Source organism: Hippocampus guttulatus, chromosome 21, assembly GCF_054856545.1.
Source record: "Hippocampus guttulatus isolate MCC_2025c chromosome 21, RoL_Hgut_1.0, whole genome shotgun sequence".
NCBI lineage: Eukaryota > Metazoa > Chordata > Actinopteri > Syngnathiformes > Syngnathidae > Hippocampus > Hippocampus guttulatus.
The window spans coordinates 4,126,497-4,401,874 of record NC_141281.1 but is presented as its reverse complement, the minus strand read 5'-3'; the positions used below and the strand labels follow the sequence as shown (position 1 = coordinate 4,401,874).

Genomic DNA, 275,378 nt, shown 5'->3' with positions numbered 1-275,378 from the left:
TTTTGTTGATGATGGACTGTTTTCATAGATCCTAGTCATGGCCACTAGAGGGGAATGAGTGGCCCCTTGTGATTCAAGAAACGCTTACAAACTAAGAAGATTCTCACCAGCCCCCGTATAATAAACAATCAGTGGTGTTCATGTCTTACATGAACTTCCTTTACTTGCTCTTCTCAAGTGATCGTTGATGAGTTAATCGGCTGACTTGTCTTTTCTTTCAAACTTCCTGCTCCCAAACTGTCCTCCATCCTGTCCTCCTCAATGATTTCCTCTCACATTCAATAATCCTCAATACCCTTTTGGAAAGGTTCTGGCCCGTTCCAACTGGTCCACCCACCAGCGTGCGGCTTTGCCAAGATTTTCAAAGCCTCTCCAAACACGACTCTGTCTCATAACTGCTGCATCTGCTCCCGGTCGGACCTTCTGGATCTCCTGGCAGAATCAGCATAAAAAGCAAAGTCTTCCGTCTGTCTCACGTTTGGTTCTTCACACAGAGGGATAGATAAAAAAAAAAAGATGGATGGGAACAGGAAGAGACGCTAATGATCCTTCTTGGAGCCGCTAATAAACACCTCTTTCAAATGGTGTACTTTTGTCAAGATCATGTGAAACTCGAATCAAATTTTAGTTCTTAATGCTTCTTCCATTTTTGGCAGGAATGTTATCAGGCTGTGTTCTCAACATTACATCCAAAATACATTTGTAATATAAGCAATATCTATTTTCTGTGCTTGCCTTAGCTTGAGTGGAGGGGAGTAACTGCATGTAATTTCATGAGGATTGCACTGAAGCTTTATTTTAAACAGAAACCATAAGGACCACATGAATCACGTAGTATTAATATTCCATTGCCCCATTACTGTGCATGCATCCCATCATCAAACCGAACACAACAAGAGATGATCCAAATAGTCTCTCAGAAGTTACCGTAAATGATTCAGGAAGTCAACACATCTGGCCGGATGGCTCCAGCGGACGCTCATCACTGAAGTGAGCGCAATTCTTTCCAAGACCTTTTTTGCATAAGACGGACCGCTGCTCAATTAATCGTAGCCATGACGCCAGTGTCCCTGCCACGCGACCGCGGTGGCGTTTGTTTCAAGAAATGAGCCATTTCGGTGTAAAAATAACTTGATGACCAGCATCGCTGCCAACGCACACCGCTCTGCCCGGAAAACGGTGTTTTCATTTGCCTAATTTGTCTGATCACACCAACCCAACAACGCCTTGTTTTATAGTTACAACAGATTCCACTTTTCAGCAAAGACTTTCCAAAATATTTTGGAGTGAGCCTGTGAGAATTGTTATCCACTGCGAGGTGAGAGAAGTTGGATGAGAGGGCTTTTCCTGTATTTTATGCCAAAGGTGTTTGATGGGGGTCAGGCCCTTCACATTCCTTCACATCAAACTCCTCCAAAAAAATGCCTTTATGGGTTTTGGGGTGCAGTCATGCTGCACCGGAAAAGTATTTTCTGCCCAAAATATTGCAAGCATAGAATAATCCTTCGTGTTTTGTCAAGATTTTAGGTGAGAGGTGCGCTACACCCGGGATGAGTCACCAGTCAATCACAGGACGCAGGTCGACGTATTTTGAAGAAACAGTGGAGTCAATTAGACGGACTCGCTTGATGTGCTCAAACATATATTAAACAGTTTGTAATCCCAAATAAAGTAAAATGATCGTCTGTGGTAATCTAGATGAGTAGAAACGATTTACAAAGTTGACATCATAGCAGAGACACTAAAAACATTTTCAACCGCTTTTTATTTCCAAATAATAATCTATAATTCAAGCCTCGGGATGTTGGATGATGGCAATTGAGGTCGGGATATAAGCACCACTCTGGACAAAAATGATTCCGAATAGCCACTTGTTGCCCGGGAAGCGATGATCTCTGCATGTGAACTCAGCAGCGAAATTGGGAATTAGGTCGTTTGGCACTGTTGGCGAACTCTCTCACTTCTCAGTCTGACTCAGTGCGGCCGACAGTTTGTTTGTTAAACTTGCGCTTGTGGGGGGAGTAGAACTGATGCCATAACAGAGCTAATGAGCTCGACTGGACAAAACGAGGCAGGGATGTGAAGTGCCAAGGCAGAGACCGCGTTCCATCCCCAACAATATTGTCCATGCCGTCATTGTATTCACTGGTTTGAATGTTATTATATAATTGGAAATTATGTTCCGCAAAACTAAAGCATTGGAACAGACAGCCGCTTTCATGAAATTACCTAATAATCATAGATTGGAGATAGTATGACCTAAAATTGATTCCTTTCTCAAACAGATTGAACATAATAATCCTCAAATTGGAGGATTTATTTATGTACCGACCAAGAAAAATAAGCAATGATGCAATCGCATGCAATCTCTGCAGAAGGCATGCAGCACACACACACACACACACACACACACACACACACACACACACACACACACACACACACACACACACACCAAAAATACTGTACATTTCCCCCATGACAGGGTCAAAGCAGTAGATGATGTGAGTTGCTGTCAACCAACTTTTGGCATTCGGCAAAGCGGTTGAAAGCGCTTTTTTTGCGTTTTGATTAAATAGTGCAAGCCTAGAGCAGGGGATGGGGACAAAGCAAAGGAACTTGAAACAGACATCTACACTGTCTTTTGTGTAGCGCATGATGTCTTCAAGAGCAGGCTTCGTTTCCATTTCCATGATCCGCTATGAGAAACTCACTGCGTCATGGAAACGAATCAGATATCAACTGCCAAACTGGGTATGTTTGATGACTTTTTCTGACCAAAATTTTCATCCACGGCTTTACAGCGCAGACATTTCGACAGGCAAAGAAGTCATCCGTTGCCTGTAGTCAAACGAGTTCAGACGTTCGCTCTTTTCAATTCCAGTCAAGACTTCGCCAACAGCTGTGTTATGCCAGTCACTTTGAAATGAGAATAAAACTCAAGTAGAATCACCTGACATAGCAAGGAAAGGGACAGCTTGAAAGTCTTCCTGCATGACACGGGTGTCCGCCCACAGCCAAGAACCAATTTTGTGCACAGAGGAGTCGGCCGCGTGAATGGCTGGCGGGAGCTATAATCAATCATAATTGCTCAGAGTCGGCCGATAAGTGAATTGCTCATCTTTCTGCCGTGGCATTCCCATCACAGCTGAACTTGCAGCATTCAGTTTCTATTCTGCAGCGCGTTGAAGTGGACGAGAAGTGAAGCGAGGGAGACGATCCATCACGGAGTAATTCCCACATCATGTTAGATGCATTAAAACGTTACAAAGAAGATCATGTATCAGACCCAAATCACATAACCTGGTGTGTGTACGTGTGTTGGATAATAGGTCAGATCCACCTCCTCATTCCTCCACCACACATACAATGACATTAAAGAGCAGGGGCCTGATTTTGTTTGACTCTCACCGGTAAATTATTAATCACTTGGCAAACACCACTCTTGCTGTGTGTGCGTAGCATTCTTCAAACAGTTGATGAGAGAGCGAGCGAGAGAGAGAGAAATGGCTAAAGCCATTGTTGCACCCACTTGAAGTTTGCCTCACACTTTTAGTACGTATACCCGCATTATAGATCAGCTCTTTTGAAACTTTCGGTATATCACAGACAACTGGACTTTGTCATATTGAGAGTGTTTAAGTACGTAAGTCAGATGGGAAATATATTCTCCCATGTGATGTAGTTTTACAATATTGAAAATACCAAAACAGTCATAAAATGCTATTGTTACCTGCATGTAAAAGTTCATATATGAGGTCCGAGGGTGGGTCTGCATCCATCGGGCGAGACAGATCATCTTCAGAACTATAACGGACGGCACGCAGGCTTTGTGGATTGACTGATTACTGTTGGGCACAAGCGAAGAAGCCGTCTTTAATCGGGCTGTTTGGCTTGCATCAAGTGCACAGTGCACCTCGGCGATATCCCGCAAAGGATGATGAGCTAGCCCCGATGAACCGCTCTCAGCCTGTCAAAATGCCAGCGCGAGTGCTTCCATTGCAGGACAAATGAATCTATCAAGAGAAAAAGATGTATTCATTTGAAAGGTCAGTCCTGTCTCCGGCAGACACCTCAAGATACTTGCAAAATGTCATTATCTATAAATTGAATATTTGGAAGCGAGAGGTTGTCCAGACAGTGAAGAAATAAACATATGAGATGTGTCGGGAAAAGTTTCAAACCCTCGCCGGAGACCAGGAGTTTTCCTCTTCAAGGTTGGCAAGGCGATCAACCGACAAGTCTACCAAGAGCTCCTGCGGCCTTTGCTTTGTTCGATCCACAAGAAGAGTCGAGAGTGGACGGGGACCACTCGCAGCTGCTTCACCTTGACAACGCGCCTCCTCATAAGGCCTTAAGCAACCGACAATCCCTGGCTGAGGTGAACATTGCCGTGCTGAAGCATCTGTGCTCACCTGAACGAGCTACGTGGAATTCTTTTCTCCCTAGTTCCCAAGCGGACCTGTTTTGCAGACGTGGATGACATCATGAAAGCCATCACGGCTGGATTTGCAGAGATCTTGAAAGGTCGGCAGAAAAGCCTGGCAATGGGCGTCGTGACTCCCGGGGGACTACGTTAAAGCAGAAGACTTAGAGTTGGGAATTAGGAAAATACCATCAATTTTTTTTTTTTTTTTTGTGACACCAGTCCTGGAACTCGTCTGACACAAATCCTAGGTTACGCTACAGCCAGATAAACCCGGCAGGAGGCCCAACATTTGTACTGCTCTTATGTTTGGATAGGAAAACAACCGAATGAGAATATAGAGAAGGAAAATGCATTCAAAGTATAATCAGATTGGGTTCAGGCAGTTGTTTTGATGTTCAGTTTCCATTCGGTAATTTATTATTTTTATTTTTTTGTCATTGTCCGAGTGCAGAAATTATATTCACAGAAGGGATATCAAATCTACCATTCCAGTAGCACGCAATACCCTGCGTGCATGCGTGTATTCTTAGACGCTCACCCGATGGACTTGAGGCACACTTGGTTCATTATCGCTATTTATTCCCCTTACAGAAACCAAAGAGTAATATCTGCCTGGAACGATTCTTCATTCCTCCAATTCTGTTTTGTCACGAAATCTAATGAACGAGCTCCGCCAGCGGTGGTGCCAAACAGCTGTCGGCATCAGCACGCCATCTTATCAATGCCGCACACCGCTAAGGGCAAACGGACCCATTGGGCCCAGGATGAGATTGTTACAAATGGCAGTTGAAAACGCAATCTAAAATGATGATGGGCAATCCCCGCAAGAGGAGTAATCAGAGGCTAATAAGCACCCAGGCAGCTCACCTGCACCGGTTGGACTGACGGGTGTGCTCGCGCTTTCTGATTGAGTCGTTTACGAGTAGTCTGCATCGCTATTGTGAGGTGAAGATAGCTGCGGGCAAGATGTTCCAAGAGGTAATAGCGCAATCACGACGCGGGAACCTGCTGCCATATGGGGCTGCTGCTGCTCTGACGGCGAGGCGCCGAGACAAATCCCAAACTCGTGGTCGACTGTGAAAGCGTCGATTCCATACCCTTAGGGTCCGGTATGTTCGTAAGTTCTTCATCTTTACGACTTCTAGTCAGACTTTCTGAATTCCCAACAGTCGCAAATGCAACACAGCAAAGTGATATTTCTTTTTGAGGTCCGCTTTCTGCCCATGCACGTACTTGGACTAGTAAGCAAGTCACGACCGCTACACCTGAGAGTGTTGTGGAATCTTCCTCGAAAATATGTCTGGACTCCCCTGAAGTGACTGGTGAGGGAAAAGGGATTACATGCACATCCTGCGGCTTTGTTTCTTTTCAGAAAATGTGGGCCAAAGAAAGAGACAGCCTGGCGAGCTGCTTCCTGACAAAAGACTTTCAAGTTCAGTTTGTCGACACTTGATCCAACTCTTGTTTTTGTCGTTGGCATACATCACTTTGTGTTCTCTGAGTGGGATCATTTGGACGTCTGCCTTCAGCGTTACTCACGCAAAGAAACGGCACTTAGCTCTCCCACTGCAATCTGTATCTGTCGTACAGCAGCTGACATTGGGGAGGGACAGTGGTCACATGGCGCGTTTGCCTCTTTTCTCCACCCACCTCTCTCGTCCAACTCATAATTGGCGTCCAGATGGATTTGTTGGAGGCGAAAGAAAGCTTAAACTGTGAAGGACAGTTTGTTTTTATTTAAATTTAAAAAATATTTTTTTTTTTGGGGGGGTGGGGGGTACTACAACCTGTCATCAAAAGCCAACAATAAACATGACAAAGTTGAGTTTCCAAGTCCTCCTAACTCTGACTGGATCGCTCAACATGACATAAACAAGTGTCAGAGGATTGTTATTTGGCACAATGAGAACGTTTCATCCACATAACGTGAAAAGAGGAGAAAACATTTGCTATGTCATACGAGGATGATCACAATTTTAGGGATGTTTTAATTCACCTGTGTGCATTGTAGTTCATTCAGCTTAAGGTGGCACATTGTTTGTTTGGCTTAGTCACATTTTGTTGCGACTCCGACATTGAATCCTCTCCAAGCGTCGATACGATGACTCAAAATTCTCGCCAAACACGTTTTAAATTTGCAACGCTACAATTATAAAGTGTGATTTGGCATTTGGTATTTAGAACAGCGCCGTGAATCACTCGGAATTTGGGTCAGTTTTTCAGGACCTTTCTAAGTACTGTACTGTTTTTATACCCCCATATACGATTGGCCTTTTATGCTAGATGGCGCTACGCTGGGGAGTAGTGAGAGTTATGAAAGGCATTTTGGCTGTGTTGGCCAGTCAGTCTGAATAGCACTTGTTAAATCAGCGGATGAAAACCATGCAAAAAAGGTACGTCTCCTTGAATGAAGGCATTTGACTCAGGAAATCAATGAAACACACTCGCGGGTGTGAGGAGGGCACTCGCTGCAAAGATGGAATACTCTTCATCATATCTCAAATGACAAAAACAGATGTGAGAGAGGGGGAATCCTGTGGGGAGGAACTTGAATCGAATTACACGCGCGTTTCAAAAAACAGATGCGCGCTCTCAAAAAAACAAGGCAAATATTTAACAGTGCTGAAATGATGGATATAAAAATGAGACCGAAACTGGCTATTCCTCATTTTATGCATGCAGGCAATTTGGAAGTTTGGTTCATATAAGTACTGGCCACATTGATATGATACAAAGTATCGCTTTAATTTAGCAAATGATGGGGGGGGGGGGGGGGGTTGTTTCTTAATCCTCTTCATCCCCAAGTGAAATAATAGCTACGGGGGGGCGGGGGGGGGGGGGATTTTAATAGCGCACTTGGACAGGAACTGTCACCATGCTGTGTCAGACAAGGAGCAGCAGCTCAAACAAAAATGCTCACTTCACCAAGAAGGAAACTTTGGAAGCCATTCATTATTGCCCTCTGGCAAAGTACCTGACTTTGACGTGTTCCCATTGAAATTTCAACTTGAGGGGGTGGGGAGTACTGAGTGTGAATTATGTTTTATTTTAATGCCTGTAATGAGCAGTCATCTGGAGGACAATGAACAAAACTAAAGTCTTCCAAGTGTATAATTCAGAAACTTGAAATAACTAGTTTGCCTTCCAGTGTTATCCCCAAAAACAGAAAGTTGAAACTCGGAATGGATAAATGTAAATGGGATGTAAAACGGTCACAGTTTATTTCTGTTATCTTGAGTAACAATAGAATGAGATTCATATTTTTTTTCCTCTCCCAATGGCAGGTCAAGCGTTATATCCTCCTCAAGACAAAGGAATTTAAGCAAGAATTCTTCACTGCGGGCAAAAAAGTCTGTCTCTTTTAAATGATTGGTGTTTCTATAATCTTCTATAAACAACAACAATAGCGACATACAGATGGGTACTCAAGTTGGTTTTGTGAAATGAACATCAGAGTATTTTTTCCCCCCTGAACGCTACTGTGATATGGAGAGCCGGTCGTTTTTTTTCTTCTCTTTAAAGTAAACTTTTAGAAATCATTCTCTGTTTGATTTGCTGTCTGCAAAGTCCACTTTATAAATTTTTGAAGCTCCTGGAGGACAAATGTCAAAGAAATGACCTTTCCTGCTTATCTTGTCTGTCTTAAATTCAGCACATGAGCGATACGCCCGAGCGAGCGAGATAACCTGAGGGAGTTTTTGAAAGAGCAGAAAGATTTAAGAAATGTCTCGGAGCCATAAACCCCGACTGTTGGCGGTTCGGTTATAGTTGGGCTTTGTGCAAAAATGCAAGTTGTAGATGAAACTTTATCAAGCAATAAACTGCTCGCCCACAGCCACAACATGATACAAAACAATGAGAGCGGAAAGCCTTCAAAAGTCCAGACCGATATGAGGTCAAATCACAAAACCAGAGGTTACACTTTGATGATTTGAGTTGCCCCTTTGCGCTTCCTGAACATCACCGCCGCATCATTGACTCGTCTTATTACACAAACACGAGTTAAGGAACCACGACAATCGAGCCTTCAAAACTAACTTTGGGCGTGGTCTCGTCAAGCTCGATTCTCTTCTCGAGATGGTCCCAATGAGTCCATCTTACTCCGTTGGCCTTGTCCTGCAGCGCTGTATATTTTCCAGCCGGGTCGCGGTGCTCTTATAGGAGAAAGTAATTGAGTATAGACTTTCATTCCCCAAGCGCGGTCCTCGCTGGAAATGCAACCGTGTGCCTCAAAGGGAGGTCAGGTGAGACATTTTGGATCGATGCACACTAAGGATTCAGCACAGAATTTCACCAATTGCTCCACTGGTCCCGTCGAATTACGGACCTTGCAATCTTCCAGTTTGGGCAAGCAAGGTGTAAATCTAAGGAGGTGGGCTCGACTGCCACACTCTGTGAAATTCCGAGCTTTCGTAGTGTGCTCAAGTGGTGACGCGGCGTCCATCCCAGCGCGCACCGGGGAGAGTTTCGGATCGAGTTGTGATGAGGCCCGTGCTGAGCAACAGCGAGATCAATCAGGTGCCTGTTTTTCATCCAGAGATCCCTGCCATTCAACCAGTCGGGGGGGGGGGGTTCCAAGGAGGGCGGCTCCAAAATAGTCTTTTTAAAGCAAGGTTTCAAAGAAAGAAGTAGGGGTGCTCAGGAAGTTGCTTTGCGGTCTTTGCAAAGCCAATTATTACGATAATAAAACGGAGCCACGGAGCTTCTTTTGCAAAATTGGGACTTTTCATTTGCTCTTATTGATCAGATTGTCAGAAATACAACACAAATACTGTGTGACGCCGAACGTGCATTAAAAGTAGTTCATCTCAAAGATCCCGACTTCATCAATGAACGTGTGTGAGTGTTATTCAACTGGGTCGCTTGGTGGAACTCAATCGAGAGATGAATGACTAAGTCAAATCATCCCGCCTCCTTGATCTCGCCAGCTCGAACATGTTCTCTCCATATTCTTGTTTTATCCATCTGGTACTGCAGTCTGCGCCCAAGTAGCCGGTGAGCAAATATTATGAGAGCGCTGATGAATCTCCAAATCAAAAGAATGAATCAAACGCAAGCAAAGTAGGTGTCAAAGTAAGCCGATGTGTTTCTGTGAGTCATCACCCGCAAGTTTGTTCAAATTAATCAGCGGAACAGAGACAGTAGCGGCAAGCTTGGAAAAGCCCCGATGACTTGAGTCAAATTCACCTCATTTAGGACTTGGGTTGTTTTTGGATTGCGTCTTTACCTGCCAGAGGGTGTGAGCCTGTGCAATATTTCTGCCCACCCCGGTCAAACTAGCCACCGCAGGTTGAGCATTCAAATCACCAGAGAGCAGTCTTGCTAGTCGACTGTATTTCTTTTCCTACGACTGATACCATAAAATCAAAACATGTTTCTCAGCTTGACCGGGCCTCCTTGAGCAGGTGTTTGGGCTTAAAGTCTCCAGACATGAACAGTCGCAGTGATGTTTGACATACAGTAGATGCTTCGGATCGCCCCTCCAGTGGTATTTCCTCTTTTCTTTCCAAAGCTGGAAGCAATTTCCACAAACTATTTGCCTGGTTGTTTTCTCCTTGAAATATCGGATCCAATCCTCTATTTTAGTCATTTTCAACACATCCATTTGCACACGTACGGCGATACTGTTCTAGCGCGTAAAGGTCAAACACATGCAAATAAAAAGTACCTTTAAAGACCTTCCTAGTATGAATAGATTTGTCCTTCGGTTTTGCAGGTGTACCTGCTTTTGTGCTCACCAAGTATATGCACAGTCAAGTCCCTTTCGAGATGTGTACTTTGAAAATCTATTCATTTTAAGCACACTCACGGCGTTTTAGAGTATTGCATTGATCCTAATGTAAAACAAATGAGCATACCCTGCACGCATACATGATGCGCTTATCATTAAAAGAGCCCATCTGAGTGGAGGGAGCGCTGATGGAAAGAAGCGGGCACAGAGTTCCGTTTGACGTGGAATCGACAAACAGCAGGGTGATTTTATTATCACAACCAGAGCCGAGATGGGCTCGGACAACTTAACCAAGCCGAAGACTTTGAAAAGAAAGAGTCAGTTGTTGCCAAGAGAATCACAGTGATAGATTTAGACGTGGTCGATACGGATTCTGTGCCAGAGGCAGCTTCCTGACGCAAGCATATTCCACGTAGCGCTTACCCCGCTCTGCTGATTGAATGGTCGTATTGATAAAGTGTGCGCCTGCGCGCGCGGCTGCACGTGCCAGAGGTATTCTGATCTCTTGGAATGTGTTGAACTGGAAAATGAGGAGCATTGACGGCGGGGAATGGGAATTCGGATGCTTTGGTAACATTTGAAAGCCTTCGTGTTCTCTGGCTCCCCAACAGCCATCCCGTGCTGCATTTTAAAACTATTCTCTTGGCACTTGGCAGTGGAGTCTTGTACTATACGTGGGGGGGGGGGGGGGGGGAATATTTACAGTGGAACCTGTTCAAAGGCCACCATTGCTGACATCACACAATTGGTCATTTTGACCAACAACTCTGTACATTTTTCTAAGCTCAAGTAGTGTTAGCATCAGAGCTGTGCATTCCGCCATAGTTTCCGTTTTTTTGTATAGCTCTTAATCACAAGAGTCTCAAAGGACTTAACACTTCACACTGAAGCAAGCTTTAAAAGAATCCAATTTCAGTCAGGCTCTTTATCTTACAAGATGGTCAAATTGTATCTGTTTGTTATGCAAATGCCGGACTGTCAGCACACACAAAAACATTCGGAAATTAATAATAAACTCGCTAAGAACACTGATCCGTTCTTTTCTCCCTTTGACTTTTTTCAGAAACTGAGCCAAGTGAATGCTCGCGCTGTACCAACAAATCTGAATGACTATTTGACACTGAGCGTGTTGACATTGTAATCCCTAATTAACCCCATAAAACATATTTTGCCGTCATATCCAACTGGTTAAATTAAATGTTTGGGGGGGGGGGGGGGGGGGTTCCGAGTGAGCTGAAAGGTGGACAGAAGCCGTGGGGATTCAAGCATTCTTTGCTTGTGTGGACCTTTTGTTAAGCGCTTTGTTACAGCTGCCGCTGTTGTGAAAGCGCTATATAAATCAGCATGTATTGTATTGTATTGTATTCTTTCTTTCAATGATTACAATCTTTGATGTTTTCCGGGCAGTCGATTCCTCTGTTTCCTCTTCTAATGTTGTCTTCATTTTCCTTTTAAATTCACCTCCAGGGCACTGGCAAGCGATTCCCCTTACTCAGATGCTGATAGCTCGTGTACGAAGCGCATTCTCCTTCCTAAGATGTATTTAGGGCTTATTTCCGTGAGAGACCGCATCTCTTTAAATCACACCGTGGGCTGCTTAGAAGCTTTCTCAACCGTCTTTATTGTCGAAGCTGAGCAGCAAAGCCAGGAACAGACAGAGCTGCATTTTTAGTAGCTCCATTATTCTAATTGCCTTTAACCTTGAATCGATATTTACAGCATTGACAACACAAAGGCTTGACGATCCAAGCATTGGCCTCACATTGGAGGTCCAAGTGAGCTAGCCGTGGCTTTTCCTCACAATAAAATCATCCTTTGCCAGCTCGTGCAGCATGCCCGCGTTGCGCATTGTTTGCAAAATGAATAGAATTGCCACGAGGACGGCACGTAAAAAGGTCAAACAAGGGATGATATTTGAATTTAAAAAAGGAGAAGGAGGAGAAATGGTGAAAAATCAAGTCTGTGGAGTGCATGAAAGGCCAACAGCCCACGCTGTGATTCCATCTGGCCTTTCTGCACAGCGTGTTTGCCTTTGCGTGTGTTTGGAGCCGGCGAAAGGTTGACAAAGTGTGACATGACCCCATACATGCGGGACCGTACGTAAGCGGCAGAATGCTTCCGGTATGTATGTTTTGCGTTTCGAGAATGAGCCTGTTACTTTGTGTTAGTATGCAAGCACAGGCTTGTGTGCTTGCTGTGCGCGTTTTGATATGTTTGTCCCGCCAATGTGTGTTACATTGCCTGACCTGTATTCATGGAGGCAAGTAGGTCAGTGGTGATGTACCTGTGATACTGGCACAAAGGAAGTGCCTGAAGATGAACCCAAAAAAAAAAAAAGAGTAATTTGACTTTGTACAATCTTCTAATATCTTCCACAAAGGATTTGATCCAACAATACACTGGAAAATCAAATAACCATGCAAGAACCCCTCCCTCAAGACCAGGTCCCGGGCTGAAGTCCAGGGGAAGTTTATTATCGATAAAAATGTCGGTGCAAAGTGCAGGACTCCTTCAAAGAGCAGCAACAAATCTTCACAGCAGCTCTCCATGACAAATATTTGTCAAAGAAATGGAGATAGAGTTGATGTTTGCATATTTTCAGTGACCTGGATTAGTTTTTCTTGAATACATTTGTAAAACTGTCATCCGTCATTCATATACTGCTCATTAGGCTCTTGGGTGAGGAGTCGAATTCAAACATCCATACATCCATTTTCGAATCCGCTTCTCCTCACGAGGGTCACGGGGTGTGTCTGCATCTATCACAGCTGTCGTCGGGCAGTAAGTGGGTTACACCCTGAACTGGGTGCCAACCAATCACAGGGCACACATCGACGAACAACCATTCGCACTCACAATTACAATTTGGAGTGCCCAATCAACTTGCCATGCATGCTTTTGGAATGTAGGCAGAGACCGGAGTACCCGGAGAAAACCCACGCAGGCACGGGGAGAATATGCAAACTCCACAAAGGACGGCCGGAGCCGGAATCGAACCCTGCACGTCTGTACTGTGAAGCAGACATGCTAACCAGCCGCTCAGCGGGCCGCCCTCAAACATTATTATACCGGTACTTATTATTATTGCTATTACAGGGTGGAACGGTGGTTGTCCTTAAAGGTTTCTTGACCCATTTAAGATGAAGTTGCCGTTGTGGAATTGTTTTATTGAAGCGTGTAACTCAGCTACATTTTTGTATGTATGTTCTCAGTGGCTACTTTTACATTTACAACAATCTCCCTGGGTTGGCCGCCAAGGCATAGGTTATCGACGATGATAAAAGTCAAACCTTTGGAAAACAACAAAAGATTCAGTGCGGTGATTTAAACTGTCTAACCAGATGCTGCTGTATATATTTTTTGCTTTGTGGAAGCAGACGGCGTGGCCATTTTCTGGGCTGCAGTCAAGAACGCCAGCCCCTTGCAGCTATTCATTATCGTAAGTGTGTCTGCAGCACAAGTGAGCGGGCAGTGGCGCGATGCATGGGAGGAAAAGATTGCTGAAACAAGCTTTCCAAAAGGAGGGAGATCTCCAAGGACACTTTTTAATTCACGAGAGGACCCAATGTGCCTGACTTTGGCTGACATGACTTGGCTCTTTTTGATTTTTTGTTTAAAAAAAAAAAAGATCAGATTAAGACTTCACATTTATTCATCGGTTATTAAACAGGACCAAAGGTTGTGAAGGATGTCGTCTACTGATTATGGTGATGTATTTTACCAACCTTAGTAAAAAAAGACCCCGCACATTTAAATTGCTGAGACAGATCATTGACAACCTGGACTGTGTGCAGGCTGATGAGGGACTTAAAAGTACAAAGCCAGTGACTACTCCAAATACTGGTATTAAGGCTTAAGAGGCCTGCAAGTTTCTTAATGATTTGAGAGCTCAAACTATCAACCCGAAAGAACTTCTAATCCTTGGATATGTTTAACTCTGTCACTTGGTCCCTGCATGTCAGTTTTATTAAGGCTTCCTCTTCTTGTGGCATCCCCCAGGGCTCCTTCTTTAGACCCATTTACTTTTTGGTTCATTCATGTTTAATTACTTTCATAAGGTTGGTCCAGCAGGAAAAGAAAGTTAAGAAACGTCACCACCTGATACCACCTTTGCGGACTCAGTGCAGTCTTCTTGTTTGGGTTCCCCAATGGCTTTTCTTTCTTTAAACTGAATTAGTTTATTTAACAGCAGAACGAGCACATCGACAAACTTCCCAGAATAGTCGATGCAACTTTTGTGTATTGGGAGTAGCCTCCCTGGATGGTCTGGCCCAGGACTTATGATTGAACCCCATTTTGGTTATTTTGTAAACGGCAACATTATGTTAATTTCGTTCAATAATAATAGTAATAATAATAATAAAAGTGAAAGAATGCCAATAACTTTGCAAACTAGTTAAGTGACAGTTATTGAGAAAATACATAAAAGTCGTGTTATAAGTGCAAGTCAAGAAAATTCAGAGTTGATGCCACGTGTGTGACTTGAGAGCAGCCTGACGCTGCATCTTCCCCATGCCGCCTCACACGACTCACTTTGCAGATGAGGTTGGCAGGAGTAGATCGGCTCTATAGTTCAGACTAATTTATATCCTCTGCAGAGGAGGGTGCATTAGGGAGATCAGCCTCATCCACAACTGCCACATTGCAAACAATCTCCCATGACTAAACAAAAAGCAGGGCGCACAACCATAAACATAGATGAATGGTTTGCGAGCCCGCACAATCAGTTTAGGCATAATTCGATTTAACTGGCACAACTTAAGCAGCAGTCTGGAAGCTTTACATCACATGATTCATTAGTTTTTTTGAGGTTTTTTTCCAGGAATGCATAAACGTCATTAGTCTGTCTTGAGCGGACATTGCACTGAAGTCAAAGGACATTGCTCTTCCACTGAGAAGTATATATTGATTTAAAAGCATATTGTCAGCCAAGACCTTGTTGTTACAGTTCAGTCATGTGCAACGATGCCTTGGCTTGAATTGTCCCTCCAAGCTTGCACTACACCTCTCTCCTCCCTACAGCTCGCTGTCACTTTCTCCATTTGTTTTTTTTGGGTGGGTTATAGTGGCACCAAAGTTCAGAGAATGTAGTGATGAAGATCATGCATTTTGGACTCTCACTTCATGGGAATATCTCCTTGTCAGTTGCAATACCGAAGTTTAAAGAGTGCAGGGCAGATGCAAAGCCCGCAGGAAACAGCCCAAGCTTCGCCTCAAGCGCTGACCTCCTCCGATGACAACCATATGCTTCTATATTAAATATGCATGTCTGTGGAGAGTCTGACATGTGATGTTCAGTGTCTAAAACAACAAGAGTCAAAGTGGCGAGGACCTCTTTTCCCATACGGTTTAGTGGAAATTTGAGATCTTCATTAGACCGAAAGCAACAAAAACCTTTCATATTGGGGTTGGCAGTAGGTTAGCACGTGTGAATTTGGCGACTAGCCAGTTCAAGAAATAAAGCAATCAAGAACTTGTTTAACTCATTCACTCCCAAAGACGTTTTTAAACGTCTTTTCAGACTTGGTCTAGAATCGGCTGGTACTGAATGAGTTAAGATTTGTCAGTTTCACTTTTGGTTACACCGACAACATAGTGATCTACAGTTGTGCACCAACACTCGATTGTATGACAGTAATCATTTGATTCTTGGTTGTTGAGCAACATAATCTTCTCCTCGATGCGTTTGAAGAACCTGCAGTCAGTACATGTAAAGCTTCGCCGAAGCATCCATTGAACAACGCTTTTGTTGTTGCTTGTGGTTCCAGCGCATCCCTCCGGACAAACCTTGGCTTAATGGGAATGCTTGCTTTCGAAGGAGGCTGTTTCCATCAGCGGTGGCAGTAGAAGGCCTTCCACAAAAAGCTCCAATTTGGAGAAAGTTGCAATGAATTGCGTCAATCGTTCAACCAGCTGTAGCAGTGTGCCAGCCATAAAGCGGTCAGTAAATGGCACCGATCTGCAGTTGGGGACAGAAGAACTTCTTATCAGGTGCCAATTTTGCAACGCTTGCTCCGGTGTCAATGGGCGAGCCGCGGGCAAGGGAAGGATGATTACAGAAATTGCAATGCCTAAGCTCTCAACTGCTGATGGCCTCACGGCTCTCTGAGTGACACCTAAAGGGAAAGAGAAAAAGGGAAGTGCAGAGCGACTTTGAAGAAACTGTTAATTATGTGGTGTGTTTATATTGCCGTGCCGCCCTGTTGCTTGTTTGTTGTTATGGCAAGCCGGTAGCCGGTAGCCACTGTGGCGTGGCCTCGTCACTGTCTCGTGACCTCATCGTGGAGTGACTGAGCAAACCTGTGGGTGGCCTCAAGGGGGCTTCTGTCCTTGAGCTGTCAAAGCTTTTTTGAAATACCGCACTGGCCTCAAGTCAAGATGACAGATTAGAAAGTGTAATAAAAGTAAAAGGCTCTTCACAAGTATATTCTGGCTTCACTTTAGGGTTTTAAACTTGACCCATTTTTCCTGAAATAATTTTACCGTGGACTTTTTTAGATTAAAAATATATATATACCTGTATATAAAAAAGGCATTTTATGAGAATGTTTTTACTGCTGGAGGCTTGTCATTTTATGGTGACTAACGCCGCCTGTAACGGCGTTCTGTGCAATCCACCTCGAAATTCTCAGGTTGCACCCATCTTCGAATAGCGAAACGGGTTATTAACTCCAAGGTCAACGGGCACATAAATGTGGTCGGATTATTCAATCGAAGCACTCTCCATATTGCTACCAGCACATCTTTGTGCATCCCGTCTCTTTCCAGTCACAGCCACATGATATCGCGGCAACGCTTACAGTCCATCACAGACAAGGAGTGCATGGGACCGATGGGGAACTTAAAGGTCAAGTGAGTCACCGCATTTGCAAACACCTCTTGTGGACGTCTTTATCCAGCATGTTAAAGCTACGACCAATGAAAGAAATTTTTAATTTTTATGATAAACCACCACGTGTGAGTGTGCGCGTGTGTGAAAGTGGATTGAGAATGCTTCCTCTGCTCAACAAAAACGGTTTATTCTTCACCCCGCCTTGAGTGAATCCCGTTGCAGTTGACAGGATGTTATTTGGAGTTAATTGTCAGCTGAGTCACCACTCCAGGAGCTGAGGAGGAGGCGCGTGCGTCATCTGAAAAGGTCAACTCAACTGGACTTTAAAGCTACAAAAGCAAATGTCTTTGAAGGATTCATTTGAACGCCAAATGCATTTTGAAAACGGCTTTGCGGCTCCAACGCTGCGGTGCTGGATAGCGATGTGAGGCACCACCCTTTGTTTGATTGATGACAAGGAGCTTTGTGAATCGTTAATTCAGCTGTAATTAATATTGATTAGATTACTGTAGCTGGTAATAATACACGCTTATCTGCAGGGGAGAATGTGGCTTGCATAAACAACCCCGGAGCCAAATTAGGAGAGCAATAAAGAAGCAATAAGCAAATACTGTAATGAGCATGTGATATGGATAGTGTTGTTAAAAAAAAACACTTAAAACAGAGAGTTCCTTGCTTTTGACATGGCGCCCCATTAAGTGTTGTTGCCTATGTTTTGAAATTCGTGTTATTGGTTTTGAGCTAGCACTTGTTTTCTGATGTGGTTGACCTCCGTCCAACAGTTATTAACAAATCTTCTCAACATCTGAGCAATATAATGTTTTCTAACAAATCCCCCAGGACACTTAAAGCTGCTTTGCTACCATACGGTCTGTTTGTTATGTTTATCAGCAGTAGCACATCGTTGATGTTGTTGTTGTTGTTTTTTTAAATAATCTTTGCTTTCACTAAATCCTTGTTAATGCCCAACTCGGCCCCCTGAGCTTTTAACATGACGAAGGGGAATGCATAATTTGGGGGGGAACGCAATCTATTATTTTAATGATATGTTCTTGGTTTATATTTCCATCTGCTTTCAGCTCACAGCAGCCCAAAAGACACATTGTTTCTCTCGCTCGCTTAAAAGTTACGTGCAACGGGGTGTTGACGCCTGTGCTCCTCGATGTATCAAGCACAACTTCAGGGCAACCGACTGTTTTGTGATACACAGAGTGAACTGCTGGGTACACAAATTTAAAATCAATATGGTGCGTATCGTGTGATATAAATATGTATTTAGGGGGGTAGTTTGATGAAAGCATGTCACAGACTTAAGAGACAGACTGCAGTTCAATGCAGGTGGATAGTTTGGCTTGCATTTCATATATAGAAGGAGGACTCAAACAGAGAGTGATTATTATTTCATGCAGAGATAAAATGATGTATTCTTTGTACCACTGATTTAATGTGTTTGCATTTGTGTTATAGCTGGGCGCTATATGACTGAAGTTGAGTTCCTGAAAGTATCAGCCGGATACAAAGTACAGATAACCTAATGTGAGCTTTGGAACGTGAAATAAAGCCCCAAGGATTAACATGCAAACTCCAAACAGGAAGGCCAGAGACTTCTCGGAACTCCAAACCTCAGAACTGAAAAATGGACAGGTTTTTATCTAAGGTTTAAAGGCCTCCTCCAACTCTCGAGCGTTAAGTAAATAAACGGGCAGGGCCATTCCTCGGGGAAATGTGGCGCTAGCCAAAACATTTAGCACACAAACTAAGCAAAAATAACAACTCTGGGATATGTGACAATGTAGAAGTTGCATCCGTTTAAATATCATGTGACAAATGGTCATCCAAACTGTGACTTTCCCATGGGAGATACCCAACACCCACAATTCGCAGGAAGTTCATCCAAGGACAGAGGATGAGAATGAGGTCACGCTCGACGTCAACAGAACTGTCAGCTGAGACGTTCGCCTGAGCTGAACTTTAAGCGGTGGCAGTGTGTCAATTACCATCTTTCTACCTTCACATACAGTATGTGAGTCCCATTTTTTGTTGTTGTTTTTTTAGAAACCATCCACCAGTCATCCATGCTATACTTTATTACACATAAGGGGTTTGTGCAAAGGACGGCCTGAGGAAATTAAGCTTGAATATTTTGTTGAAAAAAGCAGAAACAAATCCAACACAGCTATATTTGTCATCGCCAAAATACTGTATACTGTACATCGATACAATCGGCAATTATACAATAATTTGCGAGCACATGTCGCACTAAACCAGTGAGTGAGTAAGTTCGTAGAGCTCTTGTGTTGGATTTTTGAAATTATAAGGACAGTCGGTGACAATTAATCATTGGTTACACTTTACCTTCAAAGTGGTCTTTGGCACATTACAAGACTTCATCTCTCCAGGACAACTGTCGGCATTCGGTGTTCTCTGGCTGGTTAAATGACGGTTGGCCATGACACAGATGCAATAAAAGAAAGAGAGAGAAAAAAGTATCTTAATATAGGGTACACACTGTATTCATATCCATGTTATATAGGTCAAGTTTACAATTAGCAGTCCAACAATTACTAGGGCTGGAAATTTGGATTTGATAATATTTTCCCGTCAGTCGACAAAAGACGAAAATTAAAGAGTGAGAGGCAGGTATGACATTTTGTTAAACTACAAGATGATGCCTGCGTCCCTTTAGTGGCAGATGGCGCGTGGAAACAAAAGCAAAATGCCAGGAGGGTGGTTGGCATTTGACGATAGAGTGGGCGCGGGGACTTTCTTAGAGAAGGTGTGTGTGGGAAGCTGTGTTAAATTGTGCAAGAAGACGAAAAACATCAGAAATGGTTTGAACACAGCATCATTGAATGGACATTTAAACAAATTGCAGGGTTTGTGATCGTTGCCTTTGAACAGAGTTTGTCAAAGGTCAGAAAAATCCAGTGCTTTGTTCTTTGCCATTATTGGGTGCTGTAGCTACAAAGTATTTGTTTAGGGTCAAGATATTGTTGGAGGGACCGTGACCTACGGCTGAGACAAAGCCTGACACTAGGTAGCACATTTCGATTCAATAATGCCCCCAGTCACAGCCTATCTTGTGATCACCGTCCATGAGAATAAACAAAATTATCGACCAAAGGAGATGGTAATTTTTTTACCTTAACTGCACTGTAAGGGAAATGTATTGATTCCCTGTTACAAATGACTAAGTGAAATCATTAGGCTCAATCAAATGAATTGCATGCGAGTTGTCTGATCATTAGCGTTAATTAAGACTAATCCCACTCTCAGCCAGTTGAAGTGGGTCTGTGGCTATGGCAACCCACTCCCAAATGGTGAGTGCCGATGAGGCCTGCTGGCTCTTCTTCACTCCTTGCAGCTGTCATGTGATTTGTTGAGCAATTACCACACAGCAAGAGAAAAAGGAGCACTTGTGACAAACTCATCAGTACCTGTATCCTGTTTTATTAAGATATCCTTTATTTGTCCCATTAATTTATGTGCCAAATTCTTCCAGTGTCACCCAAAACACAACACGTAAAGGCAAGTAAATGCAAATTACACCATATACTCTTCAAGTTGGCCTACATTCATTTTAGATGGCAGTACTAGTAAAATTGACTGAGGGAAGGCTGAGCAGGATGATCAGATTCAGCTGTGTAAAAAAAGAAATCTCCTTTACAATCTTAAATGATGCCAATTTAAACTACTTAATGAACATTGGTTATTATGTCCCGTTTATGGGTGTAAAGTGTAATCTTCAATGTGCAATATCTGAGAATTCACTTTTTTTTAAATCACAGACCTGTTGTGCGGGATCAAAATGAACGTGGCTGAATGATCCAGTTTGGCTCAATACTGTCACCTAACGGATGCTATTGTGAACAACATAAATGACGTGCGTCAAAGGGTCACCTCGATTGCCTCCAAATATGGAAAAATGAAAACGGGAGAACCATTGGAGAATCAGAGAAAGCGTTAAGTTGTTCTTTTATTAACGTCAAGATAAAGGGGGAAAATACACAGCTTCGTTTTGCTCTCACTGTTTTCCGGATATCCGGCAGCTGTCCACTGCGCTTGTGTGACCGTTACCCAGAATGCCCGGTAATTCACTCCCCAGCGTTGAATGATAGTTAATTTAAAATGAAATATTAGAAGGTAAAAATATACATACTTATTTTTTTTTAGAATGTACTTTATAACGTGCATTTTTATGTGTAAAAATGCTATGTTGACACCAATACTCAACTACGTAACAACATAATAGCATTTATATAGCACAAGACTATTAGCTTCCCACGGCTGGTCCGATGGCGGTGAGATCACAATTGATTGCTTCAGTGAGTTACAGAACCTCTACGTTTCTTCTCTCCCCTCCCTCACCGCCGGCCTTGACTAGCCTTTTAAAAAAACGTTACTGGAGCACTGTTATCATTTTTATTTTAAAAAAATATATATATATATTACTGATTAGACTGCATTTTTTTCACTTAGTTAATTTTATCCATACTAATAACATGAATGAATATATGAATCTTGCTATACAATTTAATTCCCCTATGGAGACCTATGTACCTATCATTAATTTGATAATTCATCCATTGTTACTATATATGTCAGCGCAACTTAATGATAATTGTAAAAACTAATTTTAAAAAACTAATTTGGGCTTCAACTGTTTCCCTTTTGCACTGCACTCTCAACGTTTTTGTGACTTCATGCTTTAACTAAGACAAGACAAACTCCTTTTCATCATGTAAAAGGAACAGACAGAAACATGGGATTATATTGTTCTAAAATGAATTTCCAATTTACATGGGTGTTAACATATAAAAACGTGACAAGATTTGGCTGTTTAGTTAATGTGCCCGATTTCACTTTCATACTGTCTTGTGCAATACTTTGTGTTTTCGTGGTCAGTGTCAGAAAAGTTGGTTAATGTAATGAGGAATTTCAGGCTTTACCCCATGTATTGATAATGATAGAAAGCAGTTACTGTACCTTCAAATTGCAGAAATTAATTTCTCCGAACTAAAAACAAAACTGTTGATTCATATGTTGCAAAACACATTCATCCCCAGCGTACAATCAAAACAATCACAGTATGAGTGTTTTAGTAGCATTTATTATAACTGCCAACTTGTTTGGAATAATAGAAAAGCTCTGCTGGTTATCTCATCATCAGTTTCATGAGATAAAACAAGCATACAATAACATGAATTTGTCATCTTCTAAAACAACCCCAGCTTGCATTCCACCATCATGTGCGGCTCACCCATTATTTCACTCTGTGCTGGGTCTGGGGGGGGGGGGAAAAAAGGATGACTGGTTAGCAACAAATTTGACAATTCTGACTATCAATGAGTTTACGTGCACGTCACCATTGAGGATGTCCTCAAAGCCGATGGATTCATCTGTGCCTCTGAGCGTGTCCAATGCTAGGTTGGAGCTCTGTAAGAACGGCAGACGCTGGATCTGGAACCAGAGGAGGAAACAAAAGGCAACAATGGAAATATAAAGAAAGAAACCGCTCAGGTGTCACCGTACACAGAGGCTCTCTCAACGTTACCTGTCTTGCTGCCCTATATTCCATCTGCAATTTAAGTGGGGCATGAAGACCTTGGATGTTTCTGAGTGAAGAGAAATTCATCTTGTCCTGGTTCAGCTGGAACTGTTCAGCATGGAAACACGCCACAGCATTACGGGTCAACAGAAAATACTTGCATCAACAAATTACACAAAGAATTTGTTTTATATTTTTTGGTGATGGTTGATGGAATTCTCTGTCCGTCTTCGTTGGCTGGAAGGCAGCATAAAATTGCTGCACAGTATCATTCAAAACATCACGGGTTAAGTGTTCAGTTTATGTGTCGGTTTTTGTGTTATTAAAAGAAAAGTGTCTCGGCAGCAAGGTACCACTGTGTTTTGCCAGCTCTCTGGATACAAAGAAACATAAAAAAGGAGAATCCAAATAAGCTTCTGGATCCTAAAGTGAGTCGTTATTCGAATCAACTTACATTTTTTTCTGACAGCTCCAGTGGATGTCCGGGGATGATCTCAGTGTTTACATTGTTGAAACTAATCAGTAAACGACAACATATAAATAAGACGCATTACAAGTCCGATGGTGTTCACGTGCAATTTTAACTAAAAATAAAAGTATTTATTCTGTATATACTGGATGTTATAAATCGTAACTCACCCATTGCGCAGCGTATCGTGAACGCCGTAAGCCCCCGGTGGACAAAAGCCAGCCACTGGTACGCTCTCTTTCAGCTGAGACTGGATACCTCGAGAATTCTGATATTCATCCCATACATTTGTTAGTAATTCACATGGCAGAATTAAACACAGAAAATTCTCAAATAATCAATCTATGTTTAGGGAAGCAACCCGTATGTTAAGCGCAAGCTAACGAGCGTTAGCTCCAGTGACTAATCATATTCACAATAAATGGTGCTGTATTGATGACGGCTGCAGAGGACACCACACATAGTTAATGTATAAATAAAGATAGCAGTCAATGTCATATTAGTAGTACTACTTTACATTAACGACAGGAAGAAAGTGAATCGACGTACCATTATGATTCGACGACTTGCGCTTTGGATTTAATACTAAAAGGTGTCGCATTTTTAGACGCCATATCCGGCGTGACGTCACTGGGTATGCGTCAAGCTTTTTTCCCCTCTATTTTTCTCGAATACTGTATTTTAGCTCCAGCCTCCGACTTTGTTACCGCCGAAAACTTTGTTTTATTGCGATAAAGAATACCGACGAGTGAAAATATATTTGCATTCACTTGGCATATGATACCATACCACACACGTCTAATGTTGTCGCTAATGACGTGTGTAGTTTATTTTGGAGGGTATTGTTTATTTTTAGAGCGTCTGAATTGCAGCTTGAAAGATCCCGAGCCTTTCTATTAGTGATTCCTTTATATTATTAACTGTGACGCTGTATGTCAGATGGGGGTATAGCTCAGTGGTAGAGCATTTGACTGCAGATCAAGAGGTCCCCGGTTCAAATCCGGGTGCCCCCTCATTTTCTAAAAAAAAACAATATCCACATTCATTATTTTTATTTACTTTACCGCCTCTCTGTAGTTAAAGGCTAAAAGCACTTTTTTTATTGAAACTAGTATAAACATGAAAACCTAAATACTGCAGCAAAAACAAATCTAGTATGTATATCTAAAATATACATTTTAGGAATAAACCTGGCTGGGGACAAGGTCAGTGTGTACCCCACCGCTTGCTCAAAGTCACTTTGGATAAGTTACCCATCGATCCGGAATTGATCACTTGTAGAAAGCTCAGCTACCACCCATTATTATTATTTTAGAACGGAACTCTGAGGCAAAAAATATAGATAATAGTTTACAACATTCCATGTATATTGCATTGTTACACGCTTTATGCACACACATGAACGCTCGCTGCATCGGCTTGGTAATGTTTCATAATCATGAGAAGTACACACAACAAGACCACTCACGGACAGTGAAGATACAGTCACGCATGGACACACACTCACACACAATTTCCCCTGCAATCTCTTTTCAGCTCATTGGCCCAAAAAGTGCCAAGTGAATTTATTATTAAGAGCCAAAGTCGAAGTAGTAGGGTATATTCACAGACCTGAAGCTATGAGCTGCCGGAGGAAATCAGGTCAGCAGAGCCACTGACCTCTTTTGAATCACTTCTTAACATACTGCCGCTTTGCCATCGTGGTCTCTTAAGTGTGGAACTGTATTGCGTCATACTGAGAGGCGATTATCATTTTACCTCTCACAAGAACAGTTCTCACTATGATGTAGCGTATTTCTACAGCCATGTATAATATGGCCACAATAGTAAATCTATCATTAAATGAGTACGTTTCTGGACACTGTCCATTCAAATTGCAGATTGCGGTTCATTATCGTGTGCGTGTGCGTGTGCGTGTATGCAGCTCATAGTGTATTTGAGAGTAACACACAGACAGCACCTTTCTGCCAATCTTCTTTTCCCTCGTGTGATGATTAGAGAGGCCCGCGTCCAGGCTGAAGCTTTGAATTCCAGCCAATGGCATCCATTATGTCATCGCCTCGCTTTGCATTTCGCATTTAAAAAAAAAAACTTGCTTTTGTAAAATGTGCACATGTAAAATTACTGACAAAAGAAAAAGAATCAACCTGCTCCATTGATTAGCCGCATATCCATTTTGCACCATTATAAAGTCTGCATGAAAATGCAGATTACATAACAATTTAACTGGACACGGTAATGCCTTGCAAACCAGAATAGCTACAGATTGCTATTTAGCCGTTTAGATAACAACTCGCATTAAAATATCCATCCATTTCCGATTCGCGTTTATCCTGTTCAGGGTCACATGTGAGCTGGAGCCTATCCCAGCTGCATGTATTAAAATCAGGCGAATGAACCACTACGCTGAACTCAATGTAATCGATTTCTAAGTACTGTATTGCTTCAAAGCTCACACTGAATGCAGTACCACCATACGGGCAAATGACGGCAGCAATGGACCAAGGAAAGAAAGGCAGCCACAAGCTTTTTATGAGGACAAGCACGTTCTAGCACTTCATCAATTTCATTCCACATCTAGTTGAAAGTCATCCTCTGCTGGAGTCGGTTGGGTGGTCAGGTTCTCCCTGTCCGTGCATTTGTCCTACTCGGTGAAGTAGCGTGATTTAATTTTTTCTCATTTTAGCTATCTTGCCATGTGTTTCATATATATCTACTATTTTTGGCATAGAGTACTATATTTGTAAAGATATTTTTTTGTTTTGTTGAATAAATGCCAAAAGGTTTTGTGGTATTCTGCTGACTGACTGCAAATGAGAAAGTGGCTGTGACAATCCATGCGGCGCATTGTACCACAGCAGCCTGCCTCGATATTATTTAATATTGATGGCAATACTGAGAGCCCTGCGTGCTGATTCTTTGGTTTTACTTTGCCGAAGGGCCTTCGGAAGCCATTGCTTTGATAACCTGGTGGGGCCACCGTGTGACATTTGGGGAGTTCAAATTTTTTTTCTTTTTTTTTTGTGTCAGTGTTGCCTTGTCAAGTCACAAAGCTGCGGGGTCGAGTGCAGCTTCATCCACCGAAAACATCCTTGCATGAATTCGGTATGCATTTTGTTACATGAATCGCAACTTTATGACATTTAACATTTTAAGGTAATTATAAAAATCTAATTGAACTTTGGTGTGTGTTGGGGGGTATCCACAATCATCCATTCATCCATATATTTTTTTAGTTCTTGTCCTCATTCGGGTCACTGTTCTGCCGGAGCCTATCCCAGCTGACTTTGGGCAAGGGGGACACCGTGAACCGGCAAATTTCCGCAATCACCTCCTGTACTATTGTTGGATCTAATCACAGCATGCATAATGAACTCAGGTAGCTCATAATCACAGCCAAGTTATGATTTGATCATATCTCAGAGTTCACATCAGGAGTCCAGTGAGAGATTGTTCGTCATCAGTCGGAGCTTAGCTTTGAATTTTAACCATGGGATGGAGATGATACCCAGATATTTAGAAGCACACACACACACTCACATTCACAGAAAGGAAGCATTTTTAAGGTTCATTATTTGACATTTTTTTAACCAGTTACTTGTCAGGATTCCGGGCCTCATTAGATCAAGCTTTCCTTTCCCCACGGGATGCAATCGAGCGTCAACAAATACCCGTCAGTAAACACCGTTGCCTCGTAAATGCTCCTTTTTACAAACAATAATGTTCTTCTTTACTTGGCTTCATTCATATTTTTCATTTAAAATGTGTAATTTAATCATGCTCAAATTCATTGCAGCATAATACGGTGTTGTATTCCAGTGAATCCTCCTAAAATAGAATTACAATGGTCAGGGATTCCATAGACCCAGTTTTTCTATCACTGTGAGTCTGTGGCCAAATTAAGTGTGGGTCATGTTCAGCAGAGAGCATTTTCTTTTTTTTTTTTGCTGGACACAGTCACGCGTGTGCATGTTGAGTATTGTGAGAGCAGCATCAGGTGCTTCCTACTTTTTATTGTATTTCTGCATGCGGCACAAAGCTCGAGCCCAATGCTTCACATTTTCAGATATCAGGAGCACGCAGACGCTCTTGCATTCAACACGCATGCATTATTTTTAGCAGCCCATGTCAGGGCTTCCTTCATTGTTATAGAAGAACACTCAAGCTCATAGCTGGGGAAGTTTGAAGACTGAAATAGCAAGAATTAGTCAGCGCGTCACTTCTGGATCCAGTGGTCTGAAAAGTAGCAACAAAAGCCTCTGAGATCATCTGGGGTAATGTTGAGAGTAGATGGCCAAAATGTGTCATTAAGTGACATGCAATGGGGAAGAAACGTACTTTTTCAAGGGGAGGTAGGGAGCAGAATGAATGCTGAATAATGAGAACTTTATTTCTTAATGAAAGTACTGTTTGGCATCTGGATGCTTGGAGGACTTCAGGTCCATATTTTATCATCAGATTTTAATAAGTCATACAGGATAACAGATCATTTCATTCCAGGTGATGTGCGATACCAATAATATAAAAGGTCATATATTTTAGAACTAAATACCGTATTCCGGAAATATGACGCATTCATATTCATTTTATGTACCAGCTGTCAACATGGCTGGGAAAAAACACTAACTTCACTTCATAAAAGCAGAATTTGCATTCTGAATCAGTTTAAAAAAAAAAGCAATCCCTGATAGTTGTCACAATTATAAACATTGAAAAAAATAATAATAATAAGCAGCGAAAGTATGTTACTCGTTCCAATCAACTCAGCAGTTTTTCTCTTTAGGGCTTTGTATATGCTGACATGCGTGGCTCTCATTGCACAGCGCCAGCATGCACACAAACTGCTGATGTAGCCTGGAAAGTAATGGCATTATAATATCTATCATATATGCAATAGCGTAATCTCAAAACTGTCACACGACAATGCAGCCGTCGAATAATGGCGGACAAAGAAGGATTATGTCATTGTAGGTTAATGGACGGAGACCACCGCACATTGGGTTTTTGCATGCCACTAATCTGCCCGAATCCTATATTATGTCAGCCATTATGCAGTTTGGGTTTATAGAAAAAACAGGCGAGGACTCCCAAATGCAATTTCCCCGGAGTGCTAATACATTTCCCTGAAATGTAGACAGCCGGGTATTGTATTTGTGGAATTACCGAAATAAGGTAAGTGTCTCTGCCTTTCAACATTGAATTGAAATGTGCCAAAAGAGACAGATCACACATCATTCTCTTTGGACAATTTAGAAATATGGGGTAACGGGTGGGGGGTGGGGCACTTTTGCTCTTTGCAAGAATCTAGCGGAGAAGATGAATTGTGAGATAAAACAGATGGCGTGTTATAATGATAGCGCCCTGTCCCTTTTCTGATTTACGTCCAGTTTAATCTTATGATGCTCTGCAGCCGTAAGTAATCAGCCTCGCCTCTTCCCATCGCCGTAATCAACTTGTACCATAATTACATCTTCCTCTTTGCTTTGTCTTCGCCCTCCTCGATTCATTCATCAGGAACAATCTGCTTGCTCCCAATTCAATCCTAATCTTCTCTTGGTTGCTTAATTGCTTTTTATGTTTTATCCTCATGAATTTATTCAGAATTTGAAGCCGTCGGAGCGCAGCATGGATCCCCAACAAGTGCCTTGCTAATTTAATTAACTCTGTCTTTTACAAAACAGCTTAGCGATTGCGATTCAAAATATTAAGTCTCAATGGAGTGACGATATTAATATTTATAAATTCTTTTTGACAGCTCTACTCCAAGTGACTGTTAAGAAACATGTTAGGAGAGCGAGGAGGCTCCAGAGATTGACAGAAAACCTTGTATGCCGCGTTTCTTGTGTGTGCTCTGGACAATGTATCCTCTTGCGGGCAAGAAATAGTTGTTTTCCAATGTTGACTACACTAATACTGTACATAAAATGTTGCCACAACGTATTCCGAATTACCCAACATATTTGCATGTGCTTGAATTAATAAAGCACCACCAGTGCAAGCATTTCAAATCTTGCATAATGCAAAATAGTTTGCCTTGAGCCTTTGGCATATTCTCTTGGCAATTAGCGAATCTTTAAAAGTTAAAAAAAAAAAAAAGATCTGAACATATTCTAATGAGCAACTGTATTGATGTGAGCTCTGCGGGACAAATAAGCAATGGCTTTTATATGACGCAAGTGTGATAGGCATGCTGAAAAGAATGACTGTAATAAGCAGCACTTTTACTTTGTGCTTGTACTTTCCGATTTAACTTAAAGCTTTCAGGACAAATGTGACATTTTTCTTCATCTTAATATAGGTTTAATAAAAGGTGGATGTCTCCTTTTTTTTTCCACCCCATTTAACGGCACTCCGAGGTTGGTATTATTGTGAAGGCTTCTTCAACACCAGATAGGAGTCCCTGTGGGAGATTTGGCAGTCAGGCTGATACACTTAATTAAAGTGTTTGAAAGTGGTTAGAGGCTGGTTTTCGTCGCAAGACATGATTAAAATCCACCCACACCACAATGGATGACACAGCGGATGACACTTTTCTTGGTCGTTTCTCTTAAGTGGCCAAATATACATATATACTGTATATATATATATATATGTATATATTTTTTTTTTCAGGAATGATATTTAGCACCATATTGTATCCACTGATAATTTACCTTAAACCTTACAATTAGGCCTGTACTGTTTTGTCCAGTGCTCACAATTTTTCAGTCAGATATGTTGGCTTATTGTGCAGGGGTTATCTGAACCCACCAGGGAGACTTTGACTCATTATTTCACATTTTGGTGCGTGCACACACACACACACACACGCGCGCGCGCGCGCACACACACACACACACTTTTTGCACGGTTCAACAAAATGCCTTAACAGCAGGAGCAGGCGAAAGCAGCTCCTGCCAGCAGACTGTCTCATGACTGTACTTTCCCATCAACACACATTTGCCCGGAAATGAATAAGAACGGGCACTCCCTCAACCAGTTGCTGCCATCCACGAGTCAGTGGGTCGTGACATCCATGTGCAAAGCACCCATGTGGCAGTACACAGCCAAAAGAAGCCATTTCAGCACGATGGGTTCGAAAACGTTCTCAGGGATTGCGTCTGTGACTCTCTCGCTGGAGAGAGGTTTGAGTTTTTGCAGAGCAGCACACTCATAAAACAGTTGCTATTCAGACAAAAGACTTGGTTCGACAATCCCCCATAAAAACAATCAACAAAAAAGTGTCAATAAGCAACACCACAATAAAGTCAGAGATGAGTGCCATCATGGAATCCTTTTTGGGGCGTATTCCTGCACCATTTTGCCTTCAACGCCCACATGGGCGTTAAATGACCATTAGACAGTTTGGATATGAAACGCTTCATTTCAAGAGGAAAGATATGGATCATCGTGTGCTTTTTCTTTTCTTTTCTTTTTTAAATGTCATTTGGAGTCTCTTCAGCGTGGCTACTTGTGAACGATACTCATACAGTACTGTGTGTAATAACCGGAGAGATATCCATAGCCGCGTTAGTCTCATCAGACTATTTGGGGAAAAAAGACAAATGAAGCTGTGTAAATCAACCAAATTCCATCCTAATCACATTTGTCAACATTCAACTCACCGTGCTGTCATTCATTCCTTGAATCGTTTTGTGTTTGTGTGAGGCATTTCAGAAATGCTTCTGGGGACAAGTCTGGTGTCGTCAAGAAGTCAACCTTGCACAGAGTGGAATCTGTCCAATTCTTATGATGGAACACCGCAATATGCTGACCCGCATACATGTAAGAATTTGCATTTATAGCCCCGTAGCTTTTCTTTTTGTCCATTTATCTCCGCACGGTGGTGATTGATGTCTTTCATAAGAACATTTGTCCCGAGGGAGATGGCTAAATTGCTCCCAAAGAAAAAAAAAACATCAAACAGTGATCTGATGGAATTTCTTGATGTAGTACGGTATATATTTTGGTGCTACAACCCAAGCTTGTGCAAGTTTTCCTCTTTCGTGTCACAGGGACACAGCAATGCAGAACATTGTCACAGTGCATCTTAAAACACATGGATTTCTTTTGCTTGAGTTCTCTTCAATCCCTTAAACTCGAGCCAAAGCCGCGCTTAAGTAAGGTGATTATAATCATGCCTCTGATTGTGCGAATGTGGAGAGAAACGAAGCGTGGAAGCTTGCAATGTCATCAATGCGTGGAAACCAGTTGAAACCCCTAAAGTGGAGCCAATCCAACGTTGATAAAAGTTCTGATTCGGCATTTATCAATTATACAAGCAATGCAGGAGACATTTTGCGCAACAGCTTGCTCCATGTGATTAGATCATTTTATGATGCGCATAATTGCCACGACAACAAGTCGATAATCAATTTCCGCAAGGAATCCATCCATCCAACCATCCACGCAGCAAGCTTAAGTCAATAAGCAAGACTCACAAAAGAGGGGGACAGAAATGGGTTATGGATGGCACACATGCTATTAGCAAAAGGTCACACAGCGGTTGACTTGTGAAGAGTAGACATCAAAACAAATGGATGCAAAGCCCTGCGATTCAGAGATAGGATTCATAATTCAGGCAAGGGCTAGCATGCACAAACATTTCGACCAGATAAATGAATAGCTGCACTTATATAAGCATCACTTTTATTGCCTGACATCAAGTTTACGCTCACTTCTTGTGCAATTTTATGCCGGGAGCTTTTTCCTCTCGACTGATGTCAGAGTGAAATGCAACAACTAATCTAATGCTTGGAGACGGCTTCTTTTGCCAAGCTCTGCGCACTTTCAAATCAGTTTTGTTAAATTTGCTTCAATTTTTATACAGTGGGTGTGTGTGTGTATGTATATGTATACACACACACATATATATATATATATATATATATATATATATATGAAAGGGCACAGAGTTTGGTAAAAGAAGCCGTTTCCAAGCATTAGATTTGTTTTTGCATTTCACTCTGACATCATTCGAGAGGACAAGCTTCAAATAGGAGACAGTTACTGTATTCAAAATGTCAACAACAGCTATAATCAGAATGTAGACCCGCACATTTGTTTTTCGATAAAAACGTCAAGGGCATAAAGGGAAAAAATTCTCAATGCAACAGCAATACTCTGAAGGTAGTAAGCTGAGCGTCTCGCAGGCAGGCTCCAGTTGACCGTGACAAGCCTCAACTGCTGGCCAGCCAATTGCAGGGTACATACAAACAAGCATCTACACTCACATTCTCATCTATGGTCAATTTTTGAATTTTTAATGATGTGCATGATTATGGAACGTGGGAAGATAGCGTAAAAAAAACTGACACAAGCACAGGGAAGAACATCCTCGGACAAAAGTTGTTTGTTTTGAGCACCTCGCAATAATTTCATGTGTCAACTGCAAGGTCACAGCACCAATCTTCCTTCCTTTTGTCTCCCATGGGTTCAGACAGCGGCCATAGTAGTTAATTATCTTTGAATGTGGTACTGTAGCACCCTTCAAGCGTGACAGATACAATGCAGGAAACGCGTCGGCTTGTCATGCAGGCATCAGCAGCGCAAAGCGACGTGTGTGCAAATTGTTTGTTTCTGGCATTTTGGTTCCACTTGACTGAAAAGCAGAGCAGCTATTCAGTGTGGGGGATCTGCATTACTAAAAATGCTTTCAGTGTTTCCAGGACTAGGAGGTTGGTCACGCAAAGATTTGCCAACACATTTAGTCATGAATATATATCTGCAGAATATGATTCAACCAAGTAATGAGAAACTGTATTGCATTGAATGACAAATACACCCAACTTAAGCAGAAAATGGGTCAGAAAGCAACACGAACCAACACAACTTGGAGTCGCAGGAATCTTCCTGTCTTGAATCGAAGTGGAAAGCAACCTAAATGTCATAGTTAATAATCGTTCCTATTATTCAGCATTGCAAGACGTGAATCAATTCGAACTTCAGTCGCTGACGCTAACACTTGAGCTTTCCACGACTGTTGGATTTACCTGCGGATTTGAGATGGGGCGGGGCTGCGACTGACAGGTGACCATTCACTTGACATTTAAAAAAAAGAAATCGCAGTTTGATTCAAAAGGAAATCACTCACTTCGTCGCCAGCAGAACTCCAATGGTAAGCTACGTTTCTTATGTCCGCTTTTCTTTGTCAAATCTGGTGAATTATCTTTTAGATTCGATCATGCTTGCTTGCTTTGTTTGTCTGCTTTGCTTTGTGGCCGTGTCGCGTTATGTTTGCTGCATCGCTGGACGTTTACTTGCTGTAAGCAATCGGCAGTGCAAACACTCGCTGGAGTAGCGTTTAAACAACGTAGGCAAAAGTTATAAAGTTAAGACATGCAATTGCAGTGGTGTCCATGCTTAGTTCTGTTTTGTTGGAGTGTTGACACGTCACGTTTGTCCGGCTGCATTGGAAAGTTTGAATGACGATTTTGCGTTACGGCAGAGGTGAAGGTGAGGGCGCATTGCTTCCGGTTTGACCGCTGGGATTTGTGGTCCTTTTGTTCGGTTCCACTTGTAAGGTTTCTCATTATTTTTAGACTCTCAATCTTGATGACGTTATAAATAATTTTGATTACATTTGTAACATCACCTCTCACCTCAGTCTATGCATGCTGGAGTGACTGCAAAAAAAAGAATCCTGAATTTTAATTAGGGTTGTAATGACATGTCCTACAATTAATTTGCCAATTTTGTTTACTGTTATTAAGCAAAAATAACATTAAAACATGGATATTTGTGGCAGTCTGCGCTTCTGTTGGTGGATTTTGCACATCCATTAAAAAGTATTAGTTGTGGCGTGTGAGGAGTGACAAAAATAAGAGCTATGGGGGCAGATCATGACATGACAAGCAAAGTGAATTAAAAAAAAACAACAACAAAGAAAAAAGGATTAATCAACAAAAGAGTAAAGGAACAGATGCATCACCACCAAATTCTATGCGAGTAGGAAGTCATTTTCCAGACGTCCACCACGTTTCGAGCACTTTGCACGAAGGCACCAGGTGTGCTTGTGCCGATTACCTAATTTCCTTCACTCTAGCGCTAATCGTTGCTACGTTACAAAATCCTCCTCTAAAACACCCATGTAGGTTAAATTTTGGGGACCGAAGTGAATGTTCCTTGGCATAGGCTGGCAAAAAGCTATCATATCCCTGCATGGCACGGAGGGCCGGGATATAAATTTTTCATCTCACCGCTTGATTTTTGACAGATCAGTGAGACAGAAGTGACACTGATGAGTCCTGTGGGTTTTCAGACGTGATACTATTTTTAACTTTAAGTGCTGTCCTGTTGGGGTGAAAGCAGTGGGGCGACTGTGCTTTACCAGCCCTGACTTTGAAATGATTTGTGTGACCAAAAACCCCCAAAAAAGAGCTCAATCAGATCCTTGAAAATATTTGAGAGACATGGTTCGATTTGTTGGGAAGCATGAGAATGAGCGGAAACTCAAATCATTAACTCATTGAAGAAGTGATTCACATTCATACTCAAAATCAAAGTGTCCAAATGAAATGATTGTCTGATCCAGCCGTGGTGCGTCCCAGTAATGTGTATGGATTCCAGAGGCCTGAATGTGCAACCTTTCCTCATGAAACAGTTACCTTGCTCAGCATGCACACTCTTGAGTTGACATTTTTGGGATCGAGAATGTATCGTACCACTACGACTTGTACTCAAACGTTTTCATTTAACGTGCATTATTATTAGTGGTATCTCCTATCGGTTTTCTTCAATTCAATTGGCCTTATGAGCACTTCACATACAATAAATGGATAAAGGCCCATGTCAGTGGGATGAGGCGATAGTAAGCAGCGTGGGACCCTCGAGGAAGATCCACGGGCGTCCATTGTGTTTCTCTCGTGTCGTCCTCCAGGCAGGATGCAGGCCAGCGCTCAAGGCAAACAGCATTATCTGTGTGTATACACAACACATCTCCACGGGACCTTTAGCCCAAACATTCGAAAAAGCCAAACATCCTTCCCAACAACTGCAATACGGTCCGGAGAGACAAAAGGAAATATGGACCTGCGCAGATAAATAAGGGATCTCGGATCGAGTGAAAGGATCCCAGCAAGTACGCAGGGAAATCAGCCTGGAAAGTTCTTCTTTTGGTTTTAGGTACCACTTCGGTTTGATTTAGGTGACAGACATATTTGTGCTATTCTGTTGAGGTTACTCTGACTGAAACGTAGTTCAAAATCTGGCTTAGGATAAACGAGGGGACATATGCTCCATCGATCTTGCCAGAATTGACTTGCAATGGTCGAATGTATTTGATGGGGGGATTGAAGAATATTCAGATTCAGTGCAACATAATCTTGTTTTGTTTTTTTTGTCTGCGGGATAATATGACAGTGTGTGTAGCTCGCAGGAGTGAGACACTTGCTCCTTACGTGCAATTTCTGAAAGAGTGCCAATGTTGAAGTGGAAAGCGCTACGTTCCATGAAAAGACAGAATGGAGGATATAGCAGAGCCTATACGGCATAGGTGTCAAACTGAGGTCCTGGATGGCCACTGTCCTGCATGTTTTCTAAGTCTCCCTGCTGCAAAACACCTGATTCAAATGAACAGGTTCAATGTCAGGCTTCCGCAGAGCTTGCTGATGATCTGATCATTTGAATCAGGTGTGTTGCAACAGGGAGACTTGGAAAACATGCAGGGCAGCGGCCCTCCAGGACCTGAGTTTGACACCCCTGCTATACGGTATACGGCAACAGTCGCCATCCATTGAGGGCTTCTGCATGATAAATAAACATTGATACAACATAAACAGAATTCCCGTATGTCCCCAACAAGAGGTCAACGGCATCGGTGACCTTCCCCGGAAGGGAGGATCTGCGTCATATGTCACATGGTGAGGAAAGCCATCAACATGCCGTTTTGCAGACTTTTTGTTTATCCAGCAGCACTTTATTGGCCTGGGGATGAATTTTTCCACTCTTCCCGCTCGCTATGTCATAAAATGGATGAGTTTGACTGATGGTGAGTTTGCGGTCTCTGGAGTGTTTCAAAGTTCAGAAAGTGAGAACAAGATTGTTCCATGATAAATTCTCTGAATGTGCAAAGTCACGGCGAGGCTTTTAGAATTGCCATTGAAAAGAATTGTCATGCTTTTTTTTCTTTTCCTGAAATGAACCGCAGACCCCCCTCGGGCCCCCGTTTCGTTGACAGTGCATCTGCACCTTGGCGCAGATGTCCCACTTTCGGTTTCTGCTCCCACAACCCAACCTCAGATAAGCACATGAAAATGGACAGACTCATATCTATGCAATATTTGCACTTAATCCGTTTTATCCCGGTCACCTTTGTTGACTGAGTAGCTTACCGCACAATTTGACCTTCTTTTCCCAAAGAGACATGTGCCTGCTCAATAATTCAGAGCGCTGTCCAACATTCTCTCAGCGTTCTTGTTGTGAACACCGTAGATCCATTTAGCTGTCAGCTTTTGTTTGGTGGGAAAGCCCAAACGTCCACACCCGCGCCGAGAGATGTTTTCATATGAACGTGTCCGTATCATCTCGCCAATTACTTTTATTTCTATGCACTCTTTGAATGCACACATAGAACGGGTCCTGTAGTATAATCTTTGTCCTCTCAGCCCAGATGACACATTGCACCATGTGTCTTTTGCTGCAAACGCATTATATCAGCACTTTAATAGGATCATGCAGGAAAAAGCTGTGTTGTGCTCACGGCATATTTGTCATTAAACTTCATCACCTTGATCACGCGTCGGCGTGTTGTTTTGCCACAAGGCAAGTGAAGATCAGTAAAGTACTCCGACGCAGACTTCTCGCGGGCCACAAATGAAGGATTTTGTTTAATGAGCTTACCAAATAGCACACACATCATAGCTGTCACCGTGTTTCACATCTGCTCTGGTTGCTTGGTAACAGATGTTTAATAAGGCTTTTAGTGGAGGATGAGACGTGAGGTGACAGATGGATGTGCATTGTTCGCATTACCATAGTGACCAAGGACACTTGGCTTAACAACTCGAGGTGTAAAAGTTGACTGTTGGGCAAAAATGAAAAATAAAAATCATGCATTTAAAGATCGCTGCCCATCTTTAAAACTCGTCTTCAAACTCATTTACTGTATATTCTTTGGTTTTTGACTCGGCATGTGACTTGGTTTTTAGTTTGTCTGTTTCTGTGTTTTCTGCTGTCTTCGTTATTCATTGACTGTTAATTGTTGTATGAATTATTTTCACTCCATGTACTGCCCTAGGTATACATCGGTGGTTGGTTTAAAGTGCACGATAAATACAGTTGAGTTGAGGAGTCATTTGTATCCGCATCAGGTTGTAAGGCTCCACAGGCCCGTTTACTCAATCTTCTTGGTGTCATTAAATAGTACGAACTGGGAAAACACAGTGTTCTGGTATGTTAGGATAGCAGACATTCAAGAAAAAAAATCCCTCAGAAGTTCCGGCAGAACTTTACACGCCTCTTGTTGTGCTTGCTCTTTGAGTAGTCGGTGTTCCAAAAAATTATCTATCAAAGAAAAGCCAAAGTGCACAAGCACAGAGTTATTCCTTTGCTTGTTGGGCTGAAGTCTGCGGGGACACGCTGACGTCACGGTTGCCGATGACTTTGTGAGGCATATTTTTCCCCAAAATTTGAATTGCAATTTTTACACCCCCACAGGGATGTCTGACTATGGAAACTCCACCATCATAAAAACGGGGTGAGTTCTTTGTTAACGTACGCAGCATGATTTAGTGGTAATGTGTTGGTTACTTTCAGAGGTAATGCAGCACATTGACTCAAATCACAACAAAATTATCAAAAGTGACGGTGAAATGCATGCTGTGAAGGAGATGCTGCAACGGTTGCGTCTCGCAATAACTCCCATTCCCTGGTGGGGCAATGTGAAGAATCTAAAAGATTATCTTCTGCTCTTTGCAGTCAGTCGATCCTCCCTTGGTGTCCAAAAGTAATCACCTTCATCACTTTTCCCCTTAAAAAGAATAAACATTAAAAAAAAAAGATGGGAGAAACGGCGTGATGGAATTATTGTCTTTGATTCATTGCCTCATCTTGGGCCTCGGTCCTCTGTCATCCATTCTAATGCAGGCCGTCCTGCAGCCACGACGGGCCTGACAGAAGGGTGCAATATGAACCACTGACTGGCTCATTTAGGTGCATACAAATAAATCAGGGGCCCTTTTACATTCCACCGAGAATGTCTTTCCTCTCAAATAATAGACTCTCAGGGGCTGCATGACTGGATGATGTCATAGGAAATCTTGTTTATTCAAATAGTTCAAGTGGTTGACTGTTGCATTGTGTGAGGTCAAGCGTGGTGTGACTGTGCGAGATCCATGTCACGCGTGCGGGTACCGATTTCTTCTGTAAAAACAGCGAGTGGTTATCATGTAAAGGAGCGCTGGTGCGTAAATGTGAGGGTGTGTGTAAACAGGAAGATCCAACACAGGGAACTCTACTTTTAGAAGAAAAAAAAAGTCTCCTTTGATTCCACTTTTGTATTTACAGCAGCAGGGAGCGACACCACAATAGAACAAGGAACGTCATGTCAAGTCAAACTGACTTCTGAGTTGAACAAATCCTTGGAGATTCATACTTTGGATCAACTTTCAAAAGACATGAAACACTTAACACGCACTGATTTGACACCATTCCTGGATTTACTTACGACATGTACACATTTACCGTCATTCGTTTTGTGTGTATTATACAGTACATTAAAAACAAGAGTGCAAGCAGTCGACATGGGAGGTGAAGAAGGCATTGGTCAAGGACAAACAGATGTCTCTGATCACTTGTACAAGAAGTTGGATTTGCAGCAGCACATAAATAGAGAACACAAAATAATACTTGCAGCCATAAATTCCACTTGCTCTGTAAGAATGACTATTTGTGGAGTAGAATCGGGGAGCCTCTGTTCGTCTTCTTCTTGCTGTCGGTTCAAGTGTAGACCTCACTGCTGTCCAGCATTGTTTTGGCACAATGTGATCCCGCCACCCTGAAGTCACACTACTCCAAACTCAGATCTGCTCTCAACGTTAAAAAGTCACACAAAGGATCTCTTGAGAATCTGCCCTATAGTGGGGGCTTGAAATATTTTGCATTGTATTATTTATATATTGTACACATTTCCGAGTAGCAGAGTGACTTACAATAAAAGGTTGTAAGGGGAAAAATAAGAGAGCTGATTGTTGCGTAACTCATGCAAAATGGCAAAGAACATAACATTGCCTCAATCCTGTTGGTCGGAGTGGTAAAACACATTTGAAGTCACCAAATTACATCATTTGTGTGTGTGCGTGCGTGTGTGTGTGTGTGAGAGAGAGAGAGAAAAATAGAGACTGAGTCCAGCTGTATGGTGAATGGGGGAGTCCAACAGGGAGGGCCACTCAGGTCACTGGGGGAAAGGAGAAGGAAGGAGGAGGAGGATGACGAGGTAAAGACAAACGTGAGAATAGCGAAAGCATGGCAGATCAAATCATGTCAAAATAGCCGCACATGGAATATAAAGTATGGCATGATATTTAACATGATACTTTTGTGCCGACATGGAAACATTCGTCAGTCATCATTTGGGTAGCAGTAAAAGAAAGAAAGGCCAACTATGAAGATGTCATGAAGTGCTGTGTTTGGTGCCAACATTGCTTAACAGTACAGTTTGGTCGTGGAAGCATTTCATTGTGTTTCAATCCCAAAATATCTGAGCAGTACCACCTCGAGTGGTGCGCAAAAAATAATCATTGCCTAAGTACGGTTCAGTTGTATTTAACTTTCCAGTAAGACACATTTGTGTTACTTTTTTAAGGGCATTTTTATTATTATTATTTTGCAAGAATTTGACTGTGGTGTTTAATATTTTAATTAAATAGATAAGTAATAATTGTTTTTGCAGAGTCGAAAGTATGCATTCTGTTCCAGTGGCTGATAATAATAAGTACAGCTTTTAGCAATAAAACCCTGTCTTGTTTTGGATCAACACTTAGGCCTACTATGCTGCTGTATTTGAATATTAGTCATGAAGGGGGGTCTTTGGAGAGCCAAATATTTTTCAAATCGAAACTAAAATGAAAGACCAAATTAGAAGATTGATAACATTCGAAGCTACAGTAACTGAGGTGGCGCAATAATGGCGAGCTCTCGCCAGTGACCTCATTCGGCACTCATAGCAGAAAATGAGGTTAAAGAGTGAGGACGAGAGAATGATGAGTGCGCAGTAGTAGGGTGAGAGTGGGAACGAAAAGCGGGTGAAAGATTGGGAGGATGTCCTGTTTGGGTCATGTGCTTCGGAGCAATTTTACTGTGGGAAACTGTGTGTTAGTGTGAGGTCTGCTTTAGTGACTTGTGAGAACTCTTCCTTTTTTTTTTCCGGGTCCGCTATTCATTCAGGACAGCTGTCACCGATTTTTTTTTTTTCGGGAAGTCATTGCGGAATCAAAACAGACCACCGAGGTAGTATGATTATTTGTTGCAATAAATTTGTGGGAAAAAAATGTGTCCCCCCAAAAAAAAGCTTTTAGACCATTCTATTGAATACCATCCAACAAATTGTGCTCTAGTAAAGGTAAAACAATCTTCGGTTTCCTCGACATTACCTTTCTAAAGGCACATTTTTGATAGAGCGTTTGCAATGCATCCAATTATGCCCGTAAGCAGACAAATCACATGTTGGAGATTAGAAACAGCAGTTACAGCATTGATCACCATGGTGACCGCTGCAAGGGAACCATTCCTTGAATGTTGTGCAGATTCTTCGAATCTGAGTCAATTTGCCCGGAAATTACGTTTAAAAATCCATTTCCAATACTGTAATACATATCAGGCGATTCATTCTGAATGCTGCAACAAAATTCATGTGACGAACCACATCAACGATGACCCAAAAGCTGGAAAAAAAAAAAAGAAACTAAAGCAAACTGGCGAAATAACGAGGCACACCTGGACAAGATATGAGTGAAAGGAACAGAGCTGATGAGAACAGCCAAACAAGTCGTGGCTTCGCTGTACTACTCTGGATGCTCCGTAGCCTCTTGGGTTGGAGGAGAGTGTGGGATGGGGTGGGTGGTGGGGGTTGTTGAAGATGCAGATTGCTCGCATTGGTCAAGGCCGACATGGCACTACCACATTCAGTTTGTTAGACAATTGTGGCTTGAAGTCGCACCACAAAGTAGTCGCCCTCTTTGCACTAATGCCAGAAAGCCCCGGCTTGTTCATCAGCTTTGCCGCAAGTTGGTTCGTCATGTAAAAGCAACTCTGCATGGAAGTTGAATGGCACCCTCATACTTCCTGCGCCGCTTTTGGTCAAAAAGCACTGGGTCAACCCACTTCCCTGTATTCTTCTGTCAACTCTGGGAAAAAGCTTTAATATCCTTCCTGCCGCCAAGTGGCTGGCCATGGAGGCTTTGTGGAAAAGCATCCTTCGGGGAACCTGCAACGCTAGGCCCCGCCTCTCGTCAACGAAGGTCCCTTCAGTATGCGTCTATAAACAACGTTGTTTTATGTCTGCGAAGAAACAAAATCTCTCTGGTTCTTTCCTGATGTTCTGGTGGAATAAATAGTACCCGTGTGTTAGCGCGTGTTTGTTTAGATAGTAACTTATGATCCTGGCATTGTATTGTGCTCACGGAGTTTGTGGTTTCCGGTTTTGTCCTCTGGGCCCACTGGTTGGGGATTAACGTGGGTGTCGACAACAAAACCAACATCATTGACCATCGGCCGCTGCCAGCGATGACGGCCTTGTTTGACACTGTATTTACACAATACGATGATAAGATGCAATCGGCGTTCCTTGCTTTTCTTCTCATTGTTTTGTGGGTTGACACGTAGCAAATTTGTTATCTATTCAGATGTCTGGACGTTTGCACATATCAGTATTGTTGGGTTCATAAAAGAATGATGTCTCAGTGCTTGAATAAACACTTCCAGAGAACCAATGAGCCAATTCGGGACAATGTGTTTCCAAGAAGAAATTCTCTGGAGGATAAAAAAATTCACCCACTCCCAAACGTAAGAGGTATTGTTGACGTCAAAGAACAATTAGGAGCAATAAAGTGAGGATTGTTATAGAGTTGCAAGTGAAAATCAGGGCTGGTATTGTTGGTTGGATTCCATTTCTATTATAATGCTTTTGGAAATGATCCATATCCAGCCACCAAAGAGCACAAACTGCTAATGCAATACACAGATGCTTATATTGCTGTCCCTTTTTACTGTAACTGGGGTACAATGTTGAAAGAACATTGTAGGAAGTTGGACTGACTGCGTGGTGCTGGGAGTAGATCCTCCAAAACGAGGATGAAATCATTCGATTCAAGTATTATTGCTTTACAAATGATTGCAAGAGGATATTTTAGAAATGTTGAAATGATTGTTGCTGTTAGGGCTTAGAGGTGAAAAGTTGATAAGTGGAATGCAATAGAATCTTTCAAAACAGTTTTGAGGGTCCTGAACAGTGATTGTTTGGTTGTCACTTGTTTGTAACACTTCAAAAAAGAGAGAAAACCATGATCAGGAAGATGCGATTTCACAGGATGATTAAGATGAAGCCACGGTGTATTAACAGTACTTTTATTCTATTCAGTGTCTGATAAGTTACACTGTTATAAAACAGCCACAAGAGACACAAAATGGTTGATCCAAGTGTCGTCTCATGTTTGTTTGTCCTTTCCAGTGATGACTGTCCCTTGAGAAACTCAGCAGTGTATGGAAACTTACAGAATCCCTTTAAGTCCAACTTTGGGTTCCTTTTCATCCTTTCATGTGTCGTGTTGAAAATGCTGTCCACCGGGAATCTTATTTCCCATGATTTAAAAGAGTTCCAGCACCGGATCCTTTGGCCTTCAGCTTACGTTACAGTGCTCTGACTGACGAGAATGTCCAAGGCCACTGGTCTCCATCTGGCCAGTCGATTCCTCCGTTTTAATGCTCAAAACCTCAACAGGTCATCTTGTTTCACACCGGACATGAACAAATACAGTAACTCTAAGGCAAATACAATAAATAGCTTGAAAGTTTGGCAAATATACACGACCTCTTTCCAGAGGTTGGATGAGCAACCAGTGCCTGAAGGAACAGCTTCATATCAAGCACAAAAAAACCCCAAAACACAATCCTCATGATTGGAAGTTAGCAAACTCCATCTACCGGTTTTGATCAAGCACGTTGTCGTTTGTACAAACAGTGGAATGGAGTCGTTGGAAAATACATTTTATCGTGAATGTCTTTGGTGCAAGAGGCACAGGGGGTTTGAAACCCTTTGTGGCATCAACGTTTGGGTAGGAGATTATTCAAGACAATGAACATGATGGCTTGGTATGGTATTCACTCCATCAACTAACACAGTGGATTTAGTCACAACAATGGCTGGGTCTGGGCAAAGCTTGTGTTAAGCAGACTTGTGACAACATGAACAGAATTATCAAGAATAATAGAATATTCAGAAAGATACTGTACAGTACTGACAACGATTGGTTTGTGTTGCGTTAATTAAAAGCCCCTTGGGTCTTCTACGATTCCAAAGGGCAATGGAGTTAATGCATTTAAAAAATGGCCAAAGATCAACCGTCCTGCTTATCAAAATGATTTTTTCTGATGCAACCTGAGCCATATAAATTAAGTTAAATACATGGAATATGTAGCATGAAGGGTGCTCTCACAGTGAGGCCCCTATTTTTGTAGGCAGGCGCATCTTCATTTTGGTACCGGGGAAACTTTAGTCTATCATGTTTGGGACCGCATTGCACCTCTCCGGACCTTCTCGCGGATGCACAGTCGGTGGTGCAAGACGGTTTCCGATTGCCCAAGTCACAAGCATGACCAACGACATCATCCGCAAAGGGAGATCTTGCAGTTTACCCTTTATAAACACATTTTGCCTGCGCCAATCTCTTGCACGGACCCCAGCCAGTCAATTTCTGCTTCCGCAATATCAAGCTCTGTGTGTGCTTGGGCCGTCCTGAATTTAAAGAGAAAAAGGGAAGCCGCTTCGATTGGCCAGTGGTCGGCTGCGTACAATGGCACAAACGCCCCCTTCTTTCTGTGATGTCCTGACGATCCAAAAATGTACAGTACATCTATCATGCATTGCAAACGTGCTAAACAGGACACATGTGCACTCCGTCTTGGCGTCACTATTATGTCTTTTAGGTCTTTGCTGATTCTTTAATTTGCCATTTGAATAGGATGAAGGTGGAGTTGCTTTGCTGTTTCGAACTCGAACCGAACTCGATTTGGTTCAATAATTTGTTCACACAAAACCAAATGAATCACATTGAAGGTGGGTAATTGAGTTTGACGTAAATATATCACAGGATGCTCGTGTGAAGGCAACCTCAAATGTTGAAACTCGTTCACGTTGTCTCAAGACCTTGAGATGGTGGATCGCTGGAACATCTGCAGACCAAATGACCAACTAACTCAAACTCTCAAAACTCTCAAACACCGCTTCATTGTGTACACGGATGTTTTGATTGTCTTTCATTCAGAATCGAGCTGCCCTTCCCCATCATGGTATGTCTCCTTCTAAGCCAGGTTGTCGCTCCTCTTGCTACACCAAACCACCACAGCAATCATAGCCAAGGTGAGGAAAACGGGAATTAGGATGAGGATGGTCAGCGTGTTGTCCGGAGGGTCCACCCATACCACCTGCTCCAAGGTGCAGTTGGAGAAAAAGTGCTTGTGAATGCGAATGATGTAGCTCTCCACCAGAGGATTGGGCCAGTAGCAGTGGACAGTGAGGGATTTGGTCTCTGTGCACAGCGTGAAGATGTGGTACTCACTGTGGAGAAAATGAAGCACAAGTTGAAAGGATTATCGGAAAATCTTCAGTTTGGAAGCAAGGCTCGAGGTTCAATAGTGTCAGATTTACGGATGAAATACTTAGACCGGTGTTCAGGAATCACAGTATTAATACGTTTATGATGGAAGAAGTGAGCATTTTTCCCTCTATTAAGACTCAAAGTACTTTAACGAGAAGCTGTCTGATGCAAAACTACTACAGCGGCGTCAGAGTTACTGGCATTGAGAGCAAATAATCCATCACAGTGACATGGAATGTATTGCCTTGTACTCCCTTTTTGGCCCGGCAATCCTATTTGTCGCAACAAGCGAGCAGAGCGGTTCAGAGGCTTCATAAAGGCTTAGAGCGGAACTCTGACAAATCCATTAAAACCAGCCCCGTCCCTCTGTCTTCATCCAAAACGGCCAATCCTTCGGGTACTTTTCTTGTCCACCAGTGAATACTCGAAGTGCCTTGCTTAACACTCAGTGGCTTCACAGGTGAGGTGTACGAGATCTGTGAATCACAGCGGCGTCGGCATGAAGAAGTGAACTGACTGGAAGGCTGCTCATCCATGATGAAGTCATCATAAATGATAAAACCGATCATCCCCTCAAGAATGGGATGCACCCTGAAATTCCTTGAATCTGATCTGTGGGTTTAAGACGGCAAATGAATGGGTGGACAGGTGTCAGGTTTCTAAGGCAAAAATACTAAACAATTATCCAATACTGGTTGAATGTGTTCACTTGTGGAATATCAAACATGTATCATGGTAAGCTTGAAAGCCTATTGACTGAGCCATAAACTACTGAGAGGCCGACCTGGCCGCTAGTATATGAGCCGTCACCCCCCATTGCCCGCCTTGCACTGCACGAATGTGTGCCCTCTGACGTCAAGCCGTCACTATTGTTTTGAAGGCGCTTTGCTTAAACGCCGCTAACCTAATAAACTCGGCTGCCTGTCAGAGATGTATCTGGTTTGTGTCTGCAAGGGTGTTGTACTGCACATAGATGTACATGTGCTATATTCTGCCGGGCAGTGGCAAAGGCACCAGATGTCCGCCATAAAAGAAGGATTTTGCTTCCTCTCCAACCTGAACTCAGATGGGGGTGGGGGGGATGATAAACAAGATGAAAATGACTGTCTCGTATTTCAGTGAATGCTGGTGTGTGGGAATAGGTGGTGTTGGGAAAGGACACAAGGTCCCTAAAACGATTACATCAGTATGTCACATAAGCAAGTGATTTTTATGACAGCGCTTTTTGTTTTTGGGGAGGAAGGGGGTGGTGGGGACTGCTGAAGAGGGTGTAAAAGGACACATTTAATGAATTAGGGATGACTATTTTGATAAGTACAGGGTGCATTTGTGGTATGTGTCTGACCGTGAGCTTACAAAATGGATAACTTGCTTGTTGACTGGTCATTTGTGATGTGTAGGGTTTTGTTTTGTTTTTTGCTTGTATGTTATGAGTCTACCAGATGTTTTTTCTTTTAAAGGTGTTATGCAGTCAAACCAAAAACTGTGCAATGTTAAATTATATTATTACTGCATTCTTGATGGAGTTTGAAATTTGTCAGTAACTCTTTTGGGGGTGTTAAAATGCATCGTCCCACAATCTTCTTATGTTTCGTACTTAACAATACAAATGTTTAGACACGTGCATTTCATCTGTTCGGAGAGCTCCCAAAGTACTTGACCCGATTCATGTTTGGTTGCAACACAACCGGTAAGTCTATGGAGGCCATTACGACGTAAAATATTCAGTTTGCCCTTTAGCGTGCGCTCCCAACTCACATCAAACTAAAAACGCGGAGTGCATTTAAAGTGGAACCGCTAAGGTTGAACATAGTTCATTCTGAAATGCTGGTCGATCTCAGAATTAGAAGGGAAAAAAAATTCTCATTCAAAATCAGTAAATAAGAAGCATCTGTTTGCATAAATCCTTTATAACTGGACGGGCAATTTTAAAGTAATACACGCATTCTTAAAATGTCAAATGCATGTGTAAAAATATGTTACTCTGTCAATATTTCAAAAAAAATGCTCTGGTGACAAAAGGATAATAGATGATTGTGGTACACATTTCACTTTTCAACTCTCAAAATTGCGAAACAAACCTGATAGTGCGTAGGCCAAAAAACAGTCCATGAATCTCTTTCAGCAACAGTGCACCACTATCGCTGCTTTTGCTTCACAAGGCAAGATTAGGTTTTCCTTCTCAGAGTAAATGATCAGTTAGTTGTATTTGTGACTGGCGGTAAGTGACTGAGCAATCGCAAGCGGCCCTCATGGGTGCCAGACATCTTTCCATTATCTCAAATCCGGATAAGGTGGCACCACAGCTCCTTAAGACTTCCCGCCCCTGAAACGTGAAGCCTCTCGGAGCAGCAAATCAATTCAAAAGTCATGAGGAGGTAAATGATGGATTCCCATAATTGCAGGCAGAAACACCGAGGCTCCCGGTCTTCCATCCGACTCACTTTATACAACAAGCTAAAAACCTCCAAACCTCATCTGAGTTGTTTGTGCAGCAGTTGCGCCATGGGAAAGCGCAAGAAGCCCTGCAGGGGTCACCGCTTGTTTAAACATGAGGTGCTTTGCTCTCTGAGCCTGACCCTCTCTCGCCGCCCCGGTTCCCTTGTTCGAGGCAATCTCAGTATGGATGCCATTCTCTCAAGACTCCTCCACAGATCCGCCACCCTGCTGCGTGAGCTCACGTGCATCGCCTCCAAATTACAATCAGGACATGTCTCTGCATGGGTCGCCGCTCTTGTGACTCGGCACTCGCTTCCGCTCTCTAATTGCCAGCAAACACGTGTGTCATTTCCCAAAGCAAAGGCATCATTGTTTGAAAGTCAAGTGATGCAACAGTGTGCTTCCTGTGTCAATTCTGCTGAAAGTCAAAAGGAGAAAGTCAGGGGAGACTTTAAAATAATACAGACTTGGACCGAGTTCAGAACTTGCACTCTCCCACGATATCCGGGGCCAATTTTTTTTCTCTGGTTCTAGACAAATCCCAAAATGACAAGTTCGTATAATGCAGTAATATATATCGCGATAGCCTCTGCTTTTCCTACACCTACCCCCCCCCCCTGCCCACATATATATATATATGTATATGTGTGTGTGTATATAATATATCTCCTCCTTTGTGCATGTGCTCTTTGAAACGCAGCGGTACCTACATCCTGCCCGTATGTGGTCCTCGTCATGTTTTCAGATGTTTCCTAGCACGCCTCAAGTCAAACATCTGTCTGCACGACCAAGTTCAAGAGGCTAATTTGAGCACTCAAGCAGACGTGGAATGTGAAATATTGGTCATCATCCTCCTGGATTTACTCCATCATATTCATCTTGTGGTCATTAAAAGGGAGCCGTTTTAATCGTCCACGTTTGTCCGACAAGTCACCTCTCGTCTTGCTCCTCTCTCTCAGCCTGCAGTCGCAGGCACGCAAGTTCAGAGATCAGAAGAGAGAAATTAGGTGAAAAATTAGCTGTAGACAGATTGCTGAGGGTGAAGTGCTTCTTAAGAGTCCTACTTTGGGGGGGAGAGCAAAACTAATTCTAAATACAGTATAGTATAAACATTTGCAGTGTATCTGTGCTTGTGTGCAATATACTGCATGTGTTATCTGTCAACTACAATTAGTGATGACATCTGCTTAAAAATGTGTGTAGCAAGCAGTTGAATGTAGAATGACAAATCCAACAGTGATGCTATTCAATAAGTAAATCTGTTGTAAAGTATTACAAATAGAAATGTATGTTTTATTTCTCACATCTCAATGTTTTCGGGACGGTGACAGATTTGATCGTAGCAAGGCTGTCTTTGGGGGAAAAATATTCAGCATGGGTCTGAGCATGGGTCCTTTTCAAAATTTGCCACTTTGAAAACCAACATGTCGATGTCCGATATTCAGACCAATCTGGCGTGAAGTATTCCTACACTTTGAAAATTGTGGACTTACACATTGCTGCAATCAGTCATAAAAACATACGTAAAATGCCTGTAAGTACCTGATAAAGTGGGTGAGGTTGCACCAATACTGAGGGTCTATGTGAGCCATATCGCGCTTGAAGTCTTCGCCACAGACCTCCACTTCCCACTCCAAGCGTGACTCGTTGCAGGCTCTCCCTGGCCTGGCAGAAGTGGGTTCGATGTGGAAACTCTCAGTCGCTGGCAAGTAAGATGTGGGGAGAAAATAATTAATACGCTACACACATTGGTTAAATCCAACTTTGATTGAATGAGTGGATGCCTGCTTACCCGAAAAGCCACCCACCATCCAGGCATTGACTGCGAATAAACATACAAAAAAATTCAGTGTAGGCTTCTGGTGAAAAGACATGGTGAATTTAATTGGAAATAAGCCACAAACAGCTTATTTCTTTTTTTTTCTGACATGCACATCTGTCTCCCTAACCTTTAGCCCTCCATGTTTTCATCCCCCTCTGCCATTTGCATCATTCTGATCATGCTGCATGCATCACAACTACCGTTGTTGTGTCATTGGCCATGTTTACCTTTGCAAAGATCACAAAACACACACACACACACAGGGGGCAACGTGCTGCCCCATAATGTTGGCATAAAATGTTTTATTTTGCTGAGGAATCATTTTGTTTAAGACTTAGTGCACATTATTACAATGTCATAATTAAAAAAAACACACACACATCAACTAACTTGAAAAACATGTGCATGACTTCTTGTCTATGCATGACGTCCGACTAAATTCCCACGAGAACAGTCTCGTGCGTTACACATGGAGGTGTTTCTCTGAAAAATGCCGAGCGTTCCTCCTTGCTGGATTCAGACAGCGATTGAGTCACGCTCATTCCGTTCCCTTTCGTTGCATCACACCCAAGCGCAATTGTGACACGGCTGGCTGGAGAGATTTGAGCAAAGGCAACCCTTTCCGCAGTCCAATATATAAGGAAAATCAAAGCAGGTAGCCCCCAGGACCACATGAGTAGCCCCCACTAAACATAGGTTACCAGTGATGGGACATGGTGTTTTTTTTTTAAAGAATGTTGTAGAAGCGATTGTTTGAAAATGTAAACACTGGCAGAGATTTACAGATACAGGACAGAGTCTTACATATTGGCATTTATTTGTTCCCTAAATATTGAGCGAAATCATGAACGTGATTGGTGTCTTTGCATGAATGAATATAATTATCATAATTATAATAAAATGCCATTCAAGGTTTTCTCTTGCCTTTAATTTCTGTGAACAAAAATCCTCTTGACGGCGAGCCCAAAAATAGCATCCGTCCTCACTCAGTATAAATACATCTTGCTCCCACGCCAGCGATCCGTCTAAACAAATATCCCATCTGCAGCTGTTGATAAGAAAACTGCTTGGAATAGCGCAAAGCTTCTAAAGACAAATGGCGTGCCAAAATATGCCATAGCATTATGTATTTGCGGGATTACATTTATACACTGCTACTGAAATGTTTGAAGAATTGACGAAGAAGAGAATTCATAGAACCAATGTTGTGAAATAGTTTTAAGAAGTGGTGGGTGCCACTCTTTTTTTTAAACATGTTTTTTTATAGTTATTGGGCAAGAGGAGAGTAACCACTTTTAAGTTATTACAATTTCCTTTTGTCATTTTTTTTTTAACACTGCAATAAATTGCCTGTCCGGTTGTACCCCACCTGTGAGGTGGGGTAGGCTCAGCAGTGCTCCTCACGAAGACAAGCACGAGAGAAAATAAATGGAGGGAACTGTTTATTACGCCTCATAATGCATTACTTTTTCTATGTGGGAAAAAAAACTACTCAAGGGATAGATTATGACTGCTCAAAGTACAAATGATAGATGTTGGGCGGCATTTGTGATTGTAAATCCACAGTACCTGCATCATGAGCCGTATGAGCAGCAGCAAAGTGCGTGCAAAGAATTAGTTTCACCCAGTGGATCGTGCCCGGTTGGGATTCGCTTCAAACTGCCAAATTGAGATTTGGATGGTAGCAGAGTGCCAAAAGAGAGAATTTCACTAAGCGGCAGTAAATTCTTTTACAACGGAATTGAAACGTGTACTTGGTGTATGAAATCCAAATAAGACACTCTTAGCATTCATTTGGAATCACATTTAGGGTCACTTAAGGTGTGTGAGAGGACGCAGGTGGAGGCCAAACTTTGACTACCTGATGCGATGTTTACGTTACGCTTTTGAATAGTATATTCACTGACTCAAAGATGAAACTGCATTCATAAATTCATCCATGAAAGTGATGATTCCCGAGAAGGAAGAGGGCAACCCAGCCAGCAGCCTCTTCGTCGTTTACGCGGCTTATCGGCTTCAGTGTCGAGCCTCCTTAACGGCCAGTTCACATCCAGTCCCCCTGGAGAGAGCCGTTATTAAAACAATCTTCGAAAATAAAAGTCAAGCTGGCCTTTCAAAAACAACATCAGCAACAGTGCTCGTTTCACTCAGGGATGAATGATGGGCTTTTGGCACCGCTGCCATCCAACGTTTGTTTGCCTCGAGAGAGAAATGAGGAGAGGAATGAATGTGTCGATTGATTCCGGAGGTCATTGAAGCCCGGCCAAAGAGGTGCTTGTTGGTGGTCAATCTAATTGTCTGCATCATTAGGTGCAAGTGACTTGCATCGCCGAGGGCAGGTACTGCACATATTTACTCGGAGGGGGGTCTTCAAGCCTCTCGCCGCCGTAAAGCATTTCACTGCAGTTGCCCTTTATCAGGCAGCGAACCGCGTTACATCAAGAAAGTGAAACCCTGCCAACCACACCACCTGGCAAACTGTTGATCAGAGATGATCGTGTGAATAACCACATCAACAAAGAACAATGTTGACAGTTTTCATTTCCAAGTATCCCCCCCACCCCCCGAGTGTCCTGCAGAGTTCCATACGTTTTGTTCATTTAAACGCAGAGAAAGCAAAACTGCAAAATGCATCCCAAACAGGATATGAAGTTGTGTGAGTGCGTGTCTATACCCAAGGGCGACTTGCCTCCCGCCTTTCTAATCTCATCGCTTAATTGGGAATAGGAAAGGACCGATGCTCACTCAACTTCCTGAAGAACCAAAGTCACGCACGTTTCAGCAAATATTCAGACCACAAGAGAATGTTGCTTTTGTTGCCGATGTTTGTTTTACAGGCAGAGACAATAATTATGCGACCGGAGTGTAAACACAACCTAATGAGAAGAAGAGTTATTAAGAAGGTGGGTTTGCAAGATTTCGGAGCAATTATGGCCTTTGCATGTGAGGGATCGACTGCATACCGCAGGTTTGCGGTCGGGCACTCGGGAGAGAAATCACCTCGAGTCCGTTTCTTAAAAGTCGACGTGCCTCCCGACTTTTGTCTGCTTGTTTTGTTTGTAGCCCGGTGTGAGCTGAGATGAACACCGCATAACAATTTAGTGCGACGCAAAGTAAAAATTTCCACGTTTCACATTGTGGGAGGAAGATGCCGTTCCCAAAGAAAATCCACGCGCACACGAGAAGAACACGCAAACCCCGCGCAGGAAGGCCACAAAAGATCAACCTCAAAGACAGACTTTGAAGCAATGAGGCAGACATGCGAACCACTCGGTCACACACGCTGCCGGGAAGAATGTCTTCCTTCCTGATTTGCGATTCCTTCTCTTGAGTCTGGGGGGGGGGGACTCACAGACGCTCAAACAAAGCCTGGGGGTCATCTGCTTGAGGTCAGCGAGGCGGATCGCCGATGGCGGCTGGCGTTTCAACCAATTCCCTGAAGTGCGGCAGATGTCAGGAAAGGCAGGTTGAGAATTGAATGGATTTCAAAACATGAGCTCTGCAGGTCCGCCACACTGTCAATTAGCATTCTATCCATGCTTTCCGTTCAATTAGTTTGGGTTTTTTTTTTTTTTTTACTATCGCGGCCTGCGAAATCAGTTGGTAGCCTTCAGGAGATGTTCTTCTCATTTGAATCGCAGCAGCGTGTCGTTTCGGATTGCCGACTGTGATTTGAATCGTAATCCAAATATTGTGTGGAGTTGGCCTCTAAGGATTCCAAAAGGAACGCGACCTCCAGCGGTAACAAGCGCCACCGGTATAAACAATCTGCAGAGGTCTAAAGTTAACATGTGCATGCGGCGTCTTCCAAGCCGTTGTGTTACAGGCACTTAGGAAGATGAACGTCCCATCGGTTCTTGTCCCCCAGCTCGCTTGTGGTTTTGCGTGGAACAAATATCAGTACAGGGGACGCGATTCAGACTCTCGACACAACTCAAATGTAGCATTTCGAAAACATTTCAGACCAAAAATAGACCAAAGCATCTTACTTCTGTTGCCTCAGTGATGAAGCAAAAAAAAAACAAACAAAACCAAAGCTGGAACAGAACACTCTCAGCTTACAAAAGTCCAACATTTGTTGTTTGGCATGACATCATGACAGACATCAACGTGCCCGATTCCACTAAACACGGCGAACAGTAGTAGTAACGTTCTCATGCGTTTCAAAAGAACAGATGTTCAAAAATAAGTAGGACATTAAACCGCAATTGTCTTTCGGCTGCGGATCAACTGACACCAAGCATTTTCCCCCTGGTGCTCATTCACAGACGCAACATCACTTCATGGTTGTGAGAGACGCCGTCCACCCCCACGTTGTCTGTCTGTGAGGACAAAAAGTCAAGCTGACACAGCCTGGCAGCAACGGCAGAGCCGAAACGCAGCAGCGCTCTCGCTTTGGTCAAAAATGGCCAACATGCCAATAAGAACCACGGATCATCGAGTCACTCAAATTCTACTTTGCACACTTACTGACAAATACTGAGCCATCCAACCACGACGTTTGAAAAAAAAGAAACCCCCGCAAATTTCAAATTTAGGCCCATGAAAGACTGTTCAACTTTTTAACATTTTATAAGTCTGAGCCTAGTTATCCCGAAAAAAAGATTAATCTGTGAAAATATAAGCGTCATGAGGCCACGTCGGGGTTTTTTTCCCGCACTTGAACATAGTTGCTTGGCAGCAACACGCCACAAGGTGTGGCTAAAGCAAAGTCTTTCTGTAATGGAACATTTGAAGGCATATTGAAATGTAATGCGTCTTCCCGTAGTTTTTGCAAAATATACAATTGAAAGAACAGAAGATGATCTTCTGAGAGAAAGGTCGAGCTTATTGTTCTCTGCCACTTGCTTCTCCTCTGCCGTGAGCGGGCTGAAAACCGCCGTGACTTAAAAGGCAAATCAAGTCGAGCGTTTTATTTGCAGTAATATGATCGATGTGCTGCCGCTGGTCCAAACATGGAACTCGGTTTGCTGTCGCATACTTCAATTTACGAGCAGCGGCATTTGGGGAGGAAACCTCATCATTCAGAGAAGGAAATGGGGCGAAATGATGTCACGATTGCCATAGCTCGCGAATAAGCATTTGCAGTCAAATTTCGCCGAGGGCCAAAGCCGCTTGCTGTCAGCAACGCTGGTGATCGATGAGAGCGGCTGTTGCGAGTCGGCGCATCCGCCATGAGCTGGCTTGATAAGTGGAACCGAACCATGTGCGGCTTGTCGCTGCTGAATATTTATCAACCGCTTTTGTCAGTAAATAGGGCGGGCAGGAAGGGTTGACAGACGACACATTCTAGTGACTTTGAACACGTAATGACGGAAATACGGTGGCCCCGATAGTGTTTTAATAAATACGATATAAGTCAACCGCATCAGGCGGAAACTTTTGACATGTTGGCTTGCGTTCCCCTCTCATCGTCGCAACTTGACAAAGTTTCTGAAAAAGTAAGTTTGCCAAAGCCATGCTTGGCAGACGTAACGTCCACTGAAGTACACATTTGTCGTCATACTTGCAAAGCGTGGTTTCGATGCAAATCTTTTCCTTTTTCCCGGTTACTTTTGGTTATCCCGTAAATCTGAAATGTAATGATGTTGATACGCATGTCCCGTGACTTGACCAAAAGCGTACGCCCACCCGCCTCTTGCCCTAAATCGGCCACAGTAGGCTACAGTTCAACGCTAATGAGGACAACCCATCTAGAAAATGGCCGGAGAGATCGATAAACAAAACAAAGCACAAAGATTAGCCGCCTGCACATTGTAGAATACAACGGGCCAAAATTCAGCACGTCAAAAAAAACTAAACAAAAGGCACGCAAGGTTTCTTTCTCATATCAGCAACACAGAGGAGGCCCGAGGCTTTTTCCCGGAGAATGAAGGACAAGACGCTTCTTGGCACTCAGTAGGACTCCTTCCTCTCCTTCCATAGTCCAGACGAACAACTTACAGTACACAGATGCAAAGCGCAGGCCTCGCTGTGAAAGTAACAGATCACAGGGACTCGGTGGCTTGTTTCTCTGAAACAAACTGCTCTCACACCGCTTTCCCTCTCCCAACAGGGATGCTTGATGGGAAAATCTTGTCTAGACCGGGGCCACGATGGGGAAATCCCTGCCGCACGGACAGTATTTCTTGCCATCTGATGCAACCGTATCTATCTGTCCTGCGTGCTTTTTGCATTGTACCAGAAGCAAAGGGGAAAAAAAATACAAAGAAAAATGTCAATGCGAGCACGATGTCTGAGCACTGCCGTAAAGGCCGCAGCTGTCACGTGGCTGTGATCCACGGAGGGGGAGGTCCCAAGTGAAAGCCAAACACAGACCACATCCTCAAGTCTGCTACGAGTTTTTCAAATGGCAAAAAAGTCTGACTCAACTCGGTGTGAGCTCGTCCTCCCGCATTGTGTCACAATCTGACGGAAATGACAAAGGCGAGGCAAAATGCTTGAAATTGGAATTCTGCAACTCGTGTCAAGTGCGGACACCGTGTAACGTCGGTCAGTGTCGGGTAATGTGACGCCGAGGCTGACTCTTCAGGACGCAATCGGCTCCTGATAGCCACGCCGCGTTGGTGAGCGACTCCCCTCGGCCCCCTCTTCATCACCATCAACCACTTTTGTTGTCCCCGGGAGCACCACTGAAAGCGCATCCTTTCGCTACAGTACTTTCGCGGCCTGCCGACCTTGCATTTCAGTTTTCAATTTCAGGACAGTCCAGCGTTCCCTGATTAGTCAACGGGCACGAAATGGTGGAAATGTCAAGCTCATGTCTAAGTCAAGGGAGGATAGGTTCCCCACAAAAAATAACTCAATAAAATCCTCAACCAGATAAAATTGCAAATGCCAAACCACAAATTTGCAGGGGTTCATTGTACTTCAGATCAAATCAGTCCTCAGATGAATCACTGTAAACCATCACAGTTGTTCGAATTCTAATCCCACAATTGTTGCTTGGGGTAAAAATACAGATACTGTACCTGAAAGAAAATTGAAGAACAAGAAAATGTTTCCCAAAAGCAGCAGAATATGAGCGAAGTTTATTCAAACGCAACATTTTTGTCTGCTCTGCATTCAATTCAAATGACACATAAAAAAGGAAAAGCGCGCCTAAATTGGCTGAATTCATGAAGTATACACGACCCAATATAATAATAGTCTCCTCATCAACATAGGAAAGGAAAGTGACCGATGCAGACCACCCAAAACTCTTTTCACTTCATCGCGTCAAGCATTTGTCCACAAACTGGTGAATCGCACCGTTTCCACCACATGACACATACTTTTTCATACATGATTGAATCCTTTAAGGAGCAGCTGATGAGCCGGATCCAGAAGGTCCCATTGGCCTTGATATAGGTCAGCTCTGTCCACTGGGGCATGCTCTGGTGTCGTCCCCCTGCGACGCTCGTCAGGGAGTGCTTGTTCATGATACGCTTGTGCTTCCTCCGTGAAGCCTGACTCATTGGACCCATGTCGCCCAAGTCACTGAGCTCACACTAATACATACTCTGGATATCAATTGATTAATCAGGAATGCTGTCACATGTGGAATAGGCTCAAGGCATCACAAACCAATTTGGGCCCTATTTTGGCCGCAACCAACACTTTCCGTCGCTTTGCTCTGAACTACTTCAAGAACAAGATGATATGCACAAAGCGCGTGTACAAAATAAACATACCATCGCCCAAAAACCAAATTCATACGCCAGTCCGTGATGTTTCTGTTGAATAAGTGCAACAATTAACTCATTCAGTACCAGCCAATTCTGGACCAAGTCTGAAAAGACGTTTAAAAACGTCTTTGGGAGTGAATGAGTTAAAATACGGAGAACACTCGGCTTAGGTGACTGTTTTAAAGTACACTTGAGCAATCCAATGGGTTCCAATTGAACGTTGCGCTCAAAACAATAGTACATTTCCGCGCGGAGCTGCACTACATCATACTGAGAGATGTTTCAAATATTTCGGTTAACTTATCTACTCATATGAAAGATGCAAAAATGTATATACTGCTCTCAGCATGACACTGTGTGATTCCGAAACGGAGATCATCAGGTGTGCCGTGCAAATTCATTTGTCCAAAAATCATTTAGTTATAAGAAATCATGTATCTTTGTTCGTCTACCTATGCCGGTGACCAATAGGGATGAGTCAGACAATTAAATATTCTTCTACATTCTGCCAGAAGGTGCAGGTGAAACTAATGCAGAGCGGTCTGTTAATTTTTGTGAGTGGGATAAATATGGCATCAAATCATTTTAAATGATACGTTCTAGTTTGTATTTTCTCGTTTTGAATGCGGGGGAAAAACAAGTGCACTCACCCAAAATCCCAACAACAAAAAGTTTCAGCACTGCAAACTCATTTGTATCCATCCCGCTGTGTGGATCCAGTTGGACTCTGAATGAAAGCTCGGCTTCAGCTGGGTAAAAATGTACATTTGAAGCGGACCATTATTATCCCTCACACACAAAAGCAAGTTCCGTCATGCCGCCAGCTGACTCGAGACAACCGAAAAAGGATTCGAATGGGAATCCGAGAAAGCAGCCCCCCACACATACACACCCAAAAAGACAAAATTCCTGTGCGTGATCCCCGTGATGATAATCGAGACGTGTCTGTGGCGAGGAGTCAGAGCTCAGCACCAGTCCCGCATCCCGGTGAGGGGGGAGGTGGAAGAGGAGGAGCGGTGCAATTGAATTGAACTACCCTGCCATCACGAACCTTTTGGACGCGTCTCAATTAGTGCTATTCGTTCGTTTTTCCAGATAAATAGAACACCGACCGGCCATTATTGGATGTTATAAATCGCATTGTTCCGTTCCGCTCTTTATTGACTATTTTTCGGACTGCCCAATTAAATGTGGAACTACTGTGCCTGTTTCCAAAAAAAAAATCTAACATGACAACACTGACCTCGTGTGGACATTTAATCTCAGCAAACCTTGACATCAGATATCCATCTTTTGACTTGTAGCTGTGGCACACAAGTAACACCACTGGGATGCACTTCTCGTAAAACGTTCTCCAATACGAGTCCAACTTTTGGCCCACTAGTACACAATTAACGTAAATTTAATTTAAGTCACCCATTGTGCTGTACTATCAATATTTCCACTTTCTCAGGCGCATTTACTAAGCTTGTGTCACGTTCCAGTTAGTAGTTTTGCTTCACTAGTGACATGGAGTTGTCAAATGTCGTTTATACTGTACACGACACTGTATCTGGCCAGGGCTGTCAGAGCCAGCCGTGCTGGCCGATGTCATTTATATGAGCAATGGGACTGTTTATTTTACGAGTCAGATTCCAAATTCATCTCAGGAGGCCAAATACCAGACCCACATTGACATCACAGTTTTCCATCCTCTGGCTGGCCAGGGCAACATTTCTTAGTACAGTACCATATTCGACGAGCACTAGACTATGTTTTTCTCGTGTCATGAGATGAATATTACTTTTGAACTGCTCCAGATGATGTAAATGGAACCGTTTTGTGCTGTTTATACAGTATTGCGTTTGAGCGGTATTGATATTTTGTATAATTGCAACATAATGGGAGTAGTATTAACATGTGAGAGTCCAGCTACCAGATGTATGGCCTACCACTGCCCAAACAAACACAATCTCAAGGAGTAAAATTCCTTCACTGTGAAGTAAACCCACAGTTTTATGTAATTTCTTATCAATCCACTAGATGGCAATGTCGAGCCAGGGCAAGCATTAATAATAATGTGAGTTCATGATGCGACGTTTGCATTCCGACAGTGGCCAGGCAAAATAATTTGATTGACTTTCCAACCCCTTAAAGCCAAATTAACTGTACTAATATATACTTTTTATCTTCTCTATTATGTTGTTGTCGTCTCACGTTTTTGACTGTTATTTTGGTTAATTACCTGAATCAATTCACACCCATTTAGAGAGCGCAGGGGTCACCAACGTGGTGGCTGCTGGCACCTGTTTGCCCCCCAAGGAACATGAGGAGCCTGTTCCAAAACGAGCTCCCCAATGAAGTGATCATTTGAAAATGTTAATATTTGCAAAGATGTGTAGAGAATGAAGTGGTGCTTATTGATTCATAATTTTTTCCCCTTCTCAGAACACTTCAAGTTAAACGAGGGAATGTATTTCGTGTGCAGAGCCGTAACTGGGACTGTATCAATGAGATTTTGTTTGGTCGTACTTTTTAAAGGAGTTCATCGTTATTACTCAAGTACTTGGACTTTCACTTAAGCACAGTCTACGTACTTTCGCCATCTGTGCTGTGGTTTATTGCAGGGGGAAGTTCCATGCGTGCTCTTGACCAGCAGGTCGCGTTTGGATTTCTTGCCCGTTGACTGCGGTGGACGGCTGCTCGACTCTGGTCGTTCACGCTACGGGTGTAAATTCCACACGTCGTGTTCTAAGATGCGCGTGTCTAGTCAACCTGGATCGCCGAACCGGTTCAAATAGAATGCCAACAACAAGTGACGCAGTACTCTCCGAGCTGACAGTTCGAGGAGAGACGGCGACGCCTCCGGACTGGGATGCACACGTAGCGCGGAGTTCGACTGCACGGTGAGTCCGAATCGATTGGAATATGTATTTCTATTTGTTTCGGAGAGCTTTATGCTACGCTTGTCTCGTTGTGTGTAGATTTCGCCTATTTTTCTTCCTTCCTCGTGTTGCGGCTGTTGGGATGGAGCGCCGAGTAGTTACTGACGCGGAACCTCGTTTATGAACTCCGTGTTTAAATGTTCAACTTGTCCACGATGCTCCTGCATCTGCTGTAGCTGGTCAAAACACTCCTTTCACTCACCGTGAATTTATTCCAAGTCGTTCGGCATTCTGGTTATTGACTCTCTTCGTTTTTTTCCCCCTTTTTTGTTCCTGTCCAGCGAGAGACGCTACATTTGTCCATACTTTAATATTTTAGTCGTTTGGTGCAATCTCATAAATGCGAGCAAACATCGACAGTCGACCGATTAATTTTGTAAAAAGTCGATTTTAAACCACTTCAAAGCATGTGCATCACATAATGATTGTGGATTTGGATTTATCTTTCTTTTTTTTATTTTGCCGTCCTTTCCTCAGAACTGGATATTTTGCATGTCTGTTCATAGAAGCTTCGTACGTGTGTGCGCGATTGAATTCTAAGATGATATTTTTTGAGGCTTGGGTCCGATGCACATTCAGATCTGCAACAGAACTATTACCGTGGATACACAAAGCCACTGGCTGCGCAACTTCCACTTCTTTGCACTTCAAGCCATTTACAGACTGAAGGATTTGCTGTCTCTTCTCAAAGCGTGACAGAGTGGAGGTGTGGGTCGTTCTCAAACAAATCTGGTTTTGCCCAGGATTCACTTTCACGTCTCTCATCACTTCAAGGTATTTAAAATTTGCTGGGAAGAGACATTTAGGGTATAAATCGTTTGCAGTTGGAACATCTCAATTACGTGTTTGTCCGTGTCGAGTACACACCCACACTTAGTTCGGTCGGGATCCTTGTGGTTATGTAAGTGTTAGTTGCCTGAAAAGGCCACACACCCACCAGTAGCGCGGCCCTTAAACCGGAGCCGACATAGCTCACACGCAATGTTTCAGATTAACGAGCCTGTCAAAGAAAACAATTTGTCATCAACCTGAAAGTCATAAAAGCAAACGGTGACATAATTCGTACAGTTGTGATAACGTGCACGTTACGATACACAAATGCTGGGAACAGTATGTTGTGAGTCGTAGTTGGTGTCAAGAAAAGATGAATAACTTTGTAAAAGCAGAATGTTGTGTTGGAGTGTTCCTAATACTGTGGCAGGTTGGTATATGCAAAACCACGACGGAAAAATAATAAACACAAAAACCCTACAGTCGATGCCCTTAGCTGTGCTGGTTTGTCTCTTTCAAGTCTGTACTTGGCAAGCTTATTACTGTAGCAGTTATTAATGACAGACTCGGAATAGTTTATGCACCCCTGAGGGAAATTGGTGTGTTATAGGGCGGAAAATATAACAGAAAATGTCCAGAGATGGACATCTCCACAGCGCCTCTGAATGTTCCTCTGGCTCGCTGGTTGAACGCGATGATGGCGAAGAAGCGTTGAGAGTTCAGGTTGAGCGTGTGTGAAGTGTTTTGATTTCTTCTCGTGGCCTGCGGGAGTGTCAGGACCAAAGACGTCCACACGAAAGGTGTGTTGAGCTCAAGACGTTCCTCCCCTCTTTGTAACTGTCTCTCCTGTCGGGTCATGCAAATCTTCTTTTGTAAGCCAGACATTATGCGCTGAAGAGCAGCTGTGTCAGACGTGTGACCTTGGGCACTTCGCTTTTGTCAGAGCAATTTATGATGTGCCACTCATTTGATGCCTTCGCACAAAGTGATCAGTTCAACGGCAAATGGATGACGGTCGGTCTTCCTCTCTCACTTCTAAAATCATGCCGCATAACTGTTGCCCTAACGTGCGGGGTCATGTTTGTGCGAATGCCTCATGCTCGCCGAGAGTTGTTACAGTGGTGTGGGATCAGCATATGCGCACCTGAGCAGCAATCTAAGTGGGTGTTTTAAGCTCCGTTATCTGCGCGTAAACGAAAGGGTGGCGCGTGCGCAGTCGGATTACCTAACGGCTGCTTATCGGTCAAACTGATTACATGAGCAAGCTGATCTACGACGGAGATCTAAAAGAATGAAGCGGGTCATTTATTGGAAGAAAGACATTGCACTGCACATCGACGCACTTCATTCGATAAACCTGCAAACTGTAATAGGAGGCAAGACAAAAGTTTGACATCCCAACATGGCAACATCATAATACTTTGATTGACACTGTCAGGGAGCTATTTTTCTCCCCCTCTGCAAACAAGGAAAAACAGTTTAAATAACGTGACGTCATTTCGGATTGAAACCTGTCATCAGCTTCAACAATGAACAGGAACCCGACGCAGTAAAACAAAAGCCAAAGATGGAAGAAATCCAGCACTTGATGTTTGTACTTCTTGGCACTATGTTGATTGTTGTTCAAAGAAGACGATAACATTTGCATGAGAAAAGCCTGTGCTCCAGATAATGGGCGGCTGTGGATCTGCTGTTGCTCCACACTTGAGCCGATGCATCACCGAGTTTAGCGTGACTGCGCATCAGGTCACGTTGTGCTCTTTTTAACTTGAACCCAATGCAAACTTCATTTCCTCTCAGTAATCATTAATAATCGAACCATTCTGTCATATTCATTCATGGTTCATTTGGCTTTATTTTTGCGTAAGCCTAACCTATTAGACTAAAACATTTACAGATAATAATTCAGACAGCGTACTGTCAGACAGATCCATTTCTTGCTTTTCTTTGTTCAAAAAAATATGTGGGAAGACAATCCTTGAAAAAAAAGTGCATACTTAGTCATAATTGCAGTATCGGGAGGGGGCGGGTTGGTTATTTTTCAAAATTGCTCATCCTTACCACTCAGCATGAGATACATTTCTACTGCACTGCAAACCACAGGTGGTCGACCGGTCAGCACGTCGGCCTCACAGTGCAGAGGTAGAGGTGCAGGGTTCGATTCAGGCCGCGGAGTTTACATGTTCTCCCCGTGCCTGCGTGGCTTTTCTCCGGGTGTTCCGGTTTCCTTCCACATTCCAATAACATGCGTGGCAGGGTAATGGAACACTTGAATTGTCCCGAGGTGTGAGCGCGAATGGTTGTGTGCCCTGCGATTGGCTGGCAACCAGTCGGGGGTGTACCCCGCCTACTGCCCAGAGACGGCTGGGGTGGACTCCAGCACGCCCGCGACCCTCGTGAGGAGAAGCGGATTCGAAAATGGATGGATAGATTCAAACCGCAGCCCAAAAAAGATGACGTAGACCAATTCCACTCTGACGTTGTCCCTCAAAAGTGGGTGTTATTGTCTTTTCTAATGAATGATTATTTTGATCTGACTTTGCAGGCAGTGGGACGGGTATGAAACTCCACGTCTGCAGCCTCCTCACCGCCGTGCCATCATCGCACATGAGAGAAAGCCCAAAGGTGAAAGATGCATCTGACATTCAGCATTAAGCTTCAATGCGGTCTGCTCTCCGACTGGTTTCTTGTGGTTGCGCCTAACTGGGCAGGTTGATATCTTGCAAGTCTGAATGACTTGGTGCTCCACGGTGAACGATTTTGTGTGTCTTTTACTTTTTGGGAATGGCGTGCTCGCAATCCATCTTTTCCCATTGGTTTTTCAAAGTCTAAGCAGTCGCCCTGATTGTATTGCAGCACTCACACTTGGAGCAGACGGATCAAGACGAGAGGTGGATGTCGATCGTGGGACCAGATACGCCACCTGTATTGTTTTAACAGTCTCCACCAACCTGGACCTGGATAAATCGGAGATCAGCCTCAAGAGGAAGCAAGAATCCTGCGTATATAGGTAAGCGCTGAGCATAGAAAGCGCGACCTAATTTCACGACAGTATTTCAGATCTGTTCATGTGTGCACACTAGAGTATTTGAAGCATGCCAAGGATGCCGCACACACACACATACTGCAATATGCTGAGCCAGGCACAGACGTCGTGAGAGAAATGTTGACATGAAAACACGCGTACTTGACTTTAACAAACAGCACGAGATTCATCCTGCCAATATAAATGTTTGGATGACCACTAAGGTAGTCTTGGGCCTCTACAGATGCAGCTCAATAAAGTGGGATATCGTAGAAAAGTTCAATGTAAATGTCAAAGTTTCTTATCCAAATTGAAACACGTTTCAGTAGTTCAATTCCAGAACTGAAATTCATGAATATATATACTTGATAAGCGCATGGGGAAAATCCTTTTTAGTAGGGCGATTCCTGCCTCATTGCTTTTAGATGAAAAATACTTTTGATTGTTGCATGATATTTCTAGTTATTGAGATGGACAACTTGGGGCTTTCAGTGGCTTTAACCACCCAAATGATTGAGAAATAAAAATCAATCATTCATGATTTCAATCTGTGTGTAATGAAGCTGTGTTTGACTTTTTCAGTTTCACATGAATAATTCATTGCCAGAATTCAAATGCCAACTTGATATTTGTGAGTGTTTTTGCATTGCTACTTTATTGCAACCTTGGCAAAATACCGTCTGATTCATCAATCCCTGAACAATATCAACTAAAACTATCCAACTAAAATAGGAACCCGCACCGCCCTCAATGAGAAAGTCCCTCGATTATCGCCTCATGGACGTGGACATGTCTGTCGTCCGATTTTGAATTTCCATTTCTGTTGAAGACGCGACACACCCTTTCACCTGAACTCTAACGATGTTCAGTTCACCCAAAACGCAACCTTGCAGGATACACTGTCGGCGTCTGGAAGCGTGCGTCAAAGAGAGAGCCATTCCTTCAAAGTGCTGCCAGAAATGGATACAGGTGTGACTCGAGTGTGTGAAAACTGTTTAGTGACGGCGGAAAGGAATGCCGGCCGTCGTGTTGCTCAGCATTGCGGCGCTAAATGTTCAACATCTAATCCATCCCAAACTTTCAGCGTTTTCAATCACCCGTCGAACGATTTTGCAAGATTTGCCTCCCGATTACACGGATTGCGCTGTGGATCGGGTTTAATTGCTCATTTCCTGAATGAGACTCCTGTTGAGCGTATAGGAAGCCACTCAAACCTTTGCTTTCTCTTTCAGTTCAAGTGAGCCACAGAGGTGTAAAACGGTGGGCATCGACTCTCAGGTGAGGATCAGTTATCATGGCCGATGAAATGAAATTTGTAATTTTGCCTGTGAAAGAGAATAGGATAAACACTGCACAATTTATTCCCATTTTAGTCTTAACAGTGACGCTCAGTACATCAAATTAGGGCCTTTTAAAAGAACTTCAATACATTGTAATTACAAAATGTTTTTAATTTCAGAGCATAACCTAACAAATGTAGTGTCATTGTATCCTCTTTAAATCATCACCGAATGAATAAGAAAGGGCAGGGTGCGTTACATACTTCTAAATAACCAGTTTGTCCAGGCCTGAATATTTTTAGTTTAATCCACCTTGGGAACAGACACTGCACACTTGCACCGCGCTATAGTCGCTAAAAGAAAAACAATCGCGGCTGGTTATTGTCGCCTGTCTGACACATTTGTCACAGAACTCTTCTGTGTCGAACAGAGGGCGCAGTTTTCTATGGGTTACATTTCAATTCCATGTGTGTAATTGGGCCGGAGGTCTCGACAAAAAAAATCGTATTAATTCATTGCCTGCCCGTTTAATGCCATCTGACCTTCATGTTGACCTTTACATCGAAACCTGATGTCAACTGCTTATACAGTATCATCACCAAATGTATCAATAACCATGCATTTTTTAAAATTGTGTGTTGTTTCCGTAACGGAAACGCAAATAATTTTTTTGAGAGAACAACCTTTGGTTACCAATGAGTAATTCGTGTTTTCACAGGTGAAGAAACCAACTTCGCGACCCGACACTTCCAGAGAAGTAACAAGCGAGTCTCCGCTACCGCAAAAGATAACATTTCTGGCTGAGAAGGACGAAGACATTATCACGGTTGTGTGCAGCGGTCGTAAGTTCAGAAGTAGTCTTCAATGTGGATCGCAACCAAGAACAACTGCCTGCGGATCATCTGAATTGGAGCAAACGATTAAGGGCCGGGCCGATCTTGAGAAACCAACTGATGTGGAGGAGCTGTCTAACCCCGGTGAAGTCATGTTGTCTTCTGGTATGGTGACAGTTCTCGCCCCTACTTGGAGCGGCCGACTGCGGCGCTCCAAAAGGTTCGAGGCAACGGGCAGTTTGGAAACTTTGGCAAGTCTTCCAGGTGTGGCGAGCTTGGAGGCAAGTCGTCCGCAAGATGACTCTCAGCGGTCTCAAAGTGGTGCGACGAGGGCGTTTAACGTAACGCAAACCCAGCCAAGAATTCCGTTTCTGAGTACCAGGCAGAACACAACAGGCTGGTCCACTAAAAGTGTTCCCCAAAACTTGGACTATGAATTGCAGAGTAACGTTGCTCGAACAATCTCGTTGGATGGGAGCTCTAAAGAGAGAGAAATCAAGAAAGCGCAGGCAAGTACTAACTGGCACCTCTATGGGCAAAAGAGGACTCCACAAGACGGTCATCCGGTGCGGCGCTCATCTTTGAGCTCAAAACCAACAACAAGCGGTCTCCTTCTGTCACTACGAAGAATAAACAGTCAAAGCATGAACTCCAATAACCCGACTCCGTCTGAGGTCAAGCCACTGTCCTTGAAGAGTAGCCAAGATGCTCAACTGTTCTCAACACACGTGCCCCAAAGCTTGCACAACACACTTGAGAGGGAAAAGTTTAAGCCACTCCCCTCGTCTTTGTCCGCTTCTTCCAGGGCGTCCGAGACGGAACCAGTTAGTTCCTCCTCATTGAATAATCACAGAGGCACATCGAAAACAAGCTTGTTTTCCTCTTTGACCATAAACAAAGTATCAACTGACACACCCGAACAACCACAACCGATGACTCGGGCACAGCCAAGTCTTTCATGCTCCAGACAAACATTTGTCAGTCGAAGAGCGTCAAATAACGATCAGAATTGGATGGGTTCGGGCAGAGGTTCGAATCTCTTTTTTGACAGCGATGCATCTCCACCTCAACGTATACAACACGACTCCGGTGTGCTCTCAGAAAGCGGCGCACCTTCCAGAAACACACCTGGGTCATCCACTTCCCGGTGGCAACAAAATAGCCAGAAGGGCAGTCCAATTTCAATTCTCTCCGACACACCCAACATCATAAGCAAGCTACACACACCCTTAATTCCTCTATTTAACAATAACTGTGACACAGCAACTCTAAGTCTGACGAATAACAAAAGTCTTCAGCTCCAATGTCAAAGCTCCAATCGTAGCAGTGATAGCAATGATAGCACCAATCCTGTGATGAAGCCACAAAAGGGAGGGCCCGCTCGAGTCAAAGAGAAGCACTCTGATGATTCATTTGACAAAGTAAGACTTGCCAAACAACTGCATGAATCCAGTTCAAAAAAAGTAGAACTGCGCAAGTCTCAACATTTGCCTGACAGGCACTCGACTCTCAGTCATCCAAGAGATTCCATGAGGCATGATGCAAGTAATGGCTCATTTCAAGCTCACGTGACTGCATTTGCGCCCTCTTTGTTCAATCCAAATAGATCTGCCCCTCCTCAGATCGACGACAGAACAAATAACGCTCACCAAAGCAAGCCAATGAAACCGTGTTTATTTCTTGAGAGCACCGACACTCTCAAGATTCAGGTTGTTCCTCTTAAGAACATATCTGTTTTCTCACAGAAAGAAAATGCCGGTCCTCCGCTTCATTCCAAACCAGATTCTTTTCTGACCGGCTCCACATCCCAAACATCAAAAGTCCCCAATACAGCCCCCATCACCACCACGCCTCTTGGCTTTAGAAGGAGCTATGCCTCCACTACAAAGCCTTTGCAACCAAAAGATGTCTCCCACCATGTTCCGATGGTAAATGACTCTTCCAAAACAAACCGTAGCCCTGCATCTGTGACTCCTTCCCCAGCCACAACAATGACTCCCACCCAGATGACTTGTACCAGTATTCCTGCCATAACATCACATCCGCAAACACCTCCTGCCACCACAATCAGTCCGAACCGAAAAGTGGGAGGAATACTAACTAACCAATCCGAAAAAGACCACAAAAAATCCGCCCAAGGATACGGAAAGAGAGTGAAGCATGTCATGTGGGAGGATTCAGAGAACTCTGAACCCACGAAGAGTCCCGATCCATCTGTCCTGACGAGTCCACTATCTCGCTCGATGTCTCAGCGACTCAGCAGAGCCCCATCCATCTTCTCTTTTCTAAGATTAAGCAGTCCAAACCCCAAAACCACTCCCCTTTGCAGCGCGTCACGCAAGACCTCGAGCTTGCAGGTGGGGGAAGGAGAGACGTATCGATCTTTGTCTTCTGACTCTGCGGATCAGACCTTGAGAGAGGGAGGAGAAGCGCAACAAAACCCCAGCGATGCAATGAGTTTTGTCCAGGAGAGAAGACACGCAATTCCATGCCGACTGCGGAGGTCTCGATCATTGCAGGCCGATGAATTCCTGTATTATTCAACTGCGCCCTCGCCCGACTTTGCAAATGGATACAAGATACGCTACAGCCCGCCACCGTACTCCTCTCTCATCTCCAGCCGTAGCGAAACTAAGAAGGCAACTCCGAGGACATCACTTTTCCAAAATGTTAACTCCACCTCAAATTATACCTCAAATCATCCCTTACTTTCTCATCCGGTTGCAGATGCAATCTCACCTAACTCAAAAACGTCACTCGTAAATTCCCCCAAACCTCTCCCGTCTTCTCCTCTGCAGACCAAAATGTTATCAGGTGAACATGTCTTGCACGGTGTTTCGCAAACAGGTGAAATAAATGATAACAGCTACAAGCGTATCTGTCGTAATCAGAAAAATGGTGGCATACTACTTATCGAGAGCAGAGTTGATGAAATCCCCCAAACTTTGCAGAGTTCAAAAATGGACAAAACCGCTTCGCCTCCAGAGAACACAAAGCCTGAATCATTGCCATTTTTTACAAAGATGCTCTCTTCTGTGGCGGCAAAGCCAAGTGAAGAGACACACAGAACTCCGAGTCATTCAAATCAAAGCTCAAGCGGCAGCAGCTCAACAGAGAGTCGGTCTGTGGGTGACGAAGTCAGCAGCAAAAGAATGAAGGAGAGTGTGATGGGTAAATTCAAACTTTTCTCAGTGGAAAGCAACAACGAGCAAAGCCCAAAGAGGCGTCGTTTTGTTATGAAGAAAAGTGTCAGCATGCCAAACTCTGAAAACGAAAAGGCCAACAAAACTTTGAATAAAATGGACCAGGTTCTCAACAAACTAAGGCAAACATTCGGCACCAAACGCCCCGATGACGAACTATTGCCGTGGAAATGGAGGCAAGCGTCTGAAACGGCGTCTGTCGGCGGGCTGAGCGATACCGGCAATAGCAACGATGCCACGGTTGAGAGCAACAGAACCGCTGAGCGTGAAGAACAAGCGGCCGAGCCGAAGGGCCGTGGGAGGGCAAAACAAGGTGAAGAATTGGCACAGACCAGTTCCTCCCTCGTACCAACCTTATCTATGACAGGCAACGAGTCCTTCATTTGGCCAGACCAGCCCAAACCCAAAGACCAAGACAAACAAAGTTTTTGTCCAACAACACCATCTGACCAGAATGATGCTAAGACTAGAGCAACAAACCAGTTTTTTCTCAGTGCGGATCCTGGTTGCAATAGAAGCCCGAAGCTCAGCGATGGTCACTGTACTAAGTTAAGGAAATCGACCTCCAGTTCCAAGAGTCCATTCTCCCCCTTCTCCTCTCTTTCCCCACACTCGCCATTTTCCTCAACCGATGTGGCAGACGACAGTGTCTTCTACAGCCCAAAGATGCAGCGGCGAAGGGAGACTTCATCGCCATGTGAGCCGGGGGAGGGAATCAGTCTGGTGAGTTCACGGAGAAGCCGGGCCTCCACGGGTCTGCCGAGTACAGGTCCGGTACAGGGCGAGGCATCATGCTATGCTGATTTAAAGTATGGCATTGAGCCAGGGAGGTCCGTTTCTGTGAGCTCTGTACTCTCCAGTCGGCCTTCGGGGCCCGGGCGAATCTCCACTGGCCCCAGATTCATGAGCGCGGACGACCTCTCGGAATCTGTCCCAATTCATGGAAGAGGTGATGAGGATTTCAAGGAGTGGTTAGAGAGGAATTGCAATCACAGATCAATTAGTCGGATGCGGTCCTACTTCCACGGTGACGCCGATCAAATGAGATCAAGATCTCTTCCTCGATCGCTGACTCGCCGTCTGGCCCAGCGGGGCTCAAGTGTTTCCGTTTGTCCACCTGCAGACACCACGGCGTCAATGTCGCCCCATCGCTGGAGCCCCAACATGAACACTTGTCACTTTGACTGGGACACAGTGAGCCCCCCAACTCCTCCTCCAACACCCCCTTTGTCACCACAGACCAGACGCATGTCCAAACCCTCCAGCCTTTCCTCGCCTAATTTTCCCAGCTCCAATGCAGAACCATTGGAAAGCCAATCCCCCAGGGGGCATTTGCCCTCTCGGGGTTACGTCTCCAGCCTAAGCACATTTGAAGAGTCCTCGGACAGCAGCTCAGACACGACGACAGATGATGAATATTATTTAGAAAAAAGTGACGATGAAGAAAAGGAGACTGAATTGTGAAAGCGGTCACAATTCAATTGCTACTTTCTCTTCGATATTCATGATCCAGGACTTGATATTGTAAAATAATAATAATAATAAGAAGAAGAAGGGCGAGACAGCAACAGGAACGTGCAAAAGAAAGATCCGAATGTGGCCTGACAATCAAGGCAAGTGACTTCAAGTGACTCATCTTCATTGTCTGCCTAAATACAAGTGTGTTGTTAGGACGACACTTAGTGGGCAAGCATTACAGGCCTCTATTTACAGTGAAACCTGTATTTGCGGTGGGTACGTTCCAGACCCAGCCCCCCTTGGTGATATGAAGGGACCACAACAGAAAGTGTTGTTGTTGTTCTTCTTCTTCTACTACATCTATTACTACTGCATTTCATTGGTGCCCGGCATGTTGTGGCACAATCTGGTACTTAGACCGATGGCTCGCAACTCTAAATTTAGACTTGCCCGTCCACTGTACATAAACAAAAAAAAAATGGTCACTTCAAAATCAAAAATTTAGCAGGGGCACAAACAAGCGCTACATCGTGGGGCTACACCGTAAAGTGATGTATGTATGTGTGGACAATTATGCTTTGCAAATTTCTGCTAAATAATGGATGCTTAGCACTCGTTTTGGACAGTTGCATGGCTTCAGTGCGGGATTTACAGCTGTGGACTTGTTTGATGTTTGATATAAAGAATTCATTTTATTCCACTGAGGTTCGTGGTTGTCCGTCCGATTCTTGAGAACGGAATATAGTTTGAGCTATTCATATTTTGTGTGTTTATAGCAGTACTCCAGATCTAAACAATGGTATCTCTCCATGTTGAACTATTTTTATTATTATTATATATTTTTTTAAAGTCACATTGTGAATGGTGGTAGAACCACTACACTGTATTATGCTTTTATGCACTTGTTGCTTGAATGCATCAGGGTCATCTAGACCCATACTGTTTCTTCTGCTGCTAAGCAATAACTCCACTAGTGAAGGAGGATTACGGTAATTAAAAAAAATAATAATAAAAAAATTGTGTTCTTGAATTTGATGTTCACGTTTTAAATTATGTTTATTTTTTTAACCACATTTTTTAGTTGGTAAAGGGATCATACTGCCGTTTGTAATTTTAGCATTTGTTGTCAAAGTGCTTTATACGGTGCCCGATATTGTTTGTCCAGACTAAATATTTGCACATTGACAATTCAACATCCAAATATATGCATTTTATAAATAAATGCAATGTTTCCAACAAGCTCTTTCTTGGAATCGAATATGTCATTTTGTCAAATACTGTCTTCAGCGTGTCATCATTACAGTACAACAGTCATTCCATCAGGAGGTCTGTTTTGCAGTAAAAACGCAGCTTGCTAGGGTGATAGCTGGGCAAACAGATGTTATATATAATCCGTCATAAAATCATCTCTGGTCTCAAAATGTATGTTCGCTGTTGATGCACTGTGCACCATTCACTTTCTGTCTCATGGTTTTTGGACCAAATAGTTGTTGCCCTAGAGACAACAGACCTGACATCATGCAGGCGTGGCCACTTCATTGGGCACGCCGTTTATTTGGAAGAACCTTTTTACATGATGTCATCGTTTGGAAAGTACAGCATTGGTCACAAAGCGGGACTTTAACGTTGGCTTCGCGCAGAGTGGTTAATGCCTGCAACTGGTTCTTGAAGTGCTGGAAATTTAATGTGTGCAGTTTAGTACCGGAACCAAAATGGTAATATTTCATAAGTCAAATACAGATTCTATCATTTTCCATTTTCCATGACCAAAACAAGCAGGCCACTCTGGGGACGAAAAAGATCTTCTCTACAAAAGTGCCACATGCAAATGTCAACAGTATTGGCTTTCACACAACAATAAACTTTCATGGGGAGGTGCCGCAATTAACATTCGGTACATTTGATTTTCCCTGGCAGTCAGGCATGGGAAAGATTGATTTTGCCTGAAAACATTCTGTTTGTCCTTTCTTCGAAAAAGCCAGTAATTTTCTGGTTGCTCTAATTTTACATTTCACGAGCAAAAATTGATTTGTGAGCATTTATTCAATATCCTTGGTAGCCAGTTTAAGGTCCATGCACTAGGGGGATTCTCCCACCTGCGGCCCCTTCTCAAGGTTTCTCATTTTTCCCCAGATGTTTTTTTGTTGTCGTTTTTCCTCTTGGGGGTTTAGGTCAGGGAATGTTGTGAATTCATGTGAAGAAGCCCTTTGAGACTGTGATTAAGGGCTCTAGAAATAAATGCAACTTGACTTCACCTCACCAATAAGGCAATTCATAGCACTTCGAATAATCCTGGTATCCTACGGGAACATTTTTTCCCACCCTGTCAACGTTCACCGCCTTCCACACCTTTGTGTTAGAAATGTCACTCTCGCCTTGCAGCCATTGTTTCATGAATAGGGTGGAACATTCCGGCCCTTGTTGTGATTTATCCTTCTCCCGTGTCTTACACTCATCACACGTTTTGTTTTTCTTGTTGAAGAAAACGATTTGTCTTAATCTTCGTGTGCTTTTCTTGACACGTTGGTGTGAATCCTGTGCCTAAACATGTTGGTATATGGCATGGGATTATAGGCCAGTTGTGTCTCTGTTGCCAAGTTGTTTTTGCGGCATGTGTTTCCTTTGTGAGTTCAGCACCTGCTTGGTTGGTGGACGAGCACACTCCCAGTAGTTGAATAAGCACGGCATGACTGGAATAATGTGCACTCCTTGATTCCAATTCCTTCACATGCAGGGTTATGTTAACAGCGTGCACATTAAGTACAACCTCTAACTGCTTTTAATGCTTTTGATGCGTTTCATCTTTCCTTGAGTAGTGATTGGCTGTCCGCTTCAGACAAGCTCACGTTTCACAGTGCAAGAGAGGCAGAGGGAGAGAGCGAGATTCCTGAACAGATTCGAGCAGGCATGTCAAACTCATTTTTGTCTGGGGTTGCATTGTGTCCATTGTGAGCGCGAAACCAAATCAAATGTAGCATCGCCTCATATTACATACACACAACAAAACTGGCAAATGACAATTTTGAATTCAGGCAGCAGTAAAACCCTTTCAAATATTACATTTACTTTACAGAGGGAGTGGGAAAAAAATGCCTGAAATATCTCCAGATTTTACAAGACAACTTGCAATTTCGGTGTTTTAGCAAAAAACATGAAGTCGATTTGCAAAGTTTGCTTTCGCGGGCCACATAAAATTATATGACGGGCCAGACCTGGCCCACGGGCCTTGAGTTTGACACCGGTGGATTAATGGGTTTATGCGAGCGCTCACACTGTGATCAGGCTTCAGCATTTTGCCTGATTTTAAATTACGCCCAATAAAAAGCCTGAAGCAAATGGACAGTCAGTTTATAGTAAGAAAAAATTAGGTGGGTTCAAAGGTGGCAATAATTGTGACCATTACAAAATAATGTATGTAAATAGTGTATGTGTAGCTTTGACACAGCTCGAATGCAGGTCGAGTAAGTTCTTGCCCATTCCGACAACAAACCACATGCAAACAAATGCCAATTTGTGTGTATCTTACATAAGTGATCTGTTTGGTCAAAGTCCAACAAGAGACGCACAATGTTGACATAACCAGTTTTATTGGACGTGAAATCAGCTGAGAGTTAACTGGGTCAGCATTGAACAATCAGTGTTTGTAGACACAGTATTATCAGAGTCAAGGTAATTCAACGGAGGAAGTACTAAAATGTGAAGAAACAGCCCAAAAAAATCTTGAATCAGGTATGCCCAGCTCCTTCTGTGCACAATTGAGGTGTGTGAGCCCAAAGGCATACACATTGACTGCAGTCACTACATTCAACATTAGCAAGAAAACAGTTAAGAGGAGGAATAACACGGAGCCCGCAGGGCCCTTCTTTAGCTAATGCAGAGCTTCGTCATAGGGCCTTTTCGACTGCATCGAGACATTCACCTTCTTTTAGTCACGGTGTGAACTTCTACTCCACTTTTATTCGTACACGTCCAAGCTGAGAATTTGCGTCTAAAGTGGTACCGTAAGCTTCTGAGGAAAAAAAGCGTTAAAAAAAAGACCCAAAAAAAAGGCTTTCAAAGTGCTTCCACGCATGCAGATAGGAATGTTGTGACATATTTTGACTCCATGCCTCAACCATAACTTATAACGTATCAACAGAAAACGTACTGCTCACACTCTTTGGTGTAATTACATCTTACGTAAATTCCAAATACTCCGGCTCCGGGCCGGATTTACACTTTTAATTTGACTCCTAATACTGATTGCGTGGTGTGTAGCTAGGCAACTGTCCTTGAACTTTTGAAGGCGTTGTATCAAAGTGCTCGATGCCCCACCTTCTCCTCTGCATAGCGAACGGAAGTGCACATTTTCCAGGCACACTTAAAAAGAAAAAAACCCCTACATTTCAAGAAAAGTATTTACAACAAACAAACACCTTACAGCGTAACAGGATACATCTGAGAACTGTGTTCTACTGTACATCAGAAGGTGGAGGTGTCGGAGAACAAGTGTAGGACGACAATAACAAAACGTGACCCATGCCGGGGGGGCTGCAGGGTTGCGCTTGCTGGGGTGCAGCCGTGCGAGGGCTGTGTGTGATGGATGATAAGACTGAGTTCCTCTTGCGTTTCAATGGAGGTAAATGGCTGGAGGAAGCTGAAGCACGAAGAGGCTCATATTAGGAAGATTTCAATGTTCAATGTGCGGATCATCAGCGTGAGTTCAAAATCTTGACAGCCCTTTTCTCGCTCTACTCTCCTTCCTCCATCTACATAAATGGATGTTCCAGTGGAATTGCACACAGCCCCTCCTAGTCCTCCAGGCTTGTTTAAGTCTCCGGGTTGGGCGTGGCCAGCAGTGGCACGTTGTCCCGCCTCCTCCTGCCAAGCGGGGGACGCCTGTACTGCTCCCCGTCGGCCAGAGTCTGCGGCAGCGGCTTCCTCTTGCTCTCAGGCAGCAGCAGAATAGACAACACGGCCAGCAGGGCCAGAGAGGAATAGACCACGTGGTGCAGGAAGTAGCCGTAGTGGTTCCTCAGGTCCATGAGTGGCGAGCTGAGACGCCCCACGCAGCCTAAGGCCAGCACGGCACCCACGCCCGTCCCTCTGCGGACACACGCCCTCAGCGTTGAATTGAAAGGCTTGCTTCCCAACTTTTTTTGCGCTCAGTGGCACACCACAGAACAAAAATGTATAAACATTGAGCTCAAGCATATTAGAGGTTCAGAATTTACAAATTCAACTGTTACCTGTTTTTTGGGTTTTTTAATCCCCGATTTGCTGTTTGTGCTCAGGTCAAAGCAACACACGTTTTACTTTGGCGCCACCTTATGGCATCTTGCTGCCAAAAAGCTATGTTGGAGGGTGTTGTGTGTGTTCGTTTGGACAAAAGTAGTGTTTTGAAGCCATCTTGTAGAGTCACTTTCTGCCAAGGAGCTACAGAACTGTTTGTTCAAGTGAGATGAGGAGCTTCAGTACAACAAATGCGGTGCTCTGCAGTAATCATATAGCATCTTGTTGCCTGGGAACTCCTGTACTATAAAATGAAGCAAATTCAGGTGTTTCATTTTGACAAAAGTAGTGCTTTGCCACCATTTTGCGGCATCTAAAGGCAGAGTGGAGAATGAGGGAGCATCAAATACTTGCGTATTTACATTATGTTTGTGGCAGCAAGTAGAGCAGAGACTAAAGTCACGATGATCTCGTCTCAATTTACTTGCAAATTTGGAAACACAAAGCTATTCTCTTGTATTAAGGGTAACATGTGGATACAATGGCTAACGATACCTCCTACTACCTAGTGGAAGAGAAAAAAAAAACATCTGCCCCTCCTTCCATGTCGCTGGCACAGCGATATGAACAAAAAATACATCATCATCTGCAGTCAAGGAATAATCATCAAGCGCCTTCCTACCTGATGACGGTGGGCATGATCTCTGCAGTGAAGAGAACGCAAAGGGAGGCAGTAGCCTGTGAGGAGAAGAGGCCCATGACGGAGAAAACGGTGATGGCGTTCTCACTGAGATCTGAAGGAGGAAAGGCAACATGTCATTGACGCTTCACTGTCGGGCCTTTGAATGACATTCATCCATTTTGTGTTGCGCTTGTCCACATCGGCTTTTTGTCCTCCTCCTACATGATGCTTGAACAGCCAAGCCGCAGTACATTGATCAATTGTCAGTGCTAACGTAACAGTCATGGTGTGGTATTACCAAACCTCTTCCTGGAAGAAAAAAAAAGGCATATGCCAGGAAGAAGGAACACAAAGTGCTCGGTGTCTTCCTCTGAACGTGCCTTCATTCTTGACGTGATTGCGATGATATCATACAAGTAACGTCAGTGGCATTCTCGTCGCGCTGACATTTCCCACAGTGTGAACACAGGTTCAATCAGGTTTGAACCTTCCAAATGTGAGTGCGGCGACCTGACCTGAACTCGTACCGTGTGATCATTTGGCTTTATTCATGCGGTATAACTTTTTTTTTTTTTTTGCCACGTGAGGGAGATCCTGCATGTTAGTAGCACTGGAGGAAAACCAAAAGGAAGCTGCAATCACTTTTTTCAAGTTTTTAACAACTCTCTTCTCTGTGGCGTGTCACGTCACATTGAGAAGAGAATTTTATTGGAACTTTAAGGAGACTTAAAACCCATTACAGTGGTGACCCCCATGCAGAGGGGAGAGACCAAGCCCTTCTGTGAACATTGGAATGTCTATAGGACCGTATTTTCACGACCACTGGCTGAATTTTCTCCAAAACGGACGGGGCGGCCAGATATTGCGGGCCACTAATCTATGCACCGAGGTCCAAAATCCACAAAAATGGGAATTTGCGAATGCCTACCCGCCCTTCAGACGGGCTTTGCTGAAGTCAAAGAAAATGATGCCGCTTACACTTCATGAGTCCCAAGAGGATCAAGGAGGCCAGGCCCGTCATCGTCATGGAGAGCAGAAGGATGCCGCGGCGACCGCACCTGTCGACGGTTGCCCACAGCAACACCCAGGCGCCGCCGCCCGCGCACACGGACAAAAGGTAGGTCCAATAGAAGCTGGGAGCCGTGCCTCGCACATCACCTCGGAAAGAGCTGTAGCAGTGGCTGATGCCGTGAGAGATGAATCTAAAGGCAGCATGGAGACAAAGGCGCGCATCCAGATGGTGATGATTTAGCAAGGGAAACCGGGATGAATATGTGACTCACGAGGTGAAGCCCAGCACACAAATGTTCTTCCAGATGTTCCTACTGTGAAAGAGCTCAGGGAATGACAGGCGGGGACGCGAGGAGGGCGCCGGTTCCGAATCGAGCTCTGGGGCGGACGAACAGAAAAGAGCACGGTGGCAACAACCAATCGATAACCAAAGTGCTATTCCGCAAATCAGCGTGACACAACCCAACCCGGTCACCGTGCACGCACCAGTGAAGCTCTCGTCATCCCTCGCATCTCTGTTTGAATTTCTCCTCTCGCTGAAGGAGTTCATGTCTCCTTGTCTTTCAGATAACAGGAGCCAGCGAGGAGACTCTGGAAAAACTCCGGGAATGCTGCAGGTAAAGTGACACGGAAATACAGCTGACCTTTACCCAGCATCATACTCATAGAGCATTTGTGATTTGGACCTTTGAGTGTGGAAAACAACCACCATGTCCAACCCCCCCCCCCCCCCACACACACACACCCCCACCCCCCACCCCATGGACGGAGGAGTCATTGATTGAATAATTGATCTCCATGCCTGTCAACTTTTCAGAGCGTCAACCTGTATAAACTACCAAAAAAAATCCTTATAAAGAGCAAAAAATCCTTATAACATACCAAAGCATTTTATATGTCAAAATAACGGCAGAAAAAAAACCACGAAATTTTCATTGGTATTTATTGTAGATCTCCATAATACAATGTCTGGTTAATGTCTAATCATCATTCTACTTAGTGGCATTACTGTGTTCAGAGTTGTATTCCTGCATTACTTTTTTCACCAACTCCAAATGCTGACCCATCGGCTCGAAGTTACAGCATCCATTCATATTTATTTTGCACTGCAATAATGCTGTCAGTGTTTCTGGTGCAAGCGATTTTCGGAAATCTGGGTGAACCTTTCTCACAACACTGAATACTCTGCTGTTTTCAACTAGGAACCACGTGATTTACTGGAAAGTTACCAGAAATGAAAGCATTCGAGTAGACTAGCACCATTCTGGGCAAAAGCAAACGGAACTACCTGTTAGGGGGAAAAAAAAACAAAAAACAGAAATTTTCAGAATCCGTATGATTTGTGCGATACGGCCATATACGTAAGATTCATCACAAAATCCGATTGAACTATGGCTAAACCGTATGAGTTGACAGGTATGGATCTCACGTCTGTTGTGCGTACTCTGTACATGCCAAAATACAAATGAGGTCTAAATGTGAAGAATCTGAACTCTGTCATACCCATAGCTAAGGAAGAGGGTGAGCGGAGCGGCACCGGCTCCCAGCAAGCCTCTCCAGGACTGACAGCCGAGGGCCACCGCCAGCAGCAGCAGTTCCCCGGAAACAGTCATCAGCCCCGCCAGTACGGTCGCGATCAGCCTCAGTGAAGGCTCGCACAACTCCAGGCCTGAGAGAGCAACCAAACACAATCACCTCAAGGTAAAAAATGTCGAATCGTTTCACGTATTTGCTTGTGAAAAACTTACGAGAGATGTAGAGCGTAAGGTAGACGCCGGCGCTCGCAGCCGCCAGACAGAAGCGCATGACGATGAAGATGGAAGGGTACGGGGAGACGCACACCAAAACGCCAAACACCACTGACAGAGTGAGTGACGTCAGTAAAGTCTTGGAGCGGCCGATTCTGTGAAGCAAACCAACAGGCGGTGGTTGGGTGCTGGCTGTTGTTTCTTTTGTGTTTGTGTGTGTGTGTGTATAAGTGTGTTTGTTTGTGCACCTGTCAGCAGCAAAACCGAGGCCAAGGCAACCAGTCAGGGCCCCCAGGATGAAGCACACCTCCTCCACAGGTACGAGCCAATAGCGATCACACACCAGATCCCACTGCACAGAGACAGGGGGAATTAACTGTCTTCCCGCGTGCCATTCAGCTTTCGAATTTTGGGAAAGACTAACAACTCGGTTGAATTGAACCTAAGGGAGACTTAAGTGTTTTCAAAGCCGCGTTGGTGTCCGTGGTGGCTTCTGACAATGGGTTGGACAAACCTTTTTCTCTTTTGCAGAAACGTGACCGAAAAAACGTAGCAAGACGTCATCTCTGAGGCGGGAGGTCGTTAAAAACACGACTTGTAATCACATTTAGGCAAGCCGCGGATTGTCATTAACAGCCGAGCTGCTCGTGTTGCAGTCTGCCCAACGCTGAAAGCCAAAATGATTTTCAGTGATCTAGAGAGAGCAACAAACAGCGGGTGCAGATGAAAAGCCTTTGCCTAATTGGAGTCTGAGTGCAGAAACATAAAAGCGTGTCAAATCATCTCAGCCTGTCCTGTTGCTCCTTCACAGACTCGCACAGCAAGGCACATTAGGCCACGGTGGGGACACCGAGAAATGCTCAGCAACGAGGTAAGAAACTCCCCAGACCAGTTTTGTGACCGACGCTCAGGCAGAGGACGAATGCCCGAGTCCTGCTGAGCAAAGCAATGCGTTGCGGCACCTCAGGAATCGCTGGAGCACTTCTGCTTAAGTGAAATCCATTTGGAAACATATTCCTGCTACAGCAACCGCTTCGTTTGTGCTTTCTCAGCTCGCAGTGCGGGCACGCAACCAACCAAGCCGGTGTCGAAGCAGTGCGCACGCGTCCCGCTTGAGCGGGCGCCTATGTGGAAACACACGCACAAAGGCCAGGGAGAGAAAGCAGCTCGAATGTGGAGCTGCAGCAGGCCGAACAAAATTAAAAGGCGCTGAAATTTAATGAGCGGAAGCCAAAAGGCCAGCGGCAAAAATCCCAAAATACTTTGAAGAGAACGCCTGACCATTATTGCGTACGGTCTAGCATTCACCAGTTTGCATCGTTGTTTTGTATCACTATTACTGCTGTATTGCACAATTATATTCTGCTTGTATTTGTGGACGGGAGACATGCTGTTTTACCATCCTCTACTTGCATGTAGTTGCATGTCAAGTACCGTATTTGCACGCTTAATGAGAAACGACAAGCTAAGCGCAGACCTTTTGAATGATCGAAGTGGCACCAATGCCTTTTTTTAAAGAGCCAAAGGTGCATGGCCTCCAGATGTCCCTGACTGGTCACATTCAGGAGGGAGGGATGAATGGAGGGGGACAACTCTGACATTAAGCGCTGTGGGCCACAGCTGTCATAGACACTGATGAAGGAAGGTCCAGACAAAACGTCTGGCTCGAGGATTTCATTTTCGGTCTACCTGACCAGTGAAGCAAAAAAAAAAAAACGAAAGAGGAGAAGGAGGCCGAGTGTGTAAGAGAAGCCTCCAACAACAGGATTAACCTGTGATAGCGATCAAATATTTAAGACGCTTGTGCATGTCGGCGTCACGCACCCATCGAATCTCTGACCGTTTCACCTTGAAAGGCGACATCATGGAAAAAAAAAACAGCATTGATGGATGATGTCAAACTCTCAGAGGCCCTTTTATCCATCTCGACATGACTGCACGTTATAGGCAGCTGCCATTTAATCGGGCAATACAGGTTTGTCTCGTCAGCAAGAAAAATAAAACCACACAATTCCCTTGAGAAGCATGTGGCGCTTTAATCAGCGTGCTCAAGAGGCTCCCGTTCGGAGCTTTACCTCAGTTACGATGTTGTTCCTCAGCCCTTCGGTGATGTTGTAGTCCCAGCCGGCCTGGCAATCGACCACCTCCGATTGGCTCCCGTTGGCGTACTGCTTACACTGGGAAAGATCTCCGCTGTCGCCGGGCCTCAGGCCTTTTTCCCAGGGCAGGGAGACGTTCAGCACCTCGGGCGACGGTGCCGGCCCCGGCAGGTGGCAGTGGTGCGGCGAGGACAGGGTGATGAGGGGGTCGGAGGAAAGCAGGAAGGCCAGGAAGAGATTTGGCAGGATGGACAAAACGATCAGGACCCTTTGCTTCTTCCGCCCCAGGGCCAGGACCATCACTTCCCCCGTGGGAGGCAGCGAGGGTGGTACTGGAAGGGAGGAGGAGGACGGGGCGGGGGAGGATGGCACGGGGGACGTGGGGATAGACGGAGGAGGAGCGGGACATGGGGAAGGGGACACAAGCGTGGGGGACTCGGGTGATGTCATGATGGAGGTGCTGGAGGCGGAGATGTAACAAGGACCTGTGAGAGCGAGAATTATACACTAGGTTAATATACCTGTGTCATTACATCACATTAACATCATCACAAGCTCCCTCCAAGTCACACTTAACTTGTGTGTGATTTTTTTCATATTACAATGAGAACTTTTGAACGCCACAGCCAGGCGGTTTTTAAGGCTTGCCCGAGACAAAGCACTGGCCGTGAATCCCTCTTGCAGCTGAGAATATCAAATAATTCTCTGGAAAAAGGTCATGTACCGTGCTTCTCCAAATCTGTTCCATGCTGCTGCTGTACCTGTTTTTTCCCACCACCTTATAGGACCCCAAAAACGAAATCAACAACGATTACTTCTCTCTATTTCAAAAAATATATAATAATAATAATAATAATTAAATGATGTGAAAAACAATTGTAAATAGCACTGCGACTTAAAATAATAATAATAATAATAATTAAATGATGTGAAAAACAATTGCAACTTATCCATTTTGTATTTATATTGCACTTAATTGAACAGTGTTTGGTTTTTTCTTCTTTCTTCTTTCTACCCACAATCTTGCTGCTGTAGACTGTAAATTTCCCCAGTGTGGGACAAATAAAGTATATCTTAATCTTATTTTTAGGTGGGGTTTTTTTACATCATGTAATCATGGATGTGAAAAAAACCCATAAATGTGTCTATTATAACAAAGGAGTAAACTACTGATATTTGTTTCTCTATCAAATGTGGGGAACACAAGTCAAAAGTATTCAGTTCAATAAATACAGACACCTGAAGAATCTACTTAAGTACATCAACTTTAAGCCCCTATCCCACCCTCAGTGGGACAGACAGAGGCTTAAGTAATTGTACGGTACTTCGTTACTTGCCACCATTGCATGATAGCCTCCCTTGTTGATTCACACGCTTCTCGTTTGGGTGCAGCCAGTGTTTCCCTGCACAGGAAACCTTGCACAGAGGAATCCCAGGGGTTATATAAGAGGTTGTTTTTTTTTTTCACGAGGCGTGGAAAACGTGAAGGGAATGTAAGCCAAAGGGGGCAGGAAGTGGCCAGCTGTGAGACGCACACCTGCCCCAACGCAACGCAACACAGCGGGCATAGACAAGCACGGTGACTGCGTGACTGGAAAACACGCGATGACTTACCCTCTTTTTAGAATGGTGTTATTTCTGTGTGGCGTTGTCACTTCCAAACGTCCCGAACATTGCGGAGTGCGCGCGGCGCCTGCTCAGAGTACTTCCACGGCTGTCAACGCACATTCGCTTGTGTGCAGGTCTTCTTTGTGCGCTAGTCCCGTATAAAACGACATCACTCTTGGATAACAACGAAAGTAAGGGAAGAACACAAATAAATACGCTGATCCACAGAAGGACGCGGTAGTTGTGTTGCAGCTAACACTGGCAGCTGCTGTAATGGTGATGAAGCTCGTCGGGCGACACGCAGTCCGAGCGTGACGCTCCTCCTCTATTCCCTCGTTGTATTTTTAAACGGTATAATTTTCCGATCGGGTTCGGTCTTCCGATCCGAAATAAGAAGACGGTCAGTAGCGAGGAATTGCCAAAGGCAACATCTGAGGCAAATGCATGTCGTCATCCAGCCGGTCGCGGACAAAGAGCTTGTGGAGAACTGCATTGAGGGAAGGCTCCGCCGGCGGTTCGCCTTTCGGCAAACTTCGGCTGCAATCGGCAAAATGACGATGACGTCTGCTGTCTCGGCGCGACCAGACGTCGTCTGTCGGATGCAGAGCAATCATTTCGTAATAAATGACAGACAGAACAGACAGATAGATACACATTTTCCTCAATGTGTTTGAGGACAATGTGTCCTCAAATGTCCTCAATGTGTCCTCAAAATATTGAGGACAATTGTCCTCAATATTTGTTTTTGGCAAATAAACATTGTCATTGTCAGCAATGGGGCGGCCCGGTAGTCCAGTGGTTAGCACGTCGACTTCACAGTGCAGAGGTACCGGGTTCGATTCCAGCTCCGGCCTCCCTGTGTGGAGTTTGCATGTTCTCCGGGTATGTGGGTTTTCTCCGGGTACTCCGGTTTCCTCCCACATTCCAAAAACATGCATGGCAGGCTGATTGAACGCTCTAAATTGTCCCTAGGTGTGAATGTGAGTGTGGATGGTTGTTCGTCTCTGTGTGCCCTGCGATTGGCTGGCAACCGATTCAGGGTGTCCCCTGCCTACTGCCCGAAGACAGCTGGGATAGGCTCCAGCACCCCCCGCGACCCTAGTGAGGATCAAGCGGTTCGGAAAATGGATGGATGGATGGATTGTCAGCAATGTTCACATTGTTCTTCAGTTTTAGCACCAGTTACATCAAGAAACTTTTTAACAAGAGGGGAAAGACTTTTTGAAGGAACCAACCGATATTTACAAATTAGCATGTCATTTTTTTTGAATGTGATTGACAGGACAAGAATGTGGTGTAGCAAATGCTTCCACAAATGGCAAATTCAAATGTCATCATTGGAAAACTACTGTACGAACACTAGTTTGCCACATTGTGGCGCCACACAGTCAGTGACTTCTTCCATTCACTCTCCCGCAGAATAGCTGAACTGTTTTTTGCAAGAATCCAACGACTTCTCTTTTCTGCATTAGATTTTATTTGCGCACATTTTCGCTACCATTCTCTCATTTAAAGGGAAGACTAAAGATGCTGCATTTCTTTTTTTTTCTTTACCATTCATCTGCATCCGAGGGGCAATATAGCAGTTACACTGAGGTAGAGCAATTTGTTTTGTTTTCTCACGGAAGCCTGGAGAGTTTGTGTTAACAGTGACTGGTTTTTGGAACTGCTCATTATTCCCTCCGCATAGACTAAGACCACATTTGCATCTGAAGCACAGCAGCCATTCTTCATGAAGCTGCCACCACCATGCTTCACTTGTGGGTGTTTGCACAACACATACCTTTTGGAAAAAAGAACAAAAGATTGTTGCTGTTGGGGGTTTTTTCCCCCGTTGAATTGTACAGGTTATTGGTCATATTAATGATGGAAAAAGTTATTTAAATCATTTATCTCGGTCTCATTTTTTCATTAAAAACTAGGCTTATGAACAAGGGTGTGTAGACTTTTGATATTCATTGGAAATCCACATCTTAGTGCAAAGAGAAGACCGATAATCAGTGATGCAAAGTAATGAAGAAATACTTTGTTCATACTTTAGTAGCTTTTCAGGCATCTGTACTTCACTATTCATTTTTCCCAAGATATCTGTTATTTCTAACCCTTTGTATATATAATATCGCTTTTTTTCCCTCAACCTTTGTGGTTGGCGCTATGATGCAATAAAGAAGTAAATCGAGAGTTAAAATTAACCACAGTTTAGATCTTCATTGATTCATAGATGTATTGTGGTTTTAAGAGGTGGGAAACAAAACAGGCGAGTATCTCTCATGTATATGATTCAAAGGATTCAAGAAAAGTTTTCCATTTGCCACCTCTAGCGGTTTGTTCGCCCGCACTGTGATTTGATTCCTAAAAGTGTGCAGTGAACTTTGAAAATAACTAACGACTGGACTATCAGTGATATGCTTAGCAGTGTTGTGGTGGTGGTTCATATATGCTGCTGCGTGTTGGGTAATTTGGTGAGGATTAGATGAAATACGGTCTTTCCTCACTCTGTGGAGATGTCGCAGTCTACAGGACCACAGATTGCCCCACACGACACTGCGGGACATTTCAACAGACGCGCTCGGGTCAAACAAGAAGTCAGTCTTTGGTGCTCAATATGTGATCGCCACTGCGTAGTCTCACGTTTCACCGCAGCAACATGATAGATTGATAGATAGATCACAGAATCACAGAAGTGGCTGTCTAATCAGAGTTGTGTGTTTTTCCGCAGTGAGCAATTTGAAGTCCAAAATATTGACCCATTTCGTTGATGTCTTTCAAGATACAGGGGCACAATTACAAAGGACAGTGGACATGGCATTTGAAAAGGATTCAAAAGTGAGACACTTAGCATAGGCGTTCCTTCAGTTTGCATTTTAAGATTGAGTCTTAAAATCTGACATTCACCCCAGACAGACAGACTGACGGATAGCAATGCATTAAGAATGGACCGAAAGTTAATTTGCCTTATCTTTTATCATCTTGATCTCTCCTATCCGAAATGAACGTTGTCATTTCAAGCTTTCAACACCCCCCTCCCTGATCTCTTTGCCCACGTCAGACTTTGAGGTTTAGAAAATGAGTCCAGAAATAACAATGGTCTTGGACAGATATATTTCTATAAAACGAGGGTGTCAGCGGCTTCCCCTAGCCCCCTCCTCTGTATCTCCTATCTCTGTGTCCCTTCACGACCATCACAGCCACAGGAAGGCCCTGGCAGCCCGAAACGCTGATACTATCTCTACGCTCCCTCATCTCCATTCTCCGCTGTGTCGAAATCTTACCCATCTCACAAAGGGAAACCGCTAGTGAACAACGGTCCGTGACATGACGTCCGTTTCTGTGGCTAGACGACTTATGGTAAATGATGTGGCAGGTGGATGCCATGTTCCCTGATGTAACATACAACACACACTTAATGTACGCAATGACGGAAAATGCATTCGCTTGCATCAGAACTTTATCCATGACAAAGAAAGAATGTGGCCTTTCACTGCATGCTGGCTGATGTCAAATCTGCAAAAGCAATGTGCAAAAGCTGCACGTCGATAGCCAAATGCAAGGCTTCGGTCGATAGGTAGACGCTGCTTTCAAAGGTTCTTCGAAAATATTTTTGTTGTTGTTATGAGTGAGCATTTTGAAGTGACAAAATATTGGTCTTTTTCCTTTTACCTGTTTGACAATGTATTCCAATTATCAAGTACGTTGCGGTTCAAACAATGTCAAATCTGCAACCATTTGCACGTACATTTCTTTGATTTCTGTTGTAAATTTGAGTCCTCAAAGCAGAAATTCACTCCAGCCTGCAATGTAACCACTTTGCAGCGGCTCCAGCAGCAAGCAGTGACTTTTTCTACAATGCAGCATTTACAGGATCATGGATGCATGCATAAATATCTACTAAATGAGAAATACACAGTGCGTATGCTGCTTCTGAGTCAGCTGCATGCTCGTATAACAAATTAATTGCTCTCTAAGTCTTTTAATCCTGAAGAAACAGTTTTTTTTCTGTTTCAGATTCTCATTAAATAGCCAAATCGGTGAAAATAAAAAGTGGTCCTTGACAAAAACAATTCTTTTGGTAACCATCTTTATTAGCGGTGTTATAAACATCACCACAGTATAGGCACGATAATAAGAACCATTTGGTTAAATTATCTCTCTGACAAACGTCAATTAAAATCGAGCGTCATCATCTTTGCTGTCTTTGCGAAGGCAAAATTTTTAATCTGATACAGCTGCAGGTGTACCGAATGAAATATTTTTACAGACATCGTCCACATTAGAAAGAAGCAAATGCCATGGGGAAAGAAAACATCCATAATGAAGCTAAAATGACCAAATACGCAGCAACTTTACTAACTCCACATTTGCTTGTAAAGGATGAATATTGTATCTTTCGGGGCAATATCAGCCTCAAATGCATTTTACAACAAATGACCATAACGCACAATGTCCTGTACAGGAATCAAACCGAACAAGCCAGAAGATGAGGTACAGATGCACAATTTACATACCTGTCAACTCATACGGTTTAGCCATAGTTCATACGGATTTTGTGGTGAATCTTACGTATATGGCCGTATCGCACAAATCATACGGATTCTGAAAATTTCTGTTTTTTGTTTTTTTTCCCCCTAACAGGTAGTTCCGTTTGCTTTTGCCCAGAATGGTGCTAGTCTACTCGAATGCTTTCATTTCCAAAGTAAATATGAATGGATGCTGTAACTTCCAGCCGATGGGTCAGTATTTGGAGTTGGTGAAAAAAGTAACGCAGGAGTAACACAGTAATGCCACTAAGTAGAATGATGATTATACATTAACCAGACATTGTATTATGGAGATCTACAATAAAAATCATTCAAAATTTCGTGTTTATTTTTCTGCCGTTATTTTGACATATAAAATGCTTTGGTATGTTATAAGGATTTTTTGCTCTTTATAAGGATTTTTATGGTTATACAGGTTGGGGCTCCGAAAAGTTGACAGGTATGAATTTATTATCCTCAATGGAAGATATGATAATGCTGAGCTTGATGGAACAGTTTGCAGTTGTGGAACTGCACTGCGGCATGCAAAGGAATGTCTGCAATATTTTGCACTTGTCACGTAGCTGAACATGGTTGCCAAAATATTAGAAACGGCTGATGATGCGATGCAGTGCTGTGTGCACTTCGCCCACAGTCATAAGCAGATTGCGCTGCCAGTCAAACTCAGCATTGGTATCTTTGTCAATGCGCGACTGGAATAGTTTTTGTAGTGGTTCTCCTCGGTTTGTGCAGCTTTAAAACGCTTACCAGAATGATTAGACCACCGCTCGGCGTAAGGCTTAATGGCCACCGTTGCCCTGAATTAACTCATTGGTAATGAGCAAAGTTGTTTTTCGTGGGGTTTTTTTGTAATGGCGAATTCGACCGTATGTACACTAGAAGCTCTTTGGGCTGAAAAATATCACATTGTCAAATAATGTGATGTCCATTCCTGAAATGGAAAGTGTCCACTGAAGCACTTGATGATGCTGCACGGACTCTTCTCATTTTTATGACAGGTGGTCTAATCAGTGTGTTGAGCACTGTACCTAAGGAAGAGTCCAGTGAGGGTACGATATGACGGGCCGATTATTGTTCTATAAGGCTTTGCTCAGACGGTGGGGACCCCCGCGGCCCCCTCTTCACTTCCCGGTAGGTGCTGCTGGGAGAGGATATGTCTGAGAGTGTCCAGCTCCTGTGAGAGCTGCCCGATCTTGATCTGCAGCTTCTGGTTCTCCTCCTGCAGCTGCAGGGCCCTCTGCTGTGTCATCAGGATCCTCCTGCGGGCCTTGTCTCGACTCTTCCGCACCGCGATGTTGTTCCTCTCGCGTCGCAGCCGGTACTCTGCGCTGTCCTTGCTGATGCTCCTCTTGGCCACCGGGGCACGCATGGTTGGCAAGATGAAAGGAGGAGGGAACTCCTGAGGATGCGAGGTTTTACAGAGAGTTGCAAAATTTTACACATCACATACTGTACAACCTGCACCCCGTCGCTTGTCTCTCACCTGCAAATTACTGCCATGGTTGTGGTGTGGGTTCCCGGAATTTGTGGTGCTGCTGAGACAAGAGGACGTGTACGGCAGGTACGACAGTCCCATCATCTGCTCGTCCATTCTGTCCTCACTGCTGCCCCTCAGTCCCTGAGACTGGCTGTATGTTATCATGTCCATTGAAACCAAATTGGATGACCCGGCTGGGCTTGAAGACGTTGGGTTGAGTGTCACATGGGCCTGATTCGGGTATGGATTCATCCACTCCTGGATGACAGAGGACACCCTGGATTCACACATCTGCTGGGTTTCAATGTCATAATGTCAATTATTTAAAAAAAAGATCAAATGTTTGGATGCAGAAGAAAAAGAATTAACATGAAAAGAAACACTCCGTGTCTGCTTTATGCAATTATGTCCCGCAGTTGTCACCTCTGAAAACTAAATATGTTAGTGAAGCTTAAGTTGGTATTGACAAGATGGATTCCATATTAAGAACTTTCTTGATGAAAAAGGAAAAAAAAAACCATTAAAATGTGCAGTATATCGAATCGAACTGTCACAGCCCTGAACAAAAGTGCCACGGCAGTAAAAGATGCAAATAGGCTGCAAAACATAACAACCACAAGAAAAAATGCATTTTTTTTTTCAATTGAGATTTAATTTAGTGAAGAAACATTAAATACCATTGGGTAATTTCTGTAATTCCATTGGTCATAGGAGTTTATTACTACCCCTTAATCGGGGGAAACGATTTTTTTTCCCCTGCAAAAAAAGAAAAGAAAAGAAATGTAGGCTATTATTCCCAACACTACACTGTCCAGACAATTAAATGCAGCAATGACATGTAATGCAAGAGCTGTTTCAACAATTATTTCTCCGTTTCAACTGACACCATCAGAAATGTAATCAAGAATCAATTATATTAATAGCCATTTGCAGTATTTTTGAACTTGACTTCATCCCACTGAGAAACATTTCGACCATTTTACCACACTACGCTCACTAAATAAGGTACATTTTTGCTGTTACGCATTCAATAGCTGTATGCTGCTGCATGTTTTTTTGTTGAAATATTAAGTGCATACAATTCCCCAAACAAGTGACCAGACTTACCATGACTAGTTTCTCCTCAGACACTCAGATAATGTTGGCAGGTTATCATACAGGTTGACAGTTTGATGGTAAATGGTCTGAGGGGAGGGGAAAAAAAGCTTGATTCCCCAAATATCCACCCCCACACCAACCTCCTCCGACCGCAATTCTCTCTCACTCTTGCTCACACCCTCTCTCTCATACTCTAACACACACATACACACGTGCACACACAATTATGAATTAAAATGTCCCCATAATATATACCCACGTATGATGTCAATATGAGCGGCACAGAAGGCAAGTGGTTAGCACGCCCGCCTCACAGTGCAGAGGTGCTGGGTTCGATTCCGGCTCTGGTTTTCCTGTGCAGAGTTTGCATGTTCTCCCCCTGCCTGCCTGGCTTTTCTCCGGGTACGGGGGTTTCCTCCCACACTCCCAACAACATGCATGGCGGGCTAATGGAACACTCTAAATTGTCCTTAGATGTGAATGTCAGCGCCAAAGGTTGTTCTGATTTGTGTGCCCTGAGATTGGCTGGCAACCAGTTCAGGTTGTACACCGCCGACTGCCGGAAGACAACTGGGTTAGGCTCCAGCACGCCCCGCAAACCTTGTGAGGATAATCATTAAGCGGATCAGAAAATGGATGGTTGGATGGATGGATGATTTTAATAATGATTCACAAGTGTAAACATCTGTCAACATGTGAACACTGATGATAAGTGATATTTGTTATTGATACCTAAGAAACCAATTCCAATGAATTCGGGACGTTGTGTTAAACACAAATACAAATGCAATACAATGATTTGCAAATCATGATCAACCTATATTTAATTGAATACACCACTTTTTGGCAAACAATCATTAACTTTTAATTTTATGGTAGTTTGTGGTCTTGTATTTGTCGTGTACAGTATTCAGTTTAATAAAGGTCGATGATAATTTGCAAATCATTCTACTGTATTGTGTTTTATGTTCAACACAATAATGCAACTTCATTGGAATTTGTTTTGTATTTGATTAACATATATACAAACGTGTTCACTGATAATAAATTATATTTAATACCTGTTTGGTTAAACATGCCATTGTAATGTACTTGTTAGAAACTTGAAAAACGAGTACGTAAGTATGTGACGTTTTTATCCCTGTGTGACATGGAATGTCGCCAGAAGACTTTTGTCCCACTGCGCTTCCGTATTTCAACAAGTCTAAAATGGCTTCTGCCGTCGACAGTGTGAGTAAACGTGTGCTAGTTGCCTTTTACTTCAAGTTGTTATTTCTGTTATTATTGTTGTTGCATTAGCTGTTATATTCCCCACTGTGGCGTGGCCGATTAAATGAGTTGTTGTGTAAAATCTAGGCTTACGGGAAAGTAGAATTGTTTTGTCATAAAGCAGTTGGCTAGCCAGTTAGCTACATACACATTTGCCCACGTTCGCCATTTGGACGTTTTGACTCGTTTCCCTTTTAAAACATAATCACTTAATTTTCTTGCAGGATTTGATCGACAGTGATTTGCCCAAAGCTGTTGACCTGCTGAAGAGTCTCGCAGAGCAGGTACATTCGTCGTGTGTTACGTTATTTTAAGATAGAAAAAAGCGTATCAGTATAAATGCATGCTTAGCATATCAGCAAATGAAAAATTCGTAACATATTTGATTACGTATTCTTTTTATGTTTCATGCACCGGTGAACACACAATGTCAAGTAATGCCATTTACTTAATACGATGCATTAATATGATCGCAACTTTCTTGTAGGTGTCAGCAGTTACCAGTCATGTTCAAGAACTGATCACCAAAATTAAAGACGGTGTATTTAAGACAACAAAGGTGAGTGCAGAATGGGAAGTAAAATTTTGTCCTCACAATGCTTTACATACATAAAACTGCAGGTTTAAGTACATTTTACTTCGTGATTCACAAAGGGCTGAACGCTGTACCCAAAGCCAAATGCTGGACAAACAACTCCTGTTGATGCCGCAGCCGCATCCAATCCAGTAGACCACAGGTGTCAAACTCAAGGCCCGGGGGCCAGATCTGGCATGTCAACTTGCTAAAATCTCTACCAAAATTTTAAATTCTCATCTGTAATCAAAAGGAGACACATTGTCATTTTCTTGTTACCAAACCCCTCATTACAGTAACTGAAACAACAATTGAATAAACCGTTATTATTGACTGATTTATAACTTAAAAATCTGTGATACGGCTGCGCCATAAGCAATGAACCACGTTCTAGTGAGGGTTCACTTGTGTTAAAATACATTTCACTTGCGCCGTCCCTATTAGCCATTGTGTGTCCTCTCCTTCCCTGATGCAGGGTTTGTCATTTCTGGACCTTCGTTATCACCTGCTACTCTTCTATCTTCAAGACCTCACTCACCTGATCACCATCAAGACAGAGGGTGGAAAAATAAAGGAGAGCGAAGCCTTAACCCGAGTGGTAACGGTCAGGACGGTAAGACGTTTACTGCCACTAACTACACTGTAACTCTGTATTAGTAGGAGTTGTATTTGACCTGTGGTTTTGTTTGTTTTAGGTCCTGGAGAAGATGCGACCTCTTGACCACAAACTCAAATACCAAATTGATAAACTGGTGCGCACAGCTGTCACTGGCAGTTTGGGTAAGGAGTCGTCAAAGTTGGAGATTGCATATGTTGAGTCATGTTCCAGTGAATGCGTTTGCTGCGTTTGTGTTTACAGCTGAAAACGACCCGCTGCAGCTTCGGCCTAACCCGGAGAATCTCATCAGCAAAGTGCGCAACCTGGCATTCACACTCAGAAAAGTTTCCACTGAAACTACCTGTATAGTTGTTCACCTTATATAAATTGTTGAAACAGCTGAGTGAGTCTGAAGATGAAGAGAACCAGGGATCGACGAAGAAAGTGGCCCCCTCCAGTGACAAGAAATACATCCCACCCAAGATTGCAGCTGTATACTATGGTAATGTTGATTATATTTAACTCAAAGACGTTTTTAAACGTCTTATCAGACATGGTCCAGAATTGGCTGGTACTGAATGAGTTAACAGTTTTATCCCCTCCACAACCTTGAAACCAGGACTGCCCAACCAGTTGATGGCGGTACGTTCTTGTTTGATTCTCTCTTTCATCAACAACTGTTTCAAACAATAAGATGTATGTGTGCACGTGCGGTCAAAAAAAGGTTGGGCACCCCTGCGTTAAACATTCAAAAGTATGAAAACACACATTTCAAAATAATGTACTTTTTTATTTTCCACGCCTGTTTGTTTCAGCCATGCCAGATACGGTGGATCCTGTTGAGAAAATGTGTCTTTACAGTACTGTGGAAAACTTGCGCGATCTCTCCTTACCCACTAGATGGCGACATGACAGAAGCAGACAAGAAGAAAGCTCAGGTGGAGCGCCAGCGGCGTGCTGCGCTGAGAAGCTCCGTGATTCAGGAGCTGAGGCAGCAGTACAGCGACGCCCCCGAGGAGATCCGGGAAAGGCGGGACTTTCAGAGTGAGAGAGAGAGCCGTGAGGAGCTACACAGGTGATTTTTATTTGTTCGGGATCCACTTTGTTTAATAGAATGTGAACGCTGATGCTCATCCACCACTCCCCTGTCTAATAACACAGGAAACATTTTGAGGAATCCATGATGGTTCGACTGAATGTGCCCAGCCGAGAGAAAAACACCATCAAGCGAAGAATTATGTCCATGTCTGGTCAGCTGGGTGGCATCACACACTTTGGTGACATCACAGCGCTGACGGGTGGTGAGGGTGGCCAGGTGAGCGGTGGTCCTTTCCTTGCAAAGTTTCCCTAACTTTTTGATTTGAAGACCCAAATCGGTTCTTCTCTGTGAGTAAAACTTGTAAAAATGTATTGCCATAGCATTAACAGGTGCATTCGAATAAATTGTGTGTATGTATACATGTATGCATTTATGTACAGTTTGTTTCTGGTCCTAACGCTTTGTCCTTGCTGGCTAATTACAGGATGCTGATGACCCTCGGCCCCAGAAAAAGAAGAAACAGATCGTGAAAAAGAAAACTAGAAGGAAAGGTGAGGACATTTCAAATAGACCAGCCAATTAAAATTGAATTGCTATAATGCATGATGCAAATCAGGCCATGTGTCAAGTCTTTCCCCTCCCCTTTTCACTTTTTTTAATGGAGGAAATTCAAAAAGAGTGAATGTTAATTTTTCTTTTCTGATATATTTTTTCTCCTCCATAGCCTTCAAGAAGCACAGATAGATCCGTGAACTTGTCATCACTTGGATTTAACCACGTTTTGGAGAGAAAGATGTTTGGGGTTTTTTGTTGCCATGTGGTTGAAAAACAATAAACAACTGAAATATATGCGGTCCTTTCTTCCTCCGTGCAAAAAAACGCAAAGTAAAGCTTCATGAAGATGATGGTCTTGGTTTAAGCCGAAAAAACAACCGTGTATAGTAAGGCATTTTTAGCCCAAAAAAAAGACCATGTATAGTAAGGCGTTTTTGCCGGAAAAAAACAAGACCGTGTATAGTAAGGCGTTTTCAGCCACAAAAAACGACCATGTATAGAAGACGTTTTTAGCCCAAAAAAACGACCATGTATAGTAAGGCGTTTTTAGCCCCTCCCCCCCAAAAAACGACCATGTATAGTAAGGCGTTTTTAGATGAAAAAACAACCATATATAGTAAGGCGTTTTTAGCCGAAAAAAAACAACCATGTATAGTAAGGCGTTTTTAGCCCCCCCCCCCAAAAAAACGACCATGTATAGTAAGGCGTTTTTAGACGAAAAAACAACCATATATAGTAAGGCGTTTTTAGCCGAAAAAAACAACCATGTATAGTAAGGCGTTTTTAGCCCCCCCCCCAAAAAAAACGACCATGTATAAGGCGTTTTTAGATGAAAAAAACAACCATGTATAGTAAGGCGTTTTAAACCGAAAAAACGACCATGTATAGTAAGGCATTTTAAACCAGAAAAAACGACCATGTATAGTAAGGCATTTTTAGCCGAAAAAAGACCATGTATAGTAAGGTGTTTTTAGCCCAAATAAATGACCATGTACTGTATATAGGAAGGCGTTTTTAGCTCAAAAAAACCGACCATGTTATAGTAAGGCGTTTTTAGCCCCCCCCAAAAAAACGACCATGTATAGCCAGGCGATTTTAACGAAAAAAAACGACCATGTACAGTTTAGGAAAACGTTTTTAGCCCAAAAAAATGACCATGTATATATAGTAAGGCGTTTTTAGTAAAAAAAAAAAACGACCATGTATAGTAAGGCGTTTTTAGCCGAAAAAAACGATCATGATTTGTAAAGCGTTTTTTGGTGAAAAAAAACGACCATGTATGGTAAGGCGTTTTTAGCCGAAAAAAACCCGACCATGTATAGTAAGGCGTTTTTAACCGAAAAAAACGACCATGATTTGTAAGGCGTTTTTAGACAAAAAAAAAACAATGTATAGTAAGGCGTTTTAAGCCCGAAAAAAACGACATAGTATAGTAAGGTGTTTTTAGCCCGAAAAAAACGACCATGTATAGTAAGGCATTTTTAGCCAGAAAAAATGACCATGTATAGTAAGGCGTTTTTAGCCCAAAAAAAAAACCGACCATGTATTGTAAGGCATTTTTAGATGCAAAAAACGACCATGTATAGTAAGGCGTTTTAAACCGAAAAAATGACCATGTATAGTAAGGCATTTTTAGCCGAAAAAAATGACCATGTATAGTAAGGCGTTTTTAGCCGAAAAAAACGACCATGTATAGTAAGGCGTTTTAAACCGAAAAAACCACCATGTATAGTCAGGCGTTTTTAGACGAAAAAAATGACCATGTTTTTGCCCCGAAAACAATGACGGAAAAAACGACATAGTATAGTAAGGCGTTTTTAGCCTGAAAAAAACGACATAGTATAGTAAAGCGTTTTTGGCCTGAAAAAAACTACATAGAATAGTTAGGCGTTTTTAGCCGAAAAAAAAAGACCAGAAAAAAACGACCATGTATAGTAAGGCGTTTTTAGCCGAAAAAAAAGACCGAAAAAAGCGACCATGTATAGTAAGGCATTTTTAGCGGTAAAAAACGACCATGTATAGTAAGGCGTTGTTTTCGTTTTTTTCGGGCCAAAAACGCCTTACTATACTATGTCGTTTTTTTTTCGGGCCAAAAACGCCTGACTATACTATGTCGTTTTTTCCGTCGTTTTTTTCGGGCTAAAAACTATGTCGTTTTTTTCAGGCCAAAAACGCCTTACTACAATATGTCGTTTTTTTCGGGCCAAAAACGCCTTACTATACTATGTCGTTTTTTTCGGGCCAAAAACGCCTGACTATACTATGTCGTTTTTTCCGTCGTTTTTTTCGGGCTAAAAACGCCTTACTAGACTGTCGTTTTTTTCGGGCCCAAAACGCCTTACTATACTATGTCGTTTTTTCCGGGCCAAAAACGCCTTACTATACTATGTCGTTTTTTTTCGGGCTAAAAACGCCTTACTATACTATGTCGTTTTTTCCGTCGTTTCTTTCGGGGCAAAAACGCCTTACTATACTATGTCGTTTTTTTCCGGCCAAAAACGCCTTACTATACTATGTCGTTTTTTTCGGGCCAAAAACGCCTTACTATACTATGTCGTTTTTTTTTCGGGCCAAAAACGCCTGACTATACTATGTCGTTTTTTCCGTCGTTTTTTTCGGGCTAAAAACTATGTCGTTTTTTTCAGGCCAAAAACGCCTTACTACAATATGTCGTTTTTTTCGGGCCAAAAACGCCTTACTATACTATGTCGTTTTTTTCGGGCCAAAAACGCCTGACTATACTATGTCGTTTTTTCCGTCGTTTTTTTCGGGCTAAAAACGCCTTACTAGACTATGTCGTTTTTTTCGGGCCCAAAACGCCTTACTATACTATGTCGTTTTTTCCGGGCCAAAAACGCCTTACTATACTATGTCGTTTTTTTTCGGGCTAAAAACGCCTTACTATACTATGTCGTTTTTTCCGTCGTTTTTTTCGGGGCAAAAACGCCTTACTATACTATGTCGTTTTTTTCCGGCCAAAAACGCCTTACTATACTATGTCGTTTTTTTCGGGCCAAAAACGCCTTACTATACTATGTCGTTTTTTCGGGCTAAAAATGCCTTACTATATTATGTCGTTTTTTCCGGGCCAAAAACGCCTTACTATACTATTTTGTTTTTTACATCGTTTTTTTCGGGGCAAAAACGCCTTACTATACTATGTCGTTTTTTTTGGGCCAAAAACGCCTTACTATACTTTGTCGGTTTTTTCGGGCCAAAAACGCCTTACTATACTATGTCGTTTTTTTCGGGCCAAAAACGCCTTACTATATATACTATGTCGTTTTTTTCGGGCCCAAAACGCGTTACTATACTATGTCGTTTTTTTCGGGCCAAAAACGCCTTACTATACTGTCGTTTTTTCGGGCTAAAAATGCCTTACTATATTGTCGTTTTTTCCGGGCCAAAAACGCCTTACTATACAATTTTGTTTTTTACGTCGTTTTTTTCGGGGCAAAAACGCCTTACTATACTATGTCATTATTTTTGGGCCAAAAACGCCTTACTATACTATGTCGTTTTTTTTTCGGGCCAAAAACGCCTTACTATACTATGTCGTTTTTTTCGGGCCAAAAACGCCTTACTATACTGTCGTTTTTTCGGGCTAAAAATGCCTTACTATATTGTCGTTTTTTCCGGGCCAAAAACGCCTTACTATACAATTTTGTTTTTTACGTCGTTTTTTTCGGGGCAAAAACGCCTTACTATACTATGTCATTATTTTTGGGCCAAAAACGCCTTACTATACTATGTCGTTTTTTTCGGGCTAAAACGCCTTACTATACTATGTTGTTTTTTCCGTCGTTTTTTTTCGGGCCAAAAACGCCTTACTATACTTTGTCGGTTTTTTCGGGCCAAAAACGCCTTACTATACTATGTCGTTTTTTCGGGCTAAAAACGCCTTACTATACTATGTCGTTTTTTTCGAGCCAAAAACGCCTTACTATACTATGTCGTTTTTTTCGGGCCCAAAACGCCTTACTATACTATGTCGTTTTTTTCGGGCCAAAAACGGCTGACTATACTATGTCGTTTTTTCCGTCGTTTTTTTCGGGCTAAAAACGCCTTACTAGACTATGTCGTTTTTTTCGGGCCAAAAACGCCTTACTATACTATGTCGTTTTTTTTCGGGCTAAAAACGCCTTACTATACTATGTCGTTTTTTTCGGGGCAAAAACGCCTTACTATACTATGTCGTTTTTTTCCGGCCAAAAACGCCTTACTATACTATGTCGTTTTTTTCGGGCCAAAAACGCCTTACTATACTATGTCGTTTTTTCGGGCTAAAAATGCCTTACTATATTATGTCGTTTTTTCCGGGCCAAAAACGCCTTACTATACTATTTTGTTTTTTACATCGTTTTTTTCGGGGCAAAAACGCCTTACTATACTATGTCGTTTTTTTTGGGCCAAAAACGCCTTACTATACTTTGTCGGTTTTTTCGGGCCAAAAACGCCTTACTATACTATGTCGTTTTTTCGGGCTAAAAACGCCTTACTATACTATGTCGTTTTTTTCGGGCCAAAAACGCCTTACTATATATACTATGTTGTTTTTTTCGGGCCCAAAACGCGTTACTATACTATGTCGTTTTTTTCGGGCTAAAAACGCCTTACTATACTATGTCGTTTTTTTCGGGGTAAAAACGCCTTACTATACTATGTCGTTTTTTTTCGGGCCAAAAACGCCTTACTATACTATGTCGTTTTTTTCGGGCCAAAAACGCCTTACTATACTGTCGTTTTTTCGGGCTAAAAATGCCTTACTATATTGTCGTTTTTTCCGGGCCAAAAACGCCTTACTATACAATTTTGTTTTTTACGTCGTTTTTTTCGGGGCAAAAACGCCTTACTATACTATGTCGTTATTTTTGGGCCAAAAACGCCTTACTATACTATGTCGTTTTTTTCGGGCTAAAACGCCTTACTATACTATGTTGTTTTTTCCGTCGTTTTTTTTCGGGCCAAAAACGCCTTACTATACTTTGTCGGTTTTTTCGGGCCAAAAACGCCTTACTATACTATGTCGTTTTTTCGGGCTAAAAACGCCTTACTATACTATGTCGTTTTTTTCGAGCCAAAAACGCCTTACTATACTATGTCGTTTTTTTCGGGCCCAAAACGCCTTACTATACTGTCGTTTTTTTTCGGGCTAAAAACGCCTTACTATACTATGTCGTTTTTCCTGTTATTTTTTCGGGCCAAAAACGCCTTACTATACTATGTCGTTTTTTTCGGGCTAAAAACGCCTTACTATACTATGTCGTTTTTTTCGGGCAAAAAAAGCCTTACTATACTAGGTCGTTTTTTTCGGGCAAAAAACGCCTTACTAGACTGTCGTTTTTTTCGGACAAAAGACGCCTTACTATACTATGTCGTTTTTTTTTGGAGTAAAAACGCCTTACTATACTGTCGTTTTTTTCGGGCAAAAAACGCCTTACTATACTATGTCGTTTTTTTCGGGCTAAAAACGTCTTACTATATATACTATGTCGTTTTTTTCGGGCTAAAAACGCCTTACTATACTATGTCGTTTTTTTCGGGGTAAAAACGCATTACTATACTATGTGGGTTTTTTTCGGGCAAAAAACGCCTTACTATACTATGTCGTTTTTTTCGGGCAAAAAACGCCCTACTATACTATGTCGTTTTTTTCGGGCAAAAAACGCCTTACGATACTATGTCGTTTTTTTCGGGCTAAAAACGCCTTACTATTCTGTCGTTTTTTTCGGGCTAAAAACGCCTTACTATACTATGTCGTTTTTTTCGGGCTAAAAACGCCTTACTATACATGGTCGATTTATCAGGCTAAAAACGCCTTACTATACTATGTCGGGTTTTTTTTCGGGCTAAAAACGCCTTACTATATACTATGTCGTTTTTTTTTTGGGGTGAAAACGCCTTACTATATACTATGTCGTTTTTTTGGGGCTAAAATAGCCTTACTATACTATGTCGTTTTTTTCGGGCTAAAAACACCGTACTATATATACATGGTCGTTTTTTCAGGCTAAAAACGCCTTACTATACATGGTCGTTTTGTCCGGGCTAAAAACGCCTTACTATACTGTCTTTTTTTTCGGGCTAAAAACGCCTTACTATACTATGTCGTTTTTTTCGGGGTAAAAACGCCTTACTATACTATGTCGTTTATTCAGGGCTAAAAACGCCTTACTATACTATGTCTTTTTTTTCGGGCTAAAAACGCCTTACTATACTATGTAGTTTTTTTCGGGCTAAAATAGCCTTACTATACATGGTCGTTTTTTCAGGCTAAAAACGCCTTACTATATGTCGTTTTTTTCGGGCAAAAAAAGCCTTACTATACTAGGTCGTTTTGTTCGGGCAAAAAACGCCTTACTATATATACTATGTTGTTTTTTTCGGGCTAAAAACGCCTTACTTTACTATGTCGTTTTTTTCGGGCAAAAAACGCCTTACTATACTATGTCGTTTTGTTCGGGCAAAAAACGCCTTACTATATATACTATGTCGTTTTTTTCGGGCTAAAAACGCCTTATTATACTATGTCGTTTTTTTCGGGGTAAAAACGCATTACTATACTATGTCGTTTTTTTCGGGCAAAAAACGCCTTACTATACTATGTCGTTTATTTCGGGCAAAAAACGCCTTACTATACTATGTCGTTTTTTTCGGGCAAAAAACGCCCTACTATACTATGTCGTTTTTTTCGGGCAAAAAACGCCTTACTATACTATGTCGTTTTTTTCGGGCAAAAAACGCCTTATTATATACTATGTCGTTTTTTTGGGAGTAAAAACGCCCTACTATACTATGTCGTTTTTTTCGGGCAAAAAACGCCTTACTATACTATGTCGTTTTTTACGGGCTAAAAACGGTTTACTATACTATGTCGTTTTTTTCGGGCTAAAATTGCCTTACTATACTATGTCGTTTTTTTCGGGCAAAAAACGCCTTACTATACTATGTTGTTTTTTTCGGGCAAAAAACGCCTTACTATACTATGTCGTTTTTTTCGGGCAAAAAACGCCTTACTATACTATGTCGTTTTTTACGGGCTAAAAACGGTTTACTATAATATGTCGTTTTTTTCGGGCTAAAATTGCCTTACTATACTATGTCGTTTTTTTCGGGCAAAAAACGCGTTACTATACTATGTTGTTTTTTTCGGGCAAAAAAATGCCTTACTATACTATGTCGTTTTTTTCGGGCTAAAAACGGTTTACTATACTATGTCGTTTTTTTCGGGCTAAAATTGCCTTACTATACTATGTCGTTTTTTTCGGGCAAAAAACGCCTTACTATACTATGTCGTTTTTTTCGGGCTAAAAACGCCTTACTATACTATGTCGTTTTTTTCGGGGTAAAAACGCCTTACTATACTGTCTTTTTTTTCGGGCTAAAACGCCTTACTATTGTATGTCGTTTTTTTCGGGCAAAAAACGCCTTACTATACATGGTTGTTTTTTTCGGGCTAAAACGCCTTACTATTCTGTCGGTTTTTTTCGGGGTGAAAACGCCTTACTATACTGTCTTTTTTTTCGGGCTAAAACGCCTTACTATTGTATGTCGTTCTTTTTGGGCTAAAATAGCCTTACTATACATGGTAGTTTTTTCAGGCTAAAAACGCCTTACTATACATGGTCGTTTTTTTCCGGGCTAAAAACGCCTTACTATACTGTCGTTTTTTTCGGGCTAAAAACACCTTTCTATACATGGTCGTTTTTTTCGGGCTAAAAACGCCTTACTATACTATGTCGTTTTTTTCGGGCTAAAAACGCCTTACTATACATGGTCGATTTTTCAGGCTAAAAACGCCTTACTATACTATGTCGGGTTTTTTTTCGGGCTAAAAACGCCTTACTATATACTATGTCGTTTTTTTTTTGGGGTGAAAACGCCTTACTATATACTATGTCGTTTTTTTGGGGCTAAAATAGCCTTACTATACTATGTCGTTTTTTTCGGGCTAAAAACACCGTACTATATATACATGGTCGTTTTTTCAGGCTAAAAACGCCTTACTATACATGGTCGTTTTGTCCGGGCTAAAAACGCCTTACTATACTGTCTTTTTTTTCGGGCTAAAAACGCCTTACTATACTATGTCGTTTTTTTCGGGGTAAAAACGCCTTACTATACTATGTCGTTTATTCAGGGCTAAAAACGCCTTACTATACTATGTAGTTTTTTTCGGGCTAAAATAGCCTTACTATACATGGTCGTTTTTTCAGGCTAAAAACGCCTTACTATACTATGTCGTTTTTTTCGGGCAAAAAAAGCCTTACTATATATACTATGTTGTTTTTTTCGGGCTAAAAACGCCTTACTTTACTATGTCGTTTTTTTCGGGCAAAAAACGCCTTACTATACTATGTCGTTTTGTTCGGGCAAAAAACGCCTTACTATATATACTATGTTGTTTTTTTCGGGGTAAAAACGCATTACTATACTATGTCATTTTTTTCGGGCAAAAAACGCCTTACTATACTATGTCGTTTATTTCGGGCAAAAAACGCCTTACTATACTATGTCGTTTTTTTCGGGCAAAAAACGCCCTACTATACTATGTCGTTTTTTTCGGGCAAAAAACGCCTTACTATACTATGTCGTTTTTTTCGGGCAAAAAACGCCTTATTATATACTATGTCGTTTTTTTGGGAGTAAAAACGCCCTACTATACTATGTCGTTTTTTTCGGGCAAAAAACGCCTTACTATACTATGTCGTTTTTTACGGGCTAAAAACGGTTTACTATAATATGTCGTTTTTTTCGGGCTAAAATTGCCTTACTATACTATGTCGTTTTTTTCGGGCAAAAAACGCCTTACTATACTATGTTGTTTTTTTCGGGCAAAAAAATGCCTTACTATACTATGTCGTTTTTTACGGGCTAAAAACGGTTTACTATACTATGTCGTTTTTTTCGGGCTAAAATTGCCTTACTATACTATGTCGTTTTTTTCGGGCAAAAAACGCCTTACTATACTATGTCGTTTTTTTCGGGCTAAAAACGCCTTACTATACTATGTCGTTTTTTTCGGGGTAAAAACGCCTTACTATACTGTCGTTTTTTTCGGGCAAAAAACGCCTTACTATACTATGTCGTTTTGTTCGGGCAAAAAACGCCTTACTATATATACTATGTTGTTTTTTTCGGGCAAAAAACGCCTTACTATACATGGTTGTTTTTTTCGGGCTAAAACGCCTTACTATTCTGTCGGTTTTTTTCGGGGTGAAAACGCCTTACTATACTATGTCGTTCTTTTTGGGCTAAAATAGCCTTACTATACATGGTAGTTTTTTCAGGCTAAAAACACCTTTCTATACATGGTCGTTTTTTCCGGGCTAAAAACGCCTTACTATACTATGTCGTTTTTTTTCGGCTAAAACCGCCTTACTATATACATGGTCGTTTTTTTTGGCTAAAAACGCCTTACTCTACATAGTCGTTTTTTCGGCTAAAAACGTCTTACTGCACATGGTTGTTTTTTCGGTTTAAAACGCCTTACTATACACGGTCGTTTTTTTCGGCTAAAAACGCCTTCAAACCCAAGAAGGCCCTTACATCAATGGTTGTTAAAAAAAAGCTTGACATGACCGTTTTTTTCGGCTAAAAACGCCTTAGTATACATGGTCTTTTTTTCTGTTAAAAACGCCTTACTATATATGGTCGTTTTTTTTCGGCTCAAAACACCTTCCTGAACATGGTTTTTTTTTGGCTGTAAAAAATGCCTTTCTATCCATGGTCGTTTTTTTGGACTAAAAACGCCTTACTATATATATATGTAAGACAGTCGTTGCAATGTTGTAAATATAGGAAGTAAGGCAATATCGCTCACCGGTAAAATTCAATAACGCGGTGCACAAAATTAATAAAATCCCATTTGGTATTTTTGCTGCTTCATTGACTGAAATGGCTGATCATGTGTGGCACTGTTTGAACAAATCACATCAGAAACATACTTTTTACAGGTCTTTATTTTTGTTTGTAATTACAGAACCATGAATTAAGAAAAAAAAATGTTAAAAAAATTTTTTTGTTGTTGAACCCCGCGTCCCTCTTTTTCACCCAAGAGAAATGTCAACACACAACTCGGACCGCTCCCTGCTTAACCTGCGTAAAATATCTGCCCACTCCGTTAACTTAATCAATGCCACAAACTGGTCAGCCTCCCTTCTGACAAGCCGTGACTGCACTGCGCAATGTCAGAATGGAATGGGGCCCAACTGTACCCCCCCCCCCCAAACACACACACACACACGCACACAAAACATCTTGCCTTTCTTACTCCCGAAAAACTGCCTTTCAACTGTTGGCGATGTATAAAAATCACATGTTGGGCCAGCGACTTGTTAAGTGGCGTCTGTACTGCAGTGTGCTGTCGTGCGAATTAAATGTGTGTGTTGTGGCGAGGTGTGTGTTGTGGGGGGGGGGGGGGCCCAAAGCATCATCAGCGTTTGCTGTTGTAGTAAATGCCCCCTGTGGCCGGCCTGTGGTCGCCCTGCCCCCCTCCCCCCCACACGGAGAGAATGGGGTGAGTGTGCATAGCGGGAGCAGAGAGAGAGAGAGACGCTGCGGAGACAGTGGGGGGCGGCGGCGCCACCTGGGGAGGGGTCGTCAACCTCCACTGGTCCTGAAACCTGAAACGACAAGAAGTGGTCTAATATACAGAGAGAGGAGGGGTGAGAGGAAGGAAGGAGACACACGGCCTGGGGGTTGCACCAAATAAAAACATTGTCTGCCAAAAAAATAATAAAGCGCAGGTTGTCGAGCAGGAGACCGCTATGAACGTATGGTGGGTAGATGGCCACACAGGGAAGAGCCCCACTTTCCAGAATAATAAAAGAAATACACATTTCTAATTTTCCACCGCAAGAGGGTCAGTCGCCTTCAAAAAAGTAGTGTGGTGAAGAACACAAAAAACTACAAATAAATCATGGGGCGTTGATCTGGGGAGGCTATAAGGTGAAAAGAGTCAGAAGAGATGGAAAGGGGGAGCAGGAGAGGGTGGTACAGCAAAAAGACTTAAAACACATCAAGAGCCTGGCTAATCAACATTTCACATTAGAACAACACAATAAAAAAACTGTCATATAAGCAACCCCCCCCCCTTTTTTTTGTTGCTTTTTTTTTTTCCAGTGGTGGTAGGTGAATGGGGTGAATGGGTGGGCTGTGGATGGTGTAGAAGCAGGATGTCACAGCCAGACCAAAGGAGACATGCCTGCAGCCTGAGATGTCATCACATCAACATTCCCGCACCCAAAGCAACAAGAAAAAAAACAAACTGAAGAAAGAAAAAACTTGCCATCATACTTCTTGCACCCAAAGGCCAGCGTATACCTTACCAGGGGGGTCGCACCAACCTCTGCACACGCACGCTCACATACAAATGCACACTGCAGACAGTCAGTCTCTCTGTCCAGGTTTTTTTTCTCCTTTTTTTCCTTTTTGTTTCTCTCTTCTGGAACTCTTCTTTTTTTTGGGTTGGGGAAGGAAAGGGGGAGGGGGAGGGCAATTTTAAAGTGTATGTAATGTGTACGAGTGTGAGTGTGTGTAAATGTGTGAGTGAGAGTGCGTGTGCGTGTGTGTGCGTGTGTGTGTGTGTGTGCGTGTGCGTGTGTTTTGGAACAGAAGGAAAAGGGGTTGATAGTAAAAGGAGGGGAGGGGTTGGAGTGTTTAGTAAGGGCAATACCACGATGTTCGCCCTCGGCCCCTGGAAGAGAGAGAGAAAAAGAGGGTGAGTTTCTTTCTGGTTGGCTTGAGAAGATGGACACCAATTTTCTGGTGCGGTATTCAATTTGGTGTGCGCGCTTGTGGGCAGAGGTGCGTTACAAAATGTGTGCCGAAAACAACTGGTGACTAAAACTTAACAGACTTAACATCTTAACACTGTTGCACATTTGCTTTTATGCCAGTGTAGCAATACAACATGTGAGTGCGGAGGAATGGGCTAAGAGTAGCTTCGGTCAGCTTTGCCAAAGAAGGACGAGTGTTTAATTTCAAGACCAACGTGAGCGGGTGTGTGGCTGGGTTAAACGGGGGTAGCAAAGGTACACTCTCCCTCTTTCTCTCTCTCTAGCTTCTTTGGACACATTGCACAACAGCCCCTGAAGAATGACCCCCACCTATGGTGCCACTCTGGGCTGCAAAATTAACATTTTGTGGGGGGGTGATGGGGGCGTTGACAATGCGAGGTACGCCCCAGCTGTTCTTGGAGAGGAGCATCAAGATTTCCCTCATGAACCAGCTGTGCAAAAGGGGGCTCCCATTTGTGCGAGAGCCACCATTGGGGTCACTGGGGGTGGGGGTAAACTCAAACGAAAACACAACGCACGCACACACCACAGCATTATCACTTGCCAAACCCACACTAAAGCCAAGCACACTATTCCAAAAGCCCAAACAGGGGTCACCCCTTCAACACACGCGCAGACAGACAACAGTGGACGGATGCTGAGATCAGGCTGCAGTAATGAACCTTTGTCTCTGGGAGTGCACACTAACTTAAAGGTTGGGTGCCATTAAAAAAATAAAAATAAAAATCAAAAATACTCAATAAAAACCAAACCCCTTTCGACTTGCAAAGATGACATGTTATGCATGCAATCGCATTCGACACACGCCAACTCATGTTGCGCTTTCGCTTTGCCTCAGTGTGAACAATCAACTGCAGAGTACGGCGGTATCTTCCAAGACCTTTTCATGACAATACGATAAATTGCCGGGGCCACCACCCGAAAAGGCTTTTAATGTAGGAGGACCCTGCCATGCACACCCAAACGATACCAACAATAGATAGCAGCACAATCAGAGTATGATGACTGATTGAGGGGTAGCCTTTAGAGACGAGCCGTACCTTACTCTGAATATGTCAATTTGGATGTCACCAAGACGGGACGGACCTCAACCGCTGAGCTGACAAAGAACTCCGAACGAGAGTATCTCCTAAAGTCCTAAAACGGAAGGCGCCATCAAGAAAGCCCGTGTTGGAACAAGTGGCACCTTTGCTATTGTCCGTCGTTTTGATCCCAATAGGGAAAGTCTTGCGTTTCAATCCAAATTCGACAAGTAAAACGCATGCTCGTCATCCGCAACAGGGAAACACAACCGACGAACTGGAGTAATGAGCAGTTGGTTTCTACTGGGCTGGAAGGAGAGGACGGGAACATGCGGGTCACACGCTATTCTGAAACATTTGCTTTTCAGGAGCACATCACAAGAATACAGATTTTGGATCCATGGACAGTCAATGGAGCTGAGAGGAACCCAGTGTGTACAATGCCCTTTTTCGTGAAATGGCCATGCCATGCAATGAAGCCCACAGATGAGACGTGACATTTCCCAAGTGTGCAAATGAGTGAATGTTGCCCGGCTGGCAAAAATGGGACATTTCTAAGTGCCCCCCAAACTCTTGAACAGTAGTGTACATATATTATGTTGCTTGTTCTCATCTTTCTGAGATGAGAGGGACACACTGTCGTCTAAAACAAAGACCATCTATTTCTTCAGGTTCCTTTCAAGCTAGAGCTATCCCTCTTGTCGAGTTGATTTAACAAACAGAAGAATCGTGATGCATGCTGACAAGTAAACTCCATTTGGTATGTGAGAAGATGCAAGTAATGGCTGCGCGGTGAGGGGATAGCAGTCTTCCCAACCATTCTCTGAGTGCAACAAGTGAAGATGATGTTCATGCGGGTACAGTGTCCTCCCCCAAAGTGTTCACTGACCTGAAGGCCCGTCCTCTGCCTCTGGGCGGTGTGTAGCCACTGTAGTAGCGAGCGCGTGAAGAAAAGTTTCCTCCCCGTGATCGGAATCGAGCCCGGGAAAATCCGCGATCTGTGGTGCTGATGCCGGGTCTGTTTGTTCTCTTTGCGCCCACCTGAAAAAAAAAAAAAAAGGGAAAAGGGTGACGTTTCAACATTTGACACCAACTTTTAGTGGTCCAGTCGACAATTGTCAAAGCATCCTGCCGCGATCATACAATGCTATGCAAAACAATATCTCCCATTGCAACTGTTACCTTTATCTGTCTTCCTCTAAACAGAGACTCATCCAAAGCCATCGCTGTCCTCACAGACTCTTTGTCTGCAAACTCGATATATGCAAACCTATGGAACAAAAGCATCATCAAGCGATGGCAAATATTTGACCCGACAGAACACATAGCAGAGATCAATGTGAATGCGAGAACCTCAACTTCGATACTTTACCCTTTGGGATGCCCCGTATATTTGTCACACAAGATGGTGACTCTATTTACTGAACCGCATCCATGGAAGTGGGCCTCCAGCTCCTCGGCAGTCGCACCATAATCCACCTAAAGTAAAAAGCAAAGCGCTCAATATTTCATGACCTGCATAATTGAATAGAACGACAATTAGGTATTTTATTTGTTGTAAACAAGCCGTCTAGGACTGAAGCTATTCTGCGAGGACATCAACAAAAGTGGGAGCCGTGTCTTTTCTGACAAAATCCGAGCCACAACAAAACCTGCATTTTTGTCCGTGTGCATGACAATTAAGAAAAAAGCTACTCACGTTTCCGACGTATATCGATCGGCCATCTGCTTCCATTTTTTCCTCAAACGACATTATGACTGGGCCGACTACAAAAGGCGGGACAAAAAAACAGTGATCAAAAATATCAACAGCTTGCTGAAGTAAGTACTGTATTACTATTTTATTTTAAATAAAAAATGCATTGGAAATTGTCAAATCTTGTTGAACATGCTTTATAAAACCCGAGACAACACTTTAATCTCAGTGAATGCCAGTCAAATCCTCACCGATGAGTTTTATCTGCGCTTCAAAGCCATCTCCTTTAATCTTCATTACAAATTAGGTGCATGTAAAGTCCGGTGCACCATTAAAGACAAAGAGATATTGTATCTAACACTACTAATTGGATACAATGCTTAATTTTTGTGTTCAATGCATATTTTCAAACATCTAAAAAGCCCTTCCTAAAAAATATAGAATTTACCTGGCGGGGGGCTTAGATTCATTTGTTTCTCCACCTCGTTCTGCAACTCCTTCAGTTTCTCTGCCTCTTCCTCCATCTCTCTCACACGGGCTTTGATAGCCTCCAGCTCCTGCAGAAGATACACAAATGTCGGTGAAGCCTTTGAGCGTACATCGAAGTAAGAATTACAAGCTGTCGCCATAATGCAGAAAAATTGTGGTAACGGCTGCCTGCTAAAACTTTAAAGGGCGGGGAATCATTTGATCGGACCCGCCGTGCATTTCTCAAAATAAAACCCCCGAGTAACATTAAAGCTGCAAAATATAATAAAAAGTCTTTGGCCGTATGGTACATATTCCGATTTTCCTCAGTTCTACAGCTAGTTAAAGTCACGTGATGTGCTTTTGCAATGTTTTAATGCTGAGAAATCACAAATACTGACAATTAAGACTCGAGAATTTTCTGAGATCAGATGCGGGTTTAAATAAACAAAAACTCTCACCGCCAATATTTTGAACCCGTTTACTGCTTATTTATACACCAGCATGATCTCTGTCACGCGCGCACATACACACACACACGAATATGGGAATGTGTGTTTGCAAGTCCTCACGCCTGCTATTGTACAATTAAAAAATAAATAAATAGGGCTTGGAACACACAGACGGCAGTGTCCCCGTGTGAGCGTGCAGCCTCCTAGAGAGTGGTGCATTGCAGTGGGAGTCATTCCAATTCCATTCAGGGCAATGCTGTCACAAACACATCCAGCACATTAACCAAATGCAATGACCGACGATAAATAGCCGTTGTAAACGCATGTGTACACAATGACTTGTGGCACATGCTTGCTTGCCAGCGTCAGGTCTCATTGGAAATGAGACAAATGGCACACGAAGGCACGACCCTGCAATAAAATAACGATTGCATTGAGTTTTACTGGCAGACACGCCTTAAAAGATCAACGTGTCGCGTGGACTGGGCATCCTCCCTCGGTTTTAAATGAAAACTGTCTCTTTCCACCTCACGCAAAACACGTCCAGTCGTTAAACGACGCTCGCCACGCAGTACATTGCGAACTCAAAAGACAATCACGGCTGCCATCTCCACCCCGATTTCGTGTTGTCGGCGAGCTTTGCATGGCCAGACACACACATTTCGCGTCATACGCTTCGGCCCAACAAACTCGGGCGCGTTTTATCGTTTCGCGGGCGACCGAGTTCGGTTCTGGGTCTAGCCCGATGACTGTATTGTGTTAGGGTGACCAAGGTAAGCTAGCATGTTAGCCGGTTGTCGCTAGGTCATTTCCACGTCTCGACGTTGGTGCTTGAAATGCCGCAGCGAGGAAGCCGTGAAGTGTAAAGGCGACACACACACACACACACACACACACACACACACACACACAAATAACGTGCCATTACCGTCAACGAGGGCGGCTTCGCAATCAAGGAGACTGACGCGACGGTGCACAGTGGTTGCGGCGTGTCCTACCCTCGCCCCCGACTAGCTCAAACATCCCAGTGTTGAGTCTTTGCGGCGATTTGTATTCAGAGGCTCTGTCTCGCCGCCTGGCGCAGAAACTAGCGCCCCTCTTGCGCCAAGATGGCTGCCGATATCGCGCATGTCACCACCCAATTCTACTGCACTGTGCGAACCATAATGGCGGTTCAGACCGAGCTGGCGGTAATAGCCACGCACACGACATGTGACATAAATCTTTGTGAGGAATTGATAGCATTCAAGAGCCACGCTAAACGTGATCAAAGAGCGCTTCGCAATGGTTTGGATAGCGCAATTGACGAGCATGGCTATTCACGTCGGCATGCACCGAATGAAACAATGCCCTTCACTTACCGGGTCTTCTATTGCCGCCTCTCCCTCTTCTAATCCCGGCTCCTCGTCACCAACTCCTGGGTCTTCCAATTCGGGGTGTCCAGGGTCAGAATCTAGTAGCGATTCCTCCGCCAGCCCATTTCCGAACTCCGCCATCGCTTCGACCAAGTGTAAATGCGCCTCGTGGCCAAACCAAAGGAGCAGGCCCCAACTCACGCACGAGGGGGGAGGGGGAGTGAGTGGGGCGGTCAAGAGAGAGGGGGGAGAGGCAGAATACGCCGAGTAAAGTTAAAAGGTTCAATAAAATCCAAGCTACGGTTCGGCCCTCGTTCGAATAGCGTAAAATCGTAAAACGTATAACATTGGTATTTGAACCTCAACCTCCAGATAATCGCCCGAATTCCCGTCAGAGCCGAGTTCAATGAATTAACTGTTTAAAAAAACACGGGCGAAGACTTGTGATCGGCAGCGGGCTCTTTTCAGAAATGGAGGCCAGAGGCGGAGCAAAGTGTCACTACGGACGTATGAGAAAACCGTATTTACTATTGGACGAATGGGGTCAGCCTTTTTATTCCACATCGCATTTCTATTGGTTGATAAAGTAGCTTTTCCGGGTGTCAAAACGAATGGATGATTTTGATTGGATTAAAGATATAACATTCAAAAACACTACTCACGATCGCGCATGATTGCCAGAGATATATATTTTAAATGTTCTCTGAGTACTTTTTACGATATATTCTTTTGAATGTATTAAAAAAATCAAACACCTAACCTTTGTGGGCCTTTCATTATTTGGACCTTCCACATTAATAATTTTAACACTAAAAAAAGTTGTGACTGGTAAGATAAGAAAACCTTTATTTGTCTCACAATGGAGAAATTCCCAATTTACAGCAGCAACATTATGAAAGGGAGAAAGTAGAAGACATGAGTATAGATGAGACAAACACACATTGCAATTATAAAAATGCAAGTTTGTTCCATCATCAATTTTGTAAAATCACTCTTCAATACTCTCTCTATAGAATACTTTATATATTGATTTTGACATGGTGAAAGGTTAATTAATGACAGAGTAAAACAGCTAACCATGCCAGGCAGAAAATTAGCACCAATGAAGACAAAAGAGCAGAAAAAAGGAGCCACTTAAACGAACAGGTTGCCCTCAAGGTTTGATGTCCTTTGCCCGTCCTCGGCATCGATTCAAAGTCTGTTTCCCCTCTGGACCACTTTGACTGGGGTAGCAGTGATTGTCAAGATGACAAGGCTTTTCTGGACATCCTGGTTCTCTTGAGCTTTTCCTGCCTCACCCTCTCACCCTCCAAGCAGGACAACTCAGATATCCGATGGAGAAAGGAGCAGGAGGCTCCCATCACGGGGTCTGCGTATGACTGACCTACATGAGGATGACCAATAAGAGAACGTAGAGAGGAGATGCTGTTAAAAGGGCATCCATTTTGTCAATTTAAAATGAAGATAAATGTATATACAAGCACACTATATGGGCAAAAGTATAGAGACACACCTCTTAATTGTACTAATCAGGGGTTGGGATAAACTCAAGGTACGAGCAATGGGCCAGGTTGAGAATTTATATTAAAAAAAAAAGTTGTGTATACACTTATGTTTTAGGGCAGCAGTTGCTCATCTCTAATTACTTTGTAGGCTTTGAAACCAGAGTGCCACCAGAGTGACCGCTAGTGGACAAATGAAAGTGGCCCTTGAGCAAAACACCGACTCCATTCCAAAGCTCAAGAAGTGCACGCTCCTTTTCACTCTTATCTACTATGTAGTGTGCACCAGAAATATATACAACAATGTGAGTTTAATTTCCCCATGAGGAATTAAAAAAAGACTCCAGTATTAAAAATGACAAAATCTATAAATAACTTTTAAACTTCATGTTATTAATTAAAATGCAGTATGCACAAGTCTTCAATTATAATGATTAATTAAAATACAAAGTGTTGTACATGTATTTCATTAGAAAAAAAATACAGTACTACTGTATTCATATTTAACAGCCAGGTTAATTTTAAAAAACTCAAACTTATACATGTTCTTTTGGGTGGACAAACCTCTCGCGAAAGGGGACCGTCACCATATTAGGTTAATGTTTCCCTGTTCAGTAGGTGTTAGACTCCTTTTGAGTGCATATCTGATATGCTTACTCACTCGTCACATTGTCTTGAACTGTGGGGAGGTCATAGGCTGGATAATTCACTTTGGCCCTGCAGAAATGTAGAGCGGAGAGGCATGAGAACTATACTATAACTAGAACGATGTTTAGAGCTATTAATGACCGATTTATTTCAGAATGCCACCCCCATCCTCAGATACCTGCTGTACTTGCAGTTCTGCACTGGAAAAGTGCTCAAGTCTTGAAGGACTAACGTAGATGGGAAACAGGCAGCATGATTCACTTTGGGTTTGTATCTCTCAGAGTAGCTGCAAGGAATAGAAAAACAAGGGATAATAGACCCGACATTTGTACTTGCGAGTTTTGCACATGTAACCTTTTACGTGTATCGTCACTGCCCTGAACTCCCGATTCGTAACCGTAACTAACCTCTCGGTCCAGTGACTTCAACCATAGTGGGGAGACACAGGCGAATTAAAGGGATGTCTTATTAATTGCTTATTCAACTGGAGCTTCTTTCCCTCCCATTTGAGCAGCAAACACTTTCCTATGGCACTCACGCTTCTGAGCACACCTGCTCCACACACTTCAGCCGTCTAGTCTTCCGGGATTCTTCCCGCGCCAATCTTACGTCGCATGTCACTCACGGTGCATTCAGCCACATACAGTATTTTTTAAAGCATCCCGCCTCTCAGTTGTCCCACAAAACATTAGTCAAATTAAAAATACGCACATTGTGATAAAGATCACCTGTCATGCACTCAACTGAGATGTTACCTCAACGTGAAGGGCCTCCAACCAGGGCCGCCTGAAAGCATCTTGGAGAAGCTAAAGAGCTGCATATTCGCTTGGTGGTGTAGGTTGCCTCCTAGTGGAGGGAGGACACTTGTCTTCTCTAACGCAACACCCAAAAAACAAAAATGTTCGGTCAAATCGGGTACTAAAAGTCAAATTGAATCATTACTGACGTCAGACCTCTATTGATTATAAAGGTAATGGCGCCATCTACGGGCATTTGACAAGTTACGCCCAGTCAACTTCTGGTCCGTAGTTTCAACACGAAAACAAGTTGATCATTAGCTACCCGTAGAAAATCGGACTCCCCCATCATCACAGATAGGAGTAGGGATGATAAAACTAAATCATAGGGACACGTGGGATTTTGGATGCCAAACAGAAAATTATAGAGCGTTACTGCACGACGTGTTTGCCAGCTATCGTTTCACACAAAGCTACGTTCGCGTATAAGTTACAACTTGGGCATCCAGTCACCGTTGCACGGTTGAATCGATGGTAAGGTCCGAACTGGTTGTCGAAAAGGCGGTCGTCTCGAAGCAGATCTCCTCACCAATCTGCCGAACGCTTTCGTCTGACAACCACCTGAGCCGGGGCCACGAAGGTCGCAATTTGCGCGTCCCTTAACCAGAAAAGTTTCCGTAGACAGCAGTGATACTTCAGGAAACGACGCCATGTTATCCATTCCGACTTAACCGTACACTATTGCCTTCGTCTTGGTGGAAAGTGACTCACTGTTGTCGGATTTACAGTAGCCGCTTGCACTTGGGCTAATTTACGACACGTTACCATGGCTCCCAAAGGCCCCAACCATGAAGCCTCCAGTCAACTAATTTTCCACATGTAAACAAGTCAAGTCAACTGTATTTATAGAGCACTTTCAAACAGCCATCGCTGCATACAAAGTGCTGTACATGGAGCAATTTAACATGGAACGTCAAGGGCTGACTGACTACTTCATTAGATACACATGCAGTCTTCAAACATCTAACAGCTCTCTATAAGACTGATGCCATTTTTACAGCAACTACTTAAAGTAACTGTACACAAGATTTCTTTTAGTCTCTGCTGAGAATCAATTACTACTTCAACTATTGTACGCCAAATGTGTAGCTGCCCATAATGCTAATTTGAACACAATGACAACAAGCCAGTCAACACCAAGATTTTTTTTTTATTGAACATTGAAGTCTTGTACAAACCTGAAAGGAAAAACAAATGTTGAGTTTGAGCAGCAATCATAAGGATGGACAGCATTTAAGTTGACTTCATGGGTAAATGTGATTTCAGACAAAATTGGCTTATCTTTAGCTGGTTTTCACCACAGTCGATAAGACGGGGAAAAAATAGTACATCCTTAATCACATCTGAGGAAGCAACTTGGTTTGCAAGCATCTTTTGCGACTTACTGCTGGACTAGTTCATCCTCCTGATCATTCTGTTGATCTGATCCTCCCTGTTGCCAGCATCACCTCCTTCCACAAAGTGGGTGGTCTTCTTGTTCATGCCACCACGAGGTGACGACAGCTTGAAGGGCCACAGGAAGTTGTTGGCAGACTTGAAGTTCTTGCCAACGGTGTAAATCTCATGGATAAGGTCCTCTACGCAGATGATGCCATATTTGCCTGCAGGTGAGCATTTAAGCATGATGTAAACGGCGAATGGCGTAAAAGCTATGGTTTTAACATTGGTAACATCTTGCACTCCAAATGTGGTTTCAGACACAACTGGCAAAGTTTAAATTTTCTTTCACCATTGTCGATAAGACGGGGAAAAAAATGTGCATCATTAACCACAATAAATTTATCCACATGCAGATTGAACTGCTGCAGTAGCTGCAACGAATCAATTCAAACTAAGGCAAGGTTCACACTGCAGGTCTTAATGCTCAATTAGTTTTTTGGGGGGTGAAATCCATTTTTTAAAATATATAATAAAAGTCAAATAATATATTTACTGAAATCAACTTTGCAAATTCACAGACAATCAATCTCCCTGCCAATTGCTCTCTCGCTGGCTTGCGGCGAAATCTATGCAACTTGGCTGTTCAGACTGCGGTCTAATACAGGACCCACATATGAAAGTGGCCCAGGTCGGAATTGGCGGAGGAGAGAAGGGGGTGTTTGAGATTGTCATTATTAAAATACATAAATCAGACAAAGGTCAGATATGGCCCAAAAATATGATGGGGTCTGCAATGTGAACCTAGTTTCAGTCACGTGGTGAAGTGTGTGCATTACCAAGGTTCTTCTTCACCAAAACGTTGTCTGTGAGGGCAATACGCTGTTTCCTGATCTTGCCATGGCCACGTTTGTAGATGAGCTCACGCACAGATTTCAGGTTGGGATATCTGGCATGTTTCAAGGAGTAACATTCGGTAAGAAAAAAAATATGTAAATAAAAAGTAATCATTGTAGGAACAGCAGTTTCACTTGGGGATAAAATTCCCTTTGCCATTATTTGAACTTATTCACAGAGAATGTTATTTAAATTGAAATGTGGTTTCAGACAAAACTGGCAATTTCAGTTTGTTTTCACCATGGTCGATAAGACGGGGAAAAAAGTTTTGCATCACGTACCACATTCCAATAGTGTTTTATTAGTAAGGATGCACCAATACGTTTGAGACACTTGCCCTACAAGTACTCATATTTGAGTACCGTACTTGATGCAGAGCACCAATACTTGATGCCATTGCATCTTGCAATGATGGAGAAAATTTGTTTTAGTCTGACCAAACATTGTTTAAAACTCAAAATATATTTTCTACTTAAGGTAACTAGTCATGACAAAAACCTTTGGCATGTCCGCCTCCATCAATGCCCAAGCAGATCAGAATTATTTGCCGTCTGCCAAGTGCTGTCCATGTTCACCTAGAAGTACTTTATTCTACACATGGCTGGTAAAGCGGTATCAGTGCCACAGAATCTGTGCATTTTTAGGATGAATATTGGCAGCAATACAGATATCAGCGCATCCCAAGGTTTTACACAGCACTAGTCGACAGGTTTCACAACAAGAATCACAATCAACAGCAATGAACTTACCCCCATGCAATGTAAGGTTCTGCAATCCTGAGCATGTTAATTGAAGCCTTGTTAAGCTTGACGAACACACCGTTGAAGATCTGACGGAGACGCATCAACTGCAGAACTTTGCGGACCTTTGGGCTGACGCCATTGATACTGTAAAGCATGGTACATTACCTTAGAAAATATACAGGTAAAGCAACACCTGCTTATTTTTGATTTTCTGTGTAGTTTCAGACCAAATCTGACTTAGTGTAATGGTTGTATCACCATAGTCGATAAGTCGGGGAAAGAGTAGTCATCATTAACCACACGGGACAAACATCAGGACATGGATTCCTGGTTGTTATATGAATTTCAAGACGCGAGTTGCGTTTTCAGGGTCAACATTTAAACAGGTTTAACATAGGCAGAAGAAATCCAACTTTCACAGCTCCAGCACAAACAACACTGACAGATAAGCTTCTCTTGATAGCAAACACCCAACAACTACAGTTCTGGTGATCAGCCTTCACTTACCCTCGGATCCTGATGACAAATGCCAATTTGGGCTCAGCTGGCACATAATAGTTTCCCACACTGCGGGCAGTTCGTGAAAAGCGGATCTCACGCCTGTACATCTGCCTGTACTCCTTGTGGTACTGCTCAGCCCTTTTGTAGATGACCTTTCTTTCTGCTTTACGGGCCTAAAACAAAAATAAGGTCCGTCTGTATTAGCAGCTCACATTTATAGCATTACACTTGCGCCAGCATCACTTGGTGTGATCATTGCCATTTACCTTTTTAACTGCCAGCAGCCGTTTTATGCGAAAGGCCTTGCTGGCGGCGTAGGCCTTTCGCCTTTTTAAAAGGCCCTCGGGGACCGAGGGCACCTTTTTTCTGTAATAAATTAGGATTTTTGAGTCAAACTAGGTATGGAAAAACAGTGCGCGCGTAATGAAGGTGTTTAAAGATTGGTCTCAATTTAGCGTCGGGAGGACGCGAACTTGCAAGCCAGCCATGCTAACCAGCTCCATTACTGGAAGGCATCAATAAGTACTACATGTTGACTATCATTAATATTCACCAAGTATACGTTCATCGAACTTTTTTCAACAGCTATCCAGTTAAAATGTTTCACGGCGAAACTTTTGCCACATATCTTTAACCACCTGGAAAGACAGCCAGCCATATTGTACTATTCACGGTGTGTAAACGTTGAGTAAACGGCAATGCAATGAATCTATGTTCTACAATACAAACAAGGCAACATGGTACATAAACTAAATGATACCCTCAAAGATTAAAATAATCTTTTATCGGCATTTTATCACAGGATTCATTAAGATTCGACTTCGCAGTAGACACTCACTCTGCGTCCGCCATTGCGTCCACCGAGAAAGAGAAATTTCGTGATGCGCATGCGCACCTTAAAGATTTCAGGACCCAAATGAAGCTGTTCTCTTAACTGCCCGATTAATTGTGAACGAATATGGTGTACAGTATTGTACTTTATCATGTAAATCTAAATGGACCTTCATGCATACTTTTGGGACAATTTTGTTTTAAAACTATGCTATAAATTTATGCCCCTCTCCCAGACAACTTATTCAATTCTATTTACATGCTGCCAGACCATGTAAACAGTAACGTTACCTCAAATGTTAATGTTTGGACAATACATTCATATTTAAGAATTCAGATTTTTAAAAAAATGCAGTTCATGATTATCGTGATGATATATTTCCCCCATTATAAACATATTTTTATGAAACTTATTTGTGTTGTATTAATAATATAAAACTGTGAATTCCGAAATGTTAATTCAGGAGCCATTGGCGTGGAGGAAAAATACACGCTTATGTTCATCAGCAGACCCTCGTTTACCTATTATCAATACGTAATGACACAGCTTGTTAGCTTTGTGAATTGATTCACGTTTTATCATGTATTTTTTATCGTATACTCTTTTGCACATGTATGTTCACGGAATGCATGTTAATATTTGATGTGTTATCAGAAACAACAACAGCAGCAATAATAATAATACTAATAACAATGAATACAATACAATAAAATAATCACAATAAATGTCACTCCGGCATTCTTTTTGCATGACAGCATGAGTGTGATCCTTTTCTCGTGTGGTGCGCCACACAAACTACAGTACTCACAGCACACCGGGTTAGCAAAATAAACGAAAAAGAGGCATTTGGCAGCTCTACATTTGTTTTTCGCAGGAGGGCGCTCTCGCTTCATTTTACAAGTAGATCCTCTATTGGAGTGCGTCTGGGGGACTCGTTTCCATTGATAATGCAAATTAGAATACATAACTGTGATTATGAGAACAAGTATTTTTAGTTAGTAAATCCATAGCTCTGCCAACATTTGGCCAAATTACATTTGGGTGGTTTATATTATTTTGTTCAAGCTACATGACTATACAGCTAAACGTATGCTCTTTAAACAGCAAAAATGCATTACGACAGTGGAATACGTGAACTTTAATCATAATAGTTGTTTTTCAAGTAACTGTGTAAATGAAATTAAGGTTTGGAGCACAGACACGTCCACCACGTGCATAGAGGGAAGCGTGCGTCCCGCAGTCGGGTTGCACAATTTGAAGAGGAGAAGAACTTTGAACGCACTTCAGGTGCGCCACTTATCTGGTGGGGCGAGCACGTTTGTTTTGTCCCGGTCACACTCTGCAGCTCTCGTTAAGTAATAATTATATTGATGACAAGAGCATACAAACACAGCCAGGACACGCATAGTTGAAATCCTCTGGCGTTTCCAGTTTGTCTCTCAGGGGTGATGGATCCACTTTCAAGCTGCGCAATGCGCGCATTGCAATGAAGCAATTATTGGTTGTCAGCCACCACCGGTATCCACTATAATACCGCAAGATGCTTACGCAACAAGTCTGTGAGCCATAGAATTTTCTTGTTTGTGCCTTTTGACCATATAGGATAGATAGATAGATAGTTGACGCCCCAATTCCTTCCTATAACAAAAGTCATGTGATTAGTGTTGAGTCAAAGCTTTGTGGTTTCACCCCCATTGAGTGAGTGCATTGTGCGCTCCTGACACATCATTGTAACTGGCGCTGAAAGGCTCAGTCCGATTGGGTCCGGTGTTGATGGGAGGACCGAATAAATAGCGAGCCGAGATGCGCTTCGGGATGAGACGGAGCAGAGAAGGCGAGCGGGAAGCCTCGAAGTGAGTTGCTTGCGCGCTCAAAGTGTGCACCCATTCAACTTTTAACTGAACTTGTAGGCTACTTTCCGCCCGCTGGCTTCTCGTTTCTCAAAATCGTCGAGATCCTCGAAGTCGTCGCCGTCTTCTCGTCTCCGCTTTGCATAAAGAGTGTACAACCTCGCGCTCGCTTGCTCGTCTATTTTTGTTCGGCTTACCTAATTGTCCAACATGATGATCATCATCGCGGAGTTCTTCGTGGTCATCCTGAAGGTGTTGTGGGCTTTCGTAACAGCCGGGGCGAAGTGGGTGGTGCGGCCCAAGGAGAAGAGCGTGGCCGGACAGGTGTGCGTGATCACTGGGGCTGGAAGTGGCCTCGGGCGGCTCTTTGCCAAGGAGTTTGCCCGGCGGAGAGCCATCCTGGTGCTGTGGGACATTAACAGCCAAAGTAACGAGGAGACCGCAGAGATGGTGCGGCAGATTTACCACGAAGTGGACACGCCGACGTTCAAAGATGGTAAGTGGCGTTATTTAATGACAGTCTCTCTCTCTCTCGCTCTTTCTTTGTTGAAATTATTTAATTTAAACTGAAATCAGCCATGTGCTAAGGCACGTTCTCTCCGCATTCTGTCCTGCCTGTGCAATGGGAAATGTTCTTGCACGCTGAAATGTACACACGTTATGTAATCTTACTCGCCTGACATTGCAGTAATTTTATGATTCAGTCTGTGAATTGCATACACAATGTGCTGCAACCTGCGGATTCAAGTTGAATGCCAACTGTGCCGAGGCCCCCAAAATCCTAATTCTACCCCTTCACACTAGATGGCATGCCCACCTTTTCTGTCACAAAAGGAAGAAAATTTCCAGCAAATCACTCAATATTTGGTCACAAAAATGATAGACTGCAATTAAAATTTTACGTTTTCCATCAATTTAATCAACGATGTTTATGCACTGGGAAATTAGAAAAGTACCCCCCCCCCCAAAAAAGGCCTAATTCAGCAATCCTGAAAAGTAATTTTTGTGAAAAATACTTTTGTGCAATGCCAACCAACAGTCATGGCGATGAAAAATCCTTGGCAGAGGATAACAGTCAAATAATCACATCGCCAACCATTTCATTGATCCACTGTGACTCCTTCAGGCGGCGTTGAAGAAGTGCCCCCATTTCAGCCCCAGGTGTACACGTACGCGTGCGACGTGGGCAAGCGCGAGAGCGTGTACTCCACGGCAGAGAAGGTGCGTCGAGAGGTGGGCGAGGTGGACATACTCATCAACAACGCCGGCGTGGTGTCGGGCCACCACCTCCTGGAATGCCCCGATGAGCTGATCGAACGCACCATGGTGGTCAACTGCCACGCACACTTCTGGGTGAGGTGATGCACTATGCTGTCGACACACACACACACACACACACACACACACACACACACACACACACACACACACACACCAATTATTGTATCCATATGCTCAGATTCCACGCCGACTTCTCAGTATTGTTTCCACTGGAACATGCATGCCAACGATTAATCTTGTCCCGGGCCAACCTAGACCATCAGATTTGAGTTGGTACAGTACTTGTATGACACTGCTGGAATCATGCATGGAGAATAAGAAAAGACCTCAAATAGTTGTTTATGCATTTTTAGAATGCCACGAGAAGGAAATCACAGGCTTGTTCTTGTCTCAGGCGGCTTAAGTCAGAGATGATTGCCTGGTGGAGTGTTTTTGAGGAAAAGACATTTGTTTTGTGCAGGATCAAAAAAAACGCATGCGCATTTAGATTTCTTTTAGCGGTGAGAAGAATACTACTAATGTGTGTGCCAGAAATCCAATTTCACTCAATTTGCCTGAAAAGTATTTATTTTCTAATACATAAATAGTTGGCACATAATTAACCCGTGTGTCCACTTTTTGTGACGTCGTTCGGTGATATGAGGTCAGTCAAGTCAATCGCAGAGCATTTTTCAAGTGCCATTGAATACGTGAGCAAAACATGTCAATGGGATTTGAAGTACAAATGCACCAAAGTGCGTGCGTGTGCGCTTCTGATGAAAGAGGGTCTTAATGAATGGAGACAGCCTGAGTCGGGGATGTGGTTCATTAAAAACACAAGCTGCTTGAATAGAACTCAGACTAGCCATCTTTTCCTACATCAACACATGAAGGCGGTGCGCTGCATGCATACGTTATGAAAGAAGAGCCTATGGCTTAAAATAGCATGACTCCCCAGTGGGAATTCATTATGCCAACATACACATATCGAGGGCAATGCGGAGCCCTCATGCTTTAAAATGCGGAAACGTCAAGGCTGAAGTGGCACGCGTGCGCTGCCCCGGTTGTGTCTAAACGCATGGGAAGGGTCCCACAAAATCATGACAGCGGGTTTACAACATGGTCGTCACCTAAAAGGCACCCCCTGGGTTAACGCGTAGCCAAGTGAACCTGATTTAGGATGCAGGAAATGTCATTTTACGAGCAAAGCCATCATGCCAACATGCTGATAATAACTCTTTTTTGTCCCTCGGGGAGACCCACACTTTGTTTCTACACTTGTCACACAGTTTTGCAGGGAGGAAAGCTTTGAGAAATAGATATGGATGGTGAGAGAGCGTGTATCTTGAAGAGGGGGGGGGGGCAGCTCGGATCCCTAGCTGTCTGTCACACTGGCTTCTCAAAGCAGTGAGTCTGTCTGAGGATGCTTTCACTAGTCCAGATGGGGATCGGTCATGTCAGCTCTCTGTTCGGAGTTATTCTTTGAGACGGTGAGAGCTGACTTTTCCGTTGGACACTTTGGAAGGACCAATTGTCCCCCAATGCATCTCCAGCCTGTTAAGATGTTTTTCCGAATCATATGCCGTCAGCGTTATGGCGGGAAAAGAGCAGGGCAAAGGAGGCAACACCGGGCCGTAGGGTGGGCGAGATGAGAGGGTAATGGTAAGCTGCTATTGACCCACTTTATCTGACAATTGGTTTCTTGTCTGCGGATCCGCTTGACGAGATGCCAGGCGACAGGAGCCAAGTTCTGCAGGCTGCATTCCTGCTGTAGCCAGAGAATGGAGGCAGCCAGGCAGAAGGGTCCTACTTGACTGGTTTTATGTGTGTGTGTGTGTGTGTGGGGGGGGGGGTCCTCAAGCCCAGTGCACCTGTGTAAAACCAGACATGGCTACACTACTGGATACCTGCACATGTCTCAGAGATTGAAAAGGACCAAGTTGTTTGTAAGATCATTACTTTTCACGAGCATGTTTTTATAGCTACAGGCGCTCCTTCGTTTGTCACTAAATTCAGTTTCCATGGTGGTGACATAACCCAGAGTCAGAACGAACGATTCCATGAAGCTATGCCAACGCAGCAGTAACATCATAAATACGGTAAATATTTCTACGAAAAGAAATGCGCATCATCATTTACAGCGGGTCAAACTCCAAAGCGGCGCCTTGACGAGCTGATTTTTTTTGGGGAGTGGAACAATCTCGAGGGCATTGGGTGTTCACGGTCCATCCAGCAGTGCTGTTGGCGACACCATTGTTCTCATTTTCAGGAAAAAAACATGGTGAATGGGACCACAATGGTACTATTTATTGGTACCCGTCGTTTGGAGTATGAGTTATAACTGCCAGCAGCTGAATCAAATTCCACGATGTGATGTCAGATCGGCCGTCTCCTGCCTCATCCTGTTGTTCCGGGAGAAGTCAGCCTAATTAAGAGGCCATCTGGCCCAACTTGGAGGGGCCAATATTTTGTTCATATTCGTGTCGGTGAGGCGCTAATGCAGCCTGACATCCCAGGTGCAAGAGGCTTTTGTGCGGAACCCCAGTTCTTTCCCCCGCCGCAATTAGGTGGAGCGGCGGGGCAGGGGCCGCTCCACGTAGGCCTGTGTCAGCGGGTAATTTAGCGGAACAAGGGAACGCCGAGGCCCAATTATGGCCGGCTCTGATGTAAGACACGAGCCCCCCGGTTGCCTTCACACATTTTGTGTCTGATAGGTCAGCAGAGGTCACGGCTGCATGCCGAGAGCTGCCATGAGAGGCGGCGCGGCCATTTTTAGCGAGGGGATGAGTTTCTCATCTTCTGGAGTCACCGAGAACCTATATTGCGGTTCATCGTTTGCGCCCGTGTGATTTTGCAAATTTTGAAGAATCGGCCTAAAATTAAGAGTAGCACGCCTTTGGTGTAGTCTGTACCACATTGCGCTCTAACATGCCGAGCTCGAGATGCAGCGTCAGAGAAAAAGGGCCGGCAGGTCCCCAACTAAGCTAAATTTCCACAGAGGAGAGAAAATATACGCATTAGCATGAAGCTAACTCACTTTTGTTAATATATGCTTTAGATAAACATTCCGGTCTGTTAAATCATGTTGAATTGTCTTTTGTTTTTTGTGTCAGTTTTACAGCAAACTTCAATGAGGGCTGACAAATTAACAGTAATAAAAATCTCAAGTGAGTTAGAACAAAGCGAGCTTTATTATTATTGCAACACAAGCCGTATTTTAAGTGTTTTTAATAAAAATGTCTTGGAAAAATTTGTGGGAGGGGTATAACTCAAAACTACATTTTACTCTATTGAAAGAGTGTGAAAATATTACTTTTTTTTTTTCCACCCATTGTAGGTGGTATCCTCTGCGATAAATGCGGGTTCGCTGTATTTCACAGAATGTGTTATATTAGTGTTGGCTCGCCTCAGGGAACCTCCTGCCAGAGCGATCCATCCCCTGCTTTCTGATTGTTTACAGTAGGAGTGGGAAAGTTTGGCTCAAGTCGCGTCGGGACATATCTTAAGTTAATGCTTCATTTGCACGCAACATCCTCCCTCGCCCGCCACCATTCTGAATCGCGTGCATCCCCCCCCCCCCCCCCCCTCAGATTTTTGATGAGCTGCCTAAAATGTCTTGGGAAAAGTACAGATGTGTCGAGGTGCGCCCAAAGCGCTTCTACCTGTCCACAGCGCCATCCAAAACGGTAAAGTTCTCCTCTTTGTTGCATTACCTGGCAAAAGGAACCGAGACGTCAGCAGATACTGTGTCTGGTCTGACGCAGCTTCGACAAGGCCTTCCCTCCCCCTCACATGGATTCACAAGTGTGCTATCTGGTACCACCCTCCCCCTGGTTTTGTTTAGAGAGATGGTGCATTTTTCTCACAAGACTTCCCTGCTGCTTCACGCCATAAAACGACAGACTTACTGGAAATATAGTGGCATGCATCGAGTCAAATGGATCCACTTTAAGGGGCGAATTCTCTTGCGTGCTTGTTCGGATAAATGTATTGCTTTTATTATTATCAGATCTTAGGTGACGTTTTTAGTTTGTGGCAATGCCAAAGGGTGTGTGGGTGACAGCAGGCTTGCTACAATTATTGTTGTTCGCTATGCCGGCGCATATCCGCCTGGAGATCAAGCATGGCGCTCAACAAAAGGCCTGCTGGTTGTTTTTGGGACCCCCTGCCGGGAGAGTGATTGGTCAGTTCCTATGATGGCAGTCACATGTCACACCTGCTGATTGGCTCCCGCTGGGGGCCTCGGATGGAAGTTTGGCCTCGAAGGGCCGATCCATAATCAAATCGAGTGCATTTGCTTGCCCTCACTTGGTTTTCATTGAATGGCAAAGAGCATTAGTAGTTGCATGCACATAAATGCAAAAAAAACTCCAACAAAACACAATGGAATAGACAAGGATAGGGACTTTTCATTTTTTGATATTGAATATGTCTTATTGCCCCCAGGTCGATTTTGAAATGCCTTCTGCGTTTTTTTCTCTGATGACCACCGGGAGGCGAGAACATAAATTCAGAGAAAAGTCACGTGATCTTTTGGGGAGAAATTATTGTGGTCGGGGGGACACCGAATATATATTATAGAATTGGAACGGGATTTAAGTTGAGTCGACTTTAAGAATGAAAAGTGTGAGGTGTTGAGTTGTGTGACGGGTGCTCTCACCAGCTCTTTAGTGCCCGCTTCAACAATGGCCATCAGATCCGTGTGGGAAAAGAACACATTGCACTGAAACACACGCGTCGCATCACATACCTGCTTGTCCGGTGAATACCTGAAGGCTGCAGGGAGGGGCGCAGGGGGTCTGCTGACACCTCCCACTCTTTTCTTTACACACCTGTCAAAAAGAGACAGTCAACTCTTTCATATTGCATTATTCATTTTTATGCATCTTTTGAATTCAGAAGCGTCTTTGTGCGTCACCATGGAGAAGTAAGAAGGGGAAAAGGGTGATCAAAGGGCTTCGGCACAAGTGAACTTACTTTATTTTCCACTGTCCTCTGTGCCCCCCCGCCCTTATCCACCCACAGACCACCAAGGCGTTTCTTCCCAAGATGCTGGAGCTGAACCACGGCCACATTGTGACGGTTGCCAGTTCCTTGGGTTTGTTCAGCACAGCTGGAGTGGAGGTTCGTATCACAACACAACACAACACAACACAGCACAGCACATGCACATTCATGGTTCCCACCATCCCAAAAAGCCAAAACAAAAACACAATGCTTTTTACAGCAAATCCAAGAAGACGCTTGGCCCTCCCTTTTTGCCCCCCCCCCCCCCATGCACCCGTTAAATTAAGGGACACAGATGAGCATGGGGGAGCCTCTTATAGATTCTTCTATGTGCAACAGTGGGGGGGGGGGGGGGGGGGGGGTCTGAGGGGCGCTCCAGAATGAGCTGACAGCTCCCCAGGCGACGGAGACATCTTCATCTCGCCTCACACTGTATTCATGTCACTGCCGATTTCCACGGAAAAACTCTGGCTTTTTATTCCACGGTGCACTCTTTTTTTTTTTAAATGCATTTCTAAAAGAGTTAACCAACCCCCCAAACACTGCAATGATTAAATAAATGAATTAATAAACAGAAATACAACTTCAAGCTATAAAAACGGCTCATTCACTGCGAGGCCACCATCCAAAGTTTTATTTGCACATGAAATTTCAAAATGTCCACGTGCAATTTATCCTTGGAGTGAATGTTGTTCAGATACGTATGGACTCATCTTTTATTGGGGAGAGATATCTTTGAAGGAAACACCTCATTGACAGTCACCTACTGACAAGTTCATTCACGTTGTAAAATAACAAGATACTCATTGCATCATACGCTCTCAAACTGCGCTGTACTATATCGAATCAAACCGTTTCAACAACAGCATCCACCCGCGGTGAAATGTGTTGTTTTTCAGGTAACGTTTAAGAAACGGTTATCATGGGGTCTCACGTCAATTTACTGTTCACTCAAACCAACATTTGGTACCTCGTCAAAACTTCTGAAGCTCCGGCAGAAGAATGCTAATGAACACCCCTGCTGGCTTGGTCTGTTCCGTGTGGGCTCTTGGCTAACCTGACAGGGATTAAAATTTTTTTTTTCCTTTACAGGATTACTGTGCAAGTAAATTTGGCGCCATCGGCTTCCATGAGTCCCTGAGCCACGAAATTAAGGCCTCAGAGAAGGATGGCATCAACATGACGTTGGTGTGTCCTTACCTGGTGGACACGGGCATGTTCAAAGGTTGTAGGATAAGGTGAGTCTTTTTGTATTTGCGAGAACGGGGCTTTTCGGTGCATCTGGCAAGAGTTTGCGCTCTCTGATTTTCACCCCATAAAAAGGGCTGACGGATAGCGTATGATCTTCAAAGTAGCGGTCAGAGTTGCCTCTTTTGTGCCTCGTGGTTGCCGACAAAGAGCGCAAACGCTTTCCCAGGGAGCCTTGCCAGTAGGTGCACCTGGCACAAAAAGCTCCGCCTACCCTGTCATCCAACTCCTTGCACCTTCCCAGTTCAGTCACCAGACCCTGAAAGGAAATGGCATACGTGTTAGGTTTGGAAAAAAATATCCAAGAATACGGATGGGTGAAAGGTTTTTGAACTTTTGTCATTCGCAAATCTAATACGTTTGATTTGTGTGTGTGTGTGACACTACAATACATATAGAGTGTATTTCTGTACATTTTAAAGTTGAAACCATTTCTTGGAGTTCAAATATATTTTTGGTTTTGTAAAAGTGAATTTGAATAACTAGTATTTAAAACATTTATATGGTGTCTCTATACTGCATCTAGTCATCCGTTGTGTGTGGGTCTGGAATGACAAACGAGGTTATTCAATTCTCGATATAGTGTTTGGGGTTAATTCTTGGCTTTTATCTGTTTACTCAGGAAGGAGATCGAACCCTTTCTGCCTCCCTTGAAGCCTGAATTCTGCGTCAAGCAGGCCATGCGCGCCATCCTCACCGACCAGCCCATGATCTGCACGCCCCGCATTGTCTATATGGTCAACTTCATGAAAAGGTGAGCGCCTCCGCCCTCATGACGCCACCATAGCAAACGTCACCACTAAGCGCCTGTGTCTCCCGCCTCTGCAGCATCCTGCCCTTCGAGGCCATCGTGTGCATGTACCGCTTCCTCGGTGCCGACAAGTGCATGTACCCTTTTCTGGCGCAGCGGAAGGAGGCCATGAACAACAACGAGGCCAAGAACGGGATCTAGGAGGCGCTGTCTGCAACACAAAAAATGGAGGGGGGTTGGGGCGCGGGGGTGACGCCTAATCCTGCAAGCACGAGGAGATGACCACTGAAAGGGCGGGGTGGGGGCTTGGGAAGAAAATGGCGGCAAGGTGAAAAGACTGAATCTGGACTGGTGCACTTGCATTGAGCAAATGCAAAGGTTTACCATATTGTTCCTCTGGGACAAAGAAAGCTGTGTACTACACAATGGATTTATTTGTCATTTGTGTGTGTGTGTGTGTGTGTGTTTTTAAAGAAACAACTATACGGTATAATGTCACTAGTTTTGAAGCGGTATCCAATAATTAACTATTTAGTCGCCAGCCTTATCTAGTGTCAATGTGGAACTATACAGTATGTTACTGTACAGACAGTAAAACAAGAAACCTTTCTTCACTTTTTTGTGTAGACCTGCACTGTAATTTTCTAAGCTTTCTCTACACTGCCTATCCTGAAATACACATTAACGATGAACTTACATATTTTAAAGGAGCCCTCAAGTTTCCCTTCATGAATCGGTCCAAGTCACCTCTCAAATGGAGAATGTGTATGTTCACGGCGTCGTATCTGTTACTAGGTGATTGCTGGAGGGAAACGGATGAAAATATTTCTTTATTTTCCTTCTTCAACCCCCCCCCCCCCCACCCCCTCAAAAAAAAAGTAACACTGTGCTGTCAGTTTGTCCAGTTGAAAATGTGTTGTGAATGTTGTGAGTAGCCCAGTAACCCAAATGACTGTCTCCCTATACTGTGTCTCATGTATGGATATTTGCAATATGGGGAGGACACCGTTTTTAAAAGACATTCCAATAGGCGTCATTCCTTCGGTCACAGTGATGAGCCTAAATTCTCTACCTCTTTATTTTGCCTTTTTTTTTTTTGTAGTTTCCTGCAGACCACTCCATAGCAAAGCAAAGTGTGGTTCCGATGTTTAGTGTCTCTACCTAACTTAAATTAATAAAATGATTTAGATTATTATGACGTGGTGTTTTGGGACTGCTTCTTCATTACACAACGTGTGACAAGCTTGTGCGCTTTCTCAGAACGGGGTGACTCACCCGAAGAGAGCTTCCGTCTTCTCCGTTTCTCTTTGTTGAGGTGTTCTCGTCATTGTGCCTCACCAACTGAGTCAACCTTGGGTGTTGCGGTATCAGCCTGTTGTCTTTTGTTCGGAAACACAACAATAGGATATGATGAGGATGACACAAATCAGTGGTTTGGCATTGCGTAATATGGGACTAGCGAAACAAACTGTGAAATAATGTACATTGTGTATATATACACACACACACCGCATTATTTGACACTACGAAAACATTTGAATTTACAGCCATTCATGTATAATCCCAAGGTAAATGTGAATCGTTACCTCTGTAGAATTTTCCCCCGTTCCTTCATCCTGCTGTTAAGACCAGCGCGAATTAAGAGGACTTCCAAGATGGTCAATGACATATAATTCAGTTGGAAAAATCGATGAGCCCAACATTTGCGATCAGACAGCGTGGACTCGCACCGCTGCCACATTGATTTTCTTCTATTCTGGGCATCAAGGTTCACTTCCTATGTTGGCTCCTCCGAGCGCAGCGATTCATCTGGGGCCTGAGCATGGCCTCAAGCAGCTCTGCCAGTGCATGAACAAGCTTCTGGAATTGAGATGTGCCACTAATGTGTGTGAACAGCCTTGGCGCTACTCAATGGCGAGCAGATGGAGCTGCCAGCTGAGTCCATTAGTCAATGCAACTGAATTAAGAGCAGCGCTGCCGCCGCCTCCTCCTTCGCTTCTTCCTCTGGCCGGTGAGGAGGCAGAGGCCGCAGAGGTGCTGTTAGAAGGTGGCGCAGGTGGCATGCTCGCAGGCACACGCGATGAGAATGATGCTGCACGTTATGTCATCTTTAAAGATCAATAGAAGGGGGGGAAAAAAACCTAAGGGAGAAAATCTGCAAGGGAAATCAAATTCTTTGGCTTTATTTGATTAAAATCGACACATCAAGCAATTTTATATTGCTCATATACAGCAGGCGTAATTCTTTCGGAAAAAAAACCCCTGCTCCATCACCGCTTTCTGGAAAAGGTGATCAGGCAAATAGTTTTTTCCACAAATCCGACATTGACACGGAGCAGAAAGTACATGAAATCATTTTTGGAATAGTGCTGTGAAGTGGAATTTGGTCACTATTTTTGTGCTAAATTATTTATTTGCTTCTCTTTGTAACTCAAAGCTCTTTATAAAACCAGTTTAATATCATTATTAGTACAATCGAACCTTGTTACTATGTACCTCGAGGGACATAGCGAATCTGTACGTGAACAGCCGTTTTAAAATTAGTTAATGAGTGTTGTTTTTTTTTTTTTTACCTGTTACTGTCAAGCGAGGCCAATTTATTTTTACAACTGTGTGACAGTTTTAGAATGTCATTTGGTGGTTTATAGGGGGTGGGGGTCCTCAGTAGCTCAAATGTGTACACAATCGAACACTAACGCAGTAGTAAAGTGCCAATTGCGCTAAGTCCTGAGTGCGCCTTCTTGTTCTGAACCAATGACAAAAAGACAAAAGAAGACAAAGACATTTTTTTTCCACATGAACTGAGGTGTTTTTACTGCATTTCAACAACAGCAAGCCTACCCTGTACATACATACACTGCACTCACGCCATCCTCGACAATCTCGTACCAACAAAGGCAATAAAAGCACCCAGTTGATGTTGCGACGGGTCAAGACGACACACACAATGGGCGTAGATGTGATCGACGGAACTGTGGTGGGGGTGATCCACTGGCACAGAATCTTCTAGCAACTGGACAATTATACTGGCACACGTCATAGCCTGTCTGTCACTGCCGTGATGCCACGCCAAGGTGGGGACAAGTTTAAATAGGGACAAAACGGACAAGGCAGGTCCAAACCTCATGCCTCGGTGGTCTCCCTTCTATTGCCAATCCCACTTTTGTCCGCATGAAAAAAAACAAAAAACGTTTGTGTTAATTTTCAGAATATGATACTCTTGCAAGTCATACACGTCCATATAGATAGATTAACTCTTTTTTTTCCACTCTCTTTTTTTTTAAGTCAGCATACAAGGTAAGCTAGGTGACTATATATGAAGACAACGACTAGAACTTTCACAGCACTGGCATTGGTTAATCTTAAATACAGTACTCAAGCATTGTTAGATGAAGAAAAGAACAGAATAAAAGAAAGAAACATAATACCCCTGAAACAAATAAGCTACAAGTTGGTTTCGCTCATCTAAAATGTTTCTTTTGTATTTCAATTGCATGATGTACATATTTGTGTTAACCATACCGACAGACACGAATCTTGTGGGAAATGTGTTGGACTTGCCTTCAATTAATAGAGGACCATGCATATCGCTTGTTGATTTGTTTTCTTCCTTTTTTTTTTTTTTTAAACCAAGACTCAACTTGTCACAAATGTGTGGAGATAGTGTTGTCTTCACATAGACTCGGGTAATGGGGCTTTTAGTCGCTCGCTTCATGGTGCACATCCACCCTATTGCATGTTGACAGGTTATGCAGGATACAGTGGCCATCGTGGGGTAAAGGAAAAGGTTGGCTGGGTTGTGTGTGTGTGAGGAGGGGATTAGTTACATTTTGAGCTCAGGCAGGGGGTGGTGAGGGGCCAGGCGGCCGAGAGAGAGAGGGAGAAAGGGGATGTCAGCTCCTGGACGACAGCCTTTGAATCCGTGCAGACCTGAGTGGTGGTGCCTGAGTTAGTCTGTTTAATGTCAGTCCTCCCTCCCGCAGGCTTCGGTGCTCTACGAACACAAAGCAAATTGCGTTACTGTCTGGCAGGGCCGAGAATTTGTCTGACCTGCCCTTGGGTACGCTGCCTCGTCCTTCAGTTTCGAATAGAAGTGAAAACAAAGATGTCACAAGTTGGTGCAGGGACTGATACGTGAAAGGGAAAATGGTGGATAGCCGCAACTCAAGAGTCACTTCTGAGGTCATACAAGTCAACAAAAATGGGGGGGGGGGGGGGGGGGCGCAAACCAAAAAAGACCCACTAAAAGTCACAGCAACCCCCTGCCCCCCATTGTGACTGTTTAGGAAGTCAGTGTCAGAACTTTAACAGGTGGGACGGTGCAAGGGATTAAACACCCAAAAGAGATCAAAAATTCAACAGTAAGTGTATTTATCCTATCATGATTGAAAATATCTGTATTTATTTCAGAATTAATATTGAGTACCACCACATTGGCATTTTCAATACAGTTTGTCAGGTGTTAAATGTGCGTAAAACCTTGCCTGTGTACCATTTCTATTTCCGTGATGGGAACATGTCATACGTTTCACTCTATTTTCTTTTTGATTGTGGTAGTTTTGTGAGCCCAGTGACCAAAAATGTCAACTGGGTCGGTAAATGCCCAAAAGGGTGTGAAATAAGTCACTGACGATTAATTACAGTCCTATTTTGTATTTTTTCTGCTGTGATGATGACGTAAATTAAGTTGTCTTTCCTCACTTTCTCATTGTTTCAGTCTTCTGCTCCTAGACGGGAACTGCAAGAAAAAAGCCCTGCACAAACTTTTCTTTCTTTTTTTTTTTCCCAGGGCACACCTACTAGGAAAATATTCCAGAAATGATGGACAGGGATTTCCTCATCCTCTTTCCTTTCCTAACGTGCTCATCACGGAAGGGTTTGAGGAACGGGGGAAGTTAGGAGCAGAAAGCCCTCGTTCCTGTGGACTTGGATGTGACATTGTGCCGAGTACACGCGTAGCGGTTCCCTATGGAAGAACGCTGACGGGATGCGGACGGGAAGTGGACCGACACTTCACGAGAGCGGCTCAAACGGCGGGCGAGTGATGTTCCGTACCTTGACGGGGCCATCCACCGGGTCCAGTCCTTGCTCGGACAGCTGTTTCAAGGCACTTAGAGCAGCCTGAGAAGAGAGGGAAGAACAGATGGTCGAGTGAATGCGCAGGGAAGAAGAGCGCGTTGGAGTGGGAGGAGAGTGAGTGTCACCCTTCAGCTGCTTTTCAAATAACACTTAACTCTGGGAAAGACAATGCCAGCAGGACACTTTCCCTTCACTCTGTGTTGTCTTTGGCTCCTCCGTTCTCACTGTTTGTCTAGCGTTATTGGCTTAACATTTCCACTTGATGTTCTTGCTGCCAAGTCAATAGGAGCGAGCGACATCTGTATCCCCGAATGTCACACCTCAATAAAGAGCAGCGGCGAAAGGAACAACTAACTTTTGAAGAGTCCATACTGCGGGAGCTTCAATGACGTGTAAATAACGTTTGGCTTAAGACTTGAGCGATTTCAATGAATTCTGCCACTCTCGGCTTGACAGCGCACCTTGTGGGCCAGCCACTGAATCAAACCGCAAATTGAAACCACTTGAGGGCCACTTATAGAAAGGGGCTCCTTAAGTGTGCCAAGATAAACGGGGCCCATCTGATGTTGTCCAGGTTCTGTCATGACGCACATCCTCTCTATCCCAATGAACCGGTCCAGATGAGCTGGCATTTTCCCCGTTCCCAACGCCGAGTGTGGGCTGAGGCGGCGCGGTCAGGGAATGTAACTCCCAGTTGAGCAAGATGCCACAGGATCCGGGCACGGTGGAGCACATTCGACATCTGTCTCCCCCCTTCTACGTGCATTGCATACACATCATTGGGGTAGGAGATGAGATGTATGTTAACACCACCCGTTTATTTTAAGTTCCTTTCAACACTCCTGTTTTCACGCTTTACCGTTCTGACATGGGAGCATCGGGCGGCTATTTGCGTCGGCAAAAGGAGCGCTGGTAATGACACAGCTTGGATCATTTAGACTCGTCACTGCTCGATCAGAGTTGAGATAAGAAATGAGTGGCTCTGCTCAACAGATGAGTGGCCAAGTGATAAATGGATGAGCCAAGCATACAGACCACCCACAATAGCCAGGATACAATCTTAAAAAGCTTTCTCAACATGCATTCCGACACTAAGCACACTTCTTCACATCTGAATTCTAAAGATACATTCACTATGAGATACCCAAAAGCCACATACAGTACAAGGTGCACCAACGTGGCTCCGTGGAATGCAATGCAACTAGGGAGGATAACAGCAATTATCGTCTGTAAAGCTTGAGTAAGAAAACCACCCCCCAGCCAAAAAAAAAAGGTGTTTGACTTCAGATTATGAGAGTCCTAATGCAGGCATGACAATTTATGACTGAAGGAAGCATAGGTCAAAATCTGGATTTTATCCATCAAACTGACGAAACCAAATCTGCAATGCCTGCAACAACACAGCAAGACAGGTTTGAGAAATTGTACTGTTGGGATTTTATTTTTTGGAATGAAAAAGAAAATCACTGGAATACCGTTTTTCTCATTACGAAGATAGTCACCCAATTTTTGGATGCTTGGATTTCAACAATGAACAGGAAGATCTAGTTAAAGTAATATTTATCAGGTGAATAAGTAATTGCCATCGTAACTAACTTCTTAGTTATTTATTTTTTTTTTTTTTGCATTTATTCAAATAGGTTTGGGAACTTTTTCTCCTTGGGTAAATAGCTGCGGCCCATCTGTTTTGGGCTGTGTGGGGGTGTGTGGAGATAAACAGCCATAAATCAGAGGTCTGACGGTGGCAGAGCTGCTGATATACGACAGGCAGGCATAAGGGCCAAGGCAGTCAGCCTATGGCCTAAAAGCTCAACAGAGCCCAGGACAAATACTGGGCCTATCTCTGGGAATGGAAGCCAATGATCCCCTTAACTCATTCACTCCCAAAGACGTTTTTAAACGTCTTTTCAGACTTGGCTGGTGCTGAATGACTTAAGTGTAGATCTACAAGGACAATGAACACATTAAGATATAATATACAATAACAAACGACCCAAAAAACCCTGGCCAAGAAATTGCACGCATGCTTGATAGTCAATTGCATTGCATACGGCGTTTTACTCAGACAACCAGAGACACCCCACAAAAAAAAAAAAAAAAAATCTTTGTTCATGATTGGATGTGCTTGATGGAACAACTTGCACTAAACTGAAGTGAGCCCTATTAAGTCCCTCTTCAGCCTCACTCTCCTTCTACACTCCACCTTCAGATAACAAACCGGCACTCACCCCGTCCGTGCCCACCTCACACATTGGCTCATTCATCCATCTATTTCACTTCTCGTAGTTCAAAGGCTCGGAACAAGCAAGCAGTCAAACGGACCGCCGCCGCCTGAGGACGATCTGCAACTATAGCCGAGTTTCTGATGCGGAGTGACAAGAGCGGCTCATTTTTCTGGGCCTGCTGCTCTGTTAATGGCTTCCCCAACAGAGGCTTTGATTCCATCAACGGCTTAGCCAAACAAAAGCCCAGTCTCCCAGGAGTCCGATGCATCGGCCCGACGAATCTAATGGATTGTTAGATCACATTGACCCAGACAAATCGGACTCCCGTGTCAGTTCTCACTGCAGGACCGCTGGGTTCTAGTCAAGCATGAGGAGAAATATGGCCGGCCGAGGAGATGGGAAGACAGCGGAGAAAAAAAAAAAGTCTTGGATTGCAAATATTTTAGAAAATAAAGAGAATGTGCAATTCTTTCATATCCATTCCAAGCCTCTCTGGACCTCAAAAGCAACATTTCCAAAAAGAAGTACAGATCAATTTGCTCGTCTGCCGTGCGTTGGGAACGGAAACCCTGAACAAGCATGTGCTACCACCGCAAGGATTTAAGGTTGGATGGCGATGGGAGTAAACAGGTAAGAAAATAATAAAGACAAATGGGACACGGTACAGTAGTGTGAACAACAAACACAAATGGCTTTCGAATTCTGCTGTGTCTTTGCCACCGCCCCAGATGGTGCTTTGTTTTATTCAAATTGCATTCTACATTTCCTGGGTCAACACATAAATAGAAACTTCACTCCTGGCTTATCAATAGACAGAACTAGAGTCATTCCAGTCAATGGGTGCTGAAAAATGGGAGGGTGCGGGGACAAGAGAGAAAAACGCAACGTGTATAGGACCGAATTGCAGCGATTGGTGGAAATTTAGCTTCTGATACCCACCATCTTCCTATTCTATTTTTCTGGCCTGCAGTTGCCTTCCAGTTACGAGTCTGCTGCCACTTTTATCTACTTGCAGACACCAGTCAGAGCCTTTGATCATAGGCACCAGATCCACAAGGATTGGGTCTCATAAAACCCATCCCTTACTTTTGATCCAGGCCAAGACTGTCAGTGAAAGGCTCCGATAATGCGAATCATAATACACGAGGGAGCGTGATGGCGCTGCTCTCACAGGCCGCTGACTCTCAGTGCCTGGAAGTGACTCCAGACATCAGTGACACCGAGAGTCATCTTGGGGTTGATGAAACAGTGCTGCAGGTGCATTCAAATATGAAGTAAATGGGGGGGGGGGGGGGGAAGTAGGCTTCAGCAGTGTGGTTCTGATAAATGAGCGGCTGCCATTATCAATGCCAGACAGTGAAGTGACTCAATTACATGAAAGCAACTGTTGTCTTTTGTCACTCCGTTTTGAAATCAATCTTTGTACGCTTGTATTGTTCTAAGGGAGGTTACCGACACTTGTGATTACGGAGCCTTGCAGTAAAGTGGGAGGACCCTTCCACATGAAAAGCATCTTGGATGGCTTGTGATGAGAACGATCTAAGGGATGTCGGCTAGACTAAACATTGACCAGAGTGGATTTCAAACAGGGTGCTTTACAGGCAGCAGACAGGAGCTGGAAAGGTAGAAAATGAGTGGCATTGTCAGACATCTAAAGCTGGATATATTGTGCCTTTTCCAAAAGACCACATAAAACCATGACAATGCTCTTCCCTCCCGCAACCGCACAGAAATCGATACCTGGGAGGAGGGACATCGACCGTTGCCAGCACCGAGCCTTCGTATCACATTCTCCTGTTTGTTTGTTATTTCTTTAGCGTAGCGTCGGTGAGTTTTCCTTCTGTCATGAATGTCTTGAGCTTCTTCTCATCCCTTGGCTTTCATTTCCTCCAAATTCCTTTGCTTTGCTTCAGCCCACAGTTAGAGCCTGGACTGGGATCACAGAGAACTTCCAAGGCAGCTCATGGAGAACACCTGTGTGTGCTTAAGTGCTGCCAGAGTACGCCATCTATTTGTTAATATGGTGCTATATGTACATGGACTCTTGAGCAACTACAGAGAAAATGTATTCGGAACATCTCACCAAAATCGCTTCCTCACTCTCGCTCCAGATTTCACATCCTCTCCCGCATCGGAGGCATTGAGAAAAGGGGCATTATGTGCCACAGCCTGACATGACGTTAATTCCTCTGAAGCCCTTCACATGTGCCGCCTCACTTTTTTTTTTTGCCTCTGCGGATTACCCGCGGCTTTGGTACAGCTGAACAAACTTTTCAATGGGGGAAATGTATTTGATTCCAGCATACATTGCAGTTATGTGTGGACGCCGCCACATTACGGTGATGAGGATTCCCCAAGGGGATGGGCATGCGTATTTCCGTGCAAGCTTCTGGCCTGCTCGCAGGCCGGCCGAGCTTAGCCGGCGGGTCCTTGAGGCTCCCCGGGGGAGCAAGCCTTCGCTGACATGGGAAGCCATAAATAAGGGCCTGGGGCGAAGCGCCGTGTCATGCGTCATTTGGGCCGGAGAGGCCTGCTTTCTCCCCTCCCTTCATTGAGCTGCTTGAGCATGGCACCTCCTAGGGCGTAATTCAGAACATATGGGCAAAGGCCGAGGGCAGAAGCACATACCACACTCGAGCCTTGTCAGCGTAGCATCTCAGATGATACACAGATACGTCCTGAGACAGCCTTCATGATAAGAGAGTAGATATGCCGCTCTGGGGTTGAAAATTTCAAATAAAAACACTACATTCAATTCAATGTAATATGAACAGGCTTATTTCATGATAAACCTATTTCTTTTTTATGTGTGTGTGTGTGTGTCTGTGTGAAAAATACCATGAACCATTCACAAGTATGCATGACGACAGTACTGCTCAAATAGAACGGTGTGGCACACATACAAAATGCTTGTGCAAAGAAATTACTTCACACCTCAACTATCAGGTGACTTGAATTTGTTAGTAATAATAATATGATAAAAAACGTGATATATACAGTATATATATATATATATATATATATATATATATATATATATATATATATATATATATATATATAATTTTTTTTTTAAATAAAAGAAAGAACCAACCACAGCAAGTCCTGCTGGGGAATCGCCATCCACTTTCAAAATGCAAACTAATCCGGTTTTTGCTGGTGAACCAGCATCTATTTCAAGCAAGAGATGAGACTGAAAAACTAACTTGAGAAGGGCTGTGGAAAGTGCCTTAAGGCCACTGTGTCACCAGGATTTCTTTTGCCAAATTGCCTCACAAACAAAAGCACGACGACTCCCAGCCTGGGTGTGTTGGCACACACCGTGAAACTTCATCAGGGCTACAGTGGGCAACTATATATTCATTTGTCACTATTCATAATTTTTGAGAGGAAAATATAATTGGTTTAATATTCCTACAGTGTGTTACATTATTGTTTGGGGGCGTGCTATTTTTCAAATGTATCATAAAAATGCCATTGCTCAGTAAAAGTAGGTCTTCACCCAACCCCCCCCCAACCCCCCCCCAAAAAACCCATCATTCATCGTGGGAAATTCTGGATGCAGCTTGATGACCGTGCACTCTCTTTATTAGGTTTCCTCGGCGACTCCAAATTAATACATTATTACATCACATCACATCCACCTGCAGCGGTCAAATGTGTTATCTATGCCACAGGGAGTATCGTCTATGTAAAATCCTGGACTATAAGGACTCAAATTGCCCTTGGGGACCAACAGAAAGCTGTGGGAAGAACGGCCGGCCTTCAGACACATTCTTTTATCGGCAAAGTGATACTGATCGGCCCCCAAGGGCGTCCCACTTCTCTATTGTCAAGCTTGTCTTTGTCTCAACTCTCCATCTCTGGCCAGCGTTACAGGCGGAAAAGTTGTCCTTTGGCCGTTTCTTTACATGGCAACAAGGCGACAAGGCAAATATTTGAAAACAGGTCTCCAAGTGGAAGTTGTTGAAGATGACATAGCTATATTTCAGCTGTGTTAGAACATTAAAACCTTTTGTCTGTTCGGTCAGGGCACGTGTGAAGATAGCACAGCAAAAATAATAATGGTAGGACACAGAACTACAATGACATTTATGGCAATAACACAGACTCCAGCGAAATGTATTTTTGCAACACCACCAGCAATGTCGCAATGTATGTCAAATTATAAACCAACAACGGCGGTTGGTGTTATGTTGAGTGTCCCTTTGGCCAACAATCACATAGCAGCATTTTCAGTTGATCTGCAAGAGCTGACATCTCTTTAAAAACAGCTATGCCAGTTTTTTCCCCCCAACTGAGCCAAGGCACAAATCTTTCATTCGAAGAAGCTCACAGAACACCACCAAACAAAAAAATGGAGGGGAAATAGCAGTAAAACAGGCCAAAATCCAAATGTCGGGGGGTGAGGCACGACCTTGTTGCAAATTAAGTGTGGTCCAAATGGCACTGGGGACTGAATAGAGAATACCCAAGGGTCTGTGTGAAAAATAAAAATTTAATAAAAATTGATGATCGTGACAAACTCAACTCAAAATAGCCTGAACCAAACCTTAAGCGGTAGAATCTACTGGGTCGGACTGTCAAACCTGGCGATATTAATTCGCTGGGTGCAGGTCTTCAAAACCTTCAAGGCATTTCAGCAGACAATCCTCCCTTTTCAGACTGACAAAAACGGGCGACAAGATTTAATGGGCAGACTTACAGGTGTGGAAAAAGAGCAACTTGGGAATCCCGCCTTGGAAGGTGAAACGAAAGGGTAAGGTGAGAGGAGCTAAGTGTTTTACTGCCATCTGCATGCAATAATCCTGAAACTGCCCATCAAAAAAACGCTGTATTTCCCATGTCGGGGACAACAGTGAGAGTGGATGTCTGCTAGACAAGGACATCCGGTAACAAGAGAGGACACGCAGCCGGGCAGCCTTTTTACACTCTCTTCCTCTCATCTCTTCCTGTAGCGCTCTCCTCTCTCCGTGTTGACTTTAATCGCCTGGTACACACAAGGGACACGCCTGTAAAACCCTTTGTGATGTTTTATCATCTCCTATGGATTGCCACCAGACTGTTTCTCATTACTCTGTGCGCTCACTATATGTTGCCTCTTGCACAGAAAGCCCGTGTCGTGCTTGCTAGGCCTGCCTACTGTGTGACAGGGGGAGGTTGAGACCCACCGTGATGAAGCGAGCGCCTGAAATGTTATGAAAACCCTTGCATGTTTCCATAGCAACTGGCACCGCGAGCTGCAGACACGGATTATGTGTAAACCAAGTTTACTGACAACAATAAATTCCATCATGCTTAAATCAAGAGAAAGCCCTTGCCAGGTATAACTCCTCCGACAAAACTTTGTGACAAGTACATCCAAGGACGTACGCTAACTTCACAAAGGAGAACTGGGATGAGGAAACTGCAGCACAATACAGACTAAAGCAGTGGTTTCAACAAAGGGCAATAAAGAAGAGAGAGAAGTTTTTGTCGGAGCTGAGCAAAAATATGGATTAAGTCTGAAAACAGGGAGAGGCTCAAGTGCCGAGCAAGCTCACTGATGCGGACATGTTAAAGCCTCATGTTCGCAAAAAAGCGCATCCAAATTCTCTGCAGCTGCATACGACACAGTGACACCCAAGGCAAAAGATATAAACCTGTCAGAGGAATTGATTTAACAAAATCTTTATGATTGTGGTTATAATTTGCGGTAGTGTACAACTGCACTGCTTTCTACCAAGGAGCTTTTCAAAAAAAATATTTTGGTTGTTTTATTTAGCACAAGCAGGGGCCTATTAAAGAGTGTTTTAAAACACCTCTATTATTGCATGGGTGCACTGATGCAGTTAAAACTCAATCACATTAGCCTAAACCGTTGACTTAATACTGCCCCCAAAACATCAATCAAAATGGACCATTCATTTAAAAAGGCACCATTTTAATCACAGCTCTTCTCTGTGTTTTGTACTGAACGAATTGAGGGTATGAGGAAATTAAAACGCAAGGTCGATCACCATTTGGTCACCCCCCCCCCCCCCCATCTCAATTTGAATTTGTAGAAAAATTAGATGAGCAAGTAGCCTCCTCAATCTGCCTTGCACTAAGAAGAAAATCAACCTAACAGATGCTCTGAAGAAGCACTCTGGTCTATAGCCACATTTTCAGCTACTGATACTGTTAGTGGGAGAGAGCATTTAATCCTTTGTGGGCACGTTGATTTTTTTTTTATTTTTATGAGACATGTCACACCATTTTACAGCATTGCAAACAGACAGTAAACACCTGGAAAGTGCTGCACTTTAACACGTGATTAAGAGCCAACTAATTGGATTGCAGATGGTAAAACTGTAAGGAGGACCGTAAAAGAGAACGGAAGACGAGACGGGGTAGGCCTGAGAGAGGGACCAGGACACCCCAGGCCGCTGACAAATGATCGAGCTAGGGTTTCTCATTTCTGCTGCCTGACTTGAAAATGCAAATAGCAGACTTTCTACGGTCAACAAAAAAAAAAAAAAAAAAAAAAGGGAAAAGACTCCCCCCCTACGTTCACCATCCATCCCTCCATTCTTCTCTCATGCGGTGGTGGTTGGTCGCATGAAACAGAGGTCAGGGGACTAATGGAAGACCTCATAGCCTTGTGTGCTTCTAGAAACAACCCCCCCGTCCCCACCCGCCTACTCCCAGTCCTGTCTCTCTTATAAATCAAGCTGGCTTCATTGAGAATGGCAGAATCCTCTGATGTCCCGGCCATGTCTCATTTCAAAGTCCCCCTGAAGGCTCACACGGTTCCACATTTACTCTGTGGGCATGAGAGAGCAATGTGTGTGTGTGTGTGTGTGTGTGTGTGTGTGTGTGTGTGTGTGTGTGTGTGTGTGTGTGTGTGTGTGTGTGTGTGTGTGTGTAAGAAATTTGATTTGAGGACATTTTGGAATGGAGAAAATGCCCCACAGGAAAAGTGTTTATTTAGTAACAATGCCACAATAGATCCCACCCTTGGAGGCTTTTCCGAAAACTCACATAAATTCAGCTAAGTCATTACACCATCACCTGACAATCGTGATGGTGTGTGTGCGCGTTCCTATATGGAACTATTGCAGTTTAAGTAGCACACCTATGCTTTTTTAAAAATGACCACAACATTTCCCAAAGATTGCGGTAAAAAGGATGAGGGAGTGTTGAGAGAATGACATTGTCTGACTTCCCCTTGAATGTACACTGAAAACAAAGCCAGGTTACATTACATCCATATGGATGCATTCTTCACTCGCGGTTTGGCCCTCGTTTTTACAAGCGGCGCAATACAATTACACGAATGATGCGGCGAGAATCTAACGGAGCCTGGGAAGTGATGGAAAATGAAAACAAAAAAGACAAGCAAGAAAGCAAAAAGACAGAAATACCAGAGGGCTTTGTACACAACCTTGAGACATCCCCATGTGCAGGGGGTTCCAAAAATACTGACATAATTTTGTCGTCTAAATTCAGTAAATAATAGCTCCACTTATCTCAACGTTTAATGTAAAAATCATTGACGTTGAATGTTTTCCTTTATCAAGATGAAGATGACTCACTAGAAACAAAAAGGAATCGTGTGTGACAGACACAGTCTGTCAAATATGAGTGAAACGTATCATCACTGATACCATGCCTTCCAAAATCTTCAATTTGCAATAGCGTGAACATTCTGCTATGAGGCAGGCAGGCAGACACGCACGCACGCACAGTGTTTACACACTCCGCAGGAGTGTGTGACACCTCAGTCGTAACTAGTGTTAACCCCCGACGTGGCTGTTGTTTTTGAGTGTTTCAAAATGTCTGCCGTTTGAGGCCTGAGAATGCGTTAACATCCAGATGAGAGGAAGGCGGTGGCAGCCGGGGAGCAGAGTGGGGAGCGGGGGTCTTGGAGGCGGAGGTAGAGGGCTGTCTCAGACAGACAGAATAACATTCCCCAGTCGTTACGCTCATCTCCATAACTCAGTATGCTGCCACAAAGCACTGATCCCAACGCGGGACTTTAATGAGTGGACTCCCACCACTATAAGCGCCGTTACCTGCTGCTGAACAGCGAGAGTCACTTTGGGCCTGATTCATGGCTGCAGATAGCATCCTTTAACTTATATTGAGTGGAAAGAATAAGATTGACACCTTTCTAGGTGGGAGGCAACTTACAAGGCTGTAAAATCTGACTGATAGCCTTCAAAATTCTGAGCTCAACCACACAAAAAAAAGGACACTCCAAGGCCAGTGACCTCTCTACAATCCACATTTGTCCATAAAAAGAAAAAAGACAGGCTGGTCGTCACGTACTTGGCTACTTGTGTTATCCTGCTGATGGGCAGGCAGACATACGGGGGAAAAAAATGTCTTTGGCCAGCAGTAATGGCAAACACCAACACTGGTTACTCTGTGATCGTTGTTCTACCAGTTTGGCATGCCTCTTTGCATTCATGACTATGGCGGAAACTTAGAGAGTTGAAATTACTGTCAATGTTTGATATTCTTAAGGAACACTTTTACCAATTCTGCACCAGGAGCGACATGGAAAGTGTTTAAATCCAGACATCAGTACGCCGCTGTCCAAGCAGATTCCGTGTGTTTGTCTGCAACATGACTTTTTAAGCGAGGCTCTGCATTTGACGCACACCCCTTTTACTATCTTCCATGAAGTGCAGATATGCTGTTGCTGCTTTCCGAGGGTTCGCGTTACACATTAGCTACAATCGCAGCACAGCTGTTGTCTTTCAATGATGTCATTGTGCCTCAAAATGTAACGGGTACACCGATCTACACTCAAGAAATGCGGGAGAGGAAATGGCACGACAATACATGTAGCAATCAGATCCTTGTAATATTCTTACATTCTATGTTCATGGAGGGCGCGCGGGGGGGGGGGGGGGGTCAGTTCATGTTATTGCAGTGTAAGGATGCACTGAGTTACGTGTATTATGGTCCGTCTGTATTTTACTTACCCCTAATGGGTAGGTCACGTTTGTATATTGAGAGGGATGAATTGGAATCACAGCCTACCTAATGCCGAATCAAAGCAGAAGCATTGACATTTGCAGAGCAAAACGCTTAATGCATCGGTGGGAGAAAAGGTGTTTTCTCCACAGGTGACAAACATCACACGTTGTCACTGCAAGATCGCAAAGCAAAGATTACATAGCCGGCCCCTTATCTCCGAGACCTTTTCAGCGAGTCCCGCTATCACTCGGTGTCAAATGACATTAGTCTAATGAGGCAAAGACGCTACAAAGAGCAGCAGGTAAGTTGGCCGTCAAACGCCTGGCTGGCTTCAGCCTCTCACCGGAGTGACGATTAAAGGGAGGCGCGACGGCTGAAGAAAGCTCTATCCGTGTTACAGTTGTGTGCGTGGGAAATCACACATTGAGTAAATCGCGGCCGATGGTTGCGAGGGCTGCTGCCCAAAACATCTTGGCACCGAGGTGATAATGAATGTAACACTTTTGTTACCTTTACGCCGTCACAGAGGTGTGCCTGGTACAAAGCCAACAGGGAGGGAAAACAATCAACTCGCATGGTCAGATGCAAATCCAAGTACCACCACTTGCTGTCTTCCAAACAGACCACTTGCAGAAATGCAAGGAAACACAAGTCGCACCCCTGGTAAGACACAAGGAAAATTGTTATTTTCATCAGAAGTTGTCATGATTGACGAGAGATGCGGGTATTATCTATCAGGAGGATAAGCGGCTCGGACAATGGGGGGGGATACCGTCCCATTTTCTATTTTCAGTCAACCGACAGAATGCCGAGCAGTCAGTGAGTCAACAATTATGGCCATGACTAATCCACGGCAGACTGCCAATAGTTAAACGCTCTCAAGAAAATTTGTAAGAAATGTGTACAAAATCCTAAACATAATATCATCTTCATAACACGCCAGCTTGTCGCAAAGCAATGCTCTCCATAAATGATGAAATAGATCAATGGAGAAAGGAAAATATACGATCTAAGTTTGGGTTTCACAGACTCTCCGGCTCAATGGAACTCAAGTGTGTCATGTGTGTTGATTCACTTCCCCACGATGTCAACACTTAATAGACATGCTAATCCTTCCAAAGGGCCACTGGGAGCTATCAACGAGTCTCCTAATGGGCAAGTTCATGTTTATTCTCTTCTCCCACTGGGGAAAAAAAAAGACTCACTTGAATTTCCCATTTTATCATCCGCTGTCTCAATCAATCTCTCGCATCCTCACTCGATCAATTTCTCTCCACTTTTTTTTAGGTTCCCCCTCTCCCTTTTGGCTCCCCTTTCTGGACGGGTAACCCATCTCCTTACTCCTCCATCATTCTTTCACTGCTCCTATCCACTCCCTAATCTTCTGGTCTGAAGGGTGTTTCCTGAAGAGGGCATGTGTGCAGACGCATGTGAGTGATGGATGGTGCAGGGCATGCTTGACTTAGTTCCCTCTTCAGAGGCTCCGACAGTGGAGGTCCTGGGTGAGGTGATGCTTGCGAGGGAGGAGAGGTAACTAGCTTCTTTGAGGGCGTGCACGGGAGGCGTAGCTCTCACTCAGGGCCCGCGTGATGCGAGCTAATTACGATGAAGGATGGGAGCTGCCACCTCCTCCAATCTGGGAGCGCCTTCATTAAATTTAAAGTCGACCATGCATCACGGCAGAACATTTGGAAATAACAAAAAACTGGTTTTGTGCAAAACATTCCATAACTCTGAAGTAAAAGTTGGCGCGGTAAGTCTTATCAGACTTACCGCGCCTGATGGCGCCCGTTGTTTTTGACGAGGTCTACGCAGAAGATACCCAGACGGACTGAATTTGATACCAAATTAACAAAACATTCCGACAATTGTTCTGTCACCGCAGTGTTAAAGCCACAGCAAAGGCACCATCACACACCGCAAGAATGCTATTTTCCTTTGTTATTGAACAACATTGTAAATCGGATTAGTTCGATGGCTAAGCTTCCGAAATAATTATAATTGGAATAAGCGAAAAATACGTAACTTGTGTCACTTAAATTGTATTAAAGTGATGTATGTGAATGGCGGTTGTCATAACATCTTCCGCGGGCAAAATGTTGGAGACGCAGTTGATGATGACAAATTACAATGATTTTTTTTTTGTGTCCTCTACAAGCCTCAACGCTAGGGATGGGCGAGGTACTGACATCAGTAATCGATATCGGGCACAAAAAGCAAAACATTAAATAAAAAAAAACAACAACAAGTGAGTCCTCCTTGGCAGTAATTGCCGCCAAACTGCAGCTACTTGACACATCAGCGAAGCAATGATCTGCGTCAGAAAGGTTCACAATTTTTGGTCTTTGTGTTAAATGTCATTTTATATATCCAAAGTACTAAAGGTATGAGTCTGACAAAAAGTGGTGTCGAACATCCCTCCTCAACACTATTGAAAAAATGTTTGAAAACATTCTACTTGGATCATTGGTCCCTCCCCTCCGAAAACCAAACTTAGGAAAGCATGCTCCCAATTTGCAGGAACGGTCAATGCAGAATGCTCTTTCAACACATGCAGTGATTTAGGATCCATCCAGGTGAAGTGTTTGGGCATATAAAGCGTAGACAGAGAAGCAGAGAGGAGAGGCTGTCCGACAGCTGCCTGCCTGGTTGGGTAACGCATCAGCGGGACCCCCTGAGAGGAGCCCAGCCTGGGGTAACGTCTGCGCTCCAGTCGGGAAGGAGGACATCAAACACGAGCTCACCTGCTGTTCTCGCGTGCTCCACGGGGGGATGTGAGAAGACCGTGGCAGCAGTCATCACGCCAAGACATCGGTCCCATGGATAATCCGGCTGCAACCACACACCTTTACACGACTCAATCCTCACTTCGGCATCATTCGCTTGACCCACCTTAACATGCCAAAAAACTAGAATAGTCACTAAATGCCCGAAAAAGTTGTCTTATTCACGACTAGTTGTGACAATCGATCGCAGCAAGGAATTTTGTCACAGCCGCATCCGTTGAGTTCACTTTACAACACATGCTGCCAACACCCTACAGGCAGAGCTTCTAAGTGGAGAAAAAAAGTGCAGGTACTCCTCCGATTCCACGTGAAAAGAACATTTCGGGGGACATGGGTAAACCAAGTTAATACCCCATTACATGAATGCATAACAGCGCCCCCCCCACCCCCCCCCCCCCCCCCTATGTTCAACGTGTCAAATGAAATCAACTAGAAATGCTCATGTTGCAGAAAATTCGATCAGCCGCAGCTGACAATTTGGGAGACAGGACCCCGGGGATGGCGGTGGCTCAGCTGAGGACATTATTGCACGCAATGAGAAGCCCGTACACACAAATACATCGAGGGAGAGAGGCTGGTGGGAGACAACAGTCACCCCTGTCATTTTCGATTGCAAGCCGCTCATGTTGCATCAGCGACACCTCACATACAGCCCAGTGGGCCTCAGCCCCCCTGGTGTCCCACTGCCGCCACAGACGGACTGCCAGAGACTTACTTCAGCTCTGGAGAACAAACACAGAAATGAGCCTTGTTAAATATTAGAGGTGGGGTAGCGGGGGGGGGGGTTAAAAATGACATCAAGATATGACTGCTCCTTCATGGGCTCTACCAAAGTTGATCTTGACAAAACTGATGAAGAATGTCTGAGGAGGCAGCCGTTCGATGATGGAGTATAAATGATCGGTGGTATGATCAACATCTAGACGACAAGCGACGGTTCGCCCGGGGCGCAAATCTACCCAGCATCGCCTCTGATAAGAATATATAAAAACGTGATAAAAGATTACGTAAATATATAAACAATGGTTTTAATTTACAGAAAAAGAAATGCCCTGCGATCACAATCATAATGTTCAAGCTTATATCAATTATTTATTGTAGCTAAGGAAAAGAAGACAACGCTATCCCTCCGTCTTGCTCCAGGAATGAGCAATCAAACTAAGAATAACCAAACTTGTGTAATAGCAGAAGATCGATTACCCATGCCTACAGAGCACCGCTTCGAAGCCCGAGTAGGTGAGGCTTGGGTGCTGCAGGCTCATAACTTGAAAAACTTTGAAATCAGGACATTCATAAGTCAAGACACCAATGTCAGGCCGAATTAAAAGTGCGTTTGACAATTCTTGGCTTTAGGCGAGCCTCCGCCAGTGTGGAGATTCCTTACAGGCTCACATGTGTTTGGCAGATGGTATTGAGCCGATGGCATACCAGGTCAGGAAGACTTCAGCGATGCAACTCTCTCAAATTTGACTCAACAAATGCTATGCCTTCAAGAATGTCTGCAAAAAGGAATCACGACATTCAAGCGCGGCGCTGTCTTCGGCTTGTCTGTGGTAGATAAATAGCCGCATTGTAAAAATGACTTATCTGCTATGAATCAAAAGGCACGGCCACAGTTTTCGCAATCAGGGACAAATGTCTTGTACAAGACTTGTTTTTCTCCTGGAATAATTCTAAATCTTAACAGAAAGCACTCCGGATGCCATCAATAACGGCTCAATATCCATGTGCGCATCTTTTACGTAGGCCAAAGCGCTCAGGCCATTATATCTACACAGACAGCAAACTGGATAAAATATGGAGCTGGTCGCCGAGTCATCCATAAAAGCTTTTGTGAGGGTCATTCATTCATTCATTCATTCATCTGGTCGGGGTAGAAGCCCTCAAGTTCTTCCACACCAAAATCATTCAAGCAGGCTTCCACTAACTGTTGCCACAAAGCCACAACTTAAGATTGAACGAGACTTTTGGATTTTTAAAAAAACTAAATTAAGAAGCATGCATTTTGTCTGTACATTGGGTAGTGGGGGTGTTATTCATATTCAGTGTGTTTATATATATAAACCAAAAGATGCCAGCATGACTTGTCTAACTGAGATAACGGCACCCAAGGCACACATTACTCGATTTATCTCATAGAGGCCAAGCTCAATCAAATTTACAATCTGTAATCACGCAGGCAAAAGTGCAAAACGTGCGTTTGTGTGTGAGGAAGAAGAGTGCAAGCCAAGGACAACATGTGGCACAGGAAACACGTGGAAACAATTAATTGGCAAGCCAGACAGATCGATGTGCATTCACGCAACACCGGCCAGATTAAAGCTTGCGCTACCACCAAAACATTTTTTTTTTTGGATATTTGATTGTATCCGGACAATGGGGTCGATGTCACCCTCCACATGTTTAAGGGAACAAAAGTTACTTTCAAACAGGTATCTCCACTGGTCCCTGGACACATTGGCATTGGGGTTGAAAATCAAGTTTCTCAATCAGCCATTAAATGATGACTTACGCTCACGCCAAAGTAGCACATGCATGCGAGGCTTTGATGACACGGTGACATTCGTGGAAGCATGTTTTCTCAATCCATTGTTAAAACGTTTGCGGTCTGTCAGGATCTGTTCGTTACCGCCAGCTCTTATTACATGCACATGTTCTACAGGCAGGCTGATAAACAGTCATCGGCTGCGCGCATTTCCAAAATAACTCTCTCCCTGGGAAAACACATGTAAATGCGGTGATCAGCGCGCACTTGTGGTTTAAGATTCAAAGGCTTAGCTCAACGGCTCGGTGTCTCCGGCAGCCGACGGCCGAAGCGGTCGACGCGGCCATCTTGATGAAGTGACCGACTCTTTGACGCCTCTCGGCCTACTTTGTTCAAGTGTCAATGTTTGGGTCCGCTGATGCCGACCTCTCATTGTTGGGGCCACAGTCTTCACTGTACAGGGAAAGAGGCAAAGAAAAGGCCTTCGCCAACAGTCGGTCATGCCCCAGTGCTCCTGGCAACAACAGGTTCAGAGGACGCAGACCTGCATGGCCTATATTGGCTCGGCTCTCCCTTCGTGGCGGCGGCACTAGCCCCCCATGTCAGCTGGCCCATTCAGAACACGCCTTTATGAAAGCTTTGAAGACTGCCAAACAAAGGGGCGTCCCTATGTTTAGATGATAGAATGTAAGCAAGTAGTTTTCTGCTTGGGCAGCACAAGACAAAGGGTGTCATTTTTCGAGACAAGGAGTAGGCGAGAGAGTGTTGCAGTGAGACAACCCAAAAAGGAGGGAAAAAGTTGAGGGCGCACGACAAGTGACGACATGATGCTATTGACAGCCCCCCCCCCCCCCGACAAAATTAAAGTCTCAGCGACTAAATCTCAACGCAAACTAGATTTGCAAATTACAACTACATATATATAATATCCAAATGGTCTGTGTGTGCAGGTGCTCATAAAGTTGTGGCTAATCAGTGTAAATATAATTAAGTTTCCTGTGCATATCAGAGTTTTGTAAGCAATGGTAAATGCCAATTTGATTTTGTCTCTTAATTGTGCAGCCGCAAATTGGACTGCTGGGCGACGAAAACAAATTACTTTGCAAATGGCGAAGCTACAATGTTGCCCTCAAAGTAAGTTGTGTTTTGCCGTTGTTAGATGAACTTTTTATGAGTAAGGGTTACTTCCTTAGGTATGAGTTAAATATACCTGGTCATGGCTAGCTTGGAGGGTGCTCCCGGTGCCGTGGAAAGTCATTTGCACAGGAGAGAGGGTCAGATAGGTCACAAAGTCCTTGCCGCCCTGCGCATCACTGTACTGCACCTGGAACAGTTCAAAGACAAAAAGGATGAAGCGGTCGCCGTGTTTGGTGGGAAAACATGATTGCAATGCACTCTTGCATGCCGAACGCACCCACAGCCATACAGAGGTGGCGACGCATGTAAGAGTGTGTATGCGGGTGGTTGTTTCAGATTTTTAGGATTGAGCGCAGTGAACAGATGAACCGGCTCCACATCTACATTCATGACACTTGCACATTAATATGGAACACATCTGTGGCGAAAAAAAAAAAGATTTATATGCGGTGTGAGCATATTTATTTCTACTTTCATTGGCTTGGGAATTAAAATATATTACCGCCTTCAGTCAAGAATTGTCCGTCATTTACACCCCACACTCTGGATAAACATCTTGCTTGGAAAATGCGAGAAAAAAATTTGTATTCTATAATAAAATAAAAAATGGACTGAGGTGTCATTTTTGAAGACAAGGAGTAGGCGAGAAAGCGAGCACTGCAGGGAGAAAATCAAAAGAGGAGGAAAAAAGTTGAGGACACATCACATGTGAAGACACTCTCCACAGTTCCACTAATGAAAACCAAAAAACCTTTCAGTTTATTTCACTGAATTGATTAACCTTATCATCATCATCTGTTTTTTTTTTTTGCCCACCCATCACAAATCATTAAGCAGTCAAGGTTTCCGTTTCCTCAGATTTTTGTCAACACTATTTGGCTCGTTAGAGTGGATTTAATCTGGGAACATTGCTGTTGTGGGTCCGTAGTGCCAACACAATGTGATCTTTTGACTGCATAAATAAACATCACATGTGTCCAGCGACCAGCCAAATTCTGGGTTAGAAAACGGCAAGATTTGGCAGGTCACCAATCATCACCTGGAGGTCTTTCTTCCACGGTGGCTTGCTGACGGGCATAATTTGAAGTGCCCGATGACTTCAAGGCCCGCATCGCATATGTCAGGATGAGGGACCACGGCATCGCCCTTTTTTCCAATGATTCGGTCGAAACGGAACTAACGAGCGTCGACAACAACCTAGTCCATTCTGCGTTGGAGTGCATGTTCGGAGGCATCTGTGAGCGCATGCATTTTAAACAGGCCTAACTAATCATCCCAGGTCCCACTCGCTAATCCACTTCCTTTCCAGACAAAAGGAGGAGGAGAGTTACGCAAGGCCCGCGATTGATCGGCAGCACTAATGTGGAACGACCTCTGACATTTGGCCTCAAAAGCTGGCTCCACCTCAAAGGCGCCTCTTCCTCTGAAGAGCATGCGGGAAATGAAATGCAATGACAGTGCCCGTGTGGCATGCAAAAACTCGACACTGTATTCATGGCACCGATGGGGAGACCCGAGTCCATTCATCGGGTGCGCGTAAGATTAATGGCTACAAAAGCAGCTGCGGCAAACTGGGCAATCTCGAGATAAAAAAGACATTTCTGTGGACTATCCAAGAATAAACGAGCCCTTTCGCTGGAGGAATGCCGTCATTGTTGGTGAGAAGCAATTAGAGGTCCTCGCCGAGCCACTTCAGAGGAGACCTCGGGGGTCAAGAGTGTTTTAAGCGCACTGTTAATATACCTTTCACTATGCCTAATGGTAGCAGTTTGAGGGTAAACACAGCTGGTACTTGAGGGGGGGGGGGGGGTGTCTCAATTAAATGAGACAAAGTGCAGTCACGTAAGATTTCCAGAACCGATGAGGGTAGGCAACTGGAATAAGTGCGTACATTGTAAAGCAATGCCGAATGGTTGTTTTAATGTGATGCACTGACCACCAGTCCAGGTTGTAAACCTTCTCTCACCCAAATGGGATATGCGCCAGTTCACCCGCGACCCTCGTATGGGTAAGTTCAATCAAAAACGGAAGATGAATGACCAACAGCGGCCGCTGAATATAAGAACGCGTCAGTGTGCTTGTTTTTCTCGGTCTGCATTCAGTGGCAGATTTTCTTCACAGCAAAGATATTCCGCTGGCTGGCACCGCTAACGGGCGGTTGGGTGGTTGTTGACTGCGCCAAATCAAACCGCGGCGTGCCAATTTGTGATTCCATTAAGAGTTTCAACACGCAGAGCGGTGCCGAATGATGGCGGAGGTGGCGGCGCTCCAAGATGGACGCGGACCAGCCTCCCAATGAGGTGCACTGACGTCTGGCTGATGGCAGCCAGCCTGCGACGACCAACCGCGTAGGTCTGCGCGAGCTGGAGGAAGACCAAATGCGCGGGTCACCTCACCTCCACTTTGCGGTGAATAGCATGACCGAGGGCGCATTTCCCCTCGTGGTTCAAGTGACACAAATATAGCCCAGGCCAATTAAAAGTTACGTTTAACCGTATCTTTTATTGTTGTGGTCGCTGCCCATTGTGAACTCTTTTGTAGTTATTTATGTTCATTCTGGGCATCTGTTTTTGGACATGTTGGATACAGCAATTAGACAAGGGGGGGAAAATAGTGTCGTGTTCTTTGGAATCAAACAAACTAAAAAAAACTAACTAACAAGGACCAACGCGGAAAGTGAGCCTTTGTGATTTAAAGCTTGTGCTCGGTCGTGCTAACGAGAAAGCAATTGTATTACTCTGTGCACGCTGTTTTTAGGAGTCCATCAGCACGCCTCTGAATCTCCCTGATTTACAATTTCGATGTTTTATCTACTTGAGTTTCCACCGGTTGCCTAGTAACGTCACGATAGCTTTGGTTGAAGTGTTTTTTTTTTTTTTTTGGAACACGTAGTCATGCACGACACCGCACTAATCCGTTCTTGTCGGAACACGAGGTTTTGTGAGCAGGAAAAGAAAACAAAAGATTAAAGCCATTAATCATAACTTTGCCTTCTTTTATGGCCGGCCGGCCTTGTTCTAAGTCCAGATAGATTGGGCAGAGATGACCGTTATTTTTCATTCAATCATTCAATTATCATGAAAGCGCTTGGGGGAAACGTTCAAAAAAATTAATTCTAGCGAAAGAATGCAAGCCAGAAGAGAGCCCGTGGTCAGTGAGTGCAGATCATGAAAAACACAAGAGAGAGGGGGGAAAAAAAATCAACAGGATTCAAAGCAAAGTAACCAGTTGAAAATGAATTTGGAGACTTGCCACGCGCTCAGCGTTGAACAAAGGCGAGACAAAAATGACGCTGCGTTATGAAGCGTCCGCAAAGTGCTGTCCTGGTGTTTGGGAGGTTTTGATTTAAATGTTTGCAAATGGGCTTGATTGTGGTGTAAAAACATCATCATTCAGGTTTTCCACACACACACACACACACACACGCACACACCAATGCACACGCAAAAGGCCACCATGTAGGCAGCACGACTGCACACTCAGCCAACAGTGCATTAACTGTCTGATTTATATCACAGACAAAAGTTGTTTTCGGAGATTGCTATTCGCAGAAATATGCTGCATTGCGCAGCTGGAAGCCATCACCTACTAATGGGCTCGGGATAAGCCTTCTTCCCAAAATGTATTTTCTAAAACAATTTCCAAAGTAAACAGAGAGACCGGGAGTGAGGTGATGACAAGAAGGGTGCTGTTCTCGAGTCTTTGGACAAGATCGGTCGTTTGATGTGGATACAGCGAAGTGAGAGGCAGCCTTGGAGATCGGGAAGAAGAGGACTAAAAAGGGGGGCGGGGAATGATTTGAGTGCCAAGCGGGCAGAAGAAGCGGTCGGCACCATTTGAAGTGGTTTCTCAACACGGCCAAAGAAGGAAGGAAAGGGGCCGAAGAACAAATAAGGCAAGAGTGTGAGAAATCCTCAAAGGGCGCTGAAACTATCGACCGAGGCACCCGCCCGAGGATGTGTTTTTATTCAGACGTGCTTTTCCGTCAACGTGCAGCACTGCAAAAAGCGCCGTCCTCCCGCACCGCCCAGTCAATCGAACAAGCTGGCCTCTGATGCCTCTGACACCAGAACCGATCGCTATCTGGACCGCGTCATTGCTGATGGAGACATGATGTGATTCGTTCGGACGCTAACCGGGAGTGTCACTTGTACAATATGCTGAAGATAGATAAACGGGAGGATCTCATCAGCTGTAGATTACGTATCGAAAAAGTTCATTTCCGTTTCCACGCGGAGCCAACTGTGTGTCCGACCTGACTTTGAGATTCCTTGGCTTTAAGTACTCTTGTACAACTGCTGTGCCAATCCACGCAAATACACTAAAACAGGAGAAAATAGTCAAGTCCCTTCATGTTGCTGTAGGGAGCACTTCATTGTTTGCTCCACACTTAAGCTTGATCACCGTGTTTCGGCTTGACCAAACTACTTCAAGGTCAAGGTGAAAAGCACCTCAAACTCAAGTGAGGATGTGTGCACCTTTAGTACAGGCGAACCTCGTTTCATCGGACCCCGCTTACAACGTTTCCACTCCCGTAACATTCGCAATTCAAAGTGCCGATTTCACGTCATTCGCTCTCCGTTTGCCGATTTTGCTAACAACGAACACCTTTACAACTTCTTTATAATGACCGGATCCCCCCCCCCCCCCACATAATAGTGAAAAGGCCTTCGTTACAGCGAAACGTGGGAAGTTAACTGCCGCCGCGACCTTGCTTATGAAAGACATGGCAGTGCGGGACTCCCCTCCGTTGCTTAGCAAAGCTGCCGATCGACTGGCCCATTGTTGCACTTCCATGAACCTATTTGCCGTGACTAAACTGAACGCCAAGAGAGCTGGAATTTATAGTTGACGATGAAAGATGGAAAAACCCTTTGCATTGTTTACATGACATTGGGGAAAACAAAAAGTGTGGTTACAAACCACTGTACGAGAACACCCCCCCCCCAAAAAAAACCCCCGAAGAAAAATGGATCCTTTAGCATCAAAACCCGAGCGTTATTTTAACAGCTGCAACAGAAGTGACAATACAAACCTTCTTATTCCTATTTTAACTATAAATGTCAACGGTAAGTTCAGATGGCATTGGCAATTAGACCATTATGACTTCATTGCAATTCACTGGTCGAAATAATGATACATGACTTTTCCATTATTAATATACGGCCTATTTCAAAATGAGGTACGGATTCATAAAGCGAAGCGGTTGCAGTTGATGATGGCCCCTATGAAGTCATATTATGGCAGCGTCGGTGAGCAGCCGGTGGCGGCAATGGCGCGGTCCAAGACTTCAGCATAGTCAAACGACGCAGCTAGCGGCAAGATGGGACAATTAAACTGTCACGGTGACAGAGGTAAGCAAAAAAATAAAAAATAAAAGAAGGAAGCAATGAGATATCGACAGAATGTGACTCTTAGTACTTCTTCCTTGGTCCCGATGGTGTCTATTACAACTTGCTTCTTTGTTTCTGTCTTACTGCCAGCACACATACCTAACACCACGACAACCAAATTAATAGGAAATACACACACACACACACACGCACGCACGCGCGCGCGCACACGCACGCACACACGCACACACGCACACACACACACACACACACACACACACACACACACACACACACACACACACACACACACACACACACACACACACACACACACACACACACCAGATCAAGTGCCAGCATCCTTGCTCGAAACTGGCGCGAGTACAACAACACGCTGTTGCTCATCCACTTCTGAGCTTCTATCGGAGGCTGAAATCAAAAGTCGGTCCTAGCAGGTACACAGCCTTGCTTTTGTCTTTGGAGCTGGATGAGCGAAACACACACCGGCTCGTTCACTGCTCTCGCTTTCAAGTTGGTTTCATTTCATTCTTGAGTGGTCTCCGTAATCCGCTCACTTGTATAAGCTAATTACATTACAATCAGAGCAGGATGTTATCCTCACGCGACGCAAAAACACGTCGGCGTTTGTTGCTCGATGCCATGTGCTTGGGTGACGTCTGCATCTCGCAAAAAGCCAGAGAAGTGCATGTTTGGGGGGCTACATTGGTGTGCTTCGACCACAGGAACACACAAATACCGTACAAATGCCTCAAACCAAGGAGTAATTCAGATTTGGGTTCATTACAATCCATGACATGAAACATCCTTTGAATGAAACCTAGGCAGCGCTGCCTGCATGTTTCAATTAGAGCCTCTCTCCGAAATATGCTCATATTCTGATGTGTTTATTACCTCACATTAATGCAATGCGGGATTCGCAGAGAAATATTCGAGTCCTATGTCAAGAATGCACATTCCGGCTTGTACATTCAGAGAACAAGACAGGCTCAAACGTAACGCACACGCCTACACACACACACACACACACACACACACACGAGCGTACACCCGGGCTTGTCCTGACTCTTCAATTTCACTAAACAGAACCTGCTGTGCGCATGTGTGTGTTTTTGCGCCTACGTGCTCGTGTGTTTGGGCTTTGCCAGGCTGTACAGCTCTCTCAGGTTACACACACACACACACACGCACACGCACACGCACACGCACGCGCACGCGCACGCACACGCACATGCACACACACACACACACACACACACACACACACACACGCGCACAAAGAGGAAGGCTCAGAGCAATAACAATAGCACATAACAAAAGAACCCCCAGCAGGTTAAGAGAAAATGTTTTTACTCTTTTTTTATTTTATTTTTGGGGCAAACTGATAAAAAGCATCTGCAGCTGAAAAACTAAATGTGACCGATGGTATGTGAAAAACGTGTTTGGAGCGTGGGCGTGTATGTTTCCTGCTCAGTAATGAAGCACCTTTGAGCTTGACTTCTCGAAATCTATCGCTTGCCAATAAAGTCCGCGGTGAGAAGCAGAAATCAGATAAGGTGATGCTGAGCGAGTTGACACGGCAGTCCCGCACAAACTTGCGTGCCCTCCAGTACTGCGTGTCCTTTTTAGCACAAGTGAGACCAGGTGCGCATGTTTCGAAAAAAAGGGAACGCGCCTCGGATTTAAAAAGCAGGCTTTGAATGCTGCGTGTGTATGCGTACAAGTTTTCTTTGTTATAAGTACACGGGTTGGTCAAGACCGCAACGCCGGGCAGGATCGGGCGTGATATTTTTGGCTCCGTCTCGGTTGTTTCGAAGCTTACCTGGAAGCCTTGGATGCGAGCCAGGTACTCCAGCTGCTGAGCAGGTTGCACCGAGACGCCGCAGGCCAACGGGGGACTCTTCGCCTTTGCTGGCAGCGCCGAGTCCGCCACGGGGGACGACTGGCCGTTTAGCAGCAGCTCCCGGGCCATGGTGGCTGTCGGGCCCGGAGCGGGAGACGGAGCGCCGAAGTATGGAGCGTGGCCTGTGGGGAGCGGGGTGGCGCAGGGACCCGTGTCTTTGGAGGCCATGTAGTTAAGGGGGCCGCCACTGCTGCCGTTGGGGCCCGGGGAAGCCCCTCCCTGCTTTCTGCTGGCTTCCATCTCCTGGTAGACATCAGGACTGAGGTGGAGGAGACCTTTCTGGGCTGAGAGGGTTGAGAGGGATGTTAACTTGTTTATTGTCATGATGTTTCATGATGAAGCTTGAGAATCGGAATGCTATTTGTGAACTAAAATGCTCTTACGGTCGGTGTCTGTCAGCATCAACGAAATTGGAGAGGAAAGTGAAGGAACACCCCCCCCCCCCCCCCGTCCGTCCGTCTTTGATCAGGAAGTGACATTTCATACATTTACCACTAAAATGACAGCCACACAACTTCATTCGCACAAATATATGCGTGTCATTGTTTGTCTGTCATTTGGCTTCCAAAGTGTCATTCCATCACTTTGTGCGGTTTGGCAGTTCTGAGCTCCGCCAATGCATCATCCGCTGCTGGGATAGAAGCGCAGCTTTCTTTCTCGCGCGGAAAGGCAAACACTGACGGAGAAACGGACATCAACACAATAGCTCCGATTGCATCGGCGCTGAGAAAAAGCACAGTCGGCGGCCTGGAAGCGCGTATCACTTTATGAACCTAACGGGAGAAGAAACGGGATTGCGATTTGTTTCATGAAACTTCACTGGGATCGGAACCTTCCAGGAGCACTTTGAGCATTTTGTCTGGCTGATTTGGGCCTTGAAATGAAACGATGCTATACATTCGATGAGTATATCCGGACCAATGATTTGAAAACATATAATCCGTTTGTTAGGGAATCCGTGCACTGCGATTATTGAACCGAGTCGACCAAAGGGGATGCGCAAGCCACGTCTGTAGAAACGCTAATATGCAAATTATGAAGCGGGTTTTGCGTTTTGGTTTTTTCCGCAAGTAGTTTTCGGTGGCCCAAAGAAATGGCCCGCGCGATTTGCATTTAACAGGCCAAGGCATCTGTTTTGTCTGACCTGCTTCTCTTTCACAGGACGCGGTTCCATCCAGATGAGCAAGACGGGACTTTTGAGACTCTTTTGATTCAGCTCGCTTAGGTAAATCTCCTGTGTTTATCTTGGCGGTCCGTGGCGCTTCTGACATCATTAACCTGAAATGGCTGCGACAGGTGGACTGAGCCAAAGGGCCGGGCTAAAAGCAAGACGGAAAGAACACGAGGCGTCAAAGACCGACGGCGGGAAGGAGGCGGCTCAAGATGATAAAAGTGAAGGAGCTCGTTTTGGGATGGGAGAGGAGCTGCGTGTGGAGGAGTGGATGTGAAAACCACGCGGAGCCTCCTAAATGCGGCCAAGGTCACCAGAGACAGGAAGTCCAGCTGTGTTCGTGTGCGTGTGTGTCTTTGCGCTTGTTTGTGTCTGTGCGGACCGACAGCTGGGAAGAAAGTGTTGGAGCGAGCGCATGACTGACAGCATACTTCCTGTTTGAGTTACTATGGCCGTCACGCATACACAGACGAGAGAGGGGGAGTTGCGCACTTGCACGTCGGTTGGGGGCTTTTCTGGGAATCCGGACCCTCTTGCCCAATGCTAACAACCGAAGTGGGCACTGAAGGCTGCGATGAAACCCAGGCGCTATTACTCAGACTAGAACAATCTCCGCCACGCCAGTAGTGACACAACTTCTCCCGCTTTACCCTTCTTTGAATTCAGATCTCCACAAACTTGCCAGCGAACTGTGCATGCGGCGTCGTAAAAAAAAAAAAAAAAGAAAAAAAAAAGAAAGATGCTGGCCAACATGACATCAGCAGTGGACAGAGAGCATTATGCGGGGGCTCGGAGGGGGCAGAGAACGTAAGCCGCGTGAGTTCTGGTCTGCCGGTGCGTGTGTGGGTGTGAGGACATGTGCAACGGAGAGCGAGGATTTCAAGCTGCCGGTGAAAGACGAAGCACTTAAGAAATTGTGCGCGTGAGGAAAAAGCGGAAGATGGGCAGAAGAGGCCGTAAAACTGAGAGGTAAGAAGAGAACGAAAGGAGAGCGGTGCAAGTTTGCAGGCAGTTTCGGAGGGGTCCCGCCCATGTTCGGCGACCGGCGGGCCAGGGGAGCGCTGGAGGGAAGCCAGAGCCAAGCGTGAGATTGATCGAAAACAGATAGGGCCGTAGCCCGCCGCTATAAATCACCACGGCTGAGCGGGACCTTCGCATAGTTCACACATGCACACAATGCGCGGACACACAGGCGCGCACACACATATGCACAGCAGGAAATGAAATGTGGCAACTCCAGTGAAAAGCTTGGCTGCAGGACCCATGGGAATAGACCAGAGAAAAATCACTCCTCTTACTAGTCTTTCTTTTCACGCTCCCTTCCAGTCTCTAAGCCACTGCGAGTAGCGGCGCAGCATCCCACAGCTCACGCAGGCCAAAGGACAGAGGCGCACAGGCACACCAACACAATGAGGTGCGTGTTGGGTTTGCTCAAACAAAAGCCATGGCTTACTTTGGATTCACCGTCTTTCCTTGACAACTACAATCGGCCATGCTGCAGAATGCAGTTGTTGCGCGTCATCGGAGCCCCGCCGCTTATTTCCCTTCAACCATCTGGTCCGATCTGGAGGTTTGCGGAATAAAATGACAAGCGATACGTGTGCTACATTGCAGAAAGCAGCGTGTGCATCGTGCGCCGTGTGTGTGGTTTGGGAGACCAGAACAAGCTAATTGGCAGAGACTTAAGCCTGATATTGAGGAAGGGGCAAACTATGAATTGGAGCGGATGCAGCCATCAACCCCAAACGAGGGTAATTTTGGAACAGGCTCTCTTCTGGAGTTATGGGACAGGCGGTGTCTTGTGCAAAAGGCTCCAACACAAACCACCAGATATATTTTGTGCAACAACCAAGCATCTCTCCATTAATGTGATTTTTTTATAATTTATCTCTTGACAAATTCAGCCAACTCACAAACGGGAATGTCGGTAATGTGGCTCTGTCGTCATTCGGGTATTGTGTACACAAAGCGAATAACATTCAGTGGTGAGTTGGTTTTTTGCACACAGCTCATCATCAAGCTCGAGCATCCCATTCATTCCTGTTTTCAAACTGCGGTTGCGCATTTGTGTCTGGGCTTGGGCAGCACTGCCAAAGTCCTCAATTCGGATATGGGTGATGACAGACAGCGCATTCCAATTTAAAAATACTGATCTGTTTGTTGTCTATGCCACATCACACGGGCTAGTTTTATTCCTCCAGCTGCTGGTGTTTAAGTTAAGTGATGTTGTTTGCAATGTTTTCATTGTGCATGGAGAAAAGTGTAACCCGTAGCAGCCCCCCCCCCCCCACCCCACCAAAAAATGTTTGACTTAATGACAAGCCATGCGATTACATTTTTATTTTCATTCCAAACAATGGCCAACGTAACGGATATCCAGCTGACAGAGAGCCGCTGCTTTCTACAGAACTGCACCGTCATGCTTTTAATGTACTGCGAGTCGTACCTCCCACTGTCAAACGAAAAGGCATGCCGAGTCACCACATTCCCATGGAAACAATACAGAGAAATCTTTCTTTCATTATTTTTAAAAAAATAATAAAATAAAGAAAGATTGACACGTGGAAGTCGAAGCAAGCAAGAAGATGAGCCGAGAATGAAGAGTCACTATTGTGGCGAGATGCAGCAGACTTTAAGCGGTACTCGAGGTGACTTCAAAGTTATACACTTTGTCGTCTTTACCTAATTTTGTCTGCAGTTGTTTTCAAGTCAGCAAGCAACAAAGACATATTTTCAGGCGTCATATTTTCACGTCGATGGCCTGCGTCATATCTTGTGCTTTGTATACGTCTGCAGTGTGTAGGATTATGTGAATGTGCGCTTGTGCGTTAATCCTGAGTGAAATGTGATGTTTTGTGCACAGGAAGCCAGCGGGGGGACTCCCCAGAGGGCCTCAGTGTGCGGGCCCTGTAAGTCTGAGTGAATGGGCCTGAATTCGCAGGCTGCCCACGAGGACGCGCGGCCGATTAAACTGACAGTCAGATGCCCATTGACCAGTCACAGAGATTAAACGCCGGGCCATCTCGGTGACTAAAACCACCTGGGGATAGAGGCGGCGATGGAGATGCGGGGAAAGGGGAGGAGAAGGAAATGGAAAGAGAGACGAAGGGACGTGCCGATACTCACTGTTACTCGTTGCTTCGGTAAAAGATGCCTTTTGTCCACTCCAGGCTTTGTTGTCCATCTGTGGTGATGCAGAGGGAGGCGGAGAAGGGGTGTGGGGTAAGTAAGAGAGATGTATTCTTGAACAGACAGCTTTTTCCACGCATGTCAGACAAGTTCCTTCCTACTGTTTGGACCACAAAGAGACGAGCGCTCACATGCGAGAACGCTTAAGGAGCCCAGTGTCCGTCTAAGCCAGCTATTTAATCAGGTGGGGGCCGTCAATGTTCAGCACCCTCAAAGACTCCTATTCAGTGTGCTGCTGCTGTGGTGGTATGCGTGTCTGCATACACAAACACGCACAGTCACAAACACGTGTGTGCGCAACACCGAGCCCAACTATTTTTGGCTCGGTGTGGCAGTTGAGATGAGAAAAAGAGGTCGCAATGGTGATGAGTGGGAGAGAAAACAGGAACGCGACTGATTTGGAGGAGCACCTTGGGTACCTTGAAAGGTGCTATCTGAAAAGAAGATGCTATCAGGAACGGAGCTCGTTGTAAGTACAACGTGAATAAGAAAAGGGATGGAATGGCAACAACAGCCACCAATTAAAAACGGATTCTGGCTTAAATTGCATGCTGCTGTGTGCAAAACAGCAATGAACTTGTAGATTCATGATCCCTCTCATGACACGATATTTAACACCGCACTCTGGTCTGAGTTTGGAAGTAAGTCACACGGTGATGTCGTCTATCACTAATCAATGCTAAATGCAGTAGAACATTTTGTTAAAAACAAAACACTTCACCACTTAAAAAAAAAAAAGAAGTACCTCTGTAGGACTTTGGGAGACGGTCGAGGCTTTGTATCCCAGCTGCAGCAGCATTGCCTCAGCAGCATTCCGTTTAGCCACCTTTTTGTTCGGCCCTGTTCCCGAGGCAACATCGTCGTTTACCTTCACCTGCGTGAAGAACACAGCCGAATTCAAATAGTCACAATTCATAAAAAAATTAAATAAAAGAGGCCAGCTGCAAGGCACCACTTGAGCAGAAGTCCGTTGAAGCGGCACAGTTCTTGTGACATTCCCTCCGTTTTTCCACACTTTGAGTCACTTGTAGCCAGGAAGGCTTCAGTTTCCTTCCCCAGACCGAGCCGGCCACACAATTTGCACTTTGCGAAGAAAGGCAAAGTGAAGAGTTTGTTTTTCAGCGAACCTTGAAACATTAAATCTGTCAACTTATAATGTAAGCAGCTATTTCCAAGAGAATATCAGACGTCGTTATGTTATGCAAACAGACAATTACGCTGTACAAATAACATGAAGGCGGGCCGGAGCCTGTGAAAAGACAGGCTTCCACGCACTCACTCCAAGTGCTCTGACGTGCTCATTAGGCGCTCGTTTCAAGGCATCATATGGGCCGCGAGCAAGCCAGAATAAGGAGAAGCCCGGCAAATGACTCGTAGAATAAACACAATAATTCTTAAAATAATAATAATAATAATGATAATAATAATAATGCATTTTATTTAAAAGCGCCTTTCATGCCACCCAAGGACACTGTACAGACAATAAGAAAATACAATGTAAAAATTTGTAAACGAGATATTATATAAAAACAGGACATAAAATCATAAAATCATAAAAACATGGAAAGAGCTAAGAAATGGAAGAGCTATGTGTTGTAGGCAATCCTGAACAGGTGTGTTTTTAGACGGGACTTGAAAGTGGAAAGAGGTGTGCAGTTTTGGAGGTCCGGAGGTAGGTTGTTAAATACAATACAATCCCTCGATTAAAAGGCACAAGGTGAACTCGTGCGTTGGAACACAACTCAAGAGGAGTAACGCAGAGACACCATTTCACTCCCTGCGCCTGTGGCGGAGAACAATGAGGAAATTTAAGAAGGGTGAACGGACTACACAAAAGAAACGCGCAGACATTCACAGAGCCTGATGCGCGTATCCAAGAGGCATGGAGAATAGGTTTGAGGACGAATGACTGCCTGACGCTAAGAGAAGCTCTGTTCCGCTTATGAAAGAAGGGGACTGCGGGAAAAGAAAATGTGACTGACAGACACAGAAAAAAAAAAAAACCAACAACAACCCAGCAAGGATCATCGAGAGGATGACAAGAAAACTAAATGCAATTATGAAGACAAACGCGTGTTGCGCGGGTCTTTGACAAATAATCATCGACTGGAGTTTCCCCAATTAAATACAGATATGCAGCTTTCCCATGAACGTAAATGCCGTTCAATAGATATGGGCCAGAAGCAACGGACATGGAATGAACGACATGCTTCTCACTCATCTCACGTGCCCACAATGTCTCGAAGTCTGCGGCATTTGATGAGATTTACATTCACGTTTCGAGGGTCTTGCGTTACTTCCAAAATCAAAACGTTTGCTAACTCAATTTTGATGTTGCGATGACTGTCTGCATGCCTGACAAAATGTTCTGTGTAAAATGTATCCTTGTCCGTCCTCTCATATGACCCTGAAGACGTAATGCGCCCCGGCCCCCGGGGCCCCCGAGCCTTTTACTTCTCCGTTCCAATGAACCCCAGATTGTCAAAGCAGTACGTACCTGCATGATAAACTCCCGGCGTCGGGGCATCCCCCTCTCCGAAAGCAGCAAATACTCAGGCTCTTTCTCCTTCTTGGCCTGCTGGATCTGGGCCAGGCGGCTGATCGGGTTCATGCCCTGGCCATAGTCCGGTCCCGTCTAGAGGACGAGGTAACAAGCAACGGGAAACGTGAACGCTTCCAATGATAATAGTAGTCGAGCGGTTGACAGAAGCGTTTCAAGGTTCTATGCAAAATGGTGTCATCCAGATGAACATCGCAAACATTTTCATACTGAATTTGGGATGAGAAAAGAACGATGCGATTGTTAGCCCATGGGAAGAGACTGTACCTCGCTGCAGGTGGAGAAATAAAGTTAGTGAGGAATTGGAAGGAAAGTGATCCGAAAGTGCATTTTAGAGTCTAAAAATGATGACTTTGGGCAAGAGGCAAGGTACGCGGTGGACTAATCTTCAGTCAACTGCAGGGCATACTCAGCGATGCCAGCAGCTCTTATGAACATGCGCAATATTTGCTTGAGAACATTTGGATTTTGTCAAGTGTTGAAGCTAAAACGAACAAACACCACCAGAAGAGCTCCAAACAAGAAGATTTTGAATATCAAGTTCCAAATGAAATGATATCAAGCCTTTTTTGTGCGATTGAGTTTTAGTTAGCCTCGTTTTGAATCACGCCAGCACTTGACCTGAAAACCTCATATTGTGTGAGACGGAATCGAAACGATTTCTGCCCCAGTTGACAGTGTCTTTGAGCCTCACGCTTAATGTGCCATTTCATGAACTTTTTCATCCGAGATGCCGATCATCTGAAAATGTGGTGATTTCGGATGAAGTCATTTTCAATTCCTACTTAAAGTGGTAAAATGTTGGGTGCCCACTGAACTTCAAATTAAGCAGTTCACCACGCTGGATCTCTTCTTGGGGTTTTTTTTTTTTTTTTGAGGATTGATTTCATTCAATTAATTGGCTGAGAACTATATGGCTGTTTACACCGAGTCCAATCCTTCATTAGAATAGGCCTGCAGTTGAAGAAATAAAATCCCTGCCTAATCTACAGGAGGATAGGCAACGGATTCAAATCTGAGCACCCCCCACGCTGGCTCGAGTACCTTGAGGATAGTCTTGGTGCGTTTCTTGTAGTGTGTTTTGGGTTTCTCCACAACCGGAATGAAGGGCAACTTCTTGAGGTCCTGCAGAACGGACAGAGCGGCCCGCTTCTTGGACAGCTTTTTGCTGTTGCCCTCGCCCTCGGCTGAGAATTCCCCAACGGTGACGCGGGTCAGGAAGCTTTTCATGTGCGGGGGTCCACTCTCCTTCAACACCTATTGCATATACACAAGTGGAGAGGGAGTTCCGCAAAGGAAAATGTTGACTCCATTCCAGAATATTCCTGGACAGATACACGAAACAGAACCGAGAGGCTTGCGTGCGTGCCTGCATGTGGACAGAAAGGGCTTCTGCAGATCCATGCAAATGCGTGTTTTGTGTCTTTTTAGTCATGGTGTGTGTAAATGTGTGTGTGTGTGTGTGTTGGGAAGCGTGTGCAGCACACTCTGCAAGCCGCTACACCAGGTGGTCTGAAACATCTGCTCTCAATGGTGAAAGTGCTACCCGCCCATATACTCATGTTATTCATATACAAGACACACACACACACACACACACACACACACACACACACACACACAGGCACTGACGTACAAGAACACATTAAGAGTAAAATGCTCCTAGATGACAGTCTCTAGTGACGAGGGCTCAGTTTCCTTCCTCTAGCCTCTGGTCACCTGGGAGACCTAAAACAAACACCGGCTGGCGTTAGGTCATGCTTCTGCAATCACATCTACTTCCTGTGAAGTACGCAAGCGGGGTTTGTGCGAGTCGTGTGGGTGTGGGTGTGTGTGTGTGAGGGGGAGAAAGCGAGAAAGAGAGATAAAGCGAGAGGGAGGCAAAGAGAGACACGACAGGTGTGGCTCTCCGAAACATTTCGTGAAAACACACAAAAAGGGAGAATCAAGTTTGACACACCAAGACAACAACAGCACAGTGCACCTAATCGCTATTCTTTTGTTGTTTTTAAGCAGCGTCCATTAACTGGTGCGTCAACAACTCCATAATCAGAGCACAATTTGTGGTGCTCACAGCGCAAATTGCTGCAATCAAACAAACTGCAAACGGCTCATTTCAACCCCCCGTGAACTGATTAAAACCGATAAGTGGAACCATGAGCATTCCAGAAATACTTGACACAACAACGCAGGCAGGCCAATTCCGCACCACAACAGGAATTGAGGCATCAAGTCCCCATTATTGCCCATTGAATAAAAACTGCACGCCAATTGTTGCAGTTCACCACTGTTGGATTGATTATTTTTAGTCATCATACATTCGCTTATGCCTGACATGATAAATTGATTATGCTTGCAAAGAAGAACGCTTATGCTTGCAATCATTAATTGACTATGCCTGCAATGAAGAACGCTTCTGCTTTTAATAAAGATACATTCTTTATTATGTACTCACATTTTATCCATTATATACTCACTTTTATAATCAAGAATGCTTGGTGCACTGTGTGGAAGTTTAGGGACGCAACCACCTTTCCGAGGACGTGGTTGGGAAGAGATAAGTGTTAAGACTAAACAGTGAGCAAGGGTGAACAGTGAATGGAGCCATCAACACCAGCTGCGGCGTGATGTTTTTGTGACAATTGCACACATGTACGTAATTGCACTCACATACACACACATAGTCAAACAAGTTCAGTGTGTGTTCAACAGCCCCCACCCTTTAGGTTGGACACACCTATGTAGTAGCATTCCCAATAAATGAGGAGGTGAAGGGGGAGATCGTTAGGGTTACGTGCGGAGAACTGAAACCGAACGCTTCTCCTCGTTCCCTCCTGGTACCAGAATCGAGTCTCCTGTCTCCTCCTTTTGTTTATTCCTGAGTGTCAAATTGGATGAACCTGACAACCACGTAAGATGACGCTAACGACGGCCATCGCGCCAGTTGCACTTGAAAATGTAAGGAATGGTCAACACCACAGTGCCGAAAAGTTAGTCGGCCGAGTATCTTCGAGCATATGGACAAAAACCTTCGCCGCTGAGTGAGCAACAACTTGCATTTATTTCATCTTCAATTCTGACTCACCGTGGTTATACTTGCAAAATAGCTCTTACATCTCTTCGAAGCGCTGTGACTGCCAAGCACTCGTGTGCGTGGCCAACGCTTACTCCGTCAGGTTTTTTTTTTTTCTGTCAGCATTCCTGTACAATGAATACACTTTATGTGGAAAAAGCATATTGCATGGAGGCCTTGGAACTCAAAAGCTGATAGCTTGTTCACCCATAGCAGAAACGCTTGTCGCCTTAAGAAATACATGTAACAGGGCTGCTTCTAGCACCACCCGCGCACTGCATATTCGTCTTTATGTCACACTTGTGAATTTCCAATCTGCAATAGGACGTTGGCAAGTCCTGCTTGTGTAGGGAAGACTGGCACACACGTGGCATCACGCTCTCGGCCCATCGTTGCTCTTCCCTCACTCCTCACTTTATTACTTCAAGCTCATGCGCCGTCTCTTTTTCCATCACCGGCTGCCTTAAAACACACGCAGGCTTGCAGCTTGTGTCACCGAACACGATGGGAAGCTACCCAAGGAAATAAACAATTACAACAGAGTTTAGATTTGCAATGAGGAAAAACCAAAATCATCAATGCTCTGATTTTGAAAAAAAAGAAGAAAAAAAAAGAGTGATGCCAAAATGTGTTCCAGTAATACTTTCCTCACAAACATGACCTGCCCGAGGGCCTCAGGTACACCAGAAGTGAAATAGATAGATAGGCAGATAGAAAGTTCAGAGAAAAGGTAGGGGTCCGGCGGAATGAAGAAAGGCTCTTTTGTGTGATGCCCGGTGGATGGACAAGCTCTTGGGGGGAGGGGGGGGGGGGACTCTTCTCATACGATGGGTGGTTCTTGGCCCAGACTCTCGACTCTTGTGTCCCTCCTCGGAAGAGGAGCCTCCAATCCAACAAACAAGCTGTGATTTATAGATTGGTTCCTCTTTGATGCTGACATCTGCTTGATATTGCCTGACAGGAGGATTAAATGAGCCAACTGGCTCGGAGGGTGGCGCGACCCTCATCGGCGTGGAGGGATGGGAAAGCAGGCGCTCGCTCGCAGTGACTCATTGCTAATTTCATGGCCCAGAGAGGGGAGGACGGAGATGTGAAAACACGGGCACTGCTGTGAGAGGTGTTCAACCTGAGAAATGACCGGGACAGTTTTGTGAATTGATGAAAAAGAAAATGTGCGGCCTCAATGTGTTAAGCACACTTCTAAACGCTAGAGTGGAACACTAATAAAAACAAAACAAAGTGGAACACTAATAAAAACAAAACAAAAACAAACAACAGCAACAACAAAAACACTCCATGTTGAATGCATTCATCAGACAGTTACTAAAAAATATATAAAAAAAAGGACAACAGTTGACGAAAAAGGGTCTCTCCTGTTGCCAAACTTGCCAGTTGAAAAGGACCAATAACAAATAGAGCCGTGTTGAGCACAGCCAGTACTGCACAATGAAAATGGGCAGAAGTGCAAGAGTCAAGAACAAAAATAAGGTGCTGAGGCATTTAAACATGCCATCAAAGAGAGAAAAGTCAGACTAGTTTGTTTCGCTGTGTGGTTAGTGCAACTAGCACGTCAAACTGGTAGTGTAAGTGAAAACACAATCATAAAAAAATAAATAAACGCCCGGAAAAAGAGTCGCTGTTTGCTTCAAAGTGGCTCAGGCTTTTGTTTTACAAGACAGGAAAATGAATGCCGTGCGAGCGATGCGCAAAGACAGACGCCAACGTGGAGCAACATTCCCTGGCCCATTTAAAGTCGGAGCAAACCAAGACAAACACGAGCGTCACTGGATGGCACGCAGCAATATCTTGTGAGAAGGAAGACGATTGAGTTGGCAAGCAAGCATAGAAATCTGAAGTTGGACAGGAAACGCAATATGAAAGTTGGAGGAAATCCACACGCAGAGAAAGCGAAGATGAACTGCTCATCAGGCAACTGAAATGAGGAAGTGCCAGCAAAAGGAGAGACAGGAGCGCTACGCTGAAAACGGCTACTCGAGGCATCGAAATGGGAGGATGAAAACGAAAGTAGCCTAATTTCACACCGTGACAGCTCATGAATCACAACAACGCAGATTTAGCCATCCTCGTGTATTAATAGCCGTTCCAGGAAGAACGGCTATGTCGCGGTCTGATGAGCAAACGCGTTTCCAAAAAAAATAAATGAATGGGGGAGTAGACGGGAGGGATGGGAAGCTTTCCGGATAATTTTCGGAAATTGTGTAAAGTCATGAGCAAACAACGCCGACAGAGAATTGTAGGTGTCGCTTCCTTCCATCCTTGTCTCCATTTCCTCTCACCCCCATTCACCGAAACAGTAAACCCGTTGCTTTCACAAGTATCATTCTTCTGTGTTTTTTGGGGAGTGATGGCCCGAGGAGTGGAAAGGAAGGATTCAATAGCGGAAGGGAGGGGGCACACAAAATAAACTGAGCCTCCCTTGTTTTTGGCACCTTGAAGTGTTGAGAAGGAGAAAGGGCGACGAAGGAGAGATTATTGGAGACGTCAGCCGAGATATGGTGAAAAGCCAAAGAGAACAGACGAAGCGGGTCGCTTAGGGACATCATTGATTTTTACAAAACTCGCGGTCAGTCAAAGTCAACAATGTGAAAAAAAACAAACGCGCAACCCTTTAAAATCTCTACGGGACACAAAACCTTGGGAAAGGTCTACGTCAATCCGCTTCGTTAAGACATAGCCACTGCCCATCAGTTATCCCGAGCCGTTATCCGGTTCAGGGTCGTATCAAAGCTGCAACCGGTGCAGGGTGACTCGAGGTCTACGCCCCAGACTGATCGTGATCCAACACAGGCCCAATGTGAATTGAATATAAGTTTCAGACACCATTTTAAGCCAATTTACGATCCAGACGAATTCAAACATTCGTCTTCTAATACTGGACGCATTTTATCAGCTGAGTCAACAGCAATCTCAACATTCTTAACAACATGAGCATTTTCCACCGCCCCAAAAAATAAAATACAAATGCACTTTAAATTAGAATACGATAATCCAAAACAACTTCTGAGTCTTTTTTCTTTTTGGGGGGGGGGGGGGGGTAGTGGTGGATCCTCCATTTGAGTATTTCTATTAGATGACACCCCATAAACGGTTCACAGTCAAATAAGTCATTTTTGGGTTCACAATTGTTGACACTGACAAAAGGTGACATCTCACAGTATTGGCCACCTTGGCATTGGAAACCCAGTTGGCTGAACATGTGTCACTTTCAAAAAAAAAAAACTGTCGTGGCTTCTCACCTCAAAGTTGACATTCAAGTTCCTCTTCAGGGCAATTTCATAGACCAGGCTGATCTCAGATTTGCTGGCGTCAGCGCCTTCCTCACTTTCCACCTTTTCTTCTGGGTCCTAACAAAAAAAAAAAGGATCAAGAAAGGATGTCAGATAGTGTGAGCATTTGAGAAACGTGTTTTTTGGAAACGGCATTTTTAAGAGTGGTCTGTGTTGACGACATCGACGAGACAATGCCAACTAAGCGCATGGACAGAGGACAGATAGGATGGAGGGTTTTTTTGGGAAACTGTCAATGGTTTCAAGCTGTAAAAATACAGAGCTATTTGTTTTCTTTCAACTGATAAGCGTATCTCATATTTGGGGCGGAAAATGTAATAAATGATTCGCCAGTAAATGCTGACACTTAAAAAAAATAATTGTCCATGACTGTTTGAGAACTGTATCCAACCATGTCATAAAATGACAAATTTAGGAGGTGCACGTCAGCCAAGCTGTTGGAAAGTCAGGCACGCACTGTACTACAGAACCATTTTATCAAGTCTTTATTCCCACGAGCCAAATTAATCACTGTAAGCGTCATGAACATTTTTCTCTTAACCAGCAGAAATTAGATCACAAGAACCCGAATTGGTCAACAATTAGGGTGGTCCATGGGAATCGAATAAGGACACTACCGTTCATCGTTTGAGCATTTGCATGATGTTTATTTTTTTCTGGGAAAGAATGCTGGATTGCCCAAAATCAAAATCCTTTCGTGCTGGAATTTAACATGCGAACTAACGAAGATGGCTTGACAGGTCAGAGTCACTAGTGGGAGATCACAGCTGGCAAAATCACCAGATGCGAACCGTTTATGAACTGGCCTTTGATTGATGTGACCAATGACAGCGAGTGCAGACTGTTTTGCTATGATATAAGGATTTGTTTGAGTCATACATCCCATTTCAAAGCACTTTCATATGATTCATGCTTAAATCTGCGCCGCTGAGAGAATTGCGATAAGTATAATGATAGACGCATGCATCATCGGCTGCGTCCGCACAAGGAATGACCACGCAGACCGGCAACCTTGCTATGACAAATTACAAATAGATTCAACTTTCGTGCTTCTCCTAAGATCAGCAAATTCTGGGGAAAACGCAGCAAGTCACAAAAAGTCAAGCCCAAATTTCTCATGAGGGGATTTCGTGATGTCGTAACGACAGTGCTGCAGATTTCAACATTTGAGGTTTTCGTTCCCTGCGATTGGCCGGCAACCAGTTCAGGATGTCCCCCGCCACTGCCCCAAGACAGCTGGGATGGGCTCCAGTGAGGAGAAGCGGATCGGAATCAACTGGATTTCACAAATGATTCAACTTCCAAAGAGCAATGGCTAACCACAAATCTTTTGAAACGATTGGGAGAGGCAACACGGACGCATGTCGTCGACGTTGTCGTCATTGTTGGTGTTCCTCATTTCATCTGCGGTACATACTTCCCACGATTACTGTACTACACTGCCATCCAACAAACGAAAGGCGACGGATTGCAGCTTTAAAGGGGTTCATTCAGCGATTTCGATTTGTGAAACTGAATTTAAAAAAAAAAAAAAAAAGACTCCTATGCATTCAAGAACACTTGCAACAGGAAAAATATATTTGATTGTTGCTCGAGAGGTGTCTTCAACACTATAATAGGGTATTTTGTGCTGGACGGAGAAGTTACCGAGGACATTTCGTCATGTTTTATTTGGAGTCAGAATCACAGGCATTTAGCAAACAATCACAATGTGCAAGAAATTGTGCAACAAGACTCAGTCAAAGCCAAAAACAAACAAAAAAAAAAGCTCCTTTATTGATGCTACAACAAAACCGGTCAGGCAAAATAACAGAAGCAAACCGTAACAAAAGCAAATTACTGGCAATTAGCAGGTTGTGAGCATCTGGGGTAATTCGATTTGCCGTATGAGACAATAACGGTTGGCAAATGCGCCTCGAGGAAAACCAGGGAAAGGTACGGACACACCGAGAGACAAAAAGAAGATCACAACTAATTCTGACAGCAGCAAACTAAAACCAGATTCGTTACACGTTAGAGTAATTGGCACGGAGGCGGATTTGGATTCAATCTGATGGTTTCAATCTTTATTAATCGCTAAAGAGGCATAACGCTGCCCACGGAGTAGAGCAGTGTTAAAAAGACGACAGTAATGTTGTGGCCGCTCATCTTAAATGTTGGTTTCATGCGAGGAAATAAATCAAAAGTAACGTATGCATGCGGCGGGCATGCTCGTTTGCGAGAGGTCACCTGCGGTGGTCGTTCCGGGATGGGCTCATTGCGGAGTGCTTGGAGGGCCTTCATGGCAGCGTTGTGTCTGGCAGCTTGGCGAGTGCGCCCCTCCCCGATAAACTCGTGACTCCCCACGGAGAGCTGGACGTAGAAGATCTTGGGAATGGGATAATGGTACCTGGAAAGAGACAAACAGGAGGCGGCGCCGTCATGAACAAAATGAATTCAATTAGGAGTTGTTTATGTCCCCCAAAGAGAACAACTTTAACTCAAAAAAATAAATAAAATAAAAATAAAACGCACGGCAAACAAAAAATAAGCTTGAACGTTATGAGAAAATCTAAAGCATTTAATACACTGCTAAAAACAAACAGGTCATGACATTAGAGTCAATTACCCTGTTGGCCAATCACCGAAGTAATATGGTATTTAATTTCTGAGTTTGGGCTTGCGAAACAAAGCGCCGGCACACATCTATCCTCTCCTCTTTCTTCTCAGCCTCAACATAGATTTTGCTCTCTTTCATTGAGGCCTGACAGAGTGCGACTGAGCTGTCAACAAATTGATAGAACGGTCTGCAAGTCCATGTGGTGATGCCCCCTCCTGGGTCAAGGGGATGGGAGGGGCGGGGGTCTGCAGAATGGAGGGCAATGAGAGAGAAATAGTGGGAAAGCTAACAAGAGGTGGGAGGAACCCAACGTTTGGAATATGCCTTTTCCCCGTCTTCTTCTGGTTTCTTCTCTGCCAGTACGTAGACTTCAATTCATGAGAACATACGAGTCCCATATGTGGCACACACACAGAAACTCTACCATGCAAAGCAAAGGCCATATTTCAACCACACGCAGAAATATCCCCGAGCTCATCTGAGATGGACTGACACAAAGTGGAAAAGTGCGCAGTGGTCTGAGGAGTCCGCATTTCAAAATTGTTTTCAGCAATCATGGATGTCATCCGCTCGGACCATCCGGATTTTTCAAAAAAGCTGACAACTCTGTTGGTATGGGCGTGTGTTCGTGCCCCGCTGCGGCTTGCTTGATGATGTCATGTTATGCTTGACATCACTGAACGTGGAATGAATCGGCAGCATCAATTGCAGGGCAAGCCAGTCAAAGTTAATGACAAAGAAAGAAAAGTACATAGTCGATTCCAGACTATCATAATATTGCTTCTCTTACGAACAAGTTATTCTGAAAAACACACAATTTTTTTTCCTGTTCTGCCTCTTCACGTATTCCCCTAATCTCCTGCACGGCAGGCCTTGGAAAAGGCATTTTATTCTCTGACTGGCAGGAGGTCTTTCCTCAGCCCGCAGCCGTCCTTCTCATGCATCTGCTCTCGGCTCCTCCGGGCCACCGGAGCCTTCCCTGGGCGGGGGCTTGCCTGGCCCTCGCACGTCAAGATCAGCCCCCGGGGTCTCAGAGGATATGCCAAGTGCAACATGGGCTCTGGCCAACAGCGCCGCGCCGAGATGGGAGCAGCTGGGGCTGGAACATGGAGTACAGGTGCAGAGAGAGAGAGAGAGAGAGAGAGAGAGAGAGATTGAGGGATAACACGGAGAACGCAAAAGGAGACCGAAGCGCTGGAAGGGAAGAAGAAAACAGAAAGCGAGAGGCTGGGGTGGAGGGGAGGCCGCTGGGAGACCCTAATCTGCAACGTGGGAAAGTCGCAAGCGAGCGAGCCAAGAACACAGGAGAGCACATGTACACGCGGCAAAATCATGCGCGCAAGAAAGGCAAGCGGATCACATCGGTGCCTGCTGGCTCGCTCGGCATGGATGTGTTAATTATTTGTATTATTATTATTACTACAAAGCGGGAATCTGGCCAGGACACCCGAAGGGAGGGTGTGGAAACGGCTTGAAGGAAAGAAAATCAATTAAAATAATCATTGAAAATAATTTTTTTTTTTGATGACGTGTGTGAATGCATATGTAAGTTATGACTCATAATGTCAGCATTTCGCACACACACACACACACACACACAAACACCACACAGCACACACATTTTGCTCTCTTTGATCCCTCAAACAGTCAGAATGGAAAGTGAGAGATATGAGCATGCAATTACTCTTGCAAATGACAAGGTGACATTTAGTCCGGAAGCCCTTTTTTGTCGGGTAAGCCAAACTTGCCTTCACGATGCGGAAAGAAAACTTTTGAACACCAGCATCACCATCAGCATGTCGCCGTCAATATTCCTTTTGTGCATTTGGTGATGGTGAAACTGTTTTGGGAGACAGTTAGTAGATGATGACTCCAACCCACCTCACCCCCGCCCCTCCAATCAGTCCTTTTTTTTTTGTTCCTATTAATAAAACTTGTTTCCAACATTTTTTGGAGGGTGAAAATGAGGTGTCGATTTGAGGTGAGCCCAGCATTTGCACTCCGCTCTAAATGAAGGCAAAACATCTGTTACAGCGGAGGCCACGAGTGGAGGCTACATGCTAAACCGTGAGAGTATAACACATTTCATGGAAAATGCACACGTGTCTGTTCGTTGGCTTTTGAATTGAAAAGCATTTGTATTCAGGAACATCGAGTGGCCCGGCCAAAGAGAGGGAAAAACAACATGACACGCGGGGTGGCTTTCTTCGCACCGCCATTCGGACTAGTGGCCAACAGTTGGACAGGCTTTCACGACAGTCGCGCACAAACATGAACATAACGCCACACAGCCAGAGCAGCAAGAGTGACAGAGCCTTTGTCGACCCCCCCCCCCCCAGCACCCCCTCCCCACCCCCCCCCCCCCCCAAAAGAAAAACTTGGAAAGGCTTGTTCTTCCTTCAGCTGCCCTTTCTTCCAATCTCTTGCCAGACATGTACTTGAATTAATTCCCTCCCTCCTTCCCTTATACTTCATTCCGTGTCCATCATTAATAGATTTTTTTTCCCCGTTTTGCCTCACGCAACTGCTAATATACAAAATTGATTATGATGTGACATTGCCAAAAACATCTCAAGAAAAACAAACAAACAACAAAAACAAATGTTGGGCTCGGATTTATAAATCTGACGTACAAGGTATCTTCCTGTGTGTGTGTGTGTGTGTGTGGGGGGGGGGGGGGGGGTGCAACCCTGCAAATGGCCAGCAGTGACTGATTTCAATCCGACACTCTCCCTCACTTTTATACCTGTTGCCAACAGCGCGCGCAGTCGGTAAGAGTGAGGGAACACAAAATTCCGCACCTGCCAGTTAAGAACGTAGTAAAGATCGCAAGCATAATCTGTTGAAGTGAAGTGCCCACTTTTGGGGATTTTAGTCAAATCCTGCCCTAAGTGCGCACCAGAAAGACCCGTGATTGGCATCAACTTTGAACATCACAAGAGGGAAGTGTTTTTCTATCGAGTACAGTCGATGGCTTTTGACAGCATCCACATTCAGGTTCAGTTGTTCAACCTCAAAAGTGCGCGCAGGGTACGTAGCACCTCCTACGTGATCATTAGTAGCGCAGAGCTGAATCCCTCGCTCACATCGCTTGCGCTACACTTCCTCTCCTGCAGACAGCCGTGTCAACGACGGCCTTCTAATAGGGCCATCTTTACCGACAAACGGCGTTTCACATCCAAACATTGCCCACCAGAGAGGCTTTGTTGCTTCTTTCAATCCCAGTGTCAAAAGCTGAGAGCGTTCGTTGTTTCCACCGCCTTGCTGTGGTTTCAATTTTGAACATGAGATTAAAGCGCCCTCGCGCAAGTACTGTAATCAGTCTCGGGGGCCCTCCTTCCATGCTTGGCTCAGGAGAAATCAGAGCCCCTAATAAAATGACCCCGGGGCCCTCGTAACGGCTGACTCATGGTGACGCATCGGGTATCACTTCCAAATATGAAAAATTTGCAATAGTATTACTCAGAGGGAACGGGTTAAAACAAAAAGGAATTGAGTTACTAGGTAAAAAAAAAATAAAAAAATACATATGGGATAATTCATCATGGAAGTAAAAACCAGCTGCTCGAAACCAACATTTGATGAGCTCACTAAGAGCAGGTATCGCACAGAACAAAAATACCGACGACAATCGGATTTTTCCAACGTACGTGGAAAAACAATGAACCCATGCGTATGGTCATACAGTAGTAAAAGAATCTCTCCATCTATCTGAACCTCTGTGCCCTTCTAGTGCCAACTTGGCTGGATAAGAGGAAGAGCTGGCTGGGAAATGGGTCGAAAATCAGACCCCGCTGTCCTCATTAAAAGTATTACATTGTGACCTGCTGTTTTATGTTCAGTGTCATTAAGACAGAAAATGAGTTCCTTTGTTGAAAAAGACAAAAAGGACAAGAAACGTCCCGGTGTCATTTTAAGATTGACCCCCCCCCCCCTTTTTTTTGGGTTGTCACGCCTTCATGACGCCTTTCAAGCTGCAACTTATTTGCCTTTTGTTTGTATGCGGGTTTCCTCCGGGTACACTGGCTTCCTCCCATTAAAGTCTCGATGCGAATGTGAGCGGGAATTAGTAGCGGAGACGCGCGGCGTGACGACAACACCGACGACCGAGACTTCAGTTTGTAAAAGTAAGGCGCTGCATTAAAAAGCAGCATTCGGCTACGCAATCCCCAAGGATTTGGCTTTGGGATCAGGAGGCAACACGTTTGAATCCTGCTGGCTTGTCCAACTCCCCCTCGGGTTTAACATTGGAAAACGACAGCTTTTGACAGCGGCAAAACAAACCGCAAACGGCGTCGGATTGAACGCACTTGGTGCGGTCGCGCGCTCAGATTTTCCACCGCCGATTCCAAGTTCAAAGAGCAACATTGGCTTGACTGGCTTGATCTTCAAAGTTCAAGTGCGCAGCCACCAAAAAGCCCCGCGACGCAGAGTGGGCCAACAGCCTGGGAAACGGCACCGTTCCAGCGTGGAGGTCGGCCTCACGCTGTCAAACATACAGAGACGAGTCATTAGGAAAGGAACTTCAACTGACGTCAGCTCGCTCTCTCGCACACTCTCTGGCTCTCTCTCTCTCTCTCTCTGCGAGTTGCCATCATCCGATGCGTTTTACGCCGAAAACAACGAGGCAAAGGTGGAGCCGTGGGACATGACGACTTACGCAAACATGAGCATGAAACTCGGGTCAGCTCAACTCAATGGACATGAAAGAAGAGACTGGCTGCAGTGATAGCCAGCGCAAATCTTTCCAAATATTTGTTTATTTTGGACGCGAATCCCGAAGCCTCGGCTCTTAAATACAATATTGTTTTATGAGTTTCAACCCAATTGTACAATTTGAACACGTCATACTTTGGTCAGGTGCGTTATGTCATACACGACGCCATCAATCTGATTTACTAGTCAATGAATACATGCCGGGATGTTTATCTTTGAAAAAATGACAACAATCAAACACGAACTCCTCTGCTGCGGTCTTTGGGAACTCCCTTTTGGTTTGGGATCAGCTGTAAAAGCAACGCAAGGAAGAAAGATCCTTTTTTTTTTTTGCATCTTTTCTCTACTTCACTTTTTAAGATAATCAAATATGTGGAAATATCAGACAATGATAACCCAAGTAGACATTAAAATCAGCATAGAAATGATTTTATTTATTTGGGGGGGGGGGCGATTCAAAGGCTCTTGGTGGAAAAAGTAACTACCCCTCTCCGTGCCCCTTTGTTTAGTAACGAATTAACTGTGGCTAATCGCATTTGCTGGAAAGTCCGAGTTCATTTTCCATTTACCACGCCCCGAGCCTGATTACCTCCAGACCGGTTCAATCAAGAAATCGTTCAAAAATGAAACCTGTGGGACAAAAAGAAAACTGCAAAAAGAGCTCCAAAATTGCCACGCTCCAAACAAACTCAACAACCGATTGAGCAATAAACGAAGTGACATTGACCAGTCCGGAAAGTGTCACGACGTCATTTGTTTGTTTGTTTATTATTTATGTTGGCTCTCTAAATCGAAAACACTTGATTTCAGGCCAGTTCTTTTTGAAACGGGGCCAGGTCGCTTTGAATTGTTTTTAAGTGCAGTTTTTGTTAACATGGGTTATCTTTGTCTGACCTCTGCAATTATTGATGATCTTAAACTAAAAACGGAGCAATTTTCACAACACTGCACATCTGCGGAACTCCAGAGTGGACCAAAAAGAAAAAAACCCAACACTATTTGGATACACGGAAGTGAAATAATACAGAATAATTGATTTCCATAATGCCTTTCAAGGGACCTATGAAGGTTGTGCGAAGAAGAAGAGCGCGAGTGATGGGAAGGAAGCGTATTAGATGAGGAGCCCCGCAGATATCGGACGCCTTGAATGGAGAAGGAGATGATAGGAACGGTTGAACGCAGGAAAGTGCTCATGAGCAGATTGAGCTCCGCCGACAGTATCGACGTCAACGAAGGCTGGCCAACATCCTTGATGTCTGCGCGCACTCGCCGGTTGCCTGAGCCCTGCAGGCATGACGGGGAGATCCATTTTTCAAGGAGAAAAATATTCGCTGCAATGCAGCTTTGTAATCCTTACATCATCGAAGACGCACGCACGCACCTACAGTGTGACCTTGAGGCATCATTGACTCGACTAAAGCGTCCAATGTGGCTCAATCAACAGTCAGCGCCATACCGAGAGCTCAACTTGAAGGCTTTCCTTTCATTGACTTTGAGTCTCTAATTAATGTCAAGACTCAACAATAAAGGAATAAACCAAAACATGGTTTCAAGAAGCAATAGTAATACGGTTAGGTTCACGTTGCAGCAACTCCAACGCGTCCAGTTTTTCACGTCATCAAAAGCCATCTATACACACTGCGCCACGTGATGCCATTTTTGCGCGTGTCACGTCATGGATGCGTTCCGTTCACCCTTCGAAATTGCATTTGTAATTGTAAAGTGCACGAGCACATAAAAAGATTGGATTTGACCAAAAAAAATAAATAAAAATTTAAATAAAAAAAAATCTGAACTGAGCATCATGCGGTCCCACTGAAAGAAAGGGACCTTCCTTGAGCTCTGGGAAATGAACGTCAACATTCTTTCCAATGAACATGGAAGCTATTCAAATGTCCCTCAAATGATATATTTGGGAGATTGACCATATTTTTGAAAGGCAAAGGCTGCACGACATTACACGAGACGACAGCACAACGACCAGCTTCGACAAGGGCTGTAAGAGAACATGATAAAAAAAATATATATATATATATTGTACACCGGATGTTTTGTATAATAACAGCTTAAAAGTGAATGATTTATAATTACCGGTACTCTTTTTATTTTTTTGAAAAATGAGAGTTTGATCTCCTAGAGCATTTGACTTCTCTTTATTATTTCAAACAGGAAACATTGCTTTGAAATGTAAATATGAGTCAGAAGTCAACCTGTGGCCCGGAACAGGATGTGCATGACATGTGAGGTTCTACCGCATTTCTCCTTTTATTTCAGATTTGAGACATTAAAATGCCGCACGCCGGGTTAAGAAAACTGGCTTCCCCTTGCTTTCTGGCATGAAAAAAAAAAAACTGTAACGGCTTGTTCAGTAGATCAGCGTGTTCACACGAGGAAATGTCACAGGGCAGAGAACCCCCAGACGTTCATTCCTCTCGCTGACAAAATGTTACTGACAAAACCAAATTAGGTGTGGGAGAGGGTGGGTGGTCAAAGGCTGCTCAGCTGTGCTCCTAAGGGGGGAGAAAGTCCTGTCCCAACTCCAAATTCTGACAGAAAACGCCAAATGGGGCAAAGAGGGGAGCAGCGCAACTGATGTAAAGATGGGGTGGGGTCGGGGGGGGGGGGGGGTGGTGGAGGGGGGGACATGGTGCAACGCTCAGGACAATGCCAGGGGGTCACACACCGTGGGGCCCTTTTTTGGATTCTGAGGTCAAACATGAAATTGTCATTTTGGGATCTCTTGGCCTCGACTGACTCATACGAATTGGGGTGTTCCAACGATAACACGATTTGCACAGATTATTCACAAGAACGTGCTGACGTCACAGTTTTTTTATTTTTCTTTCTCATGGCTGATTGAGACTGGATGTCCACACCAGTTGACTCACTTGCAAAGTAGCATAAGCATCAAGTCGAGGGCGATGTTCGCCGGTGCGCTATTTGAAAATGAACAATGAGACGGTTACGACACCGCAAAAGATCAAGTGCCGATTTTAAAGTGGACGGGGATGGTCAGAAATTATTCACGGGGCCCTTCGCCATAAATAAGATTCATGAAGACGCTGATAAATGCTCTGTACATATTCTGGCCATATTTTCTCATCAAAGCACTTTCTGAATCAATCAATATGGGTGCTGGTGGTGATTAGAGCGCTGATGGATCAGAGCCAAACTGCCCTTCTAATGAGAAGATTCTCCATCAACATGGTTCCAGATCACTCTGATTCATCATAAAAGGTAAGGACATGGGGATCTGGAAACCTCGGTTTCACCGCGGCGTCATTACCATGACCGATGGCGGCTATGGCCTGTCACTTTCTGCCACAAGGCCCGTCATCGGAGGAGCAGAATTCATATTCACAAGGTCTCGCTTTCATTAATCCATCTGAAAGAAAGGGACCTTGTGAAACCACAAATGACCTTATGGTAATGGGGTACTTTTTTTTTTTTTTGTCAGCCTGCGTGCATCTCCTCAGCACCACTCTGGCTCACTGAGAAAGTGGCGCTAAAGAGGCGCACAGACCCGAAGGCTGGCGCCTTCCGCATTTCAACTCATCACTGTGACGCCGACAGACAAAACATTGGCGACCAGATTTTCACCCCAACATCGCAGGCATTTTTGTCTGCGGTCCCGTTTGTGACTGCGCCGATCAAAAAGAAGATGTGCGCCAGATGCCAAACTGCCTGGCTGACGACTACACTCGCTGAACCAACAATGCCACTCAATCACTCTTTATTCCAGGTGCTGTTTGGACATTTTTAAAAATACACTCCAAAGTAGGAACCGCAGGATTTTTGTTCTCAAACGTTTGCATAATCAAATCATGAGGTACTGTGTAAACCCTAAATTACATTTCTGGCTGAGAAGCCAAAAAAATGGGTGTCTGGGCCGCTGAACAGAAGCCAGTCAAAAATTGAAAAATGAGGAAACACTGCCATCTGGAGGGAACGTGTCAATGGGTGGCAAAAATGCTCTCGAGATGGTCCTATTATAAATCCATTTTTTAAAACGTTAATATATGACTTTCCCAAGTACACTGGCTTCCCTCCCACATTCCAAAAACACGACCTTGAATTGTCATCAGGTTATTTTGTCTACATGTGCCTTGCACCCCCAGCTCTGGTCAAGCTGGGATGAGATGAGGCTCCAGCACACAACCGTTGTCCTTGTGCTGTCCAAGGTTTGTCTCCAACCCAGAAATAACATAATGTAGCTTACCTTTGGTTAAACATGCCTCTGAAGTTGTAGCAAGCTCTGTAGTTGGGCATGGGCTTGGGATCTAAAGGCCTGTAGATAGCCGGCTCGCCTCTCTTCATAGCCAAACCGTTGAGCTCCACTGTGGGTGTTATACTGCCTGTGTGAGGACGTACATGTGGAACAATCAGGACAAGATTACACAATGAGCAATCAAAGATTCATCCCAATAAAACAAGAGGGAAAATGTCAAAATTCATTCATTCAGAGGATGATGAGCAAGGATAAAGACTACGGCGAGTAAGGGCTTCACAGTATCTTCACAGTAATTTTGGGGCCGATCAGCGGATTAAAAAAAAAAGATAATTTTGATCATTTTTTTTAGTCATCTAATATTATGACTCTATTCACAATCTGTAAATTTACAACTATTTTTTTCACCATATAACCATTGTCATGCAAAAACAGTGTCTGGCCCAAGTAGCTTTACAGCTTGTGCCCATCTTGATCTGCAAGTGAGTGATTCTTTCACGTAATCCTTCAAAAAAAAAAAAAACACAAGCCGAGATATTTTCTCTAGACTGACCGTACCTGGATTGCTGTTGATGTCCACTTTAAGTGAGCGGGGCATCGGCCTGGGAAGGACACTCTCATCCAGAGCTTTGGAGGCAGTGGAATGCTGGGCCTTTTTAATGCTGGAGCCCTCTGCCTCCCAGACCTGCTCCCCAAGAGTCAACTGCACTGTGAAGATCTGCAACAGCGACATCCGGAGGCAATAACATGTCATGATCGCTCTTGGATCAAAAGCGAAGGAGCGCAGCCATTCAACTGACACAGTCGGTGGAATTTTCGACATAATTATGCATGCTAGTAATCATACAGCGATTAACTAGAATAAAAGTCCTGTCCTCACCTTAGCGTGTGCAGGGCCCCTCTCATTGAGGAGCTTGTACTGCGGCTGGATCCGATTGAAACGGGCTAACTCATTCACCAAACACATTGGAGTTTTCTCTTTAGGGTTTGCCATGTTCTCCTCGGGTGAACCTGTACACAGAGCAACACACCACGGAATACTGGATCGCACAAAGACAGGTGTGAGACAGCTCCCGAGACCTGGTATCGCTACTGGCCCATCCCTACCTGGCGGTGTGGCAGACACAGGTGCGTCCCCATAGCCAGCTGCAGGAGCGGGGCAGGCGGGTGTGGGGGACGGGCCTGTGCCATTGACAGAGGGTTGCAGACCCAGGGATCCTGGGCTGGCCATGGCCGCCAGAGGACTTCCGGAGGAGAGGCCGGGGCCAGCCTGGGGTGCTGAGGTCTGTACTTTTACTTGAGCCATGCTCTATTCCTGAAAAAAAGACCAGCATCGTTATTTAAAACATTGCACGATGAACGGAAGTTGAATGAGTAGATTGACCCTTGGAGCAGATTATTTGCATCATTTCCTCTGAGAATGACAAACAGATGACGTCTGGCCCGATGTTCCACTGGGTCATACATTTCTGGAGAATTTGCAAGCATTCAAAGCACTTAACCAAAGTGCAGTATTTAAGCAAAAAGTAACTCAAACTTTAAATTGAGAGGCACTCAGCGTAACACCCATTCTGATGCCCTGGGAGCCATCGCACAAAGACAATGAAGCTTTATACAAAGGATCTTTGCTCGTGTTACTGCTGCTAAGCTCAGCTGGTAAAGGGGGGGGGGGGGGATCCTGAATGCCAGAATGGCCTTGCACTCACATTTTGAACTCGGCTCTCATGGAGTAGAAACTGACAGTAAACACAGTCAAAGGTTAATACTGACAATGCCTTCTTTTTCTCATTACAGATGCTTTTAACCTTGTGGCTATGCACCTTTTAAATAACATAAAACAGTGAAAGATACATAGGAGAAAGCCCCCCCAAAATAGTATGGAGTTCAAATGAAATTTAGTCCCAAACCGTCATGACGCCTGACACAGCATGACATGTCAGCAAATCTCGCAACACTTCACCTAAAACAGCATCTCAATGATTCATTCGACTACAGTTTAGCGTTTTGTGCTTTCGAAATGGGTACTAGCAGTGGCAAGCAGAATTTATTGTGACATGGGTAAGCACTTTGGTGCTCACTACCATAAGATCAATACAAATATTTACAAATCATTTACATATGCATATTTATTTTATCTAACGGATGCCAGTTGAGCATGCCCTAAAAAATAAAAACCGGGAAAAAAAGGACAAAGCTGAAGAGGTTTCCTTATGTTCCGTGCTGATGACCCTTTTACTTTGAGCAGTGGATGAGACACCACTTTGTGACAGCATACTTTGGCAAACAACTTCCTGTTCTCTCTCCATTAAGCCAGAGACAAAACATTCCACAGTTAAAAAAAAATGTATTCAAAATTATTTAAATGAAACAAGAGGCAAAGCATTTTTTTATTTTTAATACAATTATTTCAGAATAGCGCAACCAATTTCAGTCATATTTTCCCCCAAACTGCCAATATTTCACAAATTTTGCCAGGTTAGATAAATGAGCAAATCCGTACATCAGAACAAGAGGTCAGACACTAAAACGGAAGCCAGCGGGTATGCAGAAAACCCAAATGTACCGCTGCATGCTAGTTCTTGGATCTGTTGCGTTCAGGTGTTTAACTGCATCTTCAATAACACATATATCGGCCATATACAAGTACACTTACGCTGGCTTGTGTAGACGTGGGCCAATTATTACTTCGATTTTTTTTCTCCTGCAACAAACACTACATTATTATGTTGTTCCGAATCTGAGAATTATTACACATAAATGCATTAGTTAGGGAATCAAGTGAAAATGTAGGCAGTATCATGGCTGGAAAAGTTGCACTGAACAAAATGACATTTCGAGTTTCTGCTTTCCAGCAATTCATTGCGTTATCACGGCGACGCATTTGCATGATCTTCCGTTATGAACAATTAGAAAGGGAAGCAACCACCCTTAATCACATCGGTTCTTGCCTCAAATGTGGAGAATGAGTGTTAGGTTGCAGGATGTCTACGAGCCCAACAGCATTCTGTGAAGGCTCGGACTGTGTCCACTTTAGCAGAAAGCTAACGTTGCCCAGCAAAAAAAATCAACCGTTCCTCTGCGTGGCAGCTTCCCAAAACAAACGCTCGTGATGCGCAAGGACTCCAGGACGATTATGGAGTCGGCGATTGGTCACGATCTCTGATTAAGCGATATAATGCCATGTTATCGTTGCTTCAGATGCTTTCAAGCTCATGATGGCAGGTCGGCCGTGCAGCCCTCGTTAGCATCACCATAGTGCTCCATCTACCACGAAAGTCACGGCTCTTTCAGTGCACATGGACAACGCAAGAGAAGTGACAGCAGCATGGCAAATAAACTAAAGACAACTTAAAGCAAAACGACAAATATGCATGTGCATTATTTTTACCTTTGTTCAGGGCCAGACCCCAGTTACACCTCCAACATTGGCAAACACTAAAGAGAACTGGAAGCAGTTGAAACATACCATTTAATAAGCGTGGGTCATGAAAATGAAAGTAAATCAAACCACTGGCAAATACAGATTATTCCTATTTAAGCGTGTACACGGAGAGCGTCTTGTGTATAGCAATGCCATTGAGCGTTTTATATTGCCTCTATAACGTCGTCAGAGATTTAAGCAAACCCGGAATGCATTGGACACCCCCGTGATGAACGAATGGTTCAGTCCTAGTTTTCGTCTTTAGCAACGTCCATTCCGACTTTAATTCTACAAATTGACTATAAATTCAGTGTGCGAATGTAAAAATGCTTCTTTTGAAGTTTGAGAATGCTCAAATATGCTGTCCAAGTAACGTCGCTTAAAACTGGGGAAAAGACTATTTAGGAAGATTGACTTCTCTCGACTGTGCCGAGTGCATTCAGATTTTAGGTACATTATAGCTCATGCATATTGCACGCTTAACTATTTCTATTATATTATTTCATACCTGATTGTAAGTGATGCGGAAGTCAGGGAGCGGGTAAACGTTACCATGGCAACTATCAAGCGAGCAAGGTGTTGATAAAACTCGGTTCATTGGTGCGGAGTAAATGGTGCTTTCGCCATGAAGCTACGTTTATTTTTTTAAGGCACGGTTGCAGGTAAAAGATCGTGCTCAACAGTTAAAAGTGAATCTTCGCTTTTATTATCGATTATGAAAATGAATAGGCACCTATTACAGAGCTTGAACAGCCCAGAACTAGTTTTTTTTAAAATAAATATGAAACCCTTATTCCCCCCCCCCCTCAAATAATAAAATAAAATCTGCAACTTGGAAGTTCAAACCACATTGAAAATTTAAAAAAAAACAATGCCCCACATATTCAACTGCAAGTTAGAAATAGCTTTTCTGTGAAGACTTTTGCTAAATTCCCTCACAAATCCTGTTATGGCTGCTTCGTTAACACAATCATTTGGGTACCATCATGTCTGAGTGGATGAGAACATTTAAAACAACATACCGTAGCATTGTACTGTGATCTCTAGATCTGAAGGGTGCCATCTCATTCACATCACTCAAGACAAACAAGCAAAGCCTGTGGGGGGAGAGGCAAATGCAAAACAAAACAAAGCAAGATGGAAAATTCAAGTATCATATTGGTTTCTTGAGGAATAGTGATTACACTTGGAATGACCAAGCCCCTCGGGTGAACGAAATCTTTATGGCATTCATTGATGCTGACTGTACACATCCTAATTAGGTCTACATGATAGGCCAACTCCTATCATCACTACGCGATGAAGTAAATGAAGTAAATCCGTAAACCCATCTCCCCTCATATTCTTCTCCCCCCCCCAAGTAAAGCCCTATATACAATAGCTCCAGACATGTTAGTTTTACAATATAAGTCTTTTGGTGAAAATATAGTTTAAACATCTGGATAGGTATCTTTATTGGAAAAAAGTACCTGAGCCATAACGCTGACCAGGCATAATCACAAAACCATCATGTTATTACGCCTGCATTGACTTCCCCTATTCTCTGCCTTTGTCTGAATAAAAATATATATCACAATTAAAAAAACTTATTCAGCGTTCCAAGCAGCCCACTCCCAAAACAGTACAAAAAGAACTGGACATTATCGAAGCATGAAAAACCTTGAAAAGAAAAACGCAACAGACATTCTTTAAATGAAAAAGGGCCCTGCTCATTGCTGAGGCTGGACACGTCAAGCTAAGTTTGACAGCTCTAAATTTGACCGAATGCCACACTTGTTTTGTTGCCACGTGTACCGGCCGCGCCGATCTCCACGGGAATGAGCATTGTGTTGACGTTTGAACTTATACGTATGAGTGGGGGGGGGCTGCTCAGGGTGTTCGGAATGATGTACTGACAGTGCCTCTTAACTACGTACTCTCACAGTGCATATAATGTATATATATATATATATATTAAAAAAAAAAAGATGAGGCATTTTCTTGGGCTTATGATGGTCAGGTCCCTTCCAGAAATCCTTTTGGAGAACTCCTTTTTCAGCCCAAAAATGCCTCCATCGGTTGGTTATTATTGCACAACACAAGGATCTTAAAATCCGCACACACGCAAAAATGTAACAAGAATCATTTTAAAAACAGGAAATACATAAAAAATACACCTTGCGTACTGCATTACTATCGTTCAGCCCCGCCCAAAAAAATGATCCATTTCGAGTGCATCTAAAGGGTTCCAACGGTTTTCCATTCTTCGTTATTACCAACTAAAACATGCATGAAACTGCCCGACGGGTGGGTTGGGGGGGATATGCAGTCTGGAGCCTCCAGCGCATCGGTGTCTGTCCATCGTTCCAGTCAAAGGTCAGAGTTCAGAGACTGAATGATTAAAAAGTGCTTTACGTAGGTCAGTAGGACTTCTCTTCTGTGATTATTACAAACTTTTTGTACATTAGCAAGTATCATCTGTGAAGACAATGACAAACACTGATTATAAAAGACATCGGCGGTGGCTTTCAATTCATCATCCTTGGGAAAGTACTCACCGTGATACCACCATTTTGTCTTCTTTGGATTTTTGTTACATGTTCTTACATAAAAGGAGTTGTCAGGTGGTCGTCTCTGCGGGACAAAAAAACAATCAGAAAAAGGCATGGCTGTATGCTACAGCTTGACTTCACAACTCATCTATTTAATCAAGTACGACTAACAACGGGCAGAATTGATCTCTTTGTCCATCATGTGGAATTTGAAGCTAAAAAACTGATACGGTACAGTGGGTACCCTCCTTCCCAAAGGTTCTCACCTTTTCTTTGCAACTGGACAACATGCTAATAATGCTAAGACAAACAGATTGCACTGAGAGGGCTGGTGACCAGTCTTCCGTCAGGATGGATAGACAGATGTGGCCGTTGCTATACACATGAGGGTGGACAGGTACATTGTCCCCTGTGAACATTACCTGTAAACAATGACATATCAGTTACTTTGCGTCAAATAATCCCAAAGGTGCAGCACACAAAAAAAAAGCAACATCTGAGACGATATACACATTTCCAATTTGGGGGGCGGAATGGGAGCATTTGAGTCAGAAGAACCCCGCCCGGTGAGTTGGCCTTCAAACCAGCAAGACGTGCCGCTATGTGATGCTCACTCCGACGTCGTCAAAAACTCTCAGACGACTCGAGTTTGTTTGAACCATGTGGTCGCCCAGCGCTTACCTGAGGTGAATCGAAAGGATATCGACTACTAAATTTGAAGAGCAGTTGAAATTTTTCTCCTTCGTACAGTGTGCCGGGGGCCCCCTCCATGTCGACGATCCACCTGAAGAAAAGCATCGCGTTACAGAAACATGGTGAGTACAACACACTATTTCCTCAAATCGTACTCCACGTGTACAGCACCGGTGAACTAAATGTGTTAATCGTGAGATGACTGAATGCCTTTAAATGAGTTCAGCACATAACACGAATCAGAATTTCCTGCTTGTAGTATTAAAGCTTCAAGTATAAGAAAAAGGGGTCACCGATAGTAGCATCGTAATCGCTGGCCTAATTTCTCCCACTGAGTGAAGCTGATAAAACATCAGGAACTTGTGGCTTTGCGTTACAGCCTTGGGGAGCTTTCTGCTCATTCCTGGTGTGCACAATCATTCGGGCCATATGACAATCAGGTCAGTGCTTTACTCTGAGAAGGCCTGATGTTTACACTTCAGGGTTTGAAAATGGCTTCAGGAAGTACAGCGGTATTGTGTAGCTCAGCCACAATTTGCCGGTACCCCTCCCCCCCGCTCAAAGAAAATCTCATTTAGATCAATAATTTGTTCCAATGCACAAACTGTTACCATCACCAGATCTTTATTGACTGTGCAGGCGATGTTTTCAAGCAACAGTGAACGTCAGAAAAGTCAAAGCATGAATTCACAAAAATGGCTCAATTAGAAAGAATTAGAAGAAGACAGTCGCTGTGTACAAAGGAACTGCATCGAATAAAAATCGAAAGTGTATGCAACAGCAGCCAAATACTGACAAATGCCCCAACTGCTATACAGGTTTTGGAGAGGAACATTCAACACGATTATTTCCATTATTTCCACTGTACATTTACATTAGGCATGCTTCCATCGACCTTAGTTATCTGTGCCAGTCCAGTGAACCATATAAGAAAAAAGACCAGGGCCAGATGAGGATATATTTGACACAGCAGTGCCTTGTTTGAACTACTTGAGTCCTAACATAATTTTCAAAGTCAAACCATCTGCTCTATCATACTGATAACAGTAACCAGTGTGTGCTATACACTGTAAACAGGCAAAAACACATGGGCACCTTATCTCAGTCACACACAAAACCACCAAGTATGAAATCTTCAATGTTTGCTTTTTGAAGCAAAACCTTCATTTTTTTATTTTTTTATTTTGCATGACTCCATGGGGCTTTTGATGCAAACGGCGGAAATCCATTCAATGTCAACCCTCAGCTCCTCAGAAGGGCACATTACAATGGTTGAAGTTAAAAGGCACACCCTTTCAAAGCATTGCAACTCTAATGTGCGCATTCAATGCAGAAGCCAGCTGAACTGGTTGGAATACTTGTCTGTCAGACAAAAACACAAAACACTTTTTCAGTCTGACCATGGAATAAAGTTGAAGCATTTCCTTGAAAGCTGACACAATGACATTACAGTGTATCAGTGCTTGAGGAAATGTATAACAACTGAAGGCTTTCAGCACTACTCTACATGTAGATGGCAAATGGAATGAAAAGTCAGCCAAATAGCGCTAGTTCCTTGCTATGGCGAATGGAATGAAAAGTCAGCCAAGTAGTGCTAGTTCCTTGCTATGACAGCTGAACTACATTCAATATTTCAAAGGTAGGACATAAATATTGCATAAGTCACTCGAGAGTGGGCACAATCCTGTAATTCGCTGGAATGACCCCATTGCTTCCTGCTGAGACTACAAATGACTATTCCCGCTTATATTTGCATGACTTGGATTCAAAGGAAGGAAATATGAGGGTGCAAAAAATAACAACACAAGAATACTCACTGAGTTATGGTGTTCTGTACACTTTTTTCATTCAGCGTCATTCCAGGGGGTGGATCATTTTGCAGGGCTAATAATTCCTTTTGTAGCCGTTTCTGTATATGGAAAAAAAATGCAGCAGTTACAAAACTACAGAAAATCGATTCTGCCTTCACTCAGTATTTTAAACAATATCACGAGTCCCACTTAAGGTATTAGTGTATGAATGTGAGATGAATCTACAATATTTATGAGTAACAATACTTAAATGTGCATTGACCAGGTTTCTCCCACGCCACTGTCACTTAAAATTTGGACGACTGACGAAGGTTTTCAAGAGGTGTCATAGATATAGAAAAAGACGTGTTCAAGTTGGAGATCCCACACATACAAGCATCGTCAATCGGTGTGTCCTGGTGTTTATTCGGTTGTTTCCTTTAATGGCCCACTCTTGTGTAGTTTTCCTTTAGAAGCGATGCACCTGTTCAGCTCAAGAGGAAACTAGAACAGGTCAACCTGCGCACCGCCTAACAAGCTAACTGAGCCGAACGGCAAACGCTCGGCCGTCGTTTAACTGGACGAACCTTAAATCTGAACTCGTTACATCATATGAGTTGTGGTATCAGAGTGTTAGTCGCAAAACTACATGGCAGGGCGTGGGTATTTTGGCCCGGGCTAACTGGTTTCTGCGCTCGCCTTCACTCGGTGCCGCTGTTGATGATGATGTGCTAACGTTAGTTATGCTAACACAAGCCGAGCGCCGGATTTAAACAGTTGAAGTCAAAATGTGTCAGCGCATTTACACTGACGTCATCGTCACTTCATTTAAAAGCCGTGTATTGGTCATGACGCGGTGAACAAAAAAGGCCAAAAGAGTGTCGACAAGAGCAGGTATACGATGAAGTTGGGGCCGCTGTCATTTGTGCTCTTACCTGCATCGACGCCATGATGGAACCCCCTCCAGCCCCCACGCACCAGTAAGCGCACAGTGCTGGGGAGGATGACGTCACGGGGACACGTGACGGACACAATTTGCCCTCGCAAAAATATATTTCCTCCACATACATCTGTTATTTGGAACAATGATTGTATTCTTAAAAGGAACAAATCACTATCTTTACAAAATTGGATTGATAGAAACATTGTTTTCCTGAAGGATTTATTTTCTGGTCAACTCCTCAGTTATCCATCCATCCATCCATTTTCCAAACCGCTTGATCCTCACTAGGGTCGCGGGGGGTGCTGGAGCCTATCCCAGCCATCTCCGGGCAGTAGGCGGGGGACACCCTGAATCAGTTGCCAGCCAATCGCAGGGCACACAGAGACGAACAACCATCCACGCCCACACTCACACCTAGGGACAATTTAGAGCGTCCAATCAGCCTGACATGCATGTTTTTGGAATGTGGGAGGAAACCGGAGCACCCGGAGAAAACCCACGCAGGCCCGGGGAGAACATGCAAACTCCACACAGGGAGGCCGGAGCTGGAATCGAACCCGGTACCTCTGCACTGTGAAGCCGACGTGCTAACCACTGGACTACCGGGCCGCCCACTCCTCAGTTATCCTGATGTTAATTGCCAGGTTTCGTCAGGAAAGTTTCACGATAAATGTACGTTTCAAAACTCAACCCCATTATTTTGATTTATTTCAAGTGTCTTTTGTGAATGCCAAATAAATCTAGATCGATAATTGCTATTCATTCAGAAATTTAAATAGTAACTCACACATATCCTTGTTTGAAATGTGACTTACTATTATTCATCTTACCTTTATCTATCACTTCTTTGATTATTCTTTAATCTGAAATTAGATATTTTATTGTTTTTTTTTTTTGTTGTGCATGCAAAGCATGTAAAGTGGATTGCCTGACGTTTGTATTATAGTCTGTCACTTTAAAAAAGGACAAATGTGCTCTCTACATTTTGAAAAGAAATGTGCTCCATATTTAATCTACAACCTTTCAATTTCACATTTGATACTTTACTCCAAATGGCAGAATTTAGTTGTAGCTCGGCGGCCCGGTAGTCCAGTGGTTAGCACGTCGGCTTCACAGTGCAGAGGTACCGGGTTCGATTCCAGCTCCGGCCTCCCTGTGTGGAGTTTGCATGTTCTCCCCGGGCCTGCGTGGGTTTTCTCCGGGTGCTCCGGTTTCCTCCCACATTCCAAAAACATGCATGGCAGGCTGATTGGACGCTCTAAATTGTCCCTAGGTGTGAATGTGAGCGTGGATGGTTGTTCGTCTCTGTGTGCCCTGCGATTGGCTGGCAACTGATTCAGGGTGTCCCCCGCCTACTGCCCGGAGACGGCTGGGATAGGCTCCAGCACCCCCCGCGACCCTAGTGAGGATCAAGCGGTTCGGAAAATGGATGGATGGATAGTTGTAGCTCACGCAGCACATTTGAGCAGCACATTTGACCGTCAAACAAGCACAAAGAGACAAATGCTTGACACTCAGTTCAAACAGCTGTTTACTAAGACAGAGGGTAGGGAAGATTGTGGGTAGAACAGACACGTCTGTCACATCGGAATAAACACAGTCTGCCGAATTCATACATTAAATTAAAATGAAATCCTTTAATACTCATAACAATGATTGATATTCTGATGCAAAAATCATAATGTTTTACATGGTTTTATGGCAAAACAAGTTAAATAGTCAAAAGCATCTAAAAGTGTTTTCTAGGCTACTGCATAAACAGTAACTTTAGCAATCCAGGAAATTAGCCGCCATGAGCAGTTCCAGTGCAATCTCGGGAGCGATGGGGAATTCAGGGATTTCCGTGGAGCTGTTGGTGTATCGGACCTTGTAAGTGAAGTACATGCAGACCTTGGACAGGACATGAGAGGGAATCTCCCTGAAGTTAACTTCGTTGGTTTCATTCTCGGCAAACTGACCTACATAAAGGCGAGAGAAAGATATTCATGAGCTCCAAGGTTGTCAAAGATTAACAAGAGAAGTAAAAAAATAATTTAAAACATTATTAAAGACGTGAAAATATTTCAACAACATATTGCTAGTGGGGTTAATGTAATTTATTTTCTCCCAGGCGACCATGTACACAGACAGCTCTTATGATTTAACTTATGATTTCAAGATGCATTATGAGATGACGGTATTTACAATCCTATTTGGAGGCACTGATTCCACAAAGAGGAATGTTTTTCTGGGAATTTTGGGGTGAAAAAATAAAAAGGGTCCCTACCCCACGTGAATGAATTACTTAAACATTCCAAATGACATGATGCCTCTGCAAGCGGTGTGTGTTGTGGCAATGCCGTTACAACACTCGTATCAGATGTTCGAGTTTTACTACAGCCACAAAATGGTCGCACCTGTTTTTGTCTATTCCAGCTTTCGTCATTAGGGTCATAAGTGAGCAAGAGGCTACCGCAGCTGAATTTGGGTAAGAGGCAGGGTACACCCTGGACCAGTTGCCAGCCAATCACAGTGCCTATAGAACGACATGGTACACATCGTCTGAATCCTCACCTGGACCACTCAGCATAGCCTTGATAGTACCCGATGTCAATGCATGTTCTCTTTTCACAATGAACTCATGGCCATCTGAAGATATCAATTTCACATACATGGCTTCTGGTCCTTCACAGCCGCCATAGGTCCTTTCTTCGCCATCTATGAGACACGGGCACAGTTTCTGACAGCTGTAAACCAAATAGTTATGTTGATAGTGTTGTATGCACACAGCGTTATTAACAGATGGCACCATTTCGATATACCGTCAAGAAAGCATGATAAACTCACCCATGCCGATGCAGGGGGTCTATTCCTAACAAAGAAAGAAAACGGCATATAAGTTTATAGAAACATATTTGCACATTTTCAAGGAATAATGAAACGGGAGTGGCGATATGTGCCGAACTGCTGAATCCATTACGGGCCCTTTCATTAAATGTTGGACAACCATCGCTTGAAACCGACACATTTATTCAAACCGGAATTTGGCGAACTAACAAAATGACGTTAAAAGTCTGTTCTATGTTTGGAAGATCCTCTGTGTTGAAAACAACGACTAAAATCTCCAACCGAATTCCCCGAGTTCGTGTTAGCTGTCTCATGCTAAACTGTTACCATGCTAATGCCGGGACAACTCGACCTTACCCTATACGAAAACATTTACGAGAAGTCTTTTAAAGCTCAAAAGATCATCGTGACCTTAACATACACAAAACAGTAAGTAAATAACTAAAACACATAAACAAGGCTTACCACTTGTCGGTAGACTGTGGAGTGTCAATAGTGCTTTAGCTAACTTTAACAGCCGGGATGTTGACAACCGGAAATCGTTTCCGAATTACGTGAGTTAAAATATTCCGTGGTGCTTCTGTGGAAACGAAAGCTGTTCCTTCTTTACGCTTTAATGATTTTTTTTTGCAGCGCATATACTTTGGTTTAGTCTCCTGGAAATGCTGTTGCGAGTCGGCGTGTCACATTAAAAATAAGAATTCCACTTGTAATGTATGTAGCAATTACATACTTGAAAATACTAACGAAAATGCCGCCGAAATACTTCCTAGCCCCCCAACCCAAATAATAAATGCAATAATAAAACAAACTGAAAAAAACGCGAGAAGATGCAGTGATGACCTCCTATAGTTCATCGAGTTTCCCGTGCGGATGAAGTGAATACAGCCATGATTAATTTGAACAGAAACGTTTCAAGTCGTGACGTTACGACACGCGTAATCTTTGAACGACTCTGTTGGTAATCGTAAATAGAGCATTTGCATTACATTATGAATCTCCAGAAATATGGGGATAGATTCATTTCAAAATTATTCACAATAATGTTTTCGTGATTATCACGTGTTTTTCAAATCCACAAATATTTCCGCGATTTGGAGTCAGTCAGCGTTATTGTCAATTTCTTAACGTGTTAGACATATAAAATAATCGAAATTACGTTCCTCGCACTTTCAGGTGTAGACAACCCGCAAATATAACAAGACGAGACATAAACAGTCAACAGTAAATAAAGTGCACAGGCACAATAGTACAAGTAACGAAAGCATAAAAATAACTAACATGTTGCTGGAATCACTACCTCAAGACCTCAAGTGCTAAACCTACAGCCCTACTCTCATCCTATGTTTTTCCTTTGCTCTGACTGTCTCTATAATAAGACGCTCTCGCACAACTCTAATTGCCCCACGGGGATAAATAAAGTTTTCTGAATCTAACATGTAAAGTGCATGGATGTTGAGGTATTGTTTTGGACGGACGTTTTTCCAACATCTCGTTATTGTTATTATTATTATTATTATTATTATTACAGCATATTCGTTTTGACATACAAAAACTAGAACTGAAATACAGTTTTACTTTCTCCTTCATTGTCTGCAACGAGTAATGAAAAATCGGGTACCTGTAATCTGATTTTTGGATTCCCGGAAGGTGTCACAGACAGCATTTCTTCTACTTCTGTTTATCCTGCACCTGTTCAATGAAGACAGCAACGCTGCCTCTTAGCGGATGGAAGAGGGATGGCCTTTCAACGCGTGACTGTTTTGAGCTGCCGTGTGTGTACAGTCCTGTCCTCAAACTGCATGACCTTTGTCTCAAAACTAAAAGTGCACGCCCACTTAACCACAAACGCACATACAACAATTCGCAAGCAGAATTGAATATTTACAAACGAGAAGTCATGGTAAAAGCTCACGCCACAATAAAAAAAATATATATATATATATAATAATATATATATATATATATATATATATATATATATATAAGGCGGCCCGGTAGTCCAGTGGTTAGCACGGCGGCTTCACAGTGCAGAGGTACCGGGTTCGATTCCAGCTCCGGCCTCCCTGTGTGGACTTTGCATGTTCTCCCCGGGCCTGCGTGGGTTTTCTCCGGGTGCTCCGGTTTCCTCCCACATTCCAAAAACATGCATGGCAGGCTGATTGGACGCTCTAAATTGTCCCTAGGTGTGAGTGTGGGCGTGAATGGTTGTTCGTCTCTGTGTGCCCTGCGATTGGCTGGCAACTGATTCAGGGTGTCTCCCGCCTACTGCCCGGAGCAGGCTGGGATAGGCTCCAGCACCCCCCGCGACCCTAGTGAGGATCAAGCGGTTCGGAAAATGGATGGATGGATGGATATATATATAAAATTTATTTATTTATTTTAAAAAAAACAGTTATCCGCAAGCGACTGGATAGCTCAGTTGGTAAGGCATCGGTTTGGCATACGGGGGACGGTGGTTCGAATCCCACTTGGGGTAAACAGTGTGGGTCCTTGGGCAAGATCCTTCACGCTAATGCCTACCTCATACAATGACGAGAGACTATAAAACGAATGACATGCCGGCTCAGACGTCGCCCGGCCAAACAAGGTCTGCGTCAGGTGCTGGGGAACCAGAGCACCTTGATGAAAAATGGGCTACTGGAAAAAAGCGGAGATGGGAGAGATGCGATAACATGGCTCTGTTGGAATGCTACTACTCAAGCAACCCTAGTCAGAGGGGTTACATGCAGAGAATGTGGGCTAAATGGTTACTTCGAAACCCACAGTCACGGTAGACCACGAAACAACTAGTAGCTCGGTGTTCCAACATCCGCAAACGGCAACTGCTGTCACAACTTGAGATTGATGAGGTACAACGCAGGTTCCATGGTGAAGGGCCCCAGGCTGCCAGATCAGAGGAGGAGGTCATACCAGAGATTGGGAGGCAAGCCCCAATGAGTGCAGATGATGAGATTGGGAGGCCAGCCCCAATGAATGAAATGCTGAGTGAGGCAGCAACTGACCTGAAAGCTAAGATCATGGCGAGAATGAAAGCTGGGCAACCGATTACAACGGCTATGTGAAGTACCACCTGAAAGCCTCATGGAAAGTGTGAATGCAGCACTGAGGGCGATCCCTACCGTAACGATCACGGAAACCAATGAGCTGATATATGCTTCAGCATCAGTGATCCTAGAGATGCTTGGCTATAAGGGCAACCATGGTTACCCACCATGGAAAAGACAGTTGGAGGCTAAGATCAAGGTGGCTTGGAAAGATGTGAGTCAATTGACGGAGGCCCAGAGAGGTGTGATGAAAAGGCCAACACCCGAGAGGTACATCCAGATGACCATCCCTGAAGCACTCGAAACTGCCAAACAAAGGCTCCAAGCCTTGTCCAGCCGCCTAAAGCGGTACACGAAAGAGAATGAGGCCAGACGAATAAACAGGCTGTTCGCAACACAACCTGCGAAAGTGTACGCTCAGTGGCAGGGTCCTAACAACAGAGCTGACCCACCAAGACTGGAAACTGAAAGGTACTGGAAAGGCATATGGGAGAAGGAGGTTGCACATAACAGCAGTGCACAATGGCTGGTGACCCTGAGAGAGGAGCACAGCAACCTCCCTGAACAGAACCCAGTTACCATAACAGTGGCAGACATACAGGAAAGAGTCTCAGATATGAAGAACTGGACAGCACCAGGCCCGGACATGGTCCACACCTACTGGCTAAAGAAACTCACAGCACTCCATGAGCGCCTAGCAGCACAAATGAACCAGCTGCTGAGGGATGGGACTCACCCAGGATGGCTAACGGAAGGGCGAACGATCCTGATTGGTTTGGTTTGGTTTGTTTATTGAACATAAAACATATATACAGTAATAATTTGACAGAAAATAAGGTAGATAAAAAAAGAAAGAAATCAATCTTCATACAACACAGTTATTATGTTCAAGGGAGTAGGAAGAAGTAAAAAACTTATCTAGTCCTACCCCGTTATGTGATTGTATCTAATAAATAATTTTTATATCAATCAGAAAAGAAAAAAGTAAGAAGAAAGAAGTCTCCATTAAGGCTCATACTTTACCCTTAACCGTGATATTTTTACAACTTTTGGTTTGTATCGGGATTATATACTTCCACACCCTGACACTCTTGTGTCAATTTTCTCTTGTATTCATAATGGATATTTATATACCTTTCTCTATTTATCAACTTAGTTCTGATTTATCATTATATTTAATGTTTTGAATTTATCATTTTAACTCTGATTGATGTAGGTTGTTTGTACTATTTTTTTGAATTTGTTTTTGAACTCAGCAAGCGATTTACTCATTTTCAGGTCCGTTTCGAGATTATTCCACAGATTAACACCTTTGATAGATACACTTCTTTGCTTGATGTTTGTTCTTGTTTTGAGTTTTTTGAATAAGTTGGTACCTCTTAAATCATAGCTGCTTTCTCGAATTTCGAAAAACTTCTGAATGTTTTGGCAGAGCAGGTTATTGTGTGCTTTGTACATTAATTGGGCGATTTTAAAGTCAACCAGGTCATAAAATTTCATCGTATTTAATTTGATAAATAGTGGATTTGTGGGTTCCGTATATTTTGATCTATTAATAATTCGAATTGCTTTTTTTTGTAGGTTGAGAATAGGGAGTGTGTTTGTTTTGCAGGCATTTCCCCATATTTCCACACAGTAGGTCATATATGGTAATAATAATGAAGTGTATAATGTGTACAAAGATCTCTTATTTAGCACTTCCTTGGTTTTGTAGAGGATCCCTACGGTTTTGGCTATTTTTCTTTTTACGTTATCGATATGTGGCTTCCAACATAGTTTTGAGTCTATTACTAATCCGAGAAACTTGGTTTCATACGCTCTTTCTATCTCAATTGAGTTTACCATAATTTTAGCTTGGTGTTTGATTGGTCTTGTGCCAAAAACAATTAACTTCGATTTTTTCAGGTTAAGTGACAATTTATTTCTGTCGAACCAGTTTTTTAATTTGTTTAATTCGTTTTCTACGGTTGTCAGGAGCTGTTTCAGATTTATTCCAGAACAGTAGAAAGTTGTATCATCAGCAAATAGGACACATTTAAATTGTTTTGAGACCTTGCAGATATCATTTATATATAAGATGAATAGTTTTGGACCAAGCACTGACCCCTGAGGAACTCCGTGAGTGATTTTTAGTTGATTCGTTTTTTTATTGTTGAGTTGCACGTACTGATATCTGTTTTCTAAATAACTTTTTATCCATTTATAAGCTACACCTCTAATGCCATATCTTTCTAGTTTTTTCAATAATATACTGTGATCTATTGTGTCAAAAGCTTTTTTTAGATCTAGGAAAACCCCAACAGTAAATTCTTTGTTGTCTATATTAGTGGCTAATGCTTCCACAAACTCCATAACTGCCATTGAGGTGGTCCGTTTTTCCCTGAAGCCATATTGATTCTCACTTAACAGCGCATGCTTTTGTATAAAGCTATCAAGTCTGCGAGAAAATAGTTTTTCTAATATTTTTGAAAATTGTGGTAGTAGTGATATTGGTCTATAATTTGTAAACCGATGTCTTTCTCCACTTTTATAGATTGGAATAACTTTAGCAATTTTCATTTTTGATGGAAAGATACCAACTTTGAATGACAGGTTGCATATGTGCGTGAAAGGTCGCACTACATATTCTATAATCTGCTTTATTATTGTCATGTCAATATTAAAGCAATCAGTTGACTTTTTATTTTTAAAAGTTTTTATAATATTTGATACTACTTCTTGTTTTACAGCAGTAAGGAACATCGTGGAGGAGTTTTTTTCTACATATCTATCTATTTCAAACAAGTTTGTTGGATCAGGAATTTGTTTTGCTAGGTTACTGCCGATGTTGACAAAATACTCATTAAATTCATTCTGATCATGAAGGATCCCTTGAAGGGTGCAGTCCCATCCAACTATCGGCCAATAAACTGTCTATCCACAACATGGAAGCTCATGTCAGGCATCATTGCGGCTAAGATAAGTGGACACATGGATCAATACATGACCGAAGCACAGAAGGGCATTGGTAGAGATACCAGAGGAGCCAAACATCAGCTCCTGGTTGACAGAACAGTCGCACAAGACTGCAGGTCCCGACATACCAACCTGTGCACAGCCTGGATTGATTACAAGAAAGCCTATGACTCAATGCCACATACATGGATCACTGAATGCTTGGAGTTGTATAAGGTGAACAGGACCCTAAGAGCCTTCGTTGCGAACTCGATGAGGATGTGGAAAACCACACTTGAAGCCAATGGCAAGCCACTTACCCAAGTGTCCATCAAATGTGGCATATACCAAGGTGATGCACTCTCCCCACTGCTGTTCTGCATAGTATATATATATATATATATATATATATGTATGTATATAAATGCTGCATACATGTGTGTATCTCCAAAAAAACGCGTGAAAATCACGATAGATTTGTGTGAATATTTTTGACACATTTCTCCCCATACAGATGGGACCCATTTTACACTATTGAAATACTCATATATCAGATGGTAATTGAAATTGCAATTTTTATCCTGGAGGGGTCGTATGTGTAGCAGAATCAACCCCCACCCCCCAATCCCCCCACGGTCTCTGGCTATGATGGGAGAGAGCAGGTGCTCAGTGAATGTGACAGTGACATTTTGCGGGACCATAAATCTACATTCAAGATAGGATGTGTGAGTTAGGAAGCATGCACACTGTACTGTCATGCATTTTTTCCCCTTCCAAAACAACCACTTCTTCCATTGATACCAAACCTTTAGTTGTGATGTGGGAACACCCTAATGCTTGGCAGTGCAAAGCTACACATTTTTGATATTTGATGCTCATGTGATCATAGATCAGACAGTTGAGAGGTGGGTTGATAATCATGGTCAGGTTCAGAATGTGACATTGATTGGTGTTGCTGCATGCCCAAAAAATGATGACTGGTGAAATGTGAGGCAACCGGGACCTATAACACTTACAATCGTCCATAGAGTGGGCGTGGTGTGTCTTAGTGGAGCAAAAATAAAGCAATGTGAATTAAAAATAAATAAAGGATACTGCAGAAGTGACGCCGCTGACCTGGTATTTGTTATATAGTAAGGCCTGGCTTTCACTGTGTTCCAGAAAGTTCTGTTGGAGCACACACACGCGCACACACACACACGCACACGCACGCACGCACGCACGCGCACACACACACACACACACACACACACACACACACACACACACACACACACACAGTGAAAGCAATCAGTGACCTTCCAGTCCACCCCATTACACCATTAGTGCTTCTGATCAGGGCAGGCAGGTGACGGAGGCCTCTTTCATGTCTCTCTGATATGACCCCGCCCCACTGCAGCTGCTCGATGCTCTATTTTAGGGAAGCTTCCTTGACACACCAACACACCAGTTTACACATGCACTCGCAAGTAGAATATACACCATCTTTTGTCATGCCAAGGCAAGTGGTCTTCTCTCTGCCGTTGACACCATGAACACACTTTCTTTTCAGGACTCCGTGATTAGAGTGTCAGGATTATATCGTATGTTTTTAAGCAATCAATGTTTTAAAAATGGCTTTATACAATATCCCGATGAAATGTGATGACAGGTAAATGTATATAACTATGTGTACTGTGAGTGCATATACAAGTCGCGTGAGGCATCTTTACTCTATATAGTTAAGTTTGCTGTATTTATTTTTATTGATGTTTTATTCATTACACCACGAGAGAATGAGTCAAAGGTCAGCACATACTACATTCTAGGCTCAAATATGAATGCTACAATGAGTTCTTTGCAGGTCCTTGTGCATTGTAAACCAGGTCAGAATGTCTAGTGCTGAGATGGGAATGGATGGGGGAGGATGTCTGTGTGCATTTCTTCAGTTAAAAGAGGCAAAGGCCAGTCACAATGAATTGGAGGCTCCTTCCCCATCACTTCCTGAGCCTGAAGCCATTTGGAGTGGCCTGCCATTTGAATGTTCTCTGTCTATCTATCTCTCTATCTATCTGTTTATTGACAGTTTAGTATGGCATAAATGACACATAAGCAGATGTGACAACTGCCTTGTATTATTAGCGCCAGTCCAAAGCAAAGTTTACAGCTTCATTTACTATAAGGAATCATTCAGTACTATTGTGAAATCTTTGCCGCATAAGTTAAATATTTAATACAAATTTGTGTGTTTTTTAAAATAATTTGGACTTCCCCCAGATCAGGTGTGGTTACAAGATTCCTTCAGTGGGCTTAGGGTTTTATAACCGAGCTTTGCCTATGTAAATTTAACAGCTAAGCTAAGCTAAACTAGCTATGCAAGGCATGGAAATTGGATCTAGTTCACACTGATGGCTTAGCACAAGTTTAGAAAAGGAAAAAAAAATGCCAGGGTGCTGAGGAGACTCAGTCCAGTTTTAGAAGCAAGTTTCTTCACGGTGAGGCTTTTACAGTATTTGGGGGGGGGGGGGCAAAGATAAGACTCCTCGACATGAATACCATCTCTAAGGTGAAGCAAGGTGGTGGGAGCATCATGGTGGGGTATTTTTTAAACGCAAGAAGTAGGTGACTGGTCAGGATTGAGGGAAAGATAGACATTCTGGATCAAAAAAATTCTCCAGTGCGCCCTTGACCTTGGGTGGGGGTCAACAACAAAATGTAGAAAAACTGAAGCGCTGCAATTACTTCCTGCATGCACAATAGAAACTACATTATTGAAAACCTCATATTAAAAATAATCAACATCATTGATAATGGCAAGAAATGCTGCCTTGGCCTAATACAAATAGATGATTGCCCTCCGTGACATGAGCTGTCATTGGAATGTGTTAAATGGCCTCTTTGATGACACTAAAGACCCACATAGTTTATATTCGTACACTGAGTGCACTTAAATCTTGGCAGGCGCCCTGCACGCACATTTGAGAATAGCAACAGCGATATTAAATACCATTACTGACGAGCTGGGCGTCACATTTGTGTTTTACACTCTCAAGAGGAGGAATACAGTCTTATCAGTTTACGGTTATCTCGTCGAACAAAATTTATGACGCGACAACTTTTATGTCAATGCGTTGCCAGCAAGTAGTTCAGGGAATGACTGCAAGAAAAAAATAAAAAGCAGGCAGCCTGAATACAATTGAATCACGTGCAAAAGAGGGCGGCAGATGAAACAGCACACAAATCCCAGGCGAATCAGCAACGGAAAAGAGTGAGAAACGGAGGCACCTGCCTGTTCTCGCACGGCGAATGCAACAGCCTGACAAAGACACTTTGATTACAAGCTTCAGCTTCTTCCCTTGGGACCTCATTATGGGAAGGTCACTGGGAGGGTTTTCATTGCTCGGAGGGTACACGCACATTATCAACACAGGAGAGACCCATAAGTGAACACTGGAATGGAATCCAAAATGTTTGAAACAGTTGCAAGCCATTTTCGTGCTGGTTTTCACAAACCTTGAGTGGAAACTTGGAAAGGAACCAGAGTTGGTAACGAGTCAAAATGGATGCCTCACACCTTACTGCATGACAATCAAACCTTGTGACCTCTTCCAGCCAATCGAAAACAGAATGTGGTTATGAAAAATCCAATTTAGATAGCTAGAGTAGATAACAGTGTACTACTGCAGCACAAAAATGTATTAGCACTATTTTCCAATGACATATATTCCATTTTCTTTTTATACTTGTACATTTTTACTATGAAAATAACTACGGTAAAATAATTTTTTTAAAGTACAACTGATCTGCATGTTTTTTTAATTAAGACAAGTACATACTTTGTATTATGCATAATATGTATTACGATGTAATCTATCTGATCTGTGTATATATATATATATATATATATATGTACATACAGTATTGCAATTTCACTTTCACAGTCACAATGAAAGATAAAATATCAGACAAAAAAAACATTTACCAAGGCATAACATTTTTATTGTTATACACATAAATTCTTCTCCATAGACTTTGCACAAATCATGAGCCTTGAGGTCTCAAAAGTCTCCAACATTTTCCAAAAATACTCATAAGGAAACACCTATTCGCCTTTCGCGTCCTCAAATGATACATAGAGTTAGAAATGTCTTCATTTTTTGTCATCTCACTGTCAAACATTAGAATATGTGCATTACGTTACCAATTACAAACAAGTTATAGCCACTGTCAAAATACAGGTGTGCAAATTGTTAGAAAAATACCTATTACCCATACCAGATTCTGTATTGTGCTCTGTAAAAATCCTTAGAAATAGTATGGATTGTCTATATATAAATGTCTCCAAGATGCAATGTTGCACTAAAAAAAAGGTTCCAAAAACAGACTACTCCATTAACCCAAAACTTGCCTCTTCATGGTTTTGAAGACAAAAAAGCTGGAGGGAAAAAAAAAGGTGACTAAATAAACAAATCAGACGCTGTTTGAGAACATGCTGCCTGCCTCACTGTGTTTGTAATATACATATATGTTTTGACATTATTCCTGGTAGATGAAGACTTGGTTATGGGAACAAACACAAATTGATATTGTAGCCTTTTTTATAATGACAAGAGATGGGCATAATAATCGATCAATTGATTATGAAGGATTCTTGTGTGGCGCCGATTGTTAATAGGCGTACGGGGAGCGCCTGACTTTTGTAATTCCTGACTGGTTATCATCACGTGACTGCAACAGAGCCAACTTAAAATCAGTCTCAGCTGGTTTGCTGCCTCAAAAAGGACATGGAGGTCCGCTTGAGTTTTTCAAGGGGTCAGATGATGCTGAATTGACTTTGCATCGATTTCATAAAAACAGTTGAATCTCTACAGTGCCAGCCCACCTATCAAATGTGAAATGAAAATGAAATGTGGTTGTCTGTCTGGTTTTGATAACATGACTGTGAGCAAGCCATGCTGAATTTTGACAAACTATGACTTGACAAGTCCACTCATTTTACACAACACCTGCCCTGGAGTCACCATTGTCAAGCGACGCCTGGAATCCGGCAGCCAGACTTCAAGGAAGCACGATCATGACAGAGCTAAAAGGTAAGCAGAGCTGCAGTGCAAGCACAGATGAGCCAAACCGAGCAGCCGTTATGGTTAAATTAGTCAGTGGTGAACATCTCTTGCTTGGCTGCTTGCTTTGTCACATGCCTGTAGCTCCGCCCCCCAGTTGCCATGCTAACAAATGCTGAGACAGATCAGCCCTAAAAAAATGAGGGATTGAAATTAAAGTTTTAAAGCTAGTAGTGGAGTGCGCTGTGTTTTGTGATCCTTTGTGTACTGTGACCTTTTATTAAGACACCTTGGAGCGATTTCAAATTGTGAAAAATTGCATAATACGTATCTTGAGATCAAGAATCTAACTAATATAAAATACATTTAGAAAATCCAAAATAATCAATTTGCCATTAATTTCGCAAGAAGTGGATGAAGGGAATTTAATCAAATGCCCTTATCTTATGAATTACAAGTGTGAACAGACACAAACAAACATTTCATCTTTAGTCATGATAGTAAACCATATAAATAACCTTTTTTTGTCGTTTTTTTTAAGTCAAAGAAAGTCACGCCTTAGCTGCAAAGGAGATGATAGGCAGTTCCTGCGAGGAAAGTTGACTCATTAAAAAGCACAACTCAGCAGATGACAACAGTCACCAGTAGCCTGCACACTATTAAGAGAAGGATGTCAGCTCTCAACATCCTCATCTTTGAATAAGGTAAACAGTAGTACTGTTAAAGACTTTTAAAGGCATCATTCTCCTTTCCCCCTCCCAGGGCCGCCACATTCCCCCTAAGAGTCAAACTGAATAATTCCAACTTCCTCGTCCTCTCCCCAAGTAGCGTTTCGGTCGCTGCCGCAGCAGCCATTGAATCCGAGAGTAAAATAATGGTGGCCAGTGGAGAGAACACAGATGGAATTCAAGCCCAGTGGTGTCGTGGAGGCATGTGTCGCAATACATATTCAAACATTTGATTCGGATTTCAATAAATAACAATAAGACCTTTGTTAACACCACTCTCGACAGCCCGCGTCAATAAACTTCCTTTGCTAGCTGTCAATCAACATCAAGGGTAGGTAACATTTATCCCATTTCATTGGGGCCATTTCAGTCCTCTGAAGTCTATTAACATGTATAACAACAGAATCAATGTTTTTTTTTTTATTCTTATTATTATGAGAATGGATGTCAAAATGCTATTGGGCTTTTTCTTAGAGTTTAAAAAAATATAAATAATCTGAAATCCAGGCCAACTCAAATGCTCTTTTGAACGGTGTAATGGCCCACCCCTGCGATAAATTATACTTTAATCATAATGTTATAATTTACTTTTTAGCAAAATATACTCCAAGCGCTTAAAAATAAAAGAACATATTGCACTTGCATTTAGCCCCCCCCCCCAAAAAAATATAGCGCAATCAGTGTGTGAATTCCAAAATAAAAGTGTTACCACCATCCCAACAACAACAAAGAACAAACACAATATAATAAAAAGAAAATGTCAAAACAGTACCATGCAACGGGGGCTTGTTCTGAGCAGTGCTGGAAGGAGCTGGATAAACATGAAGAGCTTTGAAAACAGTAAGACTGGCGAGTGACCGTGCTAGCACTGACTTCTTAGCAACAGACCCGGGCCAGCTTGCCGTTGGATGAAGCGGCGGGAAGCCCCTCGCCCCCCGAAAAATGCCCCTCGTGCTCCTACTGCAACTGTTCCGCACCTCACTCCCGCCCCGCCATCGTGGCCTCCCGGCGATGGCAAAATAGAAAGGCAGCTGTTTGCTCCCATCATCTAAAAGTGCAGCTCCACATTCTCTCAGCAGCAAAGTCCGTCAGGCCGCCGCCTCGTCCGGCTGCAGGGGCCGCCGCTCGCCTCAGCGCCAGCGGGTTGAAATGACTTCCACTATGTTTGATTGGTTTAGTATAACTCAATAGACACAACATTTCACCTCAGATTTTTCCAGAAGCCCAAAGTAGTGCTAATTGGCAGGGGTGGTCCACGCGGGGCCTGTGACAGGTCGGCGCTCGTGACGCCTTCCTCTTGGTTCTCTGCGGTGTCATGCTGTAAACCAAACACCTCCGGTTGCCACCGTGACTCGTCGGCGCCATTTTTTTTCTCCCAAGGCCGGCGATGCAACTGCACAGCTTGCCGTCTTTTCGCTAGAAACACAAACTTTTTGTTTCATTCGCAATCAACATTTGACAACCTGGACTGACCAAATTCATACCGTGCAACCTCCAAAGTCAAACCCAAGCATTCGTTGAAGGAAGTTGACTTCGAGATTGAATGTTTTTGTTTATTCCCCGTGAGTTGAGTCAAGTGCGGAAGTACGACAAACATAACAGGAGCATGAAATCAACCTTGCCATAATTTCGTAATGTTGTTAAACCTTTGGAGAGCTTTGGAGGTTTCACCTGTACATTGCGTCAAAACATACTTACCTAAGAATGAGCACTATCATGTCAGAAAATGGACAAATATAATTGCGAGGCCGATATTCAACAGCATTACCATCGCGACAAGGATGGCGTTCGGACCCTGTAAAACAACAGGAAATGAAATACGGTCAATGATGTGAACTACCCCGAAAATATGCCCTCCTAGCTGCCGCGTGAGCAGTGAAGTGAAGACAGTGGAGCCCAGCCAATTTTGCTGCAGTGCCTAAACATCACTTGAGCGCTGTCACTTTTCCTGACAGCAGAAAACGTCTGCGTGTTCAAAAACGGATATGGCTCGTGTTCAGTAGATCAGTACGTCATCTCGAGCCGTTATATTTCGACGCGACAAAATGTGGCGCACCGATCACTTGGGGCGAGAGGACGACGTACCAGAAAAAGCTGCAGTACAGCACTTGGTAATCCCTCGTGTTAAACATGATTCCTGCTCGCACCCCATGTTTGTATGGTCAGCTGTTTCTAGGCAGAGGTCATAAAGCTCCAGAATAACAGCCCCATTGGCCAAGGAGAAATTATATGCCAGGCACGTTCATAAGGCTGTATAAATGCTAAATTTGGAAGTCACATGAAGTCACGTATTTGAAGGAAGTCACTCCAAAACCAGCAGTGAGAATATTATGTACAAAAATCGATCGACTGCAAAATTAGTGTAAAAACAGGAAGACTCACTGTTTCCGCCATGGTTTCTGCAATCTCCATACTGGCTTTCTTTGTGTCTGCGAGGCTCTTTGGCTTGAGGGAATCTTGCTTCCTGAGTTTCGGTTCGCCCTTGCTGTCCCGTGTGGAGGCCGACTTCGGGGCCGGGGTCGTCGTCGGTGTCGGGGTACCAATAGACCTGGGCTGTGGTGGCATGCGTGCCAGGGCCTGCGCACTAGGCTCTTGCTCCGGGTCCTCCTCTGGGTCGGGCGGTGGAGGGCCCTTTACGGGCGCCTTGACGTAGTAACTGTGGTACTCCGTGTGGAGCTGGCCGTTGACCGGGACGGAAGGGGCATGTGCGGGGGAATCGTGCGGAGGGCTCGGCTGTTGAAGTTTCGCGGGTTTCGGGGGTGCCTCGATGTGCATATGAGCAGCTTTGGGGCCATCAGGGACGGACGTTCTCTCCTCTTTGTTTGGCTTCCTGCTCGAACGGTCCTCTTTGCTGTTTTTATGCGCCGACTTCTCCTCCCTGCTTATTTTACGGGAAGGCTGCTCCTCTTGGCTGGTTTTTCGGCTGTTGCTGTTGGCAAAATGGCCTTTCTTCTTGTTGGAGTGAGGCGAGTGTGGAGGCGAGCCCACGGGACTATTCAACGGGGAATGAGGAGGGGTGGTACCTTTGCGGTAAAAATGGGGAGAATCGCGTGGTGAGTCGTCTTTCTTCACAACGGGGACCTCCTTAATCGCTACAGGCTCTTTAAACTGCTGTTTTACGTAGTCGGGCCCTGCACAAGTGACAAAGGGGATTGAGTAGAACATTGACATCAACAGAATCATACTGTACATGCTTTTGCAAATCGCACGTCTTCATATTGTAAGCCTAATTTTCTCACGAAGTAGAGCAAATTCATTCTAATCATGGTTTTATCCATCTGCGTGTCTAGAAATGCTGACAAAAATCCAGTAGAGATATGCCGATTTTCATTGGGAGTTCTTTAGCCATGCATTTAAAATGACAGAACTGCTCTCATGTTCCCCCCCCCCCCCCCCACGCATTGGCAAGCTCAAATATACGACGGAGCAACACCAATACGGAGAGCAAAAATAAAACATAAAATCGGAACAGCTCACTGATGGCTTGGGGGATAACCAGATCTTGAACAGAGGCCAGTTCTATTTAAAAAAAAATGTTATCCAGCGTCCAAGAACTCATACTGAGAGAGCAGCGGCCTCTTATCTAACTCCTCCTGCCTCGTGTGAGGTTTTAACGGTAAACTGCAGGAACTGCATTGTTGCTTTCAAATAAAACTGGAATGTCTTAAAGCTGTTGACTTATCCACTTCTCAGGCAGATGCTCTCCTTTACACAAACGCAGAGCAGGCTACTTGTTTGGAATTTTCATTGTGTCCTCGAATAAACTCAGAAACCGAATGTAAATGTCCACCTGCATGTGTGAAAAATCACACTTAATTTGTCACCTTGTACTGTGCTGCGTTGATGTTCGACTGTGAGAGCAGACTTGTCGTTTGCATGTTGCGCCTTTGATCAAACGAGTCTTCAACTGACGATTGGACGTGGACAAAATTGGGTCAATAGATTCCGTTTTTTCTCTCGAGCTTTACCGCTAATGGAACCGCCAACAGGAAGTCCGCAGTAAAATTGAACTTTACATTGTAGAAATTGACTTTTTAATGCCATCAAATACATTTGAAATAAACTGGAATGCAGTTTGGAGAGACGTGCTACTGGAACTGTCATGCACTGTAAATTTACCAAGGTCAGCATAACGAAGATGGGGGGGGGGGGGGGTGAGGGGGCATTATGTGAGGTCGGTGAAACACTCTAATTGCCCCTCGGTGTCATTGTGAGTGTCAGTGGTAGTTTGATGGTCTCGGTTTTATTAATAACCAGTCTGGGGTCTTGCCCTTCCTGCCACTCACCCAAAGTTGGCTGAGATTGTCTCCAGCTCACTAACAATGGGACGAACCAATGCTGTGTCATTCAATATAACTGCGGATTGCCAAGAAAGGGGCATTCTCATGATCTTCTTTCAATTTGAATTTCCTTTGAACGCAAAGCAGTACTTTTGTGCACATGTAGTATCCTCAAAAGTCAACGTCGAGGTGCGACACCTGCTCCCGGACTCATAAGTCGCAACTGCTCATATCAGCTTCCAGCTTTTATGACGCCGCCTGATTGCGCTTGAGTGTACCTTCACTGGGTCAAACAAGGTGGAGCGTGATCCCTCGGCCCCCGCCTCTGGTGACCGGCTGAGGGAAGGGACAGCTGCGCCGCGTCAGCCATGCAGAGGGAGGGGCGGGGAGAGCGGGCAAAGATGCCAGTTATGTCTCTATCAGACAGCGGCAAACCCACGTTGGCAACCAATATAGCCCAGTTAACGTCACCACGGGGGCCCATGCCCACCCTCACCCTCAACGCTCCCCTCCAGGGTGCTGTGTGTGAACCAATCGTAAAGGTCAGGGTTCTGTTCGCTGTGACCCTATTTTTCCCTTTTGAAGTGGACGCTCCCAATGTGGGTGATAATCTGCGATGAGTCTGATATGTCAATTACAAACAACAAGGGGTTTACAGCCCTGGTTGCTACCCGGGAGGATTGAGTATGAAAAGCTGAGCGACTGGGGAAAAGTGATAACATTTCCACTGCAAGGTAGCTAAAAACGAGAACTAATGTAAAGAAGTCTATGTACAGTTGCGCGACATGACCACAATGGCACAACTTTTGCCAAAATGTAGTCAAATCCATGCGAAGATATTAAGTACTTTAAAAAAAAAAGGGTTTTTATGATGAGCACAAAGCACAATGCGTTTATTTTAATGAAACAATTCAGATAAATGTAGGAGGTGTGTCATTTGGATTATTAAGCCTTGGTTGAATGATTTTAGTTCACCGAATATATTCAAGCAGACGAGGCGCTTCATATTTACACCGTTAGTGTGGGCGGGTTCCTTTGAATGCTTCGGCGATGATATAAAAGCTCATTCTGATGTAACATCAACGGACAATGACACCACCACTGAAGAAGGAAGAGTGAATATTGGCTGGCTTTTATTTGCTTGGCCTGCGTGTACGTTCCCTCTTTTGAGGTGGTTGTCATATAAGCATAAAAAGAATAGGGGCGTGTGTTTGCACTCAAACATGCAGCCAAAGGGCAAAGGGACCCAACAGCAAGCCGCAAGAGCATTCTTGGTTCCGGGACTCTGTGATGTCGCCGTGCCCTGCACACTTTGATGAGGACATTGTCCGCTCTCTCATTCATGATCTCACTGGAAAGACAAGGACACCCTCTGCACACAAATGTGCGGATCCCTGCGCGGCCGCGGCATGACCGCCGGTTTCCACAACACGACAAATGGCTCCGCTGCGTTTGCGGCCGCAGCGCAGCATCGCTGCGGCTTAGTGGAGGGGACACGTTCAAATGAGTCCCATTGTCAATGTGTTGGTCACTCACTATTTTGTGGTGCCTTCTGGCAAAGGCCCAAGGTCATGCGGCCCAAAGGCCTAAATATACTGCACGGTCTGAGCGAGGGAGGGAGACACGCCTCGCTGCTACACAGCGGACATCACACAGCTCGTGTAATGAATGGGTTTGTTTTCTTTCATGTACAATTATTTCGAGGCTCACTACACAGGACCGCAATATGAAATAGATGATGAAATTAATACCTACGGGTGCTGAAAGACTTTTTTTTTTTTTTTTTAACACTTATTTTTGGCAGGTTCGATGACTTCAGACTTAAGCTGCTCAGAACAAGCCCGAGAGAGCACAGACAAGGCTCCCGGGCAGAATTCAGCTTTGTCTTTGGCACAAACACAGCCTTACATTGTGGCACATTTGTAACCCTCCTCATTACTTTTCATCTGCCATTTCAGTGCCGGAACACAGAAGCTGACCCTTTTGTGCACCCGTTACAAAGAGTCAGAACCGCGATGGCGCCGTAAACCTCAATAAAGACGATTTATTTGAAAATTTTGTGACTTAAAAAGTACACTCATGGCACAGTGACAGTGTCCTTGCTTTGTGTTTCTGCTGCCTCGTCTCTCAAGTTCGCTTTCTTTAAATCGCTGAAAAACGTACGTACCATAATGTATGTCTTCAAAAAGTGGACGGCGATGTTTGTTTACTTAACTGCAGATGGGGTGGCTGTGCATCTGTAATGTGGGGTTTGCATTTTGGGAAAAATAATAAACAGAGCAGACTTTGTACCGAATGAAACTGGAGTTTAAAAGCAACACGAAAATATTTTGAAATAATTTGGAACTGTACATGCATAATACTAGACTGTTTTAGGGAGGCTGTCAACGGTCACCTGGTTGATAGAAGTTTGGTGCAAGCTCCCGAGCAACCGCTCTTGCGATTTCGGCATCTTGCACTGCAGAGATGGCGGCTTGGTCTGCGGCCTCGCTCTTAGTCCTGGCATGGGCCGTCCTAGAAAGAAAACAGAACATTGGAGTCAGCTAACAATCAAAGCCAGCCGTTTAATATGACAATACAGTACATGCTTATACAAAATATCACATAAGTGAGTACACCCGTCACACTTAATGAAGAGCAACGAGCATCGGAAACGTCTTTGCCACATTGAACGTCCGGTGACCAGTGTGAGAGTGTGAGTGAGGCGACACGAATGTTAAAACACCGTGATTCCCATTCACAAATGATGCCTTGTAATAGGGGCAAGTTATATGACAAGGAGGAAGGACAGCAGCTAACTGGCCCCGATTTGGACATTCTCATGAAGGGGGGAGCCCTCGCTTTTGTTGCCAGCGGTTTAGACACCAATGGCTGTGTGTTGAGTGAGTTATTTTGAGGGGACAGTAAATGAACACCGTTATACAAGCTGTATGCTGACTACTTCACATTGCAGCAAAGTCTCATTTCATTTCAGCGTTGCCCAATGAAAAACAAAAATAAAACAATGCTTCTCCATTTGGCTTCTTCATTTCATTTGAACTCGTCTTTGAGCTGTATCTTTTTTGGGGAGGCTAACACAACTCCCTTGTGCTTGAATCACACATCCAAAGACAGATTATTATTATTATTTTTCCTAAATGGAGTGAGCGGTAATCCAGTCCGTAGCAACGTGTATGGCACATGTGACAAATTCCTAAATGGTCGACAGTGGGCATGGATGCAAGGGGAAAAAAAAAAATCGACACGCATGCTAATGCCAACAGTCAAGAGAAGATGCAAATCCTCAAGCTAAAAGCATCACATAAACCTGGCTTGTGTCTACTGTGCTATGGCCACGCTCAAAACTGCCAAAATAGGGGAAGATCAAGGGGAAGCCTAGCGTGAGCAGTGAATATATGGTAACGTTAACAGAACTCCACCACGATATGCCACTGTGCAGAAAAAGCAGCACGCGCGTCGACGGAATTCCTCCAAAAGGGGACCGAATCAGGCAGCGCGTCAATTAAAGCCTGTGGAATTCGAAGGTCATCATGCGCTGAAGACACGTATCAGTGGAAGCGCAGACAGCTGTGCCCGCTCGCCTGCTTAAACTTCCTCATCCATCTTCCTCTCAACAGGATTCCTCTCTTCTCCGATCACAATCACAAATAAATAATGACAAGAATTAGAATTTGTTTTTGCTAGTGGGGGCAGCACATTGAGCTCACGTTGAAAGACTTTGGGTTGCAACCTCAACTTTGACGTTTCTGCGTTGTCTTTACTGTTCATACAGTAGATTCTCCATTCAACACCGCTTATTCTCAATATGATTGCGGGGCTTACAGGACCTAAAGCCAGCTGACTTTGGGCGAAAGGTGGGCTAGACCCTGAACTGGTCGCCAGTCAGTCACAGGACGCATATAGAGACGAACAACCATTCACACCCAACATCCACACCGTCACTGAGTGGGAACCGATCCCACGCTGCCCGCACACAAGTCAGGCGGGTGTGCCACGACACCATCCGCGACTCTCATCAACTATTTAACTATAAATAACAACACCGATATAACATGTCATTTAATTCCCCACACACTTCTCCTTCCTTCTCTCCGTCTTTCGGTCAGAGTGACCCCAAAGGCTCGCTATGCTGAGGGATGTCCTGTTTTTGAGCAGCACTTTATTAAAATGCATGAGGAGCCATATGCCGGTGGCTCGGTTTCCTCCCCAGAAATAAGTTGGTGCATGACCCGAAGACAGAGGACACACGGGCTGCATTTACAGCCAGACTGCATGGTCTCCCGAGAAGCTTGCCACTGACCAGCTGCAGATGAAAATGTAAAAATAAATTCACAAAGAATTGTCTGTGTGACCAGTCCTTTTAACGCGCAGGACTTTATTTGTCGCTGTGAAACACGAATCAATGCTATACACTCGGAAAACCGTTTATTTATTTTTTTTAAATGAAAGACCGGAGGGGAAACAACCACTTAGACTACATCGAGTGGAACATCAATAGACCAACCCAATCCGCTTGGCCACTTGTTGCCAGGCAGACTTCTTGGACTTCAGTCACAACTGCCACGTGGGCCAATGAAAACAAAAACGGGAAAACCAATGAATGCCAGTTAGTTCATGTGTTAAAATTGCACCTTTGAATCACTGCTCTGTACTACATGCAAAACAGACTCAATCAAAGGACTAAATGTCGTCAAATACATGTGACTATCCAAACTAGCCATGAAGACATGTCTACGGTTACGACGCAACTAAAACGTGTAAGCCCAGGGACATGTGTCTGACTATTTCTGAAATGTGCGAAATGTGCGCCTGTGTATGAGCAGGCATGAAAGAATTTACAGAGCATGGCTGTGATATATCCATACGGGACTGTAACAGCTCCCTTTAGGTAGCGCATATTAGCAAGTCCCGGAAGCGACGCAGACTGTTCCCAGACGGGATGTGTGCGGGTGGGAGGTGACAGGCGGAGAAAGATGGGAGTCACAGTGGAGCGGAGTGACTCGGAAGGTGAGAAAACATGAACGCTTGGGGAGTCGAGATGGTGACGTTGGTTAGTTGTATCCCTGGCAAGGCTTCGTATCCCGCGACGGATGTTTTGGAATAAACAAATTCATCCATTTGGGGGCAGAGCGACACTTTCAAAATTCAGGAGGACGAGTCTCCAGATAAAGAATGACGCTATCACCCATTTCTTTATTTATTTTCCTGGCTCTTCGTATTGCCCTTTTGCAAACTACTGCCTCGTACAGGTTCATCTCAATACTCGAACAGACTTCGAGTTTAGGCCACACGAGTTTGGATGGATTTAAGTGCTGACAATATCACTGCACGACACAGCCACTGCTTACGTGTTGCTCTTAAAGTGCGCCAACTTTTTCAACACGTGGTATTGGAGTCATTCAAGAGTCACTGAAAGTAAACATGTTACATTCATTTAAAATGACAGTCCTTGGATTATGTTACCAACTACATTTAAGGCTGTACCGTCAAGCACGGATTCAAAATGACTTGTACACTTGGAATTCAGAGGACACCGTTTGCTTCCGCACACAACGCAGCACCTGTTCACGTCGTCTTTCGAGCCCCGCAGGCACCTTGCACCCTGCGGTTGTGGTTCCGAGCAAATTAAGGCGCAGCGTTTCAATGTGAGGCACACACGCATGAGGCACGAACACAAGCTCCCACACGCGCGCACTGAGCATTTCTAAATTTACTCGCCGCTTCCATTTCAGTCCGTGCTCGGAGCGTTCCTCCATAAATATTTAAGTGGCCCCAATGAGTGTGCATGTCATTAAGCTTCAGTCCATCACTCATCAACTGGACTGCGGTCGAGGTGAAGATGCTCTTTCTCACACACATGCTGACACGGTTCTACACCCCGAAGCCCCTCCCTCTCCCATCTCATTTTCTTTGGGCACATATCGCCCCTCTGTACAGAATGGTCAGCGCAATGCTGACTGGTCCAATGTGTATAATAAGCCAGAAGACGAGTCCTGATCCGGACCGGGGATAAACATCCGCTCTCGAAAATCTTTCATTGACTTCCATCAATCTCTTTCATCCCCTCAGATAATCAAGAAATACAACAATCCATAGACTGTGAGCTCAGATTTCAGGGACAGACACGACTTGAGAAGCTCCAGTGTCATGAAAAACAGTGAAAGGATCTCAGAAATCCTCAAAAGTATTGACATACTGTTCAATATACACTTTCGGGACAAAAACACAGCACACTGTTGCTCATACCGTTGAAAGAAAATGCTTTCCATCTTTCCATGAACTGTGATTTATTCTTGACACAAACGAAAGCTGGATATACGTTTTCAAAAAGTTGTTGTCCCTTTAACTACTTGCTGCATGCGGCACATGGCGAAAGAAAATCTTTAGTTTGAAGGATATGCCACAGATGCCATCTCATCTTTTTTATTCATGCTAATTCAGGATTACCAAAGCGCAACTAATGCTATTAGAGATTAGCCAAAACCAGCGCCCGAAATGATTCCTAATGTATTCTTGTGATAAGGTCCCACATGACCAGGGGGACACATGGGCTGATCACTGGCGTAAAATGAAATGGGGGAAGACGATTGCTGTTCCGAAGTGATAAGGTAACATCCCCCTAAATAAAGAGTGACCATACTTGACGTGAAATCGAACAGGCCGTGAACATTTGACCTTGACTTTTTTTTTTTCTTTGTACAAAATACCGGTATGACAATATAGCTACCCGGAACAACTTCCCACTTTTACTATTTAGCCTTAAAATTTACACCAAATACAAACCACTCCACAACTATCAGAGACAGATGAATGATTGTCGATGAGGTTGTCCACTCACGAAAGATGTCTGCACATGTCACTGCTCTCAAATCAAGTGTGACGCGCAAGGATTTGCGTGGCGCACTGGCACATGTCGGAGGCTCGCAAACATGCGCCCGATCTTGGCGGGTGTTGTTGAGAAGGCGACACCATATCTCCCGGCTGGGGATGATCCCTCTGCTTTTGGTGAGGGGAGGGACTTGGGCTAGCTGCACAGAATCACGTTGCTTTTTGTGTCAACACGGCTGGTGAAAAATGAGCACAGCTGATGCGGCGATTGACACCACAGAAGGGGAAAGTGCCGACTGCCAGAGGAAAGGGGTAAACCGTGCAAACAAGCGGGTGGATGGAATGAAAAATCGGAGAGGGCCGAAGCCGCAATTCACTCGAGTAGTTTGAATGTTTTTAACTTGAATGAACCTTTTCAACCAAGACGACACTGCAAACTGGATTCCGCCCCCAATTGACAAGAAAATAACTTTGTCCTTTGTCACCCACCGCTTTTTGACCATTTAAATGATGTCATGATATGATAGCAAACACTCTGTGCCGGTCAGACAACTAGCTGTCTTCACATTGGGTTATTATAAGCAATCTCACGGTTGATTCATTTTTCATCTTGATTATAGGCCCGCTTGGGGATGAGCAGCATTTGTAAAAAGACTCCTCTCAACTCTGCTACTTACAAACCAAATCGACAAATGGCGATTGGTGAGCAACAATGACAGCAGTGATGGGATATCCATGGCGACCGGCAGCACCAACACTTGAGCAAGCGCGCCAACCAGGCATCTGGTGCGTATTAATGAATTTGCAAATGAGCAAAACCCACGTAACAACCGAGCGCATGTCTCCAGTTGTGCCCCGCCGCGGCAACACACAAGCACTGATCCTCTGTATTTGAACAAGTGCCACTCCACTGCGTGCACCTTGTTAAGCCACAAGGCTTGGAAGAGTAAAGGTCACATTGCCAGGCAACCACTTCAGTTTAAGGTACGTTTTAATCATGGTCGCAGCATGCGCAGGCGTGCGCACACGGATCACAATCTGCGTGCGTGTGTGATTACGAGAGGGGCCGCGTGCATCACGGAGGGATGTTGAAAAAGCAATGCCGTCAAGCAGCCATAGAAGCGATAACGCCATAATCCAATCCAGCAACATCTGGAGACACGGCGCCCGAGCCGGCCAATCAGAGTGGCTGGATGGAATCGACCTGCCACCTTCAAATAATTGGCAGGGTCGTTTCTTCACTTCCCTCAGCTACATCTCGTGTCAACTGTGAGCGGTTCAGCTTGATAGGAAAACATCACATCCTGCCTCGTGCATGGCGGAGAAAAGAGGAAGGAAGCAGTTAATCAAAACAGGTAAAAAATGGAGAAGAAAGAGCCTCGTGGGGAATTTCAGGGGAATATTATGCAAGAGTTTATAACGACTCCACATGACTCCCCTTTAATTATCCTCCCGTGCGGCTGGTTGAGTCACCCCAGTATTCCCTAATAACTATCCTATGAATGATCACCGGCGGCAGCCGCTCAGTGTAATGGCATGTTGGCGAAACCTAATCCCATCATTGTCACTTTCGAACGAGCCCGGCAGTCTTCCTGGAATGAAGCTTTCATATATTGTAACTGACTGGCAGTAAATTCTGTTGCAACATATTGCAAGGGTTAAAAAAAAAAAAAAGTTGAGAAAGGGGGTTTTTGATTGGTGGCGCAGCCTGGCGCTTGATAAATTCCAACACAATTCAATGTTCACAATCACAGTGATTGACAGGCGATCATTACAGGATTTGTTTGACCTTTGGATTTCGGAAATGCCTTTTGCACCGGATGTCCTTATTTTGTTCATGAGAATGCACCCATATTGGTCCGCTACCAATTGTGATTTCAAAAGAAAACTGCGAATAGGCGTCTGGTTCTGGAATACTTGCCCACATTACACTCGATGCGCTTTGATTCCACCAGCAATAAATCACGAGAGACGAGGGTGGTCACCGAGTCAATTATACATGAGGTTGCAATTCACGTTCCTGGCAAGCCACAACAACTCGTACTGCACATTTTGTCACTTCATAATCAGAGAATGTCGTCGTGCTTGTACAATTCGCGTGGAGCCACTCCATGAAAAATAACACAGAAACGATGTTCCTCTCTTATTCGGAGAGGACGAAGTTAGCGCTGCCTCAATGGAATCTGATTGTGGCCGTTTAGCTTGCATGGTTAAATATAGAGGAAGAGCGACATTGTTTTCTATTCAAGCTCCAGAATATTTGCTGAAACATACACACGTACTTAACACACGTCGCATTTGGGAGAGATGACAGCAAGAGGGAGATGGCGGCCTGCTATATCAGTGGTGTATATATTCCTGGCTGGTGCTGATAAGTCAACTGATGCCTTGCCTTATTTAGTCAGTACACACTGTGCTGACACACGCTGCAAGGCTCTGTGTGTGTGCGGGAGTGTGTGTGTGTATGCGTGTGTGTGTGTGTGTCAGATTGGAAACAGACTTGACACAGTACGTTAAAACGGTTATTTGAGCAGCACATTTGCCTCCCATAGTTCACACGTTCCAGTACACCGGGAAGCTTTTTTTACTTGTATAACAAAATGAGAATTATCGTCCATTTGCCTGTTGCATAAACAAGCTCATCCATTATTTAATGTTTTACTTTTTATTTGCAATGTAAATTATTAATGTGACTTAAGTCTTTCTTTTGCGACTGTGATCCTACGGCACTCAATGGGAAACATGCATCGCTGCAATTTGACAAAAGGTTTGGACAGTAGGCTGCTTCCCAGAATGTAATATTTTGTTTTATTTTTATACACTGTTTTCCAAATATTGATATATTTAATTTGGGATTTTTTTTCATCTTAATATGTGATTTCCATTTGGTGTTTTTTTTTTTACTTCTAATGTGTGTGCTAAAAAGTTGTCAGAATTAATTTGAAGTGCTTTTGTTTAATTTTGTTTAATAACATTAATTTGTAATCTCATATCACCATCTGCCAGTTGTGTACAAAGCAGAAAAGACAATACTCTTCTATAAAATGGCAAAATTACAATCTACTCATTTACAATCTAAGAAGTCGAGACAACCTCCTTTGTAGTTTTAACAACAAATTGCATGTGGGATATACTTCTCATCAGTCTAACCTCCGCTTCGTGGCCAAAATAAACCTTTGATAAATATTGCTCATGCTCTTGAGAAGCGAGCTGCCGGTTAACCTTTCACCAGGCGGCAGAGCAAAGAGTGCAATGAAAAGGATGCACATCCTGCTTCACCGTGGAGAGAGTGATGGACCGTGCAGCCACTGGCATGGTGCGCGTCGATGAATAGAGGGTTCATTTGTTTTCATTTTAACGCACACCATAACATTTGTTTACGTATTTGTGTTTAGGCGTGATATTGGTTATTGTAATATAGATTGCTTCTGAGGACCTTGAAAAAAAAAAAGAATTGCATATTACATTGCAATCGCAATCGTGAGTCAAGAGAAAATCACAATTGCATTACTTTTCAAAATTGTCCAACCCTAAAAGAACAAAAAAAAAATTAAAGTAAATAAAATATCCACCCATGTACAGGGCGGACATTCTAACCGCACACACAAGGTTCCGGGCCAAGATTGAAAGCTCGAACCCACTGCTGAGAGACAGACGTGCTCGACAAAGGCTCCACCTGCCCTCCTTGTAGCCGTGATATTTCCTGAGAAGACAATCGATCCGTGGTCCAGCTGCATTCCCATGACCCCCGCCCACAATCACTGCTGACAGTCACAGGGTCACATGACCAGAAATGAATCAATATGGGTGCATCCTCTGCCATGCAGCGCATAATGAGTCTTATGTAACCTGCTTACAGCATCGCAGTCTGTCACTGGCTGTCTTTCTTTCTTTCTTTCTTTTTTCATACAAGCATCCTCTCAAATGAGCGGCACTAAAACAACAACGTTGTAAATCAAAACAAAAGAAAACAAAAGAAAAGCTCGTATTGAGCTTTGCAGCTGCACATGCAGAGAGAGTAATTTGATTACTCACGATCTCACTAGACTACAAAGGGAGCTCTGGCTTGCTTGCTGCCATAAGCACTTCGCATCAAATCCAAGGCTTGCTACGGCGGCTATGCTGGCGCCACGCATCAGGTCATGTGTCTCCTTCTGCCTTACACCCTTATTCCAATACACAGCATTTATTTGTGTTTAGTCTGATGGTTACACTCAACACATCATATCAGAAGTCTGAGCTGTTTGGAAAACAGTATGTGGAAGGTTTGGTGTTAAGCATGTTAAATCCGCATTATGTAACCCTCATCTTATATCCCTGAAATCTGCAGAATAATGTCTCCCTGAACTCGCCAAAGTGGAATTCTATTCACAAAGAATGGCTGAGGCTGCGGCACCGTGCAGCTTTTTAATTTTTTTAATTCAAAGAGGACTTCAGCATTTTTTTAAAAATGCAGCTAACATTAAAGAAGTATTTTTTTCTATAACCGATACGTTGAAAAAAAACAAACTCCATTCATCACAGGAAGACTGCATACAAAATGTATAGCGCGGGTTCCCCTCCGTTGCTTAGCAACACGACCGATCGACACATACATTGCTGTACTTCCGGAGGCACGGGGCGCGTGGTCTAAAAGCACGTGTGGTAAACGGAGGCAAATCTCGCTCAACTTTCAAAAGGGAGTCTCCCAGACCAAGCTCAACTGAGACTACGAAGTGGCAAAGTCGACGATGTTTCAAATTCTGGGAGTTGCAGCGCCGTCAAGAAGGAAACACAACATTCGATACACACCAAAATTGGGATGGGTTCTTCCTCAGCAAATGTGCCATGGCTCTAGAAAGAATAATAGATACTAACAACCAATAAAAAGCCAGCAAAACAATACATGTTACCTTTCCACAGCTTGTATACACCGAGCCCCCCAAGCTAACAACTCAATGTGGCGACGGCAGCAGATGTCAAAGCGATGCTCTCTATGTACATTGAACTGTGTCCTCGCGGGGGTGAGACGCCTTTCTTTTTTTTTTTTTTAAATGAAAAGGTCACGTCTCATCCACCTGTTAAAGCCCATATGCCACATCAGAGCAACACTTGGCAGGGGGTGCGGCTCGCGTCGTCGGGCACACGACACGCCGTTGGCACAGTTGTGGATACGACCAGACAGTTCATACACAGCACACACCGGGAATGAAAAATATGGGTAGAGAATAGAAACAGAACCTCTTGCAGGGATGATGAGTGTGGTTACACAAAAGCCGTTGATGGATATTAGGTCAAAAGTGTTGACAGCCTTTGTCCAGGCCGACATAACGGGCTTCGGGACTTGTACGTGGATGGCCAACGAAAAGGCAAAGTAGCGTAAAGAATAAAAAAGAACGCTCTACCTGGAAGCTGCTATTTCCACTTTACTCCTGGCGATGGCCGCTGCCCTCTGCGCCCCCTCGACTGCCCGATCCACCTTCTCTTTGGTTTTGGGGTTCTTCAGAGGAATCAGCTGCTTCCTTATTCCACGCACCAGCACGTTATTTTTGTACTTCCCTTCTTCTTTGGTGCCATCTGGGAAAACCGTGCAGCCGTAACCATGGCGCTTGTTGTTCAGCCACTCGCCCTCGTACTTCATCCCGTTGGATCTCTCTGAAACGCCAAATCCGTTGCGCTTGTCGTTCTTCCATTCTCCCATGTAGGTCTCTGTGGTGGTGGCGTCCACGTGGTCCTCCAAGAGAAGATCCTCGTCTTGCAGCTCGCCGTCGCCGATGGATATGGTGGAGTTGGCGTCGCTCGAGCTGATGCGGCTCATGGTGGCGTCGCTGCGCGCCGAGCTGCGCTTGCTGGAGATGGAGGTCCGGGAGTCGGACTTGCGTAACTGCCGCAGGCTCCCGAAGAGGGAACCCCGGCGGAAGAGGCCCTTCTTCTTGCCCGTCACCACCTCGCTGTCCGAGTGGAAGTTGAGCACGAAGCCCCCGCGGTTGCCCGTGGGGGTGTCTGCCGGGGAGGAGAGGTCCTGCAGCACGGTGCCGTTGCTCTGCTCGGAGCGCAGGGAAGCCATGGACGTACGTAAAGGCGAGCGGATAACAGTCGCCATCCCATAAGGGACGCTCTGGCGCACGCCGTAGCCGTGGCGCATGCCGCCCATCCACTGGCCTTGATAGGTGCCTGAGGACGGGGACAGACATCGTGTGTCAATTACGCACGCAGCATGACCGCGGTTCCCCTGAATTTCAGTGTTGCACAGAACACGGCGCACGAAACATAGACAGACGCTGCATAAAATGCCAAACCGAAAAATCATTATTTATTTTACGCTGTGCGGCCATACCTAACGTGGTGGCCAGCCATTGCACACTGTTATTTCTAAGACTCGTCACATATGGGAAGATCAACCGGAATGTTTCCTTGAGCATTCACCTCAAACAAAGTCCTTGGATGAAGGTAGTGAGAATCACTCGGGATGTGAATCACTGAGCTCTGAGCCTATTTTCAGGCAGCCGGTAACTCCCCCACTGACAGTGGGCACATTCACCGTTACCCGTTTGTCTACGACCACAGGGACGCGTTATGAGTCACACAATGAGAGGAATGCTTCATTAAACCAGTTTGGTGCTGCCGAACGGCCCAATGGGCTACGAGCGGCTCCTCTGCGGCGTCGTAGTACAAACCCGATCTCCAATCATAAGAAAATGCTTGCTGATCCAGAGCATGCAATTGCAATAATCCACAATGTTCACTTTCAGAGGAGAAAACGATCTATTGGTCGGGACTGCAATTTAGATGGATAAACAGCGTGAGATTAAAAGGCTGGCGCTGCGCTGAAGTTCAATTGGGTGACCCTGCAGATTCAAGTGATCGGGATGCTGCAGGGTCAGACAGCCAGATGTTCTCTTTATCCTCTCGGATCAGCTGACTTCCCCAAACGTCCCGCCCCTCCCAGAACTATCGCCGCCATGTGGGCGGCATCATTCCGCAACATATGGCTGCAGATTGCGATGTGGATGCTCACAAGTCACCATGCCGGTTGTCGTATGGCCAGAAATGACAGCGACAACAACGTGCACACAGTGTTCGATTCCTAAAGAGCTTAGTGATGATTGCTTGTACGTCTTGAAGTGAGACCATCCATATCATACCAAAAGCGTGGATGAAAGAAGCCTCTTTTCTGTCTAAACTTAAATGGCAGTCATTAGATTAGGTTGAACCATCAACAAAGAAAGTTCCATGGGTTTTATTTCGTCCTCAAGGACCATGCTGTTCTTTATTCTAGGACTGGGAAAACAGTTCCACTGTGACACATATGTTTAAAAGAGATGACGTTCTCTAATAAATATAATTAAAACACGTCTTTTTCTTTTTCCTCTATTGCAAATCCAGTTTTTAAGATGAGTTGAAATTCATAGTTATGATGTTTTGGTTAAAAAAAAAATCCACCAGTTGCTAAATGTAACCAATTAATTCATAAATATTCATAAAATGGTCAACTTTTTCAAAACGTTATTATGATGAAAACCATATGTGCCAAAGAACAAACCAGGGCAGATTGGGAATCAGTGAAAAAATATGTATAGGAAAGTTTAACTTCCATCGCTGCTTAAAAAAATCTAGTAAAAAAAATGATGGCACTAGTTGTGTTTATTTGTCTCAAGTTTGTCTTGCCCCCAGTTTGGGGTAGGCTCTTGCTCCCCTTAAAACCTTATGCAAGCTCTCGAGAAAATGGATGGATGGATGGATGGATATTTTGCATTATTATTATTATTATTTTCAGAACTAGCCCTGGGATGACTTAAAAAAACTGAAGCAGCCGCCGCGAGGTCAAATAGTCCCAAGTGTGGGCATTGCGAATGTTTCCAAGCGGTTTCCACTTCCCGTAACGTGCCGTCAAGTAGTGCGTGCACGCGTTCAAGTGCAATGCGCAATCATCTCCGGATTCACTCAGGGCGCTCGTTCGCGCAACACGTTGCCTCACCTCCATCGCCGTAGGTTTCGATGCCATATCCATCTTGGAGCCCGTTGCTCCAGGTGCCGTCGTATCTCGCAGGTGTGTTGTAGCTCTGCCGGACGCCGTAGCGCCCCTTGAAGCCGTGGCTCCACTCCCCGCGGTAGATCCACTTGCCTTTATTCTCCACGCCCAGGCCATGCCTCTTGCCCTGGGACCAGTAGCCCTTGTAGGTGTTGCCACTGGGCCAGGTGTACACGCCGACTATCTCGAAGCCGTGCGACCAAGAGCCCGCGTACTCGCCCTGGCCCTTGGGTCCGGTGCAGATGCCGTGTCCGTGGGCTTTGCCATCCTCCCAACCCCCGCAGTATGTGCCGCCGTCGTCGAAGTCGAACCTTCCGCCCGTCATTCAGATGCAAAGCTGGGGGTGGGGGGGAACGGCACGACCGAGGCAGGGGCGTCCAGGACCAACGGGAGAGGATGACTGGTGGAGGAGAAAACGGTAGAGAGAGTGGTGATGAAGATGGTATGGATGGGGCGGAGGTGGAGGATGATGACGAGGAGGTGAGCCTCCCTCTTGCGTGCTCTCGTGATATTTTATATAAAAAATAAATAAATAAATAAATAAATATATATATATAAAACGACGTCTATTAAATGAGCTTCGGAAGTGTGGAGGTATGAATGGAGGGCGTCATTTACCGGATCCGCGCACCGGCTTGTTCGTTGAGTGTGGCTGGTCTCCCCACTCTCGCCCACTGGCCACCGAGGGAGGGAGGGAGGAGAGAGAGATACCCCTGCTGGACAGGGTCACCCGGCCAATCACACGCGACGTCACCGCAAAGATCCCGCCCACTCCTCCTCTGCCATCTCTGATGCATCACACTCCCTCCTCCACGAAGATTGACTGAAATGTTATACAATTAATATATCAACGCCATATCCAGGCCAAGTGCACGCTGCTTTTACTATTAATTTCCTTCAAAACAAAGTTCAATTTACAACGACTGCGTTTAAAACGTGATATGACTGCATAAAGACCGATGTATTATATCTACTTTTAAGAAGTTTAAAAATAAATACATGGGCAACTTTTTGACGAATATTGACTGATCATTTGTCTTTTAATATGTAGTTCATTATTAGAGGTACTGTAGTCGTGCATGCTTTAAGTCCGTCTTCTCAATGTAGGTTCCTTACAGGCGTCTACAGCGTCATCTGCTGTCACATGTACTGACTACATTCTGGATCTTTGGTATCCTGTGTATTAGGGCCCTGCGATTGGCTGGCAACCAGTTCAGGGTGTACTTCCCGAAGACAGCGCGGGTAGGCTCCAGCACGCCCGTGAACCTCGTGAGGAAAAGCGGATTGGAAAATGGATGGATGGATGTATAAGGTCCATCCATGCGCTACTACGCTTTGTCCTCACACTCCTCACTTGCAGGACCACTACTAGATTGACTGAGTAACGTTAGCCTCGCAATGAACGTAAGTCAGTGTCGGGTTATATTATTTATTTAACCATTCAAATAAAATGGCTAAAAATATACAGTATATTGCGAGAAACAATACAGAACAAACCTAATCGAGATTGGTAAGTAGTACTACTCCCTGCCAACAGGGGGTGTCTTGAGTCAACTTGGGCATTGTCGCCTACTTATCTTCACTTGTCCCCGGTGCCCCTCAAAACGAAAAGATGGAGGCTGAAAACAACTCGCAGTGCCATGATGATAACGCGGCTCTTGTGGAGAAGGACTGTGGCGAGGAGGCGCCAGAACGGCGTGACGCCGTCGCCAAAGCAAACGAGCCAAAGTTAACACTTTATCACTGGACACAGTCGTTCAATTCACAGAAGGTAAGCGTCCCCCTTTTTCAGCACCAGACGTCCATGGACAGCTCCCGATTGAAGCTCAATTGGAGACGCCCGTGTGGTGTTGACCGACACCTGCGGGATGTATCGCGTTATCTTGCACTCGTGTTCTGTCACTGAACGTGTTTGAATGGAACATCAGCGTTGTTGTTTGCGTCCTTGGCTTTTTTTGGGGCATTATTTCCCATGCTGTTTACAATATTCAGTGGTAGGAGTAATGATATTTCAGTCCTATTTCGTTACTGCAGCTTTTTCAGGTGTCTGTATTTTACGCGACAATGTATTATTTATTTTGTCACCCTATTTGAACTTGCCACTCCTTATTTTGTCAAAACAGGTTTGTTACTTGTTTCCCAAATACTTAATAGATAGGAGTATTTACCAGGAAATGCCATGTAAGATTTTAATTATTTGAATGATATCTGGGGGTGCATTAGAGGCCAAAAAAAAAAAAGTACAGAATTACAGCAGCAACACGGTGGAATGTAAACCGTGGAGCATGAACAAATGAAAACAGATTCAAATAAGCAAGATATTAACTATCAATTTAGGATTGTGTTCCCACTTACAAAGTCATGTTAAGACGTCACCGTAGGAAACTAAGTCCGTCATTCACCAAGGCCGGTCTTTATTTGACAACATAAAGTAGCCCATTGTACAACTGCACTGCATCAGGCTAGAATTGTATTTTACATTTTTTTAAATTTTGAAAACATGTCTTTTTTTCCCCCCCAGGTGCGTCTGGCCATTGCAGAGAAAGGTTTACATTGTGAAGAGTATGACGTGAGCTTACCACTCAGTGAGCACAATGAGCCGTGGTTCATGCGTCTCAATCCGACTGGCGAGGTGCCCGTCCTGGTTCATGGAGACAGCGTCATCTGTGACCCCACACAAATCATGGACCACCTCGAGCACAACTTCACCCAAGGTAAGATTACAATGACCGCGGCACATTCACATTCATATAAATCACTGCAGGGTTGCGCTTTTTCCTTTTTCTTATCATTTATGTTGATTTCATGTTTGTTGAAGGAGACATATAATTCATTTTTCTTGGCAAAATACCCCAACTGAGCAATAATTACAAGAAGGTTTGCCCTGCTGAAAGCAGCTCGTTTGAGAGGGTAGCCTTGTAAAGTACATTTTCCATCATGTGTCCCATTTCCCTTTCAGTTACATTTGTTAATGTTTCTATCATTTCTATTTGGCATGTACCGGCCCATGATAGCGTTATCCTGATGGCTTAAGTGGAGAAAAAAAATATATATATATCTGGTAAGCACGGATTCCTCTCACATACTGCCTTGCTTATGTTTTTTTCTACGCAAGCGAACGGTGGAGTATTTTTAAGAAATCCATTTGAGCATTTATTCAGCATCCTTGGTATCTACCACATTCTAGTCCGTTCTTTGCCCTTACGAGGACTTCGTACAACAATTGAGCGCACTTGTAGAATAAGTGTGTATTCCATGAGTGGTGACATCTTTGGCCTGCAAGTACTCAATTAAACCAGTTTTATACTGTATCCCCGTACACAGACATTAAGCTGGATATCAAGGATATCGAATCAATGCTCAAGCGGCTTTCCATGGTCTTCTCCCTTCCGTTTCACTCTCCTATTCTTCACCTGCAGAGGGCACTCCAAGGCTGATACCAGAAGAGGGAAGCACATACTACCACCGAGTGCAGCACTACAGAGAGCTGCTGGACTCACTGCAAATGGACGCCTACACGCATGGCTGCATCCTCCACCCTGAGATCACCGTAGACTCGCACATACCTGCTTATGCTGCCACAAGCATACGAAGTAAGCCACCATGGCCTGGATTCCAGTCACCTCTGTAATTACCTGATGTGCTTGAAAAAAAAAATACATTCATATTTCATTAGAAACATGCACAAATGAGCATTCCGGAAAACCGGCTTCATTTACTGGATCTAGTGTGTTCTCTGCCCCAAATGCAGAGTCATGACTTCCTACTCCTTTTTTCTTTATGTTTTAAAATACACGATAGCGCAAATCCTAAACACAGAGTCAGAGCTGAAGAAACTAGCAGAGGAGAACCCGGAGCTCAAAGAGGCTTATATCGCAAAACAGAGGCGCTTGAAGGTGAGTCATAAAAGTTGTCTGGTTGTCATATGCACGCTACTGCTTCCAATCTGATTGAATTACTGTCGGCAGTCCAAGTTGTTTGACCACGACAACATGAAGTACCTGAAGAAGCTTCTGGATGAACTTGAGAATGTGATGGATCAGGTTGAGACGGAGCTGCAGAGGAGGGAGGAAGAAACACCGGGTAGCAATGAGTTGGATATTACGCAACGGCGCGGACGTTCAAGAGAGTATTTGTAAAAAGCAATCTTATCTTTCTCAGAAGAAAACAGCCAGCAGTCGTGGCTGTGCGGCCAGTTCTTCAGCATGGCCGACGTCTCGCTGGCCGTCACCCTGCACCGCCTCAAGTTCCTGGGCTTGTCCCGCCGCTACTGGGGCAACGGCAGCCGCGCCAACCTGGAGGCCTACTACGAGCGTGTGCAGGAGCGTCCCGCCTTCAGGAGAGTCCTGGGCCACGTCAACAACATCCTGATCTCGGCTGTGCTTCCGGTTGCCTTTCGCGTGGCCCGCAAGAATGCGCCGGTTATTGCCGGCACCACGCTGTTGATCGGTCTTTTGGGCGGAGCCACCTACCTGGCCTTTCTTTACATGAGGAGGAGGTTGACTCTGTCCAGTTGGGGAATCTAGAGCTGAATTTAAGAGATGGCACAAATACCGCATTTGTCAAATTCAACTCAAATTGTATTCATCTCATAAATAATACGTATCATGAACCGGTAGCACGCAAAATGAATTCAACCCTTTGACCCGTATTAGACCCATTTGTAAAGTTAAACTCCACACAATAAGGCCAGATGTGCCGTTTCGAAATAAAGTCTGCTTGCAATGGCGGTTGAATATTTTGAGTGCAACATTATATATGGGACTATGCACAACACTTTGGCCACCGTTAGCTTTGTTGCTGTCATTTAGTACTTTCCACTTCATAAAAAGTAAGTAGTATAATGAAAAAGGGGCAATCCAGATGAAAATTCAGGTCATCGTAGCATTGGACACCCAACAAAGCTGCAGGTGGTTGTTACATATTGCTGTAACTAAAAACAAGCCATCATTTGCAAAGATGCCTTTATGTTGAGGACATGTAGTCATATGCTCAAATCAGCATTTAAAAGACACCCAAAAAAACCCCCACAATACCACAAGCTATACTGTGATTGGTCATAGGACAAGCATGTACCAAACACTTCTTGCATTAATCGCCAAGGAAAGCGTTTCTAGGTCAATTTCAAGTTGAGCATTTTTGACCAGCCATCAAAAAAAGCACCTGTGTGAAATAAACTTTCTTCTAAACACTCTCCCACTGTCTCCTCTTGCCAACAAGCGTAACTGACAACCACCGGACAAATGTACACTTGGTCATATTGTCAGAAGCTCTCTTTACTGTATATGACCGATTTTTAAAGACAACGCATTCCCAGACTCTGGATGCAAGTGAAAATCTACAGGCCAACTATTTAACATGGAAGTATGGAACATGACGACAAAGACCACTCAAGTGAGCGTCGAGCTGCACGTAAAGCTGACACATGTTGGACGCCCGCAGCCTGTCTGGTCCGCGGGCTCAGCATCTGGTGGGCTGCGTATTGTAGCTGTCAGTGAGCACATCGACACTGGCTCATGACCACACGAGTCACAGGGAAAAAGAAAAAAAGCAAATTTGCAATGGTTGCATTGGTGCCGGTTTGAGGAGAACAACAACATGAATGCATTTATGTAAAATGTTTTTAGGCACTGCAAATAAAGTATTCATTTGGGGGGGGGGGGTAACGGGGGGGGGGGGGACACTATTTGTCAAATTTTGCAAACTAAAAATACACATTATATGAATCTATATGACAAACAAAATCAGCATGAATATCTTTGCGGAGGAAGAATTTAAGATTGCTTGATTAGCTTGTGCCAGTGTATCCAATGATGCGCATACACGCACGGTTCCACAAGGGAGCAGTGTTTTCTCACATAGCTTTGATATTGTGTCAAGTAGAATTTTGGGGGGAAAAAAATGATGACGCAAATAATCTGTGCAGGGACCCTATCTATCTTGTAGCAGGTGCGGGCACAGTTTCTCTTCAAACCTCCCCTGCTCTTAGCTTCTTGCAGAAAACACAGCTGTTAAACCCTCAGTCTATCCATCAACAGCTTCTATTCTTTTGTCAGAACAGTTTGGAAAGAATCTTGTTTGTTCTCCACAGGGGTTCAAAAAGCCATGATGGATACATTCTGCATTGAAGAACCTGGATTAGCGGGTGTTTTGAATTAGTCTGAAACCGATTTCGAGGTTTTAGTCAGTGACCTCTGGTGCATTCGGGCACTCACAATCACATCATATATTTTTTTATGAAAATAGGGTGTGGGATTGTATCAACTGTGAGGTATTAAGCCAGCACCACAGTGCAAATGAAGTTCTTTCTTTGGGATTTCACGGCAAATTTCTGAGGCAAGGGCGATTTCTGGGTCAAGTTGAGCAGCTCCAAAAGGAATCACGATGGAGTGAAATGCTATCAAGTGTCAAGGAACAGCAGAAAAAGAGAAAAAAAAAGCTCTCTTGCTGAATAGAAAGTGTTTGTTTGTGGGCAGCGAGGCGAATGGTTTAGAGGGTTGGTGCGAGCTTCGTTGCATGTCCACAGACGGGCAGGCTGGGCAAACACAAACCCACACAGCGGCAGCTGACAGCCAAAACCCACTTGACGGTACACGTTGGATGGAGTGGGCCTGAATGGCAGCGTGGAAACTTCGGCTCGAGCTTTGAAAAGGCTCGGCAAAAAAAAGAGATGGTTTTCGTGTCCACAGCTTCATCACATCATCCCACTGCGGACGCAGGACTGAAATGTCAAGGTAACCGCCCGCCCCCTCTCAATGAAGCAGGCGGCAGCTGCTGCGCTCTCGTCCTGATGAGTTACTCTTCCATCTCACTCGCCGCACGGCGACGTTGGACACCCCCGCTCCAAAATGGAGGAGAGGAGGCTTCATCCAAAGCCCATTTGGCATCGTCAAAAGGGTCTTCTGAGAAAAAAACCTCTTCGGGCTCTTTCAGAACGTCTGCCACGCACTGTTTGCCGAGTCGACCGCCGTGTTGACACTACTGTTAAAATGACCCCCCGCTGGCTCGCCTCTCACAGCTTTGTGATGAAATCCTGTGCCACCATTCACCCCCACATGTGCTCCTCAAATATTTAACCTGGCCATACATAAACAGCGCTAAGAGTGAACCTGTTGCGTTACAAATCACGGTGCGGCCGAGTGAGACACACACAAGGTCCGATTTCTTCATCGGGCTCATGAATTTAAAGTCATTGAAATGATTCGGGAAAATTACTCACCTGACAGACATGTAATGAGAGGCAACGGCAAAGTGCAACTTTTCATTCGTAGTGAATTGTGTTCATAAGTAACTGATTACATCGCCGATATGGTACTGAGCAGCCCCGAGTTCTTAGGTCACAGTAAGTGGCGTGCTTTGCTGGCAATACCACACGGATCAAGATTTTTCAAGCATATTTCTTGCCGTGGTGAGATTTGCTCGTTGAGGGTCAGACCGGACTCACGTAATTAATGCGCCAGAAACCCAGCGATTTGTTAAAAAGTCCATCTTCCATCATATGTCGCCATTAAAGCCATGATTTCATTCACAGGGTCCAGTGCGGCTCACAAACAGAGACTGCGACTGGATTATGTGAGCGGGCTAACAGGTGAAACTATATATGGTATTCCAAGCAGGCACTGGGAAGCGGCTTTTTACATTGGCAAGATTACGTCGCCTCTTTGCCAAGTACAATAGTCAGCATAATGAGAAACACTTGTTCCCCAGAATGAACCATCCAGTCACCCACACGGCCCTCAAGCAGGGGGAGCCCCTGCGTGTTTGATGGCGTTGTTACATCGTCATTGATTATGTTTGGTGGGTTTGGCTCGGTGCCACGCCGATATTCTAATACAGCCGCGGACTCGCTGGCCCGAGAGGTGCACTCAAGCATGAGTTGCTTTCTACAGTAAAAAACAAAACAAACAGGCCAAACATCGGAGGACAGCGTGCGCGAGCAAACAAGCTACGCTTTGCGAAGAGACTCGAGCGGCACACACTGGCATCCGTGGACAGTATTTGACAGTTCATCGATCATTTTAGCAGAAAAGCAACTTAGCAAAAGTGTTGTCAGGCTAAGACGGATTTCTTCTCATTCAATCGTCGTCGTTTATTTATGGCCGAGCGACAAGCCGGCACTGGTGTTCGTTTGCCTCGCGCTCTATCATGGCATCGACAGCGAGTCTGACGTAATATTTAGCAGTGCGGCGTTACTTGAATGTAGCGCTTGGGGCTGATGAGGGTAAATCATAAGCCTGAGAATTCTCTTACCGAAAAAGTAGGCTGACACTACACATTGTAGAGATGGCACAAATGAAAACCGATGACAACGGTGTCGACTGAACGAGCCCTTCAGAAATCAAAGTCTGGGTTGGGGTTTTTTTTCGGACTAGTAGCAGTCAGTCAAATGAGCTCACCGTGTTTTGCCGTGTTGCATTACCATGGCATTGAAGGTGAGAAGGCCACATTGGGAGCTTTATGCTTTTGGAGGTTTGGTGCGAGGGCTCCATTTCTGGATGGCAGCACTGTACTAACAAACACTTGCACTGATATGGAACACCTCCCCAAGCTGAAAACTGTACTCGCTGTGTTTCCGAGCCCGTGAGTCAGACTTTTTCCGACAAAGTTGCACGGCAGCAAACCTAAATATTTTCTCCACGGATATGGACGTCGTCGGCGAATCCCATGAGATCTTTGCGGCTAAAAATAGGAATGAAGCCGCGTGTGAAAAGTGTGTCTCTGTGTCATACGTTCGAGGGCTGAATTTGGAATGTGCAGACTCATCTTGCCCAGTTCAAGGTCGGATATCAAACAAAAACAACCCCCTCACCCCCAATATACGACCTATCCATCATTTCTCACGACACTCTGACCTTGCGGAGGTGAGGATGCAGGATGCATTGTAGAACAATAATGTTGCAGGTGCAATTTCGAGGTACTTAGTACTTGCTATTGAATTGATTGTAGCGTATTGCCCATGAGCATCCGGATGCTTTTCGATGCAGGAATGAGCCCAACATCTGTTTTGACCACAAATGGCCCTCATGCCCCCTCGTTTACTTCACCGGTTGCGCGCAGCGGCTCACCTACACAGCCAAAGCGGTGGGCCGAGTTCCGGGCGGCCAAAGGCAACTCAATCCCATCATTAACTCAACGAGGTTCCACGCAAGCAAAATAAAAGTCCCAAACCAGTGGAAAAGTATCTTATTTTTGTCTCCTCTTAGAGAGGGCAAGCAAAACCGAATAATCGACAGGTCAAATGAGGTAAGAGGAGAGATTATGTGTCAAGCAAGTCCATTTACGTTTGGCCTCACTTATGGGTGACAGTTATTTGGATTTTGAGGTGGGTGATATATTATGATGGATCATTTTATTTCCATTGCACAAAAGCAAAATGGAGCATTACTGTACAAATACAACCGCAATTTTAGTTTCTGTCAGGCTCGACCCGCAAATGAAAAAAAAATCGTATTTGATGCCTCAAAATGTTGTGAGAATGAAACCTCCTAACTGGTTTTCCGTACGAGTGTCACCAATAATCCATTTCCAAACCATCACATGAGCACGTGTGCGTCGATTGACGACTTGATTCTGTTTCTGAGAAGAGATGACGACTCCGAAAGAGCAGAACGTTCCATGAAATTAGGGATCTTCTCCGATCGAGAACAAGAGCCCATTTTGAACCACGGCAATCACGAGATGGGTAGGAAACGGAGCAAATCAGAAATGTTCCAGCATATACATACGTACATCATACACATATAGTTTTTCACAATGGCCAACACATTTTTCTTCTTTGCCATCACTCCCCACCGTCCCAACAAAGTGAAAGATAATATACATCTAAAGTTGGCTCGATATTCTTCCAGAAATACCACTAAGGTATGAAACAATTTCGATTATTTTGAGAAAGAAAAATGTTCCGGACAGTCATGAACACGAAGAAGTGTGGTCTGCGCACTGAGCGTTGAGAATAGAAAGCGAGAGTTTTATTTGCAAGAAGAGCCACCCAGATACTGTATGGCTCAACACCAAAAAGCCCATCGGCTACAGAGGCATCCGTTCTGAATGAAACAAATCTCTCAAGAGAGCCTGTCCCAAAGCTAAATGATGGTCCAGATTACGTGTAGCGCCAACAGTGAGGTGACGCAGGAAACCGAAAAAGAAGATAGGAGCCAGACACGCTTCCACAGTCGATGACGTCAAAGTCATTTCCCGAAGTAGACGTAAAGACACGAGCGCTAATACGTCTTGTGCCGAGCAAACACAAACAAGTGGAAGGCTTATAAATCATCAGTCCTCTGAATGACTAACGGCGGATATCGTGCGTGGCTGCAAGGAGAGCGAAGGCAGAAAAGAAGGGCGTCTTGTTTGGGGGCTCTCAGTCGTCTGTTCTTTCGGGCGCGTTTTACGTCACTGCCACCCACTGCTTCTGCTCTACGTATGGTTGCCTCGCAGGAATGTGTTTCCTTAGCCTGTTTTTGATGACACGGGTCACCGTATTGACACCGCACATGTGGGGAAGAGCTGGACCGACATCGCGGGGCTGGATGGGTCTTAAGTGCTGCTAAGTGGCAACTCAGGATTTCTGCTCATTTCCATGGTTCTATTTTTGATTTATGAACCATAAATTCACAGACTTCATGTAAGATGACCGAATGGCGGGTGAAAAAGCGGAGCTGTTATATGGCGTGAAACAGCCGCAGTATTTCTTGTTTGGGGTAATCACATCCAGATCTTCTCAATTCAACGTTCAAGTGGACGCAAACACTTTTTGGAAGCGATCAAAAATGTGTCCCGTCTACTTGTAAGCCGCGAATGCACCGCGATAGGCCAGCTTTTCAGAAACACCTTGTGCAATCATTGTGGGGTCTCGGGTGAAGTTAACCCTGAAATTGGTACGCGTGGACCCCATTTTATGCAAAACCTCACAGGACAGTGCAAAAAGAGTGAAACAACACTTCTTCAGCCCTGATCGTGACCAGTTGGAATGGAAGTGAGGTGAATCTGCAGCTAAAAGAGAACGCGCTAACTCTTGGATTCCCACTTAGATGCCACTTGGATGCGGCTGAATGCGAAGTGGAGATATTTATGTTCATTGGAGTTGTGTCTATACACTTTGGTGTCCGTCCAAACTTTGCAGCGCGTTTGAGAGATCGGCGTTAATGCGTGTAGCATTTGGCACCGAGTGTCAACTTGGCCCTTGGAAATGAGTACCGTAGTAAATGATTGATTTATGGATACGACGACTACAATAGAACGCTATTGTGATCCGAGATTCGAACCTTGAACCTTGCCATTGTGAAGCTTCCCTGACAGTCCCAATGAACAATTATTGCACTCATTTATTCATCGTGTGTCCTCATAGCATTTGACACAAACTCAAAATCATGTTTTTCTCATAAAACACAAAGCAAACTTCGATCAAGCGTCTTTGCGATGGTGACAATTGCTTTTCAGGGAATTATTGTCAGATTCCTCCTCACATACATCACCAAAGACTGCCGCTAATATGAATCGACTGTATTCGGCCTCAAATCATTCCATTTCAAACGTGTCTGCTCGCTTCCACTGCGAATGCGTGACCACGTCCCCGGAGCCTACCGGAATGTTGCTGCGACTGCAGCTGGCGTACTGCCAAACGTGCGTCACAAGCATCTCTGAACTCTCCTTGCACGGTTTCAACCCGTTTGCACAATGACGTGAACCGGGAGTTTTGAAAATATCCGAAACAACCAGGATTAGGGCCTTCATGAGGTCGTGTTCAGTGATTTCCCTAACAAACAGCGGTCAATTCGTAACAGTCGGCAGCTCTGCTAACAAATTCGCCACAGAGGTCATTGTGTGGAGAACTGTGTTCATCGGTTAAGAATCCACCCTTCCGTTGGCTGGTGATCAGTCCGCTGCCGACTCTACCTCTTGACCAAAATCACTGAGGACAAGTACGATAGAAGATGGATGGTTAAAAAATATTAGCGGGCCAACGTTCAAGGTCCAAAGACATCGGAGATGTTTGCATTTTCCTTGTTGTTGCTAAACTCAAGGGGAAAACTGGAACCAGTAAGAAAAGAGACTGCGTCATCTTGGCTAATTGGAGGGCTTACATGGGGAACGTCACGTAGGACAACAAAACAAAAGATGAAACCAGCAGCGCAAGCCAAGTGAAACACCACATCAAAGAAAAACGCAGTGATGGCACACAGCTTCGCCCGAATCACCCTTTGAAAGAGCTCAAATACGAGTAGATATCGTCAGTAAGTTGACCTTCTGGTGCGATGGTTATCATTACAGTGATGTCCGAGCACTTTTTTGGGTCTTGAGCACCTGCCCCCGAAAAACATCTACGCACATGCCTGATGACAGTCTTTTACCGTTGATTAGACCTGTACAGGTTTTGGGGCATCTAACTTTAGAGGTTGGGCTGTTTTTCCATTGTGCATGAAAAGCGAAATAAATCTGAGCCGGCTGAAACTTTTTTTTTTTTGCAAGGCAGTCAATATGAAGTATGTCACAGTAGGGAGAGCAACGCGCAAGGCATTTTATCGACTGTTATGAGCGTCATACCTGGTTGAAAAAAAAGTGAAAATAAATCAGATGGTTCCAAGAAAATTGTAGGATGTCAGAATTTTGTTTCAGTTGATCCCTTTCCTCTTGTGGCCCCGTGGTCTCGCATCTGCTTCGAGGTCACCAAAACCGACAGTAAGACAAGAAAACACCTGGTGCTAATTGTAACCATGTGCCGCTATGTTTCCGTCGGACTTTTTCTTACACAGAAGGAAACGAGCGCGGGAAATGCGCATCGGCTTAAGAATGATGCGATACGTGTGCGCTCGCCATCCCGCGAGACTGAGTCGAAGGCAGCAGCTGGTAGCGTTTGTTTTGGCCTCGAGTCCAGTAAGACTCAGACAAATTTCCTGGTTGCTCACAACCGAGTTCTGTCGCAACAAGCAGCAACGGTTTTGGGAAAAGAGATCATCACTACTTTTGGTCGTTTTTTTTTTTTTTTCCCCAGGATTCGCAGCTGAACAGGTAGCTTGAATTTGGCGTGTGAGAGCTTGAAAACAGCCGCCTTCTGCGGATGCAAGATATGGCCACAAGTGCCTTCAATGCACTGTTTTTCCCCCTCACCTTTTTGGGTTTCAATTTCACAGCCGTATGTCTGTTCATTATCCAAAGTTCATTTGTTCGCGGATGAGGATCCCAGACGTGTCTACAGCTGAAATCTCAATTCTCGGGCAAATATAGGTTGGCAATAAGATGAAATGGAGACGTCAGCTAGACAGAGGCTTGTCAAATTACGACCCAGTAGTGACATTTTGGAATGAAATGAAGCACATGGCAATGGCATACTGAAGAACTGGACTCTCTGTAAACATCATTGCAATGGATTTATTTTTTTTTTTTTTGACCAGAGCAGGTGGACCCATGTCATCTGATAATGTCTTCAGAAATGATGACGCAGCATGTGGCTCAGTGCCCAAGGTTCTTTTGTCCGCTCTGGTCCATCTATAAACAATTGTAGGTTAATGATGAAGAGAAATCTGTCAACGGTTATAAAAATATTTTTAAAATTATTATTTTTTTTTCTTGCATGAATATCCTCTTGCAGTACTTTCGTTTGAAATGTCCTTCCTTGCGTGATAGCGGAATCACACCTCAGGATGGAACATGGCCTCTTCCTTATTTGCTCCATAAACTTCGTATGTTTGCACTGAACCAGAAGAACCTTGCTAGTAAATTCTTCCAAGCGATGCCACCGGCTGCAGTGGGTTTCAAAGCCACTAAAAAGGGGGCGCACGGCATAACTTGTGAACTCGCCTTGTTTTGAGGAAAAAAACAAGTGTGCGGAAGACCAGTGGGTGAAGGGCTCAGAGGGGCCAACCGACGAAGCAACTTTACCAATAAAACATGGCCTCTTTACTCATAACCCCCCTCCCTTTGTTCATGGTTACACTATGCTTCGGGTGATCTATGTAAAACCATCGACGCTGACCGTAGCACGTCGGTTTCGGCCAACTAATTGATTGCTATTGAATAAAATCGGAGTCTCTGGCCGGTCATATCTGACAAAAGTTTGGAGAAGCTGGGAAACACAAAATCCACTGGCGGGAATGACGCAGACACGGTGCCAAAATGTAACTCGCAGCAATCCACTGGGACTTCTTCTTCATCGTAACTTTAAATCCGTCATTTTTAGACAACGCAGAGCCCAATAAGGCCTGAATGGTCCTGATAAAACGTGTCCAAGAAAAATAGGCCCACTGATGTCAGAGCAAACGCAGCCCAGATGAAGGGAAAAGTGATGACTGCTCATTGGCATTAACTCTAAACTGAAAACAAAAAGTTCAGGCATTTGGGGGTCCTCGGTTCACTGTTTACTAACATATGAGGTTTTGAGGTTATGTACGGCATAGAGGTTATCACCAGAAAAGGAAACATAATACCACCAGATTAACGTGACTCGCAAAAACAACAATGAACTGACAAAGACTAAAAGAAACAAGGGAACTAAATACAAACAAAGAAAAAAAAACAGCACAATCAGCGCACTTTTTGTTCGGCTGTGTTCACACCCACAACGGCGCAAAATGCTTATTTTGAAATATGTCACACTTCACCAGTTTGCACGCGTCTGCAAGAATACCAAAACTTAGTCTAGCCCGCCCCTGCACGGATTTACGCCACGCCTCGTGCCACATTGGGCACGAAAATACTTTGCAGTACCACTGTTTCATCATTGATACTGTATGGGCCAATGTCTGCCATCTCTTGGGGCCCCCTCAGTTTGAAGCCCTAAGAAATTGCCTGAGTTGCCTCCCCCCGTTGCTTTGTTTCTGATCATCAAAATATTTACTTTAGTTATGAACTGTTAAGCGCATATGTCAGTCATAGACTACGGTACAATCCAATTGACACGTGCGGTTCACGTAGCAGTTGTAAAAATGGAACAAAATCGATGATGTCAAAACAAACTTTTTAAAAAATATATTGTCATTCAAAAAAGATGCTGCATGCACGATTCTTTAGAGTGTGAGAAAAACCTGAGGGATTGCAACATGGGGCGGAGTGCGTGTTTATTTGTGTATGTGTGTGTGGAGATGGGGAGGGCGTATGAGGGGATCCTCAGAAATATGTCGCTTCGGCAGTGTATCTATTTTTGACATGTTACATTCCTTGCCCCCCCCCCCCCACACACACATATTCTCACCCATCTATAAGACATTTACAGCCATCTTTGATGCTCAGGCCTTGTAAGATTGTACTGGGGCAGGCTTGTGGTCAAACACAGACATTTCTCAGGGTCCAGATGTCAGCTGTGAGTGAGACAGACAAACATTAAAAAAAAAGCTAAAGGGAAGCTAAAGTTAGAGACGAGATGTTTTATGGCGTACCTTCATGACGGCTGGTACCAAAAACTATCACCTGGGACCCAGGAGCGTGATGCCAAAACCTAAACGCCCATCATGGCCTTTTCTCAATGCTTCTACAGCAGTTCGTACGAGGGCTCATTTTCCAAGCATCATTTACCTTTTGAGCCTTTTCCGGCAGCGCTTCATTGAATTCAAGGATATGCGTTGTAATTGTCAAAGTTTAACATGTCGCTTCTGCTCTTTTAGGAAAGCATGACAGGTAAGCAATGCGCTTGGGGGAAACCTGCACAAGTGACAGGTGTTACCCGGAGACACTGAAGGGAAGGACTTAAGGTTGTTCCCAAACGCAAGCAAGCTTAGCCAGATAAGACAAAGAGGCTAGCGACATGCTCCTGGTTGAATCGTTTTTGTCTTAGTCAATTACCTTTTTTAATCATTAAAATAGTCAATCACGGCATAAGTGCTGTAGAAAAGCAACAATGCACGGATGACAGTTTATTGCTATTCATTTATCGTCTGGATTGAAACTGAGACCGCCTTACAATTTGAGTGCAATAAAATCTTGCCTTGGTGTTTGAGTGAAAAACTGGGGAATGCTGGGTCCACATTGGATTTTCTTTCTTGTGCCTCCATGAAATGCCACAAATCTGTCTTGCAAAAGGTTGAAAATCTGCAAAAGCAGTAACTCTGCAGTCGGGACGACTCAAGTTTTCACCATTACGCCTTCAAGTGTGCACATTATCCCAAGGTGAAAGAAAAGCTTGAGTCATTGTTGCCTAAGTGGGCGTAAGAAGATTTGATCCTAGCTTAGTTGGCACTTAGAAGGAGCTTTTGCACGGTGCGGCGCCGGAATCACGGAGGACGTCTCCGACTTGCAGAAAATGTGTCCAGAGTGCAGTAGTGACATCTGGAGAACTGCACCGTTCACCGTTGGACAACATGCAAATTGTTAGGTGGGCTTATCTTCATTGAGCCTCTTAGGGCCCAATCAAGGAGCTACCTGCCAGAAAGCCCGAGTACAATCACACAAGGGATAGCATTGTTACACTCTTGCTTACTTCATTTCAACACATTTACAGCAGTAGCCTTCAACTCGGTTTGTAAAATGAACGTCTTTCAGGCAAAGTTCGGTCGAAGCCGCACACGCGGATGTCACAACCAAAACGATCACCAAGCATCACAGCGCTGCTAAAAATTTGTTTCGGGGAAGTGGCTTTGAGGACAAGCCCTTGACGTGCGTTGGTGTAATGTTTGCTTAACGATCTGGCGTCGTCAACTCCGGGCCTGACGTACGTATTACGGCGTTCTCAATCATTTTTGCAGCCCCATGTGAACAGTGATTTGTTTCCAGTTTTGATGGTCTTCCGCGGACTATAAATTATGACGAAATATGCACCAATCATTCCAAGAGGTTCTCAGTTTGAACTGGTTGGTGCAGGGAGTAAGTCATCGTTTGGCAAAAGAAGGTGACTGCAATATTCTTTTATTTGAATGTTCTATATTATGAGCCCATAAATGTCAGACTAACATTGACTATAATTACGAAATGACTTTACACAGCATAGGTTGCTGATAGATTAGCACGCTAGGAACACAAGTCTGTTTCAAACTGAGGATCCTAAACATCCAGCGCTTGACGGTTTCATCTTTGCCTCGTTTTCTACCTGGATCCAAAGCCACTGTAAATTTCCAACAAAAATCAGCCCAACGACATCCAGACCGTTCGCTACCTTCTTGTTCACGGAGTCCAGTGCGATTGAGTAAAAACAAGGTTATGCGGTTCGGGTTATGCAGGGTGTCGGTTCAGCTGTAAGCACGGTTCTGTTTACCAACTGGCATTGCGGACACCATGGGAAAACATGGAGCAAAGACACACTCCTCAACTTGCTTTAACCAAGTTGAAACTCTCCAGTCAACAAAGCCTGAGCAGAGCCAACAAAAGATTTTGTGTGATGCGGCGTGGGACAGACGCATTATTCAGCAGCTTTATGTGGAAGGTGGCTTGAAATGAAGAAACTGGGCTTCCCACCAATGGAAACCACTCATGACATGTCACCAATTACTTTTGCCCCATCGCCAACAAAAATCAACTCGTGAAATCACAAACTGCCTCGAGGCATCCAACCCAACGACCTCTCCAAAATGAATCTTTTTTTTTTTCTGCATGCACGCCCTGTGGAAATTAGTATTCATCTAAGGGCTACCGTGAATGAATGAGGAAACGGTGCATTATTTTTAGCTTTGCACACAGGGCAAAGACAATCCACCGCGTCTTAAAGGATCATAAAAGTACATTCAAATACAGTAATGGCGAATCACATTTGTTGTATTTTTCGTCCACATGGCTTTCCCATTTGCTGCTGCCACTGCTGCCAGCAAAGTAGCAATAACTGTGGGTGGGTGGAGGGCACGCTTTAGCCAAATGTGCGCACTTTGAGTGCTGTTGGAATAGCAGAGCCATGAAATGGAGTTACTTGAATTGAATTGTCAAACCTGAGTCCTATTTTTCCTCCCACGGGTGTTAGTGGGATTTACATCACTTGTTAAGCTTTTCTACTTCTTTCTTGCTTGGACCTCATTCGGTTCACGTTGGACTTTGAGAGGCCTCCAGAAAGGGGAGAGCGGATGCACGGGACGATTAATTGTCGTTTAAATGTTCCAAATGGGAAAAAAAAGGGCTTTTCAAAACAGAGCGGCATATGCCCTGAACAACCCCCTAATTACTGGGATGATCTTTCGATAATACGGCTTGCAACAAAGTCACTGGGTTCACTTGATGCGTGGGCCGGCAATTGGAAAGGGAGGGAGCATCATCTGGGGCCTTGAAGAGGCGGCACGTGAAAACGTGTGTGCGCTTGTATACTTAAGAGTGGGCGAAAAGAAGAGTGGATCTTGAATTGCAATTCATGTGTTTCGTCCCCAGCCAATAATCGAATTAGTTGGCCTGTAATAGAGGTTACATGATGGTCAGTGGATGAAAATATTGATAACATGTGTGAGCATTACTCCAAATACTTTGCAGATGTAATCGTGCAATGTGACCACAACACAGAGAGACTCCCAAAAAGCGCGCTTTGTTGCTAAGTCAAGTCAAGCGAAGTCTCGATGTAGCAGTTCACTCATAGTTTCCTGTGCAGTTTGTGGTAGCGTCGAATTGCGCTGCGTGCATCATACTGGGGGGTGTTTTCATAATTCTGCTGACCCAGAGAGAAGCATGTGACTTTTGAACCCACTTATGTTCCAGCGTCTTGGATCGGATGTCATTCAAAAATCAATCGGGGTGCTTGTATAGAAATAACCATTCGTCTCGTCTTCAACATCAATGGCCCAAAGCTGTGAATATGAACTCTTTTTTTTCTTGCTTTTAAAGTGCCCCGTAATTGGATGGCGACCAAAAGCTCACCCGTGATGAAGAGTAGTACGACAATGAGAATTGACAATATGTGCCCAATGTGACCTCGCGGCGATGCTAACTAAGTCCAACGGTGGCAAGCGGAAACTGAAGCATATACCTGTATGGCGTGACAGTTCTGCGCCTGAAATGTTCAGCACTTCCAACAAAATTATGGAGGGAAAGAGAGCAGAGGCGGAGCAAAAAAAAAAATGGGAGAGGGAGAGGAGGGAGAGGAGAAGAGGGGGGAGCAGGAAATTTCTTCCTGCGTCACTTGCTTTAATGCCTTCAGCAGCTGCCAATGAAAATGATGACCGACAGAAGTGTTATTTCTTTCCCCCCTTGCTCTCGGCATCTTGCCCTGGAAAACCACACAGCTTCAGCCGCACGGCGAACAAGTGTAATCTACGAAACGCTCTTGAAAAGTCACCAATACAGCTCATCCGTGCATCTTTGGAGAGTCACAACACATGAGAACTGTATAAAAAAGCGATCCGCCTCACTTTTTACTCACACTTCAAATAGTGTGGATAAGCAAACAAATGTCATTGTGTGCACGGAGGCAAATCTTTATTTTTCTGTTACCACCGTTGTGGTTTGCAGTGCTGTTTGTAGTATTTTGGTTTCCTTAGAGTGTATTTACCTATTTACAAATAATTGGATACATCTGTGTGTACCTATTTCTATAGATATTTACAAATATATTTATATATATATATATAATGATAATGATTATTTCCCATTATCCTTAAACTAAAGCAGACCTTCTCTGTTGCAAGTTACACTTGAAATGAACACCCCCCCCCCCCCCCCCAAAAAAAGAATGTGCATTGTTTGATGCTTTAATGTAATCACGTTGGCCCATGCACCTTGTTAGAAAGACACGTGCACAACAGGAGGGTTAAATTACAAACACCCCCCCCCCCCCCCCACACACACACACAGAGTTTACAAATGATGCTGTATTGCAGATGACCATGCAGGGGGGAGGGGGAGAGGGTGGTCCTCTACGTCCGAGTGCACTTCCTGCATCGTCCACTGGTAAGACTATATAAACCCGCAGAGACCAACTACACCGGAGGACTTCTTATAGTTTGCAAAGCTGCAGAAACTGCGAGCGGAGGAAAACTTGAGCCCTTCCTTTCTCCCATCTCTCATTTGGTAGCGCCGCACAAGAAAGGTTAGCCAGGAATTTCTTGTCCAATTAAAATGCAATTGACTGCTATCCTGCGCTGAGTCAAGAAATCCATTCCCTTCCATTGCAGGTCCGACCACGACGCGAAGGACAGCGAGCCGGCAAAAACATGCAGCCTCACTTACTTGCGCTCATCTTTTTGTGCGCGCATTGCGCAACAAGTGCACTGGCAGTCACCGTCACCGTCGCGCCCTCCTCCGCCCTGCGCGCGGCCAATTCGAGCAGCGCGGACGCCGGGACGGACGGCGGCTCTTCTTCGAAAAGCAGGAGGAAGCGCTACATTAGTCAGACCGACATGGTGGCTATTCTTGATTACCACAACAAAGTGAGGGGCAAGGTGTTTCCCCCGGCGTCCAACATGGAATACATGGTGAGTCTGAATCTTACACAACGTCAATGCACTGTATAAGTCTTTGTCGCTTTTCCTCTGGCCAGCAGTTTGGACCACCTATGCAATCATTTCCAAAAGGAAGCAGGGGTCGTGTATCCTAGTGGAGCGTCGTCGCACTAAGGATGCCTAACAGCGATTTCGAGCAAAAGTCAAATGACTTGTTATGACGTTATAGCAACCGGTGTTCATAGTGATGCCAGGAAATCATCTTAGCGCAACTATTTATTCAATGTCATATTTCATTGAAAATGTTGAAAAAATATATAAGGCCATTTTTCTCTATATTTTGTTATCATGACCTCAACAACAATAATGCAATAATAATGGTTTCAACCTAAAGTGAAAATGGAGGGATGGAAGGGGGTTCTCTTTCATGAATGCACGTGCTGTTCATTGTGGCTCAAATGACCAAATATGGTTTCTTACTCTGAAAAGTGCCGCTTCTGTTTTGGGCTCATATTCATTAGAAAGCTTTTGTAGAGTTCAGTCATCTTTGGATGCTCCACGTGTACACGCCAGTGTTTGCCTCCGCAATTGGAAACTGTCCAATTTGCCTTCAGCACTGGGAAGAAGAAAAGGTCTTATAGATCAAAGAGTTGCGTGACGGCTGCCTGTCCGCTCACTTCTCTTATGTAACTGTTTTGATGGATGCCGTAGCTCACATCTGAGTGTGAAATGTGACTTAAATGGAGTGGATCTTGTGTTTATATTTTACATGACTTGTGTAATGGTTTCCATGCGTGTGTGTGTGTGTGTGTGTGTGTGTCTAGGTGTGGGATGATACACTGGCCAAGTCAGCTGAGAGCTGGGCCCACGCCTGCATGTGGGAGCATGGCCCATCTCACCTCCTCAGGTTTCTGGGTCAGAACCTCTCCGTCAGGACAGGACGGTAGGTGAACTGCGAACCTCTAACACCCCCCCAGACACCCATGGGCAACATCTGCTGCAGCACTCTCAGCAGGCATGATGCTGCTTTGCAGTCACGGTCATTGCCTTGTACCCCCCCCCCCCCCCCCCTCTGCCTTCCTTTTTCTTCCCCTTGAACGGTGACCTGGTGACTGCTCAAGGAATGCTCGTGTGCCCCCTCAAATAAACAGAAACTATGCTTTCAGGCTTGACCCATGAGGACAAAGAAGCGTCCCTTCGGTCGCTCTTGACTTTCCATGTGGACCATCGTTCACCAATGCATTTTTTTTTTTTTTTGAGCAACACTATGAGACTCAGGGGAGCACAAGTCATACCAAGTGTGACTGTTTTCACTTTGCACTTTTGCACTTTGCACTTTGCTTGTGTTTGCACTTGCAAACACAAGCAATGCATTATTCTATATTAAAATAAATAATAATCAGATTTATGATATATCCTGCAAATGTTTTTGGCTTATAGGTTGGCAGGAGCTAAAATAAAGGCAAATGACCCATTTATCTACTTCTATCGGAATGTTTCATTTGCAAAACACTTTGGGCTCTACATTCGTGCTCAGTGCAAGTCTGGCGCGTGGCGTAAATCTGCATGGACGAGCGAGACGACTTTTGGCTTCTTCGCCGGTGCACGCAATTTAAGATACTGGCAGTTTGCGCCCTTGTGGGTATGAACAGAGCTGACTATCTGCGCAACCAATTGAAGTAGCGGTGGGGCTTCTCTTCCCAGGTATCGTTCAATCCTTCAGCTTGTGAAGCCGTGGTACGACGAGGTCAAAGATTATTCCTTTCCTTACCCCCGTGACTGCAACCCCCGATGCCCCCTCAGATGCTACGGCCCCATGTGCACCCATTATACACAGGTAGGCAAGCTATCGCGAGGGCCAGAGTGAGCAAAAACCCTCTTGAAATTGCTTCGTTTCTTCGGCCTAATGCAGCATCTTATTCTTAGTCCAAATGAAGTGCAATTTTGAGTACTTCTGCATTAAAAAAAAAAGCCATCAAATTTTGCCGATGCGTTCATTCTGATGAAACTGTATACTTGGAATGGTTGCGGCCGTGACCCTGAACATATGGCTTGCCGCTATTTTGTCGACATGTCTACTACGAAGAGACCCACAAAAAAGACTTGACAACTGATACCATAAAAGACCTAAAGGTTTGCTCTTTTGGACTGAACAGTCATTTTGGCCATTGTCAGAGGTTCTCCAAAACAGCGTTCGTGACTGCTGACTGCTGATGAAATCCAGAAGTAATTGATGCCCACCTAAAATGTTTTATAATTCCCTATAGGTGGCATCAACGCGCTACTTTTACATTCGACACGGCTATGCGCTTTGAAAATGAATTTCTTGCCCTCACTTTCACATTATTCCTTGGCATAATGCATAAAATTGCCTTCAATGACAACTGTTTTATCTTTTTTTTTTTTGGTTTTTGCAGATGGTGTGGGCCACCTCCAACAAAGTGGGCTGTGCCGTTCACACCTGCCACAATATGAACGTTTGGGGATCTGTGTGGAAACGGGCGACATATTTAGTCTGCAACTACTCGCCGAAGTAAGTAGCTCACGGGTTGCGACATGCCACTTTTACCAATGAACCAGTTCACCTGACGACGGCTGGGCGACGGCAGCTCTAATCCCGTCGCCCGCTCGTGCCGCTTCGTGCCAAGCTGTGAAATGCCACCCATGTTGCGGGGGAGATTCAGATAAGACTCAATACAGTACAAGCCTTTAAACAGGTACTGTACAACTAAAGCGCTTGAGAAGAAAAAGAAAAGGAAAGGGGAGCCGTTCCAAGAATTAAAGCCAATTTGGATTTACGAGCAAGGTCATTTCATCCCATTGGTTTGAGATATATGCAAAGCACTCTGCCCATGGATGACCGACTTTCTTGACTTGTGAGAGTCGACATGACTTGGCTTTTATCACGTAAGAGCTCGATTCATCACTTAAGACTGCCTCCACCGCAGCTGCCATTTGGCTGTCGTCTATTGGACACACTACAAATGTATCAACTGCGATCATGTGGATTTGTAGCCATGAGATTACGCACGACGAACACAAATCATGGTTTTATGTTTTTATGCATTCAATCTTTCATACTTAAGATCTCAATTTGTCCCAAAATGGCATATGCAAATAGATAGATAGGTAGAAAAACAAAAACGAACTATTAGGATAGCAAAAATCATCTGTTTCAATTTACACCATAGATGAGCTTTTGAAAGTAAAAGATCGCTCTTCCTAGTCTTCATCCTGCCCACTTTCAAGGTCTAATAACACTTCTGGCTGTCGCGTCTCGCAGGGGCAACTGGATCGGAGAGGCTCCCTACAAAGTCGGGGTCCCCTGCTCCGCCTGCCCCCCCAGCTACGGCGGCTCGTGCAGCAACAACATGTGCTTCCCTGCTCTGAAGACCAACTACTTGCACTGGTTCAAATAAACCAGGCCCTGGCCAGCCCCACTACCACAGAGACACTATTGGCATCGAAAGGCATAACGATTTGCACAACCGGCATGGGCCAGTCTGTTTTGTATATACGGCTTATTTAAAGACACGAAGACACATTTGAAGGCAGCGGATCATTTTGACGGTGTGTACGTGAACTGTATATTAATGTAACTTTTCGAGACTTTTTTTTTTTTATACTTGCCTGGACTCTATTTGATTTTTTAAAAAATTATTTATATGGAGAATGGGTCCTTAAAACACACACATACACATGCGGTGCTATGTACATTTTACCATTGACAATGTAGCCATCAAGGCCCTGACATCACGATAGCTGCTCATGTCTGCTCACTATGGTGCTACTAGGGCATCACACCTCCATGTTGTGTGCTCTTGCTTTTGTCGGAATGTTGGGATATAACTTCAAACGGACGCCGGCATAGCAACAACACACGCTTCATTCTCGGATGTCTATTTTTAGCCTGTGAGGAATCGCCAAAAGTGCACTTAGAAAGTTCAACTGTACAGTACATTTTCTTTTTGTATTGTTTAACTGAATAACACCACGATCAAACCAAAAGCCAACACAAGTGTTGGTGATGCTGGTGCTGTGGTCGACACCTCATATAGTTCTCGCAGTGCATGACTTCCATCTGCAGTTTAACGCTGCTGTAATCTGCCTGTTTCACCCTTTCGTTTAATTTTTTCAGTTTTTTTTTTGAAGCACAACATATCGGAGATATCTTTGTGATGCAGTTTTGGAGCAAAACACTCAAGTGCACCTTAATTGTTTGTAAATATCCAAAATACTTAACATTTACTTTGTGTTCTTTTTTTTAATGTAAATGTACATAATCATTTTACCTTGATTATCCTTAAGACTACAATTATTGTATAAGTTATTCATTTTTGTATTGAGAAATATTTAAATAGTATTCCTTTTTTTCTTGTATTGTTTTATGAAAGGATTGTACAGTGAAACAAGTCACAGCATGCAGTTAAGTAAAGAAAAGAACACATTTGCTGCATCAGTGATCAACTCAAAAACAGAGGGCATTGCTGCGAGCGACTTCAACAAAACAGGAAATGTTCCGCACTGACTACAAGCTGTTTATGCAATGAACTGCTCTCTTGCTTTGAAATTGTGAATAAAATGGTTTAAAAATTGTCTCTAAGGTGTGGTGATAACCATAGAATAGGAAACAGCTGTTATTGCATTCATTGCAAGTTAGCTACAATTCAATCAAATGAATTCATAACTTTCACCGAGCAGATATTAACATGCAAAACGTATACCTGAAAGGCTCGAGGCTTGGTACACCCTGGGCTGGTCATGAGGCAATTGCAGAGCACAAGGAGACAAAAACAACAACTCACAACTATGGACCATTCTATGTTAACATGCATGCCTACGGACAGTGGCGACTCGTGTACAACTACCTATGGATGCCATGAGGTGGCGGCAAAACATTGTTTGTCGAAACGAAACCCTCAATTCATTTCAGCATAGTTCCTTGACAACAAAACGGTGCCAAGCAAAACATTGGCGTGCTAACCACTAGCCTACCGAGCTCCCCCACTTTAGGTCATATTTGTTCAAATAAAACAACCTTTATGCCACATATTTCTTTGCAGAGGATAAAGAATGTATCTCTCAGATGATCTGTCTACATGTGCTGCTCCACTATTTGTGTTCAAATATCCATTGAGCAAAGGGTCGCAACCCCAACACATACATGCCATTCAATAGCACGCTATGGGTTTTTTTTCCCCTCAATAATTAGCATTAAGCTAGCGGACTCCCAGTCTAATATGCAGTTGCTTACAATACACATTGTCGTTCTCTTTTAGATTGAGAGTCAACTTTGGAGTGGCGACAAACAGCTTCGAGCCTCCTCTTTCAAGCAAGGCTCACTAATTCTATCTGCCAAGCAGCTGCCTGTTGCGAAGTGAGTTGAGCTGACTAACATCATGTAGCGCTCGAATCTCAAGCGTACACTCGCAAGTTAAAGGGGAAACTCGTAAACCTGTATCTCAAGGTGCCACTCTACAGGTAACAGGTTATGAAGTGTGGACGGAGTATGCGTTTTTGGACCAATAGTACATCGAGGTTTTATGAGACCAACGAAGAGTTTGAGTCTGGAACGGATTAATTCATTTTCGGGGAAATTCAAAGAGCGTCCGGCGTCCGAACGAATCATGTTCGACCTGAGAGGATCCAACTGTATCAACATTAAGGCTAAACAGTCCAACATCCTGCGTGTGAGGGGGGAAAAAAAGCAAAGAGGAAACACGGGCAGGTTTCAGGGGAGCCTCTTGTCTGAGTTTGTCCAGGGAAAGCTTTGACCTCAAAGCGGAGCGAGGCGGGGAGCAGACTGGAATGTCAGAAGCCGCAAAGAGCGAGAATGTCTGTCACCTCCAGGCACACAAAGCGAGACAAAAACATCATTTTCTTGAATGTTTCATCATTTGCAGAACACCTGAAGACAATGACAAGAAAAATAGCAGGAGCCTCGTTTCAACATGCAAAGATGATTGAATGTTTTTTGCAGATGTTTCTGCTTTTTTTTTTTTTCTTTCCTCCTCCTTCCCCATTTGGGATTGCAAGGTATGTGTCTGGGTCAGCCTGAGCGTTGGCCCTGATGTCGGCAGACTATCAAACAAACAAACAACTCGGCCAAATGTTTTATTCATTAGCCAAACACGTGCGAGCCCAGGTGCTCAAAAGACATCTGCGCAGGTGGGAATGTAATCCAGTTTAACGCAAGCGCTTTGCATCGTATGAGGGATTCAATCCATTTCCTGCACTTTGCCAATGCCTGGAATCAAGCAAACTAGCGATTTCGAGGAATCGGCTAGTTTGCGTTGGAAAGCTCTTCAGTGTGTGGAGCCAAACAAAAGATTGATGGCTTTTTCAAAGGCGCAATCAGGATTCAATGGGCAAGCCTGCCGCGCACTTAGAGCGGACATTTTAGACAGCTGTACAAGCTCAAGCTGCAGAGACCATCCAAACGGGTTGATCATGAGCAGGAACACTGATGTTCTGAACTCAAGTAAGAACGAAAATCACTTAATATCTTTTGACTAAAACAGAGCCCCAACAAGTCTATGTTGACTCTTTGACTGTCACCTCTTTCTCCGTCACAATTTCAAACTCCTTTGCGGTATTATTTTGCCACTCAATGCAGGAAGTCTATTGACTTTTAATACCAAACACAACATTGCCCAAACAGCTGAAGCCAAAGGTCAAATCAGTCCAAGTATATAGTCGCCCCTCAACAAGTCACAATTAAGCCAGTAGGAATCCAGACCAACTGTTCAATCGGTAATCTCACTGTCACATCTCAGTCAGTCGGGTTTTAAAATCCGCTTCAATCTATCAGGCATCGCGGCATGACCAAGGCAAGAATCATGCCGATTTTGAACAATATCCGATAAAACGGCAGGAGTGTGGCAAAAGGTCAAATCAGTACATGTTCACGGTATCAGTCATAAATTCCAAGTCAGGCATTTAGGAGTACTGTACCTCGAGGCCAAACATGTCGCCACAATATGACACAGTGGCTGTGACCCGTCTTGAATTGTTTACATGCTCAGCCAGCACAAAAGTGAGTGACGTTGTCCAACCTCCGCCAAGCAGCTCATGTTTTCTACGCCACATGTTCAACAGTACTGCATTTATGTCCCACACTTGAGCAATATGCGTGCATTCACGCGACCGTGCTGACATATGTGCTTCCCAGAGCCTCATGTCAGCACTTGAATGTTGGTCCAAGCATTTTTGCCACCATAAATCTGTCAGGGGCAGAACAGCTTACAGTAGGTACACGTTTTTACACCGATGCTTCTGGTGCTTCTTTTAAGATGGATTCCTCCGACTTCAAATAGGGAGTAAAAATAATTAAAGTTTTTCACGTACGCAAATCACTTGCAGGGTCTCAGGTGTCTATTTTTGTCCATTGACCTTGTTTGGTCAGGACATATCGCCGCTAACATTCAGGAAAGTGTATGCAAGTGATACACACACACACACACACACACACACACAAACACACGCACCCACGGAACAGGGCTGGTGAGTTGACAAGACATGAACAAGGGACACAAAAAACATGACACAATCTGAAACAAAATCATTTTTGATCGTCATCGAGACGCCAGTGGAAATACTTTGAAAAAGTGACATTTTCCTTTCCACGCATTTATTGTGTGTGAGTGAATGAGATCCAGTTTGTGTGGTGGCCAGGCAGTTGTCTACCATAGAATGACATCGCAGTTACTGTGATTATTGCCATTCCAGAATTTCTAAAATCCTCTGCACTGTTACTGCATATCTCCATATAGCAGCTTGAAGACCAAGTCTTCACGAGCAGATTCTGGACCAGACCCCTGGGGTCTCGGAACACAAACTGAACCAAAGGTGGCCCACGCGCCCTGTTTCCCCTTTGTATTCTTTGTCTTGGATGAGGCTCTTTCCAGCCTCTTTACTGTACGGGGCCCAGCAGGGACATTTGACGAGACGTGGGCCAACATCATCATCGTCAGAGCTGGGAAAGCGAGGCCTTAATCAGACAAGCTTGCCCCTTTCACTCGTTTATTTATTGATTTGGGTCAAAAGGTTTCTTGAAGCTTTGATGTTTCACAAAGGTGCACATTTTACATGATGCAATGCAGCGTTATTCAAAACAGTTTTACGAGATTGACTCAAGAAAACACTTACATTCAACATGGTCATAGAAATGTATTACGTTGTCAAAAATGAAGCCAATCCATTTATCAACCAAAAGATATTGTTAAACTATTTGAACTTCGCATGAGAAGCATTTAATCAGACGCACCAGATGCACAAATAATGCAAACATTCGGAACATCCCCGCTATCTCCAAACACAAAGAGAAGACCACAATAAAGTAAAATAAATTGCTGACTAAAATACATTAAAAGGAATTAAAATCCTTTAACACTCTATAAAATAAAAATATAAACTTGCATCACTAATAAATAAAAACTGAATTCATGCCTAAGCCTCGCAGTAATATTCTAAAATACGTGTATATGTATTTTTGAACAGTGCGGTCTGTAATTCCCACAACCTGATGTTTTGAAAAACACCGACACTTAGTGGTGATCTGAGGTCTATGCATTTAAAAAATGCTTTGCTTTTATTGAGTTCACTGCAGTTTGACATACTTTGTGGCGAACAGCGCTCTCTATCGGAGCAACATGACTTCTGTGGCATTTTCTAGCAAACACACACACTTGTTCTACTAGTACTACAAACTAGTCGTTCGACAAGTGTAGTGAAGTGTCTTTCTCGTGAGAACAAAGCGTGTACGTCCTCACAGGGCAATAAAATAAACTCTCAAGCGACCTTTCCATTGAGTCTGCGACATGGACTGTGCACTTACACCTTTTCACCACAAGGGGGTAGAGGCAACTAAGCCATGCTGTGTGTATTTGAGATAGCCACCCCCTGCTGACAGTCTCATCTGCTCGATGACCTTGATGTCCTTTCCTCTAAGATCACCCCGATGCTATCTCAAAGAGCTCTGACCTCAGTCCAACCCAAAGCATTATTTACAGAGCGCTGTAGCAGATAAGGCGGGCCAACAAAAAAAAATTGGGGTACATTGAACACCCGTTTATCGTAATTTGAAACCCTGTGAATGGGCTGATGGAAATCACGGCAATACCAAAACCTTCAGACAACTCCTCATTTATCACACATGGGGTAGCAACACATGCAAACAGAGCATGCAACAATACTCACAACTGAACGTAATCCTAATCACATTTTTGCTCTGTGGTTCCAATGATAATTACATCGTACAGGAGAGAGTTGAATTCCAGAAATATGACATTATGCCACGACCTAATTTTTGTGTTCTTGGTGTTGTCAGGTGAGCAGATTCACTTTTAGGATTATGATAAGCGGTTAATTTATCAAAAAGAAAATGCTGGTAATGTATTTAAACATGGGTTTGCCATAGAATGACTGTGGCTCCCTCTTGTGTTGTTGTTTGGAATACTTTTCTATGGCACCTAATTAGGGGCTCAATTAGGATCTGGAGTTGATCCCATCTGACCTGTGAGAGGCAGTTCCACCCCGATCCTGGAGACGAACTATTCACACTCGGATTCACACAAACGGACAAGCTGGAGTCTTCAGTGAACCAACCTTGCATGATTTTGGAATGTGGGAGGAAGCTGGTGAAAACCCATGCAAAGCAGGAGTGGAAGACTCAAAACCCACACAAGAGCTGCGAGCTGAGATTAGAACTGCGAGGCAGACATGCTAACCACTCCTCCATCATATTGCTTAACCAAACAAAAACAGGAGCCAAAAAAAAAAGAAGCCCTTTCATACTAACTGAACTGAGGTCTCGTGAGACATGCCGAGGTCGACAGTGATGGGACGCATGATTGTGCCTCTGGTTCTGGATTTTTCTATGGCTTGCAACATTGTCATATTCCGAATTGTCGGGTGGCGCGAATCCTTATGCGGGCAAACATACAAAAATAAATGTGCCGCGGTGCTAATTCCACTGCAAGAGAACGAGCGTTTTTGGTTTCTTCACACTTTCCTCTGGGGAGTGCAGAGCAAACCTTGAATGTTGCTTTTTCGGCGGCTGAGGTGTAAGGGGAGAGAGTGCACTTGTACCGGCTCATATTTTCAGAAGTAGGTTAAATAGCTGAGGCCAACCAACCAGGTATTAAAGATTGACATAGATATTGGGGATGAAAAATGAGCTTGTGTATTCACTGAAGACGAGGAGTGTCCTCAAGTGCCGTACTATGCGGCCACATTTTTCCAAGAAACTCGACTGTTTCATGTCATGGAAAGTCAGCACACACGCTGAGGCCCCGTGATTGGCTACCGTTTCCACATGTGCCACATGACAAAAGGCAAAATGTGCCTGTTTCCATTATGTCGCAGGATTTCGCTCTTGTGTGTTTGAGAATGGAAGCGGGCGGGAGGGGGGGGGGGAGGATGACGACAGGTTGGGCCTTCGGAATTAACAGAGTTGGTTTGTGTTTTAGTCTATTGCCCCCCTACCAGCCCCAGAGAGAAGTCACCTGTGAACATTTAGGGGAAAAGGGGCGCCACTCAACGCCTTGCCCCATCGAGGGGGCATAGATCTGGTTTCGATGAACATATTTCTCGACATAGGGAGGACACTCAACGACGTGAGAAATTGGAACTAAGAATGTTTATGTGAAGGCTATTAACTGTGGTCAAATTCCAAATGAATAAAACAAGGACTGCAATGCAGGTTAATAACATTACAATAAAATATGGTATGTACTATATAGCCTTTCATTTGTTTCCTGCATTCAAGATCGTGGAGAGAGCTGGACCGAATTCAAGCTAACTTCGGGTGAAAGGCAGACATCACCTTTGACTGCAAACATACAGACGCTCACATTCTAAACGGAATCTGTCCAAGTCAGTGAGTGGACCACCACATACATTCATCATGAATAAATCAATACATATTTGTTTCATCATAATACAGAGTCAACTCACACACGTTGCTTTTTTTTCTGTCAGAAATAAAACGCGAGGAGAATGTTAGAAAGTATAAATTCAGAGGCGAATCCAAAAGTGCTCCGTTCATTTTGGCAGCGGGCTGGAGGGGCGTGGCCAGAGACGGCTGCGTGCGGAGAGCTGCTGCGCGCAGGATAAAATGTTGGAAAGCGATGCTTGAGGAGGCTCTGGTGCACGGTGGACACAAAAGGCAAGCAAACTTTGGTGCGCGTGTCACTCTGAGTCCCACATGAGCTCTTCACGTCACTGGAGCCTTTCAAGGCGGATTTCGAACTAGGTGCTGCAAACTTTATTTGATGCACACTGACAGGATTTCATTCGATGGACTGCAAGTGAATTAATTTAAGGTAAGTTTGTCTGAGTGATACGTTTTGCACAAGGAGTCACTTTGATCTTTGTGCATGCTCATGTTTGCTGATAAGATTTGATTCGACTCATTCCGCTCTTTACTTTTGTCACATACTGTACATGTACTCATTAACATGCGGTTATCATTTAGTCTAATAATTACGTTAATTAGAGCAGGAATTCTCAAAATATGGTCCGTGGACATGGTGGTTCCCATAGAAAGTGGTCAACTGGTCCATGTAGCATTTTTTGTTTGGGGGGGGGGGCTGGGGGGTACAATTACAATTCATTATCATGACTGCAACAGGAGTCTTGCAACTTTAATGCAAAAAGAAGAAATTAATCACAATGACGTCTTGTGTACATGTGTATATATATCTCAACACAACCTACTCTATTCCTCCTGTTCAAATGAGTGATAACTGACTGAACAATTTCAACTGTAAAATATTCAGCAAAAAAAAATGTGACAGAGGTCACAGCTGCATTACACCAACGTTAGTTGTACAGCTACCGTTATTTGGGTTTGAGAGACCTACTGTCTTTAAGTGAGCTATGTGCTGTGCTATGACTTCAATTGCCTTTCTGATATGGATCGTCACCTTTAAGCAGCCTTAGCCTTTCAGAGCATGTCAGATGCTCTAAAGCAAAGTATTGTTATTTTGTTTCATGCCAGGTCACATAATCCAATGCTGAGGAGTGCATCTCCATCCTCACACCACATCCATCTCATCTGGCATTTGACATAAAAAATAAAATAAAAAAAATGAGACTCGCATCACCAAACCGGCCAAGGGGCTTGTCCCTGCTGCTACTACTGCTGCTGCTCACCCAGAGGGCCGTTTCCATGGCAACACCCAACTCTACTGGCTGGCAGCAGATTCTGGACAAGTACCTGGACGAGGATGGCGAGTGGTGGGAGGCCAAGCAGAGGGGGAGGAGAGCCATCACCGACAGTGACGCTCAGCTCATACTGGACCTGCACAACAAGCTCCGAGGTCAGGTGTATCCCCAAGCGTCCAACATGGAGTACATGGTGAGCGGGCAGCCAATCATCGTTCTCCTGCATTTTTGTTGTTTGTTAGTGTGACTAATTCTTCATAAAGGTACCAGCGGGTACTATGAAGTCGGTTGGAGTTCCACTGAAACATTTGAGAACACAGGCATCGTCACTGTTTTGTGGTGAGGCCAAGGCAATCAAAGTATTGCTTTGCCACCATCTTGTGGCATGTTGCTGCAAAGGAAGCGAGTTGAGTGTGTTCATTTTGACACAAGTAGTGCTTTGCCACCTTCTCCTTCTTCAATTGCGGGTTTTTCTTTCTTTTCTCCAGGACTTGTTCATGACACACTACTGCTACACGCTTCACTATTATTCTCGATAGTCTCCACTTTGCTGCAGCTCTCCATTTTCATGCCACCGTCAGTCTCCTCTTCATTGTTGTAACCACGCAACATTGGAGACTTCAAAGACAAGAAAATTAACTCATTCAATACCGGCCAATTCTGGACCAAGTCTGAAAAGACGTTTAAAAACGTCTCTGGGAGTGAATGAGTTAAACACACATGACCTTACCGTCATGCTGTGCCTTAGGATCACGCGCCACATTTTCCTCTCGGCTTTCCTGTTGCCCGCAATCTCCTCTAGTATAATACAAGGAGCCTTGGTTTTCCTCCGTAGTTATTGTTTGTTACTGTGGCTGGTTGCGACTGAATTCAATTGAATTCAGTCGCAAGGCTGTGATGTATTGGTCGTTCAATACATCACAGCCTGTCGCCGTTTCCCACCATATTCTGAGGTGGAAAACAAAAACTGCCCATTGAACTGAGCTGGTGCTTGGCAGTGGAAAAGCAGCATAAGTGAGTGACCCCAGTCTGAACTTGAGAAGTGTACTTGGGGGGGCCGTACAGCTCAATGACTGCCACCAGAGCAGCTGGCACTACTCCCACGCAACACTTTTTTAATCCCTACACGTGACTTTGGTTGTTTTTTTTTTCCAAAGAAAAAAAGAAAAGTCCACCGCGTTGCCAAAAAATGCATAACTTTACTTGGATACGTTGGACTCTAGCCACTTGGTTGCCGTGCGTGCGGATATCTGCATGTGCGTGTACTCATGCACGAGCTGCAAGATCACTTTTCACCGTGCAATTAGAATAACGAGCGCGGCACCCCGGCTTGTTTTGCCAGCTGTCTCGTCCCCCCCGAACACGTGCACGCGCACACACACACACACACCAACCGCACGCACCTCCTCCAAAGTCAAGTACCCCACGCTCGGCCATCTGGAACGCTCGCAAACACGCTACATGTGTAACTGCTGCCTGACCGCCATTGTGAATGGCCACCAACGGGTCTGGGGCCCGTTAAAAATCAATACAGCGTCGGGAAAGTAATAACTTTTTTTATGTCTCACTTAAAGCGCTACGGAACAAAAGGCAGTATTATTCCACGGTGAAGGAAAATAAACAGTTCCTGCTGGGGGCAATTGCTGGACTATGTAATTGTATAATTGAGAGTTTGGATTTGAGGACAGTGTGCGTGCGTGTGCATGTGTGTGTGTGCGTGCGTGTACGTGAATGAATTGGGACTTGGCAGGCCTCTATTTGAAGCACGCTCTTGCAGAGAAATGCTGAGCCAGCAGCGAGCAGTGCATGGCTCCTTTCTACTGTCTCCCGTTACAGTTGGTTGGGTCCCCCCCACACACCCCTCGCCCCTCACCCCCCCTTTTCTTTTCTTTGCTAGTTTTTCTTCTCAACATTCAGGGGCACCCAGGGGTGACTTATGGGGGAGGCGAGCACCAAGAGGACGTGAGGTTCGAAGGAGGGTTGGCAAAGAATAGGGAAACAGAAACAGGTCTAAAGATGATATACACAGATTTGAGGAATTGAAAGGAGAGAGGCTTTCCAAAGATTTGAAAGGCAGATGAGAAAGGCTGAAGAATCAAGTGAAGTGAGGAAAAAGTTAAAAAACAAAAGCAATCACAGTTTCTGGGAAGAAACATTAAATCAAAGTACAGAGTGCAGTACTCCTGATTTTATGCATATCTTTATATCCAACCGGGATACGTCGGAGTCACAATTTCATTTGTGACCGTGTTCGCACTTCTTCGAGGGCAGATCAAAAATGGGATCGGCTTTAGCCACAAGGTAACTACCGCCAGGGAAAGTGCACTAAAGAGCCGTTTGCACTAAATGGGGCCATTCTTTGCCATTTCCAATGATAAAATGCTATATAACAATTATTTATATATTATATTGAAGCTTTTCCATGAGCAAAAGCAGGAAGTCAGACCTCCTTGAATTGTACTCCACAAACTCTACTTTGATGCATTTGCACCAAGCGGTACAGTTTGTTCTTGATTGCAGTTGATTGTTCAGAATCTCAAAATATTGGCTCCACACAGCCTTCATTTTCAGGACCACTTCTTTAGGGGGCCGTTTGCAGCGTGACGGCTTGGTGCGCTTGTAAAAGGCGCAGCTAGACAGATGTCCGTTGATTGACCGACAGAGAATTGTCTGTCTCCATTTATGCTGTGATAAATGATGGACAGGTGTCCGTTTACGAAGGTCAAAATGATGAGGTTCCAAAGGGCGCACGACTTCAGAATATGTGAAATCAGTACAAGGCCATCATGGACCATTTAGTCCACGGCCATTCAGAATTGCATTAAAAATATATATATTTTGGAAAAAATGCTGTTTTTGGTGTCGCGCGTCTGTGGGGTATTTCATTTTGAATAACTACGAAAACTCTTGCCAACATATCTAGCCCTCTCTCCCATGTTTGTCTCATTTTTGATGCCTGGTAAATTAAGCCCGCAGGCTGAGCATACCAAAAGTAATTTAAAAATATGTCTCTGTAGATTTTCTTGAGAAAGACCAAATACTGCCAACATCGAGAATCTGAATGAAACGAAAACACCACAAGAACAGTTAAATAATGGGAGTTTCACGCATTCAAAGCCTGTTCTTTGTCACGCGTGACGAGCATTTACATTATTATGCCTGGATTGTGGCATCCATTTCGGTATGAAACCGGAATCCGACTGACCCCGCGTGCCGATCACCTCTGAGACTGTAAGATAATATCAGTTCAAAACTCCACATTTCTTCCTCCCCCCCTTTCCCGCTCACTCTCCACTTAGCCCCCCCCTCTTATCCCCGCGGCTTCGTTCCCATTCTGTCACTTTAAAACACAGAACGAAAAAAATATATATATATTTCTCTGAATAACAAAGAGTTCACTCTCCTTAGCGAACCAAAAATCCTCGGTAGGGGACAGCCCCTGTGACTCTTTGACAATGATCCGATAAAAACAGAAACATTTGCTTTTGCCTTTAAAAACAAAACAAAACAAAAGACAGTTAACTTTGAGACAGGTTTTCACATTTTTGTTTCCAAGCTCGTGGAGGAAGTCATGTCACTTGAGGAAAATGATTAAAAGTGACGAAAGACAGGTAAATTGGTCATGCATTAACATCCACAATTCAATATTCCTTTTTGAAAAGTCTGACACAAATGGTTTCCTGTGGTTCCCGTGCGCGTAAGGAGTCACTCGAACGACACTCAAAAAGGCCAACGGCTCAAAATGGAGCATTCTCCTCACCCAGCAGGAAGGAAATTGACAGAGGCGCGGCGCCGGAAAAGTGAAAAGCAGCGGGTGGCTCCATTGGAAGTCCACGGCGGAAAATGCTCAAATGACCCTGACTCATGTATTATTAATAACGAATGAAATTCATCAACGCTGCAAGTCTTGACATTTTCACGTTATCACTTCGACAGCGTTCCTAGGAAATCACAATGTCTCATCAGCGGTGAGCTAATTTCTGGAACAGGCTCGTGGGCTACTGGTGTGATTCTTGGGGGCTCTTTGATGCCCGCAGCCACTACATTGGTGACCCCTTTTCTTAAGTCTCACAAGGTTTGCCAAATGAGATCTTCAAGCTGTTTATTTGTCACTCCTAAGTTTACTGTCCAACTAACACATAAAACAAAGTAGAGTTTAACAGCGTATTTGATTTCTCCTACCTTGTTCAGGAATGGGACACCGAGCTGGAGCGCACGGCGGAGGAGTGGGCCGAGACCTGTCTGTGGGAGCACGGTCCTGCGGGTTTACTGCCACAGATTGGACAGAATCTGGGAGCTCACTGGGGGAGGTAAATACAAAATGGCATTAATATAAAATCAACGTTGAAGCTCAGTAACTTAGTCAAGGAAGAAATGTATCAAATAAAATCTGTTTGTGTCAATTTTTTTTTTAAATACAAAAACTGGGGGAGACAGCCAAGTTTTAATTGGACAGGGAAGATGTTTCTGGCAATGTATACCCTCCTGGCACAGTTAAAAAAAACCTGTCATGGCGAGGATGTTTGGTTTGTGCAGGGGTTTTTGCCTTAGCTATCGAGAACTGAGCGAAGGCTCGCAGGGGATCGAGCCTTTTCCGCTTCTCTTCATTCAATATTGCTCGGATAGAAAGAAAGACGGCGTCATCCGTCAGAGCCGCCGCTGAATTGAACAATTCGTGTTGTCGTAGAATATGAAATGTCTCTTTTCATTCCCGGCAGGTATCGCCCGCCCACCTTCCATGTTCAGGCCTGGTACGATGAAGTGAAAGACTACTCTTTTCCTTATCCCCAAGAGTGTAACCCCTACTGCCCATTCCGATGTTCCGGCCCGGTGTGCACGCATTACACCCAGGTGCAGCTCCTCCATCTGGACCCAAACCATCTTTTCAGGATATTGAAGGCTTTATTATGATGAAAGATGTTTTTTATTTTTTTTTTGGTTTGTTTTTAATGCTCTGTGTTTTGCAGCTGGTGTGGGCCACCAGCAGTCGGATTGGCTGCGCCGTCAATTTGTGCTACAACATGAATGTGTGGGGACAGATTTGGGCCAAGGCTGTGTACCTTGTGTGCAACTATTCACCAAAGTAGGTCCATATGTTATTCAAGTTGTTTTTATCGTGGCAACCAGAGCAAACTGCTCTGTTCATAATAAGATAAGATATCCTTTATTTGTCGCGCAATGGGGAAATTTGATTAATGCTACGTGCCGATTGTCGAGTGCCCTTGAGCAAGGCGCTGTCCCTCCAAGCGCACTGTTTGCGAGTCCCCTTTTTCTCTGACAACTCTCCAGGCATGTGTTTGATTTGGTTCTGGGAGCAACACAAAAATATACGAAGAATTTCCCCTTGAGGGATTATAATGAGAAAAAAATGATTACCTCTGATCGTGTCATCATTCAAACTGAGCTTTATTGACTTTGTCTCGGCAGAATGTCTTTCCCACTCTGTAGCTCTGGATTCCGATGTCATTATGTGCCGGAGTTGTGGCCTGTGAGTGTCAAACAATATTTCAAATAGTTTGTGGTTGCTATGTGACCTAAACAGGGGGAACTGGTGGGGCCATGCGCCTTACAAACACGGGGCCCCCTGTTCCGCGTGTCCTCCCAGCTATGGAGGTGGCTGCAAGGACAACCTTTGCTATAAAGGTAGGTGCAAGTGTGTCCTCAAGAGGAAACTGCCAAAATGTTTGATGTGTGTTGATGTGTGACGATTTGTGATGTTTTATTCAAAGGCCACAATACCCACCTTGCACCAGAGGAAAGAGAGGAAAATAACTTTATCGAGCCGGAAGCCCCCCGTACGACTCAGAAGATCCGGACACGGGTTTCAAAGCCTGAGGCTCCCAGTCTTCCTGCTCCCGCCACCAAGATCCCCACAGATGACCTGCCAAAGAATGAAGTGGTCAACACACAGCAAATGTGTACGCTGTCATTGCACCGTTTATCCCGGGGTTTTGTTTCATTTAAAAAAAAAAAAAGACTTGCTCTTCAATGGTGGTCAAATATTGTTGGGTCAAAACCAAAGCATTTATGAAAGCTTGCTTGTTTAAAATAAGATAAGATAAGATATCCCTTTATTTGTCCCGCAATGGGGAAATTACAGTTGCATTTGATAGCAATAATCACTTTGAAGCACAAATTGAGCCCTTGAGTGGAAATATTATTCTTGTAATTGATCAAAAGTAGCCTTGATGTTCTGGAGCTTTTATCTGTCATCCTCCTGACTCATCCTGACAGATTTTAATGCGAGTCAACCACGTCGAATGTAAGCACACTCAAATTCCTTTCTTGTTCCTGTTTTGCAGCTCAGCTTGTGACCTGTGACACCAAACTTCGAGATCAGTGTAAAGGAACGACGTGTAATAGGTACGGATAAAACTATAAATGGCAGCAAGTCAAAGCCTCCACCAAGGCCAAAATCCTAGTTGGACGAAGACAAAATTATAAACCCCATATTTCCCATGTGCCTGAATGTTGTCGTTCAGGTTCATTCATCACTGCTATGTGAAATAAAGATACTTTGATTTTTCCTGGATATGCCCCAAATCTTGCTAAGAGAGACAAAATTGCAATGAAAAATCCCCTGAGCAGACGTAGGCATAAAAGTGTAAGGAAGTATACTTTTTTTTGTGTGTGGTTTGTTCTTTATATTCCCATCTCCGTGAACCCACAGATATGAATGCCCCGCAGGATGCTTGGATGCTACAGGGAAAGTAGTTGGGACAGTTTACTATGAAATGGTGAGTACACACAGCGCACAGTGAATGTTTCCTTCCACCGTATTTGAAACCTGTCAGCTAAACATTCACATCTCCTTGATGTTATCTTATTTCTGCAGCAGTCCAGCGTGTGCCGGGCCGGTCTCCATGCCGGCGTCATCGATAATGATGGAGGATGGATGGATGTAACGAGACAGGGAAGAAAGGACTTTTTCATCAAGTCTAACAAGAATGGAGTCCAGTCACTGGGGTGAGACCGGCTCAAAGTGTTGAAAAAGATAAAAAAGTAGAACAACACGTACAACTATCAAGCCAAAATGTCACGTTCTCATTGTCTCTCTGGACAGGAAATACCAGAGTGCCAATTCATTCACGGTATCCAGAGTAGCAGGTACGCTCCGATCTTACACGTCATTGGTTACGCTTTCATTTATCTTATCGCTCCATTCCTGCTGTGTCGTATTGCAGTGAAAGCAATCACCTGCGAGACCACAGTTGAACAACTGTGTCCTTACCAATGGCCTCCAAAGCATTGCCCGAGGTATTCACCGCCGTAACAGCCCCATCTTGTGAATAATACGCATCTCACAAGGTTTTATACGTTCCCTTGACAGGTTATACTGCCCAAGGAACTGTTTAGAAGACAACTCACACATCTCCAGAGTCATCGGCACCAGAATATACTCTGATGTAAGTATTTTGGTCACGGAAGGAAGCACACTGGAGCTTCATCGAACCAAATCCTGCGTGTCGCCCGTTCCTGTAGAAATCCAGTATTTGCCGCGCGGCGGTCCATGCTGGGGTCATCAGGAACGACGCAGGCGGTTACATCGACGTGATGCCGGCAGACAAGCGGAAACTCTACACCGCCTCCAGCCAAAATGGCGTCGTCTCAGAGAGGTTTGTCGAGCTTTAATTCATGCCCGGTGGTGTTTCAGGATTTAGGATGAGATCTCAACACGTAAAAAAGATGGTAGGGAAATCAGAGTAGCCAATGTAGTGCCTTGAAATGAATTCAAAAGTGTTGCTTGGAGAGTTTTGCATGTTGGAGTAGAAACTGATGGCTCTCAGGTAAAGCGAGCACTTTCTTTGCCCACTTCTCTCCTTCGTGAATTGAATCGTTTCAAGATACAGGCAGCTCATAACTTCTCATGTTGTTCCTCAGGGAGAGCGGTAAGCGTGCCTCTTGCTTAGAATAATTCATTTCTTGGCAATTACGGTCGAGGGGGAAAAAAATACTCCCGTGAATGTTCTGAGAATCACTTTATCATACGAGGAAAATGCCAAAATTCAGACACCAGCTGTTGCAGTCTTCTAAGTGACATGATGTTCATGTGCTGCTGCAACAAGGTATGTAAAAAGTTACCCTTCGCTTACATCCCTGGGCAATTCCACTCCAACGCTGGAATTCGACCGAATGGTGGCAGAATTCCGGATTTTCCGAAATGGAACAAAAGACATGGAATCGGTAATCCTCAGTTCGGAATCGGGCTTTTCGAAATGTGGATACAAATCGTATTTGGGGGCATCTGTTTTCCGAAGCAATCGGCGTCATATCTGTTTGTTTCCCGTCCGTCATCGGTGTGGGTACGTGGCGACGCCGTGTCAAAAACCCAAAGTGCACCGTAATACGCGTCCGTGTCATCTACGCCACTCAGCCTCAACCACACTGACTCTTGTCTTTCTCTCGTTTCCATCCAGTCTTCAGAATCCTCCCGGCGGGAAGGCGTTTCGGCTTTTCGCCGTGATTTGAGTGACTCCCTCGTGCGCAGAGCACATTCCCGCTTGTGAATCGGCGCTAATCAAAGCCTTCCGTCACAATCCACGGCCGAAACGTTTCTTGCCTTTGCCGCGCTGGCGGGGGTTAGAGGTTGTCTCCATGACGGCGTAAACAAACACTTGACACGTACATGAGGAGAAGCGGTGAGCACACACGCCCGCCGCAAAGGATGCTCAGCTTTTGTGGGAAATAATCACGCTGTAAATATATTCAAGGATGGATGTTTTGTACATCACGTTTGCTCGAATTGTGTGACGTTTTAACAACTCTCTCGAGAAGGATTTTATTTTTATGAAACAACAACAACAACAATAACAACAAAATAATGAAATAAAAGACATGATATATCATTATAGTGGCACTTATATCATTGTGCTTGTCTGGCACATTTTTACTGGTGCTCCTGAAAAGGTTTGTGTTATATGTTGTACTTTGTTTAAAATGTAAGGGGGAGGAGGGGAAAAAAACAATCTATTTTTATATGATCATGCTCTCGATGTGTCGGTATGGTGTTTAAAGAATGCTGTGTTATGTTGTTATATATTTGAAAATTCCGCTGGCAGGAAGTATAGTCAACCTTCAGAGCGTTTGATTGATGTTCGAGATGATTTTTGTTTGAATATTTGATCCCCGCCCATTCAACAAGCCATTTTGCTCTCATATCTGTAAAACTGATGATGTAACAGTTTTATACACTTCCTCGCAGTTCATTTTACTTTGGTTTGTCATATGCGTTATTGTTCCTACCTCAGGCTATTGGGAAAAGTCTTTTTGCAATAAATTACTCCAATGAATATTTGTTGTTGATTATTGACTGAGTTTGGTGATGTCTGAATGTGTGGCGACACGCTAGCTCTCATGGGTGGCGTGGGGGCTTCGAACCCCCCCCCCCCCCCCCGCAAATATTTCGGAATTCATCGTCACCGCATGTCTGTGGCTACTGGCTTGCTAATGATGCAAAAACCGGAGCCCGTGTTCACAAGCTGTTCTCTTTGCTCCCTTAACGTGTGAACGGGTCACGATGCCTTTCAAGGGTGGAAATGTGCTCTAAGAGCTCATTGCCAGGATGCTCTTTCACATTAGCTCCAACTCAATGGATTCAGTAAGATGAAATATCCTCTGGGAGTCACTGAAGTGGTCTGCCTGGGTCTGTTTTGATGACAACTCACTGCTTCCTTTACACGTCAAACCCCCCAGGTTGACCGAAGGCTTCGGCACCTGTTCTCCCAGTATCCGCATGGATTATTCATCAAACCTCGGGGAAGTGAAGCTTAGAAATCCGAGCTTCCCTCCGGAGCTATGCCAATACTGCTGTCAATCCTCATTTGCTTCTCAGCAGCAGTGGGCTGAAAGGAGTGATCCATATATTCTCATATATATATATTCTCATGTCTGACAGTGTCCGCAGTTTGTCGAATCTCCGACTTACTCCTGGAGAACAACTGCTCAATCATACATTCTTTTGAGTGCGCATAGAGGAATTTTTCCACACGTTTATACATCTACCTGAAGACTGAACTCTTGGAACAGCTCAGGAGAGAAATGGCTGCGGAGGGGATTGATCAGATGCCCGTGTATACATTCACACGATATCAAAGCGGTGTCAATATTCCCACGAGAGTGTGGCAACAGGGTGGGGCCCGAAGGCATCTGAAAAAAGCGGGAACATGAGAAAGGGATTAAAACCGAGAGGAAAGGATAGAAGCGCCGAATCTAACGTTCACACATGTGTTCAAATACGCTAATTCTGAGTTGAAATCATACACAGCTAACTTTGAAACTTCTGACATTGCTTTGCGCTGAGTGCAAGTAACTTAACGGGTGTCGATTCTTTCCGCTTGTTCCTGCCTTGAAGAAAAATGGCCCGAAGCTACGGTCGTCGTACTAGTAATGATAACATAATTTTGATGACAAGTGACTGCTTCCTTCACACGCCAACCCCCCCCAGGTTGAGCCGAGACTTCAGCACCTTTTCTCCCAGAATCTGGATGGATTATTCATCACCGACCGCTACGTCTGTTTGAGCACAGCCCCCTTTGACCCCAAATACATCACCGACTGTGTGTGACACCCGCAGCCTTTCGAGTCATTTCCCAACTCTTTGGATCCATAAAACACAAGAAACACTCGAGCTGTTAGTCGAGAATCGCTGACTCATGCGCCCCGCCTCGAATGATCGCGGTGCGTCCGGGCATGGACGGGGGGACCCATTAGATTCACAGTGACAGAACCGCGGGCCCATTAGGACTGGGAAAAAGACAGATGGGATGAAAGACAAGCCCGCGGCCAGCGGCGGCTTTGAGAGTGACGCCTAAAATGAGGAAGGACGTTAATAACCGCCTCACTGTTGCTGTCTGGCGCTCGGCGCGAGGCGCACGCATGGCGGCAGACTGTGTGAACGAGAACGCGAGGAGAAAGACATTGTATGTGCTTTGGCATTTGTGCACACTGTATGCTTGTGCAAGGCTTGTATATTTGCCTTTAATTGGGTAGAAAGGCTCTCTTTTCACATACGCTTGTGTTTGTTTATGCGCTATGTCTGTGCCACGGCGGTTGGGTGGGAATAAGATAGTAGCGACGCGTTCAGGGAACACCTCGGTGAGAAGTTACGGTTGCCAGTGGTAATGACTGTTTTCATTCTTGTCAAACCTTTACTTTGGCATATGAACAAAACATAAACTCTGACAGGAGTTTTTTTTTTTTTTCACCTCATGATCCAGAAATATGACATGCACATAGCCACACTGTGAATGTGTTTACCCAAAGATGAAGTGGGCACTTTGGAAACGGGGAGGGAGGGGGGGGGGCATTTTTTCCTGAGTGCCAAGGTGAGTCATATAATTATTAACTTATTTCAGACTTCCATGCTTTTAAGGCAAACCTCAGGCAGATCTTAGACATTTGATTCATATTAGCCATCCATACGCAACGGGACAAATTCACCCCAAAATGTTGCGTTTACACTAAATTACAACTTCCATCCATCCACCCATTGTCTGATCAATAAAATAAGCGAAGTATGATGACATGAGTTTACGTCTGGTGTAACCCACTTTATGGCCAGTAAGTGACAAACATATGGGAATATTATTCTTTGCAGGTGATTCTAAATCCATAATTATAGCTGTTTAAATGCCACTGTTTAAATGTCACGTTGCGCGGCAATTCCAATGCCTTCATGGCTACGTTCAAACACTGCAGACTCAAATTGGCGCATGACTGAATCATCTTAGCCTTTTGCACAGCAAGACGATACCGTACTCCCATTTGGTGGTGAGATTTTTTTTTTTCGATATTCTGCAGAAGTGTCCGGCTGCATCCGCATTCCCCGTTACGTGACACTTCATAACTAATTCATACTGTATATGTGCACGGGTGTATTGTAAACGCCGTAAGCACACGAGAAATGGTTTGGATCGATATTCCAAAGCAGCCCCGCTTTGACTGGGAGCGTTTCTTTCGAGCCAGCTGCGCAAATGAGCCGGGACCTTCCCGTCGATCCTTCCAGATGGAGGTCAGCTGTGATTGTGTTGACGATCAAATAACAACAATACTGCGGCCCGGGAATGTGGCACCACAAAGCCGAAGATAACAGAGCAAACGGGCCGAGTTTCAAAGAGGTCGGGCCGATCAGATGAACTGTGTGTAGAACAAGCTCGTGTTTGGAGAGGGAAGGAAAATAAATGTCAAGAGAGAACTGGAGCGGAGCGCAAGATGCTCTGCACGACAAAAAGGAACAGTTTGAAGTTGTTGGGGAGAAACAATCAGGCCTTGCATTGCCGATGGGCTCGCACACTTTTTTGGCAGTCGGTCTTAATACAAGATACAGGACGGCTTTGGACCCTAAACTATGTTTTGTTGACATCTCTGCAAGCGTTGTGTTTGTAGGAGCAGACACAGAACAATGCAACAGCTACAGTACAGGCAATGTCAAACGAAAATACCGTAGCGTAAAATGATTCATCCTTTGAAGACATCGGTGACTCAAATGTTTTTTTTTTTGCGATAGTGTAAAAATATCTCAAGTGGTCTTTTATAGGTCGAATAAATTGTATTGGCCTATTGGGTAGAAGTGCCACAAAACAACAGACAGAGCAAAACAAACTGAAGGAGTTAACCATTTCTACGCTCGCTGGGCCGAAGTCGTGTGAATTTCGATGAGGTCTTGCGTGATGTAACATACAACGATGGCTTTTGACTCTGAGTTCTGTTTGACTTTTGTGGCTCACGTTTGCAGACATTTGGGGGTTCAACGACTATCTGTGGCACATTTTGCGCTGGGGATCACAGAGTTCAAAAGTCAAAGAGTTGCAACAAACCAAGTGCCGGCAAAACACTGTAAAAAAAAAAAAACATGGCGAAGGCTTGCTCGTGGAGTCTGACGTCATCACTGACCTTTTATGTATTTACAGAGGAGGTTTCAGTTCCACTCTTTTTTTTCCATGCTCACACATGAGGCGTTGTGAGGCCAGCCCAGGAGGTAAAAGAGTTGCTTTGTCCTAAACCTGGACGGTGAGCTCGCGACTGGTGCACTTCTGCCAATCCCCAGGAAGAGCGCGTACAAGAGAAAAGTATCACCTGTTTTATATTAAACCTGTCAGATTAAATAAGAGGCCAACGGCATCACCAGGGTGTGTTTGGGTAAATCTCAGGAGGACGTCCAAAACGGCAGCAAGGCACCATGAGGGCCGTTCAAAACCAATTAAAAGTAGATTTCATGACCACTTGCTACCTCCTAAAACTTTGGGTTGCCTTGGAAGCTGCTTACAATCGATCCTCTTTGCCATTTGTAGCTGTGAAAACATTTGGAAAAGGGTAGGAGAGCAAACGCTCACTCGGACCGGACTAATGCATTAAATCAATCAATAAATAAAACAAACAAACCAAGCGAGGAATTGGCTAGCTGGCATCAGTTTTACATTACGAGGCAGCAATCTTGGCAGGAGAAGCAATAAACTGGCACTTTAGAGAGCAGGATCAATTTCAGCCTTCTACACAAGGTGCAATGATGCAACTTGTGTCACAATAACGATGTGTGCCGAAAAGTAAATGTGCAAAAACAACAACAACGACAACAAAAACGGAAAAGCATGTTGGATAAATGGCCAGGTTGTGTTCAAGTGACATCATGTCAAATGCAGCTCATTCCGCCTCATGACAATATATCGAGAGCAATATACTGCCACGCTCACATCATACCATACTGCAGCTATATTAGGATATTCAACAGCCCCTGTCAAACGATTCCATCTATCACGGCAGACAATATTGCCCTCTACAGGGCGGACACATTAGTCATGCTTGGCCTCTCCTTTTTTTGGGGGGGGGTTTAAGGTGAGAAGAGGAATCAGCGGAGTGGGACTCTCACACGACAGCGGACCTCTTCCAAGGCTGAGCTATCCCCATTTGGATTCAACTGTGCACCTTCAGCGATACCCACTTCTGGTGCTGTATATGCATTGTCTTTTTTTTTTTCCATGCATAATAATTCTCACATCTGTTTTTGGTGTGCCATGCATGGCCGATGTAAACATATACTTGAGCTACAGAAAACGCTGTCAGCATTCCTGGGCCAAACGGTGAGCAAATTGTTCTTGCATGGCCGGCATACGCATTCAACATGTCAACCCTTTAGCCTGTTTGGGATGCTGGGGATCAGCATATATTACAGTGTGCTCCAGTTCCTGTTTCCATTCAGCAGCTTTGCGCGGTCATTGAAGCGAGGAGTAGACCGACATTCCACAGGGCCACAATCAATAACGTGATTAGCTGTCAGAGGGAGCAGTGGAGGAGGGCTGTGGAACTCCGACACCCGAGAGACTGACTGGTTTTCTAACCAACGGGCAAACACAAAAACTAAACTTGAAGAGGTGGAAGGACAATTCCAAGAACTGAAGTGAAACACACGGACATAAGTGTTATCCATATATGTTTGGTCCATTTTTCTTCCCCTCACGGAAACTGCCTATGGTGGTTCAAAGTACTGCTCTTTGAGGCATTGATGTCTCCCGCAAGCAGAAGCCACTATATTCTATTTGGTCCCGTTTGATGATCAGTGAAGAGTAACTGAAAGCCTGATTACCTGACTGGAAAAAGTAACTGCCCATTTCGGAGTAACATGTTACTTGGTAACGCGTTCCTGGCGTCTGTGCCTTGCACAATGGAGGTATGGTGTTATATGATCTGGCATTAGACACCCAAAAAATAATAATAATCATGTGAATGTAAAAAAGCCAAGATACAAGACAGGAGTTGAAATGAAGAGCCTGTAATTTATCAAGCATTTCAGCATGGGAACGCTGGTTCAAACAAATCGGTCAAACAAATGGCCTGGTCACCGATCCAAAACATTGACGAATGCAATCGCCAGGTCTCCAAATTAACGTTAACGTTAAGGAGGAGGGAGGAAATGGTGCGAAATGATGAGAAAAACATCCCGTAACCTCTCTGGTGGGGCGGAAGCTATTTACTCTTTGTCCAAATGGGGAGACGACGAGTGTGATGAGCTCTGCTCTTTCAGCGAGAAATGCAAAAGCAGCAGAACATGTCTCAATAGAAACGCCCCAGAGCTCGGAGTCACCGTGACATTGAACAGACCCCAATTTAGGACACAAAAGACCACCGGGAAGTGGATCCTCTCACCGATAAGGGTGCTTTTACTTTTCTATTCATGGGTCCTCTCTGTCTTGCTTTGTAAGCATCTGTTCAACTCGCAAATCACACAGGGGGTCATTTCTAAGTACAAGCGCCACGATGTGTTGTTTGCGACTATCGACCTTTTTTTTGTCAATGGTCTCCATTGTGACGCAGACCCTCAAGAGAAGGTGAACAAGAGCGATGACTGACCGCGGGAAGGAAGAACAATCTTAATTTGGATCACAGTGTCTGGTGTCCAAGGCTGGAGTTCCATGCAGATGGTTGACGTTTGTCATTTGAGATTCACGCATTAAAAATGCCTGCGTTGAAATTCAAATGGAAGAGACGAATCATTGGATAGAGGCATTGAACCGGAATCGGGCACCTGGACCTGACTTAAAAATTTGGCCTTTTGTGCTCACTGACATGAAGTCTGACAAACAGTTGTCTCATGCCACACCCAAAGGATGAGGATTTGAACTCCACGTTTTGTGGGATTTCTAAGACGTGACCTTTGTTTTTCCCCACCAAAAAAATTTGGCATGAACTTGAAATCGTACCACTTTGGGGGGCATTCGACTTTGAAGTTATCACTGCGGTGCCATTAGGCTTGCACACCCTGCTCGACTTGAAGTAAAAGGAGTCTTTCCCCATTACCCGTTGTGGTGAAGGACACAGAAGCCCTCCAACCGTTTTTTTCAAATGATTTATTTATTTTCTGCATGAAATAAATCACAAACATGTCAAAAGTGAATCCTCTGAGATTTCAATCGACCTTAGCTGTTCCACAGGCATGACCAGCTGACGTCCTTCGAGTATACATGACCAAAGACCCACTTTTCTACGAAATGTGCAAATCTACAGTACCTCTTTTTGTTTTTTTGTTTTTTTTTACCCCTCTAGGCTTTAACATCTAATCAAAGCCAATTCCCAATGTACCCATGAACATATAACGGTGATGGTGGTTGCTGTAAAAAGCATCAACATTACCACCACTCTGTCCAAGTGTAGGATCTCTTTCAATCGACCCTGCATACATTAAAAAAAAAAAACATGCTGACCTGGCATCAAGATGTCTTGTCTCACTCAATCACTTCTGCTTATCTTTTTGTGTTCATTATTTAGCGGTTGTGCTTGAAAATTTGCCATCTAGTGCTGTAGAGCTCATCATTTTGGAAATGAATCAATCAATCAGGGGTCCCATTATTGTGCAGTTTTGTGGCATTGTTGGCAGAAGACTGAAAATCAGCAAATTCCACCAGGTCTTGCTCAGGTCATATCACCTCCACCAGAATTGTATAAGAGCGCTCGGCATTTGTGAAAACATTTATGAATAATAAATAACATGAGCATCACGATTTCATCATCAGGTCCAGGCCTGCTAAAGTAACCGTAGCGAGCCATCGATGTTTTGGCCGACCAAGCGGATGCACGTTTGCCTGGTTTGCCCATCACCTTGATGAAGGTCTTTCTTTCTTCTTTTCGGGGAGTCTCACACATCTGACCTTGTTGGTAGCCATTCATGTATGTCAGGACCATATGCTGGGCTGGCTGTGTGTGCGTGTTCGTATGTGTGTGCAATTTATTTATCAATCTCGAGACCGTTGCCTTAAGTTAAGGAGCCAAGGGGCCCACGTCCACTGGTACCAAACTGCATCACTTCTGTCTCCTTTTCATTGAAATTCAAATGGAGTGCCATTCAGGTCTTGATATTATATTCTCATCGTTTTCTTTGAGAGAAGTTGACGAGGTGCATGGTGGAAGCGGATGAGAGCGGCGAGACACAAAGAGGATTATGGAGCCAAAACAGCCTTGACAAATCTGAAGTTTGAGGACACTTCCGGAGAGATTTGCAGACTATCAGAGACAAGCTGTTGGACGGGTGGCAGATTGCTCCGCCCTTGTCAAAATGATACAAAGAAAGAGATGCAGAGTTGCACCTCGGAATACGTGCCAGAATAGTGCTCCTCAAAAGGGCATCCGTGTGAGAAAAAACACTTTTTCAATGAAAAGTAGGCCCCGGCTCATGAATAAATGAA

The 275,378-nt window shown here is 44.1% G+C and overlaps 17 protein-coding genes and 5 non-coding genes across 35 annotated transcripts; 7 read left to right on the top strand and 15 right to left on the bottom strand.

Moving 5' to 3' along the window:
• Window positions 1-22,082: 22,082 nt before the first annotated feature.
• Window positions 22,083-23,641, bottom strand: pomp (proteasome maturation protein). Its single transcript, XM_086102026.1, has 6 exons — window positions 23,559-23,641; window positions 23,180-23,277; window positions 22,995-23,055; window positions 22,547-22,648; window positions 22,359-22,452; window positions 22,083-22,276 (listed from the first exon to the last, which is right to left on the bottom strand). The coding sequence occupies exons 1-6, from the start codon at window positions 23,559-23,561 to the stop codon at window positions 22,209-22,211; spliced, it is 426 nt and encodes a 141-aa protein (XP_085958152.1). The 5' UTR covers window positions 23,562-23,641; the 3' UTR covers window positions 22,083-22,208.
• A 309-nt stretch (window positions 23,642-23,950) lies between these two features.
• On the top strand, window positions 23,951-24,022 carry trnac-gca (transfer RNA cysteine (anticodon GCA)). Its single transcript has one exon. It is a non-coding gene; the product is annotated as a tRNA-Cys (tRNA).
• An 18,509-nt stretch (window positions 24,023-42,531) lies between these two features.
• On the bottom strand, window positions 42,532-57,740 carry LOC147186798 (receptor activity-modifying protein 3-like). 2 transcript variants are annotated; one of them, XM_086102521.1, is made up of 5 exons: window positions 57,618-57,740; window positions 57,376-57,474; window positions 49,029-49,058; window positions 48,779-48,938; window positions 42,532-44,757 (listed from the first exon to the last, which is right to left on the bottom strand). In XM_086102521.1, the coding sequence occupies exons 2-5, from the start codon at window positions 57,425-57,427 to the stop codon at window positions 44,502-44,504; spliced, it is 498 nt and encodes a 165-aa protein (XP_085958647.1). In that variant the 5' UTR covers window positions 57,428-57,474; window positions 57,618-57,740; the 3' UTR covers window positions 42,532-44,501. The 2 variants fall into 2 exon arrangements, with proteins under 2 accessions (XP_085958647.1, XP_085958646.1); XM_086102520.1 differs by having other exon boundaries at window positions 57,376-57,698.
• Window positions 57,741-59,359: 1,619 nt separating this feature from the next.
• On the top strand, window positions 59,360-71,458 carry LOC147186797 (uncharacterized). 3 transcript variants are annotated; one of them, XM_086102092.1, is made up of 7 exons: window positions 59,368-59,613; window positions 59,756-59,778; window positions 60,356-60,457; window positions 62,965-63,045; window positions 63,277-63,430; window positions 64,678-64,723; window positions 65,444-71,458. In XM_086102092.1, exons 1-7 carry the CDS (start codon window positions 59,507-59,509, stop codon window positions 70,223-70,225), a joined length of 5,295 nt encoding a protein of 1,764 aa, XP_085958218.1. In that variant the 5' UTR covers window positions 59,368-59,506; the 3' UTR covers window positions 70,226-71,458. The 3 variants fall into 3 exon arrangements, with proteins under 3 accessions (XP_085958217.1, XP_085958218.1, XP_085958216.1); XM_086102091.1 differs by lacking the exons at window positions 59,756-59,778; window positions 60,356-60,457 and having other exon boundaries at window positions 59,360-59,610; window positions 62,966-63,045; window positions 64,339-64,723; window positions 65,444-65,555; XM_086102090.1 differs by lacking the exons at window positions 59,756-59,778; window positions 60,356-60,457 and having other exon boundaries at window positions 59,368-59,610; window positions 62,966-63,045.
• A 2,331-nt stretch (window positions 71,459-73,789) lies between these two features.
• Window positions 73,790-83,093, bottom strand: slc22a17 (solute carrier family 22 member 17). The gene is made up of 10 exons (XM_086102268.1): window positions 82,585-83,093; window positions 80,947-81,455; window positions 79,120-79,223; window positions 78,872-79,026; window positions 78,627-78,792; window positions 77,610-77,734; window positions 77,396-77,501; window positions 77,091-77,314; window positions 76,113-76,224; window positions 73,790-75,304 (listed from the first exon to the last, which is right to left on the bottom strand). Exons 2-10 carry the CDS (start codon window positions 81,418-81,420, stop codon window positions 75,028-75,030), a joined length of 1,743 nt encoding a protein of 580 aa, XP_085958394.1. The 5' UTR covers window positions 81,421-81,455; window positions 82,585-83,093; the 3' UTR covers window positions 73,790-75,027.
• Window positions 83,094-86,639: 3,546 nt separating this feature from the next.
• cebp1 (CCAAT/enhancer binding protein (C/EBP) 1) lies at window positions 86,640-89,783 on the bottom strand. 6 transcript variants are annotated; one of them, XM_086102600.1, is made up of 4 exons: window positions 89,701-89,759; window positions 89,271-89,349; window positions 88,600-88,887; window positions 86,640-88,515 (listed from the first exon to the last, which is right to left on the bottom strand). In XM_086102600.1, exons 2-4 carry the CDS (start codon window positions 89,271-89,273, stop codon window positions 88,207-88,209), a joined length of 600 nt encoding a protein of 199 aa, XP_085958726.1. In that variant the 5' UTR covers window positions 89,274-89,349; window positions 89,701-89,759; the 3' UTR covers window positions 86,640-88,206. The 6 variants fall into 6 exon arrangements, with proteins under 6 accessions (XP_085958726.1, XP_085958730.1, XP_085958728.1 ...); XM_086102604.1 differs by having other exon boundaries at window positions 88,600-88,851; XM_086102602.1 differs by having other exon boundaries at window positions 88,600-88,884; window positions 89,701-89,717.
• A 1,094-nt stretch (window positions 89,784-90,877) lies between these two features.
• Window positions 90,878-94,020, top strand: ngdn (neuroguidin, EIF4E binding protein). The gene is made up of 11 exons (XM_086102623.1): window positions 90,878-90,921; window positions 91,185-91,244; window positions 91,448-91,519; window positions 92,010-92,147; window positions 92,230-92,314; window positions 92,394-92,446; window positions 92,532-92,634; window positions 93,033-93,207; window positions 93,294-93,447; window positions 93,656-93,722; window positions 93,896-94,020. Exons 1-11 carry the CDS (start codon window positions 90,901-90,903, stop codon window positions 93,913-93,915), a joined length of 948 nt encoding a protein of 315 aa, XP_085958749.1. The 5' UTR covers window positions 90,878-90,900; the 3' UTR covers window positions 93,916-94,020.
• A 9,650-nt stretch (window positions 94,021-103,670) lies between these two features.
• pabpn1 (poly(A) binding protein, nuclear 1) lies at window positions 103,671-110,990 on the bottom strand. Of its 3 annotated transcripts, none has more exons than XM_086102077.1 (7): window positions 110,527-110,990; window positions 108,694-108,802; window positions 108,249-108,316; window positions 107,922-108,028; window positions 107,732-107,819; window positions 107,439-107,590; window positions 103,671-104,351 (listed from the first exon to the last, which is right to left on the bottom strand). In XM_086102077.1, exons 1-7 carry the CDS (start codon window positions 110,659-110,661, stop codon window positions 104,162-104,164), a joined length of 849 nt encoding a protein of 282 aa, XP_085958203.1. In that variant the 5' UTR covers window positions 110,662-110,990; the 3' UTR covers window positions 103,671-104,161. The 3 variants fall into 3 exon arrangements, with proteins under 3 accessions (XP_085958203.1, XP_085958205.1, XP_085958204.1); XM_086102079.1 differs by lacking the exon at window positions 110,527-110,990 and adding an exon at window positions 110,094-110,280; XM_086102078.1 differs by lacking the exon at window positions 103,671-104,351 and adding an exon at window positions 105,244-105,424.
• Window positions 110,991-111,349: 359 nt separating this feature from the next.
• Window positions 111,350-114,289, bottom strand: c21h8orf89 (chromosome 21 C8orf89 homolog). The gene is made up of 5 exons (XM_086102102.1): window positions 113,921-114,289; window positions 113,426-113,543; window positions 112,849-112,956; window positions 112,684-112,739; window positions 111,350-111,904 (listed from the first exon to the last, which is right to left on the bottom strand). The coding sequence occupies exons 1-5, from the start codon at window positions 114,126-114,128 to the stop codon at window positions 111,762-111,764; spliced, it is 633 nt and encodes a 210-aa protein (XP_085958228.1). The 5' UTR covers window positions 114,129-114,289; the 3' UTR covers window positions 111,350-111,761.
• Window positions 114,290-114,597: 308 nt separating this feature from the next.
• rpl7 (ribosomal protein L7) lies at window positions 114,598-117,894 on the bottom strand. Of its 2 annotated transcripts, none has more exons than XM_086102101.1 (7): window positions 117,824-117,894; window positions 117,252-117,351; window positions 116,992-117,158; window positions 116,491-116,628; window positions 115,684-115,793; window positions 114,853-115,068; window positions 114,598-114,645 (listed from the first exon to the last, which is right to left on the bottom strand). In XM_086102101.1, exons 1-6 carry the CDS (start codon window positions 117,835-117,837, stop codon window positions 114,860-114,862), a joined length of 738 nt encoding a protein of 245 aa, XP_085958227.1. In that variant the 5' UTR covers window positions 117,838-117,894; the 3' UTR covers window positions 114,598-114,645; window positions 114,853-114,859. The 2 variants fall into 2 exon arrangements, with proteins under 2 accessions (XP_085958227.1, XP_085958226.1); XM_086102100.1 differs by having other exon boundaries at window positions 114,598-114,754; window positions 117,824-117,886.
• Window positions 114,721-114,811, bottom strand: LOC147186791 (small nucleolar SNORD12/SNORD106). Its single transcript, XR_015099083.1, has one exon. It is a non-coding gene; the product is annotated as a small nucleolar SNORD12/SNORD106 (small nucleolar RNA).
• Window positions 115,152-115,242, bottom strand: LOC147186790 (small nucleolar SNORD12/SNORD106). Its single transcript, XR_015099081.1, has one exon. It is a non-coding gene; the product is annotated as a small nucleolar SNORD12/SNORD106 (small nucleolar RNA).
• LOC147186789 (small nucleolar SNORD12/SNORD106) lies at window positions 115,939-116,028 on the bottom strand. Its single transcript, XR_015099080.1, has one exon. It is a non-coding gene; the product is annotated as a small nucleolar SNORD12/SNORD106 (small nucleolar RNA).
• On the bottom strand, window positions 116,697-116,787 carry LOC147186788 (small nucleolar SNORD12/SNORD106). Its single transcript, XR_015099084.1, has one exon. It is a non-coding gene; the product is annotated as a small nucleolar SNORD12/SNORD106 (small nucleolar RNA).
• A 1,696-nt stretch (window positions 117,895-119,590) lies between the features above and the next one.
• rdh10a (retinol dehydrogenase 10a) lies at window positions 119,591-129,131 on the top strand. The gene is made up of 6 exons (XM_086102314.1): window positions 119,591-120,163; window positions 120,794-121,020; window positions 125,953-126,051; window positions 127,027-127,172; window positions 127,805-127,936; window positions 128,011-129,131. Exons 1-6 carry the CDS (start codon window positions 119,878-119,880, stop codon window positions 128,132-128,134), a joined length of 1,014 nt encoding a protein of 337 aa, XP_085958440.1. The 5' UTR covers window positions 119,591-119,877; the 3' UTR covers window positions 128,135-129,131.
• Window positions 129,132-130,717: 1,586 nt separating this feature from the next.
• Window positions 130,718-186,894, bottom strand: stau2 (staufen double-stranded RNA binding protein 2). The gene is made up of 16 exons (XM_086101543.1): window positions 186,084-186,894; window positions 183,803-184,010; window positions 183,576-183,706; window positions 183,254-183,413; window positions 182,687-182,822; window positions 173,382-173,541; window positions 171,102-171,209; window positions 165,816-166,028; window positions 164,709-164,846; window positions 162,957-163,085; window positions 162,149-162,206; window positions 157,771-158,135; window positions 150,668-150,781; window positions 132,989-133,054; window positions 131,761-131,927; window positions 130,718-131,093 (listed from the first exon to the last, which is right to left on the bottom strand). The coding sequence occupies exons 2-15, from the start codon at window positions 183,999-184,001 to the stop codon at window positions 131,898-131,900; spliced, it is 2,007 nt and encodes a 668-aa protein (XP_085957669.1). The 5' UTR covers window positions 184,002-184,010; window positions 186,084-186,894; the 3' UTR covers window positions 130,718-131,093; window positions 131,761-131,897.
• A 648-nt stretch (window positions 186,895-187,542) lies between these two features.
• Window positions 187,543-192,133, bottom strand: ube2wb (ubiquitin conjugating enzyme E2 Wb). 2 transcript variants are annotated; one of them, XM_086101545.1, is made up of 6 exons: window positions 192,066-192,133; window positions 191,158-191,249; window positions 189,329-189,431; window positions 188,914-189,069; window positions 188,654-188,729; window positions 187,543-188,573 (listed from the first exon to the last, which is right to left on the bottom strand). In XM_086101545.1, exons 1-6 carry the CDS (start codon window positions 192,078-192,080, stop codon window positions 188,560-188,562), a joined length of 456 nt encoding a protein of 151 aa, XP_085957671.1. In that variant the 5' UTR covers window positions 192,081-192,133; the 3' UTR covers window positions 187,543-188,559. The 2 variants fall into 2 exon arrangements, with proteins under 2 accessions (XP_085957671.1, XP_085957672.1); XM_086101546.1 differs by lacking the exon at window positions 192,066-192,133 and adding an exon at window positions 191,525-192,055.
• Window positions 192,134-193,586: 1,453 nt separating this feature from the next.
• LOC147186783 (elongin-C) lies at window positions 193,587-195,657 on the bottom strand. The gene is made up of 4 exons (XM_086102516.1): window positions 195,365-195,657; window positions 194,900-194,924; window positions 194,627-194,770; window positions 193,587-194,031 (listed from the first exon to the last, which is right to left on the bottom strand). The coding sequence occupies exons 2-4, from the start codon at window positions 194,901-194,903 to the stop codon at window positions 193,841-193,843; spliced, it is 339 nt and encodes a 112-aa protein (XP_085958642.1). The 5' UTR covers window positions 194,904-194,924; window positions 195,365-195,657; the 3' UTR covers window positions 193,587-193,840.
• A 9,179-nt stretch (window positions 195,658-204,836) lies between these two features.
• On the bottom strand, window positions 204,837-226,536 carry jph1a (junctophilin 1a). The gene is made up of 7 exons (XM_086102194.1): window positions 226,385-226,536; window positions 225,713-226,166; window positions 223,140-223,908; window positions 213,323-213,441; window positions 209,030-209,778; window positions 208,346-208,442; window positions 204,837-208,063 (listed from the first exon to the last, which is right to left on the bottom strand). Exons 2-6 carry the CDS (start codon window positions 226,089-226,091, stop codon window positions 208,362-208,364), a joined length of 2,097 nt encoding a protein of 698 aa, XP_085958320.1. The 5' UTR covers window positions 226,092-226,166; window positions 226,385-226,536; the 3' UTR covers window positions 204,837-208,063; window positions 208,346-208,361.
• Window positions 226,537-227,338: 802 nt separating this feature from the next.
• gdap1 (ganglioside induced differentiation associated protein 1) lies at window positions 227,339-230,960 on the top strand. Of its 2 annotated transcripts, none has more exons than XM_086102034.1 (6): window positions 227,339-227,537; window positions 228,288-228,480; window positions 229,186-229,359; window positions 229,568-229,662; window positions 229,735-229,849; window positions 229,931-230,960. In XM_086102034.1, the coding sequence occupies exons 1-6, from the start codon at window positions 227,379-227,381 to the stop codon at window positions 230,290-230,292; spliced, it is 1,098 nt and encodes a 365-aa protein (XP_085958160.1). In that variant the 5' UTR covers window positions 227,339-227,378; the 3' UTR covers window positions 230,293-230,960. The 2 variants fall into 2 exon arrangements, with proteins under 2 accessions (XP_085958160.1, XP_085958159.1); XM_086102033.1 differs by having other exon boundaries at window positions 227,340-227,537; window positions 229,928-230,960.
• Window positions 230,961-245,598: 14,638 nt separating this feature from the next.
• Window positions 245,599-250,635, top strand: pi15a (peptidase inhibitor 15a). Its single transcript, XM_086102050.1, has 6 exons — window positions 245,599-245,687; window positions 245,773-246,072; window positions 246,864-246,982; window positions 247,744-247,876; window positions 248,457-248,572; window positions 249,323-250,635. Exons 2-6 carry the CDS (start codon window positions 245,812-245,814, stop codon window positions 249,456-249,458), a joined length of 765 nt encoding a protein of 254 aa, XP_085958176.1. The 5' UTR covers window positions 245,599-245,687; window positions 245,773-245,811; the 3' UTR covers window positions 249,459-250,635.
• A 6,537-nt stretch (window positions 250,636-257,172) lies between these two features.
• On the top strand, window positions 257,173-267,488 carry LOC147186779 (cysteine-rich secretory protein LCCL domain-containing 1-like). The gene is made up of 15 exons (XM_086102572.1): window positions 257,173-257,363; window positions 258,041-258,400; window positions 262,399-262,517; window positions 262,926-263,058; window positions 263,175-263,290; window positions 263,750-263,850; window positions 263,937-264,125; window positions 264,510-264,570; window positions 264,878-264,944; window positions 265,043-265,173; window positions 265,271-265,314; window positions 265,392-265,464; window positions 265,538-265,613; window positions 265,690-265,823; window positions 266,625-267,488. Exons 2-15 carry the CDS (start codon window positions 258,131-258,133, stop codon window positions 266,674-266,676), a joined length of 1,566 nt encoding a protein of 521 aa, XP_085958698.1. The 5' UTR covers window positions 257,173-257,363; window positions 258,041-258,130; the 3' UTR covers window positions 266,677-267,488.
• Window positions 267,489-275,378: the final 7,890 nt, after the last annotated feature.

Bases quoted from the DNA above. Each gene is read 5' to 3' on its own strand.
- gdap1 (XM_086102033.1), top strand. From the start codon at position 227,379: ATGGAGGCTGAAAACAACTCGCAGTGCCATGATGATAACGCGGCTCTT. The intron at 228,481-229,185 runs GTAAGATTACAA...CTTCACCTGCAG, and splicing joins CGAGCACAACTTCACCCAAG to AGGGCACTCCAAGGCTGATA. The intron at 229,663-229,734 runs GTGAGTCATAAA...TACTGTCGGCAG, and splicing joins CAAAACAGAGGCGCTTGAAG to TCCAAGTTGTTTGACCACGA.
- cebp1 (XM_086102600.1), bottom strand. The intron at 88,516-88,599 runs GTGAGAGACAAG...TCGCATCCTCAG, and splicing joins ACCATGGCAGTAATTTGCAG to GAGTTCCCTCCTCCTTTCAT.
- LOC147186779 (XM_086102572.1), top strand. From the start codon at position 258,131: ATGAGACTCGCATCACCAAACCGGCCAAGGGGCTTGTCCCTGCTGCTA. The intron at 258,401-262,398 runs GTGAGCGGGCAG...TACCTTGTTCAG, and splicing joins CGTCCAACATGGAGTACATG to GAATGGGACACCGAGCTGGA. The intron at 265,174-265,270 runs GTGAGACCGGCT...CTCTCTGGACAG, and splicing joins AATGGAGTCCAGTCACTGGG to GAAATACCAGAGTGCCAATT.
- slc22a17 (XM_086102268.1), bottom strand. From the start codon at position 81,420: ATGACATCACCCGAGTCCCCCACGCTTGTGTCCCCTTCCCCATGTCCC. The intron at 78,793-78,871 runs GTAAGTTTTTCA...TTGCTCTCTCAG, and splicing joins CCTTACGCTCTACATCTCTC to GCCTGGAGTTGTGCGAGCCT. The intron at 77,502-77,609 runs GTGCGTGCACGG...CGTCCGCCCCAG, and splicing joins GGATGACGAGAGCTTCACTG to AGCTCGATTCGGAACCGGCG.
- pabpn1 (XM_086102077.1), bottom strand. From the start codon at position 110,661: ATGGCGGAGTTCGGAAATGGGCTGGCGGAGGAATCGCTACTAGATTCT. The intron at 107,820-107,921 runs GTAAAGTATCGA...TTTGTTCCATAG, and splicing joins TATACGGGGCATCCCAAAGG to GTTTGCATATATCGAGTTTG. The intron at 104,352-107,438 runs GTCAGTGAACAC...TTGTCGTTTCAG, and splicing joins GGCAGAGGACGGGCCTTCAG to GTTTCAGGACCAGTGGAGGT.
- ube2wb (XM_086101545.1), bottom strand. The intron at 189,070-189,328 runs GTAAGCGCTGGG...CATTGTTTACAG, and splicing joins ATCCTTTCGATTCACCTCAG to GTAATGTTCACAGGGGACAA. The intron at 188,730-188,913 runs GTGAGAACCTTT...TTTGTCCCGCAG, and splicing joins TGTCCAGTTGCAAAGAAAAG to AGACGACCACCTGACAACTC.
- pomp (XM_086102026.1), bottom strand. The intron at 23,056-23,179 runs GTGAGTTACGAT...TTTACTGATTAG, and splicing joins CACGATACGCTGCGCAATGG to TTTCAACAATGTAAACACTG. The intron at 22,453-22,546 runs GTAACGTTGAGA...CTCTGGTTCCAG, and splicing joins AATATAGGGCAGCAAGACAG to ATCCAGCGTCTGCCGTTCTT.
- LOC147186797 (XM_086102092.1), top strand. From the start codon at position 59,507: ATGCCAACAACAAGTGACGCAGTACTCTCCGAGCTGACAGTTCGAGGA. The intron at 59,614-59,755 runs AGTCCGAATCGA...GTAGTTACTGAC, and splicing joins CGGAGTTCGACTGCACGGTG to GCGGAACCTCGTTTATGAAC. The intron at 63,046-63,276 runs GTGAAAGATGCA...ATTGTATTGCAG, and splicing joins ACATGAGAGAAAGCCCAAAG to CACTCACACTTGGAGCAGAC.
- rdh10a (XM_086102314.1), top strand. From the start codon at position 119,878: ATGATGATCATCATCGCGGAGTTCTTCGTGGTCATCCTGAAGGTGTTG. The intron at 126,052-127,026 runs GTTCGTATCACA...TTTCCTTTACAG, and splicing joins TCAGCACAGCTGGAGTGGAG to GATTACTGTGCAAGTAAATT. The intron at 127,173-127,804 runs GTGAGTCTTTTT...CTGTTTACTCAG, and splicing joins TTCAAAGGTTGTAGGATAAG to GAAGGAGATCGAACCCTTTC.
- rpl7 (XM_086102101.1), bottom strand. The intron at 116,629-116,991 runs GTAAGTGAAGGC...CATGCTTTACAG, and splicing joins TTTGTCATCAGGATCCGAGG to TATCAATGGCGTCAGCCCAA. The intron at 115,794-116,490 runs GTAAGTTCATTG...GAAACATGCCAG, and splicing joins GAACCTTACATTGCATGGGG to ATATCCCAACCTGAAATCTG.
- pi15a (XM_086102050.1), top strand. From the start codon at position 245,812: ATGCAGCCTCACTTACTTGCGCTCATCTTTTTGTGCGCGCATTGCGCA. The intron at 246,983-247,743 runs GTAGGTGAACTG...TTCTCTTCCCAG, and splicing joins CTCTCCGTCAGGACAGGACG to GTATCGTTCAATCCTTCAGC. The intron at 248,573-249,322 runs GTAAGTAGCTCA...CGCGTCTCGCAG, and splicing joins GTCTGCAACTACTCGCCGAA to GGGCAACTGGATCGGAGAGG.
- jph1a (XM_086102194.1), bottom strand. From the start codon at position 226,091: ATGACGGGCGGAAGGTTCGACTTCGACGACGGCGGCACATACTGCGGG. The intron at 223,909-225,712 runs GTGAGGCAACGT...CCCCGTCCTCAG, and splicing joins CGAAACCTACGGCGATGGAG to GCACCTATCAAGGCCAGTGG. The intron at 208,443-209,029 runs GTGAGTCTTCCT...GTTGTTTTACAG, and splicing joins CAGAAACCATGGCGGAAACA to GGTCCGAACGCCATCCTTGT.
- c21h8orf89 (XM_086102102.1), bottom strand. From the start codon at position 114,128: ATGGATAACATGGCGTCGTTTCCTGAAGTATCACTGCTGTCTACGGAA. The intron at 112,957-113,425 runs GTAACATCTCAG...TATTCCTTGCAG, and splicing joins TGGAGGCCCTTCACGTTGAG to CTACTCTGAGAGATACAAAC. The intron at 111,905-112,683 runs GTGAGTAAGCAT...ATCCTCATGTAG, and splicing joins AGTTCAAGACAATGTGACGA to GTCAGTCATACGCAGACCCC.
- LOC147186798 (XM_086102521.1), bottom strand. From the start codon at position 57,427: ATGGATACAAATGAGTTTGCAGTGCTGAAACTTTTTGTTGTTGGGATT. The intron at 49,059-57,375 runs GTGAGTGCACTT...GTTTATTCGCAG, and splicing joins TTTTGTTGTTGGGATTTTGG to TCAATGCCTGGATGGTGGGT. The intron at 48,939-49,028 runs GTAAGCAGGCAT...CTTACTTGCCAG, and splicing joins GATGGTGGGTGGCTTTTCGG to CGACTGAGAGTTTCCACATC.
- LOC147186783 (XM_086102516.1), bottom strand. The intron at 194,032-194,626 runs GTGAGGATTCAG...GCCTTTATGTAG, and splicing joins GGCTATGCTGAGTGGTCCAG to GTCAGTTTGCCGAGAATGAA.
- ngdn (XM_086102623.1), top strand. From the start codon at position 90,901: ATGGCTTCTGCCGTCGACAGT. The intron at 91,520-92,009 runs GTGAGTGCAGAA...TCCCTGATGCAG, and splicing joins GTGTATTTAAGACAACAAAG to GGTTTGTCATTTCTGGACCT. The intron at 93,208-93,293 runs GTGATTTTTATT...CTAATAACACAG, and splicing joins AGCCGTGAGGAGCTACACAG to GAAACATTTTGAGGAATCCA.
- stau2 (XM_086101543.1), bottom strand. From the start codon at position 184,001: ATGGCTCAAGTAAAAGTACAGACCTCAGCACCCCAGGCTGGCCCCGGC. The intron at 171,210-173,381 runs GTGACCTCTCGC...TTTTTTTGTTAG, and splicing joins TCCCGGAACGACCACCGCAG to GACCCAGAAGAAAAGGTGGA. The intron at 166,029-171,101 runs GTGAGAAGCCAC...TATATGCAATAG, and splicing joins ACTTGAATGTCAACTTTGAG to GTGTTGAAGGAGAGTGGACC.